General features: G+C 38.7%; 9 protein-coding genes, 1 long non-coding RNA gene and 2 pseudogenes across 14 annotated transcripts; 8 read left to right on the plus strand and 4 right to left on the minus strand.

The window, feature by feature from the left end:
* Positions 1–13,031: 13,031 nt before the first annotated feature.
* Positions 13,032–15,762, minus strand: LOC149019768 (Haloacid dehalogenase-like hydrolase (HAD) superfamily protein). Its single transcript, XM_089153756.1, has 8 exons — positions 15,563–15,762; positions 15,001–15,083; positions 14,788–14,853; positions 14,603–14,700; positions 14,349–14,474; positions 13,908–14,219; positions 13,517–13,582; positions 13,032–13,426 (listed from the first exon to the last, which is right to left on the minus strand). Exons 2-8 carry the CDS (start codon positions 15,053–15,055, stop codon positions 13,244–13,246), a joined length of 906 nt encoding a protein of 301 aa, XP_089009882.1. The 5' UTR covers positions 15,056–15,083; positions 15,563–15,762; the 3' UTR covers positions 13,032–13,243.
* A 10,919-nt stretch (positions 15,763–26,681) lies between these two features.
* LOC149019769 (pectin acetylesterase 12-like) lies at positions 26,682–50,882 on the plus strand. Its single transcript, XM_089153757.1, has 12 exons — positions 26,682–27,370; positions 28,739–28,821; positions 29,577–29,706; positions 29,829–29,902; positions 39,075–39,161; positions 39,238–39,362; positions 39,498–39,558; positions 40,029–40,082; positions 40,297–40,374; positions 49,571–49,676; positions 49,809–49,954; positions 50,490–50,882. The coding sequence occupies exons 1-12, from the start codon at positions 27,178–27,180 to the stop codon at positions 50,595–50,597; spliced, it is 1,245 nt and encodes a 414-aa protein (XP_089009883.1). The 5' UTR covers positions 26,682–27,177; the 3' UTR covers positions 50,598–50,882.
* On the plus strand, positions 31,715–38,110 carry LOC149019770 (uncharacterized). Its single transcript, XR_016173129.1, has 2 exons — positions 31,715–31,995; positions 32,087–38,110. It is a non-coding gene; the product is annotated as an uncharacterized LOC149019770 (long non-coding RNA).
* A 1,830-nt stretch (positions 50,883–52,712) lies between the features above and the next one.
* On the minus strand, positions 52,713–57,824 carry LOC149019771 (uncharacterized). Of its 3 annotated transcripts, none has more exons than XR_016173130.1 (4): positions 56,939–57,824; positions 56,653–56,782; positions 55,040–56,442; positions 52,713–52,789 (listed from the first exon to the last, which is right to left on the minus strand). XR_016173130.1 is itself a non-coding variant. In XM_089153758.1 (3 exons), exons 1-3 carry the CDS (start codon positions 57,069–57,071, stop codon positions 55,176–55,178), a joined length of 1,530 nt encoding a protein of 509 aa, XP_089009884.1. In that variant the 5' UTR covers positions 57,072–57,824; the 3' UTR covers positions 53,946–55,175. The 3 variants fall into 3 exon arrangements, 1 of the variants encoding a protein (XP_089009884.1); XR_016173131.1 differs by lacking the exon at positions 52,713–52,789 and adding an exon at positions 53,946–54,929; XM_089153758.1 differs by lacking the exon at positions 52,713–52,789 and having other exon boundaries at positions 53,946–56,442.
* A 28,547-nt stretch (positions 57,825–86,371) lies between these two features.
* Positions 86,372–117,761, plus strand: LOC149019772 (SNF7 family protein). Of its 2 annotated transcripts, none has more exons than XM_089153759.1 (9): positions 86,372–86,701; positions 86,793–87,095; positions 87,503–87,562; positions 104,443–104,613; positions 115,152–115,334; positions 115,969–116,099; positions 116,533–116,701; positions 116,776–116,905; positions 117,275–117,761. In XM_089153759.1, the coding sequence occupies exons 2-9, from the start codon at positions 86,907–86,909 to the stop codon at positions 117,553–117,555; spliced, it is 1,314 nt and encodes a 437-aa protein (XP_089009885.1). In that variant the 5' UTR covers positions 86,372–86,701; positions 86,793–86,906; the 3' UTR covers positions 117,556–117,761. The 2 variants fall into 2 exon arrangements, with proteins under 2 accessions (XP_089009885.1, XP_089009886.1); XM_089153760.1 differs by having other exon boundaries at positions 86,879–87,095.
* Positions 117,762–118,509: 748 nt separating this feature from the next.
* On the plus strand, positions 118,510–121,131 carry LOC149019773 (putative pentatricopeptide repeat-containing protein At3g01580 pseudogene; annotated as a pseudogene).
* Positions 121,132–122,388: 1,257 nt separating this feature from the next.
* Positions 122,389–135,790, plus strand: LOC149019774 (putative disease resistance protein At1g50180; annotated as a pseudogene). The gene is made up of 3 exons (XR_016173132.1): positions 122,389–122,719; positions 132,417–135,319; positions 135,457–135,790. The product of XR_016173132.1 is annotated as a putative disease resistance protein At1g50180 (transcript).
* A 1,673-nt stretch (positions 135,791–137,463) lies between these two features.
* LOC149019775 (Flavin containing amine oxidoreductase family) lies at positions 137,464–186,805 on the plus strand. The gene is made up of 9 exons (XM_089153762.1): positions 137,464–138,178; positions 142,270–142,455; positions 142,718–142,802; positions 146,617–146,764; positions 146,848–146,928; positions 147,021–147,192; positions 184,393–184,552; positions 184,679–184,782; positions 185,515–186,805. The coding sequence occupies exons 1-9, from the start codon at positions 137,549–137,551 to the stop codon at positions 185,812–185,814; spliced, it is 1,866 nt and encodes a 621-aa protein (XP_089009888.1). The 5' UTR covers positions 137,464–137,548; the 3' UTR covers positions 185,815–186,805.
* An 11,847-nt stretch (positions 186,806–198,652) lies between these two features.
* LOC149019776 (auxin-responsive protein IAA4-like) lies at positions 198,653–201,414 on the plus strand. Its single transcript, XM_089151096.1, has 4 exons — positions 198,653–199,221; positions 199,832–200,049; positions 200,225–200,327; positions 200,480–201,414. Exons 1-4 carry the CDS (start codon positions 199,007–199,009, stop codon positions 200,532–200,534), a joined length of 591 nt encoding a protein of 196 aa, XP_089007222.1. The 5' UTR covers positions 198,653–199,006; the 3' UTR covers positions 200,535–201,414.
* A 9,008-nt stretch (positions 201,415–210,422) lies between these two features.
* LOC149019777 (hydrophobic protein RCI2B) lies at positions 210,423–212,314 on the plus strand. The gene is made up of 3 exons (XM_089153764.1): positions 210,423–210,733; positions 211,172–211,263; positions 211,950–212,314. The coding sequence occupies exons 1-2, from the start codon at positions 210,644–210,646 to the stop codon at positions 211,253–211,255; spliced, it is 174 nt and encodes a 57-aa protein (XP_089009890.1). The 5' UTR covers positions 210,423–210,643; the 3' UTR covers positions 211,256–211,263; positions 211,950–212,314.
* LOC149019778 (chitinase 10-like) lies at positions 212,128–214,132 on the minus strand. Its single transcript, XM_089153763.1, has 3 exons — positions 213,501–214,132; positions 213,214–213,370; positions 212,128–212,884 (listed from the first exon to the last, which is right to left on the minus strand). The coding sequence occupies exons 1-3, from the start codon at positions 213,853–213,855 to the stop codon at positions 212,515–212,517; spliced, it is 882 nt and encodes a 293-aa protein (XP_089009889.1). The 5' UTR covers positions 213,856–214,132; the 3' UTR covers positions 212,128–212,514.
* A 6,035-nt stretch (positions 214,133–220,167) lies between these two features.
* Positions 220,168–222,990, minus strand: LOC149019779 (SsrA-binding protein). The gene is made up of 2 exons (XM_089151097.1): positions 222,656–222,990; positions 220,168–222,560 (listed from the first exon to the last, which is right to left on the minus strand). The coding sequence occupies exons 1-2, from the start codon at positions 222,744–222,746 to the stop codon at positions 222,424–222,426; spliced, it is 228 nt and encodes a 75-aa protein (XP_089007223.1). The 5' UTR covers positions 222,747–222,990; the 3' UTR covers positions 220,168–222,423.
* Between the last annotated feature and the right edge of the window lie 19,785 nt (positions 222,991–242,775).

Here is a 242,775-nt window from a genome sequence, read left to right on the forward strand (position 1 = left end):
AACCTATGGACAGATGGGGAATGATGCATAGGTTTATGAGATACAAAAGAAGCTTCATGAGACTACCCAAAAGGAACTGACTGTGGCCCAATATTATGCTGAGTTGCAATCTCTTTGGCAGGAGTTGGATCATTATGGGGATTATCAACCCACTAACCCAGATGATGTGACTACTTATAGGAAGCACATTAATAAGATTCGGTTATATGACTTCTTCGCATGTTTGAATGTGGAGTACGATCAGATTATAGTGCAAGTCTTAAGTCGTTCTCCCTTTCCTACACTAGAATAGTCTTATGCTCTTGTTCAGTGCGAGGAAAGTCGTCGATTAGCCATGCTTCATACTCCTATTATGGAGAAATCAGCTTTACAGTTTGTTCGCACTAAATCTGATCCGGCTAAGGATATTGTCAAGTGTGAGCACTGTCACAAACCATATCATACCAAGGCAAATTGTTGGAAACTGCATGGGAAGCCTGCTAATTTTGAGCAAAAACGAGCACAAAGAAAGGAAAAACCAAAGGCTAATCTTTCTGAGACAGTTTCCACCACACCCTCTGCAGACGTTGGTTTTTCACAGGAGGAGTTCGCTACTCTGCGACGTATTCTGCATTCTTCTACTGCCGGTACAGCCTCGACCACTGCTTCCTCTACTACCCATACCAACTCCTACCTTGCTACTTCCGGTAAAACAGTTTTCAAGCTTCTTCAGTTTCTACTCCTTGGATCATTGATACAGGAGCCACAGATCGTATGACAGGTTTATCCACCTCTTTCTTACAATATTCTCCAACTTCTGGAAAGGATAAAGTTCGAATTGCTGATGGCTCCTATTCTTCCATTGCTGGAAAAGGGACCATTCAGCATTCTCCATCACTTTCTTTGTCTAAAGTTTTACATGTTCCCTCTTTCTCCACTAACTTGCTCTCTATCAGTAGTCTTACACATGACTTGAATTGTAGAGTGACTTTTTTCCCATCTTACTGTGTCTTCCAGGATTTGGTCACGGGGAAAAGATTGGACATGGTAAACTAAACAATGGACTTTATTTGCTCAAGCGAATTGGAGAATATGCGTTTGCTTTGACTACTTTTTCTAATCTGGTCCATTCAGTAATATCAAACCTTCATCAGTGGCACCGTAGGCTAGGTCACCCCCCTCTAGGAACTCTTAAGAAAATATTTCCTGCTTTGGTTTCTTCTTGTAATGAGGATAATTTTTTTGTGAATCCTGCATTTTTGCAAAGCAGACTCGGTCTACTTATTTACCTTCTCTTCATAATAGAAAATCTATTCCTTTTATTCTAATTCATATTGATGTGTGGGGTCCCTACCGACGTGTGTCTATTATTGGCCATAGGTACTTTGTTACTTTTATTGATTGTCACTCTTGTTCTACATAGATTTATATTTTAAAACAAAAAAATGAGGTTCTCCGATGTTTTCTTGATTTTCATAATATAATTAAAACTCAGTTCAATGCCACTGTGAAGATCCTTTGCAGTGACAATGGCACAGAGTATATTGATGGTGAATTTCAGAGATATTTCTCTGACTCTGACATAATACATCCAACCAGTTGCGTTGATACAGCTGCCCAAAATGGGGTTGCCGAAAGGAAGAATTGGCATCTTTTAGAGATAGCTCGTTCCATTATGATTGCTATGAATGTACCTGACCAATACTGGAGTGATGCTATAATCACTACTTCTTACCTTATGAATAGGATGCCCAGTATAATACTTGGTTTTAAATGTCCTAATGAGATTCTTCAGGGGGCCTCTTCTTTTGTTATTCCCCCAAAGGTTTTTGGATGCGTGTGTTATGCCAGAATCACAACTCATCAGAGTAAGCTGGCTCCCCGCGGCCTACGCTGCATAATTTTGGGGTATTTTGCTACTCAGAAAGGGTACAAATGTTATCATCCTCCTTCCAGGAAAATCATTGTATCTATGGATGTAATTTTTAATGAGTTTTGCCCTTACTATACACCTCTCCAAGGGGAGAGTCCTAGAGGAGAGCTGTTCTTTCCGACTCTAGATCTTCTTATCACACACCAACACAACTTAAGAGTCCCAGAAGAGTTTCCTGACTAGGGGGAAATTTTGGTCAGTATAACTGAGGACTCTAATCCTCCCCCTTCGATTTTTGAACCATGTGAAGAACCTAGCCAGGGGGAGACCACTCCTATGAGACACACTGTTGGGGTCTTTCAAAACCAGATTGACTAGAATAAGGAGGTACAGACTTATCAGAGGAAGAAATACAACTGGCTAAAGAAGGTGGAGAAAGGTGATACGTTACCACTTCAGTCTCCTGCTCCAGAATCAGATTCTATTGTTCCCCTTGAGGTATTTTCTTCTGATCTTCCTATTGCTGTTAGAAAAGGGGTCAGATCTTGTACTCAACATCCCACAGCTAAATATGTTTCTTATAACTCCTTATCTGACTCCTACCGTGCTTTTATATCCTCTCTGTCATCTGTATCTGTTCCTAAAAGTTGGCAGGAAGCCTATGCTAATAAGAGATGGAAGGCAGCTATGGTAGAGGAAATGCAAGCAATGAAGAAAAATGAAACTTGGGAGCTGGTTACACTCCCTCCAGGAAAAAAACCAGTGGGTTGCAAATGGGTATTTGTGGTTAAACAAAATATGGATGGATCAGTCAACAAGTTGAAAGCTAGACTAGTTGCAAAGGGGTTTACCCAGACCTATGGGATTGATTATCAGGAGATTTTTGCCCCTGTTGCGAAACTAAACACTATCAGAGTTCTGTTGTCTGTAGCTGTGAACAAAGACTGAAACTTGCACCAACTAGACGTAAATAATGCCTTCTTACATGGGGAGTTAGCAGAAGAGGTCTATATGGAAATCCCACATGGTTTCTCCGATGGCAATACTGCAGGGAAAGTTTGTTGGTTGAAGAGGTCAATATATGGGTTAAAACAGTCTCCTAGATGCTGGTTTGGATGCCTCCTGAAGGCAATGACTTCTATTGGGTACAAGCAAAGGAATGTTGATCATACACTATTTGTCAAGAAGTCAGGTACTAACATCACACTTCTCATTGTCTATGTAGACGATATTGTCATCACAGGGAATGATGGTGAAGAAATTCAAAAGTTGAAGGACTTTCTTGGCAGAGAGTTTGAGATTAAAGATCTTGGGAAGTTACAGTTTTTCTTAGGGATTGAGGTGGTTCGATCAAAGAAAGGTATATTCCTATCCCAAAGAAAGTATGTCCTAGATCTATTATCAGAAGTGAGAATGTTGGGGTGTAAAGCAGTTGATACCCCTCCGAAACGGACCTAAACTTAAAGAAAAAGAGGGGGAACCAGTGGACAAAGGAAGATACCAAAGGCTGGTAGGGAAGCTTATTTACCTGTACCACACCAAGCTAGACATCGCTTATGCTGTAGGTATAGTGAGCCAATTCATGCATGATCCATATTTAACTCATATGAAGGCTGTTATTAGAATACTACAGTATTTGAAGGAAACTCCTGGAAAAGGACTACTTTTGTCACCCACTGATAATCTAAAATTAGAAGCGTACACTGATGCAAACTAGGCTGGATCCTTAGACAGGTAGTCAATTTCAGGTTATTGTACCTTTGTTGGAGGTAATCTTGTTACTTGGAGAAGTAAGAAACAAAATGTGGTAGCTTTGTCTAGTACCGAAGCTGAATATAGAGCTATGGTTCGTGGAGTTTGTGAGCTACTATAGTTGAAAGGCTTGCTGCATGATATTGGAGTCCAAGTTCCAAACCCTATGATGTTATATTGTGACAACAAGGTTGTTATTAGTGTTGCTAATAATCCGGTGCAACATGATCGAACTAAGCACATTGAAATTGACAGGTTTTTTGTGAAAGAAAAGTTGGAACAAGGGCTTATCTGCATGCCTTTTGTAAGATCTGGAGACCAAGTAGCAAATGTTTTCACTAAGGGTTTGAAAGAAAGAGATTTCCTTCCTTTTGTAGGCAAGTTGGGCATGACTAATATCTATGCCTCAACTTGAGGGGGAGTGTTGGATTCTATTAGGAGTTCAACTAGAGTTTGTATATGAGTTAAATTAGAGTTTGTATTCATGTAAAATTCTATTTCTTGTAATAGTGTACTTTCCACTTAATTATAAATAGAGGGCTTGAGATCATGGATCGACAAGCCATTTTACCAATTCTATGTTTATCAACTCATATAAGGTCGAATCCACGAAAAGAGGTTTGGCTAGATTTTTTTTTGTGCTAGCTCTCGACCTGACACACCAACTCTCCTCCTTTACTCAGGCTTGGGATCGGCAACAGAATCACTGGGGGAGTTAATTGACCTAAATGTATATTAAAAATATTAATATTCTTTTGATGCACATTATGCTTGAACCTTGAACCTTTTGATACAATAGTCTAAAGTCCCAACCACCAGACTGGATACTCTAATGCTTATTAAGTTGACGGTTGACACAATATTTTAATAAGAGAATTAAACTACTCTCTAAATTCATAAAATGTCTATTTATCAAAATAGCCTTCACACCTAATCATTTTTAAGAAACCTTTACCCAAAAAAAAAATTTATACCCACTTATTTCTGAATTTTACATCTCCCCCAAGGCATAAAACTACGAAAATGCCCCTGAGATGAACACCTTTAGATTTTAAAACCTTTTCGTATTACAGATTCAATCTTTGATCTCCATCCAATTCAGGGACTTTTAAAGGGCTGGGGTTGGACCGAAATCTTGAGTTTTGCACTCTTTTTGGGTTAAGTTTCTGTTTATTTTTCTTGTTTGTGGTCTTGTTTCGAACCATGGATGATAAATACATATTAGAATCCAACCTAGTGATCAGAGAGAAAGTCTCAAAGTAATCAACCCCATAAAGCTAGGTATACTCTCTTGCAACCGAACAAGCTTCCAGCCTCTCCGTAGAACCATCGGAATGGACCTTAACAATATACATGCATTGGCACTTAACCAAGTCCTAACTACTGTTATCAAGGCGTTTGCGTAGGCGATGAGCTGACATGCAAGATTTCAGCCACTTTATCGCCTAGGCACTGCCACTTTGTCGCCTTGTGTGCTGTATTGCCTCCTAGGTGCTAAAGTGATCACTTTATTGACATTTTGTACTTAAAACCTCTCTTTTTTGTGGATTTTTTTTAAACATCAAATTTTATTCTTCAAAACCATATGCGATTATGATAGTCATTCCTCTTGGATTCAGGAATTATTTTGAATAATGTGATATATTAAATTATCATTTTGGTAAAAAATGCGGCAAAAAGAAGTGAACAAATTAAATTTCAATTTGGATTTCAGAGTTATAGAAAAATTGGATGTTTAAGTTGAGCAACGAGCTAACAATTGTATATATTGCAAACCTCATTATGCATATTTTTCCCCCATGCAACAATTTTTTTTCTTTTTTCTGATACTTCCATTTTCATATTTATACTTTTATATAGTTCTTAAATCATATTTTATAACGTTATTACATTATGTTATCAATTGCTATTGTATATTTGTATTATGATGAGATGAACTTTTGTTTTTTTTTTTTAATGATAATCTTTCATAATTATGACTCTTTAATATTTTTTTAGCTTATTGTAAAACTATATCAGTTTTTGGTATCCCATTTATGCCACATAAAATGGTTGTATTAAAAAAATGTGGTCCTACCGCTTTGGTCTGCTAAACTGCCACTTAGGCACCACTAAGCACTTAAGTGGTGCCACTTTGGTCACCTTGACTTGTCCTTGGTCCTCATCAGGGGATAAATCGTCCAAGCTCCAAGTATTACAAGTTAGGTGAGCTTCAATTTCCACATGCATGGCATTTTGAACCTAGTACTTTAAAGGCTTCAATAAGATTCATTGGAAAGAAGTAATGGTAAACAAGGAAATAGAAAAACTATAATGAGGAGAAGGAAGGTTAGGCAAAGACACAAACATGTTTGTCGGGGACACCACCAAGGATTTCTGAGTGCAGGAGCATGTACCCCTTACGGACAGCAGTAGATAAGTCATTACGCACAGCTGATCTAGGATCAACACTAGAGATTGAGATTGGTGCAGGTAGTGATTGAGGTGGAGCTGAAATATCTGTAGTGGACTGCCCCATCATGTTCTAGCATTGATAGACCTATATTGGAGAGATAAAATAAGGGTTTGGATGGGATGAGGATCAGGATCAATGCATTGGTCACAAGATGTGATTACTTGACTAGTTGGAATGTGTTCTGAAAAGGTCACATCAACAATAGTAAACTGCTTCCAGGTAACCAAATCATAACAACAGGCGAAAACACACTTTCAAGGTTCTAGATGAGCCATACTCTTTTACTGGGAGTATTTTCCTTCAAATATCCTTAGCTAAACTATGTAACATTACATTGGCAGTGATTTCGGGTTCTGATAGGGCCCTGGGATCACAACATTATGCTAGGGAGAGGAGAGAGAGAGAAGATCAAGGTTGATTAGAGAGTTATAAATAGTGGTTTATCAGAGTGATTGGGCAGCCGTAGGTTGAGGGACAACAATATGTTGTGGGGGTGACTAGCACCATTGTAAGCAAATTATCTTTGTTAACTGTTCTTGCATATTATCTTAGTAATTCAATATTAGTATTTCTAGTATTCGATCATTGGGTTCCTATCAAATTGGTATCAAGTGATAGGGCCTTGGGATCATGATATTACGCTAGGGAGGGGAGAGAGAGAGAGAGAGAGAGGATTAGGGTTGATTAGAGGGTTATAAATACGGGTAAGAATTAAGATGTGAGGAATGGATATGGATTGTTTTATGAGAATGTTTGGGCAGTCATAGGCTGAGGGACAACAATTTGTGGGGGGTGACTGACGCCATTGTAACCAATTTATCTTTGTTAATTGTTCTTGCATATTATCTTAGTAATTCAATATTAGTATTTCTGGTATTCAATCATCGGATTCCTATGAAATTGGTATCAGAGCAGTTTCGATCCACGAGAAGAAATGGACTCCGGATTATTCATGTTTTCCGGCCAAGGCGATGTGTATAAATGGCTTCTTGAAGTTTTATTATTTTGTTGGGATCACCAGATCGAAGGGGAGAATGGATTGACTATGGCGATACTACACCTTGAGGGAGAAGCCCTAGAGTGGCTTTACGAGAACAAATGACTAGTGTTCCATTGGGAAGTTTCAAAGAAGCTTTGAAACTCAGTTTCAGTGAAGACAAGAAGATTGGAAGGGTTTCTGAACTCGTGAAGTCAGAAGAGATTAATGCGTCTGAACCTCTGGAGGTTAAAGAAAATACTGAAGTCGCAGAAGATGTTTTAAAAAATTTATAGCAACTTAGACTTGGGGTGAAAGTAGGGCATCCCAAATTAATGTCAATGAAGCATTGGTTGAGTTTTCCTAAAGGAGGAAGAAGAGGCCGAATGCAATGGAGAATGGGAGAAACGAAGTTAGTCCACAGAGAACGACGGTTGGGCGGCAAGATCCAGTGAAACCACCATGAGTGATGACGATGTCTATGAAGACGATTTGTTGGCACCGTGGGAGCAAAAACAACTTGATTTCCGGTAGAAATCTTGTGTGACGTGGGTGTGACTATGTGATTAGTTCTTTCCTCTAAGGAAAATCTCCCAAGATTGGGTTACCCAATTAGTTTTGATGGCAAAATCTCATGACTATTTTCTGGAATTCTACAATGCATGATAGGAAGAAGGATCACAATCGGTGGCAAGAAAACTGTAGAGTTTTGATTGCAGGAAAAGTGAGGAAGAAGAAAGGGGTTGAACCAGCAGTTCAAGTTCAAGTATGGTTTAGGTTTATTAAACTCCTGGGTCAGTTGTGGTATTTGGCCCAAGGTTTAATAATAAGGAAATGGGCCTTAAGGGGGCCAACTAAAATCAACTCAATTGGGCCTCAAAGGGTGAGCCTAGGCCCAGCCCAGCAGATGCTACAGTGACCAAGCAAACAAGGGCCCAGAAACAAAATAGCCCAATTGTTAAATCTAAAGAACAGGGGTATTTTCGGAAATACACTGTTCAATCCTCTTCTTCATTCCACCCTGGACCCTATACAATGAACCAGCGCCGGAAACAGTTCCTTGCGGTCACGAGGAAGATTGCAGCAACTCCGGTGGCAGCGGGGCTGCCTCCCTTGGTCTACGGCAACTCCGGAGCACAATTACCAGTCGGCTATTTCGCCAAGGTCTGCATACTCGGTGGGCAGGTGTATTGGAGAAGAAACCGCAAGCCTTCTTCAGCCACAGAACAAACGGAGGATGAGGGTTTTACCAGTGAACACTAGCACTGGAACGACAATATTTTATTGTGTGTTTTGACAGAGATGCTATCTTTCGTGCACCAGAAGGCAACTGATCCTGGATACATGCCTTATTCCAAGTGTACCGGACCCTTTTGCAATGTTGGAATCTGGGAGTGAATTTTTCTCCGCTTCTTTGCTTCAACAATATGCAGGGGAATGTGTAGAATGGCCTACATTTGATTGCTTCCTCGGCACATTTGAAGAAGATAGCGGCAGCATTTTCAGTTTCTTAAGGGAGATGGTTGACACTGCCCATGTAGGAATCCATGCTGCCTATCTGCTGAAAGCCCTTCATACATATATTGATGCACAACTCAGTGCAGCAGGTACTGTCTCCTATAGGGGAACTGTCGTTATTGGTTTTCAGCTGAATTCGGTTCAAATGGCTATTCCTGGTGTATCCTTTAAATCAGCTGAAGTTTCAAAGGTTTTCGTGGGCTGCTTGGAATTATGTAGGCATAGACTCAGTTGGTTTTCAATAGGTTTGTTCTTGAAGACACTGAATTGGCATGGTTATGTAGCAAGCATGTGAAGATCAAGCTTCTAATTTTCCTTCACCATGAGGACAAGGTGAATTTCGAGGGGCTGGTAGTGTGATAGGGCCCTGGGATCACGATAATACGCTAGGGGGAGGAGAGAGAGGATTAGGGTTGATTAGAGGGTTATAAATAGGGGTAAGATGTGAGGAATAGATATGAATTATTTTATGTGTGTTTGGGTAGCCATAGGCTGAGGGACAGCAATACGCTGTGGGGGGTGACTGGCACCATTGTAACCAGTTTAATTTTGTTAATTGTTCTTGCGTATTTTCATAGTAATTCAATATTAGTATTTCTGGTATTTGATCGTCGGTTCCTATCAGGTTCCATACTGTTCCATTACCAAATCCGAATGATGGTGTTGTCCTTGACCCACTCATTACAATCTTTGGCATCTGACACTGGTGGAGCAGCAGTGATAAAGTGAAGCTTATCTTTTGCTGTTATGTAAACCTGAACTGCCTGAGCCCATTGTAAATATTTGGAGCTTCCTTTGAGGTGGATTATGCTTGGGAGCAGTGCCGCTCCCAGCAGCCGACCGCCCAGATCATTTTTTGGGTCCAGAGTATATCTGGACTGTTAAGTGAACACTTAATTAAATGGTCCAGATTTGCCCTGGGACCCAAAAACACATCTGGGCGGTCACAGCTGCTGGGAGCTGCCCCGCTCCCTAGCAATTTCACTTTGAGTTTGATGGAAGTGACCTGGACATTTATGGAACCAAAGTAGTACTCTTGGTCTCAGACATCTGACACAGAATCAGTAGTACTCTCAGTTGCAGCCACAGAAATTAACTTGAAGACAAGATATTGACAGCAACCAAAGCTCCCGGAGGAACCCAGGAAAATAATGTGAGGCTGGGAAATGCCTCCTACAGGGCAGAGGTAGGTTTCAGAGATCACCGAGAAATTTGACAAAGAAATATTATATAGGCAAGTTTCTGAACCACTAGCCACCATAAGAAAATACTGTAGAAGTTTCAGTAGAGAGAACCGCTAGCACCAGCCAAAAGAATTAATGCAACAGCCATGATGGAAAATGGAATGGTCTTCAGATCAATTTTTAGATTGAGAATTAGTGATAGTTGCAAGTCTAACAATGTATATAATGCACGTGAGAACCACTGGCAGCAACGGCACCAACCAGGAAAAAAATAATAGAAAACTGACAAGGCCAATCCTTGAGAGATCAGCTCCATGAGATTGAACTGAATCAGTCTTCAAGGCAGCCTCATTAAACTAAAAAGGAAGCACCTAATTAATGAAGATAGAGTGATTTACGTCACCCTATTTTCAGCAGGAAGTGGCTGCAGCCATAAGGGAAGAGCCAAAAGTGAAAACCATAAGAGAGAAATATATTCAGACCTGATTATAGGTGCTCTATGATACCATGTAAGATATCAATTAACTGCCATCAGGTCAATGAAAAGTTGAAAAAAAGAGGAGAGAACAGATCTTACAAAGGAAAGAAACCTGTGGCAGAGTGAACTAGAAGCGCTACCACAGGGATCCTCTTTATAATATTAGCCATTCTTTATAATATTAGCCATCTAAAGATAGCACATGACCATTCGCCCCTGTACATGCAATATACATAAAAACTCCTATTACTCACAACGGGAACCAGCCTTAAAGGCATTATTGCCCCTAGAATATTACAATTGTATTTGAGCATACTTCATTTGGACGGTTCATAGGTAGTGCCCCAAATGAAGTACTCAACAACTTGATCTCCAACCCAAACACTACGCCGGCCTTAATCCCAAATAAATATGATTGGCTACATGGACCCTTTCCCTCCAATCAGCTTTATTCTGGATCATACTAGATATAAGGTGATGTGAAGTTTCAAGGCCGAAATAGGGCCTAGGGATGCTGGCCCAGCACACTACAACCCTGAAGGAATACTGAATCGTAAGAGGGGCATTTGGTAATTTGACCAGTCCTTGGATTCAGCATGTTAGTAGGATTTCGAATCTAATTTTATTTTGGTATTTGAATTAGTCCTTCTTAATCATGAAAGAGTCCTAGTCTAGTTAGGAGAGGTCAAGTTAGAATGTAATCTTAAACCCGTATTCCTTCTTGAGTTAAAAGTCCTTTTATGTTTGCAATTTACTTTATTTAGGGGTCCTCTTTAAACAGAGCCCCTTGATTGTTTTGCTTTCCAATTTGAGTCCTAGTAGGAATCCTTCAATGTAAGGTTATAAATATATCCCAAACAAGCAATGAAATCAGTTCTGAATACTGATAAAAGAAGATTGAAGGAGAATTGAGTGTAGTCAAGGGTTTTCCAGGGGAGGAAACCCTGCAGCAGCTTTGGCTTTGGCATTCTTTCAGAAATTTCAGCATCCCTAGTTCCCAACTACAGCAAGTCTTCAACCCTAACAGCTCCCTAACCCCTAACCCATTGCAACCCCAATTCCCTCTCTTCTCTCTCTTGCGGCATTCTCTCTCCCTCCCCCAAACACTAAAATCCCATGTCCTCTAATCCTGTCCCCCAAACTCCACCCTCTTTTAGGATAGTCAACCCCACCCCTCCCTAACATCCAACCCCTGCACCTCACTCCAGCTGCCACCTAATCTCTAAAACCTGCACTTCATCTTCTTCCTCCAAAATCCTAATTTTATAAGTCTACCAACTCCCTCCACCAGACTCCATTCCCTCTTAGGATCATCATTTGCCCACCCCCATTAGCACTTGACCAAAGTATTAACCCTAATCCCACCCCCTAAAACCCTAGAAACTGAAACCCTTCTTTTCCTAAATACCCTAACCTTTGGAATTGAATCTAAAACTGAAAATTCACCAGGATCAGATTCAATTTACTAAATTCGGAACCCTGCACACCTTCCCCATCAACCCTAAATTCTCATAAACCCTAGGAAACCCTAGCCACAGAGTTTAGGCTTCAAAAATACCATAGCCACAGGGTCCTGAGAAGCCCTAATCTGTCCTGTTGATTCAATTGATTGATCCTGTAATTGGTCCTCAATTTTGAGGCTACCTCATAAGGCCTAAGCTATCAAGTATAACCTTGAATAGAGTTGATTGAAGTTGAAAATCCATCTAGCCAGCCCCATTTAATTGGGAAAAGACTAAGTTGTTGTCTAATTGGATAAAGCTTGTCAACCAACGAACTCATGAACCACTGCATTAGTTCAAAATTTTATAGCTTCTTACCAGAAAGCCAAGAAAGAAAATTATTTATTTCAAACTTGTACAGTTGGTGGAAGCCTTCTGAGATAGAATGCAATAGGTTTAGCTAGGAATATTTGTTAGAACTTGGATTAAAGATGATTTAATGGAGTTGGCAATCACTGATGTGTGCTTTACAGGCAATTACTAATATTCCAGCATCTAAGTCTCTGCTGAGACTAAATCCGGATCCTCTGTTCCTCTTATTAAAATTCAGTATAATGAAATTTGAGTAGAACGAGCTAATAATTTATTATTTTTACCTCTACAGTTGGTGGAAGCATTTTGAGATGGAATGCATATTGTTAGCTTGGTACATTTATTAGAACTTATGATTAAAGAAGATCTGATAGAGTTGGCAATCACTGATGTGTCCTTTTATAGGCAATCGCTATATCCCAGCACGCTAAGTTTCTGCTGAGACTAAATCCAGATCCTCCATTCCTCTTATTGAAATTCAATATTTCTGGACCACTTGTTCCATCCTTTAATAGTTTGCCTGCTGCTGAATTAGTCATGCATGAAATTTGAGTAGAACTAGATAATAAATGGATCCAATACTCTTATTGTTTTAAAGTCTTCTGAACCTTGTGGCCTGCTGTGAAACAGGATAGTCTGGTGACTAAATTCTATCAACTGACTTGTTTTCAGTGAAGCTGATCTGTTGCTTTCTCCCCAGCACCTCCTTATTTTCTTCTTCTTCTTTCCCATATGATGCTAATAACAATTGAACATTTCAGCGTAAATGGCACCCTATTTAGGATTCTGGTGTTTCATTTCTTATGCCCACACATGTTGTCAAAAAGTGCCATTATTTATTTGTTAGGATATGGTGCAAATGTGAACTGGCACCTCCCAATTCCCATAGTTCAGATCCCTGGAGAACTTGCTTAAGGTAATAAATTTATTGCTAGGTAGCATAAGATTGAATCCCCTAACGATTAACAAAGTCTGCAATCGTTACTGTGTCAAAGCAGAAACAAGCATAACATTTTCAAATTAACAGTTCCTCGCAAGGAGAGGAATCTGCAGGAAGCAAACATGTACATATCACGTAAGGTCCTAAAAGAACTATGACACGCCAGTGGCGAGAGGAACTTTAAGGAGCTAACCACTTGATAGGAGAGGAGCAGAGGCTTTTTCAGCCTTTTGCATATATAATCATAGTAGTAGTTATAATATTAATTATAATTCTAAGCAAGGGCAAAAGCTTCAACAGCAGTGGATTGAAGAATCTGGTCAAACTGTTCATGATCTCCAAGTACTCCACCTTGGTGATCACGTTCATCTTCCCATATCTCAGGCAGTGCTTCCTTGATGTTGTGAATGCTACTCAAGGCAAGGTCCGCTCCTGGAAACAGTTCGGAGCTGCCCACCTGTGCCACCCATAGAGAGAGGGTGATCCATGTATTTCAATTCATATCATATGAAGGGAAAAAGACTAGTTAATGATGATAATAACTTACGATAACCGTATGGAACCCTGCTGCTTTTCCACTTGCAATGTTCCGAACACTGTCATCAAAGAAGATCTTTTTTTTTTTTTTTTTGAAAGGAGGGGGGGGGTACTGTAATTAGTATTGATTGAAATGAAATGCACGTTTTGTTGCTGCTTCCATTCCATGGATGGCAGTTCATGGAAGGTCAAACAAAGTCTATAGGGTATTTTCTAGGTCACAGCTTAATTTGTTAATTAAGCGTTCTGCCGCGGTTGTGATATAAGCTGCGAGGTTAGTTGTTTGATGCCTGGTTCCTCCCCTAGGTGCCAGCATGCAAGCCCCATCCCCGCATGCATATAAGAGATAATTTAGAAGAAACTAGGAAGCAGGAACTGAAGATATGGATCACTGTGTTTACCGTCTTGTTGGGGTCGGCGTTTGCTATTCTGATAGCAGCCTCAAAAGCTTCGGGAGAGGGCTTACAGAGGATCCCCGACTTGGAAATACGAGTTGTCTGAGATTCACCACCATCACGAGTATCAGTCATGACATCATCGTGGCTATTACCATCACCATTGCCACCACCAACACTGAAGAAATCATCAATATTATGGCCGGATCTTAGAGGTGGATTTAGGGTCTCAAAACATATGATGCCTTCAAAACAATCTTCCAAACCCAGTCCTTTCAGTACTTGAGCTGCATGAGCTTTGTCTGCATTGGTGAAGATCTGCACAAGATGGGAGTTTCCCGGTTCATGATCAACTAGCGTGCATATAATCGTATTCGGTTATGGCAGTTTCAAGGAAGAAGTATATTTATTATCAACAGTATGTGCATGGAGAGATGAGATACGTACAATTTTACGCTGGGGCATCGAAAGAAGAAGGTTCCTTAAGAGTGGGTCAGGTTTGAGGTTGTCATAGGGTAGTCTCCCATGAACATAAGCATGGAATTCATCATCGTCAAATTCATACCCGTTTGCCTGCACACAATCAAACATTGATTCATTGATTGGTTGATCAGAGAAATTGAGTGGTGGTCTTTGCCCGATTCTTGTTCAAGTTGGCTAGCTAGCTAGGTACTAGCTAGATGATGTACGTTTCTAACTACCTTAAGACCTGCCATGGTGGTGCCATGCTCTTTGTACAGTTCCAAGCACATCCTGGGCACTTCACTTTCTTCGATTTGCAAGTGTTGCCGCATGTACTCTGGTGCAACAACATTTTGTGCAAATTAAGTAGAGGTAATCAAATGTTTTTGCATCGACCAACAGGCAAGGGCGTACATGTACGTACCCTGGATGTTTTTGCGGCAAGCGAGGTTTAAACCAGAACTCATGGGATACAAGGTATCATCCATATCTGAGAAACAAACACACAGAGAGAGAGAGAGAGAGAGAACAACCATCATCAAAAACTTTTTAACTTTTTCACCCCCTCCCAAAAAAAAAAGAAGATTAAGATTGGTAAAAAGGAAAAGATATTGAGGAGAGAGATATGTAGGATTACCAAAAAGTAAGCACTCGTATCTGGATCCATGCGACAAACTCCCGTCTCCGTCCATCCTCGACAATTCGATTTACGTATGAGCCCTGCAAAATGTCCCCCAGGCCACACTCACAATGAGGAAAGGAGTTTATTTAAGGAATCCGGGTATAAAGTGGATTAACAAGTGAACGTAGACAAGCAGGGAAGATAAAAAGAAATTAATGTGCAAGAACAATCTGGGGTCGTTCTTTCCCCTTCTTTCAGTATTCAAGGAAGCCCTCCCTCTTTGTCTAAAAACTCGGCCCAGAGAACCACATTTCAAGGTTTTCCAATTTTTGTGATTTCCTTCACAAATCGCAATGTTGTGAGAAAAATAATATATATTTGGAAGAAGAAGAAGAAGAAAAAGAAAAAAAAGGATTAGGAAGAAGAAAGGAAGAGCGAACCAACTTGGATTAGGTGGAATGATCCATAATCCTTTTGTAAATATAAATAAACCCAAAGAAAATCGACAAGGATTGAGCTGGAAAACCAGTGGAGAAAGATTGATAAAATTAAGAGAGAGCCAACTCGGACATACTACCTGATCAATTTTGAAGGAAAACGCGCGCTTACGACGTGAAGGCAACGCAGCGACGATGATTTAGAAGATGTGCAAGGGAGATCTACTTATATGAATGCAGAAAGAAAAAAGGGAGGTTCGAGCGAGCGAGGTTGGGGAATCTGATACCATCCAATCTCTCTCTCTCTCTCTCTCTCTCTCTCCACTCACTCGAGGGAGGGAGGGAGGGAGGGAGGGAGAAAGAGAATGTGGTGGGAGGGACAGTTGGGATTATCATCTGAAATTCTGATGTGGTTAGCATATTTCATATCCTTTGAAGGTTCTTGTTGGCCTCTCTGGGAATCCCATGTGTTATTCTAGTTAGTGGGAGGGGGGGAGAGAGAGAGAGAGAGAGAGGGAACTGGAGTGGAGTGGAGAGCTGGAGAGGTGAGGTATCGAATATTTCCATCTAATCTAATGGTGCATGCTGACATGACAATACACGCATATTTGCCACCCAACTTCCAACTTCCAACTTCCAACCAGATTATGGTTTATGGATTGCTTCCAAGTTCCAATCCTTCCCCAGCTCTCGCTCTGTTTCCGTTGGATCGGTGGTTGGTTGATTTGTGTCGTAAGGGTTTGGGAATTTGAGCTGCTGGATGATTATCCATTGGCGATTAAGAACAGATGCCTTATTCGGTAATCGGTATGAAAATGCGGATATCCATGGATCCACCAGTCTCCCTTTCCTCTTTACATTTTGGTTCTAATAATATTACATTTTTTTTCCATGTTTGCGCTTTATCGATTTATTCCTCTCCTTTTTTTTTTTTCTTTCTTTCTTTCTTTCTTTTTTCTTCTTTTTCGTTCTCTTTATTTTGCCTTTTAGTTTTGAATGGATTATGATAACGATTCATTATCCATGCGGCGATCAGATATCAAAAGATTTATATTTAGGCTTTGGGCCACTTTGGGAGGCTGCCGTGAAGTGTAAACTCGGGCAGTGCTATTTCTTTAATTTCCGTAGTGAGATAAAATAACAAGTAATATCTTTTCTAGTATATAAACAAACAGTCGAGGTATGAGTGTCATCACTCATCAGCCAGCACTCAGATGGACCACATAACGAGGGCTAAAACACCCAAATGGTCATCTATTGACATATCAAAATTTCATACGGATTCATTGAAAAATCATATAAAAATATTTAGACACGATTATATTGAGACACATCACACATGGATGTACATGTACCAACAAAGTTATGTTGGTGGTTTTTAATCATTTCAATGACAAGGATACAACTTTTGTTCACCTTTTTATAATTGAATCCTCAAGATGATTGTGAAAGGGGAGGGGAGGTGGATGTGCATGTCACACTATCTCAAAAAGTAAATGAGATGATTGTCTAAGAAGCATGAGGTATTGAGTTCTATTCTTCATATCTTTAGGGCCACTCACGTGCAAATGCTTAGTGGTCCTCACTACTGGTGGTGGAAGTTGAATGGTTTTCATTCACACTCGATAATTAATCTAATCCATGGTGTTGTGGACATGTATATATATATATATATATATATATATATATATATATATATATATATATATATATATATATATATATATATATATATATATATATATATATATATATATACTAGTAAAAACAACGTGCAAATGCACGTAGTGATATATGGGAAAAATTGAAGCAACTATAAATTTGAAAAAAAAAAAAGGATTTGCAAAAAAGGTAGAGTACATGCTTTTATAATAGTAGTATAAAATACATCCACGAAACAAGGTAATCATAACTTCAGCTGCATTTGGGCACGTAGTTATGCGGTTATACATAAGGCTAATCCCAAATACGAATTTATAAAATATCTAGAGCTTGATATAAAATCATAGAATATATCCCCGTGCCCAGTATAGTGGTAACGAAGATGTCGCTTTGAAAGCACATCTTTAAGGGTCAAGACATTGAAGCCTTCCATCAAAGCTTGAAGGGCACAGATGGGCACAAATAATGTTAACCGATCGGTGATAATGTTAGGATGTTAGCAAATAATGTTAATGCCGTATCATAAGATAAGATAATGTTAATTCTCGATTTTGCGAATCCGAAGTCAATAAATCGAATCCAAATTTGAGTTCTATAACAAATTCAAGAGCTAATAAAAAACCTTTAGCAAATTGTTGAATTTCAATGGAATTGAAATTCAAAAAAAGTGAAGACGAACACTACAAATGGTAGAGAGTGGATTAATACCTTGAAAACCCTTGACACCCGCTTTATTTTCTTGGCACATCCTTTGCAATATGCATGTCGACCTTCAAAACCGCCATTATTGATCCATCTTCTTTCTTCCCCCATTCCTTCTTCTCACCATTGTTCGGCTTCTCACCATCGTTCGGTTTCGATTATCTTTCGCAATGAGAGAACAAATACATAGAAACCCAATAAATTCCTCGAATATAACCGAACATCAAATTCAAATTTCAAAATGAGAGGAAGAGAGAAGTAGAAGGCAACCCACCACCCATATAGCGCCGGAACATCAACAAAAAACCAAAAGAAGAACTTGACGAAGACCGAAACAAGAAACGAACAACGAACCGCAGAGGAAACAAAACGAAAGTGGAATGGAAAAATAGATGAAAGAGAAAAAGGAACGGAAAAGAAAGAGAGAGAGACAGAGAGATGAGAGGGAATAAAGAGAGATCAGAGAGAGAGTTCGAGAGGGAGAGGGGAAAAGAAAGATGAAGACCGGAGAGAGACGAGAGGGATTAAAGAGAGATCGAGAGAGAGTCGAGAGGGAGAGGGAAAGAGAACGAAGACTAGAGAGACCGAGAAGGCGGAGAGATTAGAGAGCGGTAAAGAGAGATCGAGAGAGTTGAGAAGGAGAGGGATAAGAGAGGACAACTTAGCAATGAAAAGGTCGAGAGAGAAATTGAGAGAGGGATTAAAATTAATGATAAATAATAATAATTAATGACTAAAATGTCTAAATTATCCTTATAAAAATAAATAAAGAAATAACAAAATACAACATTATTGGTATTTAAAACAATGATAGGGACGAAAAGGACAGAAAAAGATTTGCGAAAAAGGTAAAGTACATGCTTTTATTATAGTAGTATGATATATATATTTATGGGACTAATTAGGCCAAAGAAATAAAAATAAAATAGTTAGATTTTTTTCAACATGTACAATACAAATTGTAATTTACCTCCTAATAGGGATAAGGATCTTGGTCAAATCAAATAGTTTGATTTTTTTTTTCCTCTAAAGTTGTGTGCTTCCACTGACTAAATCGTCAGAGACGTACTTCGACCAACCCGATCGAGCACTTTTTTGCAGGTTGTTCACTTGCGCTGCCGAATAGGTTTTTAGAGCAACAATTAGCACCGTCTGTGAGAACTTCATCAAAAAACTAGCCCATGTAAACCGGATTAAAAAAGCTAGACCAACCCTACGACGTCAAGCCTTGTGAAATTTACAATCTTTTTAGGGAATTTCCTAGTTAACAGTCTTCCCATCTCAAGATTCTAATAAAAGTTTGTAGGCTTTTGCTTTTGCTGTCTTTTTGGATCAACAGTAAGCTATCTGACACAGCCCAATTTGTAAGTGCTAAGTGCTGGCGCGGTTGACTTAGTCAAAAACTAAGGCCGTGACATATCGCAGCAAGGCAATAAGGCATGCATTGAATCTTTATTCCGGGTTCGGGAACTTGTACCTTATTTGAAAATTTTGAGAATACTACTTGCCAATTCAATTTGTAGACACCTATCATGCCAAGAAAGAACCAGGTCTTATTCATTTTTGAGTCATCAACCCATCTGTAATCGTAATCGGTTGCCGGGTAAGTTTCTGTTGATATTTCGCTACTGCACATCGATCAATAAGTCGTGCCCAGTTTTAAGCTTTTACTTGTATGAAATAGTGTTGGCCAAAATTGATAAATAGATCAGGAGAAACAGATATTATCAGGAGAAACTAGAAGACAACAATCAAAGAATATATCAAACTAATTGACAAGGAAAAATCGAAATACACTCAAACGGAACCTGAACCGGAAGCAAGAAGAGAAAGGAGTTAGAATCGTCGAGGCACGTCAGACGCTTTCCTTAAAACAGATTCGTCCCCTCCACAGTGTGCTTGAGGATTCAACGGACGTCTGTCCCCCAGGATACAACGACGAACAACGATGTACTTAGCACAAAGTATATCGTAACGACGAACTTGACATGTGCCTTCCTTCTATCACCACACGATTCAAACACGAAACCAAACTCAAAACAAAACTCACAAACGTTTTAAGAAGACTCTTAAATCACACTTAACATTCTTCTTTGAAAAACACACCACAACCACCATCTTCACCAAGGGGGGATCCCTATTTATAGAGGAATTCTATGTCTCTTTAACTAGCTTGAAAGATGAAAAGCCATAGTCATTATTTCCCAAACTTAATGAATTAAGTTATGGAAATGAAAAGCTTTATAAATAATCAAGTTAGAAACAAGAAGTTTCTTGGAAATCAAGAGTCCCCAAAACCCTCCATAATTATCTTAGGAAAATGAGAAGTTTGTTGTTAGGAAATAGAAGGTCCCATAACCTCCATTCATGAACTCACCTTGGGAGATGAAACACCCAAAAGTCCATACGTATTCCATACATTTATTTCCACAAATGCATTTATTTCCACAAACTCTCCATATGAATGGTTTTTCATTCACATTCACTCATGCTCAAAGAGCATATTCCAACAAATAGAACCACTAGATACTTAGATTAGACTTCCATTAAAAGGGCTCCCATGGTGACGTAGGAGGTCTCTTACTGCCTTCTTGGTGTTGCCTTGGTTTTTTGCACTCCTCTCTGCCACTTTGTTTCTTTGGTTACTATGCTTTGATGGTAGCGGCTTGATTGAGCCTGAAACTTGAATTAAACCTTGTTGATGGAGGAAATCTTCAACTTGTTTGAGGAGGAGGGGGGGGGGGCTTGACAGAGGTAGTGAGAGATAACATGATAGCAGAATTTCAGATGATAATCTTCAACTTTCGTCTTAATTTGGTAAGAGTTATATTGGAGTTACTGAGTTGCATTCCTCTTGTAATTCTATTTCGGTTTTATAAATATATACGTTAGGTGGTGACCGTGGTGCCATAGAATATAATCTATTGCCCAACGCCAGCCTTATTCTCCCTCATTCTCTTCTCTTCTCTCTACCTTGTACTGGTTACAGATTTGGAATTGTTTGTATAACATCAAAGCTCTAGCTAGTTGCCGATTTGAGAATCATTTTTATTTTTTTTGAATCGGTAGAGTTTATATATAGGAATTTTCTGAATTTAAAGAGCTTGTATCTCTGTCTTGCTGAATCCATATTCTGAACTGAAGGATATGGCTATCAATTTTCTGCCTCTGTTTCATAAGAATCATGGCCATTTTGCACATCTTGATTGAAGAATTGGAGATGATCTATTGTTAGTTCTCACTGCTGGTTAATACTGGGAATGGGTGCTCTGTGAATTGAATGGGTTGGCTAAGGAGATCCAAAAGTTGCAGCCACCAATAGATCGATCTGTGGAAGAAGTTCACGTACGTATTGCACCTTGCTTTTGTGTTGTGATTCTTGATGAAATAGATCTGTAGACAGAATTCCAGACAAAAGACGAGAAGAAGAACAGAAACAGAGAGAAGCAGAGCTTAAAGAAGATTCAAGAAATTTGGGAAAATGTTCTTATTATCTCCCCGTATAGGTTTAAGCCTTTTTATACAAACAACACCAGCTGTCAAGGTTATCAACTACTACCCATCTCTTTACAAAAATAACCCTCTCATGTCACATAATCCCTTAGGAATACAGGAGCTTTCCTGAACCTAGTAGACTGACGTGGTTTCTTTTGAATAGTGATCTGGTCATGGTCTTCCATTGCCACCTCATCATCTCCTTGACCCACAACATTACCAGGGGCTGGAAAAACAACCTTGTCCTCAAGGTTGAAAGCAGGAAAACGCTGGCGAAAATCAGCAACATCAACCCAAGAAGTATCTTCAAGGGGAAGACCCTCCCATTGAATCAAGAGCTGAGGTACTGAAGCACCCCCACGACGCAAAACACGATGATTAACAATGGCCAGCGGATGAGGAGGAAGCTGCACGGGAAGAGGCTGAACATACACAGATGCATGATCACCACAGAAAGGCTTGAGGACAGAAATGTGAAAGACTGGATGCACCAATGAAGAAGGGGGTAAAGCCAACCGATAGGCCACTGCACCAACACAAGCCATCTCCTGGTAAGGGCCAAAAAGGTTTCTTGCCAGCTTCTGATTTAAGCGACGAACCACAGAAATCTGTCGGTGAGGACGCAAACGCACATAAACCCAATCACCCACAGAAAACTCTAAGTCTCGCCGACGACGATCTGTTAAAAGCTGTTCACGGGTCCGCAACAAATGCGTCTTCAGATCAGTTAAAAGCTGTTCACGGGTTTGCAAAGTGTCATCAGCGGCAGCATTAGTAGAACAATGAGGTAGATAGCGGATAAGAGTAGGGGGTTGGCATCCATACAAAGCATGAAATGGAGAAGTATTAATGGCAGTGTGATGTGCAGTATTATACGAATATTCAGCCCAACCCAGAAATTTCACCCAACGCTGAGGTTCATCCGCCACAAAACTTCTCAAATACGCCTCCAAACAACGGTTCAACACTTCTGTTTGACCGTCCGTTTGAGGATGATAAGAGGAACTCATAGACAATGTGGTGCCTTGCAACTTGTTTAACTCCTTCCAAAAAGAACCGAGAAACAGTGGATCACGGTCACTAACTATAGAACGGGGTAAACCATGAAGTCGAAGGATCTCATGGGCAAACACTTTTGCCACTTTGTTACTCGTATAACCCGGTGGAAGAGGGCGGAAATGACCATATTTGCTCAAACGATCCACAACAACCATCATGGCAGATTTTCCTTGAGACAATGGTAACCCAGTAATGAAATCTACAGAGATATCTTCCCAGAACTAACTCGGTATTGGTAGAGGCTGCAACAAACCGGCTGGACTGGCAGTAATTGGTTTCTTCTGCTGGAAAATATGACACTAGGAGACAAACTGTTTTGTATCCCGAAGCATACCCTTCCAAAAAACATTAGCAGAGAGCCGCTTGTAAGTGCGTAAATGTCCAGCATGGCCACCCAAAGGAGAAGAATGAAATTCTTGTAAAAAAATAGTCTTGAGCTGTGAATCAACGCCCAAAAAAATTCTGTTATGATAACAGAGAAAACCATCCCTATATGCATACCCTGAACACCCCCTCTGGATCAGAGTGCAATTCCTCCCGTAATTGACGAAGCTCTGGTAACGCTTGGACCTCTTTTCGAACATCATCCAAGATTGTAAAGGAGGTAGTGGTGAGAACATAGAACTCAAAAGTAGAAACCCTGGACAAAGAATCAGCTACTGTATTTTCCCGACCCGGTTTGTATCGGATTTCAAAAGAAAATCCCAATAACTTCGTCAACCATCTTTGCTGTTCAGGGGTTTGAATAACCTGTTCCGTTAGCTCTTTCAAACTCTTATGGTCAGTAAGAATTACAAACCGGCTGCCAAGCAAATACTGCCGCCATTTTACAATAGCTTGAGTAATAGAGAACATCTCACGAGCATACGTTGAAGCAGCCTGCATAGTTGGAGACAATTTCTTACTATAAAATGCTATGGGATGCCCGGCTTTAGAGAGAACAGCCCCAATACCAATTCCTGAAGCATCGGTTTCGACAGTAAATGGCTGAGAAAAATCAGGCAGTGCAAGTACCGGAGCATGCGTTACCACCTGTTTCAGAGCATCAAAAGATTCTTGTGCCGTCGCCGACCACTCATATGCGCCCTGTTTAAGCAAATCAGTCAAAGGTGCAACAACTTGAGCGTATCCACGTACAAAACAACGGTAATAACCAGTTAGACCCAAAAAGCCCCTCACATCCTTTACATTCTTGGGCCTGGGCCAAGCTTGAATGGCTGAAATTTTATTTGGATCCATTCTATTTTTTTTAGAAGATTTTATTTTGTTAGATTTTATTTATTTCTCTAATTAGTTTTTCTCTCTCGCTCCCCACTTTCTATTTTATTTACTTTCTTATTCCCTTAATAACCAACCCACTTATATTTTTGTTAACAATATATATATATATATATATATATATATATATATATATATATATATATATTTATTATTTTCTTTTCTTTCTCTTTCCTTCTTCCACTTTTCTTTCTTTCTTCCACTTTGTCTCCACGTGAATTTCACTATAATTATTTTTTATTTATTTTTTCTCCACTTTCTCTCTCTCTCCCTCCCTTGAATTTCTAACGAATTTTAGCTCTTTCTTTCTTTATTTTCTTTCTTTCTTCTTCTTTTATTATTATTATTATTATTATTATTTTCCTTGTTTGTAAATTATTCTCCTTCTTCTATAAATATTACATCCCTCTTAGGTCTAGTTACACACTTTACTTTCTTTTTAGTTTTACTTTAGTCTTGCACTTTTTATTCTCTTTAGTTTGCTCTAGTTTTCTCTAGTTTTCTCTAGTTCTTTGATTAATTTGTGGGCTCTAGTTCTAGTTTTTAGATTGAATGTTTAGGAAGATTGAAGTTGTGTAATTTTTCTTTTATGCAAGTGTAATTCCTTTAGTTTTATCAATGCAATTTCAAGTTCAAGTTCAAATTCAAAGAGGATTCGCTTTCTCTCTGGGTCTAGCAATTGCAGATCTAGTTTATTTTAGATATGGTTGTTAGGGTTGGTTGAGATTCGAATCGTTGATTCAAGTTTTGTTTGGAAGATGCAAGTAAGTAAGATTCTTCAATAGTCTTCTCTCCCCCCCATTCCCGCTTCTACAGCAATTATTTATTGTTCTCCCTTCCCCTGGATCCTTGATCAGAGATGCCTCCGGTCGTGCCTCTCTTTGGTTAAGGCTTCATTTTCCTTTTATTGTTTTGTTATTTACTTTCTGCCTATTCATTCATTATCTCGGACCACATAACCGGAGCAAGCCTACAGTGGTGCCTCTGCTTCTGGTGACTGGTGGTGTTGCATATGTATTTCTTTTTTATTTTTATTGTTCGCATTTTTTCTCCTGTCTTTTATTTATGCATTAGTTATGTTTTTTTTTTTTTTTTTTTTTTTTTTTTCTCGTTTCAATTCGATTGCATTAGGATGGTTAGGTCGTTGGTTTAGTTCGTAATTAGTTAACAAAATTGTCTCCACCTCGCATTCTATTAGAAGTTGAATTCTAGGTGGCATATCTCCCTGAGATCGACCCGTTAGCTACACGATACTGTGCGCTTGCGGTTATTTTATTTTGCAAAGAGTAGCTAAATCTCAGCATCAATTAATCCAACGAATTTACTCAAAAAACCAGCTTTCCAAGAGCAATTAACCCCTAGAGTAAAATGGGCAAAGCGGTGCTCCTATTCTAGCACCCACCTCCAAAACTTTTATATATATATTCATGAAAGCCAAGCAGTTTCTGTAACGTGATAGTGTCTGAGGTGGTGGTGTTCATTTGTTTTTTCATTTAGTTTTTGAGGTGGGTGATTTTCGATAGGATAAAGCCAGTGGTGGGTGATTTTTGACAAAGTGGGGTCAGTGGTGGTGATTTCTGGCAAGGTGGTTGGGTGCGAGTGTGGTGGGAGTTTGGTACACCTCTCAAACATTGTTAATTACTTTGGAACCCATATATAAATTTTTGCACTAAGCGGACTCAATATTACTTTAGGTTTCACTAAGAAGACCTACACGAAAAAAGCTCTAAAAAATCTAAAATAATAATAAAAATTTATATCATCAAAGTTCTTGGTAAAGTAATTTCCCCCCTTAGGTGGTGGGTGTTTTTCAGCAGCTAGTTGGGGTTGATTATTGGTTGAATGAAAGAAGAAAGGCTTTGGGGTATTTTAGTCATATCATATGTATTAAATAACTTGAGGAGTATTTCGGTCATTTTAAATATGAATTTGAATTTTGTTCACATGTTAGTTGGTTTGAAACTAGACGAAATTTATGGCAATGGGGAAACTAACAAGAAGTTTATATTCAACTAAGGAACCCATCAGGCAAGATCGAATCCATGACTTCTCCACTCAGAGGTGTTAGTTTTACCAACTAACCAACCCTATAATGGAATATACATTTTTCTTTTTTTTGGCCAAAGCAAAAATATTCAATTCTATTTTGGTGAAACAAGTCTAGGGATATCGTCCCAGCAGGACCCATTGTATAAACTTTTCATAGAAAAAAGAAGAGGGAAAATTACATGATTAGCTGCTTTTATGTTTTCTTTTACAAAAAGTAATCACTCAATGTTTCACTTAATAAAATTAGTTTAAATTGAATTTGGGTTTACAAAACTAACAAAAATAGTGATTTTTCATCACTTTTGAACATTTTTACCCCTTAAAACTAATTACATTAAAGAGAAAAAATTACTATTTTGTCCAAAAGAAAAAAGTCACAAATTTTTCATCCTCGTTGGACATTTTCACCCTATATTGGTATATGGTCAATTTTAGGGGTAAAATTGTCCAAAGAGATGAAAAATCATTATTTTGGTTAATTTTGTAAATGCAAATTTAGTTTTAACTACTTTTATTAAGTAAAACATTGAGGGAAATTGGTTGGGTTATGTGATGTGTATGACTGTCAAGCCATGGTTTCGGACCATCAAATTCGAAATCTCGGTCGAGATTCAATTTCTATCGTTTGAAATTTTGATCCAACAGTTCGAAATGTGTGGCAGGACCCAAGCAAGACCCAACATTGAGTGATTACTTTTGTAAAGAAAAACTTAAAAATAGCTAATCAAATAATTTTCCAAAAACAGAGCATATATAAATCTAACCGCGTATCTAGGCCTAATAATTATTTCTTTTAATAATTTGGTTTTGTTTTTGTTTAGCTGTTTCTTTTGGCGGGAGCGAGAACCGACGTTTCAGGAGGCAATCCCATCCCATGGCATTAAAAAAAGGGGAAAGTAACGATGCGAAACGTGACTACAGAACCCAACGCAACAATTAATAATCATTATGCAAACGTATTCCTTCCTTTCCTTCTTTTGCTGTTGCTTTTTATTTTTCGAAGGATCCTCTAGAGAGTGAACAGTGAAGTAGCTCTTTGTCTCTCTTACTCGTTTCGTTTGCGTTAATCATATTTAGAGACTTTTTACCTCTAACAGGAAAAAAAACGAAGAGAAAGGATCATCCTCTCAGCTGATATTATCGATTAATCGAGCTTTTACTGCTCTTGTTTCCTTTCCCCCTCGAGGTCACATTGCCATTTGCCAGCTAGCTTCCTGGCTCCCTACTTTACCAATTACAATCTATCATGTGAACATTCAAATCTAGCTCCGAAGGGATATTTGTCTCAGACTCCTAACTAACATAGCTCGAAGCCTCGAAGGGGTTTCTTCCCAGATGAGATCTCCTCCACTCCATGCGTTAGATTTTCTTGGCTTCTAGGGATATACTACTGATTTATTCACTGCTCCTTGCGAGCTGTATTTCAAACGTCAGATTCCATTGGTGAGCAGCTTGTTTGTATTGTTGGTTTGGTAGCTTAGATCAGTAACAAGGCCGAAGGCTGATAAAAATGGAGAAGGCCACCATTATGAACCTTTTGTGGGTCTTTGGTTTGGTTGGATTTGTTCTGAGCAGACTGGTGCACTCCTTTGAAGATCTTAATGTGACGGAGGTTTCCCATCTCCAGATTTATGGATTGTCCACTACTAATCCTTTGATGGTGGGTCTCACCCTCATTCAAGGAGCTGCTGCACAAGGGGCTGGTTTGTATTGTTTTTCTTGCTTATTTTTCACTCCATATATATACAATGTAATTTTTCCTGTAACACTAACAAAGGTTTGATGGAAGGTTCTATTGGTATGATAATATAGATAAAGCCTTGCTTCTTGGTATCCACGGGCATTCCGTATTTTATGCTTCTTCTTCTTCTCCTCATCCTCTCTCCAGTCCTGCTTTCTTGTTTGCAATGTTTTGATGTTTTTAAGCAAAAATTTTCTCTCTCTCGTCGACCAGTCGTGAAAATATAACAGAATGATGGGAATGCATATAGCCTTTTCTCTTTTCCCTTGGATCGCAAGCAAGGTGTATTATTTATTCATTGTTAAAAAATTTCCTGATCTGTGGCATCTTATTTTTATGGATGTAGTGTATTACTGCCGCTTCTGATGAATGACTGCATCGGTGTGATATTGCTTCTTGTGGTTTCTCGAACCGATTCTCTTAATCTAAATTTCATCTGAATTTTGTTGTTCTAAATGAACCCTTTCATTTTACCCTGCTTAACAATTACCTTGTTCTTTCTCGTACTTAACAAGAGCAATCTCCCACTGCATTTGCAACCCTCCCTTCTCTTTTTTTCCCCTCCTCTTTTCCCTTTTCTTTAAAGTTTCAGTTAATTGTTGCCGTCTAAGCTGCTCCCATAACCCCATGACTCACTGCATTTACCTTATATGCTTCTTCTTATGTGTTTATTTTAGGTATTTTGAAAAGCCGGGGAATGGAATTCCTTTCCTTAAAATTAGTTTAATTCTATATTTAAGATTGAAACAGGAGGATATAAAGTCCTTTTCTGGAGGAAAATAAAATAAATAATTCAGTTATGTATATAAGACTGAAGCAGGATTGTTCACCTAATTGGTGCAAGCCTTTCTTCAAGGGATACCATTTTGGAACAATAAAAAAGCATCTTCATGATCATTCGTTAATCATTGGGGAAGCTGCTCATCTCTGGAAATGTCTCAAGCAAGTGTTTATTTATTATTATTTGGAAGGGGGTTAGTTTTAAGATTTGTCTTATGAATTGCAATTGTTGTATTATGTGGATCCAGGTTCCATATAAAACCATTTGTCTTTTATTTTAGATTTTTTGAAAGATTATGTTAATGGGTTTTCACACTCATGAAGCCTTCACATCTTCAAAAGCTTTTCAAGTGTCTTTGCCATTGACAACTTGACATTATCGGTTGCCCAGTATGGTGATCACAGAATGGTTTTTTTCTTTCTTTTATTTTTTGGGGGTGGGGGTGGGGTGGGGTGGGGGGGTTTAGTTTTACTTTTAAAGATTCTTTAAAGTGAGAAAGATGGAGAAGGATTATATTAATCCTTCTATTTTGTCTCTTTCACTGTACAGTTTGCCTGGATGGAACTTCACCTGGGTACCATTTGCATCGAGGATTCGGGTCGGGGGCGAATAGCTGGCTCATCCAATTGGAGGTTTGTGAATGAATGAGAACTTGGACATAACCAAATGTGTGATAGTTGCATTGTTGTTCCATTGTTAGGTTTAAGATAATGTTGTGTATCATGTCCCCAGTTTCAGGGGACAACAAGGATATACTCGAGTCCTCTTATTTTTTTGTATGGCATAACTTGGAAATGGTGATCTTGCTCTGAAAGTGTTTTTAGTTTTAATATGATATACTGCAACCTACATGACATTTTTATTTACAAGATGGATTCATATTTGTAGGATATGAATATTTATAAATAGTTTGGTTCTAAGATTGCAAGCCAAGATTTTCATATATAGCAGCATCTATGTGTTTTTATGACACATGTATGTTAATTGGGTTAGTCATGCAATAAACACTGAGTTTATGTGAGTTCGTATTTTTGTTACGGTTACTAAATTGCAGATCAGGTGATCAAGATTCTCAGCTGGTCAACGCTTTTTTTTTTTTTGGTATTATTATTATTATTATTTTTACATTGGACCTTTGAAGTGAGCCTATTCAAATATATTTGTAGATTTCCAAACGTATGATGTTATGGGTTTCAGTTGGGGCTATCCGGATATGTTTTTAGATCCTCTAAACATGGAGCATTATGATTTTCTTCTAGTCCAACCCACTTCACACCCAAATCCTCACCCCCTCTGGTGGGAAAAAAAACCCAACCGTGAAAAAGAAGATACAAGTACTTGTGGTTCAAACTTGTTATACTTGATCAAGCAGTTAATACAATGACAGGGAGGAGGCTGGTGCAATGACATTAGAACTTGTGTTTACCGCAAGAAAACTCGCCGTGGTTCATCTACATATATGGAAAAGCAAATTCCATTTACGGGAATATTGAGCAATAAAGCTGAAGAAAATCCTGGTTTTCTCTCGAACTCTGTTTTCTCTGTCTATATTGAGCCAAAATGCGTTCATTTTTCATTTATGCTTTCTGCTTTCAGTGGGGACTGACTTTATTTTCGTATGGCATTTTGATGGTCGCAGATTTCTTCAACTGGAATAGAGTAAAACTTCGTTATTGTGATGGTGCATCTTTTAGCGGGGATGGTCAAGATGAGGTAGTGGTTCTTCTTATCTTCTATTGCATTATCTTCAATGGCAATTCTGCTACCATGGTTTAGTGAACTTTAATGGGAATCACATTGTAGAGCAAGAATGACACGATTCTTAGATAGGCTTGCATGTGCATAGAAATGATATGTGAAATAATGGTTTTTTTCCAGGACGAAAAAACCATGTTCAGTTTGTGATAAGCGAAGACTGCATATGTACAAGTATAACCTTAGAACAGTGAAAAATTACAAGAATGCCCAAGATACATGTAAACTCACATTACACTTTAGATATTCTGTCTTTGCTTTAGTTAGTTTAACGCCTTTTAACTCCAAGGTTGCTCTCCATGATTCTAACTTGGTATTAATCACGATTCGTGTCTCATCTACCAAAACAATATCATTAGTAAAGCAACACTAAGGAAATTAGTTCAAATTATCCATTATTAGTTTAGATAACTATGGGCTTAAAGTTGATCCTTGATGTAATCCCATATATCAGGAGTTCACCACCTTACTGTTCTGACACTTTTCATTGAATTGTCATACTTATCTTTAACTACATCTATATATTTATTTGCAAGATTTCTCCTCTTATACTTGCCAAAGTAACTCTACAGGGACTTTGTCGTAAGCTCTTTTAAGATTAATAATGACAATATGAAGATTTTTCTTGCACTCTATTCCTTTCCATAGGTTTTTTGATGAGGTAAATAGCTTCCTTGTAGATCTTCCAGCATTAAACCAAATTGATTCTTTGTTTTAGTGGTTTGTTGTCTCAAACAGGTTTCATTCATTCTCTCCCATAATTTCGTAGTATGATTTGTTAGTTTTATGTCTTTTATAGTTGCTACAACTTCAAATATCTCCTTTATTTTTATAAATTGGGACTGTGATGCCCCGCCTCCATCTTGCATTTTCCTCATGCTCATAATCTTATTAAACAACTTGGTTACCTAAGCTAGCATAGGTTCCTAAGCTCTTCTATACTTCTGTTAGGATTTCATCAGGACTTTGTGCCTCACCTACTTTCGTCTTTTTTAGATCTTCTTTTACTTTGGACTTGTAATTCTCCTATATAAATTTGAAGATTGGTGTCATAACGAATGGTGCAATCTTCCAAGTCATAGATATAAAAGTATGTTCCAAGTCATAGATATACTTCCCTGTTCACTCATAGTATGTGGGCTCACTAAGGGGTTACTATTATAGGTGATGATTGGACTGGTCCCACTAGACAGTCCATCATCCGTTTCATTTTGAATTGTCATTGGAGGACGGTGTTCCTCAAGTTGGTGGATGCATCTAAGGAGAAGAAGAATGCAAAACACATATATACGTTGCTAAAGCAAGTGGTGGTGGAGGTTAGAGTGGATCATGTGTTCCAAATTTGTCACAGATAATGGTCCTACTTAAAAAAAGTTGGGATGAAGATGATAGAGAATCCCAGATATTAACTACATGCTTCTACTAATATTCTCCAATTTTTAAACACATACACGCTTCTAGTAAAAAACTTTTATGGACATGCTTTTTTGGCCAGGTATAAGCTCTTTTGGACTCCATGTGTTGCTCATTGCATTGACCTCATCGTGAATGACATAGGTCAACGCAAGATTGTAAAAAGAGTGGGGGGCCAAGACAGATAGGTTAGCACCTTCATTTATAACTAGGGCTATGCACTACAGACGTTAGGGACTGGTGTAAGGGTGACTTGGTGAGGCCAAGCATTACTAGGTTCACAGTCAATTGGATTACACAACAAAGCTTTGAGAGCAAGAAGGCTGTTTGGAGGTCCATGTTCTCATCGAGCAATGGTTTGAACTGTGAGGGTTCTTGAACATGAGGTGGGAGGTCAACACAAGATACCATACCGATTGAGAACTTCTAGGGTACTATGAGGATTATAGTGAAGATACTTGACCTGACCATTCTAAGGATGGTAGATCAACAAAGAAGACCAACCCTACAGCAAATACAAGCTGCAGTTGGTAAGATAAAGAAGCAGATTCAGATGATCTACCCACGGGGCAAAAAAACTCCTTAAAATTATCCAGAATAGATATGAGAGCCAGCTGCACATCCACTACATAAGACTGGTGAGTTTGTAAGTCGTAGATTTAATATTCAATTATTATTATTATTATTTGTTTCTCAATTCTCACACAATTTCCTCTTATTCCTTGTCAGCATATTATCTAAATCCCACGTACCACTACAAAAACATGCTTAGGATGAGGCAAGACTTGATGAGTGTTGTCCAAACTGTAGTGAAGAGGATGGAACCAGATCCGCCCAAATAGGCAATCACCAATTAAGAGGTGAGATTGTGATTTGTGAGAGCATTAGTGTATAGTAGTTAGTGACTTGGGTTAATTATTTCATTTCATAATTCATACTAACCTACTTATTGTTTATATTTGATAAAGTCATTCATAGATGCCATTAGGAGTTTTGGTTGCTCTGTGGTAATATCGACACGGAAAACCACCACTGGGGTTAATCCAAAATCCAAATCCATGTATATCATCAATTCATTATATCCTATCTTTTAGTTAGTACTTGAGTAATGTATGACACTATGACATTATAGTGCTTAAGTTATGTATAACACTATGACATTACTAATTGAATTTCATATGTTTGTTGCAGCTAAACGATGGTTGTAATATGGGATGCAATTGTTTTCTTCTATCACTTTAAACCCAATAAAAAACGTTTGTCACTCTTACCGGTTGAGTCATAAAGATCTCGTCTAGTTCTCCATTGAGTACAGATTTTTGACACCTATTTAGTAGAGTTCAAAACCAATTGTGACGATAACTGGCATGAAGGATCCCTTCCACAAAGCAGGCTTTATATTTGTAGGCTAGGTCACCCCCCTCTAGGAACTCTTAAGAAAATATTTCCTAATTTGGTTTCTTCTTGTAATGAGGATAATTTTTTTTGTGAAGCCTGCATTTTTGCGAAGCAGACTCGTTCTACTTATTTACCTTCTCTTCATAATAGAAAATCTATTCCTTTTATGCTCATTCATACTGATGGGTGGGGTCCTTGCCGACGTGTGTCTATTATTGGCCATAGGTACTTTGTTACTTTTATTGATTGTCACTCTCGTTCTATATGGATTTATCTTTTAAAACAAAAAATGAGGTTTTCCGATGTTTTTGTGATTTTCATAATATGATTAACTCAGTTCAATGCCACTGTGAAGATCCTTTGCGGTAACAATGGCACAGAGTATGTTGATGGTGAATTTCAGAGATATCTCTCTGACTCTGGCATACTACATCAGACCAGTTGTGTTGATACGGTTGCCCAACATGGGATTGCCGAAAGGAAGAATTGGCTTCTTTTAAAGATCTCCCATTCAATTATGATTGCTATGAATGTACCTAACCAATACTGGAATGATGCTATACTCACTACTTCTTACATTATGAATAGGATGCCCAGTAGGATGCTTGGTTTTAAATGTCCTAATGAGATTCTCCAGGGAGCCTCTTCTTTTATTATTCCCCCAAAGATTTTTGGATGCGTGTGTTGTGCCAGAATCACACCCCACCAGAGTAAGCTGGCTCGCCGCGGCCTACGCTGCATCTTTTTGGGGTATTCTGCTACTCAGAAAGGGTCAAATGTTATCATCCTCCGTTCAGGAAAGCCATTGTATCCATGGATGTAATTTTTAATGAGTCTTGCCCTTACTATACACATCTCCAGGGGGAGAGTCCTAAAGGAGAGGTGTTCTTTCCAACTCTAGATCTTCCTATCACACACCAACACAACTTAACAGTTTAAGAAGAGTTTCTTGACCAGGGGGAGACTTTGGTCAGTATACCTGAGGACTCTAATCCTCCCCCCTTCATTTTCTGAACCATGTGAAGAACCTAGCCAGGGGGAGACCGCTTCGTGGAGGCACAACTGTTGAGGTCTTTCAAAATCAGATTGATCAAAATAAGGAGGTGCAGACTTATCAGAGGAAGAATTGCAACCGGCTAAAGCAAGTGGAGAAAGGTGACACGTTACCACTTCAGTCTCCTGCTCCAGAATCAGATTCTATTGTTCCTTTTAAGGTATCTTCTACTGATCTTCCTATTGCTGTAAGAAAAGGAGTCAGATCTTGCACTCAGCATCCCATAGCTAAATATGTCTTGTATGACTCTTTGTCTGACTCTTATCTTGCTTTTATATTCTCTCTATCATCTATATCTATTCCTAAAAGTTGGTAGGAAGCCTATGCTAATAAGAGATGGAAGGCAGCTATGGTAGAGGAATTGCAGGCAATGAAGAAAAATGACATTTGGGAGCTGGTTACACTTCCTCTAGGAAAAAAATCAGTGGGCTGCAAATGGGTGTTTGTGGTTAAACAAAATATGGATGGATCACTCAACAAGTTGAAAGCTTGACTAGTTGCAAAGGGGTTTACCCAGACCTATGGGATTGATTATCAGGAGAGTTTTGCCCCTGTTGCGAAACTAAACACTGTCGAGTTTCTGTTGTTTGTAGCTGTGAACAAAGACTGAAACTTGCACCAACTAGACGTAAAGAATGTCTTCTTACATGGGGAGTTAGTGGAACTATATGGAAATCCCACATGGTTTCTCCGATGAAAATACTGCAGGGAAAGTTTGTCGGTTGAAGATGTCAATTTATGGGTTAAAATAGTCTCCTAGATGCTGGTTTGGACGCCTCCTGAAGGCAATGATTTCTATTGGGTACAAGCAAAACAATGCTGATCATACACTATTTGTCAAGAAGTCAGGTACTAACATCACACTTCTCATTGTTTATGTAAACGATATTGTCATCACAGGGAATGATGGTGAAGAAATTCAAAGGTTGAAGGACTTTCTTGGCAGAGAAGTTTGAGATTAAAGATCTAGGGAAGTTATAGTATTTCTTAGGGATTAAGGTGGCTCGATCAAAGAAGGGTATATTCCTATCCCAAAGAAAGTATGTCCTAGATTTATTATCAAAAGTGAGAATGTTGGGGTGTAAAGCAGTTGATACCCCTATTGAAGTTGGAGCTAAACTTAAAGAAAAAGAGGGAGAACCAGTGGACAAAGGAAGATACTAAAGGTTGGTAGGGAAGTTTATTTACTTGTCCCACACTAGGTCAGACATCGCTTATGCTATGGGGATAGTGAGCCAATTCATGCATGATCCATATTTAGCTCATATGAAGGCTGTTACCAGAATACTACATTATTTGAAGGGAACTCCTAGACAAGGAATACCTTTGTCACCCACTGATAATCTAAAAGTAGAAGCATACACTGATGCAGACTGGGCTGGATCTCCAGACAGGAAGTCAATTTCAGGTGGTAATCTAGTTACTTGGAGAAGTAAGAAATAGAATGTGGTAGCTTTATCCAGTATTGAAGCTGAATATAGAGCTATGGTTCGTGGAGTTTGTGAGCTACTATGGTTGAAAGGCTTGCTGCAAGATATTGGAGTCCAAGTTCCAAACCCTATGATATATTGTGACAACAAGGCTGCTATTAATATTGCTAATAATCCGGTGCAACATGATCGAACTAAGCACATTGAAATTGACATGTTTTTTGTCAAAGGAAAGCTGGAACAAGGGCTTATCTGCATGCCTTTTGTGAGGTCTGGAGACCAAGTAGCAGACGTTTTCACTAAGGGTTTGAAAGAAAGAGATTTCCTTCATATTATTAACAAGTTGGGCATGACTAATATCTATGCCTTAACTTGAGGGGGATTGTTGGATTCTACTAGGAGTTCAATTAGAGTTTGTATTCATGTAAATTTCTATTCTTGTTACCCAAGTAAGGGTATTTATGCAATATTGTATTTTACACTTAATTATAAATAGAGGGCTTGAGATCACACTGATCACAATAAGCCATTCTACCAACAATTTTAGATTTGGTTAAAATAGGTTGAATGGGGTAAAACCTGGTGGACCAGAAAGGGAAGGGTAAGAGATGATTTGCGATGGGGGATGGGGCTATTTCTAAGGTTTGAGACTGAGGGGAGGGGCTGTGATGGCTGTGGATAGAGAGGGAGAGGATTAGGGTTTGGGAGGGGTCTTTTACTTGAGGATGAAGATCTTCAGTGCTTGAATGCTGGACTTAATGCTTGCAAGCTTGAAGATGAAGAAGAAATCTCAGAATTGTAGAAGGCAAAGCTCTCTAACCCGGCCGCAAGCCTAAGGGGATTCCCACGACTTCCCAAGTCAAAATTTCACTCAATCAATTCATTATTCTCTCAAAACTGTCAATTACATCTAACCCAGCCGCAGGCCCAAGGGGATTCCCAAGACTTCCCAAGTCAAAATTTCACTCAATCAATTCATTATTCACTCAAAACTGTCAATTACAAGAAAGACTCAAGCTATTTATATCCATTTAATACCTAACTAAACTCAAAAACTCATTCTTAATTTTAAACAAACTCCCAATGGGACTTCCAAAAGGAAATAAGTCTTTCTTAATTTGAAACAACTCAAAATAAGACTCTAACAACACTTAGAAAAGGAATCAAATTACTACAAGATTCTAGCCCTTATATTGGAATCTCTTACAGACACTTATTTGTGACTTGACAAACAACTTTTAAACCAAACCGAGCCTTAACTAAAATAGAACTACTTTAAGATAAGGTTCTTAAAATCAAGGAACCCTATCCTAACAACTCAACACTAACTTCAATTGACTTTAATTCTTAAACTACAAACTCAATATGAGGCCGAAAAGGAGGGCTTGAAAAAATGACCAAAATACCCCTGGGGTATTCGGCCAGCTTTAGGTGCACCTTCTAGGTCTGATTTTTTGCCCAATTTTTTTTTTTTGGGGGGGGGGGGGAACCGAGGATACATCAGTTGTAAAGCTTATGTGGGGTTGGCCCCTGTATGCTGCTCCTAGCCCTATTGATCTCCTCAAACATATCCCTATAGCAAGGCCCCTAGGTTGCATTGCTAGAATGCTATAGTAGAAGAGGCCCATTTTGAGAAAACAAAATCCCACTTTCTCCTTTACATTCCCCCACATATGCTTCAACTTCTTCTATTTCTGCTTTGGCCTCCTAAGTAAAGCAAGATCTGTGGAAGAATCTAAATATTTTGATTTATGGCTGCTGCTCATGAAGCTCAGTCCTGTGGGGCCTATAGGGTGTGGGATGGGATTTGGCTCCTCCTCATGGACTGGGATCTGCCTCCTAGAAACTCTAGCTCTCTATAGGACCTTGCTCCCATGGCCCTCTATTACCTCCTCAAGTCATCAAGCCTTATCATCATGGCTCTCCTCATTTGTCCTGCTTCCCTTGAAACCCTATACTATCCTGGCTGCTCCTAGTCGAAGTGTTGCTCTCCTAGATTAAGGAGGTCCTCTAGGCAAGCATCCTCGAAGTCCTCCCATTGTACTCTCTTCTCCTTTCTATTTTCCTTTCATCCCCTTAAATATTGAGCCATTGCTTGTTTGAATTCTACTGGCACCTTGAAGCATACAATGACATTCTTATCCCCAACAAGATGCCACTTTAATCTAGTGGCCCCTCCTATTCTTAACTTTTTCTTGCAATGGTTACACTCTAACTTGTTATTTGTGGTCAGTGGCCTCCTGTCTTGCCAAGCAATGTCCGACTTCTTTCAAGTTATATGCCTGATACAAGAAATACAAACTAAGTATCTTCATAAACATTAGAAAAACTCCAAAAATCACATACACGCTTATACTAATATTCTCCTATTTTTAAATATAAAATATATAAATAATGGGCAAATTACATATACACTATATTTGTAATCAATTACGTCTACTACCCCTAAAAAAAATCAATTACAGATGCCCCCTACCGTTAAGAATTGAAAGCTATAAATGGACAGCTCTTTTGAAGCAGTAAGGGGGCATGTATAATTGATTTTTTCCCCAGGTGTAGTAGATGTAATTGATTGCAAACATAGGAGATCTATATGTAATTTGCCTTAAAATAATTACTATTTTTGAATTTTTAAATAATTTTAGAAAATGTTTGATAATTTTCAAATAATTAAAATAAATAAGTAACAACAATAAATTCATTTCAACACCATCATAGACAATGTATATAAAGTGATGGTGTCTCGCATACATTAAATTCAATCCCATCATGTATACATATGTATTTTTCTTAAAATACATAATTTAATAAATATTTTTTAATGTCATAAAATAAAAAATACTAGCATTAATAAAAAAATAAATTTAACAACACAGAATCATAGATCATAGTCCTAGACTAAACATATATTAATCTCAAAGCAATACAAGATCATTTAAGCCATGAAAAAAGCCCCCCCCCCCAAAAAAAAAAAAAAAAAAAAATAGAGTGAAGTTTGGAACAAACCTTGCAAGAATCTTCCAAAATACCAGAGGAAGAGCAAATGATGTTTTTGAAGAAAAAGAGAGTTGCTGATTTAGGGTGAAAATGGGGTTAACATAAAATAAAGTAGAGAGAGAGAGAGAGGGTGAAACTTGCGGTACTGTTGAAACCTGCGAGATGTTGCATGTTTTGACCGAGAGTGGCGAGCTCTATTGAAAAAAATCAATTGGAACAACTAGTTTCAGTCAAAACATAGGACTTTTTCGAGTCCACACAGATTTGGTCTTGGTTTTTCCAAAAACCGTTATCTTGGTTGAAATTTCAGACATTTCGACCAAAGTTTGTACCATGCTTACAAACTACAGCTTTGATTCCATGTGAATTTTGCAGAAAACAAAGACAGAAAGAGACATTGAGGAGAACAGAGTAAGGAAAATCGAGACGAAGAGAAATCGAGAGTGAGATAGAAGTTGGGAGCCTCACTATCATTGTGAGAGTCTTCAGTAAGCTATGATTTATTAATAGAAAACATGGGATTACATAATAGACTCTGAAAATGAATCCTAAAAGGACTCAAAAACCCAGGAGCACTATCTCGAGCTCTCGACCCCTTTTTTCCTTTTCCAAATTGTCCTTTAATGGGATGGACTCTTGAAAACATTTATTGCCGATTAGGGAGAAGGGGAAGAGTAAATATGCATGTAGCCTTACATGTGTACCAACCTGTAGCCATTTATTTTTTCTTGGAACTGACATTTAACTTGCTTAAGCTACAAGGATGGGTGAAGAGTAATACTTATTCATTGTTTGCCTATGTTCTCTGGCTGCATAAATATTCTATATTCTTTACCAGGCTGCAGGACTTAACTTTCGAGGTCAACGCATCTGGTTGGCTGGAATGGAAGATTTAATGTCAAAGGGAATGCGGCATGCTGACCAGGTTTTTGGTTTTACCATGATGCAAAATTCCTTCCCAGCTTCTTTATTGTTTTAATGATTGTGGAGGGCTGTTTCAGGCTCTTCTTTCTGGATGCTCTGCTGGGGCTCTGGCTGCTATACTGCATTGTGACGAGTTTCGAGCACTATTTTCTACAACTACAAAAATCAAATGCCTGAGTGATGCCGGATTATTTCTTGATGCGTAATTACCCTCTTTTCTTTTCTATGAACTTTATCTCTTGAATGTGTTATGTTTCTATGAACTTTATTTCTTGAATGTGTTATGTTTATCCCCTTTTTCTCTGTACTTACTGCTATCATCGGTCTGGAATTGTAGGATTGATGTATCTGGTGGGCGTACCCTTAGAAATATGTTTCGAGGTGTGGTTAGTTTACAGGTATTGGGTTTAAATTTTTTGCGCTGATTTTTATGTATACCCCCATGATACCGATCGAGTTTATTTTCCTAGACTCCTAATCATTGGAAATGCCAATATCATTTTCTGAATTGACATCATCATCATCATCATGATTGTTTATTCCAGTTATTTGGAATAGCCAGTGAATTACAGTTGCTCCGCACTATTTAGGACCATGCTTCTTTCTGTTTTAAGAATTCAGTTAATGAATAAGAAAAAGGCATACGTTACATCCGGAAGTGTAGTGGTCCTTCAGAAAGATCTTTTATGTGAAAGGTAACTTTCGTTTTGTAATTGCACTCTCTGGTATGTTGATGGATGATAATAAAATCTGTTTTTCTTTGTAATAATCAGATACATATAAGGAGTAGTTTGTGGGTGTAATTATCAAAAGTTTCTTTAGCAAGTTGGCTTACACTAGCTAATGGAAGCTTGTATGATGACCACAGGGTGTGCAAAAGAACCTGCCAAGAACTTGTACAGATAACATGGATCCAACTTCGGTAATCCTTTTTTTCCCTTTTACATTCTTGACTATTCCTTATGAGCATCTCTATATCTTTTGGTTCTTTTACTTTTTCTTTCTTTCTTTTTTTTTTTTTTTTTTTTTTTTGGGGGGGGGGGGGGGGGTTGGTTGTGTTTGCAGATGTATATTTGGAGTTGGTTAAAAATTGGTCACTGATTTATTATTGTGTTGTCCTTGCTTTTCCATCTCAGTGCATCTTTCCTGAAAACTTAATTGCCAACATTAAGACACCACTTTTTCTTCTAAATGCGGCCTACGATGCGTGGCAGGTAAGCTTTTGTTTCTTTAATTTCTTTATTGATACACTAATTGGCAGGATTTGTTGGCATCACATGGTGGCTTGAATTTTTTTTGTTTTCTTTTTCAATCCCCTGCTTGCATTTGCAATGTGCAGGAGTTTGGAACATTAAAATTTTGGGTACCCTATGTTTAGCTTAAATAGGGTTGCAAGCTGAAGTCAACCTAGAGGGGGTGAATAGGTTGAGATTAGTGGATTTGCCTTGTTTTCACAATTAATTAATAATTAAAAGCTAAAGCAAGCAAATAAGCAAAGAGAGACAAGTCTTCAAGATTTATAGTGATTCGATTCAATTGAATCTACATCCACTCCCTTTTAAACCTTCAAAAGGATCACCACTTGTGTGTCTCAAAGGGACAGTGATGTAATTAGGGAGGACCCTGCCCTTTTTTACTACGACTGTCCAGGAAGGCCAGATCTGATTTGGGGCAAATTTTTCATTTCCCCCCTCTTTTGGGGTCCTTGTAGATCTTATTGGATTAGAGTACTGTTAAGAGCCTAACCTACTTTTATTTTTGAATTGGAGTTAGTCGTTGATTAGTTACGGAAGACTCCCAATCAGGTTAGGAGTCCCAGTTAGAGAAGGATCTCCTTAGTTGCAGTCCACTTTTTACCAAGAGTCCAAATTTACTTTTTATTCTGAGTTTGAGTCCTTGATTAGCAAGTTATGACAGAGCCCTATCCAATTAGGAATCCTATTTTCAATTTGGATTCCTTCTTGAAGTAGGGGTTTTAATTTTGTGAGTCTTTAATTGAACTCCATGGATGTATTCCCAAATGATAACCTTAAAAGACAATTTCGACAATTAATGAGGGCATTCCTTGTGAAGGGCAGGCCTGGCGCAATGGTGGAGTCTCTCCATTGTGCGCGGGAGGTCGCGGGTTCGAATCAGCCTCTCTGCAAAAAGCAGGGGTAAGGCTGCCTAGAAAGTCCCTTCCCCATACCCCACAGTGTGGGAGCTTCGGCACTGGGTACGCCTTTTTTTTTAATGAGGGCATTCCTTGTAGCTAAATGGTCTCCCTAATATCACAAGAATTTGATCCTTAAGGTTAGTAACCGAATGTATCTAAGACTATGAAATCAATAGGGAAAACAAATTCTCCTACTCGGATTAACATATCTTCGATTATGCCATGGGGTGCCATAATAGACCAATTGGAGAGTAACCGATGTAGGTTTGAGTTCCTCGAGACTCAATTGTTTATAAACAATATATGGCAATAGATTAACACTAGCTCCCAAATCTAGTAAAGCATGCTTTATCTTCGTATCACCATTAACACTTGGAATTGTTGGACATCTTCATCGATACTTAATTGGGATGTGCTCTGAAAGGATTGAACTCATGTTTGCCGTCAGGAAGGCCTTCTTGGGGATATTTGTGGTTTTTTGTTGAGTACACAAATCTTAAGTACCTTAGTATGAGAGGGGACTTAAGAGAGAGCATCCAAAAGTGGAATGTCAACACTCACATTTTTTAAAACTTCCAGAATTTTGCCAACATTTGCATTCCTTTCATTACTTGCTAATCGATTTGCTCTTTTTTGAGAGTTTCAAATAGTGATTCAACAAACTTAGGTACCTTTAAAGCAATTGGTTCATCCTCAACTTCTATGAGTTCCTTAGACACCCTCATCACAAGGATCACTGATCTTAATCTTTTGATTAACGTGTGACTCACTTGTTAAATACCCTTTCCCACTTCTTAATGCATCACAAAATCAATTGGCTCTAAAGAAGAAAGGTTGATTTCAACTTGGTTGACCTTACTTGGCAAATTCAATGGTTTTTGTTGAATTTGAGTTCTAATATTTAATTTAGGCTTGCTAGGCATCTTACCTTTTCTTGCTTAGATAAAGCACTTTCAAGGGTGGAATTTACTTCTCTTATTATGCATAGAAGTTATGAAGGTGCTGTAGAATAATTCAATATTCTTCTTTAAGGTTGAGAGACGAGAAAACTCTAGATTATTATTACCTCTATTGAGACCATGCGGTGATTGATTTTGTGCTATGGAAGCCATACGAGGCGTGATAGGTGTATTTACAAGCCTAGCCAAATTGGAATTCTAAAAATTAGGGGCTTTAGGGTATTGGACATTTTATGTTGAGAAATTGAGCGTTTTGTTTTTGAGGAGGACCAACTTGATTTTATATGGAATAATTGTTAAACCATTTGGTTTGCCCTTAAGACCATGAGAAGTTAGGATGATTCCTCCACCTAGAATTATACACGTCTGTACGGGTTTGGAAACATTGCATGGATATTTTCATGTTGGCCTCCAAAATAGATAGGGCGTTCGTCAATCACATGTGTAGGAGACTGACACCATGCGCACATACCAATCGATTTGTCAATTAAATGTGCTTGACGTGGTTACGGTGGTGTAGCTTTTGCCACCCAAGTCTAACGTTTTCAAAGGATTTTCTATTTGTGCTTCCTTGTGTACGTGCATCAGTGAATGATAACCTTATGGGGAACATAGACTTTAAAAATTGCTTAGTGCGATAATCTATACCTTATAAACTATTTGGCATAATTCTAATCCATGGTGAGGGCATTCTTGGAGGAGGCTTTGGAACCTCTTCATCACCATAGCAAAAACTTATTGGGTTTTTGACAAAATTGAAAAATGTCATTTCTTATATTATTCGTCATTGAAAAAGGGAATTTTTTTTCCCAAGAATAGGACAGTGAATTGTTCCCGAGTGGTAATGCTATCTTGAGGTAGGTTATTAAGCCCCTTCTTGGTTTGGTCCTTTAATGCAAATGTGAAGGGTAATTTTCATTTGGACCCTCTGAGGTTTGGTCCAAGTCATTTTTAGTTGGTAAAAAAAGAGACTCTTTTGCATTTACCTTCCTTGAGATATCCAAAAGACACCAAGGACATATTATCATTTTATAACCAAAATACCCTTACATGCTTTCCAGTAGTGCCACCTTTAAGATTGTACCATGTATACAAAAAAAGATCTAGAGGTGGTGAATGAATGTGTGGGGTTTAAGTGTAAATAATGATCTTTTAATTTACATCATGGGGGCTTTTGATTTTTCAAATCTACATTTTTAAACCCCCACACCTCTTCTCTTCTCCTCTCCTCTCCATAAAGATCTGCAAAGATCAAGATTTGAAAGCATTCCCAATTTCAATTGTTAGGTAAGATTTACCTTAAGAGTATGGGGTTTTTCTTAGAGGTAAATTTGAAAAATAAAGTAGGGATTTTAGAAACCTATTAGGGTTTTTGAGCAACTACCCAAGAAGAAGAACGAGAGGAATTTAGTCCTTACCTTGCTTACTAGGTGTTTTCCATTATCCCCAGAGATTTAAAGCTCTATAAAGTTCCAAATCAACTCAATCGAGCTAAAATCCTACCTATTAGTCAAGATATAGATCGAGAAAGGGGAGAAAACCACCCCCTTCCTTTGATACGGAACTTAAAAAAAAAATTTGTGGAGGTGGGGTTGGTGAAATTTGTAATTCATTTTAAGAATGGGCAAAAAACCTACAAAGAAATGAAACTTTCCATACGTTTTCCACCACCTAAAACCTAATACATTGACTTCTGCCTTCCAAAGAGCCGATTAACCTCCGACTTCATTGCTGAAGGTGATGACTTCTCATTGTCCAAGTCGGACGAAGACGAATCGTGACGACGAAGCTTCTCTGTTATCTTATCCATCAGAGTCTCAGTAGCAGGAACCAGTTCCTCGGTGTGCTCAGCGATTGAGTTCTCTTTCTCCTATACCCAACTTCGTAGAAACTCTAACAATCTGGATCCTGAAAAGCTAATAGAACATCAAAACCTCTCCACATAAAACTCAACTCTCCATGGGAGGTTAGGTTGTTAACCGCTTGACTATCCTACCATTGGCCAAAAAAATCACTAGTTATTTATGCTTAAACCTCATACATTCATTCACCAGTGTTGGATCTTTCATTGTATACGTGGCAAAATCTTAGTGGTGGTAGTGTTGGAAAGTTTGTAATGGTATTTTGATCATAAAATGATAATGTCCTTACTGTTCTTTGGATACCTCACGGGACTCAAATGCAAAAGGATCTCTTTTTTGGGACAAAAAATGACTTAGACCAAACCTCATAGGAGTCCAGATGAAAATTACCCATGTGATAAATCATGATTTTATGGCATCATTGGTGAGTTGGTGCACTTTTGTAAGGACACAAACCTCCTTAAACTCCCTAAGAAATAAATATGCATCTATCTAATAACCTATAAAATTGGGGTAACATTGACAAAAAGTGAGGTTAAAGTTCAAAATTGTTACCCCTAGTGTTAGGTAAACGTATACATGAGGGTTGTGCAGATTAGGTTGGATAAAACCTATCTTTGAGACTCTTAGGTGGTCTAGGATTCCAACCACAGCCTGATTATTTTGGTTATTTGGATTATTTTCCATTGAAATAGGTGTAATTAGAGATCTAAAATTTTTAGGCTACTCTATTATTTCTAATTGGCCAATTGAGTTCCTTACCCACGCAACGTTCATGCAATACTAAGTAAAGAAAGCAAACACAACTTAAAGATCCCATTAAAATAAATAAATAAAAATAAGAATAATATTTTTTTCTTCTTCTTCTTCTTCTTCTTCTTCTTCTTCTTCTTTTTTTTTTTTTTATTTTTTATTTATTTTTTTTATCTTTTTTATAACTCTTACCCTTCTCGTGTATTATCGACAGGGATCTGGGTTAACTTTTTACTTCTAAGCCTTGATATCAAGCTTGGTGACCTCCATTAATAACCCATACGCCAATGGGACCTATCCAACTGCTTGTGAGGAGATGAAGTCTTCATTAAACATATTGGTCTTCGTGCGTATATAAAGGAATGGGATTGGGCCTCCAAAATCTGATTTTGCTAGAAAGAGCGATTTTTTAACATACAAAACACACACACCCTCCCCCCCCCCCCCCCCAAAAAAAAAAAAATAAATAAAAAATTATGTGCATGTGCAATCAAAGGGCGCTACAACACCTAAATTATTACATCGACATGCTAAAGGGGGTTACTCCTATCGATCTACCAGTGTTGCAGGTCGTCTCCCATTAGGTGTTCACAATTGCATTGAGTAATATAAAGAGTATGAAAGAAAGCAATCACACATGAAAAAGGAAAACAATTAAACAAACAGATCTTAAATACTGATGTGCACCATCAATAATCCTCTGCCGGGAGGGGGGGGGGGGGGGGCCCCCAACCCCCCCCCCCCCTCCGAAACCACACAAAACAACAAAAAAAAGTCCCCCCCCCCCCCCCCCCCCCCGGCCCCGCGGGGGGGTCTAGTGTGAACCGAAATGGTAGGATTAGAGGAAAGCCAGAAAAGAAGAACAAGCCAACTAACTTAAGTAAAATCCAGGAGAGTACACAACCATCAAGAAAAAAAAACCCAGAAGTCTATATAAGTCATTAAATCATAAATTCATAAGACAAGTAGAAGAATCAGATACAAGTGAAAGCCAAAACACAAAAAGCAAAAAGGAGAATTTCTCAGATCAGATTATGTTGTTGACTCACTAGCATCCCAGCATTGCCTCCATAAATCTTTTCTTTGGGGGGGGGGTGGAATTTTTGCAAAAAGTAAAGACATAATGATTCAATTAAAATAACAAGAGTGTAGAAAATAACCTCCATAGCACTATGTCAAAAAATTATAAATTTAATATAAATACCACAAGCACACATATTGTGCAACAAACGGGTTGATCACAGGGGGGAAGTCTTCGACCTTGTTCCTTCAATTGATTCGAGATGTGATTTGCTTGTCTTGGAGTGACTTGAATAAAATAAACAGAAATTGTTACACTTAGCCTGATCTAACTATTCTAACCTTTGTCACTAGGTTTGGAATATTTTGTGTGGGAAGTTTCGCAAAAGAAGACTAGAATTGAAAATAACAACCTTATTCAAAGAGGGGGGAGGAGTCTAACTACTTTACTGAAAATAAAAACCTAAATAAACATAAAATTGAAAGGAAAAGTAAGATACTTTAAGAATAAAAATATACTAAAAGTTAGCCGGCTTCCTTAAAGAGCCAGTTGAGGAGATTTTACCAGGGAACAATGGGCTCTAAGTAGTTTTTAATGTGTCTAGAGGGAAGTGGGGTTCGGCTTTATATAGGGGAAATACTCCACCTTTTCCATGTGGGATTAAATAGTAGTAGGGGATATTCCTAAGCAAAAGCAGTGAACATCAGGAAGGGGAAAAAAATAAAAACGAAACCTCCTTATTCTTCTTCTAAAACAAAATGATTTCATACCTTCTCATCGAGACTCTGGAATGGTTCGACCCACAAGAGAAAATTGATCTTGGCCTTTAGATATCCTCCAAAATATTCATTTTTGTGCCATTTAGCTTCACGTTTGCCCTTTTGTTAGAAATACCTTGCAAATATAAAAATAAGAAAATACTTGAAGGTATCTTGTCTAAATTGTCTAAATATGTATGTTTTATGCCCTAAGATTGTGCATATAAATGCGCTCATCAAGTCCTATTTTAAATTGTCTTCGTTTAAGGCTATAAATAAGCCGTTTCAGTTGCACAATTCAGATTGGATGAGTTTTTAATAAAGCTGTGAATTGAAGGAAGACTAATGGAATTGTGGGTTCCCTAGGAGGGAACCTGTGGCTGGTTTGAGAATTCGAAAGATCATCATCCTCTCTCTCCATACAAGTACTTAATGTAGTACTGTATTTGATTGATCAAAACAGTAGCCAAATAGGACCTTTTCACAGGGAGTCAATTGCAAATTTGATGGACTCAAGGTGAAACATAATTAGATGGGAAAGAGGGTTGAAACTAGGATGGTATTATAAGGATAATAACATATAACAAAACGGGCTGAATCGATCTTCAAAACAAGGGGTAGAACTATGATGAAGAAATTGACAATAACAATGTAACATGTAACACCCGGACTTCACACCTCAAGGTGGATTGATTGGATCAAACACCAACCTTCTTTGATCAAACACAAGGAGTCTTAACACCCGGGCTTCACACCGCAAGGTGGATCAATTGGATCAAACACCAACCTACCTTGATCAAACACAAGGGTTCTCCAAAGAGGAGGAATGCTAGCAAGCAATTGGATTTCAATTCATAAGTTGTGTCTTCACCTCTTACATAAGTCTCTTTATATAGCATTCTAAAGAGACATAAACACTAATGGTAACATCCAACCGCTAGCTGACACCGCCTACCTATTAATAACTCAACTACACAACACCACTAGTCAAAACAATAATGGAAACATCCACCTACTACACCCCACTACTAGCTCCTTTTATTGACTTTTCAAAGCTAGACTTGGGCTTAGTTCAAAATATGTGGGCTGGTCTTCTTCCACTAAAGTAATCCAAGTCCATGAAACCATGGGCTCATTTTAACCCACTACAATAGTCCTAGCCCATGCAAGCCATGGGTTGTTTTGGATCATATCTTTAGGCTTTGATGGGCTTGACCATTGGGCTTTTCTCTTCCTTGTATATGCTGCCAATTTTGTATCAGTACTGCTTCTGCAACCCCATCCCTAGCCTTCCTTCTTCTTCCCCCCTTCCATAGCACCCTTCTTTTTTATTTTCTTGAATTTTCGGACTTTTTTAAAGACCTAAATTTCAAAGTCAGATCTATGCCAATCTAACCTTTATATCTGTCCCAAACTTTAGGAACATTATCCCCCCAACCGAGTGTCCTTAGATCCCAGTTGGACCCCATTTTAGCTGTTCGATTTCAAGATATAATTGTTTTCTTGAATTTTGTACTTTCCAATACCTTTTAACTTAGCCATCCAAACCCGCCAAACTTGACGAGCCTATCCCTATATTATTACCTACATTCCCTTTAAGCATCAACCCATTCTAACACTTGTAGAACCATGTTTCCATCTCAGGGAATTTATTTCATCTCCCATGGGATGAGTTATCTATCATTGAGATCCTTAGAACATATTTGACCACAAAACATTAACCTATCCTTTCCCCCAGGAAATCATTCCTCCACAACTCATATCACAAAGGGACCCCACGTCCCCTAAATCCGCAAAACCCTAGAAGCCCTTAATCCTTGACCCTAGCTTGAAGAATAATTCTGCATATTCAAAATCTGTTAAAACAGAATTATTTGCTTCTAGTTTCAGCTGTAATACAGCCTGGCCGAACCCTATCTTCCCCTCCACAACTGTTCCCCTCTTAACCCTAGACCCAAGGTTTGGGTGTCAAAACCCTTAACCGCAGGTTATGATTGATTAAATTCAGCTGCGGTCCATTAAGAATAGATTGAGATTTGACCTAATGCAACAAGGTTTAAACCCTAATAACTGCTGGTCTCTAAAAGAGGATCCTGAAGGATGGCCCCTGACCTGGTTGCATCAATAAGTCTCACGTTAGGACTAACGTTAACTCGAGACAGGCAGATCTGGGGTTTATTTTGTTTCTATATTTAGTCTTTTTAGCTTTATGGTTACGATTGTACTCTAATATCAGTTTATGAATAATACGTAGCGTTGGAGGCTTTCACACAGTTCGTGAGGCTTCCTTGGCTGGTATGACATATCTGTCTTCTCCTTCTTCTGCCTCTTGCCTCCTCTGTTATGCTTTCTTCTGTACAACTGCTCTCTGATTTACATCCCTAACACAAACTAGCTTGGGCTAAGGTTTCGCCGCTCAACTCAGCTCGTTCCTCTTGGTTTAAGCCTATTTGGTTTATGAAAGATATGGGCAAAACACGGACTTGGTTCATGAGCTTGAGCAAGCCACGTTTTTGGTTAGGCATATTTAGCTGATTGAGCTTATGCCGGGACTTGGGCTTATCTGTGATGGGACAAAGCTTGTCTCGAATGAGCCAAACTGGCACTGACAGTTCTTGGTACTATTCAAATTAATCCTATTGGCTCAGGAAAATTTATCATGCAGCTGTCTAATGAGCTGCTACATTCTAAAGTGAAACTTTGAGTGGTTTATGTTCATTTGTCACTTGGCAGTTGGCACTTACCTGGATTTGCACCACCTTTAATATTTTTTGTTTAGAAGCATTAAATTTATTTGATATGGGGTTTTCTTTGAAAAATAAGCCCCATGTGGTGGCATATTCAGATAATGAGAAGTTGGCTTGTTAGTTTAGGCTGGCTGATTACTTTCCACTTTCATCAGCTCCAAGCCAGTTTAGCTCCACCATCAGCTGACCCACATGGTTATTGGCGTGATTGTAAATTGAATCATGCACGCTGCACTGCATCACAAATACGATTTCTCCAAGGTACTTTCTTGAATCTTGATTGAAAAGAAGAAAAAAAATTGTAATACAATCTGAAGTCACTGGTGTCTTTTGAATTTAACATTTATCTATGAACTGTAATTTGCCCTTTTTACTGTCTTAATTGTGAAGCAGGCTTCAGAAACCAAATGCTCCAAGCTGTAAAAGGCTTCTCAATGTCCAGGGAGAATGGTTTGTTCATAAATTCATGTTTTGCTCATTGCCAGACTGAGAGACAAGATACATGGTTCGCTGATGAATCTCCTCTCATTGGGAACAAGGCATGCCCAATCTAACTGTGTCTCTTCTTAGTTTTCACTTGGAACCTAGAATAGAGAGGGGCAAAAAGGGTAAAGAAGAAGAAATATATGTAGCTTAGAGAGTTAACTAGAGTTCCCCAGAAGTTTTTATGGATCTGCCATGGAAGTGTGGCCTATGCTGGCACTTCTAGAAGTCTCTCCTCTCAATGTGAACGGACGCTTCTTCCCCCTTGTTTTGTGGAGGGGAGAGAGACACATGGGAATGTTGACCGAGGCCACAATTTCAGACAGAGACTTCCAATTCTTATGTTGTGGCTTCTGAAGAATTCGAAATATTAGAATAAGCCTCGGGGCTTCCCATGCATCCCTGTTAACTTTGCAGGATTATTCTGGAAAACTAGTTTACTTCACTAAGTGCTTCTTCCATAATAATATAACTTGGGAAGTGGGACACCACTTCTATAAGCGTGGCAAGAGGTGTAGAGGATGAAACCAGAATTTTCTTTTTTGTGGAGTCTGCCGGTTTTCTCATTGTGATCTTGTTAACAATGTGCAGGGAATTGCACAATCTGTTGGTGATTGGTATTTTGAGCGAGCAGGAATCCAGTCAATTGACTGTGAATATCCATGCGACAAGACTTGCCACAATCTAATATTCAAGTGAGTAATATACAATTCGTTGGCCTTCAATGGCATCTCTCCAATTCCTTGAGTTATTATGTGTACCCCCAAAAAAAAAAATTATTAATAAAAAGAAAAGAAAAAAAGGGAGTATATCACTGCACCAAATAACGGTTGATAATTGTTTATTCATATGAAAGGTCAAAGGAGAAACCTTTCTAGAGGATCAAAATACGGATTTGCATTTTTTTCCCCTGAAAACTTTAAAGGTTTCATATTTAAAAGTTCATATTATACCTGGGAATATAGACTCCTAGTGCTTCTCTTATTCTACTCTCTTATATAATGACTTCATCGCATATGTATGTGCCTCCATCTTAGGACTGCTTGTGTCTCTCATGTTATTCTATATAGAGTTGGGATTAGATTGTGTTCTCTTACACCTCTCTACCATTCATTTAGGAGAGAGGTTCCGGATTCTTCAATATATGCTAAGGATGCAGAGCCTCTTTGGTACACCTAGCGCACATCAGATGGCTGGCAGCTCAATGCTTGCAACCGAAGTGCTGCTGCCTGGTCGTCGGATCGTGTGGATAGGACCCATTTGATAATCCACTTGGCGGCTCAAAGCTTGCAACAGAAGTGCTGCCCAGCCATCGGATGTGTGGAGAAGACCCATTTGAGAATCTACCCAGAAACTGTTTCTAGAAACAAAAATTTTTGTGGAAAACCGTTCAATAAACATGCTCCGTTTTAGGTTACTTTGAAATCAGAAATAGAAATTTATTCCTATTTTCGTTTGATGAAGCAAAAATGGTTTAAAGTGAAAAACAATTAGAGGGGCGTAAGAAAAAAAACATTAGTAAAAAATTACATTTGCAGAGAGCATGATTCAGGCCTTCCATTGGTCGTTTTGCTTTTAAAACGTTGCATTGAGTTTTAACTCTCTCTGAAAGAGGATGAGTCTTCCATTACCCGATCATCACATCATCACCAACACAGAGATAGATCGATCAATTATCCTATGCAAATCCATGAACTTTAACTGATTGATTTGTTTCTGTGTTAGATTATGGGATAGAGTAAATGGAAGTTGAGGGAAAGCTAAGCGGAAAATTTGAGACCTAAGCCTTGAATGGATGTTGTGGGGGCTTACATGCATGTCGTTCAAATTTCCACCAAGATGCATCTTCTTTTCACTCTATTGAGTCCCTAAGTTGTCATCTATCCTCTGTTGGCGGCAATCTAGCATAGCTGGTGTGATAAGCATTTTAACTCAAGCTGTTCGTCATCCACCAGCAATATCCAATTATCCACTGAATCAAGCTGGCGTTCATCATTCTGTTGGCAGATGTCGTCTAATACAGCATCGAAAATTTACCATCCATTTTCTTGTAGATGTGTGCCATGTGTTCCAACATCACGTCACATGGTTGAAATCCATTTATAAGTCACATTAGGGAGTTGATTGATGTGATTGATAAATGGATTTCAACGATTTGATTTAATGTTGGGACACATGGCACACATCTACAAGAAAATAAACCCAATATTGGTCCGTGCTTCATAATTTGAACAACATGAGGCTCAAGATGTGATTCTCATCGTTCTCTGTTATGCTTAATCTATATATTTAAATATTTTGATTTGAAATGAAAGACCTGCAATCCATAGTATGCCTTCCAGCTTTGAGTCTCTTCTTTCTCTCTTTTTTTGGGCCAATGAAGGAGTTTAGGTTAAAAAACCTCACTACCAACGAAAAAAATCTACAATAAATAAAGGTGGTATGTCTCACCAAGCTTGTTTAAGGAGAATCTAAAAACACTCATAATAAGAAAATCAGCAAAACTATTGCCAATCTGAAGAATATAACTAAATGAATTGTCAATCTAAAGAGGATTGGAGAGACCTTGGAGAGCAAAATCACAGGTAAGCAATCCGAATGATATGCAAATCCACAACTCTTAAAGAAAAGCCAAGAAGAATGTCATCTCTAATGGTTTTAAGTTTAATTATAGTTGCTCAAGAATTAAGTCTACATTTGCTTTGAGCCACTACAAAACCGACATTATAATACCACATAATGCAACCTCTACTTCCTTTGTGTGAAGTACTATCTAATGATCCATCCACAAAGATTTGAAAGAGAGCAAGTTCCTTGGTAATGATATGACTTGGCTTTGAATAAGGTTTCCCACAAACCTTTTTGAGACTCTATAGTGTAAAGTTGTATATCTGCATATAAATAAGAGAAAGTCATTGTATGTATTATAAAAGCATCAACCCTTCTAAATAGAAATACAATTGCATTCCTAGTATTCCATATGCACCAAGTTAAGGCACTCTACATCTAATTCACTCAGGTTAATTTGTCACAATCATTGAACTTTATTTTGATAAATTACATCCAATCATATAAATTCGTTTATAAGAAATCAGATATATTAATATGGAAGGGGATAGTCTCCAACACTCCTTTGTATGAGAACAAAAAAATAAAGCATGGCATACATTCTTCAGATCATGGCCACAAAATAGACAGAGGGGGTAAGTGAACATTCCTCAAAAAGAAGGAACTCCCAATTGCAATAGCTTTATAAGGGGATTGCCATAGAAAATGTTTAATGTTTTGGAGATTAGGAATTTGCCAAATATATTCTCAATACTTAGATGAGGAGGAAGAATAATTTACATTACCTTGATCATCAACCATAGCTAAACATTGATGATAAGTAGATTTCATGGTAAACTTACCATCTCTTGCTTTGTCCCAAATTCAAGAGTCTAAAATTTGAAATGAAAGATTTGCACTCCATATTTTTGTTCTTTTAGATTTCATTTCTGGTCATATTCTAATTGGAGCCAATTACAAATAAGTCTGGTATGAGAGTTACTAGGGGTTTATGGAAATCCACCTTCATTGTCTAGTCCACATTGCAATTTCTTTTGTTTCATGTTCTTGCTGGATTTTTGCATTCTTCTCGAACCGTCTGCGTGTGTTCCGCAACTAATCCTCCATCACAAGAATAAGTTCAAATTAGAGTTTAATCTAACTAGTCGCTCTTTGATTTGCACCCATCAAACCCATATGTGGATGTCACCTGATTTTATGCAAAAGACAACAAATCGTTTTCCTACTGCATTTACTAAGAATCTATAGAGGGAATGGGTAACTTCCTTGAATCGAAACAAATGGATACTGAAAATGTTTCAAGGAGCAATTTTTAATCAACCATCTACTAATACTGAAACGTTTCCAGACGCAAGTTTAATCAAGCGCCTTTAAAACTGTTACTTGGCATTTACATCTTCTGCTATTTATTTATTTATTTATTTATTTATTAATTATTTATTTTAAGAATGGAAGGTTTTTATATATTGGGGATGGGGGTATACTATAATGTAAGGTGGAGTTTTGACCTTGGCCTTGAGGGGATTCAACTATGACCTCCTATATTGCCTAAGTAACTTCAACTATAAATACCTATACTTTCATCCATAATCAGGTATGCTTTTAAGAATTGCACCAACTAGCTATTTGTTCATTGCAACCTGCTTTCTTCATTCAAAGATTAGGTATTCGACTAACTTGGGCGTCAGAGGCGTTACTTGACCAACCCGGTTGAGCACGCTCTTGCAAGTACACTTGATTGTGCGGTCGAGCAAGATTTTGCAGCAACAATTGACGCTGTATGGTTAAACGGTTTCGGTACCATATTGACACCCTTAGTTGCGCCCGTATCTTGCCCAACCAATGGAGCAAGAGGATCTAAACTCATCAAAAAAAGCTGGAATACAACAAAACCAGAAACTAATGTGAACCAGCTTGGGGTGCAAAACTGAAACCAAACCCAATTGAATTTCAAGGGTCTGAGAACTTCTTAGATTGATTACGGGATTCATTTCAGAGATCTTTAAATTGGTAATTAGTTTTAATCAAGTTGTTTTTCAGTTTATTCCTAGAAACAATAATATGCTTGCTGACTTTCTTGCGTGTGAAGTTTGGCATTTTCAGTTATTTCATGTATGGTGGTTTATTGTGAATCCTTTTGTACTCTCGGCTAGGTCTCTTGATCTAGCTTCTTTTTTTTCTTTTTCTCTTAACCAAATTTCTCAGTTCTTGACCCAAAAATAAAAAAAAATAAAAGAAAAAAAGGGTAAATAACCATAGCCCGAAAGAAATAAGAATAAATGGGAAATCCATCCAAATCCGAACAAACAACTTTTTTCCTTTTCAAGTTTTCAGTAATTTTTTTTTCGTGGGTGCGAAACGCAATCTGGATCCGGAACAAATGAAATGAGGATGAAACTATGAACTAACCTTACACTGCAATCCACTCCAAATACAAAATGTGAGCTCGAGCCTATCAATTAACTTACCACCCAAAGAATCAAATATTGAAAGAGATCAAAAGCTGGATAAGGTTTTATATCAGACAAATAACCGAACTATTTACAAATTGAGAAAAAAAATGAGGCACACACCTGTAATCAGAAAAGAAATTAAGCCCTTGTTGAAGCCTCTATTTCTCTCCTCTACCCTTGTGTCAGATGAGATGGGTATGTAGGAAAAATTCTGTAATTCTTCCCTCTGGGCTGTCTCCAATAATGTTGCAACAGACTATAGTTGCCCCAAGGCAGCCGCAAGTAACTGCAGTTGCTGCTGGTGGTGGTTGTTGTTGTTCTGATGATGATGCCATGAATTTCTTGTCAAGCTATCATCGGTGGTGAGTATTTGGGCTTCGGCCGGTTTGATCTCGTTGTATAGTGATTGAGGTGTCTGGCTCTTTAGAGGGGAAGTCACTGGAAATGGAGCGTGGAGAAATTCGGACCATTTGATAATATCCTGGGTAGCAGGTTTGGTTTCGGTTTCGGTTTCGGTTTCGGTTTCGATGCGATCGACTTGGCTGAGTAGCTTATTGTCTCCTGCTGTGTTGTTGCAATCCGTCAATCCCCAAGAGAAGACGCTGTTCTCAAAGAAGGCGCTGTTGGGGCTGCTGCTCCTACCGCTTCCAGTGCTGCTGCTGCTGCTGATGTTGATCATGTTGTTGCCGGCTCCCCAGTAGTGGCTTCCTCCTCCTCCTCCTCCTCCGTTTGTCCAAGTGTTGTCAGAGCAGGGAAGAATACTAGTACCGACGGTGGGGGTGGTTTTGAAACCCATAGACGACATGGAATTGATGATGGAAGTAGTCGTCGTAGTAGTAGTAGGAGGAGGAGGAGGAGGAGGAGGGAGAAGTGAAGTTATAATTGATGACTGGGATGATGGAAGGAGACTGGAATTGCAATATTGGGGAGTGAAGTAGTCAGAAGCCTTATTGCCTGAAGCTGAGATGTGATTGTGATTGTGATTGTGATTGTACCAGAATGATGTGTTTGGAGGAGTAGCGGCCTCCGTGTTAATGGAGGAAAGCCCCACCGTGTTGGAGTCGGAGTTGGTGTTGGTGTTAAATCGCTCAAGTGGAAAATACCTCTCCAGCTGGAAGAATTCCTTGGTTGCGGCCGCGGGTGTGAGCGAGTTGTCAGTAGTAGTAGTAGTACTGTTTGTGATGTTATTGGAACGCGAACAACCATGAAGTGCATACCTGCTGCTGCTAGCAGCCACCGAAGGCGGCGACTTCGGCTCTAGTGCCGCCGCAGCTACAGAAGCGGGTTTCAAATTGTTCATGAGTTCGTTGGAATCCCGCAAGGTTTCCTCACTGTTGCTGGCGGTGGCGGTGGCGGCCGGAACGTTTCCTTGTGCGGCGGTCTCAGTAACAACCTCAGACAGGGGTTTGTGTGTGCTGGGGTCAATCCCTCTTTGTCGGAGCTTCTTCTTAATGCATGAGTTCCATAAGTTTTTTATTTCGTTGTCCGTCCTTCCCGGTAACTGTGCTGCGATCTGAGACCACCTGATGATTTAGAAAAGTTGCCGCAGGAAAATTATTATTATTAAGGCTTAACTTTATTGGCTACTTCAAAAGTTAATTGGAACAAACAGATCGGAGGATTAGGATATATTCCTAATTCGTTCCGGGATGGACAAGTGAAGTGAACGAAAGAGCTAAAGAGGGAGAGGGAGCTAGCGGTTAAGTAAGTAAGTAATTAATTAATTTAAGTACCTGTTGCCAAGAAGTGCATGGAGTTCAATTATAAGGTTCTCTTCTTGTTGTGAGAATGTGCCTCGCTTCAAATCAGGCCTCAGGTAGTTTATCCACCTCAAACGGCAGCTCTTTCCACATCTCTGCAAACCTGCAAGCAGCCAATCAGTTATGTTTTTAAGATGAGGAAATTAATTAATGCATGCTTATTTGAAACTTATAAATTGGAAGCTAGGGGAGGGACGGTTGGTTAGTTAACCTGTTAACGAACGAAGGAACGAAGGAACGAAGGAAGGAAGGAACCTACCTGCTTGTTTAGGGACAGAGCTCCAACAGCCGTGTCCATACTTGGTAATATGCCTCAAAAGCTTCTCGTCTTCCTCGGGAGACCAGAGACCCTTCCTCAACTTCTGTTTGTAACAGCAAGAGTGCCTGGCCATCTCTGGCTTAGAGGCTTAGATTCTTAATTTCTTCTTTCTGGAGAGTGAAGCCAATATTCCAATCCGCCTGCAATTAATTAATCAATAATGCTAGCTCTGGAAATTAATAATGCTGGCTGCTGGCTGCTGGCTGCTGGCTGCGGAAGGAAGGGAGGAAGGAAGGATATAGAGTTTCGTCTAATTAAGAATCTCGATCGACATCAGATTGGTTCTGTTGGGTACTTGGATGCATGAATTGAAGTGCTATTAGGCTGTTGGAGGGTTAATTACTCTTCCTCTTAAGAGTAGTAGTAGCAGAGGAACTCGAGAGAGAGAGAGAGAGGAGGTAGTGCCGGTTGGGGGCCGGACGAATCGAATGACTGATTGGGGATCTGGAGATAAAAAATTATATAGGAGATGGCGGGCGACGACAGCGTTAAGTTACCCAAACTCCTCAGAAACTGTATCAGGAATTTGGGAGGCTGAGAGTACTAGCTAGTGAGACATTGAAATGGCAGCTCGGATCGATCGATCGTCGGATGAATTAATACAATACAATACAAAGGTAGATTCAGAAGCAGAAGCAGAATTAGAAGCGCAAGCAACCAACCACCATGCAATCACGCAGCCACAAGCTACACTGCTAGCCTAGAGGGAAAGAAGAGAAAGAGGGATCGCAGTCTGTAGGCAGGCAAAGTGATTGGCTTTTTTTGAGTCGTCTTCGTTCGTTCGTTCGTTCGATCGATCGATCCCCTCCCCCTTTTTATTCGATTTTCGTTTCTCTTTCTCTTTCTCTTCTTTTCTTTACAACTGCCAGCTAGCTAGTTAATAGTAATACCTCTCAATTAATTAATTAATTAATTAATTCAATCAATCAATGATTTGCGTCCTATTTTTTTAATTTTATAACAAAAAAATATGGAGAGATGAGATGACATAATAAAATGAGTTAAGATGTCCCAATCAGTCATTCGAGGCCCGAGAATTAATGTCTGTTGTAGGACGGTGGGACACTTCCATCTGATATTTTAAGGGCATGTCCAGGTAGATAGTAGATACCTTGGAATTGGAGCTTGTATAGCTTGTATAGCTCGTAGCTTGGGCTGAAGAAGAAGAAGACGAGGAAGGAAGAGGAGGAAGACCTTTTTCCTTTCTTTTTTTTTTTAATTAATTTTCCGCTTCTTCCGTTTATGGTTTGGAGTTTGTTTGGGCCCATTCGGCCATATCCAACTCTATCCAAAAGAGCCAGATTGCCAGAAGAAATTCTTTCTTAATTTCTTTCCCAAGAAAAAGAAAAAAAAATAAAAATCAGAGAGAGTGAGAATTAAATTTTACAACTACCAGATGAAAACTGAAGAGGAGTTTGAAGCAACAACCCTTTTCCAAGAAAGCTCCCAAAAGTTACAATCCAAGCTGAGCTGTAGATTCCATATAATCAATCAGATGTAAGTAACTACAATTAAGATGATGATTATCAGATAGGAAAAAGGAGGAGTGGAAAAGTGAAATTGATAATGAAAGAGGGACTTGGGGGGTTGGGGTCTTCCGAGAAGAAAGATCGATCCCTTGCTTAGTTAGGGACGGGTTTACCATTAGAGTATTCCGCACTCATCTATTTATTCAACAGATGCTGACGCATGCTTTCATTTTAATTAATTAATTTCTTTACTTTGCTTATTTCATTAGTTTAATTAATTCTTTTTTTTCCTTTTTCGGTAAAATCTTATTTTATTATTTCAATCAAATATGAAAACTTCCCCTCCTTTTCTGGCTCTCTCTCTCTCTCTCTCTCTCTATCTGGGCTTTTCAAAGTAAAAATTATTTTCAGTATGACAATCACTTTGAAAAGTTTCATCATAACGAGGAAAAAGAACAAAACAAATGGTTTGGACAGCTCTGAGAAAACGGAATGAAGGGAATCTTAGTTCATTCCCGTCTCCTTTCCTCAAATTTGTTAAACTACTCTTCCATGTTAACAACTTTTCACAATACTACATTATTTCTATTTTCACATGAAATTCTCCATCTTCCCTTTTGTTATTTCGCAACTGATGGAGGGAAATGTTTACCAAAAAAATAAAAATAATAACTGGTAGAGGCAAACAAGTGATACATATCTAATGCTTCACGCTTACCCAAAAAAATAAATACTGTGTTTACTCAAGCTAAAAAGATATAAAATGTAGAGCAATTTTCTATTTCTCCCCTATATTTAAAAGACTACTTATAATTACAACTTCCTAGCTGAAGCTTTTACATCTGATTCCCCTTTTAAGTCTAAATGCTCATCTCTTCTTCTCCCTTGATACTTCTTAATTCTCAAGTTACTCTCGATTATTTTAACTCAACTGGTTTTTTTCTTTTGAATTGAACTAGTTCATATAAACTAGTTCAAACTTATTAGTTGAAGCATCAAGATAAAAAATAATTAGAAGAAGAAGAAAAAAAAACCTATCTCTTTCAAGTTCCAGTAAGTTCCAGTCTTCTCAAAGACCATAGGAACATTACCGTAACATTACCGTTTAACCAGATGTTGACTTCTTTCCTAATCATTCTTCTTCCTTTTTTTTCTTTCTCTCGGTCTTTTGAACTTCGCTCTTCTTCTATTCGATCAACTTGATGGCATTTGAGATTGCAAGAGAGATAGGTGTATGTGTCTTTCTAGAAATCATTCCTTACCTTTGACCAACTTTAATTTGACCTCAGATTTCTATTTATGGTTTTTTTCCCTTGTCTTCATAGATGTTGCTACATCAAAGAATTCATCCATGGCTCTCAAATAGAACCTCTATAGTTTTCCTCGTCTCTCGTGGCGTCCATTAATATCTCTTTAGCCTTACAAGTTTTCTTCTTCATCTTCTCTTCTTTCTCTGTCTCACACATCACAAGCTTTGTCAATTCTAGTAAATGCTCGCGCTTCACCTCACTGTGATTCTTTCTCGCCATTTCAACGTACACAAACTCTTACCTCGTCTTCCAAAAACTTGGAAGTATAAAACTAATCAGCTACAATTGGCCATATCTGGATCGGAACTCCTTGGCTTAAACTTTCTAGTACAGAGTTCCAACCACAGTGACTAATAGACACCCTAGTTGACTAGTGAGACAATAACTCCACCTGTGGTGCCCATTTATGCACCAATAATCCCCTATTTCTCTCTTTGATTTGATCATCAAACCCCTCTGGCAACCAATCTTCTACTCTGAGCTCTGAAGTTATGTCCACTTCAAGCAAAGGCCTTACGACCTAGATGAAATTCTTGTCACTCACATCCAAAGCCTAGGCCAATTCCATCATTTGGGTTGCAAAGAGTGTGTTCTGAGACCCAAATGACACATACATAATAGTGCCAAAGACAAAGAAATTCCCTTTGGTTGAATGGTAATATTCCTATCGTCTCTGAGAAGATTGGAAGAGAGATAGGTTTTCTTTTTTCTTTGAAGCAGGAAGTGATGGTAGTGTTGAAGAAGTTACAACATTATTTTGGCAGTTCAACTAATTAGTCTAAACAAGTTAATATGAATCAGCTTCACTCGAAAGAAAGAGACCGATTGGGATAAAATTCGAGGGTGTCTTGGATACTAAAAGAATGCTAGGGGAAAAGAGAAGAGGTGAGAGTTTGGATTTTGGGGAATCATAAGTAAAAGTTTGATAGGAAAGCTTTAGTAAATAGAGTCTAAGTATATAGGAGTGATACCTACAATTGATCTGTCAATTATTTAGCTATAGATGCTTTAGGCAAGGGAATCATGTACTTGCAATTTTTTTTGGGTAGAAATGTAGTAGCAATTAGATATAGTCTTGCCTCTTTTACTTGAGTCATGAGTGAGAAGAGAGAAGCTCTCGCCATCGAGGGATCTCCTAGGGAGTCTGTCTTCTTGTGTTTGAAACATCCAGAGGAGTCTGGTAATGGAGGAACTCGTGGGGGAGAAGGGAAGACGACCTATGCTGGTGTAGTGGGTTCTTCACAGATGCTTGCAATTGATTCTCTTCCTTCTCCAATACAAACTGAGTCTTATCGAAGGATTATGATACCCCAACAAGAATATAAACTGCAACGAAATCAATTTCGTTTTTCTTTGTTAATTTCCTACTTACCTCTATTGATGAGTTGCAAGATCTCACGAGGAAATCTTGAAAATTAAATCAATGTGTGGTTTTGCATTTGTTGGGCAAAGGATTTATAATTTTGCAGTTCAAGTGTGAAGGAGATACGACGGGGGTTTTGTGTTGTAGATGGTGGAAGTGGGCTCTCATTTTATTGGCTTTGAGAAATGCCAGCCAAATTTCAATATTCACTCCCTTAAATAGGCAGCCAAACTTGTGTGGGTATGTTTTCTCGATCTTCCTTTGGAGTCTCGGCATGAGAAGGTCCTCCTTTCAATTGCAAAAATAGTAGGCCATCGTTTCACTTGATAAAAGGACTCAGTAGGGTTCTAGCGGGTATTATGCTTGCATTCTGGTGGAATTGAGAGAACATGATATATGGGTGGAGGAAGTTCAGATTAAACAACTCAAACCTAATACCTCTCGTGTTTTAGTTTCCTACAAAAGGTGGTCTATGATGATGGAATTTAAAAAATGAATGATGTGTGATCGTGAGGGCCATACTTTTAAACAGGTTGGGTTTCTACTATAGTTCTTGCATAATGAGAGGAGTGACAAAGAACCTAATATTTGGGTATTTTGGAAGTGGGACATCCCCTTTCCAATGATGGCTGTCATATTGGTTCAGCATCTCTCTGTTCAAGTATAGTTGGGGTGTCAGTTGTTCATACAAATTGCCTTTGAGCTGAGTGGAGGCGCAGCTTTGGATAGACCTTGCTACTCTTCCAATGTCAATAATGCCATAGGATATTATGGGGGACTTACGTGGTACTTTTTCTGCATAAAAAAGAATAGGTCATAGCAGATTTCACTTAGGGGCAGGAGCTGACTTTGAAGCAGCGATTGATGCTTGCAATCTTTTGGAGGTAGGCTTGTAGGGAAGATGATTTACCTAGACAAATAATTGAAGAAGGGGGCACATGCAAGTAGTATTTGATAGAAGATTTGAAACAGCGATTGATGCTTGCAATCTTTTGGAGGTAGGCTTGTTGGGAAGACGATTTACCTAGACAAATAATTGAAGAACGGGGCACATGCAAGCAGTGTTTGATAGAAGATTTTGCAACTTAGAGTGGCTACACTTTTTGGTGATGTTAGATAATTTGTTCCTCCCTTTTAGGTGTCTGATCGCAACCCAATACTATTATTCACTGACAAAGGTGAATGTTCTCATGACATTCCTTTCATATTAAAATTTTTTGGATGGCTAATCAGACTTTTAAAGTGATTGTACAAGATGTTTGGTGGAATCTAGTGCAAGGAGATCTTATTTTTGTTATTTGCCAAAAACTGAAGAAGCTAAAATTTGCTCTTAAGGGATGCTTTTGAAATACATTTCCATAACTTAATGAAGCTTAGAAAGACCTTCGAGAAGTGCAAGACAAGATTGATCAAAATGACGTGTCTAACGATTTTTTTTATCAAGAGGCATAGAAAAAGCTAGGCTCTTAAATACAACATAATGGCATGACAATTTGGTTCAGCAAAAAGCAAAAATTCGTAGGCTCAAAGATGGTGATAGGAACTCTAAATTCTTCCATCTTACCAGTAAGATCAGAAAAGAAAAAGACTCAATTAGGTCTCTTAAGCAGGATGATGGTACTTAGACAGACATGCAAACAAATCTAAATGGACATGTTGCTGAATTTTTTAGTTTTTTCACAAACCAAAGGAATCTGTGGCTCATCCTAGCTTACTTTAGGTAATCCACAACTCTTTATCTATTTCTGATTAGACCTTTCTAGAATTGATCCCCTTGGAAGAGGAAATAAAGAAGGCAGTCTAAATAAATTTGTCCTAGATAGCTTCCTAGGAGTTTTTTTAAAGAATGTTGGGATATGGTGCATATTTCCTTTCATTCTATTGTTCAAGCCTTTTTTTTTTAAAAACAGGAAGATCCAAAAGGGGTTAACAATTGTTTTGTCACCCTCATACCAAAAGAGGGTTGGGGGGGGGGGTGATGTGCTTAGATAAGTTCAGACCTTTATGTATGGAGAATTTTTCTGTAAAGTATTATCGAAAGTTATGGCCTCCAGACTAAGTACCTTGTTGTCCCGCCTTATTTTGAAGAACAATGTCCTTTTTAGAAAGGAAAAGTGATTTTCAAAAATATTTTTGGTTGCCTTTGAACTATCTAACATATTGTTCACTTCTGTGAGAGGGGGTGGAATGCATTGAAATTGGACATTAAGAAGGCATGTGACTCCCTATCTTGGAATATTTTGTTTAATGTGTTGGCATGCTTTGGTTTCTCACTTAGATGGCAAGGGTGGATTCGAGAGTTGTTGTTTTCTACTAGAATTTCTAATCTTGTTAATGGTGGCCCTATGGGTTTCTTTGGTGTTAAGCATGAATTGAGACATGGAGACCCTATCTCTCCTCTTTTGTTTCTGATTGCGAAAGAGGTTCTATAAAGGGGGTTGAATGCTATGGTGAGGGAGGGTAGGTGGTGTTGTTTGCCTAGTTTAGGAGGAGTTATTGTTCCTTCCCATTTATCGTATGCTAATGACATTTTAATTTTTGGGAATGCATCTCTGAAATTTGTCAAAAATTTGTTGTTCTTAGAAAAGTATCATGAGTTTTCAGGTCAGTAAATTAGCCTAGATAAAAGCAAGTTGTTCTTAGGGAGGGTACCTCCTCATAGGAAATAAAAATTTGTTGATTTGCTGAAAATTCCTGTTGCAAGGCTCCCAACTAGATACCTTGGTGTTGAGGTACTTAAAGGCAGGGTAAGTCGGGATAAGGTGCGGCTCATTCTCGATAAGATCAAAAATTGCCTTCAACGATGGAAGGGTAAATTTATTTCTCAAGTAGGAAAGGTGGAACTAATTTGGTTAGTCATTGCAAGTATCCCCATTCACAATTTTCTGGTTTACTAATGGCCTAGTAGCATCATCAGAATAGTAGAGAGGTGGATGAAGAATTTCCAAAAGTTGGGGGACATGGAAATGGTTAAACAACTATAGTGAAGTGGGAGAACATCTCAAACCAAAATCAGAGGATGGTTTGGGCATTCAGCATTTGAGAAAAGTAAACCTTGCATGCTTATGCAAGTTGGCATGGTTTATAAAATATAAAATTCTTTCCTAATGATTTTTTGCAAAACAAGTTGGTACATGCCAGTGGGAATCCTAAAACTCCTATCTCTAGATCTTCTATCTTGGATGGTCTCAAGAAGGTATGGCACTTTGTTAAAGAAAAATGAGTGGTAGACAATAGGAGACGGAAGAATTACAAATTTATGGACTAACAAATGGCTAGGACCTTTCACTATTGCTATTGGTTTAGGTTTGGATCAGATGTTCAATCGTCTCTCTTTGACAAGACTTATTAAATATGTTGAGAACTCTCGCTGGTTCCTTCCTCCAATTTAGTCCCCTAACTTGCAAGAGGTTTTCTAGTTGATCCAAAGTATCCCTCTCCATTCTTTTCCAAACGAGGATGTGTGCCATTTGGAGGGAACCCAAATGGGGAATTCTTTTTAAAATCAGCCTGAGAGTTGCTGAAGAAAAGTGCATAAAAAGTGGATTGGAACTCAGTGATTTGGGTTGCTCATTTGCTAACTAGACAGTCCCTTTTTGGTTGGAAACTAACCCATGGAAAGGTTGTTGATGAGTTGGTGAAGTCCAAGGGAGTGTTGTTTGCTTCATATTTTGACTTTTATGGAATAGCAAATGAAAACCTATCTCAACTTTTCTTACTTTGCCCTTTCACACAGTGTTGTTGGTCACATTTGGCGTCTTCATTTGACATAGTTCTGGAGGACAAGGTTTCAATATAGGGGGCAATGAAATCGTAGCAGATTTAGTCCAAAAAATGTGAGTTGGGAATTTCCTGGATGAATGGTTGCATTCTGATCCCATATTATATATATATAGATGGAGCAAATTTTGAAATGCTTTGAGGAGTTGTAGCACTTGCCGGACTAGGTGATGTATCAAGTCTTTAGGGACTTGGGGCAAAGTTCCTACTCTCTTGTTGGTAAGCGAATGACTCAAAGCATGCTCATAAGATCACATTCCTTGGGTCTAAACTTACAAACCAACAACATCTCTCCTCCTCGAGGTTTTTTGGAATCTGCCTTTGAAAGGTCAGGTAAATCTGAATATTGATGGCAGCTCGTTGGGTAACCCAAGAAGGGCAGGGGCTGGTGGTTTATTTAGAGATCATATGGCAAGGTTTCTTTAGTCTTTTAAGGTCTTTTTGAGTGTCAAGTCAAATTTTGAAGGAAAAATTGAAGCATTGTTATGTGTTCTAGAGTGGGCTAGCTTGTACTCTGAAATTTCCTAGGCTTTGGGTAGAATGCAATTTTGCTATGGTTGTGTTCCTAATACAGCAATGACGTATCCCTTGGTGTGTTCTTCAAGATGGAGAGGGATTGAGGCTTGACTTCAACTCAGAGGAAAATCTCTATTTGCTATAGAGAGACAAAACAGTGCGGTGACTTTCTCACTAGAACAACAACTAGACTTGAAATTTTTTAAGTTAATTCACCTTGGTCCATAGGAGTAAATTAGAGTTGGATGCCTCCGGGCACCCTCATTATCGTTTTTAGTTATGTGGGCATATAGGTTTTAAACTTTGAGGTTCTTATGAGATTAGGTGTATTGGGGGCAAATATTGTTGTGGGATTGAGTGTTTGAAGATCCTCTCAACCTGAGTATGATTGTAGTGTTATAAATTTTTTCACTTTTAATACAAATGACTTTTTAGTAGAAAAAAAAAAAAAAAAGAGTGATAGAAATTTGCTTTAAAATGTAAAAACTGAAACCAAATGGAACTAAAATATGAATGTACTTTCATAACCAAATCTGAAATGAAGTCAATCTATTATTTACTTGATTTTAATTCAGTATAAGTCTTAAGTATTTGTGCCAACAGTTTACACCTCATTGGTTTTATTTAAAAAAAAAAGCCTTTTACGGTTGTACATTATAAACTACAGTGACCTAAATTAGAAGTTGCACACTGTTAGACTTTCATCCTAAATTCTAATACATCAAATGACAAATGATCATATTGCCCTCAGTGGAGTAAAATGACATAATCCCACCCCCCCCCCCAAAAAAAAAATCCTCCATTAAGTCCGAGGGAGAGCTTTTTTGAAAGGCGAAACAACAGATCACACCAACATAGTAAGATGGATTCCTCTCATACATAGGAGACAACGATATCACTTCATGAGAGAGATGGTCTAGTCATATCCTTCCACAATGACAAAGAGCTTCTTGCTACCCCAAAGCAAAGCCAATGCAATTGAATACTTCAATTTCAGGTTTATCTTGTGGAATATATATCTTGCAATTCGATATTGTTTGTAGAGGATTTGGCTATTAGGGTAGGGATGCTCCATGCTTCTAGCTTGGGGTTTGTAACCTTGTTATAGAATCTGACTCAACAGATCAACTCTTCATATTCCTTGGAAGACATCTCTAATCTAAAGCAGTCTTTTGATTCTCGTTCCTTTTAATATTTTTCTTAAAAAAGAATTTTGATAAATTTATGGTCCAGAGTTGTCCCTTCAGTTGTGCTTGGGAAAAAAAATCATTTATTATGCGCATCTCTCTATTGTGCACAACATTGCACCTCTCATTCCAAATAAAAAGCTAAGAGTAAAAACTGAATTTTAAATTAAAAAATTCCAAAACAGCCTTCTAATTTCTTTGCTTTCTCAGCCACTTATTTTGTATATATGTACATTGCTGAGAGCAGTGCACAGCAGAGAATGTTTTTCCAAAAGTTTGGCACTAAGCTCAATCATTGGCTTTAAAACTTATGTAAGTTGGAAGGAAATGTTTGAAACAGCGTCATTTTGAAATAGATGTGTTCTCATGATCAAGTTTTAGAAACTCTTTCACTAGATTGATCAACAGAGATCAATTGAGCTGAAAGGGGGAGGGGGGGGAGGGGGGGAAGAAAAAACTAAGTAAGCAAACCTAAGAGACTCTAATAAAATTAATCGACACCTTTATGCTTGGGATTAGTTTTATGTTTCATAATGATTAGAAGAGTGGAGTGCTGGTACCGTAATTTGAAGAATCGAAGATTCTTTACGGGTTTCATTTGATATATAAAGGTTTAAATGAATATGAGACTGCGTACCAAGAGTATCTTTCCTTTTAAAAAGGAAAAAGAAAGAAAAAAAAATGTTTCAATTCAGAGAGCGGGAACGGGGGGCGATGGACATGATTAAAAATTCATGGTTGATAGTTGATAGTTGATACAAACAAAAGTAACAGTGAATCTCTGATTTTTGTAATTCTTTTCTTCCCTGGCAAAAGATTACATAAATAAAGAGGTTCTTGGAATGTATGTATGTATGTTCCATATATAAATATATATATATATTGGCTACATCAGCTTACAGGCCGGTCGGGATTCTGATCGATTTGATGATCTTCAGACTTTCCAGCTCTTGCGAGGGGCCTCTATCTGGCCCTATCAGAACCCAGAGAGGAAACATGCATCAAGGAGATCGACGTACCTTAGCTTTAATTAATTTGGTGGGGGGGGGGCCTGGGGGCCTGGGGGGGGAGAGAGAGAGAGAGAGAGAACTACAGATACACATTATCTTCTGAGTTCAGACTTCAGAGTACGCCACATAAGAACCACTCTTAACATTCTCAATCAATTCTCAGAAATAGTATTAACATATATGATAGCATGATAATTAATGATGTAGATCGAGAGTTTTTAACTTTGTTCCACCACCCTAGGCCCTAGGCCCTAGGCCCCAGGGGGCTTAACTTCAGGGATCTTACCTGAAGACCATGAGTATCAACTTTCAGATGAATTAGCTTTTTACCTTTAACCCTAAAAAATATATATATAGTTGCAACAGATCGACAGCATAAATTTAATCAAACCACCTTCTCTCTCTCTCTCTCTCTCTCTCTCTCTCTCTCTCTCTCTCTCTAATTTTGGTAATGTAATAAAAGTGAGATAGATCGAGTATTAACAGATTTAGTGTTTTATCGAGTGTTATTTCTATTTTGGCATTTCTAATTTTTGCAATTGCTCTTGGCATGAACTCGATCGCAGATCACCTGATTATATATCTAACAATATAATTGTATCACACTTGAGAGATTTGAGTAGTTAATTATTTTCATCAAATGATAAACAACAACATGTATGTTTAACTAGCTAGCTAGTAATATTGTTAATTAATATCGTAATTATTAACTCACTACCAAAGTCAACGGTTAATACAATGATGGAGCCTGCAGGAGGTTTAGCTAAGGTTTCCATACATAATGTGAGATAGCTAGCAGTCAACAATTCAATAAATCCCATTGGGACATGAGTTGATATAAAGATGCCTTTCTTTTCATGCATATATGCACCTTTAATTATGGATTTACTTAATTGTTGCTGTTGCCGCTTATTGCCTGCTTGGTGGTCATGATGATATCTATATATATATATATATGAAAATTAAGGCAAATATTCCGTTAATAGATGTGCATGTTAACTTATGCCGACAATTGATCGAGCTAACTATATTATATATATATCATATATATCATATATGGAGTTAGTAGAAGGTATCTTTTTAAGTTATTTGCTTTTCTTTGACTTTTCTCTATATAGATTATTATAGAGGAGAGGAGAGAAAAGAGAAGACACTACAACAAAAGGGCAAGGGATCCGAGAAAGCGAAACGAGAAGCCAAACCGGATACATGCGGATTATCCGGCACCGCAACGGAGCCACAAAACGCATGACAAGGTGCCATAGCTATGCTTTTTAGGGATCGAGCATATCTATAACTACGGATTGTTAGTACGGATGTTTCCACACCAACCAGCACACAATTGAAGCGAGGATATTGTGGTTATATATCATCTAGCGGGAAAATAACGGGATGTCGCGACACCCATAGCTACGAAAAAATAAACGGGAATCGCACTAACTCTACCACACATATGAACGAAAAAATCCAGGATAAACCTCTATCTCGGAAAGTATAACACAAGTACCGGGCACCCAAGCTACGAAAACATAACGGGAATCGGCAACCAACACACAATGAGCGGGATGTTCAGGCATATATCTAGGGATGTTGCATCTCACGGATACACAGAGCGACCGATATTTCCGTGGCTAATATATAGCTACGATATATTAACTACGAATGTTCGCTATAATGCTTTAGGTGTGGAAATTTATTTGTAGGTATTTCATCCACAATGAAGATGGGCTCATTATTCTACAAATGTATTCACAGGTCATCTATTGGATATACATTTCTTGAACAAATATATAGAAACAAATATATATTCTGAATCGATTATCGAAATCCATACACATCAATTAAAAATAAAAAGAAAGTTACTTGTCATCCAACCGACTCAAACTAGAATAATTGCAAATTAAAACTTAATTTTAGATAAAGGGGGCTAAAGTTCCAAGTGTACGAAGAAAAAAAAAACACAGAATAAAGGACCAAGCCTGTGTATGTTATGTGGAACTCGGGCTGAACAGCTCTTAATAAATTATCCGAATCAATATAAAATTAAATAAATAAATAACAATTAACAATATTATAACAAAATTTCATAAGAAGCCCATAGCTTAGAGTATTACATTACCTCGGAGAACAAGATGCATCATGCTCCTAGAAGAGTGATTTCCTCATGACTATAAAATGATTAAGCCCCTATTACAAGGATACAATATTGCAAAATTAATAACAAGAAGAATCATAAAATAGGAATAGAATAAGCTAGAGATTGATAAAAAGTAACAACCTATCAGGAAAACTCTAGACAAGGATTGATGCTTAACAATCAAGAAAACGGGGTGAGCTTCTAACATAAACTATTCGGAAAGAACGAGGATCATCGTTTTCCTTAGAGGAAGCCAGCCCAACCAGGAATGGAGATCAAAGAGAGAAGAGGGGCCAATTATACCTGCATTACCGAGAGGACAAGCTCCCGATTTCGAAAACATATAAAAATACAACATACATATATATGCTAAAATGGAAACAAAAAGAGGAGGAAACAAAAATAAATAAAAATAAAGGAAAAAACAAGGGAACACAAGGAGAGCATGAGAGGATAGACAAACCAAGAGGAGGACGCTAAGAACAATAAATATAAAAAAAGATACAAACAATAAAAATAAAAAATAAGAGTAAGAGCGAAATAACAGGGAATGGAAAAGACGCGAGGGGAAGACACATACAAAAAAGACGGACACACCAGACAAATGAAAGAAAGAAAGAAAGGGGGAACAGAACATATACCAAGATTAGAAACAAAACATGAGGGAGAGGGAGACTCCAGAAAGAAAAGAACAAAAGAAACAAAAGGAAAACAAAACACGAAGAAAGGGAAAGAAAAAAGGTGGAAAGGAGCAAGAGGAAGGAGAAATGGGATTAAGAAAAAACAAACAGTCTCTCAAAAAGAATATAATAAAGGCAAAGAAAGACGGAAACAAAAAAAAATAAAAAAAGCGGGGTACCCAAAGAAAACCCGGAACAAGAGAGATAAGATTAAGAAGAGACAGACGGAGAGACGAGACAAGAGAGAGAGAGAGAGAGCGGAGAGGGGAGGGCAAAGGAGAAGAGGAGGGGGAATGAGAGGATCCGCACCAGGAAGACAACAGACCCCACCAACCGGTGCAGAATAATCAAAAAACAGAAACAGTCAAAAAGAGAGAGGGAAAAGAAAAAAAGGAAAGAGATCAAAAGAAAGAGGAGGACAAAACAGGAAAGAGAGGACTACACAAAGAGGGAGAGAGGGGGAAAGGAGGGACGGGGAGGAAACGGGGGGTTGTAGGAGGGAAACGGGGTTGGGGGAAAATGTTGATCTTTCAAAGAAAAGATTCTCCCCAAAAAAGGAGAAACGAATCCAAATATAACTTCTTCCATATTGGGTAAAAGAATCAAAAACAAAAAAAAACAAAAAAAGCAAGTCAAAATCCAACAACAGAAAAGACAGCAAGAAGAAAAGGGGGAAAAAAAAATCAAAAAAAGGGGAAAAGCTAGAAAAAGAGAAGGATGTCAGGTCTCTCATAGGCATTATAAAAATAAAAACAACATAACAAAAAAAAAAAGGATGAGAAAGAAAGGAGAGAACAAAAAAGAAGAATCATCCAGGAGAAAAAAGGAAAAGGAAACCAAGGATAAGAAAGAAGAATCCGGGAGGAGGACACCGAAGGAAGGAACAAACAAAAGAAGGACGGCATCCATACAGGCAGGAAAAGGAGAAATAATCTCCCAGGGTGAAGCACAGGGGAAGAGGACCATCCCCCCCCCCCAAAAAAAAAAAAAAAAGGAAATTCCTCCACCTATAAAAATAAAATTCCCTTGACCCTTTTCCATGTATGAAATATAGAGGGCAAAAAGGACGGCCAACCAACCCGAGCGGGAGTAAGAAGGGCGAGAGGGTAGAAAATAGAGAAATGGATTGGATACAAAGATCCGAAGGAGAAAAGATCCAAGAAAAGGAAAAGAGAAGGAGAATCAAAGAAAGAAAGAAAAACGATGAAAACAGATAGAGCCTATTATACAAAAGATTATCAACCCTGGAGAAAAGCAAAAAGGAAGGATAAGATTGATTATCGATACAATATCGGTTTCCAAACCGATTATCATCCATGAGAAAAAGAGGAAACTATAAGATAATGATCGATAAGAAAGAAGAAGGCAAGGAGGAATGGATATTCCGGAAGAAAAAAAAGAACAAAGAATATGAAGGAATGAGGAAAAAAGCATCCAAAAGAAAAAAAGAGGAGGGGGGGGGGGAGAGAGCAAGAAAAGAAAAAAAGGAAAAAAAGAAAGCAATACTAGAATAAAGGGAGAGAAAAAATGGGGAAATAATAACAAAATATCAAAAAACAAAAAAAAAATATTCTAAAGTAGAGGGAAAGACTACCAAAGAGGCAACAAAAGAAAGAACAAAAAAAAAAAAAGAACACAACCAAAGAAAAGACCAAAAAGACAAAAACAAAAAAAAAACACAGGAGGGAAACAGTAAAAGAAAAAAAAAAAAAAAAAGAGTAAACAAAAAGGACAGACACAACCAAAAAAGTAAAAACACTAGTTAGTGTGAGAAAGGTTAACAGGTTTGAAAGAGTAAAAATATAAATACACAAAGAAACGAGTTATATTGCAATAAAGGAATATAAAGCGGTTGAAACGAGAAAGGTTGTATATTATACATTAGTATAATACAAGACATCAAAATATATGTTAGGCGGGACAGTGCAGAATAATTACAATATATACATATGGAAAAGTAGTTAGAAGAGATAGTAGTGGTCAAAAAGTGTAGCTAATTATCTGTAGCTATAAGGGGTTTTTGTTGTAGTGAGAGTTATTAGACATCAAATTCTCAATCATCTTTGCCTCCCGATCCTATCGATTCGTATTAAATTTGGAAACTTTGTCTACTTGTTAATCCTTGTTGTATTTAATTTAATTTATACAAATGGGCCTTGGCAATAATGTCTTATATATGTTTAATATACAAATTATATAATAAATAGTATATAATAAATAAAAAGAACCCAATTAAAGGTGGATATGCTTGCTGCATGGGGTAGTGCTACTTAATTTATTAGATAGATCCACATGATTTGTATATATATTGAACAAACAGGAGCAGCAGCACATGCATTTGTGCATGGGGATGAGCTGTCCCATTAATGAGTTTCAACTCGATCGAGCCGCTGGTATTGATTCGCAGACATATTTATTACTAACTAGCAGAAACAAACTTCGATCCTAGCTTTTCCCTTAAAAAAAATACTTAATTATAACTAGATTTATTATTAGGTATTTAATTGCATGCATGCATAGTGGAAAACGACTTTATTCTACGTCCATCGATCGATCAATGGTGTCTTCGAATCAATGGATGAATAATCAAGGACGTAATCAAATAATGCTTGGGGTACGGTTGGTAGAACCTGTGAAGTGAACATTAATGTGGTCCTTGATCACCAACGTGATTGATGATTGATTATCGATGACGATGATCACTGTACAAAGAGGCCTATATTTGTGTAAGTTTAATAATCGCAAACACAATTAACAAAACGAAAGGGACAACCAAGGCTGATCATAGCCAGGAGGCCAGCTCGAAATTCAGATCCTCTTCACCTGGGTAGACTATTTTGCCCATCCTCTTACCCTCACAGTTAGGCTGACACAGTCTTGTACTTCGTATACCTTGGACAGGCCATGTGCGAGGGTGGGGGAAATGTAAGGAGGAGACGGCGGAGCTGCCCGGATGAAGAAGATCTTGGCTCACCAGCTAGCCCAAGCCAGCTTGAACTCATATATACTTGAAGTGTCCAAAAATTGTTCAACCTTCAAATTTCTATAAGACAGACGTTAGACGTGGGCCGACCGTGCGGTCAGGTAGCCACCTCCACGAAGGTTGAGTCAGTAATTCAAACACCACAGAGCCCTGGCTAATTGCAGAGCTTGAATTGAACGAATTAATGGAGGGAAACGATCTCATTACCTCAATTGTGCGTGAACCTTTAGTTTATATAGAGTTTACCTTTTCTTCTTGATCATTGGATTGGTTTATAATCATTTTTTCGTAGCCGTTCGATTCTAGGGTTTTTACCCTTCTTTCGGAGTTAGTGGTAGTTAGTTGCTTTCATGACACGATCGTGTATCCTGAATTCAATGGAATCACGTCTCTTGTAATCGTTTAGGTTCGGTCTCAACCAGGTTTTTTGACCCGACCGTGGTTGAACCTATCCCCAACCGGAGTCAATGATCCAACCGCGGTTGAACCTGGTTTGGTATTATTTTATCCTCATCAATACTCAAGCTCATATATACATGCATGCGCGTGTGGGTATGGTATTCTGTGGTATCCCTCATTAATTAGGTAATGGATTTCTCTTTTTCTTATGACATTAAAAAGTATGTCAAACCAAAAACTACAAAAGTGTCATGAGTGTGTCGGTGACGAGTGGAATTAATTTGGTAGCAGATAATCTATTCTAGGTCTTCTTCCTCTTTTTGAGTTTGTTCAGTTTATTTATATTAATAGGTCAAGGAACTCTCACAGGCGAAATAGCTTGCAAGAGGGTCAAATTTGATTAACTTTCTCCTGTCTGGTGGATGAGCCCAACCCCTTTCTTTTTGAACTCTACTTTTTCTATTCTCTAGTGAGTTTAATACAATACAAATCTACTTTTGAACAAAATTATGAGCATGTCGGAAACCAATGCCTGCCGAAATAACCACAGATAGATATATAACCAAGAACCAGACAAAAAAGGCCATGGCTCAACCGGGATGGGTAACCATTTCTCCAACTCTACTCTAGCAAATCATAAAGGACCAGAGAAACTTGCAGCTGACGCTCCAGCAACTCCTGTGTTCCAAAATAGAGCCCGAACACAATAAGATGCATTCTTTGAGCAACCAGCAGATGAACCAGCGCGCATAGAGACACAAACTCCATTCTCTACATGCAATGCAATACCAAAAAGTCACCACCCCATCGCAGCTACTTCCTACACTACACCTGCAACGATTAAAGTATAATTATCTGCCGCACCAACACATGATGAGGTAGGACGAGACGGATTCATACTAGAAGAATCCGAAAGCTGACAATTGGATCCATAGAATATTACTAAAATGTCAAAAGGGAGGAGCCAGGATTGAACATTGTGGGGAGAGGGGGCGAATAATGAGTCTAATCACTTTGCTGTTGGACGAGCACTAACGCATTTTCTCCATACATATTGTCACATCAACCCAGCTAGTATCCATCCACTCGAATACCCATTATATGAAGGTGACTTGTTTATCTTTTTGTGTATTTCCTAGCACAAATCTTTAACATGGGGAATTTATTTTCTTAATATTTTCAAAAAGTTGAAGCATTGCATGTGATACAATGGTAGGGATCGATTGTAGCACTGATTGCATCAACACACGTCTCCTTGCAAAGGATACATTGTTTGCTTTCCAAGAGGCCAGCCTAAATCTCATTTTGTTGAGCAAAAATTCTAGAATTTTCATCTTTGATTTTCCATGAAAAAGATAATACCCAAGTATATTGCATCTTTCTTAATCTCTTGGACCCCCAAAATCTCTAGAAGCATGCTTTTGTAACACTGCCTGACATTTTTGTTCAAATGGCTCCACTTTTCTCTAAGTTAATAATTTGTTCTATGACATATGCGAAGAGATAAAAAGCCACATTGAAGGCAAGGTCTTCTTTTTTTGCACGACAGAAGAGGAAAGTATTGTCTAAGAGATGAAAATTCTCCGGGGCCTGCCTAGCCAGCTTGATACTCTTGGAAATGTCCATAGATATATATTCATTCAAGAGTCTAGATAAAATTTCCATTACCAATTCAAAAGGAAGAGGTAGGGGCTAAGGGAAAATCCTTGCCTTAGCCCTTTAGAAACATTGAACCATAAATAATGACTCCCATTAAGTTTGACCGAGAAGGATGGAAACCAAATTGAACCAAGTCCAAATAAGTCATGTGGTATGTATTTATATTTATATATCTTTGACTTGGGTAATGGGTCACAGGCATACCCTTTGGGAGATCTTGTTTCAATGGTGCATCTGACATGGTGGTGGTTGTGGTGCCCACTATTAGATGCACGCCACATGAATTCTGTTCAATCCCATTATTTTTTATTTTTTTTGGGGGGTGGGTGGAGTAGAAAACAGAGGTGATCTTACCTTATTTATATAGTCTCTTTATACCATTCATTGGGACTGTCTTACGTTTTTTTTTAAACGTTATCACTGCTTGCAGGAATCGCCTCGAGATGATCAGAGTTAATTGATGTGAGAACTACGAAAAAAGGTCAACATAACTGCACATATCTGATTGTCTTTGAGACTCTAAAGAAAGTCTCCCCGACATACCTTAGTTCCTAGTTTCCCACCATGTTATGGTACTCGTGGTCATTACTTACTACACTAACAATAGAGAAGAGAGACACCCTCAACATGAGCGAATTGTTCTTATAACTTAAACAGTCAAACGTATGTCCACAAGCTTGCCAGATCTATGTCATGTTCCACATGCAAATGTGCTCATACGTGTCTTGCCTCTTATGCTCACACCTGCCAATATTGGCTTATACTGTACATTGAGATCCTTTTAGGAATTTCACCGAATAGGTAGTGGACAGTTTTCACTTTGTCAAAATAGCATGTGTGTCTGTCGGCAGAACCCACTTCTAAATCGACGCTGTCTAAGACTCTAAGTCATGATGTTGTTTACCCAAAATAAAAAAATAAAAATAAAAATAAAAAGTCATGATGTTGTGCTGGTGGAAATAATGAATAATGGTCTTATCTATTTGCCTTCTCATGACCATCATCAAAATTGTTGGCTTATTGCAAGCAGGCTTCTCCAACAACAATAACGTCTCTCTCTATTAGTCATATCAGATGTAACTGGATCTATAATGTACGTGTCTTTAATTTCTTTGTGTGAGGATATGATCTGAACTTGTATAATTTCAACTGAAAACAAGAAAGAGAATCGTGCTCATTCATTGGCAAAATAAAACCCCAAAATTCAAATTAAACTAAGAGAAAATTCAATGCATGCATACGATTGTAACACTATGCATACACAGTGTATGTGATGATTGACTGTTACATCAGCTTTCTTTGCTAAAAAAAAACTGCTTAACTGGAGCACATAAGAAAGCTATGCCTTTTTGCCGATGGAATCATAGAAAAAAACAGTTGTTTATGTGTTTGTGTTCTAAATTTCCAATCAATCATCTCGTGGTCTTATTATTAATGATGATAAATACATCATTATTATTACATGTTGAATTAGATTGGAAAAACCCTTGTCTGTCAATCTGCCACCCAATTAAAGACGATAACTAGTTGACAGGAAAGTGCAAGTATCACCCGAAATTGTGGTGGGATTAGACCTTTTCTTTAAATCCTCATTTTTATTTTATTTTTTTGGGTAATATTTTTTTTTTCAATCCTCATTAGATACCATATATTGCCCCTTCAGCAGATGGGCTGGATCCATCAATAACCCTCCTATGAAAGTTTACTTCAAAAGCTTAGAGAGATAAAGATCGATAGGGTGTGGTTGGTGCATGAAGCCCATGGATGATGTCCTAGGCTTCTAGCTATACCACCTTCCAATAGAAGGTCTAGCGTCTCTTCTTTCACCCATGCTCATACATTCTAACTACGCACAAGAGGGGAAAGAGAAGTGAGGTATAAAATTGATTAAAATGAGAAAGAGAGTGTCAGGATACTAGTGTATAACCACGAATAGAGAAGAAACACAAGTAAAACATACAAAAGGGATTTAATATGGTTCGACAAAACTTTGTCTACGTCCATTAGAGAGAAAAAAAAAGTTTCATTATTTCAGAAAATCTCACAACCACTCTTACATCTACAAAGTGTTATTTTTTACTTATTTTCTGATGCGTCTCAGTTAAACTTATGGATCCGACTGAGCCTCCTCTCTTATCAGGGACGATGAGTCCTGCAAAAAAGGTTAGATGCGGGTCGGCTCTTGTACCGGGCAACCGCCTCCGATGGCAAAGTCAGATAATGAATAGAGTCAGATCTCGTGCAAAAGCTACACAAGATTATACTTAGAGTGTATTGGATGCTTATCGAAAAGGTATGTTCCCTATCTTATACTGATTATGTTACCTTATATGCATTTGGTAAGTTAATCCGACCGGGGCCGTCATATCTCCTGAGATCACGTCTTCCTACTATTAATCCCGTGCAATCGTCAATGGAGTTGACTTTCTTAATAAAGAAAGGTTGCCATATTAATCGGGCGTTCATTGTGCCTTGACTCAATTGAATCGGTTATATCCCGATTGCACGTGGAGCCCCACCAGGGTATAACCCGATGGTCTAAGAGACGAGTGCCATGAGGTGATCGACTGGATGTGGAGACTCGTCCGGGTCCTACCTGGTTAGGTATGAAAGTTCCGTATCATTTTCTTACCTAGGTTATCCTACAAAGACTATTTATAAAGAAATCTAAATCTCTAGTCTCAATATCAATATGTTGCAATTACAATTAACATTATAGTTACATGGAGTCAGAATACAAAACACCCAAAAGAAAAAGAAATTAGAAGAGAAGAATCAAGATTTTGTTGTTGATGAGCAGACGACACCTATTTCCAAATCTCCGAGTCCCACCAAAATACCAAAATTTGAGTGTCGACCCATCGAAATTGACATCTTAATAAACATAACCCACCTCATAAGCCCATTATACTCTTAGTGGAGGCACAAGCACATGGACTTCTCTTAAGTGTCCATTAAACCATATCATCTACTTCACCTTTTTTATGTCTTGTCAAGTGGACAACAAATTAAAAATCCCCGTCATAGACCATCAATTGCGTTTTGAAACCCTTTTTCTTCCTTCTACTTTCTCGGGTGGGGTCGGGATTAGTGGTGGGAATTTGAGTCTGGATCGGCCTATCATGCTGCTAGATATTTTACTTATGATTTTGACCTGAACCCCCGGATTCTGAAGAAGATGACATCAAAGAATGGGACACGTCTCTAGCATCGAGCGAGTACGATAATGTTGACCCAAGTCACCCAACCAACAAGCATCCCCATCTTTGATAGGCGCCACTTATCCATCCATGGCATGGGAACAAAATCATCTCCTACAATTACAATATTTGGACATAGTCCATTTGACACGACCGTGATATTGATCGAATAATGTAAACTATCTATCTACTGTGGTAAGACAGTAAAAAGTCTCCGTGAGACAATGAGGACTACGTCTCCACAGACTAAAGTTTATTTGAACTATATTTGTAATATGTATTGTATAGTATTGTGTGTATTCGTCGTGTACCAACGATGCACACAATGACGGAAGGGATGACGTCGTCAATGCACTGTTAGGTTTGTTTTTATTTGCATTTCATTTAGATGTTCATTTGCTTATAAAAGGAAACCCCAAAGCTTGTAACTCGAACAAGGAATGTTAGTAAGTTAAGTACCTTTCATTCTATAATTGGTACGAAGGAGCACATATTGTTTTCTGTCACTTCTTCACCATACAATAAGAATGAGGTTCATGAGAATCCTATTAGAGGTCCCATTTTGAATTGTTTTATTAATATTTAATCATGAATCTTATATCTATTGTGTGATAAAGAAGCATCAAGAGAGTAACGTGTTCCTTCTACACGGAAGTGATCTAGACTAAAGAAAGTTTTGTTCTGAAACAAATAAGAAAATGGATGGAATATTTTTTTAGCTACCTTCGTGAGGTTAACATGGCATTTTGTTTGGAGTTAAAAGAAAAACAAATTTGAACTTTGGGATGGTTAACTACAAAACTAATTGATTGCATAGTTGCAAAGTGTCATATACCCCACCAGATGGTATCGGATCAACCCCAACAACCGGTGGATGTAATCCACAGTCACAAGATTAGGTTCCACTATTAGTAATAAATAAAGTACACAATTCCACAATTAAGAGCAATAAATAAACAATTCATTAATTAATAATATAATAAAAAAAAATCCAAAATCCAAAAAGAAAATACTAAGGAATAATCGAAATAAAGTAAGTGAGCGAAAGCAAAGAAAATAGTCTCATTAATGTTTACAATCATTTTTAAACATTTTATGGGTTTTCTCTTCCAATTGTTCTATGAAATGAGTCATAAGTCCCTCTTTCATCTTTTTATCCTAACAGTGAACAACCATAACTCTATAATTGTTAATGGGTGTTATAAGAGCATTCCAAGCGTTGACATGAAGTTTTTTGTTCATCGTAACCAATTTGCACTAGCGTCTCCAGTATCTCTTCAGTGGTGTTCTCCCATTAATACGGGACTTCTTCTGTACTTGCATAACCATCTGAGAAAAACAAGAAAATTCATAAGGAATGAGTTCTACCAAACTTAGTAAGGCAACAACCACATATATACCATGATCGCATGAATACAAGAGTATGAAATGATGCAATGATATGCTAAGTATGTAGCTAATGATATAACCATGCTAGTCTTTATCTAGGCAAACATGCATTAAGATATATATAAACCCTTCTTTGGGTAGGTCACGTCACTTTGATCCCTCACATACTAGTTACCTCTGTTGGGATCCCGAATAAGGGGTATGGTTCCGCATCATCACATTGGCTAGGGTTTAGGTCCATATTCTCTCACCATAACCATTGGTCTGAGTACTAATGTATGTTAGAGATTCCAAACCCAATGCAAAGCCATACAGTAACACACTACATGTGATCTAAATACATTTTCTCATGCCTATTGCACTTTTGGTCCATTATCCTTCTTCACTTAGGAATGCTAATCCTCATGGAGTGGCTATTTCTGTCGGATTAATTCTCCGGAACCTTATGGTCATCCACATATGCTAGGGCAAAGTTCCAATAAGTGGATAATTATGGTATAACACCTTACTTATTTCCTCTACGAGGGAAAAAAGACAATTGAAGAAGCCAAAAAAGGTGAGCGCCTAGTGAGATACGACTTTTTGGCCTGGGCAAAACTTTTCAAACAACGCTTTTTAGCTTTCTTCAAGATTTGGCCCGAATTGTTAGGCAAATTCCCATGTGTTACGCAATGGCTTTCTTTGATTAATGTCACTCATTCGTCGACCGAGGCCCCCCGCCAATTTTAGAAGAGTATCGGACTCCCTTGCCCCCGCAGATCCCCTACAACTCATGTCTCCTCACGACACCCAAGCAAGCTGTTTTTTTGAACACCTATGAGCCCAACCCTCAACATATGCAACCCTACCATTGCATGATAACAGTGGGTTTGTGTTTCTTCACAGACTAGTTACTTCTTTTGGACGCCCGTAGGACCCAGCCACTATCATTACGGGTTACTCTGTTTCAATTTCCCTACCAAAAGGCTAGTAGCATTTAATTGTAACTTAACCATATATGTAGACTCCCTAATCATGTATGATAACAACTAAGGAATGTGCAAGAAGCATCAAAGACAATGGTCCAGACCATAGTCTCTGATGTTCAAAGCTAAGTATACCAATCCAGGTATTCCCTAAGTTAAAGTCACACAACCATTATATCACATCGTATATTAAAAGGGAAGAACAATGATAATTGTTCACAACTCATATAAAGTAAAAAAAATATGCAAAAACAATAATATAACATACCAAAGTATTACAGACATGCTTGAAATATTAAAGAAGTCAACACATCATTCAATCCAGCATAATATGTAATTGTTTCCTTACCTACATAATGGATAAAAATTGATAAATACTTAGATCCTCACAATCAAATACTCTAGTAGATCCCAGTAAGTCCTATAGTTATATTCATAAAGTTACAATTAGGCTTAGGAATCAAACGAAACAAAATCAACATCGAAACGGATTCTAGAAACCAACTAATCTCTTGGGTTGGTTGCTTAAGCCAGTTGCTTGGGCTGATTGGTTCAATCAACCACCTGTAGAAACCAGTAGACTCTCTAGCAATATTCCTAGTCCGGAGAGTTTGGAATGATTTTAGGCTTAGATCTTGTCCTTGAAACACTAACAGAACATCCCAAACTACAAGAACATGGAAAACTAGATCTGAAGCTATACCATCTTCTCTGAGAGTATCCGCCATTAAAATAGATATGTGATCTATCTTCCTAGCGTGATTTAATCCGGATCACCGATAAAAAAATAATTCTCCCAAATAAAATCCTCTCCCGCAGTGGTTACGCAAGAAAAACTACCCCCAAAACATTAGTATAATGAAGGAAGACGGAGTTAGTTAATCCACTAACCTATAGGATGCAAAAGTCAACAAAGCTCCGCAAGATGGAAATGAATCTCCAGTGAATACTATTCGATTGAATTGTAGGAAGAGGGTTGCATCCCCTTACGCATATGACTTTTATGCTTAAATGACTTAGGTTATAGGATGAAGAGGCGTATTATCCACATTGGGGTGCTCGTGGATAGGGCATTAATGCTATGGCTCATAGGGCTGCGGGGAGATCTACAGGCAAGTTTCAGGCTATATAAGAGCTAGGGGTACCTCCCAATCACTGTTGTAAGGACGAGGTAGGCTCTCCTTAATCAACCTCCCAATTCCTCATGGGACTTCTATGTTAGAATAGAAAAAAAAAAAAAAACTCAAGGTTACCTACACAATGTTTGAAGGAAAGGTAGGCCCTAGCATTGTTGGAAACAAAGGAAGGTGATGTTGAATTGTACAGAGTGTCAAGAAAGTTGCATCTAAATAACATATTTTCTGTTAATCATATAGGTTTTTCGGGTGATATTGGTATATATTGAAATGGTGATGTTTCTGTCACTCTCCTTTCTTCTTCTTCTAACATTGTAGATTTGCTTATCAAAGGCTTGGTTTCTTATGCAAACTTTAGGATCACTTTGGTGTATGTGCACCCCTAACTGGAGGAGCAAGAGAGAATATGGTATGAACTCTCACACTTAGGATCAACTGTAAGTTCTCCTTGGCTTGTTCTCGGTGATTTTAATGAAATTTTTAGAAACGAGGAAAAATTTGGGGGGGGGGGGGGAGGTGTTTCCTAAAACCACAAACACAAACACAAATGGATAGGTTTAGAATGGCCATTGAGGGTTGCAATCTATTGAAAGTTGAATGCATTGGACCCAAATTTTTTTTGGTCAAATAAAAGACAGGGAAAAGATTTAGTCAAGGAATATCTTAATCAAACCTTTGTCAATTTGGAATTCCTTGACTTATATATATGGTAGTGTCCAAGGTCATAGATATGCATTGATCATACCCCTTTAGAGATTTTTTTATACCCAGTAAATAAACGACCTATATTATTTTATTATAAGACCAAATTAAGGTCATGGAGTAAAGATACTTTCTATAATGCCTCAAAGGAAATTTCCCTGTTATCCCAACTATTGAAAGAGTGTTAGACCAAACATCTCTTTGAGGATTCTGCTAAGGTAGAAATTGAGGTGACGAGAAAAATTGAGAAACAATTATTAGCAGAAAAAAAAATTTATGGTGCCAAAAATCTAGAGTCCAATGGTTGCAAGAAAGTGATAGAAACACAAAGTTTTTCCATGCTTCCACTGCACAAAGGAGGTAGAAAATTCTATAGCAAAAATAAAAGATAACCTGGGAGACTAGTTATTTGAACAAGTCAAATTCTCCTTGGCTTGTTCTCGGTGATTTTAATGAAATTTTTAGAAACGAGGAAAAAATTTGGGGGGGGGGGGGAAGGTGTTTCCTAAAACCACAAACACAAACACAAACACAAATGGATAGGTTTAGAATGGCCATTGAGGGTTGCAATCTATTGAAAGTTAAATGAAATTGAGGTGACGAGAAAAATTGAGAAACAATTATTAGCAGAAAAAAAATTTATGGTGCCAAAAATCTAGAGTCCAATGGTTGCAAGAAAGTGATAGAAACACAAAGTTTTTCCATGCTTCCACTGCACAAAAGAGGTAGAAAATTCTATAGCAAAAATAAAAGATAACCTGGGAGACTAGTTATCTGAAAATTGTCAAATCCATTATGAAATTGTCACTCCTCACCCTATCCCTCCCTAGGAGTTTCTAAGTAGCACTCATGTTTGCCTTACGGCTTCAAATAACTCCCTTTTATATTCCCCCTTTTCTCTTGATGAGATTAAAAGAACCTTGTTCCAAATGAAGGGCACCAAGGCTCTTGGATATGATGGGTTCCCTGCTTGATTTTTTCAAAGGCATTGGGACATTATTGATAATGATCTCACTCTTGCAGTGCAACACTTCTTTTATGGGGGTTATATGCTGCACAACCTTAATAAAACCATAATCTCCCTAATAACTAAGAGAACCCATCTTTAGGGTGTCTCCCATTTTAAATCCATCAATCTATACACTACTCCATATAAAGTCATAACTAAATGTCTGGCTAATCGATTCAAACCCATCTTAAGGTTCATTATTAGTCAGACTTAGAGTGCCTTTGTTACAGTCATACCATTTCAAGGTTCTTGCTCATGACTATTTAGACTTTATATGCAATTCTAAATCCTAATCTGGGTATATGGTTGCTAAAGTGGATCTTTGCAAAGCCTATGACAAATTAGAATGGTCATACACTGAGCACACTTTGAGACATCTAAGGTTTGATTTTAAATGGGTCTAATGGATCATGCACAACATGACCACTTTCGAATACCAAATCAAAATCACTAGTGCCTTTCTAAGAATATTGTGCCACAAAAGGGATCAAACAAGGCTGCCCATTAAGTCCCTATATTTTTAGCCGCTGCTAAGAGACTTGCTCCCAAGGCTTAGTTCCAATTTAGGGATCCCCAAGCTATCAGGTTTCAGGCTCTCCCGGTTTGCTATGAAAATAAACCATCTATTCTTTGCGGATGATAACATGATTTTACCCCTGCATCCATCTCAAATGTTTCACAGATAAATATTTTGTTGTGAGATTATAAACAAGTCTTTGGCCTCCACATCAATCCAGAAAAGTCTATAGATATTGAAGAAATCGATGAAGGAAATGAATATCCAACGAATACTACTCAGTTGAACTATAGGAAGAGGGTTGCATCCCCTAAGCAAGTGACATGCATGCCTAAAAGACTAAGGTAATAGGGTGAAGAGGAGTATTTTTCACACTGGGGTGTCCATGGATGGGACATTAATGCTATGGCTCGTAGGGCTGTGGGGGAGATTTGCTGGTAGGTTCTAGGCTACTATAAGAGCTAGAGGTTACCTCTCAATCATTACTGCAAGGGTGAGGCGAACTGCCGATATTTAGCCTCCCAGTTCCTCATGAAGCTTCTATGTTGGAACTGTCAAGGGCTTCCCCCCCCCCCCCCCCTTGACTCAAACTTACCTATATAAGATTTGTAGGAAAGATAAGGTTAGCATTGTCATACTGTTGGAAACAAAACAAAGTGATGGTGAATTATATAGTGTCAAGAAAGTTGCATCTTAATAACAACTTTTCTGTTAATCGCATAGGTTTGTCGGGTGGTATTGGTTTATTTTGAAATGACAATGCCTCTATCACTATCCTTTCTTCTTCATCTAACATTGTAGACATGCTTATGAAAGTTTTGGTTTATGATGTAGTCTTTAGGATCACTCTGGTGTATGGGCACCCGCAAATGGAAGAGTGAGAGAGAATATGGTATGAACTTTCACACATGGGATCATCTATATATAGTCTCACCTTATGGAGTCTCCAAGGGTTCATGAGTAATATTATTCAAGGCCTAGTCACATTATCTCCAAAGAACTTGTTTTCTTTCAAATATTTGTAGATGGATCATGGGATGGTACTTCATTTAAAGGAGGTAGATGGTGTATCATGTGGGGTTACAATGACAATTTTGTAGTGCTCAAACTTTAGTTAGACTTGAAGCCATTAGAGATGGCATAATTCTTGGCTCTTCTTTAGGAACGATTGACTTGCATATCCATTCAGATTGTTTACATGTTATTAACACTCTCCAAGGTCTCCAATCATCTTTAGATTGGATGTGCCTCAGTTTAGTTAAGAATATTTTAAGACTTTGTTCTTCTTTTAGTAAGGTTTCTTTTAATTAAATTCCTAGAGTTGGCAATGGTTTTGCTGATTTTCTTGTTAGTGGTTGTTTTAAATTATCTTTAAACAAATCTGGCAGGGTATACCACGTTTGTTTATTGTGGATTCGTTTCATTTGTATAGGCCTTTTGACCTAAATGCTTTCATGTAAAATATATTGCTTTTATATTTTGGCAAAAGAGAGAGAGTTAAACTTGAAACCATAAGGGATGACATTCTTTGTGGCTCTTCTCTAGAAGCTATTCACTTACATATCCATTCGGATTGTTTACCTGTTATTAGTGATCTCCTAGGTCTCTCATAGTAATGAATATTTTTCTTTTTTTTAGTTAGATTTCTTTAATTATCTTCTTAGGGTTGGCAATGATTTTGCTAATTTTCTGGCTAGAAATCCTTACAGATTCTTTTAAATAGATCTTGATGGGATATTCCACCTTTGTTTATTGTGGATTTTTCTTGTATGTATAAATCTTTACCGTTAACTCTTTCATTTAATATATTGCTGCTTTTTATGTTTTGGAAAAACAATAAATTCAGTTAGACTTGCTTTCTCACTAAAAAGCTGCCACCATTTTGCTTTTTAAATTTACATACCTGTAATCACATTATTTCAATAAACAAAATTAACGCAATTTTGAAAAATGAGTAGCTTTTACTTTTTAGGCGATCCACAAGTCCATGTATTCGTAAAAGCTCGAGGAATCATCGATGGAACATGTTCGACACTGTATCCGACCCTCTACCACTAACCACAGTCGACTGCCAAAAGATAACTGCTGCCAGAGGTGTTATGGGTATGACTTGGGTACGAAAATTACGATGATGATGTGCTGAATGTTAAAGAAGTGATACATCATTCGTCGACGATCGTTTTGAGTTCTCATGGTTTGTGCTTCCTGCGTAAAAGGATTATCTGATGCAGAAGAGCTTTTTATCAAATTAGGTTGACTAGGATAAAGGATAGACAGTCAAGAAACCAAAAGGTATTATATACTTTCTCGTTAACATGTGCAGACACCAGTATTGTGTTTAATTGTTCACGCGCCCTAGTCTAATCCGAAGTTCCTCCAACAGTAGAGAAGTCGGAGACTGTATGTGTGAATTTTGATTGTGAAAAAAGAAGCGGGAATTCTGAAATCCAAGTTCGTCATCGGGTGTAGGTAGATAATTTATTTTTCACGTGCGCCCATGACTTCCTCGGTGGCCGAATTCATTAGACGAGAAGTACCCGACTGGGACGATGAAGTCGTTGCAACTGCCCGATTCAAGGCCTTCAGCGGACAGAGGACTGATTGGGAACCCAGATTCCTTTTCTGGAAGGATTTGATTCTCAAAGTTGCTCGCCATCTTGGCGTCTTCATCATCCAACCATCCCAGGTCTGTACTTCTATCTCCCCATTTTGTTCGTTTTCTGGTTAATTCATTTCATCTCCTATCACTGAAAACAAAAATATAATCAAACCACCCTCCTCACCCCCTGCCCTCCAAAAAATGAATCTTTGAGTGAATGAATGTAATCTTCCATACTATCACGGCTACCTACGGTCCTCTCTTTAGTATCAGTGTCTAGAGGGTTTGGCAATTGAGTTCTCCAGCATGTTAAATTGAGGAATTTACCAACGGCTGAAAACTAAATTCTTTTGTTGAATGCTACCACCGTCAACTTTACTAGTTAGTTGTGCTGTATGGTAGTATTTGCGCTCAATAGTTCGTGCAGTATGTTAGTATTTGCCCTCTAGTCTGATTCACATCAGTTCTTAACAATTGGTTCTCTTCTTCTTCAGGTGATGTACGATTGGTTCAGTCATGGAGGACTCAAACCCCTATGCATTGAACATGTTCTGGTGATGACTCTCTCTCTCTCTCTCTCCATACATATATATCACACACACACACAAACTCACACACACATACATATGCATATATACATATATAATATATGTATAGGGGGCAAACCCAATGCCAAAGGCTTATGCACAAGCAAAGTCTGTGATATCAGTTCTCCTATGCAGTCTTACCCCAATAATTTTGGTGGGAGGCTGTTTCGATGCTTGTGCCAAGGCCTGCTCCATATATGTATGTATGTATGAATGTTTTCCACGCCCCTTCCCCCCAACCTCACCGAGAAAATAATAAACATTTTTGCGAGAACAAAGCAGTCACTTTCAATAACAGTTGACCCATTGTAAGTGTGAAATAATAGAAGTAGACCAAAACCTATAGCTGCAAGTGATTTGCAGCAATCAGACAGTTCAGTTAATGTGATTCTAAGTTGCCTTATGGGATAGAGTTTAGAAAACCATAAACTGTGGACTAGAATAAAACTTCCTGATTCAATAGAATTTATGTAGCAGCATAGGGTCAAAATAAGGTCTCAGCCAGGCCCATTAATCTGGTCAAGTGGTAAGATTATTCAGTAGAACATAAATACCAAAAGATAAATCAATCCAATGGTCTGATAAAGAAATATGCAAAGGATTTTACTTGAAGTAAGTGAGTTATAAACCCAGCAGAATGGGAATTTGAACTAAGAATGTAAGCAGCAAGCAGAATTCTGAAGACTGATACTGAGATATGGTAATGAGTCTATCAGCAGATTATCAGATTTAAAATGTGAAAGCTGGACTAGAAACTAAAACTTTTGGAAGAGTTTGAGCCTCAGCTAGGATACCTGAAATCAGATCAGAAGAGAGGAGTTTTAGAAACTAAACTCAAACCATGATTAATTCCATGCATTAGAAAAGAAAGTGGCAGGATTTAGGCTTTCTTTGGTATAGTTTAAATTATGATTATTTGACCTATAAATGTTTGACCTTCATTTCTCACTAGAATAAATCTGTTTAAATAAAAATTCATAAACAGATCAAGAGTTGTTTATGATTTATCACAATAACTGTTAATTTTTGTTTCTGCTGGTACTGTAAATGAACATGTGCAGGTTGACTATGGATGCCTTGCCGGAATTTGACTGCCTCTTCTCTGTTCTCTCCCTCCCTGAAACTAGCCTCCCCCTTCCATGTCCTCTGCTAACTCTTCCCTCCCTTCTCCACCTTTCCCCCCCGGCCCCCCCACCCAATTATCCTTACCCCTGACCCTCCATTAATCCTGCTGCTTCTTCTTCCAGCAACCCAACCTCAACCAAACCTTGGAATTCTCTCGTTTTCTCCCCTGCAATTGAGTCTTCAGCCTTTGGCTTTAACATATCGTCATACCCTATCCTCTGATGGTCCAATTCCCATCATCTGTTGCCCATCCTCTGCAACTGACCCTGGCATCCACCGTTGGCAATCTGCCAGATCCTAGGGCCTTCCCTCTCTTCGCCATTGTCAAAGCCTCTGTCTCTAAACAATGGAGATCCCTTGGCCTGCTGGAAACTTTCTTTCTCGACGATGAGATCTTCCTCTTTAAATTTGCCTCAGCTGCCAGGAAAGCTCGCGCTCTTGAAGGCTCGCCATGGTTTCTTGGGAAATCCCCCATCTTCCTTGGACCATGGGAGTGATCCATGCCGCTCTGCAGGGTCAACTTCAACACCGTTCCCTTCTTGGTCAATCTACCTGGTCTTCCACTCGAGTTCTGGGATCCCCATTGTTTTAGTCGCATTGGCTCAACCACTGGAGGGCCCCTTCACTCTAAATAAAAAAAATCAAAACGAGCGTTTCTCATAGGCTCACATATGCATTAAGGTCTCTGCCACCAAGCCCCTCCTTTTGTTCATCACAATTGAAGACGACAAGGGGCTAAGCTATGACCAATTGTTGTTTACAACTAAATCCCTGCCCGCTGTGACCTTTATTCCTTATTTGGTCCTGAATCTGCCGCCTGCAACTCATCCTTGAAGAATGTCTCATGCAATACTGCCTTTGAAGTTCCACCGCCTACTTGAAATACTGCCTCTGAAGATTATATGCCCCTTGAAGCCCCTGCTAGTGCTCCAAGATCCACAATCAATACTCTGGAATCAGTCTAGGTGGTCATTCCCACCACCACCTCCTCTGGTCAACTTGCAGACCACTGACGCCATTGCTGGTCTGTCCCAAGATGTTGTTGGTCTCCCGTGCACCAGTTCTCTTGCAGTCTCTTCTCAGGTTACTGCTCCTCTCACGGCATCCGATGGTCCTTCAATCTCTGCCTCTTGGTCGCTGCAAGTAACTGATCCTCAAAACCCTGTGATGTAACCCAGGGTTTGGGTTAGACCTTTCAGAATCCTATTTAGTAAGAACCAGCACAAGTTTGGACTAATAATAAGGTTGTGTTTGTTTGTGGGAGGGTTTTGGGTGTTAAGGATATAATCGTCCACTGATGTTATAGGAGATATTTCTATTGTTTTGTATTATCCTATATATAGGATTAGAATATCATTAATAAAGCAAGTTACTATTTCTTCACGTGGTATCGAGCGATTTTTCTTCTCTGAGATTTTGAAAAATCTTTTTGATCCTTATCTTTTCAGTTCTTGTTTTCTGCGCCTTTTCTGGTTCTTGTTCTTGAGAACTCTTTTTTTCTCTATCATGGCGTCTGATCTCTTTGGTGATCACTCTGATTCGTCTGCAACTGCTGCTCTTGTGCATCACAATGTTGCACCCTCTCTTCCTTTGAAGCTCACTGCCATTAACTATCCGCTGTGGCGTGCTTAGTTTTGAAAGAAAAAGTGATAAAAGGTGAAGTGAGCTTGGAGTTTGTTCCCACAAAAAATCAAGTGGCTGATATCTTCACAAAACCACTGTCCAAACATAGTTTTGAGAGATTAAGAGTAAAGCTTGGGGTTGTGGCTCCAAGGGGGAGTAAGTGAGAAATTACATAGAACATCATCTCTCCATAGGATAGGAAGGTGCGGTGGGCACTCCTATGGAAGAGTATATGAAGGGGGAGCTCTATGGTAGGGGGAGCACAAAGCACCCTTTGTACTTGTTGTCAAAGGGGGAGAGAAAAGAGAAAAGGAGGTTGAGTTGTCAACAATCCCAAAGGGGGAGATTGTTGTTCCATTGGCCTAAAATGAAGGTGTTGTCATTGTTGGCAACTTAAGTGGGCTTTGATATGGTACAGCAACACACAAAAAGGTTCCGAGAGAAAGAATCCAATTCAAATAAAGAAAACTCAAGAATCCTGTTTTAGAGGGTCTCTGTCCAGTTTTGATCAACCTCTTCATCAGATGGTCATCCAGTGTCTGATTGAGCCGATTTTTGGAGGAGAGCTTCACGACTTCTTGATCTTCAAATCCAACGGTGGGATTGTTCATTGGAGATCTCTAAGTTAGTCCGATTTGTACGTCAAAACACTCCTTGTTTAAGTCAGATAGGAACTTTGATTTTGATTCAAACTGAGTTAAATTAATCTATAAAAGGAGAGCAAACTCCAGCAGAAGAGGTAGGACGTTTTGAGGAGCTTGGGAAGAGCGTGGAGGTCGAACCAGAAGACGTTGGTTGGCTTTGGAGATCTGAAGCTTGGGAATAAGAAGTCTTTTGTTTTGCTGAACAAAAAAGAAAGTGAAAGAGAAGGAAGAAGAAGCAGCAGAAGAAAAGAAGGGAACATGGTTGTATGGTTTTTTTAAAGAGAGAAAACTGAAAAAGATTGAAAGAGAAAAAAAGGGTTGGAGAAAAAGAGAAACAAGTATTGTTACCACGCATCTTACACAAGTTGAGGTAACCCGTATTCACAAGTTATTGTCTATTATTTTATAGGTTATGTTTAATGATGAAGAACCTAGATCATGAATGTAATTTGGGGAACTGGAATTATTGGTTTACATTGTGACCTAGCAAGTTGGAGCTTGTCTAGGGGGTTGTGGTTGGTGCCCTTGTCTGAATTGCATTTTAGACTATAGCAGGGATTGGTGTTCCTGGACTGTTGTAGCGATCAAAATATCTAGGAGTGTATTGAGTAATATACGAAACCCTAGGTAGGGTATTACTCCGTGGATGTAGACAATTTGGCCGAACCACGTAAACTCTGGTGCATTGCGTTTTTTGTTTATTTTTTTTTGTTGCACATATTGGAGTGCCTTGATTGCAGAGTGGTGGTACACTGTCTTGTAGACCCAGCCACATTGTGGTGTGTGGTGGACGTGTCCTTGTGTAGTTGATAGCTACGAGAATGTTCTAATTAATTTTGTTTCGAGATTAAAGAAGCTTCACATTGAAGTGAATTTTTGAAGACACTGATTCACCCCCCCTCTCAGTGTCAATCTGGGAATAACAATTGGTATCAGAGCCAGGTTCCCGTGAAGAGAAGTGTAACCACTTAGGGATTTGATCAGAGAGTTTGTAAGAATGGCCACAAGTGAAGGCAGCTCCAAAGACTTTGGGAAAGTTCCTATTTTTGATGGTACAGGATATGTTTTTTGGAAAAGAAGAATGCAGATATACATTGGATCTCTAGGGTATGATGTATGGTAGTTTGTGATTAATGGCTATGAGGAACCAGTAGCTCCGCTTATAGACAATGAGGCAAAAAGGGCTTATGCACACAATCTCAGGGCGTTAAATGCTATCATGTCTGGGCTGAATGAAGAAGTCATGGCTAAAGTAATGGACTGTGATACAGCTAAAGAAGTCCTGGGACAAGGTTGATAAGCATCTATGAAGGGGACATCAAAGTTAAGAAAGCCAAACTGCAAATCTTCAGAGCACAATTTGAAAGTCTTAAGATGACTGAAGAAGAAGACATAGACAGCTACATGGTCAAAGTAAATGAGGTTGTAAACTCCATCAGAGGAGTTGGAGAAAAAATTGAAAATTCTGTGATATGTCAGAAGATTCTCCGATCTGTGCTTCCCAAATATGACTCCAAAGTCTCGGCCATCGAAGAAGCCAAAGACTTGGATACAATCACTCTTGATGAAGTACATGGAACACTTAAAACCTTTGAGATGAGAACTGAAAAGGGCAAGTTCACAGAGAAGGAAGCAACATTCAAAGCAATGAAGAAGCTAAGGGTCAAAGAAGAAAAAGAATCGAAGACTCGATGATGAACTTATAGCTTACTTAGCTAGAAAGTTTAAGAAATGAACAGGTAAACACAAGGGAAAAGCACCTTTTAAGTGCTTCAGTTGTGGTGGAATAGGACACTTTGCCTCTAAATGTCCTAAGAGAGGAAACATAGATGAAGAGGAAGATGAAGAGGAAGAGAGAAATGATAGGAAGGGAAAGAAAAAATTCTTACCAATGAAAAAGAAAAGCCATTTCAAAAGGAGAAGTCTTTTGACTAAGAATGAATGCTACTCCTTCGAAGAAGAATCGGATGAAGACAATGACTCAACCGATGAGGTTTTATTTATGGCTATTGAAGATGATGAATCACCTCAAACTAAAGAAAAGTCGATGATAATGAAGACATCGAAGGTGAAATTGATTATGTTGGTGAGTTGTACTCTGCCTTGCTTGATCTCAAAAAGGAAAGGAAGAAAAATAGAGAAATGAAGAATCAACTTAAAAATTCTGAGATAACAATCAAGGAGTTGACTGTCACAATTAGTGAATTGGAGCATGTTATAAATGACTCATCATCTTGCCTCTCTCTCAAGTGTAAATAGTGTGAAGAACTTGAGAAAGAAGTTGGAAGGTTAATATCAGAACTTGAAGGAGAACAAAAGATGAGTTATTTAGAAGCTACCACATCATCCACTCCAGTTACATTGAACTTTAAGGACAAGACAGTTGAAAATCAAGTGACAGGGACTACTCATTTTACTTCTACTTGGGGAAGAGATAAGGTACTATATGAGATCTTGAGTGTTCAGAGGTCACCTCATATTAAAACTGGTCTTGGATACTCAAAGGGGGAATGTTCAAATGTAAATAAGACCAATGGAAATAGAAATACAACAAATCCAATGAGTCTTGATGAGGAGTACCAAAAGAATCCATATATTGGGAAGACCAAGCCAAAGATGAGTAAAGAAGGCTATACTGGAGCTTATCATAAAACATTTAATGGTCAAGGCTTTAATGGTATTGTTATGGATGCAACAACTTTGGACATAAAGTGGCAAACTGTAGAAGACAAAACAAGGTTGTGGCATTCAATAACATAAACAGATTTGCTCCATTGGATAAGGTTAAAATAGAATGCTTCAGGTGTTTCAAGTTGGGACATATTGCAAGGTATTGTTGGACTGCTCTTCCTTCATAGAAGGAGATAAACCTTCCCAAAAAGCTAGCTCAAAGACATGCACAAACAATTCAAAGAAAACCGAGGGAACCTATTGATGTATTAGATAAAGCAGTTTGGGTTGAGAAAGGATAAAAAGGAAAAATGATAAATTCCTTGGTAGTTCAAACAGCTTTCAAGGCTCATAGTAGTGAGGCACCTTGGATTCTTGATAGTGGGTGTTCCACACATATGACAGGTGACAAGAATAGGTTCTCAAGCCTTGATGTAGTGAAAGGTGGTTCAGTGAGATTTGACAACAATGATGGGGCCAAAATTGAAGGTAGAGGCTCAGTTAAGCTGGATGAAGGAAAGTTAAAATCCAATAATATTCTATATGTGAGTGGGCTCAAACACAATCTTCTTAGTGTGAGCCAAATCTGTGATGGTGGATATGAAGTTTTTTTCACTAAAGAAGGTTGTGAAATCAAGAAGCCAAAAAATGGCAAAGCAGTGGCTTTAGGAACCAGAACAACCGGAAACTTATATGTCTTATCAAACAGGTGCATGGTGAGTCAAGAGGATGAAAGCTTGTTATGGCATAGGAGATTGGGGCATATAAATTTCAAGAATCTTGCCAAGCTCAGTAAAAGGGAAGTTGAGAGAGATCTTCCAAAGATTAAAAGGCTTTCAAATCATGTATGTGGTCCATGTCAAAAAGGGAAGCAAACTAGAGCCACTTACAAGCCCAAGGAGTATCACATATGCAGCTCCCTTGATTTAACTCACACTGACTTATGTGGTCCTATGAGAATAGAAGCTTTTGGAGGAGAAGGGTACTTCATGCTTTTCATTGATGAATGCACAAGAATGACTTGGGTATCCTTTCTAAAAGAGAAGACACAGGGATTGGACAGCTTTATAGCTTTCAAGAAGCTAGTTGAAAATGAAACAGGGAAGACTATAAAATGCCTAAGATCAGATCAAGGTAAGGAATATACATGGAGAAAATTTTCAGAATTTTGTAGTGAGCATGGCATAAAAATCCAACATTCAGCTGCTAGGACTCCACAACAAAATGGAGTAGTGGAAAGAAAGAATCGAACTGTTCAAGAGATGGCAAGAACAATTCTCTCTGAAAGTAATATATCAAAAATGTTTTGGAGAAAAGGAGTCTATAGTTCAGTCTACATCTTAAACAGATGCATGGTGGGACCAAATAAATCAAAAACTCCATATGAAATGTGGTACAGCAGGAAGCCAACTGTGAAGCATTTTAGAGTTGTTGGGTCCAAATGTTTCATCAAGAGAAAGGAAGAAAATTTGGGAAAGTTTGATGACAGGGCTAATGAAGGTATCTTTTTGGGGTATTCTTCTAAGAGCAAGGCATACAGGTGCTTCAACAAAAGACTTCGAAAAGTTGTAGAAAGCTCAGATGTGAAGATAGATGAAAATCTACCTCAGCCCAAATTTGTTGCAACTGAGGACTCGACCTTGGACAATGTTGAAGATAATGAAGAGTTTGAAAATAAGACTCCACATGGAGTAGAGTCCGATGAACATGAGTCTGATGTTGAACCAGAAAGAGATGGAAGACCCAAGGATAACAAATGGAATAAAGTGCAGCCTCCTGATCAAATCATTGGCACATTAGATGAAGGGATACAAACAAGAAAGCTAAAGAAAAAGAAGACTACTTTCTCACTAATATCTCAAGAAGAGCCCAAGTTAGTCAATGAAGCTTGTAAAGATGAAAATTGGGTGAAAGCAATGAATGAAGAGCTTGACCAAATTGAAAAGAACAACACTTGGGAACTAGTTCCTAGACCAACTGATAAGAATGTTATTGGCACCAAGTGGGTATTTAGAAATAAAATGAATGAAGAAGGGCAAGTTGTCAGAAACAAGGCCAGATTGTTGTGTAAGGAATATGCTCAAGTAGAAGGGATAGATTTTGATGAAACTTTTGCTCCAGTGGCAAGGTTGGAATCCATTAGAATGTTCCTAGCTTTGGCAACCTTTAAGGAGTTTAAAGTTTATCAAATGGATGTTAAATCAGCCTTTCTAAATGGTGATTTAGAAGAACAAGTCTACATTGAGCAGCCGGATGGATTTGAAATAGGTGATGATCCAAATATGATATGCAAACTCAAGAAAGCATTATATGGTTTGAAACAAGCTCCAAGAGCTTGGTATTCACGACTTGACACTTACTTGCTACAATTAGGTTTAAGGAAAGGAACCGTGGACAGCAACCTCTATGTCATGGCTGAAGATTGTAGTAAATTAGTAGTTGTTGTGTATGTGGATGACATCATCTTTGGAGGTCACTGTGATGAAGTCTGTCAAGGTTTTGCAAGGAAGATGAGTACAGAATTTGAAATGTCCATGCTTGGAGAGTTATCCTACTTCTTGGGTTTATAAGTAAATCAAATGGCAAGTGGCATATTCATATCTTAAATAAAGTATGTTAAGGAAATGTTTTTTTTAAAGAAATTCATGATGGAAGATTGCAAACCAGTGGGAACTCCTATGGTGGTTGGATGCAAGTTTAGCTCAAGTGATGAGTCCCCCTCAGTTGATCAAACTTACTATAGATCTATGATTGGGAGTCTCTTATATCTAACAGCATCAAGACCAGACATTTTACAAGCAGTGTGTCTCGTGTCAAGGTTTCAAGCAAACCCAAAGGAGACTCATCAACAAGCAATGAAAAGGATTTTCAGGTACTTAAAAGGGTCTATGGAATATGGGTTATGGTATCCTAAGTCTAAAGACTTCACACTTGCAGCCTTCTTAGATGTAGATTGGGCCGGAAGCATTGATGACAGAAAGAGCACTAGTGGAGGTGCATTCTACTTGGGGAGAAGTTTGGTTGCTTGGCATAGTAAGAAGCAAGATTCTATATCTTTGTCTACAGCAGAAGCTGAATATATAGCAGCTGCAACCAGCTGTACTCAAGTGATTTGGATGAAGAGACAAATTTCTGATTTTGGCATCAAATGTGATAAAGCTATAGCTATCAAGTGTGATAACATGAGTGCTATCAATATCTCCAAGAATCCAGTGCAACGTCCTAGGACCAAGCATATTGATATAAGATATCATTGTTTGAAAGAAAAAGTGATAAAAGGTGAAGTGAGCTTGGAGTTTGTTCCCACAGAAAATCAAGTGGCTGATATCTTCACAAAACCACTGTCCAAACATAGTTTTGAGAGATTAAGAGTAAAGCTTGGGGTTGTGGCTCCAAGGGGGAGTAAGTGAGAAAATACATAGAACATCATCTCTCCATAGGATAGGAAGGTGCGGTGGGCACTCCTATGGAAGAGTATATGAAGGGGGAGCTCTATGGTAGGGGGAGCACAAAGCACCCTTTGTACTTGTTGTCAAAGGGGGGGGAGAGAAGAGAAAAGGAGGTTGAGTTGCCAACAATCCCAAAGGGGGAGATTGTTGTTCCATTGGCCTAAAATGAAGGTGTTGTCATTGTTGGCAACTTAAGTGGGCTTTGATATGGTACAACAACACACAAAAAGGTTCCGAGAGAAAGAATCCAATTCAAATAAAGAAAACTCAAGAATCCCGTTTTAGAGGGTCTCTGTCCAGTTTTGATCCGAGAGAAAGAATCCAATTCAAATAAAGAAAACTCAAGAATCCCGTTTTAGAGGGTCTCTGTCCAGTTTTGATCAACCTCTTCATCGGATGGTCATCCAGTGTTTGATTGAGCCGATTTTTGGAGGAGAGCTTCACGACTTCTTGATCTTCAAATCCAACGGTGGGATTGTTCATTGGAGATCTCTAAGTTAGTCCGATTTGTACGTCAAAACACTCCTTGTTTAAGTCAGATAGGAACTTTGATTTTGATTCAAACTCTGAGTTAAATTAATCTATAAAAGGAGAGCAAACTCCAGCAGAAGAGGTAGGACGTTTTGAGGAGCTTGGGAAGAGCGTGGAGGTCGAACCAGAAGACGTTGGTTGGCTTTGGAGATCTGAAGCTTGGGAATAAGAAGTCTTTTGTTTTGCTGAACAAGAAAGAAAGTGAAAGAGAAGGAAGAAGAAAGCAGCAGAAGAAAAGAAGGGAACATGGTTGTATGGTTTTTTTAAAGAGAGAAAACTGAAAAAGATTGAAAAGAGAAAAAAAGGGTTGGAGAAAAAGAGAAACAAGTATTGTTACCACGCATCTTACACAAGTTGAGGTAACCCGTATTCACAAGTTATTGTCTATTATTTTCTAGGTTATGTTTAATAATGAAGAACCTAGATCATGAATGCAATTTGGGGAACTGGAATTATTGGTTTACATTGTGACCTAGCAAGTTGGAGCTTGTCTAGGGGGTTGTGGTTGGTGCCCTTGTCTGAATTGCATTTTAGACTATAGCAGGGATTGGTGTTCCTGGACTGTTGTAGCAGTCAAAATATCTAGGAGTGTATTGAGTAATATACGAAACCCTAGGTAGGGTATTACTCCGTGGATGTAGGCAATTTGGCCGAACCACGTAAACTCTGGTGCATTGCGTTTTTTGTTTATTTTTTTTTGTTGCACATATTGGAGTGCCTTGATTGCAGAGTGGTGGTACACTGTCTTGTAGACTCAGCCACATTGTGGTGTGTGGTGGACGTGTCCTTGTGTAGTTGATAGCTACGAGAATGTTCTAATTAATTTTGTTTTGAGATTAAAGAAGCTTCACATTGAAGTGAATTTTTGAAGACACTGATTCACCCCCCCTCTCAATGTCAATCTGGGAATAACAGACTACTACTGCACCATTTCAGCTGATTCATAGTGATCTCTGGGGTGCTGCACCTGTGACATCTTTTGATTCTTTTCGCTACTATGTTCTTTTTGTTGATGATTTTACTCGTTATAGCTGGTTGTTTCCTATTACAAATAAATCTGATGTATGTGATGTCTTTGTATGTTTCAAACATCTAGTGGAAAATTTCTTTCAGTTGCCTATTAAAATTTTTCGTTCTGATGGCGGTGGTGAATTTGTTAAACTTCATTCTATTTTTGCTGCATCTAGTATATCCCATCAATTTTCATGTCCCTATACCCAAGAACAAAATGGTATCTCGGAACGGAAACATGGTCATGTTGTTGAACCTGCCTTATGCTTATTGTTTCAATCTGGTTTACCCTCTTCTAGTCTGCTGCTTGTCAAGCAAGTGTGTATTTGCTAAATAGGTTACCCACTTCCTCTCTTGGTAATGTTTCTCCTCTTGAAAAACTTTTTGGTAATTCTCCGGATTATTCTACGTTACACACTTTTGGTTGTTTGTGTTATCCTTGGCTGCGGCCTTATGTAAAGAATAAATTTTTTTCTCATTCTTTACCATGTATTTTTCTTGGATATTCTTTGTCTCATAAAGGATACAAATGTTTTGATCCTGCTTCTCAACGAGTGTATATTTTTCGTCATGTTAAATTTTTTGATAACGTTTTTCCTTATGCTACTTTGTCTGCCCCCTGTCCTCAAATTCCTGTTACTGCTTGGCATCTAGAACCTCCTACTGTTCTTCTTCCTTGTTCTTCCTTCTCAGGTAAACAGCAGTTGTCGAGTGCCCCTACTGCTTCCTCAACTGTTGCTGGTCCAACGGATTCTTCATGTTCTTTAGATGCTGGTCAACCATCTGCTCATCCTTTGTCTTCTTTAAAAGAGCCCTGTTTAAATGATCAACTTGGTTCTGCTGTTTCTCCTAAGGATTGTTTAACTTTGGATCGTAACCGGACTGAGACTCTACAATTGTTTGTAATAATGGGCCTGCAATGCCAAATGGGTTTGCTACTGAATCTACTATTGTTTCTTCAAGCCCCACCTACACATATGATGCTTACACGGTCTAAAACTGGGTCCTTGCGTCCTGCTACTAAGTTGAATCTTGTGGCTAATAAAAGTGGTGATTTTATGCTTCCCACTTCTTATACCCAGGCATCCCGTCTCAAGTGTTGGCGTGATGCTATGGACGATGAAATAAATGCATTACTTCGTAATGGCACATGGGTTTTGGTTCCCCCTACATCGGCTCCAAATACAATTGGTTGCAAATGGGTTTTTCGTATCAAACATAACCCGGATGGTACTATATCTAGGTACAAAGCTCGTCTTGTAGCTAAAGGTTATCATCAACGGCCTGCTTTTGATTTTAGCGAGACTTTTAGTCTTGTTGTCAAACCTGCCACCGTGCGCCTTGTCTTATCGATTGCCGTGATGAATAATTGGATGGTGCGGCAATTTGATGTTATTAATGCATTTCTTCATGGGGATTTGATTGAATCTGTTTATATGACTTAACCCCCGGGCTATGTTGATCTATCTTGCCCTACTCATATTTGTCATCTCAAGAAATCACTCTATGGACTTAAGCAGGCTCCACGTGCTTGGTTTGTTAAACTTAGCACTTTTGTTCTATCATATGGATTTGTTGCTTCCAAGACCGATACCTCGTTATTCATCTATCGGACATCTGGGGTAGTTCTTTATTTTTTGATATATGTCGATGATATTCTCCTCACTGGTAACAATCACACAGCTCTTCATGACTTTATTCGCGCTCTTGGTGGTTCTTTTGTGATTAAAGATCTTGGTGATCTTCACTTCTTTTTGGGCATTGAAGCTCATCGCTCTAAGGCTGGTTTGTTGTTATTTCAGCATAAGTATATAATCGATTTGTTATCAACTACCAACATGGCCTCTGCCAAGCCAATTTCTACTCTCATGTCTACTGAGGCTCTCACTTTGACCTCTGGTACCCCTTTGGAGGATGGTACTCTATATTGTCAAACTGTTGGTACTCTTCAATATCTTGCTATCACACGGCCGGATATCTCTTATGTTGTTGGCCGTGTTGCTCAATATATGCATACTCCAACGGATTCTCATTGGTCTACTGTTAAGCGCATTCTTCGGTACCTATGTGGTACCTCTCATCATGGTCTTTTTATACGGCCCCAATCTCCTATAACTCTTCATGCTTACTCTGATGTTGATTGGGCTGGCTGTTTAGATGACAGACGTTCTACCTCTGGCTTTTGTATTTTTCTTGGGGCCAATCTCATCTCTTGGGCTTCCTGCAAACAACGCACTGTGCCTCGTTCTTCCACCGAGGCTAAATACCATGCTGTTGCTTCTGCAACTATCGAGCTTGTTTGGTTGCGCTCTTTGCTTGGTGAGCTTGGGCTTCATTTTCCACGCCCTCCTACAATATGGTGTGATAATGTCGGGGCTACCTTTCTCACGGTCAATCCTATTTTTCATGCTCGAACAAAGCACTTAGAGATTGATTTCCATTATGTTCGTGAGCTTGTTACTACTGGCCTGCTTCATGTCCGCTATGTCTCAACTCACTCTCAGATTGCTGATTTATTAACTAAAGCTTTGACTCGATCTAGATTTCTTCTTCTTCGCGACAAGCTTGTGGTTACTTCATGTGTTCCCGCTTTGCTTGAGGGGGCGTAATCGTCCACTGATGTTATAGGAGATATTTCTATTGTTTTGTATTATCCTATTTATAGGATTAGAATATCATTAATAAAGCAAGTTACTATTTTTTCACATTGGGTACTCTGTGGGATGATTTGGGTATTACCTTGGGATGGTTGGATGCCCAAGGATAACGTATGGGTGATCTTGGGTTAACAAATTATACCCGGGGGTGGGATTGAAGCAAAAGGGAACAAATATCTGCTGGGGAGGGTTTGGGTAACAAAAGGGAAGATTAGAATTTCCCAACTAAGATCGGATAGGAAAATAGAAGACTGAATCAGATGGATGGGATGAATTAGGGATTTAACAAATTAAGAATGGGGTGGGAAAAGGGTAAGGAAATTTAATTGGATTTTGGAATTCTTGAAGATCCTTGGTCCTTTCTTCTTATATATATATATTTTCTCTCCTGTCTATTCTGTTTCTGTTTTGCTGCAAGAATCAAGAACCAGAAGAAAAAGAACAGATAACAGGGGAAGAGGGGGACTCGCAAAAAAAAAAAAAAGAAGGGGGGGGGGTTCTGCTGGCACAAGGGAAAAGGAAAAGAGGGGAGGGAGGGCCTGCTGTTACAGGTGGGAAAGAGGGCTGGAGAGGGGCTGTGGGGGTAGGGGATAGGGCTGCGATGGAGGGCTTGGGGCTTGGGAGGTGCTGCGATGGTGGGGAGGGGGTAGGCTAGGTCTGTGATGGAAGGTGAAGCCTGTAGTTACTTGTCAAGGAGAGTGCCTCTGTTGTGAGTTGAAGAAGAGCTGGAATTTCTAAAACTTGCCTCAATCTCAGCCTAGGTCGTGTGGAAGCAACCCATGACTCTAAGCCTTCAATTCTATTAATTTTCAACCAACTTTTACAATGAGATGTGAGAGCTTTTTATAACTTATGAGAAAGAAAGTGGGTGTGGACTTGGACTCAACAGCTGAACAACACTTAATCATAAAAATAGAATACTATCAAAACTCTAATTACTTGCCATCTAATCTGGACCACAAATATTAACTTAAAAAAATAAACCTTATCTGGAAGGAATCTTTGTAATTAGATTCTAACTAGGTTTTCCACAAAACTAGGAGTCTCACATAATTAGACTTTGACTCAAATAACACAGGGAAAAGAAAATACATTTAGAATCCTCAAAGGGTAAGGAACCTAATTAAACCAAGGACACCCCAAAGAAGGCATGGAAACTGACGAGAATACCCCTAGGGACATTCGGCCAACCTTTGCTGCCACAAGCTCAAGGGGGCTGTTTGGTCTAGATCCGTGGAGGTTTTTTAAGGCCTTCTTTTGATGGTTCTTTTTTTGTAGGGGGTGGGGGTTGGAAGGGTGGGCCTGGGTACATCATCCTCACACTCAAGTTGACCCTCAGACTTTTCCTTCCCCTGATAAACTCGTCCTAGCCACATCTGACGCCCCTATGCAGCTTCCACGAAGAAGATTTGCTTTCTAAACATATTTTGTTAGACCCCATTTTGTCCTCGCCTAATTATGATATGCTAGGGCCCACCCCCACCTTCTTTCCTCAACCGTCACATACGAGGGAAAAGGGCAGTAGTCTTTTATTCCTAATGGGCCTCACACTTTTGGCTTCTCCCATTCCTCGGGTTACTTGAGACCTTGTTTTAAGGCCCAACTGGTCTTCTGTACCATTCGGTTACCCATTAAATCCTAATGGCCCCCTGTCTCCTATAACCCAATTGGACCCAACTCAATTCCTTGGTCCCTCTACCCTTTGCTTGGGCTCCTCCATTGACTTTGAATCTCCATATGCCCTTGGGATACTCCTTGGTGAGACTTCCCCCCATCCCCCTATTTTTGATTCCCGGTCCCCTCAGTAGCCATCATGTCTGACATCCTCATTTGGATTGTAAGGGGTCTTAATTCCCTTGCTAAACAAGTTGATGTCAAAATTACGTTTCGGGAGTCAAAGGTCTCTTTTTGTGCCTTGCTTGAGACCTATGTCCAATGTGACAATGCCCGTCGGATTGCCCTCTTCATTGCCCCTCCTGGTCCTTTCTACCTAATTCTAATCTCTCTCCAAATTGCCGCATTTGGGTTCTAAGGGACCTAGCCAAATTCCAAGTCTCCCCCTTGGCTTCCTCCCCCCAATTCATGCATCTCCATCTTTCTCCACCCTCCTCTGCATCCTTCACTTCATTATTTACAATTCAACTGCTCTTCGAATCATGTCTCCCTTTGGGAAGAGCTGCACTGTATCTCTTCCTCAGTTGCAGGTCAATCATGGGGTATTACTGTGATGAAACCCAGGTTTGGGGTTAGATTTCTAGATCTTCTATTCAAGGAACCAACACTAAATTAGGGTTTTTAGGGTAAACTAGGGTTTCGGCTAGGGTTTAGGATGGGCCTAAGGATGCTGGTTTTGTAATTCTGAACTACTGTTAATACTAAATTAGTAATTCAGATGCTGCCCAGAGGTGAGGGGGCTGGGGGTATGAAGGATTTAGGGTTTTCTGAAAATTCAAAAAAATTCTGCAACTTTACTTAAAGAAGATGAAGTGCAGAAAATTTTGAACTCCAGAAACAGGGCTGCTTTTGGGAAATTGGAATTAGGAATTCAGTCTAAGGTTAAAGGCGACCTAAAGGGAGTGAAAAGGGGGAGGAAAGGGGCTGGAGTTTGGGTTCTGCAGGGTGGGATAACCTGCTGTATCACATTAATAATACTTGCCAGGAATAGTATGAACCAAATATGAGATGAGGTACACCAAGAAAATGATCTCTTTCAAGAATAGTGTAAACCAAATGTGTGTGTTGGTTGTTTCAATCTTTTAATTGCTTGCTTGTTCAGCTTTGTTGTCTTAGTTTGATATTGATTTTTTATGACTTAATCTGGCTTACAGTTGAATTTTGATGGTATAAGTTATATATTGTAGCATACTAAAAAAGGTCAGAGAGGAGCATAAAATAAAAGATAACGCTTCGTCACCTTGGTCGCCTTCACAACTCCTAGGCAGACACCTTGTCACCTAAGCACTTAAAACACCCCTTCATCACTGTGGTTCGCCTTGTCAACTTGACTACTGTGCATCCTAGGGCTATTTTGTTTTGATCTCATTTAGCTGGTTGTGTTTGCTTTCTGTTAATAATCTAATAATGGTAGTTAAATTTTTTTGTTTATGTTTCTCACTAATTTTTCATTTTTGAACCAGTTGGAAATGCTTAAATCTGGTGAAATTATATCACGTGGGGATCTTCCAGATCCAACTAGTGGACGCTTGTCCCAGTTGTTTAAAAGAATAATGCAACTGACAGGTGTATCCAGATCATCTCCACAGCAAGTTATTACAGAAGACCGGCTCGTCCTTGTTTCACTACTTCAGGCATGTACTAAGAGTATGCATGTCCCATCCTTTTCTCTCTGCCCACCCCTTCCCTTTTTGAAAGAAAATTATTGATTATGCAAATGTGGTATTGTGTAGATAAATAAATAAAAGGGCCACACACAATGCTTAAGGCTCCCACTTTAATATGGATAGGGGAAGGGTCAAATGTAGGGAGGCTTTTCCCTATTTCCAAGATTTGAACCCCCAACTAAACATTCAGCTAGTGAGCAGTTGAGTAACATGCCAAGCACAATCCAGAAGTGGTATTACAAACTGTATACAAAATATGCTTTAGTAATTCACTATCCATGCTTATGGTGTACCATGTACTGTACATGCTAGGAAATTGAACCTATGGATCTTACCCTGGTGATTTTTTTGGATTCTGATCTAATCAGATGATCATGAATTTCATTTTCAGCCCTAGAGGATGTCATTTTTGGCATCAAGGTTCAAGATCTCGGTTTAGCCAGAAATCGATATCTGGCCGAAAACTCTCCAAGATGAGCCAACCAGGGTATTTTCCCTAGAAATTTTGACACTTGGTTTGTGGCCCTATTTTGATAGTTTTTTAGCTGATTTTTGGCATACACTTTATTTAAGGGGTTCTAATCAAGAGCACAGCTCTGTGTGAGACATTTTCTCAAGTACTTCTTATTTCCAAAGAAAACTTGCATGAGTTCAGTTCTACCAATTATTTTGGATTGGCATCTTTTACCCAAACCATGGGCTTAGTGGTGGGTCAAGTTATGGAGCTTCTCGTGCGCGTGGGGTTGGGGGATTAGGCAAAAATCCTCAATATATAGGGATCCACTAACACTACTGGGAATGTTAGGACTTGTTGCCATTGTGGTCATCCAAGACATATACAAAGATTTTGTTGGAAGCTTCGTGGCTAGCCACCGAGGTTGTTAACACTGCATCATCAAATTCATTTACTATTGCCACTCCACAGCTAGAGGAAGTATGTTAAATGTCTAATGAAGAATATGTTTGATTCACTCAATTCCAGGCACTTTGGTCTCAACCTACCACTACCACCTTTTTTAGACGGGTAATGCTACAACCTATGTTTTTAAATGAAGGGTGTTTGACTACCAAGTGTCGCACGTAATCTTTCATCTTTTTTCTATTTTCTATCTTGACTATTGCTGATGGTTCCCAATGCCAACGTTAAAGGTATAAGAATTGACAATCTCAACCCCACCTTATCCCTCTTTTCTATTTTTTACTTACTAGAGTTACCTTGTAACTTATTATCTATTCATAGACTAACCATCACTTAAAATTGTTTTCTTACTTTCTTTCTAGTATTGTGTGTTTTAGGATCTTAAACAAAGAGGACGCTTGGTAGAGGCTGTGAGTTGGGAGGGTTGTACGTGTTTGACTACATTTCTTCTGTTGCACGTTCAAGCACTTCTACCTCTCACCAAATTCACTGTCGTCTAGGCCATCCTTCATTAGATAGTTTGAAAATTTTGGATAAACATTCTTGTCTTATTTCTTCTTTAGCTTGTGAGTCTTAAGTTTGGGAAGCCTCATCATCTAAGCTGTTCCTTTAAGGTTAATCATCGAGAAGACAAACATTTTTCTCTTGTTCATTGACTTCATTCTGATCTTTACTACTACCGTTTGGGCCAAACTTCTAATGTTCCTACCTCACAACAAAATGGTGTGACAAAAATGAAAGAATTGTCATCTAATGGAAGTCTGATAAAACCCTACTAATACTTCCCAAAATCAATACAAGAATGCAGGAAATTAACAAGATAGTACTAGTTTTTATGGTGCCAGTCACCCCCAACACCTCACGGTGTTCCCTCAGCCTACGGCTGCCCACAAGATTCTCCAAACATTCGATGCCCTCTCCCTCTCTTCTACCTCTGTTTATTACCTCAACTAACCCTAACTAACTCTCATTCCATATGGCCTCATCCCTAGGGTAACCCTAACTAACCCTCATTCCACATGGTATCATCCCTAGGGTCCTAACAAAGTCACGTGCTCTTTACTATTTGAAATGTGGGTCCCTAAATCCTTTTGGGCAAATGTTGTACTAATTGCTTGTTATCTCATTAACCGAATGCCCTCTTTTGTTCTGAAAGGTGGAATCTTATATTCATTATTGTTTCCTACTACTACCTTACATAACTTACCTCATGTATTTGGAAGTGTCTGTTTTGTTTAAGACAATCGTCTTGGGTCATCTAAGCTTGACCTTGAAGCCCTTGAGTTCATGTTTGTTGGGTCCTGCACTCAGAAGGGGTACTGTTGTTATTCCTTTGAACTTCGAAAAATATTTTATCATTGTTGATGTTTCATTCTTTGGGTTTGTTCCTTATTTTTTTGACCCTATGACTGTCTCTTTTATGGATGCGGATCTCCTTGTTATTATTTCTTCACTTGTTATAGTTTGGCCTCCACTTCCGATAACATAACGGACCATTTGCTCCTACGACACCTCCACCTATGGATGTTTCGATTGCTCTTCATAGAAGCCACTTAGAGTTGTGTTCAATACCCAATTTCTAACTTTATGTTATACACTAGTATTTGTCCCACTTTTTATGCCTATTTATTTGCTATTGAAACTCACTCTCTTCTGAAGACTGTCTGAAGCTTTATCGAGTCCTAGATGGACAATTATGATGCTTGAGGAGTTGCCAACCCTAAAGGAAAATCATATATGGGAACTTGTTCCTTTACCTCTTGGTGAAATTGCTATTAGATGTCATTAAGTGTTTGCAGTGAAAATAAATCCTGATGGTACACTTGCTAGATTGAAGGCTAAACTTGTGGTGAAAGGTTAATGCTCAGGTGTATGATGTGGGCTATTTGGATGTTTTTTCTCCTATGGCAAAGTTTTCTTTTATTCGGATTGTAATCTCCTTAGTTGCTATATATCATTGGCCCTTGTTTCATCTGAATGTGAAGAATGCTATCCTTAATGAAGATCTTTACCCGAAAGTCTACATGGTGCAACCTCCATGGTTTGTTGCTTTAGGGGAGAATGCTTTGGTATGTCTCTGAAGAAGTCACTATATTGGTTGAAACAGTCACCACGTGCATGGTTTGGTCGGTTTACCTTAGTTGTGACAAAATTTGGTTTGACTAGGTATGAGAGTGATTACTCAGTGATCTTCTATCAATCTAATACAGGGAGGATATTCTTATTTCTTAGTTGTATGTGGATGATAATCATGATATTTATTATTACTGGAGATGATTCAACTAGTATTGATGCATTGAAGTCCTATTTGCAGAAACATGTTCAAATTGAAGACTTGAGCTTGAAGTATTTCTTGGGTTTAGAAGTGCTTAGTCCATGAAGGGAATCTTTTTGTCCTAACTTAAATATATGATTGGCCAATTATTTGAAACTGGAATGCTTGGTCCAAAGCCTTTGATTACTCCGATGGATTCAATTATAAAAGTTATGCCTGAAGATGGAGATGCTTTAGAAGATCCGGGGAAGTATTAAATGTTGGCCGGAAAGCTAAACTATTTGGTTGTGACTTGATTTGACATAACTTTTCAGTCAGTGTTGTGAGTGTGCGGCTGAGTTGAAGAAGAGAGCTGGAATCTCAGAAAACTTGCCTCAATCTCGGCCTAGGTCATGTGGAAACTACCCACAACTCTAAGCCTTCAATTCTATTAATCTTCAACAGCCGATTACATGAGAGGGTGGCTTTATTTGTAGCCATATCACATTGACACTTGTATTCAACTTGGACTCTAACTAGTTGACAATCTTAGACACTAACTAATTATTTAGACTAGGACTCTATCACAATTCACAAAATAATAATCCAAATAAAAAGATAAAGGTAGATCCATGACCCTTGGATTTAGGGGAAAATGTCCAAAATATCCCTGGTGTATTCGGCCAGCTTTACAATGGGTCTGGTTTTTGGGGCTCAATTATGGGGTCCCAACCTTGGTTACATTAGAGAGAGTAAACAATATTTGTAACAAACTTGGAGGCTTGATTTTTATTCTCTGGCTTGAGGTGGTGATGAAGACTTCACTCGAGTCTACCAAGCTGATGTAGAGATCATCCCATGGTAGCATTTATGTGGATGGACGTTGAGTTCAAAGTCTATTGAATAGTCAAAATCCTATGGTTCGATGAGGAACATTTCCCATAGGTGATTTGATACATATATACAGTATGCCATATCAATATTTCTTATTGTGCACCAGTGCAAAATCTGGTCAATATCCCAAAAAACTGGTATCAAAACAAGGTTTTTACCTTGAACTTTGGGCTTTTACCTAGAAAAAAGAAAAAGAAAAAAATGACACTTAACAGGGTTTGTCCATGTCAGGACAGGACAATGTGGATGAATGGGTGGATGAATGGGTGGAGGGGCAGGCTGGGTGGAGAGAATCTGTATCCTAGCTTGAGCAACCTAACCAGCCCTAAGCACAGAATTCCTAGTTTTTATTTTGATAGATTTAGGAAACATAATGGGTATACTGAGAGTGTTACATGTAGAGGGCAGTTCTATTTTCTCGGTGAAACTGTAGAAGACATTATCTCTTTGCATAAATTGCTCAAAGAAATGTTTTAAGTCCTAGTGGGTTAGGTGTGGTTTGCTATTGATTTTGATTTAATTTGATACGTTTCAAGTCCTTGTGGGTTAGGTATGGATTATTGTTGGTTCAATTTTAGGTTAATTTGGGTTTGTGTTGATCCATAGGTTATATTCAGCCCATGGGTTAATTTATTTAATTATAATTTGGGGTTCCCAATTTTACCCCTACATATTAAATATTAGTACAGAATTGCTTAGGGTTTTCTTGGGGTTCCAAACTTCCAATTATAGGGTTGGGATTTTTTATTTATTTAAAGACTTGCAATGAGAGGATTGATAAATTGAATGAAAAGATTTTCTTATGTTTCTCTCTCTCTCTCTTGGCGTCTTCCTCTCTCCTCTTCTCATAGTAAGTAGTCCCCCATTCCCTTTCTTTTTTTGTTGAATAGCCTTCTTGTTGCCTTCCTTTCCTTTTCTGTGTCCCTTTTCTCCAAAAAGAGAGAGAGAGAGAAAAGAAAGCTACCTTTTTCCTTTTTTTCCCCCTTGGTCATGAAAAACTTCCTTTCCCTCCCCTTCAATAACCATACTGGAAACATTTTATTCCTTTCTTATCCATAAAATATTTATGGTGTTCCTCTATCACCAAAAAAGACTTCCCATTTATTTCCCATCAATAATTTTAATAGTTTCTTAGTTTCCCTACCCATAGTTCTTTTCTGTTTTTCTAGTTCCTTTTGTTCCCTTGTTACCTATAAATATTTTTTTGTGTTCCTTTGTCTTTCCTAACCATTGTTGTGCAGCTCTATGGAACCAGCGGGTAAACTTGTTTCCTTTCTGTCTTGCATTAGTTATTTCTTATCCAGATTCCTTTCTTTTTGCAGTAGGTTCACTAAAATAATTTTCTAAGGCTTATTTGCATGTTAGTTGTCATATATCTTGTTAGAACTTAGAAGTCAGATCTTGATTAGGACAGCAACTTCTTTTTTGGGTTTAATTCTTGCTTATCTTGCACTTGAATTAGGGTTTACAATGCCATGATCCCTATCTAGGGGTGTAAATGGACCGGATTTGGATTGGATACTGGTAATACCATATCCGCATCCTAATATATTCGAACAGATTCGGATAATATCCTATCGGCTTTCGGATGGATTCAGATGATAATCGGATAGTTATTTTCTTAAGTAGATTCTTTTAAATGGGTGTGTATACAGATTGAATACAAGTTTTCGACTCCCTATTTATAGGTATACCATTTTATTTGTGAGGACTAGGTTTGAAATTTAAGAATTTATCAACTTTGGTAGCTATTTTAGTAGAAAATCTAGAAAAATAGTCACATATCACAGATAAAAAATTTGTAAAAATAAATATAAATAAGTTAATCGGATAAGTTAATCGGATGGATAATAATCGGTAAGAAAGGGGTATACCATATCCGCATCCTATTAGTAATCGGACGGATTCGGATACCCCTAAACGGATGCGGATGCGAATTTGGAAGCGGATTTCGGTTATCCATTTACACCCCTATCCCTATCCCCATGTTTCCCTATTTGATTCTTGCTTAGTTTTTTATATTAGTTTAGTGCTGAAGTTGTTCTTTACTTTGCTTTGCATGTCTAATCAGATTAAGACTGCTGCAATTCTCTTTTATTTATTTATCACCTACCAGGAATAGTTGTCTAACCTAAAAGTCTAGTAACCAGCCCTTGCAGGTCCCTTAGTTTCTAAGGTTCTTGTGCTTCAGGGGGAGTGTTAGATAACTGCAAGGGCATAAGGGCCAAAATAAGGGCATATAAAAGCCTGCTCGAGATCTAGTGCTAGCGCTCTTGTGAAGATCTGGGTTGGGATCTCGAGTCTGTGTTGGACTCCTTCACCGTATTTTTTATTTCCTTTTTGGTTCTCCTTGTTTTTCTCTATAAATAAAAGTGGTCGTCCATGAGGATCCTCACATCAAGAGTGAGGCCTCTCAACTGCTTTCTCTCATTCTCTTCTTCCCATTCTTAAGTTCTTCTTCTACTGTTTTTCTGTCCTTTAACATAATCTAATGTACTGTAAATGTTTAATACAACCAACATCAACATCCTATGACTAACAAGATGTTGTTATCACAAGTAGAAGCAAAAGAATGATGGTCAAGATCTAAACTTCTTTTTATGAACCTTAGTTCCATAATCATCATGATCGTAAATTGCATTAATAATTACATCCGTTCATATACTAATAGTCCACAACATTTAAATATAAAATAGTGAATTATGGTAATTTTTATCAATATTTTTAAATCAGAGCGTTAATTAATAATTTTGAATAATTTAAATAAATAAATAACAAACAAACTTTAACACCATCACTGCATACATCGAGTAGTGGTGTCACACATATGTTAAATTTTATCCCATCAACAACAACAACAACAACAATAAGCCTTGTCCCAACTAAATGGGGTCGGCTACATGGATTTTTGCTTCCAATCAGTTTTGTTTGAGGTCATGCTAGATACAAGGCCCAAGCTATGCATATCCTCTCTCACCACTTCTTTTAAGGTTATCTGAGGTCTACCCCTAGCTCTTCTAGTTCCTTTAATCTAGATTATATTACTTTTCCATATAGAGGCATTTATAGGTCTCCGTTGAACATGGCCATGCCACCTCAAACGACTTTCTCGAAGCTTATCACTAATGGGAGCAACTCCCAAACCAACTCTAATATGATCATTCCTTATCTTATTCTTCCTAGTTTTGCCACTCATCCATTTTAGCATCATCATTTCTGCTACATTGAGTTTATCTATATGATTCTTTTTAACAGTCGAACACTCCGCACCGTACATCATAGTTGGTCGAACGACGGTCCTATAAAATTTTCCTTTAAGCTTTAATGAAATACGTCTATCATACAAGACCCTGGACGCACATCTCCACTTCATCCACCCTATTTTAAATATTTGGGAAACATCATCTTTTATGTCACCTCTTTTATTTATTATTGAACCTAGGTACCTAAAAGAATCACTCTGAGGAATCTCTTTATCGTCAAGTTTCACAACATCCTCGTCTACCCGATTATGGCTAAAGTTACAAACTAGATATTCTGTCTTCGTTCTACTTAATTTAAAGCCTCTTGATTGCAAATCCGTTCTCCATGATTCTAACTTGGTATTACCACTTCAGTCTCATCTATCAACACAATATCATCAGTAAAAAGCATATACCAAGGGACCTTGTCTTGAATGTCTTTGGTTAATTCATCAATTACGAGTGCAAATAAATATGGGCTTAAAGTTGATCCTTGATGTAGCCCAACTGTAATTGGGAACTCATTACTTTGTCCTCCCACTATTCTGACACTTGTCACTAAACCATCATACATATCCTTAACTATGTTTATATATTTATTAGCAACACTTCTTTTCTCTAGTACTTGCCAAATTAACACTATAGGAACTCTATCATAAGCTTTTTTTAGGTCTATAAATACCATATGATGGTCTTTCCTACACTCTTTATATCTTTCCATAAGTCTCCTAATTAGGTAAATAGCCTCCGTTGTCCCAGCATAAACCCAAACTAGCTCTCCGTATTTGTGATTAAGTGTCTCAAACATGTTTTAATTACTCTCTCCCATAATTTTATAGTATGACTCTTCAGTTTAATGTCCCTATAGTTATTATAGCTTTGAATATCTCCTTTATTTTTGTAAATTGGAACCACGATACTTCTCCTCCATTCATTTAGCATTTTCCCTGTGCTTATTCAATCAGTCCATAGGTTCCTAAGCTCTTCCATACTTCTATTGGGATTTCATCAGGACCTTGTGTCTTGCCTAGTTCCATCTTTCTTAGTGCTTCTTTTACTTCAGATATCGAAATTCTCTGTATATATGTTTGAAAATTGGTGCCTTGGTGAATGGTGTAATCATCCGAATTGGAGGTGCTTGAAGCATGCTCGTTTAGTAAACTAGAGAAATAGCTTCTCCATCTTTTCTTAATGTCCTCCATCACATACTAGTACTTTACCATCTCCATTTTTAATACATCTAACATGGTCAAGATCTTTTTTCTTTCTATCCCTTATTTTAGCTATCTTATAAATAGATTTTCCCCCTTCCTTCGTGCCCAACTTATTGTATAACTCTTCATACTTCATTATTTCTTCTCTATTGGTTTTCCTACAATTTTTAGCCAACTTATACCTTTGAAGATCCTCATCATCCTTAGTTCTTTGCTATGTCTTAATGGCAGCTTAAACCTCACTATCCACCACCAAGTCTCTCTATAAGGTTGACCAAAAAAAAAAAAGTCTCTCTATAAGGATGGAGTTTTCCTTTTGATTCACCTAGGACATCTTTGGCCTCCTTGTTACACATAGCCATCTCATTCCACATCGCATTAATGTCCCCCTTAAAATCCCACTTTTCTTGTTTGATTATTTCATTAGTGAAGGATTTCAAACACTCTCCTTTCAAGTTCCACCATCTTATCTTGGGATAATCCCACTTTTCTTGTTTGATTATTTCATTAGTGAAGGATTTCAAACACTCTCTTTTCAAGTTCCACCATCTTATCTTGGGATAGTTAACCTTCCACCTTCTATGAGTTTTTGGGGTTAGGCACATATCCAAGACGGCAAGACCACAAGTCTATGTTGTGCAGTTAAGCTTTCCCCTGGTATCACCTTGCAATCCTTGCACAACAATCTATCAGTCCTTCTAGTTAGAAAGAAATCTATTTGGCTTCTATTATGTCCATTTTTTAAGGTAATTAAATGCTCATCTCTCTTTTTGAAGTAAGTTTTTACAATAGATAGATCAAAACAACAACAAAATCTAAAATTGAAATCCCTTCCTCATTCCTCTCTCCAAAACCATGTCTTCCATGTATACTCTCATAGCCTCTTTTATCTTTTCCAATATATCCATTTAGATCACCTCTTATGACAATCTTTTCTCCTTGATGAATTCTTTGCATTAATCCATCCATATTATCCTAGAAGTCTACTTTAGACTTTTATCCATTCCTACTTGAGGTGCATATGCACAAATTATATTTACAATCTCTTTCTTCATTACAAGCTTGATAGCAATGATCCTATCACCCACTCTTTTAACATCCACCACATCATTCTTAAAATCTTTATCCACTATTATACCTACCCCATTTTATTAATTTTATCCCCAGTATACTAGAATTTAAAGTCATCCAACTCTTTATCTTTTTTTGCCCTTCCATCTAGTCTCTTGAATGCAAGCTATATTAATCATTATTTTCCTCATAACATCTATCAATTCTAAGCTCTTACCTGTCAAAGATCCTATGTTCCAAGATGTCAATCTAATTCTACGTTAAATTGAATCTCGTCCTCAAGAATAAATAGCATTCTTTTCAAAATATATTATATGGAAATTGGCTTCTTAAACCAAAAAAATACTAGTACTAAAAAAAAACGAACTACATGAATTTGTAAATCAAGCTCCTAAACTAAAACATAGTAATTTGAACAAGATTTAACATGTATTTACAGGTCAACTATCAAAAATCAAGATTTGGGAAGAACTCACATACCTTTCTTGCATGGATCTTCGTTCAATCCACCTTCAACAGCAAATCTGTGGACGAATGACGAAGGAATGCAAAGATTTCACAGATTCTTGTCAAGACTAGGGATAAAACCTTGTGGGTTGGGTTGTTCGACTGGGATGAACCAAGATTGGATTCTTTTATATCTCCCCGTGCTTTTTGTCTTGTTTTTTCCCCCATTTTGGCGAGAAATCAGCGAAACTTGAACTATTGTTGACATCCATCAGTGACTGGGCTTTACTACAAAGCTTGTGCTCAATTTGCATATACTTTCTGTTTGCATCAAATATACTATTATCACCCATGGGGCATGTTAGTCAATGTCTTCAATGCACAAAGCACAGGTGCCAATACAGTTGGCAGGGAGTTAATCTATATATTTCTGGTGTTCTTTAAAGTCTTTTTCTCGTGTGTAGGAAAGAGCTGCAGAAGTTGTCAGTTGTTTGTCTGAGAGCCACTGGACTTCCTTCTGTGTTATTACAATGGAGAAATTCCAGAGGATTTGTAAAGGACCTGATGAAGCCTCAGCAATCTTGGGTTATTTGTCTGGATGTGGAGAAGCACGGTATTTTTTGGTTGGTAAAAGGGATTTCATTGAGGTACTGCATATAGTTCCTATTTTATCTGAATAACTTTACAGCTGGTTATATTTCAGGAATTATTTGAATGAATGAGTGCCCAGTGCATGAGGCTCCCACACTATGGCCATTGCAGTGGAGAGGGTCAACCTACACAGCCTTGCCCCCACTTGCAGAGAGGCGGTTTTTCCCCAACAAGAACACATCCACTTGCGACCTCACCGTTGAGCTGAGGTCCACTGTCTAAGAACCATCTGACTAGTAAATAAATCTTAAATTCATGTAAGGTAGAAATGAGCCTTAGAGCTGGCTAGGTAAATTTAGCCAAATTAAATAAATTAGTAGGTATTTATGAAAGACCACAGAAAACTTGTTTGAAAAAAAATTGCTTTTCAAAAAAAATAAAAAAATATTGCAGTATACTGTTCAACTGGTATTGTTTCTCATAGGCAGAATGAGTTTGAATTAGCAGAGCTGGTGACCGGATCAACAAATTTCAATTTGTTAATTTTTTTTAAGCAAAAATATACAAGTCATGCAACAGGTCATAGCACCCAGATGGCTCTGTGGGATTTTCGCTGACAGTCAACATTGAACACTGACTACTTTTTCCTGATATATTTTAATGTTGAGTGCCTCGATCTGCTGTTTACAGGGTATCAAAGTTTCTCTTGGGCAGGGGAATGTTCCAGGCATCTCAAGCCTTGATTGTGATGTTTTGCACTTGATTTGGACTACAGAAAAGCTTCACCAACAACTTGATGTGATTGACCGGCGCTGTGAAATGTAACTACCACCGTGCTTGTTCTTGACATCGTATATTCTTGCCTGAGACAACTTTTGCACATAAAAACCTCTGTTACTAACTGATTTATCAATGAAACATAGATAGGTGGTGTCATATTGAACCTGGAACCAAATATATTCTTGCATGATTACTAGTTGGACCTAGGTTCAAAATTGTATAATAATATAAATCATTGAGAACCATACATCTCTGATGCCCTATGTTGGTGTACTTGTGCGGCATGCCCCATTCTGTGATCATCAACTATGAATGCAGAACAATGAATTGATTGTGGGGCTTCAGTTGATTAAGCATGAAGCCAACCAATGCTTTTATAGACTTGTAGGCTTTCTTTTCTCATAAATGGGTTTTAATTTCCTGGGAACTGGAAGTGTCCTTGTCTGACCAAGTGATGATTGGTTATTTCTGCAGGTCAAGAAAATTAGCATTATCTTCCCTAAGGACCAGAAACAAAGATGTTGCCCTCAGGCATGTGAAGCAATTAAAATTGGCATATGAAAGCAGAGAAAAATGCACTTCCCTTCTGAACCGGGTGGAGGAAGTACTTAATATAATTGCACATGCCGAATCCACAAAGAAGGTAATGTTCTTCCTCTATATTAAAAAAAAAAATTATGGCTTTGAATCTCTTCATCCATGTTCTCCTGATGCCAGGTGGCTGAAGCTATCCAAATTGGAGCTCGTGCAATTAAGGAGAACGTGATTAGCGTGGAAGATGTCCAACTTTGTATGGAAGAACTTGATGACAGCGTTGCTTCACAAAGGCTTGTGGAAGAAGCTTTTGGTAATTTTCTTGCTGCTCCCAGAGCTCTCTATCGTGAAATCTCAATGCACTACTTAATATTGTCAGAAGTTTATATGACAGTGGAGAGGTAATGCCTGACTGTTGAATGAATTAAGATCTTTGGATGGAGAAGGCATGAGATGCAAACCCTGGCCATATTGGACAGGCGATCTTCCAAAGTGAAAAAAATCCAAACTACAAAAATATTGCAACAGATCTGATCCCTTTTTTGGCTTGTTAGATGAGTTATATTATTTTGTGAAGCTTGGTTAGTTCTAGATATTTTTCTTGTTATCGAAAATATTGTTTTAGTGTATTATCCATAGAGATTGGTTCAACTGTGGTCATTTTGGTCTGTGATTCTTGCAGAATCAAATGCAGTCCAGCAGAATCTTATAGAAGATGATGATGTTGAGGAGGAGTTCAACAGACTTGAGTTGGAACTTGGTGATGAAATCTCCCTAAACCAGAGAGCTGGACCTTCTGTGTGCTTGCCAACAAAGGTGGAAGGTGCAATGGCTGATGAATCGCTAAGCAATGCCTTGTCAGATCTCAAGCTTACAGGTAGTGCCATAAGGCAAGTACAGAGTCAGGAATCTGCAGAATCTGGGAGCATCAAGCTACCAATCCAACAGCCTGAGGCAGCGTAGCTTCACTTAAATTCTTGAATCCATTATTTGGGTGTTTTTCATCCCCTAGGTGCAATAGGAAAAAAAAGGTTATATTATCATCTTTTGCAATGTTAATTTTGGTGAGAAAAGTCATATTGCCACTTTTGCAATGTCAGTTTTGGTAAAAGAAATTTACAATGGTAATTTTGGTGATTGATTGCATCCTGTTGGATTCCGTGAGGGTAGAGGATTGTGCTTTCTTCACACATTTTGAATATATTTAAGAAGAGGACTCAGATTCATATTAAGCAGTTCTTAGAAGTGGGTTTTCTTCTTAAATATGTGCAGTGTGAGAGGAGCATAGTCCTTGGTCATTGTAGTTAAAGGATCATGTAGGAGTTCTTTTTTAGGAGTACGAAGACATCGCATCACTAGTCAGGCTTCTCTCTCTCTGATTTTTTTTTCAATGAGAGAAAAGAAAATATCCCAACCCATAAGGTGCGGGTGGGGATCATAGACACCTAGTGCTGTAGATAACATACAAGTGACGTATAATTACAAAACATAAGGGAACTAAGCTTGGGCAAGATAGATCCATATAGAACTGAAGAGGAAGGAGATTGAAAGGGAACTGGGAGGTCTAAGCAGAATTTATTCCCAGCCTGGATAGTCTGTTACAGCTGAGGACATTGTTAGACCCAAAGATTCGGCAAACTGCAACTCTTGGAATAGAGCTTCAAGCAAGACTTTTTTTTTTTTTTTTTTTTTTTTTGGTAAATGCTTCAAGCAAGACTTCATGACGAAGATAAACGTAAACCACGACTCACAGCACGATATCTTCTTTTGTGTACAAGTAGTCAAGTACAACACAAAAGATTCAGCTGCATTGATCGAAATCTGCTTTCCCGCCAAAATGGCAGTTGTTTTAAGAAATGAATGCTACAACATAGGTAATATAGAGGAAAAAGAGAGAGAGAGAGAGAGAGAGAGAGAGAGAGAGAGAGAGAAACAGAAAGAAAGATAATAACGTATTTGGAAAAGCAATTCAGTGAATGAGGGATTTATTTTTATGATCCTCCACGTCGTTTTCCAAAGAGAGATTGAGATTTCAATTGAATCCTCCCTCAAATCGATTAAGTACAGACCGGCCGAGGAACATTATTGGTCGGTAGAGTACCAACACATATGCTGTTCATAGCTGCTAGGCTAGCTCGGACTCGACTCAGGAGAGCAACCACTCACTCATCCCCACCGCCAAACGGATGTGGAGAGCGTTACAGTCGAACACCACAGGCTGCTCACATCTCCTCTACACCAGATTTCTTCTACAACAGCCTACTCACCCATCTCAGGTCACTCACCAAGCTATCTGAAGCCGAAAAGGTTCATGGTGTCTTAGTGGTCCATGGCTTCTTCCACCACGGTAGGACTAGGACCAATCCAATGCTAGGTGCTCAACTTGTTTGCGTCTACGTTGGCTTTGATCGTCTTCAACTGGCTCTGCTAGTCTTAGATCAACTTCCTCAAAAGAACAATTTTGCTTGGAATGCTATCCTTAGGGGGCTGGTCAATGTGGGCCACTTCTCGGATGCACTGGAATTATACGATTCCATGCTGAGAGAGGGCTCCCTACCTGATAATTTCACCTACCCATTTGTCCTCAAGGCTTGTACCGGATTGTGTGCAATCGAACAAGGCAGAAGGATAAAGGTAATGATCCAAATCAATGAGAAACAGTACAAGATAAAACCCAATATCTTCGTGGCATGTGCCATGATCGATATGTTTGCCAAATGCGGGAGCTTGATCGAAGCACGTGAGATATTTGACGGAATGCCCAGCAAAGATTTAGTCTCCTGGACTGCGATGATCTGTGGGGCGGTGCGGAATGGGGAATGGTTTGAAGCTCTATGTTTATTTCGAAGGATGAGACTTGAAGGATGGTTACCTGATTCGGTGATTGTGGCATCTGTTCTTCCAGCCTGTGGTAAGTTGGGTGCTCAGCAACTAGGAATGGCCTTGCAGGGCTTTGCCGTGAGGAGTGGCTTTGTTGGCGATCTTTATGTTTCCAACGCCTTGTTAGACATGTACTGTAAATGTGGGGAAACCCACGAAGCCCGCCGTGCATTTCGCTGCATGTTAAACAAGGATGTGGTCTCTTGGAGTACCCTGATTGCAGGCCACACTCATAACTCAGAGTATTGCGACGCTCTGAGGTTGTACCTTGAGATGAAGAATCTGGGTATTAGAAGCAACGCAGTCATAGTGACTAGTGTCCTTTCTGCGATAGCAAATCTCAGACTGTTGAAACAGGGAAAGGAGATGCACAACTATGTCCTTAAACACGGGCTTGAATCAGATTCTTTTGTTGGCAGTGCATTGATTGATATGTACGCCAACTGTGGGTCAATGACAGAGGCAGGTTTCATCTTTAAGGCTATGTCAGATAGAGGCATAGTGATATGGAACTCGATGATTGCTGGGCATATTCTGAATGGGAATGTTGATTCAGCCTTTGAAATCATGCGCAGGATCAAAGATTCTAAACTGAGACCGAATTCTGTGAGCATTTTGAGCATCCTTCCACTGTGCACCAGAACAGGGACACTCAGACAGGGAAAGGAGATCCATTGTTATGCAACTAGAGGCAGTCTTTCATCTCTAGTTTCGGTTGGGAATGCTCTCATAGACATGTACTGTAAATGTGGATATCTAGAATCTGGAGTGAGGGTCTTCAATCAAATGGTAGAGAGAGATATTGTAACATTCAACACAATCATTGCTGCAAGCCACATTCACGGACATGTGGAGCAAGCTTTTTCATTCTTTGATCAGATGAGAGACGAGGGAATCAGGCCCAATAAAGTCACTTTTGTAGCACTCTTATCTTCTTGTAGTCATGCAGGTCTGATAGACAGAGGCTGGTTTTTATACAATAGCATGGTCTATGATTACGACATTCTGCCTGATATGGAGCACTATGCATGCATGGTGGATCTTTTAGGCAGGTCAGGCCATCTTGATGATGCATGGCAATTCATAAGAAGGATGCCAGTGGAGCCAGACATTGACATTCTGGGAAGCCTACTTGGAGCTTGTAAAGTTCACAATAGGGTTGAGCTTGCTGAGCTGGTTTCGAAGCGAATTTTCCAAAAAGAACCTGAAGATCCTGGCTATTATGTTCTTTTATCCAATATATTTGCTTCATCGGGAAGATGGGAAGATGCATCAAAGGTCAGAGCAATGGTAAAACATAAAGGCTTGATGAAGAGAGCTGGAAATAGCTGGATCCAGATCGGTTGTCGTGTTTATTCATTTAGGGCTGGAGATCAGATCCACCCAGAATCCAAGAGAGCCCAAGAGGTTTTAGAGAGCTTGGTCTTGGAGATGAAAGACGAAGGATATCTACTTGATATAAGCTCTTCTTCTCATGGTTTGTTGAAGATAATGAATTAGAAAGTCAAGTCCATGTATGATATCTTTGTCTCATCATCAAACCTTTATCAGCAACTGATGATGAAGAATTTTATATATAAATGCATTTGGTAGTTGATAGTACACCATGATCGATGTATTCTTCTATAGCATGGATAAAGAAGGTACGTGATTTTATGAACCCAGAACCCTAAACGATAACATAATAATATAAAATAGTTGCAAATACATGAAATTATAGGCACTAAATATTCAAAATAATACACATAAAATGCACCTATCAATAATATAGCCTTTGCACCCTAAACATGGATGGCACATTCTCAGTGAACCGCATTCAATCTGGGCGAAGGTCTTGAAGGCTAAATGCTCTTCAAATTCTTTCTTTTTTTTTTTTTTTTTTTAACCAAAAAGTCTGAAAGAAAAGTGGTTATTGCATTTGGATTAGTACACTCTCGGTCTCTCTCTTCTTCGCGACTGAGTCCAACAAATTATTGTTAATAGTTGTTCCCTAGGGCACACAGCATATACCCGCTTGAACAGTGCTCACTACCCCAGGATTCAAAACGATGGTTGTTAATAGTTGGAATCCAAATATGATCTAAAAATAATTTACCAACCGACTTTCTATCTGCACAACACGGTTCGTGGTTCTTTTTGCCCTCTAATAACGGGTAATTTTCGAGAAAGAAATCAGCTTCCTCTTTGACACCAGTTACCATGGAAAGAGTGATTAATTAAAAAGTAATGGAGCCACTTCTGGACAATTCCTAGCCAAAAAAAGATTTCTTCTAGCGAAACATCAATAATGGGTTACCTATTGCTTCCATCATGTCCAAATGGTGATGCTTCATGTAGTTTTTGTGGATTGCATTAAGAAACAGTTCACCACTTGTTTCTAACTTGCAACTGGTCTAGACAAACATGGGCTGCAAGGGCGTTGGGGTTAATAATTGAGTCTCTCAACTCATCATCAATTCTTAACTTCTACATTCAGTTTTGCAAAAGTTACATAATTGGAATCTTTCCAACTTGAATTGGTCTCTTTATGTTACTTTTTTGACATGCTTCTTAATTTTGCAAGGAAGGAATAGGGCTACGTTCACTAACAAACCAACTTAGCCTTAGAACCTGTTGCTAGCTTTAGTAAAAGTAAAACAAATTTTCAGTTGGACCGATGCCTAGATAATGCTTTGAATTTAGCCCATCATGCCCCTTCCAAGACATCAGACATTGAAGACAAGGTAAGGAATTAGTTGTTCCAGATTGGAGAAAGGAACCTAATACATTGCTTGTGATTGCAAGTCTTAAAAAAGGTGGGGCCGAGCAAGGAACCTAATAACTTGCTTGTGATTGTGGGTCTGAAAGAGGGGTTGAATGGATCTTCTGTCTCATCAATAATGGTGCTTGCATCCACCTTAAGAAAGGAGAAACAGCATATAAGGAGCAATTGGTTATTCTCACCGTTGCATTGTGTATCAAAAACTTCCAGAGAACTGCGTTTGTGGGACTAGATGTCCAATTCTTAGTTTTAGATTTTTCAAAGGCTTCTAATTATGGAGAACTGGAGAAGGGAAACTGGCATCTTCACCTAGTATGCATGAAACTATGTGCTGCTCTCCACCACTGCTCTAAAGATAAAGAGGTGGTTAGAGAGAGATCGATCGGGAGTCCACACCACCAACTAGTCCATACTGCAACTCTCTCCGCAAGTGAAGCTCGATCGGCTGCCTCAAACTACCTTTCTCTGCTTCATTATTTTTCTGCGGTGAGTTTTCCCTAATCTTTTAGTTATTTTATAGAGTTCTTTTTTTCTGTTCCCTTCTGCTTTGACAAGAGAGAGAAAGAGAAAGGGGGGGGGGGGGAGGAATGTATATGATCTGCTGTCTTCATAGGATGTGAAGATAGTGCCATCTCTAAAATCTGGTCCATGATCTCATCGTTTCTTCTGATTTTTCATTATGCTCTTAAAAATTACACTGTTGTGCCTTGCATCTGAACAAATATTACAGGGCTGATGTGACATCCAGTGGCTGATGTTGCCAACAGTTTAGATGCTGTTGAGTACACATACCGGTGGATTTATTGAAAGGGAGGCCAGAAAGTTAAAAGATAAAAAGGAATGAAATAACTTCTATGTGAGGGTAGCTCATGTCCTTATTACACAACGTCCAACCCCTTCTAAGGGTAGAACCGGAACTTTCTTTCTTTTTTGTTGATATAAGAAAACATAATGTTACATAGTAGATTGTTTTTCCTAAGGCAACTTATCCCACACCGTAGAACCTTTAATCCCTAATGCCCGAGTATCTAGCTTGTATAACACCTCAAAAAGTTCCTTTGGGGGGGGGGGGGTCTTTCAAGAGTTATCCCTAGTAGTTTGGGTGCCAAGTGCAATAGGTCTGGAACTAAATCTAGAGGCCAGGTTTCTGAGATGATGGTAAGAAGTCTGCAGTATGATCCCAGTTTGTTCATATAGATTCAATTCAAATGGCACATCGATGGGCCAAATTCATCCCATGAACCAGTCCTTTCACGATAGCCGTAGATAATGCAGATCTAGTGTAGGAACCACTCCAGCAGTATACCACACGTCCATGGTGTTATACCCCAACAACAACCGACTTCTTGGTTCGTATGATGCACAACACCTATACAGAATAGCACCGTAATTTTAGATATGGATAGTGTTTGGATAATGGAACAAGGTTCAAGGCTATTGAGAGCAGGCAAGGACCCAAATTTTGGATCATCATAATGTTCAGGTGGTTGCAGATTTAAATCATTACACCATAAATTTATAAAGTTCAAAGCCCGCATGGGTTAGGTTTGATCATTCCTGAAAATAACACCATTGTGAATTTGCCAAATGTTGTAACAAGTGATTATTAGTATAGAGAAAATCCATTGTAACGTTGGTTTGTCGAGGTGGAAATTATAGAACACATCCAGACATAATTCATAAATGTTGGAGAAAGGAAGCATTTTAGATCATAATCCTAAATATCCAGCTACCCAAATCCTTCTCGTCCATTCGCATGTGAAAAAAAGATGCCAACTTGATTCATTGCTTCTACTACAAAGCACACATAGATCGGAATTTGAATTCCATTTGGAGAGAACCGCATTAACTGAAATTCCAGCACTTAGAAGACGCCAAAAAAATAATAATTTAAATTTAGGGTTCCATAAAAACAACCACCTATTTTTATATAAACTAGGGGGATGGGGGGAATTAAGGGTACCAGACAATAAATGCTTATAAGCTAAGTTAGTAGTAAGTCAAGAAGTAGAATTAAAGCTTAACCTCCAAGAGTCTGGATCCGAACTTAACACAATATTATTGATAGCAGAAGAAATCAAAGGGCTAAAAGTAAGTGAAATTTAATAAGCAAAACGTCTTCTATTTTGAACTACCCCAACCAAAGTAGCCCCTCTAGAGGTGAAATGCAGGCTGAAGTCACCTACCGAATGATTACTGGTGTCCTTGACCCAGGGGTCAAACCAAAAATAGGTGTCTTCCCCGCTGCCCACATTTCTTTTTTTGGACAACACCATCTTTACTAGCAAAGATATCACTGAACGTAAACTATTTCAAATAATAGAACCTGCTTTGGACTACACCTTAGGATCAAAGATGGACTTATTGTTAAAGTATTTGGCTTTAAAATATTGAGCCCAAATGGAGGATTGCTCAGTTAAAAACTTCCAGCCCTATTTAAGAAGCAGGGCTTTATTCATAATCTCCATTTTTTATACTCCAAACCCCCATGAGTCTAAAGGTAAACAACATCTATCCCAAGAGATTAGAGTAAGTTTCTTACCTTTACTAGATTTACCTAATTAGAAACATTGGCAAATCATGCAAACCTGCTTGGGGAACATGACATACTGCCATGTGATAAATAGGCAACGCTTGCAACACAAATTGAATAAGAACAATTCTCCCAATAAAGGAGAGGGATGTACCGTGCAGCCAACTAACTTAAGCTTCATTTTGCTCAAAACTGAGTCAGACTTTATGATTTGGCCTTTCCAAGGGACAATGAACTACCCAAGGAAGCTCAAGATTTTTTTCTTTATTGAATGGGTTATATTCTTGCTGAAGAAGGCACCACTTTTATCCTGATTAATCACCTGTCCAATAATATTCCCAAAGATATCTACCATAGTTTGATAATATAGACATCATTCATAGTAGCACGACAAAAGATGAAGGTGTCATCAGCAAAAATTAGATGGGTGATTTTTGGAGCTGCCCTAGCAATTTTAATGCCTTGAAGGCCACAAGGAGCCTAAACAAAATCTCCATGATAAGCAGAAAAAAGGTAGAGGCTTAATGGACATCCTTGTCGCAATCCGTTAGTTCCAGAGAACTAGGAGTAAGGGGATCCATTAAGTTTGATGGAAAAAGAAGCAGAAGATATAAGACAGTCTATAAGAGCACACAATTTGGAATCAAATCCTAGGCATTTCAAAATCTTTAGGAGAACACTCCATTCCACTCTATCATGTGCTTTTGACATATCAAGCTTCAGTGCCACATAACCCTATTTAGCCCTTTTTTTTTTTTTTTTTTTTTCATGAAATAGAATATCTCATGGCTGGGGGAAAGATATCACTTGGCCTGGTGGTCTCTAAAAGTTCTAGCAGCCACCGCCTTTCCGGGGTTACCCAAAGAACTCCAATCTGTATCTAATTTATCCGCCATGGCCGGGGGAGCCAGTATATCTCTCGGGGGGGGGGGAGTATTCTAAATTTTCAAATTAAGACACACAGTCGTTGCTTGAATAAAAATTTTACTAGATAGTTTTCCACCCTTTATTGTATAAACATGAGAGCTAAGGTCATACATTACATGGTGAACTATCCATTTGGGAGACGTAATGCACCATCATATCTTCTTTTATTACAATCCAACCATATGTAATACAAAATTAAGAGAGAACCACTCAGCCAAGCCACACTGAAGGGGTGATTTTTTGCCTGTAATTTGCACTTCATCAATGTCTCTACCAAGGTTGCTCCCTCCTTCTAGTTTAGGCCAAATTTTAGAACTAAATCCTCCCACATTGATGAGAAAAAAGACACTGTAGCAGATAATGAGATAAACTTTTTGAAGCTTCTAAATATAAATCACAGCAAGAAGCCAAGGAATCCCCTGCTTTGAACAACATCATCAATAGGCATCTTCTCTTGCATTACATGCCAGCAAAAAAGGTGTTGATGAGGTAAAAGTGGTCTTTTCCATAAGAGTGAAGCCCACCCAAACATGGGAGCCTGCTTCCTATAAAGATCCCATGCCTATCCATCTGCATACATCATCATGATCTAAATATGAGATAGATATCGAAAGAATCAGCTCCATGACATTTTGGAACCTTTAGATGTCCCATCTAGCAACACCCATTTTCTCTCTATGGAGCCTATGAAGCAGTTGGCCACCTTCAAATGCAAAGATCTTCTAATGTTTTGGTCAAGGCCATGAAGTCAGTAATAGAAAAATGACCTAGTCATTTGATCATTCTAGAAATTCACCTTCCTTACATTGTTAATGGTCTAATGTTCCCTCTCCCTAGAAAAGTTCCATAGCTTCTTAAGCCCCAACAAAATAGAGGAACTTTGTATAGAAAGTCTCTACAATCCCATAATCCATCAATCTTCACATCACACAATCTTCTAACCCGAAGTCCTTCTTTTTTAGGCCTGCAAATAATCTCCCATTGTACGGTAATTTTCTTAACTGATTCAATATTACCAGTCTATATAAAATTTTTCAACCATGTTTGTGCTTGTTTGGCTACCTATAGACTACAAAGGTATGAAATGATAACATATCTGGCCAACTCAACTCCTCCTGCTTGGAATAGCAATTTTCCCTCCCACCCTTGTAGTCTATTTTCAAATTTATCCAAGACAGATAGCAACCTTGGACGAGCCCCTCTCCCTTTAAACACATCCACAACCAAGTATCTTTTTGGGAAAGGAGTTTTATAGACATATGCAACAAGTCTACAATTTTTTCTTTCTCAAGGGAGCCTTTCTACCAAGAAAGAGTTTGCTTATTTCCAAACCAATACGTTGTCAAGAAAATTCCTGATACTTAGTCAAGAACTCAACAAGGTTTATTACATACTTTATGGAAGCATTAAAATATATATATATATATATCATTAGCATATTACAAGTGTGAAGAAACTCCAACCCCCATTGGCCCAGTCCAAGTCTTTGGTTTCCTTTCTTGTACTAATGCATTCAACCCTCAACATAACACTTCTTTTGCAATAAAAAGTAGCAAAAGAGAGATAGGGTCCCCTTGTCTTAGAGCTCTCTCTACTCCCAAAGAAACCAATAGGTCCACCATTCAACAGAATAGAGATCCTAGAGGAAATTGAATTCTCATTTATCCAACATGCTCACTTGGTAAAAAAGCCAAACCATCTCATTACATCAAACAAGAGCTCCCAAGATAAAGAATCATAAGCCTTTTTAATATCTAATTTCAACCCCAACCCTCTTCTCCTAGCAGTAGCATGTAATAAATTATCTAACTCACAAGCAACAACAAAATATTTTAGAAATGATTTTACCTTTCTCCTTTGTTCCTCGAAAATCAACCTTGGTAGGAGGCTAGACAAGTGAAAAGCTAGCACTTTTGATTTATATATATATATATATATATATATATATATATATATATATATAAACCTTCACTACTGCTCAAAAATCTTTGCCAACAATATCTCAACAACTTACAAAAAATATACCAAAAAATCCATAAGGATTAGGAACACTTTCTAGATGTAGCCCCCACACTATTTTTTGGTTTCTCATTCTGAAGGAATAGTTTCTAAAAATGCAAAATCCATCTCATCAAGTACGCAAGGAATATTTAGAAGGATTTCAAGATAAGAGTGGTAAACATCAGCCTTATGAAAGTCTTCTAGAAAATCAACTATATGAGTTTTTAAAGCAATTGTACCCTATGCCTATTCATCATCATCTTTCTTCAAAGTTCTAATGTGATTTTTTGTCCATTAAATGAATAGTTTTGTGTTTCTATCACCATCTTTCAACCATTTTATTTTTGCTTTCTGTTTCAACAAAGAGTCCTACATTTTTGTTGTATTCAGATCAAGAAGCAGATCAGTAGCTTGGTTTTCGCCTTTGCTTCTTGATCAAACAACTCACTTGACATACCTTGTTCATCAATCAACAACTGAATTTGTTGGACTTCAATTTAAGCACCTTTAATTACAACAAAACTATTAGGAAATTCCACCTCTGCCCAAGTTTTCAAAACTCATTTCACTTTTTTCAATTTTTGAGTGAAAACAAAAATATCATCACTAACTAGAGAATTATTCATATATTTTCTACTACCCATTGAAATTGGGGTTGTCTATCCAAAAGTTATTGTAACAGAAAGGAATATTATGAGGTCTCCCTCTTGGTTCATAAATTAGTAATAAGGGGCAATGATCAAATGACTAAATAAGGAGGACACTTTGTTGAATATCCCCAAAGTGATTCAGCAAAACCTCATTGCAAAGCTCCTATATAGGATTGTTTGAACATGACTTCGACAACGATGGTTAGAAGTGTTGTTGATATTGAGGTATGGCCTCCTTCTTAAGAATCTATGAACTAGGTACCAACCTTTCAACAACCACGATGTCATATTTCTACAATGTCTCCTTCATATTTTAATTGAAAGATAATGAATCATTTCCCTAACAAATGCATCACCATTCCTGAGTCAAATTCTAGGATTTCCTCGCAGTTTTTTGCAACTCATCCATGGAGATTAACCTAAATTTTTCTCTTCAAAAAAGTGTTGGTTTCGCTGCCATTCATACTCTTGTTGAAGGATGACAATTCTCCTAAAAGAACCTGCCCAAATCAAACTAGGAAAGGAATCAATTGCAGGCATCTATGCATTGCCAATAGTATTAGCATAGGTTTTCTTTCTTGCTTGACCAGCATCACAAGCCAAATCCCCTTCTTGCTCGTGTGGTTTTTAGCTTAGAAAACCTAATTCTCTTGAATGAGGTAAAATCTATAGACATTCTCACTCCTCACTCTTTTTGTCTCCCTTCTCCTTCCGTTCTCTTTCACCAACACATTTTCACTTTAGTTGAAAACTTTTATAAAGGAAAAAAGGAAAGAAAGAAGGGGTGAAAAAGAAAGGAACATATGATATTTAGTGTTACACATTCATTGTCTATAATGAGAACAAAATAAATCCAATGATCATATTATTTACTTTGGTTTTTCTTTCTTCTATATCTTTTATTATATATTTATTCATTTATTTTTTGCTTTCTTTATGGGGTTTAAATATCAATTGTGTAATTGTTAGTGAAGCAAAATCAAAATATTGTGATATAACTAAGAGTCTTACTTGGTTCCTCTCATTATACATCAATGTATTCATTGTATATTGTGCACTTATTTATTGAACTTCCTTTTGATACCACCTAGGTAATTACACACAATGTTACAAATTTTGTCCAAAAAGAAATTTGAGAAAATTACAAGATTAGCAAATATTAGGTTTTATTTACAAAACTAGACACCCAATGTTTAGGTTGACAAAAATAGCCAGATAGAGTTTATATATTACAAATTTAACCACAATAGTGCCATCTGGTTGTTATTGGCAATTCCAAGTTTGACAACAATGAAGGAAGTCCAATCTTCAATTTCATAACCACATTTTCCATGAAATCCTTTGATATTTAAACAATAGATTCAAATCTCCGATTCATCCAGATAATCTCACCATCCAATAGAGTTTTTCTTGCTCTAAATAGCAATGGCTGTGTATGTTGGTGCTTGGGGATATTTTGAAAGACAGGTAGTAGTAGGATTGTAGCAATAAATTCTCGTTTTTCTTTCTTAGAAGGTAAGAATTTCGTTAGAACTATTGGAAAGATGTCTGTAACTCTCAAACAATTTCTCTTTTCATTTCCATCTTCATAGAAAATTTGAGTTCATTTCGGGATTTTGTTTACAAGATAGCTGATTATTGCTCCAAAACCTCAATTTCCTAATTTGGGTTCTTAGAAATTGTGGATCTCGTTTTCTACTTTTCATGTTGGTATTCCCTTTACCCTACTTGTTCCCTTTATCCAATAGTTATGTACTTTGTTTTTGGTCTTGGGTTCTCTTTCCCCTATTTTTTCATTTTCATTCTTCTGAATTAAAAATCTCCATAATCAAAAATTGTCTTCATATTCCAATTGCAAGAATAAGAGGCAGTGTTGGACGGAGTGGTGGTGGTGGTTACATCAATGTGATGGCAGTTGCGTCAGTGATGGTTGTGTGAATATCTTAGCGTGAACCATGAAGGGATGATCTTAGGAACCAAGGGCAAAAGTGCCAACATAAACAAAACCACCATTTGAACTAGTTTTGCAAAACCTAAAGTGAAAGTGACTATTTTCATAAATGCAAACCCAAGGTAGACACTTTTGTAAATAAAAACCCAATAATAGATAATCTTGTAATTTCCCCAAGAAATCTTCACACTACATGGGGAAAAAAATTTACCGCTCTATATTTCACAAAATTCTTTCCTTCACTTGTAAAAATTAAAGTTTTATTTTTAAACATACATGTCAAAAGACTTACCACATTTCATATACATTACCAACTTTGAATATACTAGTAAGGTTACACGTACAAATGTACATACTAATATATATTCAAATATAAATTATTTAATTCACTTTTACATTGTATATTATCCTGACCAAATTCTATTTTGTAAGTGAAACAAATTATATTACTTATTAGGTGTATTTTAATTATTCAATCTACAAATAAGATGTTGCAATTAAATAATTGTACTAGGGGAATTATTGTAATAAATATTTGTCTAGGTAACTTTTATGAAAATGAATAGACAGTAATAAAGTATTGTAACCATGTTCTTTGAGTCCATGCTTTTATAATAATAATATGATGAGTCGTCAAAATCCAAGTAATACACAACCTAAATACCACCTCGCATTATTGCTACAATTGACTTGATGCATCTACATTCCATCTATTTGTGTTTTGGTTTTGATTTTTTTTAATATAAATATTTTTTAGGTAAATGCTTTAATCTCTTGTGGTAGACCCTTCTTTAGGTAGGTATTTTTTATGATACATGTTAATCAGTCTTATGTTTGTGATATGTAATGTTTAACATTGTATATCATATATTAAAATTCCATTGCCTTGCATATGTTGAACGCATTGCAAATATCCACACAGTCCCATTGTTGGCGTATCAATATTTTGATAAGTATGAGTCAATTTTTATTTATGTTATTGAAGATGTGAAAAGTTAGTTCAAAAAAAAAATAAATTTTGAAATTAAATAATGAAAGCTGAATGGATGATCTGGCCTATTCAAATTGGATATAGTTGTTTATATGTGATTTCTCACCAGAACTCAAGATTTGGAATCCATGTTTCTAATCCCATGCCCTCTCTAGTAGTGATAACTTGACTTGATGAAGTAACACCACCAAGATGCTAGTCTATAGAAAAGTAATCATTATTTGATAATTGATATCACATTATAAAGTTTGCTATCAATCTATACTGGAGAGGTGATTGTTTTCATTTCCTTAATGGGTTGTTTGATTGTGTTGCCGTCAAAGTCAAGATTAGGGTCAAGGTTGAGGCTAAGGCCCAACCCTTGATGATGAAAAAGGGTTAGGTCAATCACCGCAACCCTGGCAATGGTCAATTCCAATTAAAGCCAATCAAGGTGGGTAAAAGCTGGGGTCAAGTTTTTTAGGCCAAGGTCGGCATTACTAGAGTATCTAGGTCAAGTTTATTAGGGTTTGGAAAAGCTAGCCTAACCCAACCCTATAGCCTTTATGAGGTAGTTAAATATAATATTGAATTGATTATCACTCCATCTCATGCACCAACCTAAGGATTAGTATTTATTCATACAAAATTAGTCTGTTCGATGACAAATCATTGGGCACTCGACGCTCCTACCATGCAAAATGAATCTTCACTTTTACTCTTATCAACATTCAACAGTGCAGGTTCTGATCAAAAAACATTCAACAATGCATGTCCTCAAAACAAGTTATTGCTATAATAGTTTAGTGACTAGTCGCTTGATCTCCTCAATTCATGCATCTCATATAGTTTAATATTGCATGATTGGACTCTTTTGGTTTTTGGTTTCTCTCTTTATTCTTCATTATATTTTTATTTTATGGAAGTTCAAATTGTGGCTTATTTATAAAGACACTATTTTGCATATAAACCCAGAGGCAGTATCAACAGAAGCAGGTGCAAGTCCTTGCTTGAATATTTCAGTGAGCTAAAATAGAGGTGAAAATATTTTGGCTGCAAGTCTAATTTTAGCCATGTTCCAACTGTTGCCCCTATCATTTATGCTGATTGGGAGTAACTCCCTTCGCCTTTCTTTTAATTGTCTTTCTTAGGTCACTGGTAGGCAGGTTTTTCAAAGTTAAAGAGGTGAAAGGAGAAGACACTTGCTTGAGAAATGGCAGAGACCATTGTCGCATCTCTATTGGAAAAGCTTGGCCCCTTAATATTACAAGAAGTTGATTTCTTTGGTGGAGTACAAACTCAAATGCTATCTCTTCGTGATGAACTTGAGTGGATCAACTCTTTCTTACGAGATGCTGATGGAAAGCGAAGACAAAACAAAAGGGTGAACATATGGGTGAGCCAAATCAGAAACCTTGCTTTCATTGCTGAAGATATGCTTGATTTGTATGTGCTTGAAGTCACGCAACAACGGCAAAAAAATATCGGGCTGAGGATTATGAGTTATCACAAACATTTTGTCACTCTGAACAAGTTAGGGAATCAATTGGAAGATATCAATAGAAGGATTCAAAAGATATCAGCTGACAAATCCAAGTATGGGATTGAAGCTATTGAACCTGGAGAAACTTCTTCGGCTAGTTGGGATGATAGATTTGTGCAAAAGGTAAGGAGAGATACAATGGAAGAGGAAGTTGATGATGTTGTAGGCTTTGAGAAAGAAATTGCGGAACTAACAACTCTGCTGACTAAACAAGATTCCCCGCAGCTCCTTGTTGTCTCCATAGTTGGTATGGGTGGCCTAGGTAAGACCACTCTTGCCAAAGAAAGTCTACAATAGTTACAAGGTCAAGAAGAGTTTCGATTATTGTGCATGGATTTATGTCTCCCAAGAATACCAAATCAAAGATCTTCTCTGCTTGGCAATATCACAACTTGGGAAGCAGGATAAGCAAGAGCTGGAGAAGAAAAAAGAGGAAGAGTTAAAGAATGTGTTTTCCCAACACTTGAAAGAAAAAAAATGTTTACTTGTATTCGACGATGTAAGGAAGACACAGGATTGGGATACCTTGAAAGGGGCATTTCTATCTCATCCTCATCAGAAAGATGCAAGGAAGCAACAACGAGTGTTACTTACTACTCAAATTCTGGAAGTAGCCAAACATGCTGACCCTTTAAATGCTAGTGTTCCTCATGAACTCAAGCATTTGGACAAGAAAGAGAGTCTTGAACTCTTCAAAAAGAAAGTCTTCCAATTTCAAGTACAAAATGATCAGCAAAGAAGCATTGACAATAAAGATTTAGAAGAAATTGAAAAGGAATTGGTTGCCAAGTGTGATGGAATACCACTTGCAATTGTGACATTAGGTGGTCTCTTGTCAAGAAAGCCACAGACAGCTAGCGTGTGGGAGAGAACACTCGAAAATGTGAAATGGCATCTTAATCAAGGCCAACAGCAATGCATGGCCATATTAGCTCTAAGTTATATGGACTTGCCGTATTACTTAAAATCTTGTTTCCTCTATTTTAGTGTTTTCCCAGAAGACCATGAGATTGAATCTAGAAAATTGATTCAATTATGGGTTGCAGGAGGGTTTATACAACAAAGAGGCCATGAGACAATGGAAGATGTGGCGGAGGAGTACCTGGAAGAGTTGATTGATAGGAGCATGATCCAAGTAGCAAAGAGGAGACCGGATGGAAGTGTCAAAACATGTCATATCCATGATCTGTTGCAGGACATAGCAATTTTAGAAGCCAAGGAAGAAAAGCTTGTTGAAATCTATGGGAGTAGCACTAGTAACTATTCGGCTTCAACTTCTCTAAATAGTTTCCGGTGGCTTGGGATCCATTCCAACAACAATAATGGTATGTGTGTGCCGAGCAGTTCTAGTATCCTATACCATCTTCATTCCTTGTTGGATTTTACTGGAGGAGGAGTACTACTTGACAAAAAGATGTGGAAGCGGTTCAATCTACTTAGAGTAGTGGATTTAGAAGGAGCAGAAAATATCCGTACTTTACCCAAGGAAATTGGAGGGCTTGTTCTTCTAAAGTACTTGAGCTTGAAGGGAACCCGCATAAAGAGAATTCCACATTCAATGGAAAACCTTTGCAATTTACAAACCTTAGATCTGTCTCGGACAGGTCTCAATGACATTCCCAAGGAAATATGGAGAATGCAGCAACTAAGACATCTTATTTGCCAAAACTTAGTTGTGGAATGCATGGAAAAGGTTGTGAATAAGACTAGTGGTCAAAGTGGTCCTTCTATTTCTAGAATCAATAATTTGAAGGAACTCCAAACGCTGTGTCTTGATACTGGCATTTGGATAGATGCACTTGACAAGTTGACGAATCTGAGACAACTTGAGATATCATATAGATCCAAGGGAGAAGAATTGAGCATGTTGCAAAGAAAAGAGGCATTAATTGTCTCTTTGGCCAAATTGAAAAAACTTAGAGTGTTGTCTCTACATTGGTGTTTCCCTCCTAATATGTTTGGTCTTGTTTCATTCTCACACCATGTGCATCTCCGTTATATTGAATTGGAGGGGAAACTAGAGAAGATACCTGACTGCAATGAATTTCCGCCAAATCTCAATGAGTTGATATTGCGGTGGTCACTTTTAAAGGAAGAAGACAAACCAATGGCAACTCTAGAGAAGCTACCAAATTTGAAGACTCTCCAATTGGTAGGACTTGCAATTCAAGGAAAGAAAATGATCTCTTCAACAGGAGGTTTTGCTAAACTCCAAAAGTTGGCACTAATTGGATTGACCTACTTAGAGGAACTGCAAGTGCATCAAGGAGCCTTCCCTTGCCTTAAAGTTTTGACTCTTGATTGGTGCGTTAAACTAAAGATGATTCCAGATGGGTTGCACAATGTCACTACCGTTCAAGAGCTACACATACTCTACATGCCCGATGAGTTCATGGCTAGGATCCAAAAAGACACAGAAGGAAGACCCGGGGAGGATTGGGATAAGATAAAGCACATATCCTATGTCAACATAAAATATTAAATAGAAGATCAAGGGTTACAATATCACAAGTAAGCCATCCAATCCTTTCATACGAGTATAAATATATATTAGATATATCAGCCCATTTCTTTCCTTTGTGACTGAATGGATTATTTTTTTCTTCTTTGTGACAATAATTCTTTTGGGTTATTATTGTTATATACAGTTATACAGATTGAGAATGAGTTCACAGGTTGCTGAAGAGATAGAGGGACTTCAATGCAGATAAATGGTCCTACTCTTGATAAGGAGCTTAATTTTAAAATGGGTGATGTGTGGTTTGATTTGTTTGATTTGATTTATGCACTCTTTTAAACAAACAATTTATTTCTGTAAACACTATTAAACATGGTGGCTTTTATGTATGGGTGTGGCAATAGCTATCTGGGCCTTGCATGGAATGGTCCAGTAGAGTATTCTAGCCTTTTCATTTGGAAGGCCAACAGACTTCCTTTATAAACAAACAATTTATTTCTGTAAACAATATTAAACATGATGGGTTTTATTGTTTTATATATGGGTGTGGCAATAAATTTTCTGGGCCTTGCAAGGAATGGCCCAATAGAGAGAATTCCAGCTTTTTCGCTTGGAAGGAATTTTATTTGTTTGTCCCATATGCTCTCTTGGGGCATCGGTTTCATCAGATACATGATACCAAATGCAGACGGTACTGACGCCATCCATATGGCCATATCCATCATTTATCATTGGGCATCAATTATCTGATGGACTTACCATCAATCTTTTCGTAATTGTCCAAATTTCATGGTTCTTTGTATTATTATTATTATTGTTAGTATTATTATCTAAGCGGAAAGTCATCAGATGATGGTGATGGAGTCCACAACTTGCAAGCTTGATTTTGGATTAAAGGGATTGTAATTAATTTAGAGTTTCAAAGATAATCTCTTTCTTTGATTTTGTTAAATGGGTAAGATTAAGGCCATAATGATGATGACTTGTGGGGCATAAGAGGCCAATGGTGGGTTAAATGGGTAAGATTAAGGCCATAATGATGATGACTTGTGGGGCATAAGAGGCCAATGGTGGGTGCGAGCTAGAAATCCATTGTATGACTCATGAACTGCTATCAGTCGACCAACAGCTCACTATCAAAACCAAAAGGCTATTGTTTACTAACGGCCACTTAGCTTATTTGTTTGACGGTTGACAGGCACTTCAACCATCACCTCTTTATAGCTTATTAAAATTAATTTTTGAAATTGGTCAACTATTTTAAAGCCGACCTACTAGTACTCCAAGCACATGTATTTAGGTTAATAAAGCATGAACATGCAATTTTGTGCCATTACATGGTGTCATTTGTCCAAGTCTATGGGATGGTCTTGTTCGCTTGATCTTTTTTTTCGGTCAAACACTTGATGTGCATCCACGTGTGTACTAGTCTAATGAGTGTCTTCTTATATATTGATGTCTTCTTTTGGGTCTTGTACTTGATTAGGACAAATAAAGTGCGTTGTATGCTCCCTAGATAAGTTTGTTTAAACAATGCTTTTATTGCATTCTATCTTTTTTAATCTTTCGTACAAATAATATATTAGTGCACTTGTCCACACTTTAAGTTGAAGATTCTTTTAATGCCACTCAGACCAATTGAACACAAGATAAGAAAATTGATTCAACTAGATTACATACATCTGCCTAAATGGACTTGAGATTTTCCACCATTTTTATGAAATACTTTTCTCCACTTCAATCCATTTCATAAAATTCTCCCATTGGTAATTAGCTATTCCACATAAAAGCAATATATAAAAAACCCATAATCATAATCGATCCCTATCAAAATACGAGTTGACCTTTTAAATGGAATATATGCCGGGACGTCAAACACCATCGGTATTTATAAAAAGGGGGGGATGAACGCACCAAAATTATTTGACGCAGATTTTGGAAGCAATGATGCTTTGTCCCTAAACGTCACCCCAAACGAACGGCAACATGATCACCAACGGGATATTCGGAGATTGAAATCCCATCTACGTACCAAACAGGCCCTTAGAAAACCAATCCTACGACAAATTCAATACCAACAAAAATGCACGAGTTGGGCAGAATCCAAGGTATATGCAAGTGCTGCATACAGTCAACTAGTCAAGGTACCTGAGGAGTACAATCCTTTCTGCCACGAGGATCCGGACCTGTAGAAAGCTGGTCTTTGCCTTCCCGTGAGTTGCCTTTCCGCCGAGCTGGGCATGGAAGATAAGGGTTCGTTTCTCTTCCAATAAGAATACGCCATGAGCATTCTACAGTACATGCCACGTCAGTTTAGACCGCCCAAGATAACGAGCTACTCAAGGCCCAAGGGTGTGGGAAATTCCTTCTTCGTGACAATCCTTCTTGTTGGACAATTCACTCTCCTCTCTCTCTCTCTCTCTCTCGCTCTCGCTCTTTCCCGTCTTTCATCAATACGTGCGATGGCTACCCTCATAGACCTTTCTCCATTCACGAGCCGTCACAGCTTTGCACTCTTTAAGTCACCCTCTCTCGATCTTGGGACGTCTTCCAGCTCTTCCAATCTTTCATCATGTCTCACGCAGAAGCCCTACAAACAGAATACATTCAAGTGTGGACGTCGGACGCTTCGATGTTCAGTAGCCAAGGATTCCACTATTTCTCCTTCGAAGGCCGATGGCGACAAATCCAACGGTTACTCTGTGGACTGCGTTGTTGTTGGGGCCGGCATAAGCGGTCTCTGCGTCGCGCAAGCTCTTATGACGAAGCACCCGGGAAAACCTGGAACGCTTCTGGTGACGGAGGCCAAGGACCGTGTTGGGGGTAACATAATCACTGTGGAGAGGGACGGCTACCTTTGGGAAGAAGGCCCCAACAGTTTCCAGCCCTCAGATACCATGCTCGCAATGGCGGTACGTGCCTTTGAGATTGAGTTTCCTCCTTTTGGGTTTTCTTTGCGTCGACTCTTTACTTGTTATGAGTTATGACTCTGAACCTTTGTTAATGCCGCCTGCTCCCCTGGAAATCATGTAAATGTTTTCGACCACGATGGGGCATGTTTTTTTTTCTTTCTTCCTTTTTTTAAAATCCTCCATTTGCTAATGTATTCCTCATCTACACGAACATTTAACAGCATACAGTGGTTCTTTTATATAAAGAACCGTCACATAAATTGGGCAGTTGCCTCATATTAGTTGTCTACCCAGTGTCTTCTTGTGAACGATTTATAATGAATGTCTTGCAATTGATATGATTGGCAGAATATATAGAATCCTAGTGATATAATTGCTGAAATTGAGAAAAAGATGGTGGAATTTGAAAGGAGAGTACTCTAAAGGAATGAAGTAGTCAAACAAGGAAAATGGGATTTTAAAGGGGATACCAATGCAATGTGGAGTGAGATGGTTATGTGTATTAAGAAGGTGGCTAAAGATGTTCTAGGTGAATCAAAAGGAAAGATCCATTCTTATAGAGAGACGTGGTGGTGGGATAGTGAGGTTCAAGCTGCTAATAGGAATAAAAAAGCTAGTTTTAAGACATGGCAAAGAACTAAGGATGTTGAGGATCTTCAAAGGTATAGGTTGGATAGAAATGAAGCTAAGAAAATTGCGGGAAAAGCAAGGGAAAGGAAATATGAAGAATTATACAATAAGGTGGGCACAAAAGAAGGGGAAAAATCTATTTATAAGATATCTAAGATGAGGGATATGAAGATTAGAGATCTTGATTATGTTAGATGTATTAAAAATGGAGATGGTAAAGTATTAGTTTGTGAGGAGGATATTAAGAAAAGATGGGAAACCTATTTCTCTAGTTTACTAAATGAGCATTCTTCAAGCACTTATGTTTCGGACAATTACACTTTTCACCAAGGCACCAATGTCCGAATTTATATGCATAGAATTTCGATGTTCGAAGTAATAGAAGCTTTAAGGATGATGAAACTCGGCAAGACACAAGGTCTTGATGAAATCCCAATTGAGGTATGGAAGAGCTTAGGAACCCATGGACTAGTTTGGTTGACTAAGTTGTTTAATAAGATTATGAGCACAGGGAAAATGCCAGATGATTGGAGGAGAAGTGTTGTGGTTCCAATTTACAAAAATAAAGGAGATATTCAAAGTTGTAATAACTATAGAGGCATTAAATTGATGAGCCATACGATGAAATTATGGGAGAGAATAATTGAAACCCGTTTGAGACACTTAACTACAGTTACGGAGAACCAATTTGGGTTTATGCCGGGGAGATCTACAACGGAGGCTATTTACTTAATTAGGAGACTTATGGAAAGGTATAGAGAATGTAGGAAAGATCTTCATATGGTATTTATTGACCTAGAAAAAGCTTATGATAGAGTCCCTAGAGCGTTAATTTGGCAAGTACTAGAGAAAAGAAGTGTTGCAAGTAAATATGTAGATATAGTTAAGGATATGTATGATGGTTCGTGACTAGTGTTAGAACAGTGGGGGGACAAAGTAATGAATTCCCGATAACAGTTGGGCTACATCAAGGGTCAACTTTAAGCCCATATCTAGAGTCAACTTTAAGCCCATATCTATTTGCACTGGTAATGGATGAATTAACCAAAGACATTCAAGATGAGGTCCCCTGGTGTATGCTTTTTGCGGATGATATTGTGTTGATTGATGAGACCCAAGTGGAGATTAATACCAAATTAGAATCCTGGAGAGTAGCTTTGGAATCAAAAGGCTTTAAACTTAGTAGATCAAAGACAGAATATCTAGTTTGTAACTTTAGTCATGATCGGGCAGATGATGAGGTGGTGATACTTGACGATAAAGAGATTCCTCAGAGTGATTGTTTTAGGTACCTAGGTTCAATCATAAGTAAAAGAGGTGAGAGGATGAGGTTTCCCAAAGAATTAAAATAGGGTGGATGAAGTAGAGAGGTGCGTCCGGAGTCTTATGTGATTGGCGCATTCCATTAAAGTTTAAAGGAAAATTTTATAGGACCATTGTTCGACCAGCTATGATGTACGGTGCAGAGTGTTGGGCTGTTAAAAAGAATCATATAGATAAACTCAGTGTAGCAGAAATGAGGATGCTAAGATGGATGAGTGGCAAAACTAGGATGGATAAGATAAGAAATGATCATATTAGAGTTGGTCTGAGAGTTGGTCCCATAAGTGATAAGCTTAGAGAAAGTCGTTTGAGGTGGCACGGCCACGTTCAACGGAGACCTATAAATGCTCCTGTTCGGAGAAGTGATATAATCCATATTGAAGGAACTAGAAGAGCTAGGGGTAGACCTAAGATAACCTTAGGAGAAGTGGTGAGAAAGGATATGTATAGCTTAGGCCTTGTATCTAGCATGGCCTCGAATAGAACTGATTGGAGGGCAAGAATCCATGTAGCCGACCCCATTTAGTTGGGACAAGGCTTATTGTTGTTGTTGTTGTTGTTGAGAAAATTCATGCTAACCTTTCGATACTTAGGACTGCTGACTGCTGAACACGTTCTTCTGTTCTTTTGGGATACTGGGGATGATGGTTACTACACTTGTAACTTTGTAAGCTTGGATCTTGGAAGCACCTTCCTGATCACTCCAACCAAGTGATTTTGGCAAATTTGTTGGTTGGTGATTTCAAGGGACATATAATTTGGAACACTGGAAAGGCAGGCCTTACTTAAAGTTAGCTACCACCATTAGGCCTTAGATACATAATTCCTGGTGAATTTAGAGGACTTCTTTAAAACAAGAGGTTTTGCTTATAGGAAGTTGTGCTAAGTTTTATATGACCCATGAACCAGTCTGAGATTAAAGGCTACAGCTCAAATTGTGCAACTTAGAAAACTTTGCTTTTGGTATAGCAAATGTAAAACCCAAATGAATCCTTCAAGCACCTGAAAGAAACACCTCATTCACCATGCTAATGCTGACATGAATCAGCATGAGCAGGGATTTGGAAGAAAATGTTGAAGGTCTACCAAAAGATCTTGATGCATCCCTTCTTCTACGGCTTGATTAACTAGCCCACTCAAATCCTTGGCTTACCCAAAACAAATAGGGGAGGTTCACTTTGGTGAATGCATCTATAGATTTTGAATTGAGCTCTCTGAACCCGCTCGTCTGTATGAAGGAAAGAAAGCAGATGAATAATATGAATACTTCCAACCTGTTATTTGAATTTCCTCATTTTTGGTTGCTACAAGCTAGAAGTATCTGCTAGTGCATGTCTTTTCTTGAACATTCTCCCCCTTATTGCCTGCAATACATTATTATTCATACCTGAAACCCAAAAGAAGGATGGAAATTGAATCATTGTAATTAAGGAGAAGATAAATAGACATCGAGAAGATCATTGTGACACTGGTACCTGTATTGGAATATAGAGAAGAGAAAGAAATGTAGAAAGCAGGCCAATTTTATCAGAGAGTTCAATTTAAATACTTGCAGTCTTGCACCATTACCTTTTTTGTATATGAAAAAGAAAGGAAGAAAAGATAGCTGAGGTTTCACTTTCAGTACCGAATGTGCTTCGTAGGGTCTCTTGTTTTAGGGTTTTTTCCCCCAGTTTTGACTGATGTACATGAGTATCTCTTTGCTTTTTATTTCTCTCTTAATGCAATTGACCTTTATCGAAGAAAATAAAAAATTTCTCTGTTTAAAAGAGACATGCAACTTAATAACTAACATTGAAGCAATTGTGTTTCTTTTCTTTGGGTGTATGCATTCCTTCTCCACGTTAGCTCCACCTGAAGAATCAACCGCATTGTAGCTTTTACATTCACTTCCAGAAAATCGTTTTCCTGAATGCAGATAATTCCTTTTTTTGGGTTCCAGTTTCATTTTCTTTACTCGTTTTTACAATTGGTTACGTTCAAGTTGCAAGATAGCCTCATTTCCAGAAGCATGCACTTAATTGAATGTTTGAGACTGGGAATGACTGTATTTATGTATTTCTTTCTTTTAATTTAAACTATTTATCTGTATCCTTGTTTCATGTTTCTTTTGATTAAATTATAGTCCTGTTTTGCAGGTTGACTGTGGGTTGAAGGATGACCTTGTTCTAGGGGATCCTAATGCTCCACGTTTTGTACTGTGGGGTGGAAAATTGAGGCCAGTACCTTCAAAGCCGACTGATCTGCCTTTCTTTGACTTGATGAGCTTTCCTGGGAAACTCAGGGCTGGATTTGGTGCTTTTGGGATTCGACCTCCTCCACCAGTTTGTTCCCATATCTTCTCTTTGGTTTTGGAGACACAAAAGTGCACGTATTCACATGCAAACAATTATCCACATCCATACCCACGTTGAAACCTCTCTGTCTCTCCCTCTCTCTTTCTCTATCTGTTGCTTTGTTTCTCTGTCTCTCACTCACTCACTCACACACACACACACACACACACACACACACACACACAGACGCACTCATGCACGTACTTGATTAATTTTTTTCTCATTTCTAAGTCTTTGACAAAGGTAACAGGATCATGAAGAATCGGTTGAAGAATTTGTGCGTCGTAATCTTGGTAATGAGGTTTTTGAACGCTTGATAGAACCATTTTGCTCAGGTGCTTAATCAGAGTCATCAATTGACACTTCAGGGTTGTTTACTTCCAAAGTAATATTCTTAGAAATTATGATGGTCCTACATTCAATTTCCATGCATGATGATCTCCTAACTCTATAGTTTTGGTTTTGTAGACATTGCCAAGTAGTTTCAGGGTTGCTTCACCTTTTTTTATCTTTCTTTATAGATTGGCTAAACTAAGCAAAACCAAAAAAGCAATGGCATGGAAACATATTATTATTTACCAATTAGAATTGTCTCCCAAGGCCTATGATTGCCTCAAAATGTCCAATATACATACATTATTGGACCTTTTGAATAAGAGTGAAGAAGACCTTATGGAAATGACAGATCTTAGTCTAGAAGATCTAAAAAAGATAGTGAGCATTCAAGAAACCTGAAACCAACTTGTCTCGTGTTTGAAAAGAAAATTAAGATTCTGTGATTAGTAAGAGTCTGATTTGTAACAATGCTACTTATTTGAACCAAGAACTTTGATCCCCTTCGCCCCACCCAGCCACGCACATGTACAGACACATACGCACAAAAAAAGAGTTCCACTTATGAAAGTGATGATTACTTGTACTTGGACTTTACAGGTTTTTCCCTCTTTAACCTGCAGAGTTCCACTTGTGCATTTTTCTCCTGCAAATTCGGTGGTTGGTTTTGTGGATCAAATGGCCAAAGTAGGTTCTGAAACTTCTAGGACTAACATTTTAGGTTGTGTAAAAATAGTGGAACACTACATTGGTAGTGTGTATTGTATACATTTTTTAATACCGGAACTCATATAATTCAAGTAATATGACTTAATTATGCATTAGAATAAATAGGCAAAATGTAAACCATATCCCAGAACTTGGATCATGCTTGGTCTGTTACAAAGATTCAAATATAGAAGAGTTAGCAATTCAAGTAAGAAGTCACCACTATTCCTAGAATCCTAGATTTATGGTTTCGAAACAAGGTCCAGTCTGGATAAAAACTTCTAGAATGTTGATATTGCTGCTAAATTAAGATTTATCACAAAAGCTATCCATTGCATGGCATGGCAGAAGAAACGCTCGATTCTTCCACCATAACAGTCCTATAAATGGAATCATCAACATATTGGAAGTATCTGTCCATAGGGTGTAGATTCTGTAACTATGAGGAACTTTACCAAGAGCCACCGCCACTGGATGGTGCCTGTTTAACTTTAACTAGCTTTGACATGTATTGGAGGCCAGGAATGAGAAGGTACTGTCCACACATGATGACCTAGCATATGACTGACATCACTGATCCTCATCCTAAAGCGGCAATGATGATGGAAAGCTTAATTTCCTAAACTACCAATGCCCAAAATAGGCTGAACGAGGAGTTCCCATGGCATGTGGCAGTGCACACTGTTGCCCTATGCGTACCACACTCATCTCTTGATGTAGCCTCAAGTGAATAAGGGCCCGTTCTTCCAAGATCTTTAGATGATTAGTAGGGAATAGACTAGGGTTTCATAATTAGGTTGTGGATCTAGGACTAGGCTTTTATAGTTATAGAGTGATGGTTCTAAGGATCTAGGGTTAGGGTTCACAGTTTAAAGGTAGGGTTTAGGAAAGTAGGGCAGCAAGGAATTAGGGTTCAGGATAGGGTTTGGGAATTTAGGGTAGTCAAGGAAATAGGGTTTAGAATAGGATTTGAAAATTTTGGGCAGGAAGGATGGAACCTCACCCCCCCCCCCAATAGTTGCAACCTTCAATTCCCAAGTAAACCCCCACCCCAGCCCCTCACTAAGCTCTTCCCTTTTCTCCTAACCTCCCTGCAAGCACCTCCCACAGTAGCAGCTCCTCTTCCCTAGAGCTCCTAGATCCCCTCCCATCCCCTCCCTTTTTCTCCCCATAGGATGGCACTCCTCCCCTCCCCCTATTGCTAAGTTTACTTCCATCAAAAGCCCTTCCTCCATTAGGTTTCAGAATTTGGCAATTCTTCTTCAACCTTTGAAATCCTAAACCCTATTTGAATCAGTACTCCTATGTCTCTCCAACCCCAACTCCATTCACCTTACCCTTTTGGGGATTAGTATCTGGTCTACGTGGAATGCCACAGGGCGGTTCTTGAAGAAATTCCAAATCTACGGTCCTCAGCAGATCATACAATCTCCACAACTACATGAGTAGATGATGCCACATGGAAAAATCTCTTCAAATAATTGATGTGACATCTCAAGGACAAATATGTAAATGCTAGTAAAGGACTAAGGGCAATATGGTCCCCTTAAAAAAATAAAGGTGTCCTTTCTAGTCCTTTGTTTGTAGAAAAATGACAAGTGTAATAGCTTTGTATCTAATATTAATAAGTGTAATAGGGCACTTTGAATAGAAGTTGCCTATAAATAAAGGTAGTAAGTGTGAAGGAGGCACTTTAGTTCTTTGGAAAAATCTTTGAAGACTCCATAAGAATCTATGAATAGTGCTCTCTTCTTGTAAAAATGCTTGCTTGTAGACTCTCTCTTGTGTAATAAAGAAAGTTTTTCATGGTAAGTTTTCCTCTTCTAGTCTTTTAAGTATTCCTTAATCTTTTTGGGAACCCAAGCTAGGTAAAGATGTAGATCAACAGCCTTTTTTTCTTTATTTCTCTTAGTTTTATAGAGGAAGGATTTGAGATGGCATGCCTACAGTCGTGCCTCTACCATCTCCTAATCCCCTCTATACCTTTTTGCATTGCATACATTAATAGGTTATTATTTATAAATCCCTTAATTTTCTTGTAAATATTCACACACGCCACTAGTCACGCAAAAAAATTGGCCATGTGGGTGTGGTTTCACTTTCTCATGTGACTCCACGCACATCTCCCCCAATTATGGTATCATATATATATATATATATATATATATATATATATATATATATATACATATACTACACATACATACACACTGAATATTGACTTCTTCTTTTGTTCACAATTTTGTTTTGAGAAAGTCAATTTTTTCCTCCCAGAAAAAAATTAAAATTATCTTAAAAACAGAAAATATTCTGGTCCCACTAAGTCATAAACTGGCTAAAGTGTGCAGCATATAAAGAAAGTTGAAATTCAATCACCAAGTATTTATTGCTGCAAAATAATGGTTTTTGGGAGAGTTGATGACTCCGACTTTGGATCTTGCACAAATTTTCCAACAATGTGCAAATTGTTGCTTCCATTGTATTCCTCTACTGCCTAAGTACTTTTTTCAACCTTTTACTGCAATGATTTTGCCAAGAAATCCTAAGATGAGTTAATTAATTAATTTATTTTTTATTTAAAAGAACAAGAAAGGAAAAGAAATCATTTAAGGGCCGAAGCTGTCAAAGTTCATGAAATAGGTCACAACGTTGCCTTTATAGTTTACAATTCTTATGTTTCAGTTGAAACAAAATTTTAAACCAAAATTTCAGTTTCTTTTTGTTTCAACAGCCTATGTAACAAAAATATTTTTGAAGGTTTCTCAAAATTTCTCCCAAACTTTGTACGATGATATCACATGTTGCTTTACTGAATTTGATTAATGGTGAAGACACTGTTTCATATCTCTTGTTTTGTGTAGTAGGTACTGAATTTTTTTGATATGTTCAGAAGCTATGCTGAGTGCTTGTTTGAGCTTCCTATGCCCTACTTTACAAGGGTTAAACTCAACTCAACCGCCTATTCAAAATGCTTGCGGTCTACTGCCCAATTTTTTTCATCAGTTGTTGATTGAAGAGCTGTTATTTCATATAATATTTTGGATGTAAACTTGGTTTTCATTGGTGGTGGTCCGATCTCATTTTAATAAGAAATGACATTTCATGCAGGTGTATATGCTGGTGATCCTTCAACACTGAGCATGAAAGCAGCATTTGAAAAAGTTTGGAAGCTAGAGCAGGATGGTGGTAGCATCATCGGTGGAGCCTTCAAAGCACTTCAGGAACGGAAAAAAAGCCGGAAATCTTCTCAAAATCCGTAATAAAATTGGCAGTTTGAAGATTTTGTTCTTTTTATCTTTCTTGTGCATATTGTTTATGCTTCTACTGACTAGCATGCAGGCATTTGCCAAAACCCAAGGGACAGACAGTTGGATCTTTTCGTAAGGGGCTTAAGATGCTGCCAAATGCAATTTCTGCCAGGTATATTTATTTTATGATGAATATATCTTGTAATCATTTCTACTATTCTTTGAAAATTTGCTGAACCTAATGAAGTTGCATTAAATTCTTAGGTTGGGTAGCAAAGTCAAGTTGTCTTGGAAACTTTCGAGCATAAAGAAAAGGGATGGTGGAGGATATACTTTGATATATGAAACAGCTGACGGATTGGTTTTTGTTCAAACAAGGAGTGTTGTCATGACCGTTCCATCCCATGTTGCAAGCAGTTTGTTGCGTCCTCTTTCTGTATGTTCTGGTTTTTTAACCCCTCTGCTGTGTGATTCAGCTTTCTTGTATTTCTTTGGAAAATTTAAAAATGGATTCCTGGATTGGATTGGGTTTTTTATTTGTTAAACTGTCTTGAATCGTCCTCTCCAGTGTTTGGTTTGTTTTATAAATTCCAGTAATGATTGATTGGTTAAATCTGATATGTTAGTGTCTCGATTGTAATTTATATAGTTGCAGTTGTTTTGTTTCAATTATATCTCTACTTGCTTTTTAGTCTACAAACTTGACTCAGAATCTCCTGTTTAGCATTTGCAATCTGACCCTTTAAAATTTTCAACGTTGAGAGTCGTGATTATCCACCTGTAGCCTGCAAACAAAGTTGTATTATCTCTGTAGGAAATAAAACCATTATGTGGTATACTGGAATCCCAATACTAATTAATTTTCCTCTTTAGACCCCATGACTGAAGGCCCGTTTCTGTTTCACTCCTGTATGGAACAAAATTGTTACCAGTTTTCCAACGAAATGACATTTCACTTCTAAATTTTCCACCTGAAAACAGACCAAGCAAGGGTGTAGTCCGCCAGCAGGTATATCCTGGGGCAACTTTCCATTAGAAATAAATACCTGAATCTGAAAGTAGCTGGACAGTTGGAAATAAGTCCGTACTTCTACTTCAACAACAACAACAACAACAAGCCTTATCCCAACTAAATAGGGTCAGCTACATGGATTCTTGCCTTCCAATCAGTTTTGTTTGAGGCCATGCTAGATACAAGGCCTAATCTATACATATCCTTTCTCACCACTTCTCTTAAGGTTATCTTAGGTCTACGCTTAGCTATTCTAGTTCATTCAATCTGGATTATATCACTTCTCCGTACAGGGACATTTATAGGTCTTCGTTGAACATGGTCGTGCCACCTCAAACGACTTTCTCGAAGCTTATCACTTATGGGAGCAATTCCCAAACCAAATCTAATATGATCATTCCTTATCTTATCCTTCCTAGTTTTGCCACTCATCCATCTTAGCATCCACATTTCTGCTTCATTGAGTTTTGATTATATGATTATTTTTAATAGCCCAACATTTTGCACCGTACATCATAGCTGGTCGAATGACGGTCCTATAGAATTTTCCTTTAAGCTTTAATGAAATACGTCAATCACACAAGACCCCAGATGCACCTCTCTACTTCATCCACCCTATTTTAATTATTTGGGAAACATCATTCTTTATATTATGGAAAAAAATTCGATCGAAATGGTTGAAATTTTGACCGAAATGCCTACAAAATTCAAATTCGAAATGAAATAAGGTACAGGGATGAAATGTGTCCTATATTGTATATCGGTTGATACAAGTCGAAATTTCGGCTCGATACCATATCGAGCCAAAATGACACTTCCGTAGGCTTTAAAATGACCAATATCGAGCTAGTTTCGACCTTACCGTCATTTCGAGCAGTACTGAGCGATATCGCCCTGGAGATTTCGAGTTGTTTTTGAATTTTTTTTGATTTCTCTTGCTTTCATCCCTCTTTACACCTAATTTCTAAAACTCCATTTTCTTCAAACACTAGATTTTCTCCTCCATTTGTGCATTTTCTCAAATTTTGCAAGGTGAGTAACCAATTTCCGCATTTTTTTTATTTTTGTTTCATTTGTGCCTTAAATCATCTTAGATCGCTTCCAAATTTATGTATGTTTACTTTAGAGTGTTGATCTATAAATTTGTAGTGTCAAAATTATTTTTTGATTCTTCCTACTATTTTTTTAATTTTTCTGTTATTAAAAATTATTTACTAAATTATGTATACTGCAAAAAATGTGTATGTATAGTACATGTATAAGCTTCAAATTAATGTATGTGAGAGTTGAGACACCATATTACTGTGATGGTGTTGAATTAATTTTTTTTCTTTTGTTAATTATGTAATTTACCTGTATTTAATATATATTTAAATAATTAGAAAAATATTTAAATATTAAAAAAACTAATTAATTTCCGTTTTAAATTTAAAAATAGCAGAGTATTAGTGGAAGCATGTATGCATTTTTTGGAGCATGTTGTGGATATTTTTAAGATAGTTTGTGTGTATTTTATATATTTTTAAATTATTTATATATTAAAAAAAAACTTTTATATATATATATATATACCAAACGAAAACCCAAGAAACTAGAACTCAAACCCTAAAACCCTAAACTCCCTACCCTAACCCAAAAACCCTAGAAGTAGAACCCTAAGCCCATGGTAAACCCAAAAGTAGGCGGTCCCAACCAACCAGCGCAGTACACCAATTACTAACTCAGAGGGTGCGTCAGGGCTGAACGTGGAACCCAAGTAGATCCTCACTTACAGACTAGCTGTTAGGGTGCTACTCTTTTTAAGAGTGTTCCTTTCGGACTGCATTCCAGTAGGTGGGAGTAGCCTGACGGGAAAACCTTAGGCATGACCAACTGAAAACCCAACACCCTCTAAAGGTTTACTCACTCATGGATGGAAGAAAACTCATAACTACCTTTATTGATTACGGGTGATAGATTACAAAGACTAAATGGACACACTTAGGAGAGAAAGACTTGTTCCGTTAAGCGGAGTCTGTCTTGCAATCCTCTAAACATTCCTACTTATAGATGAAGTAAGAGCTCGGGTGCGCTGTGGGCCCCATCGACAACTCATTGCTCTTATCTATAAGAGGCGGTGGTGCATTATGCACCGCACGCTAAAAGTGGGATAAGATTCCATAGAAAGTAAAGGTGACTCGCAGGTCACGATGCAAAAGCTAACATAAAAGCAGATGTGACACGTAGGTCACGATAAAAAGCAACTATAAAAGTAGGTGTGACACGCAGGTCACGATAAAAAGAAAAAGCAATTATTACAGCTGGTAATCACTCATGTCAGTGAGCAATTTAATCATTTTTCTCTTTCTGGGCTGCCAGCTGTGTCGAGTGTTGTCTTACTGTGCAGAGTGTATCGCCCCACCAATTGTCCTTACGAGACTGTTGGGTCCAGTTGTATTGTTTGAGTGCTTGGATGTGCTCGAGGGTGTTGAGGTCTCTGACAATCTGCCTAATGACTGTGAATTCCAGGTCATGGATTTGTGATTGGAGTTGGTGTTGTTCTTCCATGTTCCGTCCGTTGCCAGTCCGTCTGTCGCCGGGGTGGATGTAGTCAGCACAGAGGGTGGCGTACTGATGGAGGATGCTTGTATCTCTTCCAGGGCTAAGGTGCAGATCTAGTGTAGCTGGCAGCATATGGCATTCAGCCAGTTGGGCTCGGTGCTTAGCCAGTCGGTACTGCTTGGGGGGACTTGGTTCTGGTCCTGGGAGATTGTCTGCCATGGGACTTGGAATATTAATCCTAGGATGCGGGAGAGCTTGTCAGGCCAGAGTGTTTTGAGTGCCGCCAATGTGTTCGAAGGAAACTTGCACTCCAGATCCTGTTATATAATCGGTGAAATTTAACCATCTTACCCTTGAGGTTTTATGGCTAGTGGACCAGTCAAAGAAACGGATGATGGCCTAACAATCAGTTCGTATTGTGACTGCATCCTTATCAAGATAATATATCTTGAAGGCTTCCAGCGAATTCATGCACGCGTGGATCTCCGCATCAATCGTTGCTTTTACGGTGGGAAATTTCCCGGAAGCATAGGTAGCAATCCGTTCACTGGCACGTGGGTCTCCCTTCTGTTTTTTCCATTTGCAGATTCCGCCCCATCCCGTCATGCATCCGTCACTTTCTATAATGATGTGACAAGTGGACGGTGGAATATCAACTGGTGGCAAATTCTGGACCAGACACTTGAGCCGAGTCACGAGCTGGAAATCGGATGGCTTTTATTGTTTGTCTCCTTCTGGAGCAGTTTTGGCATATAGTGGGCCAAGGAGCTTTCCAAGATTTGGAATGTAAGGTCTTGCGTAGTTGAGGAGGCCCAGGAAGGATCGTAAGTCGTAACCCTTTCTTTTCCTTGAGATTTGCTTCATTAAAATCGACGATCTGATTTATGACATGTTCATGTAGATGGATCTGCCCATTACCGATACGAGCTCCCAAAAATTCAACCTCCGAAACTGCTACCTTCATTTTGGTTGGGCTGAGGACTAGACCATGCTGTTGGCAGATGTCCAGCATTTTGTAGAGATGTTTAGCATGATCAACCTCGTTCTCGGGGAAAACTAGAATGTCGTCTATGTAGACGGCGATGAAATCTTCGGTTTCTCTAAAGCAGTTATCCATCTTTCGTTGAAATATGGCTGGTGCATTTTTTAGACCGAATGGCATCACTAGCCATTCATATAGACCTCCTGGAACCAAAAAGGCAGTTCATGGTATACTCTCTTCTACCATTGCCACCTGGTGGAAACCACTTTTAAGATCAAACTTAGAGTAGATCTTGCTATTTCCAATACATTTAAGAATCGTATTGATGCCTGGTAGCTATATTGATCCTTGTACGTATTATCATTGAGCGTACGGTAATTGAATTCCATACGTTCTTTCCCTTTGATCTTCTTCCCTGTAACCGGGTCGATTGTGGTTCCGGAATTAACGATCATGGCCATTGTCCTATGTCTGGATGTACTTGGCCGTATTACCTTGAGATCTAGGAGACTTTGCACATGTTTCTTGAATGAGTCTGCCATAGCCGGTGTGACGTGCTTGAGTGGCTTGTCTTGAATGGTGGTGTCTGGGTTGATGATCTCAAGCTTGCAGACTACTTGATTCTTGGACCAGAATTGTAATGGGTTATTACCAATGATACCCAATTGCTCAAGCTTCCTGAAGAGGTCCGCGAATTGCTCCTGAAACCGTGGACTACTGAGTCCAATATGTGCGAGGCACATATCCTGGGTGGTAATGTACTCATCCTCGTCCATGTCTAATTCTGCAATTGAGGCAACTGCAGTGTCTTCAGTGGTTTCGATTGTGGTGAGATTCTTGTAGGAGGTCACCGTATTACCTTCGAGACGAACCCCTCCGTACATAGATCGGATGAAATTACATCCAAGTAGCATTTTTATTGGATCACTCATAGGCAGGCAGTAGACCAGGGGGATCCTGAAGTGATTTGCTCCGATTGTCATGCAGCCGGATCGTAGCTTTTGATCTACTAATGTCCGTGAACTGATCCCGGTGAAAAATGTGGGGTAAGAACGGCTTCGACCGCTTCTTGGTGGGACCTTTGCTATGTTGATGCAGCATGTTGTTGCTCCTACATCCAATATGGCTTGGACAGAGAATTTTGGTAGGCCCGGCATTTCGAACTGGACTTCCATGTTGAATAGCTGGTTCAGCATTCTTTTGGGCTTGAGCCCATTTTGCTCAGCAGCCTCTAATCCAGTTTCAAAAGCTTCTTCAGTTGCTAGCCCAGCCATTTCCTCCTGTAATAGAGCTTCTGCCTGTTGGAATAGTTCCTTTGAATCTTCTGGGCCTTGGGCCTCATGCATTTTTAAAGCCTCAAGCTCAAGGGCCTGCTGTTTCTTTTCTTCCTCAAGTTGGTGTAGCTGCATTGTTACGAGGTCCACTTGTTCAGCTAACTGGTCCTTTTCAATGATGAGCTTTTGAACCATACTTGCATATTCTTGGGCTTTGGCTTGTTGCTCTTGGTACTGCTGTGAGAGCTTTAGTACCAAATTCCTATGACTTTCAGCTTGCCGCCTTTGCTCAAGCTGCTGGTCCTTTATCTGCTGCATAAGCTCTAGCTCCGCCTGTGCCTGCTGCAATGTGACCTTTTGCAGTTTTTGTATTTCTTCCCGTAGCTGCGGGAGCTGCCTTATTTCAGCGAGCAAGAACGCATTCTGCTCTTGAAGTGTGGCATCATTGCTGCTTGCTTCTTGTTGCTTGGTTGGTAGAATAGGTGTGATTCGGAACTTCATGTAATACTGTGCACACATAGGGCATGCAGTTGCCCAACATTTTGGGCAATGTATCCTCATCCTCCGATTGCAAGTCAGGCAACAAGCAAATGCCTGGCTAAGCATTTCTTTCAGCGATTACCGCACACAGCAGCCTGCCCCCGACGATGAGCTCGCCCTTGTTGCCCTCCTTGAAGATCCAGAAGATCTCGCAGATGATGAGGCATATTTCTCCACCTCGTCGCCGGCGCGACCCCCTTTGGATCCGTTATCAGGCCGGCTGTCCCAATGTTGGCCCGTTACATGATGGCCCCGGTTACAAATTCATCGTTGACTATGGTGTGCACAAACCATGCCCGGTTGGGTGCTGCTTACCCAAACCCGCTCTAATATCTGCCGCACCCGAACCAGATGGATGGGCCGGATGGGACTCCGACGTGTCTATAGACTCTGTCGACGACCTTGCTTGGCTGCCCCCTGGCACACATTTGTCGCCCGGGGGAGGGGAGTTGGATTATCCAAAACCGCATCTGCAGACACTTGCCCTTGAAGACTTTGCCCTCATGGCAACAGCTGAACCAGCATACCCAGCACTCGACCGCCTTGAAAAAAAACTGGAGCAATTCGTTCTAAGTTCAGTCACTACGGGTACGGCCCCATCCGGCTCCAGAACCACATCTGCCTACAGACCCGCCACAGAACCGTTGATGGGTCCCAGATAGTACCACCAGCCACACGATCAAGAGCTTTCACTTCAAATGGCCCCACATTCTCCCATCCAAATACAAGGGCACGTTTCAATTATAATTATGGGTCGGATGGCATGTGGACACTTCCACCAGCTCAGATGCAAACAGGAGCCATTTTGGTCTTACCACAGGAAATTGGGCTTTATGAGGATGTTCTCAGCCGTTGGACCGACCTTACTATTAACTTGGTCAATGAACGTGATTTTCCTGACAATGAAACAAAGGTCACATTCATCACAAATCTCCTAGGAAAAGATGAAAAGAAGATCTTCATCCAGTGGCGGATGGCGTACCCAGCAGATTATGATGCCCTTGTGAAAATGGTAGATGACCCACAAAACGTGACCTCGCAGATCCGACGAATCATTACGCTAGATGACCTGTACCAAGGCTCTACGGAAGAACAGAATAGAGCCTATCAAGATCTTGAACGGTTACAGTGCACTGATATCAAGCATATCGTCACATTCCTCAACTATTCAAGACAAGCCACTCAAGCACGTCACACCGGCTATGGCCGACTCATTCAAAAAACATGTGCAAAGTCTCCTAGATCTCAAGGTAATACGGCCAAGTACATCCAGACATAGGACAATGGCCATGATCGTTAATTCCGGAACCACAATCGACCCGATTACAGGGAAGGAGGTCAAAGGGAAAGAACGTATGGTATTCAATTACCGTACGCTCAATGATAATACATACAAGGATCAGTATAGCCTACCAGGCATCAATATGATTCTTAAACGTATTGGAAATAACAAGATCTACTCTAAGTTTGATCTTAAAAGTGGTTTCCACCAGATGGCAATGGCAGAAGAGAGTATACCATGGACTGCCTTTTTGGTTCCAGGAGGTCTATATGAATGGCTAGTGATGCCATTCGGTCTAATAAATGCACCAGCCATATTTCAACGAAAGATGGATAACTGCTTTAGGGAACTGAAGATTTCATCGCCGTCTACATAGACAACATTCTGGTTTTCTCCGAGAACGAGGCTGATCATGCTAAACATCTCTACAGAATGCTGGACATCTGCCAACAGCATGGTCTAGTCCTCAGCCCAACCAAAATGAAGGTAGCAGTTTCGAAGGTTGAATTTTTGGGAGCTCGTATCGGTAATGGGCAGATCCATCTGCAGGAGCATGTCATAAAACGGATTGTCGATTTTAATGAAGCAAATCTCAAGGAAAAGAAAGGGTTACGATCCTTCTTGGGCCTCCTCAACTACGCAAAACCTTACATTCCGAATCTTGGAAAGCTCCTTGGCCCACTATATGCCAAAATTGCTCCAGAAGGAGACAAATGATTAAAGCCATCCGATTTCCAATTGGTGACTCAGCTCAAGTGTCTAGTCCAGAATTTGCCACCAGTTGATATTCCACCGTCCACTTGTCACATCATTATAGAAAGTGACGGATGCATGATGGGATGGGGCGGAATCTGCTAATGGAAAAAAATAGAAGGGAGACCCACGTGCCAGTGAACGGATTGCTGCCTATGCTTCCAGGAAATTTCCCACCGTAAAAGCAACGATTGATGCGGAGATCCACGTGTGCATGAATTCGCTGGAAGCCTTCAAGATATATTATCTTGATAAGGATGCAGTCACGATACGGATTGATTGTCAGGCCATCATCCGTTTCTTTGACAGGTCCACTAACCATAAACCCTCAAGGGTAAGACGGTTAAATTTCACCGATTATATCAGGATCTGGAGTGCAGGTTTCCTTTGAACACATTGACGGCACTCAAAACACTCTGGCCCGACAAGCTCTCCCGCATCGTAGGATTAATATTCCAAGTCCCATGGCAGACAATCTCCCAGGACCAGAACCAAGTCCCGCCGAGTAGTACCGACTGGCTAAGCATCGAGCCCAATTGGCCGAATGCCATATGCGGCCAGCTACACTAGATCTGCACCTTAGCCTTGGAAGAGATACAAGCATCCTCCATCAGTACGCCACCCTCTGTGCTGAGCAACAGACGGACTGGCAACGGACGGAACATGGAAGAACAACACCAACTCCAATCTCAAATCCATGACCTGGAATTCACAGTCATTAGGCAGATTGTCAGAGACCTCAACACCCTCGAGCACATCCAAGCACTCAAACAATACAACTGGACCCAACAGTCTCGTAAGGACAATTGGTGGGGCGATACACTCTGCACAGTAAGACAACACTGCACACAGCTGGCAGCCCAGAAAGAGAAAATGATTAAATTGCTCATTGACATGAGTGATTACCAGCTGTAATAATTGCTTTTTCTTTTTATCGTGACTTGCGTGTCACACCTGCTTTTATAGTTGCTTTTTATCGTGATCTGCGTGTCACATTTGCTTTTATGTTAGCTGTTGCATCGTGACCTGCGAGTCATCCATCTTTACTTTCTAGGGAATCTTATCCCACTTTTAGCGTGCGGTGCATAATGCACCACCGCCTCTTATAGATAAGAGCAATGAGCTGTCGATGGGGCCCACAGCGCACCCGAGCTCTTACTTCTTCATCTATAAGTAGGAATGTTTAGAGGATTGCAAGACAGACTCCGCTTAACGGAACAAGTCTTTCTCTCCTAAGTGTGTCCAGTTAGTCTTTGTAATCTATCACATGTAATCAATAAAGGTAGTTATGAGTTTTCTTCCGTCCATGAGTGAGTAAACCTTTAGAGTTGTTGGTTTCAGGAAGGAACAATGTTGGGTTTTCAGTTGGTCATGCCTAAGGTTTTCCCGTTAGGCTACTCCCACCTACTGGAATGCAGTTCGAAAGGAACACTCTTAAAAAGTGTAGCGCCCTGACAGCTAGTCTGTAAGTGAGGATCTACTTGGGTTTCAGGTTCAGCCCTGACGCACCCTCTGAGTTAGTAATTGGTGTACTGCGCCGGTTGGTTGGGACCGCCTACTTCAGGGTTTACCATGGGCTTAGGGTTTTGCTTCTATGGTTTTTGGGTTAGGGTAGGGAGTTTAGGGTTTTAGGGTTTGAGTTCTCGTTTCTTGGGTTTTATATATATATTTGGAGCATATTGTGGAGCTTTTCAAGATACTTAGTGTGTATTTCTTGTATCAGGCACTCTCTTTCAAAGATGTCAGACATAGCTTGGCAACTGACGACTGATAGAAGGAAGAGCAAGTGTAATTATTGTAAGAAACAAATAGGAGGAGGTGGGGCCACTAGATTGAAGGTGCATCTAGCTGGTGGCAACAGGGATGTAACAGGGTGCCCAAAGGTGCATGTAGAGGTCAAGAGGGCAATGACCTCATATATTAGTGGTGGAAAGCAAAAGAGGAAAGAGAAGAGAACACAGAGGGATGAGTTCGAGGATGCATGCTTAGATGACCTTCCAGATCTTGAGGATTATGGTATTGATGAGCCATGAGAGTGTGACCGTGCTCTAGAGGCCGATCAGCTGAGGAGGGCGATGATGATGAGTAGGGAGCAATAGAGGGTTGATGACATGAGGAGGCAATAGAGGGGTCTGGGTTGTGGGTCCTCTAGAGAGTCATTAGGTATGAGAGGCATAGGTGGCTCCCAAGTCCCTATGAGGAGGACTCAGAGTGTGAGGCAGGAGGCTCCTATCCCACGGGCCCTTACAAGGGGTCGAGCTTTGTCAACACATCCTATAGATCCGGATCTTGAGATTCTTCGCAATGATCCGGCCTTATTTGGCAGGCCTGAGCATAAACAGAGAAAGTTGAAACACTTATGGGGGAGTGTGATGGAGAATGTGGGGATGGCTTTTTCCAAATGGGCGTATTACCATAGTATTCTAGCACATACAGCCCAGGGGCCCTACTATAGAGATATGATTGAGGAGATAGGTAGGGCTGGGAGTGGTGTACAGGGCCCCACTTCATATGAGATATATAATGTCTATTTGCCTAAGCATAAAGAGGACTTAAATGAATATATTAAGGGATTAAAGCCCATGTGGAATCATTATGGAGTGACTGTGATGGCTGATGGTTGGACTTGTCCCACTAGATAGTCCATCATCAATTTCATGTTAAATTGTGATGGGAGGACAGTGTTCCTCAAGTCAGTAGGTGCATCCAGTGAGAAGAAGGATGCAAGATACATTTACAAATTATTGAAGCAAGTGGTGAAGGAGGTTGGAGTGGAAAATGTGATTCAAATTGTGACTAATAATGGCTCCAACTACAAGAAATCTGGGTTGAAGATGTAGGAGAACTCCAGGTATCTAAACATATTGTATTAATTTTCATTTGTAAATACATTATACATATATTTACATTACATGTACACTTTATAACTTTGTATTGATGCCTTGATGGATGGATAGATATAAGCTCTTTTGGACTCCATGTGCTGCTCACTCCATTGACTTAATGTTGAAGGACATCGGAAAAGTCAAGCTTGTGAAGAACATAGTTGTCATAGCGACGAGGCGATATAAGACAGTTTTAGCTAGTTGGGGCGATGAGTCGACGAGGCGCCCTTCGAGGCGCTTTTGAGGCGGTCGAGGCGTTTTAAGTCAAATTTTACTTTTTAGTGTACATCTCATACACTAATTCATTATAAACCTATCTTATATATAATAATAATAATAATAATAATAATAAAACTAATATTAGCCATTTAGCCTACCTCAAGTCATCCAACATACTACAAACCCTAAGTCTCATGATAAATCACACCTAGTGTGAATAAGACAAGCATCCATATATGTTTTGTGGTGTACAAATACAATAATACACATGAAAAGATACATAAGGCTGCTTAAATTATTATTCCAAAAGCAAATTAGTTGTATTCCTAACAAGTCATCTCTTTTATTGCCATCTAAGACATATTAAGGCAACTTTGAAATTCTAAAATTGCAATTTCAGACAGAATATTGTCAAAACAAAAGGATTCCTAATGAAAACATCAATAGATCATAGAAGTGCAAGCACATAAATAAAATGCAAGGGATAAATAAATAAAAACAGATAATATCAAAAGAATTGCAGTTCAAAGGAATCTCATGTACACAATGCATACACCAAGCAGTATATTTGAAGAATGCAAATCAAACCAGAAAGAAAGAAGAGGGAAAAAAGAAGAAGCAACTTATAACATTGTTACAACGCAGAAAAAAAAAAATCCGGCGACATACTGTCGCTTGAGATAGTGACCGAAGCTGCTGCAACTTGGTCGCTGCAACTTGGTCGCTGCAACTACGGTGGCTTTCGTATGAGCCTACGAGGGAAAAAAAAAGGATCAGAAGTAAGAGAGTAGCAGGCTAGCAGCAGAAGTTGATCAATTTTAGACCTTTGAAATTAAAAAAGACAATACAGTGGTGTCGCCGGTGATGCTTTTGGCTGTTGCCGGAGTCTCTGGATGTTGCCGGAGTTGCTGATTGTTGTCGTCGGTCGAGTGGAACTCAGGAAGATAGTACCAGGTGTGATAGAAGAAATGAAAAGCTGAAAGAGTGTTCTGGTTGTCACCGGTGATATTTTTGGCTGTCGCCGGAGTTGATTATTTCATCGTCGATGAAGTGGAAGCTGAAGAGAGTAGCAGAGGGAGAGGGCCGAGACTCAAGAGGCAGAGACGACAAGAGCAGAGAGTTTAGGGCTCGTAGGATTGAGTGAATCTCGGGTTTTCTTCTTTTTTTTTTTTTTTTTGGTTAATGATTTAATGTTAGAATGATCCCATGTATCTCATGTAAAACTTATATATGCACTCAACCATTAGATGATTCCTAATTGGAATCTAACTTCTAATTCATATTTTACCTTTGATTTGGAATAAAAAATATAATGGTTTTTAAAATTCACAAAGGCGGTCGCCTATGGGTCTGATGCGTTCGAGGCATCTGAGGCAACGCATAGGCGACGACTTAGAGCCTAAGGCGACCGCCTTATGGACTTCACATGAGGCGCTTGTCTCCTCAGCTCCTTAAAGCCCGCCAGGACGCCAAGGCGTCGCCTGACAACTATGGTGAAAAAGGCCGTGGAGCAAGCTCGACATGTTAGCACCTTCATATATAACCACACCTATGCATTAAGGATGATGAGGGACAAGTGTCAGGGTGAGTTAGTGAGGCCAGGCATAACCAGATTTGCTACTAATTGGATAGCACTACAGAGCTTTGAGAGTAGGAAGACTGGCCTTAGGAGTATGTTTGCATTAGAGGAGTGGTTTAATTGGGAGGGTTCTTCAGCAGTGGGAGGAAGGAGAGCACAGTTGACCATTCTCAATGAGACTTTCTGGTACAATGTGAGGATAGTGGTGAAGATGCTTGAGCGAAGCTGGGAGGATGGCAGATCGATGAAACCACCAACATAGCTCGAGGAGAGGATGAGCACAAGTTGCTCAAGTCCACCCACACGGCAACAAGAAAGTCCTCCAAATCATCGAAATTAGGCAGTCTGTATTGCAGCATCCACTGCATAAGGCTGGTGAGTTGTTAAGTTTAGTATTTAATTTAATTTTCATTATGTTATCACACTATTAAGCATTAACTATTCCCTTTTATGACATACTTTTTCTTACACAACATACTATTTAAATCCCAAGTACCATTACAAGGACAATCTTGGGATGAGGCAAGATTTGATGGATGCCATCCAAACTGTAGTGGAGAAGTTTGAACCGGAATCAGCTAAACAAGTAGTCATCCTTATGGAGGTGAGATAGTGATTTGAATCATTTGATATTCACAATTCATAGTTTTATACTAAGTCATCAACTTAGTAACTAGTTATTGTTTTTTCTCTTTATATATTAAATAAAGGCTTTTAGGGATGCCACTGGGAGCTTCGGTCATGCTGTGGCCGTATCGAGACGGGAATCCGCCCCTGCGGGTAAGTTCATTCATTTATTTCATTATAAATTTAATTATTATATTCTATCTTTAGTTTAGTTATTTAAGTATTAAAATGACTTAGAGTCTATGTTTGTTGCAGCTGAGTGGTGGTTGCAATTTGGACGTGATTCACACCACTTGAGTAGGACTGCAAGCAGAGTGCTCTCTTAAACATGTTCTGCCACTGGTTGTGAGCGAAACTGGAGCACCTTCAGGCTTCAGCCTCATTCACTCGAAGAGGCGCAACTGATTGGGTGTGAAGCGTCTAGAGGACCTTGTCTACATACACTATAATATGAGACTGAGAGAGGATCATATTAAACAGGGGATGGACAGAGAGAGTACCAATATCTAGTTGGGTGATATATTTGAGATGGATGATGATGATAATCTAGTAGTTGACTGAATCAGGGACAGTGGAGAGCCATTGCTGGATAAGGAGGGAGGTCGTCCCAATAGACAGTTGCCAGAGGAGATGGGGGGTGATGTGGAGGACTTCATGGCCCAAGAGGGGAGGGCACATGCAGAGCCCGCCTGTCCCTTCGTGCCACACCCTAGTGCATCCACCTAGAGTGAGGATTTGATTTTCTGGTCCGACACTGAGGATGAGGTGACAGGCCTCCGGCGATGACGAGATGGTGGTGATGATGGAGGGGATGAGGAGGGTGTGGGACCTCGTGATCAGAATTTAGCTAATCCTAGCGACAGACCACCACCACCACCACCACCACGTGAGAGTCAAGGGTGGGGGGGACGACCACTGAGATTCACAGGTGAGAGTCAGTTCACCCACGGGACACAGGATTCAGACCATACTGGAATTGCATCTCGAGGCCAAAATGTTTCCTCTACATATTCGAGGAAGGGGAAGGGGAGATAGCACGGCTGTAGCACAGAGGACACACCATCATATGGGTCCTACTGTCCACCCGATGCCGAGAGCTTGGTGGGATCTATGAGATCGATGAGCATTGATGATGCTAAAGGCTCCACCTCCAAAGGATCTGGATGGCATAGCCTGTAGAGTCTTCATATGATACTGTTATGGAGAGTATTGGTTCTACTGAGTCGACTTATAGTTATGGACCATATGGTGTCACTGTCCCTTCTGGCTATCAGATTCAGGGTCAGGTCAGTTAGCCACTAGTGGAGCAGCCTATGGAGCTTATGGTGTCCCTCCCACTGTCACTTATCGGAGTCCGCCACTGGGACCTTATCAGTATGGACCTTATCCTTCTCCTGAGAGCCAGGGTGCTCTTTCATTTGTTAAGTAGATCTTCCACACTATTCCACAGCCACAAGGCCCACCACCACCAGTTCCTTCATTGGAGATTCACAACTTCCCACCGTCAGGAAATCTTATGCATGTGGATGAGGCCACGTACAGAGATGCAGTTGTTGACTACGTCCAAAACTATATGGGGCGAATATTATGGGAGTTGTATTGTCATTTGTATGGGGTGCAGATGGAAGAGGGAGACATTGAATAGAATAGACTTATAAGTTGAAACATTCTCGCTTCTTCTCTTATGTACTATATACTTGGAAAATTGGATTTTACATTTTCAGTGGTTTTTTTAGTAAACTAGTAGTTCTATAGTGTTTATTATGCTTGAAATAGGTAGTATGCAAGAATCCAAATCAATTTGAGCCCATATGAGGCTCGAAATTGAGGTTACAAGTGTGCAGAAAAAAGTGTACAGTTTTGGTCGAAATTTCGACCTTTTTCAAGAATTTCGACTGAAATTTTTTCCTTGCTTTATATCACCTATTTTGTTTGTGATTGAACCTAGATACCTAAAATAATCATTCTAAGGAATCTCCTTATCGTCAAGTTTCACCACCTCATCGTGTACCTGATCATGACTAAAATTGCAAACTAGATATTCAGTCTTCGTTCTACTTAATTTAAAGCCTCTTGATTCCAAAGCTGCTCTCCATGATTCTAACTTGGTATTAATCCCTACTTGTGTCTCATCTATCAACACAATATGATCAGCAAAAAGCATATACCAAGGGACCTTGTCTTGAATGTCTTTGGTTAATTCATCCATTACAAGTGCAAATAAATATGGGCTTAAAGTTGATCCTTGATGTAGCCTAAATGTAATTGGGAATTCATTATTTTGTCCCCCCTATTCTTACACTTGTCACTGAACCATTATATATATATATCCTTAACTATGTCTACATATTTATTTGCAGCACTTATTTTCTCTAATACTTGCCAAATTAACGCTCTAGGAACTCTATCATAAGCTTTTTCTAGGTCAATAAATACCATATGAAGGTCTTTCCTACACTTTCTATACCTTTCCATAAGCCTCCTAATTAGGTAAATAGCCTCTGTTATAGACCTCCTTGGCATAAATCCAAATTGGTTCTCCATAATTGTGGCTACGTGTCTCAAATAGGTCTCAATTACTCTCTCCCATAATTTCATATTATAGCTCATCATGCCCCTATAGTTATTACAGCTTTGAATATCTCTCTTTTTTTTTGGTAAATTGGAACCAAGATGCTTCTCCTCCATTCATCTGGCATTTTTGTTTTGCTCATAATCTTATTAAACAACTTAGTCAACCAAATTAGCCCGCGGTTCCTAATCTCTTCCATATTTCTATTGGGATTTCATTAGGACCTTGTGTCTTGTGTAATTTCATCCTCATTAATGCTTCTTTTACTCCAGACATCAAAATTCTCTGCATATATGTTTAAAAATTGGTGCTTTGGTGAATGGGGTAATCGTTTGAATTATAGGTGCTTGAAGCATGCTCATTTAGTAGACTAGAGAAATAGATATTCCATCTTGCTTTAAGCATGCTCGTTTAGTAGACTAGAGAAAATAGATTTTCCATCTTTTCTTAATGTCCTCATCACATACTAGTACTTTACCATCTCCATTTTTAATACATTTAACATGTTCAAGATCTTTAATCTTCCTATCCCTTATTTTAGATATCTTATAAATAGATTATTCCGCTTCCTTTATGCCCAACTTATTGTATGACTTTTCATACTTCTTCTCCTTTGCTTTTTCGGCAATTTTCTTAGTTTTCATTTCTAGCCAACTATACCTTTGAAGATCCTCAACATCCTTAGTTCTTTGCCATGTCTTAAAGCTAGCTTTCTTATTTCTAATGGCAGCTTTAACCTCACTTTCCCACCACCAAGTCCCTCTATAAGAATAGAGTTTTCCTTTTGATTCACCTAGAACATCTTTAGCCACCTTCTTGATACACATAGCCATCTTATTTCCACATTGCATTAGTGTCCCCCTCAAAATCCCACTTTCTTTGTTTGACTACTTCATTAGCGAAAATTTTCAAATGCTCTCCTTTTAAGTTCCACCATCTTATCCTGTGATAGTTAACCTTGCACCTTTTATAAGTTTTTTGGGGTTAGGCACATATCCAAAACCACGAGTCTATGTTGTGCAATGAAGCTTTCCTTTGGTATCACCTTGCAATCCTTGCACAACCATCTATCAATCCTTCTAATTAGGAAGAAATCTATTTGGCTTGTATGATGTCCCCTTTAAAAGGTAATTAAATGTTGTTATCTCTTTTTGAAGTAAGTATTTACAATAGATAGATCAAAACCAATGGCAAAATCTAAAATTGAAATCTCTTCCTCATTCCTCTCTCTAAAACCATATCCTCCATGTACACTCTCATAGCCTCTTTGATCTTTTTCCAATATGTCCATTTTGATCACCTCCTATGATAATCTTTTCTCTTTGACGAATTCATTGCATTGCATTAATCCATCCATATTTTCCCAAAATTCTAATTTTAGATTTTCATCTAATCCTACTTGAGGTGCTTATGCACAAATTATATTTACAATCTCTTTCTCCATTACAAGCTTGATAGCAATAATCCTATCACCCGCTCTTTTAACATTCACCACATCATTCATAAAATCTTTACCCACTATTATACCTACACCATTTTATTGGTTTTATCCCCAGTATACCAAAGTTGAAAGTCACCCAACTCTTTAGCTTTTTTACCCTTCCATTTAGTCTCTATATTAATCCATCTTTTCCTCATAACATTTATCAACTTTAAGTTCTTACCTGTTAAAGATTCTATGTTCCAAGACTCTAATTGGACTAGCTTCTTTACCTGCACTCGTTTATGGCGTAGGAACCCTTACCTACTTATCACCACATCTAGGGGCCGATGTGACGCGTCACTTACAGGGGGACGCCCTAGCTAACCCTTGCCCACTAATCACTACACCCGGGCCATAGTGTAGCACGTCGCTTTTTTGTCTGGAAATGCCCTAGCCTAACATTTATCATATAAGGTCGAATCCATGAAAAAAAGTTTGGGTAAATTTTTTCCAGTGCCGGCTGCCGACCTGACGCACTAACCCTCCTTTACTCGAGCATGGGACACGCAGCAAAACATTGGCAGGGTTTCTGCACTTCTACTTTCTGAGATGATATTTCTAGTCAAAGAACATAATAAGATAACATTTTGCTTTCTTAGGGGCCTGTCTTCTGACAGTTAGGACAATTTGAGAGTATCTTTTTTCTTTTTTAAACTTGCTGAATTGACCATCCTCTTTTGGTGGTCCCACTGTATGAACAAATTGTCAGTAACTTACTGCTTTTTCTTTCCACCCACTTGATTTTGCTATTCCCTAAAATTATAGAACGAACTGTCAAGCAACCAAAAAATTTCAGGGTTTTAACTGGGCAATATTGGTGGAAATTGTTCTTTCTTGTGTTCAGGATATTTTCTTTTTTGGGGGGATAATGGAAGGCTACCAGGTCATGCACAAGGTGTGGAGGTGTTGCAACACAATTGGTGGTTGCTGTTTGTTGAAAGAATTGAGTAAATCCTGACTTATATCAGTGTGACATAGCAGGCTCTTATTTATAATGATAATATGAAAGAAAGAATAAAGGAGTTCCTGATGTGGGACTAAATAAAACAAAGAACATAATAGACATAACTACCCTTATAACTTAATATTCTTGACTCGCACCACTCCCCCTCAAGTTGGTGCATAGATGTTTATCATGCCCAACTTGCTAATGATGATACTAAATAACTTGACACCCAAAACTCTCTGTTAACACATCAGTACACTAATTGTCAGAAGGTACAAAGGAAACCCAAATCATCCTAGACTCAATTTTCTCCTTGATAGAATGCCTGACACTCTCTACATGCTGTCTTGTCATGCTGAACTGGATTGTGGGTTATATTAATTCCTGATTTGCTGTCAGAGTACAACTATATAGGCTTTCCTAGGTGATGTAAACCCAGGTTTAGGGTTCACTTTCAGGACCTTGTACACTAGTTGTAGCAGCCAATTAGAAAGTTTATGGTTTCGACTAGGGCTGGTAGTTGTTCTAGGGTTTCTGATTTGGTAGTCTAAGGATGCTAATAAGGGTTTCTTAAGGGTTAGGATAGATCTGGGAAGTTGGGACAGAAATAGGTTAGTCTTAAAAAAATTTGGAAGTTTCAATTTTTTTACAACTACTCTATGAAGAAGATGAGTACCAGAAAATTTCAGATTAGGGTTTAAGGCTCGAAAGGGCTAAGGGCTTGGGGAATGTAGTCCTAGGCTTGGTGCAATCCTAGGAAAGGGATTTAAGAATCTAGAGGGGCTGGGGGAGTAGGGTTTTTAATGGGCTACTGCTGCTGCCTGTGCAGAAACAAGGGAAGAAAAGGGATGACCTGCGAGCTATAGGAGGTGACCTAGGGTGTAGGCAGAGGTGGGTGTGATTTGCGATCAGGAAGGGAGTAATTTTAAGGTCTGAAACCCAGGGGAAGGGGCTGGGATGGCTGCGGGCATAAGGGGAAGAAAGCTGGGGTTGGGGATGGGGGTTTAACTTGTATATTGAAGGGACTGCAGAAAACTCTTTGCAGGATGCTTGAATCAATGATTGAAGATCTCGAGGTTGAAGAACAATGCACAAAACCAGCCACAGGGTGTCCTCAAAGGATCCCACGCTTTCACAAGCCAATTCTCAAATTCTATTGTCATTCAAGCAATCAAATCCGAAAATAAGTTGCACTACTTATAGCTTGAAACAAAGGACTCTGACTCATACTGGGTTACCCTGACTATTAGGGTCCCATCACAACTTAACTTGGACTCTGAAAAAGGCATCTAATTACTAGACGATCTCAGCCCTTGGATTTGAGATCTCACTTAAGTCACCTAATGCTAATTAGATAAACTTAAGATTACAAACAAACTGGACCTAAAAAGGAAATAACTCTTCTAATTTAAGTTATCCTTAAAAGTAGGACTTCTTAAAAGGAAACAATGGTTTCCTAAATTAACAAAAGTCTCTGACTCTTTCCCATTGAAACTTTAAAAGAAATGACGTGACTCTTAAGACTTCTAAATAAAATAAATGTACTAGATTTCGATCTTCTTTATAGCTTGATCCAAGGGTAGGAATTGACCATTCTACCCCGAGGATGGATTCGGCCTCCCTAACTCACAACTGGGCTTGGGCCCCTTTTTTTTTGGGGGGGGGGGGGGGGGGGGGTGGTCCAACCCAGGGTACATCACCAGGTCTATCTCATGCTGCTGAAGAAGACCCTTTAACCATATCACCCCACAAATGCCTTGAGCCAAAGCTCTAAATTCTACTTCAGCATTTGACCGTGCAACTACAACCTGTTTTTTTCCTTCTCTATGACATTAGATTACCCCCCACATAAGCACAATAGCCTGATGTAGATCTCCTATCATTTGGACATCTGGCCTAATCTGCATCTGTACATGCTTCAACTCTAGGATGTCTATAGGAAGAAATTAAGATGCCTTTTCCTGGAGATGCTTTCAAGTACCTCAAGATCTGATATACTACATTAAGATGTGAAGAATAAGGATCATGCATGTACTGACTGACAAGGCCGACGGAAAAAAATTATATTTGGTCTAGTGTGGGACAAGTAAATCAACTTCTAACTAATTTTTGGTAGCTGGTTTTGTCAACTGGTTCTCCTTCCTTATCTTTCTAGTGTTGATTAGGCTCTACTCTACTCTTTGCAAGTCTACACCCTAGTATTCTAGTTTCTTCTAATAGGTCCAAGGTGTACTTTCTTTGTGTGAGAGAGAAGTAGAATAAGCTAACTCCAACTTGAGAAAGTACCTGAGCTTGCCCATGTCTTTTATCTCAAAACTCTGTCCCCAAGAAGGTCTTAAAGGCTGTAATTTCCTCCTCATTGCTTCCTGTGATGACAATATCGTCCACATACACAAGGAGTATTGTAGTATGTGATCCTTCCTGCTTGATAAATAGGGTATGATCTGTATTACTTTGCCTGTAGCCATAGACCATTGCCTTGTGAAAGCTTCCAAACCTTGCCTTAGGGGACTGCTTTAGTTCATATAAGACTCTTCTTAGTTTGTGTTATTTTGAGAAAGAATAAGGTGAAGAATGAGGGAGAAGAGAAGATGGAAGCCACGACTTAGTTATGGAGGCTCAGATTGAACTTATGAGCACTCCTCAAAATAACTTCACTATTTATAGGCTAATTTACAAGTCTATTCTATATAGGAAAGCATCAACCAATTTCGATTGGTATAAAACTCTTGATTACCGCCTCTTTTTCCTATCGAGAGTTGGTGCAAGGCACCAACTCTCGATGGATCTGTCATTTCCTAAATTGCCCTTTCCTAACACTCCCCCTCAAGCTGGAGCATATATATTACTCATGCCCAGCTTGTTACAAATATAGGTAACTCTTGTATTCCTTAGAGCTTTGGTGAACAAATCTGCGAGTTGTTCTCCAGTCCTCACATGCTTGGGGGATATTATGCCTTGTAGTAACTTCTCATGAACAAAGTGGCAATCAACTTCAATATGCTTGGTACGTTCATGAAAAACTGGATTTGATGCTATATAAATCGCAGCTTGATTATCACACCATAACTTCATTGGTGTGTCATCAATAATTCCTAATTCTTGGAGTAATTGTTCTATCCATACCATCTCGTATGTTACCTGTGCCATAGCACGATACTCGGATTCTGCGCTTGATCTTGCTACCACAGTTTGTTTCTTACTTTTCCATGATACAAGATTTCCTCCAATGAATGTGCAGAACCCTGTAGTCGATCTTCTATCAATAGGTGATCCAGCCCAATCAGCATCAGAGAATCCTTTTACATTTCTATGCCCATGATTAGTGTAAAGAAGTCCACGTCCTGGTGCTTTCTTAAGATACCTTAGAATTCGTATAACTACATCCCAATGTGATGTTCGTGGGGCAGACAAAAATTGACTCACAACACTGATTGGAAAGGCAATGTCAGGTCTAGTCACAGTCAGATAATTCAGCTTTCCAACAAGCCTTCTGTACTTCTCTGGATCATTAAGAATGGTTCCATCTTCTGGCATTAACTTTAAGTTACATTCCATGGGAGCGTCTATGGGTTTTGATCCCAACATTCCTGTTTCAGAAAGCAAATCTAGTACATACTTCCGTTGAGATAAGAAGATGCCCTTTGTTGATTGGGCAACTTCAACTCCTAGAAAATACTTTAACTTGCCCAAGTCTTTGGTCTGAAATTTCTCTTGCAAATAGGTCTTTAACCTATCAATTCTTGAAGTGTCATTTCCTGTAATGACAATATCATCAACATAAACTACAAGAAAGATTTTGCCTGCATCAGAGTTTTTAAAGAATACAAAGTGATCACTTTCACAACGAGTCATCCCAAATTCTATTACAACAATAGTGAATCGTTTAAACCATGCTCGAGGTGACTGCTTGAGACCATATAATGATTTGCGGAGGCGACAAACCTTATTCTTCTCCCCCTGAGCAACAAACCCAGGTGGTTGCTCCATATACACTTCCTCATGTAGATCTCCATGAAGGAAGGCATTCTTCACATCCAACTAAAACAAGGGCCAATGGTAGGTAGCGGCAAGAGAGATTAAAATGCGGATGGAAGTAAGCTTGGCTACAGGCGAAAAAATATCAACATAATCTACGCTATAAACTTGAGCATAGCCCTTGGCAACAAGACGAGCTTTCAGGCGAGCTAAAGAACCATCAGGATTAAACTTTCACAGTGAATATCCACCTACAACCAATAGCTTTCTTTCCTGAGGGTAAAGGCACAAGATCCCAAGTGTGATTGTCCTCTAAGGCTTGTAAATTCTTCATTCATTGCACTGACCCACCCAGGATTAGACAAGGCTTCAAGAACATTCTTAGGAATAGGATAAGTTTCTATAGTAGATAAAGCAGTAGAGAATCCAGGTGATAAAATAGAATATGAAATAAAGTTAGAGATGGGATACTGAACACAAGAACGAGTACCCTTCCGAAGAGCAATTGGAATATCAAGGTTAGATTTGGCAGGAACGTCCGCAGGATCAATAGACGAAGTCGGCACAGAGGTAAAGACTGTAGGTGCGAGGGGGGGAGCCGGTGGTTTTGGATGGCGCATGTATACTTTGGTGATGTCTAGCAGAGGTGGAGGTGAAGGAACTGTACCCTGTGGAAACACACTTTGAAAAATACATAGATCATCATTTAGGTCAGTTAAACTACGAGATTCAGTAGAAAAAGGAGTGGACTCAAAAAATGACACATCTACTGTAACAAAATATCTTCGTAAGTCAGAAAAATAACAACGATATCCCTTTTGAGTGCGAGAGTACCCAAAAAAATACACTTAAGTGCACGAGGATCAAGTTTAGAGATCCCTGGGCGATGATTACGAATGTAACATACACAACCAAATACGCGAGGAGGCAAAGAAAATAAAGGAGATGAAGGAAATAAGAGAGAATGAGGAATGCCACCTTTTAAGACAGATGAAAGCATCCTGTTGATAAGATAACAAGCAGTTGAAACTGCATCAGCCCAAAAGGATTTAGGAACCTTCATCTCAAATAAGAGAGAACGGGTGACCTCCAATAAGTGTCTATTTTTTCTTTCTGCAACCCCATTTTGTTGAGGAGTATCAACACAGGAGGATTGGTGAAGAATCCCATTAGAAGCCATAAATTTACAAAAAGGATCAGAGAAATATTCTTTGGCATTATCACTACGAAAAGTATGAATAGGAACACCAAATTGAGCACGAATTTCAATAACAAAATTGTAAAATATGTCAAATAATTCTGAACAATTTTTCATTAAATAAAGCCAAGTGACTCTTGAAAAGTCATCCACAAATGTAACAAAGTATCTGTAACCTGAAGTAGAACTAACAGGACAGGGTCCCCACACATCAGAATGAACTAGAGAGAAAGGGTGATCCGATCTGTTATTTATACGAAGAGGAAAACTCACACGATGAAGTTTTCCAAATTGACAAGACTCACAGTCCAACTAAGAAAGAGAATGAAAACTTTTATCTACCAATTTTAGGTCTTCTATATTCTGTTGGAGTAGCAAGAAGTTCGCCATCTTCACTGTTCAATTTTAAGTTTAGCTCCATAGGACAATTGATGGGTTTGGATCCAAGTAGACCTGCATCATTAAGCATCTCCAAGGTATATTTCCTTTGAGAAAGGAAGATACCTTTAGTTGACCGAGCAACCTCAATGCCAAGAAAGAATTTGATAGTGCCCAAGTCTTTGATATGAAAGCGACTATGAAGAAACAATTTCAAAGCATTGATGGCAACTTGATCGTTTCCAGTAATAATTATATCGTCCACATAAACCAAAACAATAGTGATGCTAGACCCACTGGAAGATACAAACAAAGAATAATCAGCTAATGATTGTTTGAATCCAGCAAGTTGTAGAGCAGAAGTGAACTTGGAAAACCAATTGCGAGAAGCATGTTTTAAAACATATATGGACTTGTGAAGATGACAAACCAGATTATTCTCCCCCTTTCGGGAAAAACTAGGTGGCAAAGACATGTAAACTTCCTCATCTAGATCACCCTGAAGAAAAGCATTGTTAACATCCATTTGATAAAGCGGCCAACCTTTAATTGAAGCAATAGCAAGGAGGCATCGCACAATGACTAATTTCTCAACAGGGGAAAATGTTTCTTAGTAGTCAACACCTTCAATTTAAGTAAAGCCTTTGGCAACCAAACGAGCTTTGTAGCGTTCAATAGAACCATCAGCTCGATATTTAATTTTGTATACCCATTTACATTGGATAGCGACCTTGCCAGGGGGAAGAGGTTGCAAGCACCAAGTATGGTTTAGCTCAAGAGCCTTAATCTCATCAACCATTGCAGCACACCATTTGGGATTGTGGGAAGCCTCAACAAAGGAACGAGGTTCAGAATCATTAGAAATACTAGAAAGGAAAGCACGGTGAGTAGGGGAAAAAGCTGAATACGAAAGGTAATTATTAAGAGGATAAGGGCAAGAAGGAAGAGAAGCAACATTGCACTGATAGTTGTGGAGGTGAGGAGGAGGGCGAGTAGGACGAGTACTACAACGAAGAGGGACGCTAGGATCATCAGAGTGTGATTCTAGTAAAGAGGGGGGTGGGGTAGGAGGAGGAGGGGATACTGGATCATCAATTGCAGAACAAGGAAGGACAGGTGGAGAAGAGGTGTGGGGAGAAGGAACGGATTGAGGGAAGGAAGCATACTGGTATGGAAATATCGTCTCATGAAATATGACATCCCTACTAGTGAATATCTTACGAGTGATAGGGTTATAAATACGATATGCCTTTTGCCCATATGGATACCCAACAAAAATGCCTGGAATAGCACGTGGAGAAAACTTAGATTGATGAGGAGTTAAATTCTTAGCATAACATAAACAACCAAAAACACGAAGATGAGAATACTTAGGTGAAACACCAGTCACAAGCTCATTTGGGGTTTTCCCCTTTAACAAGGGGGTAAGGAGACGATTAATGAGATAAACAGCAGTCTGAACACATTCCCCCCAAAAGTTAAAAGGTAGATGTGCTTGAAAACGTAAAGCTCGAGCAACCTCAAGGATATGTCGATGTTTACGTTCAGCAACTCCATTTTGTTGAGGAGTAGCAACACAACTACGTTCATGAATTATGCCTAACTCATTAAAGTAAGAAGAGAGAGAGAGAAACTCAAGACCATTATCACTACGAAATTTCTTGACAAGGCAATTAAATTGTGTTTTTACCATGACAATGAAAATTTTTAAGAAGACATTGAGTTGCAGACTTGTGACACATAAGAAAAACCCAAGTACAGCGAGAATAATCATCAACAATGGTAAGAAAGTAATGAGCACCAGAAAATGAAGCAATAGAAAAATCACCCCATATGTCACAATGTAAAAGAGAAAAAGGACAATTGCTCGATTCAACATGCACTGGAAAAGGTAAACGTGATTGTTTAGCAAGAGGACAAATATCACAATGTCGAGGTGAAATGGTAACATCAAAAACACTTTGAGATAAAAAATTGTGAGGAAAATAAGACGGATGCCCTAAGCGCCAATGTCACATGTCAAAATTATGTGAAGTGTTGGAAACAAAGGAAGCAAAATGACCATGAGCACGATAAAAGTAGAGACCAACATGCTTTTCACCAATCCCAATCACCCGTTTCGTGGTGAGTTCCTGAAAAACACAAAAATCAGGAAAGAAAATAACAACAAAATGTAGAGATTTGGTGAGTTGACTGATAGACAATAAATTATAATGAAAATCAGGAACATAAAACACTTCATGAAGGTGAATAGAAGAAGATAAGTGAGCAGTCCCTTTGTGAGTCACTGGGACAGATGTACCATTGGGTAGACGAATAGGTCTAGAATGAGCATAAGGTAAAACATTATTTAAAAGATGCAAAGAGTGGGTTATATGATTGGTGGCACCTGTATCAATGATCCAATGAGATGAAGAAATTGAGGAACAACAAATAGACTCACCAGATAGATTAGCAGAAGGTTGAGGGCTTCCAGTATTGACAAATTGCATAAACTGTTGGTACTGCTCAGCTGTGAGAGATGGGTTAGAGCTAGGAGCCATTGTAGAAGTTGCAAAACTGGATGAAGAAGAACCTGAATCTGGCACTTTAGGAGGAAAACCATGAACTTTATAATGAGCCTTCAAGTGCCCTTCACGTCCACAATGATCACACTTAGGTCTTGATCGATGAGTGCCAGAAGAATGACTCGCATGGCTAGAATTAATGCGAGTAGCGGCAAGGGCAGCGGCATCAGGATGAGTAGGTACAGAATGAGTAATCCGCAATTTGCGTTGTCGCTCTTCTTGAAGAACCATAGAAAACACTTTATTGATTTTTGGAAGAGGTTCTGACCAATTGTCGCTCTTCTTGAAGAACCATAAAAAACACTTTATTGATTTTTGGAAGAGGTTCTGGGTCAAAATCTGACAGCTAATAATAGAATAGCTATCATTAAGGCCCATTAAGAATTCAAATACCTTCTCTGCTTGCTGTAATGTTGTCAATTCCTTTAAGGCCCCACAAGAGCATTGTGGAATAATAGAAAGTGAAGCCAACTCATCCCAAAGAGCTTTCAATTTATTAAAGTAAACTAAAACAGAAGACTGACCTTGAGCGTGATTACTAATAGTCCGTTTCAAGTGATATATGCAAGTGGCATTCCCTTCAGAGAAACGCTCCGCCAAATCATTCCAAAGATTATAGGTCGTATCAATAAAAGCTACTGAAGATAAGATCTCTGGAAAAATAACATTAAGGATCCAAGATAAGACCATATCATTGCATCTAATCCAAGCATCGGCTGCGGAAGGTGGGGATGAAGGTTTAGATAAGGTGCCAGTGATAAAACCAACTTTATTCTTTGCAGAGAGAGCCATCCGCACAGCCCGTCGCCAAGTGTGATAATTATCGCCAGTGAGGACTTGAGTGACCAGAGTGATGCCTGGATTGTCAGAAGGATGAAGATAATAATGTGAATGATAACCACTGGAGTCAATGGTAGACGTCGAAGCATCCAAAGAACACGCAGTAGAGGATATCTCCTCGAATAGATACAACCCCCCAGACATACGGCCTCTACCAAGCATCTTCTTCGTCGTAAGATCCTGAAATAGACAATATCCAGGAAAGAATTTCACCAAACAGTTATTAGTGGAGGTAAATTTATGAACAGATAATAAGTTAAATGGCAAATTCGGTACGTAAAGAACTGAGGGTAGGATAATGGATGGAGTGAGTTGAACTGTACCCACTCCTTTAACATTGATATGAGAGCCATCAGCAAGTGTAACCAAAGAGGATGATGGAACAAAAGAGGAAAAATACCTGTAGCCCCGATCATATGATCAGAAGCTCCTGAATCAATGATCCATGGGCAAGATGTGGTTGAAAGGCAAGCAGTAGCATTACCTGTCTGAACAAGGGTGGCAGCGGCTGAATGTGGTTGAGTGGCTTGAAACTGAGTGAAACGAATATAATCTGCATTAGTCATGTTTACAGTCTTACCCTCAGGATGAACGGTAGTAGTTGGAGATGCTGATTCAGAGGTGATGATTGCATTCGCCATGTGTGGGGGCTTCCCATGAAGCTTCCAACAATATCGTTGAATATGTCCTGAACGACCACAATGATGACAAGTCTTAACTTGTCCTGTACTGTCAGTAGAGTTGTGTGAACCTAGATATTTTCCAATATTATTTCCTCGAGTTCGTCCTATATTCTGTCCACCAGGGGCATGTCCTCTAGAAGTGCCTCGAGAAACTGTTGCTAAAGCTGAATTTTCTGTAAAGTTATTGGTACTCTCCCTTGCAACACGAAGAACTCTTGAAAATGTGTCAGCTAACGTAGGTACTTGATCACTACCAAGAATCTGTGCTCTAACTGCCTCAAACTCCTTTCCAAGACCTCCCAAAAAACCAATAACAGCTAATTGCTCTCTTTGATTTTGCATATTTTTGATATCAGAGGAGATAGGTAGAATAGAGTTTAGTTCTTCATACATTCTTTTAAAATCTGCAAAATATTGGGTAATATCTCTACCTTTCCTATCTACTCGATAAAATTCCTGAGACAATTCGTAGATTCTAGCCAGATTATTCTGACTAGAATACAACACATTCAAATACTCCCATAATTCCTTCACAGTTTGTAAGTGAGTAACCAAATCTATAATATTATCGGCCAAGGAATTAAACATCTTCCCAAGTATTCGTGCATCAACAATTGCCCAAGTATCATCATCTTTAGGTACAGTCTTAGTCAAATGATCTATTTGTCCCGTCCAGTAAGAACAATTTTAACTATAGCCCTCCATTGGTTGAAATTTGATACACCCTCCAATTTCTTCTCAATTAACCGATGAGAGGGTGAAGAAATAATTTCAGTCATGGTATTTTTACTTGAAGTTTCTCCCATATCCAACACAATTAAAATCAAATCCCAGAAATCAGAAATCAGAATTAGAATCATAATAAATTCCAGAATCATAATTATTCCCAGATTAATCCCAGAATCAGATTAATCTCATAACTATAAATAAACCAATACCAATTGAACTTGGACCACTTGAACCAACCGAACCAAAAAATACCAATACCTATACCGATCGAACTAGAGAACTTGAGAACTTGCTCACGGCAAGTTACTCTTCTCTTTTTGGAAGACTCTCTCTCTCTCTCTCTCACTCTCTCTTTCTGATCTAAAGCAACGATCGGAAATGAAAAATCACAGCACAGTTTATGATCTAAAGTAGTGTTGCAGGTCACTCTTCTCTTTCTCTCTCTCTCTCTCTCTCTCTTTCTCTGATCTAAAACGGTGTCGGAAGCAAAAAATCAAAGCACCAGCGACTACTCCGGCGGCTGCTTCTTCTCCAAAGAATGGTTATTCTCTCAACTCTAAACAGATCGAGAGTGAGGAGGACTACAGACACTCTTCCTCAGCCCCAAATCACAAAACGAAAAATATCTCAGATCAAGCGCAGTTTATTCGTACCTGAAAAAATTCAGATCTGACACCAAAGCTGGGCATTCTTCTTGCACCGATCTTCAATACCAATCACCAAAGTAATGGCAGCATAAGAAGCTGCATCAATCTTTAGATAAAAATCACCAACAAGTGCAGCGTACGGTGTTGCATCCCTTTAATTTCTGGAAACGACTCTCACACCAGGTTCAATTTCTTTCCCTTCTATAGAATCAACTGTTAGCTCTGATACCATGTTATTTTGAGAAAGAATAAGGTGAAGAATGAGGGAGAAGAGAAGATGGAAGCCACGATTTAGTTGTGGAGGCTCAGATTGAACTTATGAGCACTCCTCAAAATAACTTCACTATTTATAGGCTAATTTACAAGTCTATTCTATATAGGAAAGCATCAACCAATTTCGATTGGTATAAAACTCTTGATTACCGCCTCTTTTTCCTATCTAGAGTTGGTGCAAGGCACCAACTCTCGATGGATCTGTCATTTCCCAAATTGCCATTTCCCAAATTGCCATTTCCTAACAATTTGCATACCTTCCCATGGTTCTCTAGACTAGAATAGCTAGGGGGCACATCCATATATACTTCTTCCTACAGCTCTCCATGTAGGAAAACATTCTTTACATCTAATTGTTGAAGACTCCATCCTTGGTCTACAACACATGAAAGAACTGTCCGAACAATATTCATCTTGGCAACAGGGGCAAACATGATGTATCTTGGGTTGGAGCCCCCTAAAAAGGTCCCAAGCCCAACTGTGAGTTAGGGAGGCCAAATCCATCCTAGGCCTAGAATGATCAATTCCTACCCCCGGATTGAGCTATAAGGAAGACCGAAATCCTATACATTAGTTTATTTAGAAGTCTTCTTAAGAGTCAAGTAATTTCTTTTGAAGTTTTAATTGGAAAGAGTCATAGAGTTGTGTTATTTAAGAAAGCATTGTTTCCTTTTTAAGAAGCCCTACTTTTAAGGATAACTTAATTAGGCAGAGTTATTTCCTTTTTAGGTCCAGTTTGGTTGTAATCTTAAGTTATCTAATTAGCGTTAGATGACTCAAGTTAGATCTCAGATCCAAGGGCAGAGATTGCCTGGTAATTAGATACCTTTTTTGGAGTCAAAGTTAAGTTGTGATGGGACCCTAACAATCAAGGTAACTCAGTATAAGTCGGAGTCCTTTGTTTCAGGCTATAAATAGCTTTTCTAGTGTAAGTATTTTCAGATTTGATTGCTTGAATGAAAATAGAGTTTGAGAATATTGGCTTGTGAAAGTCGTGGGATCTTTAGAGGACACCCTGTGGCTGATTTTGTGTATTGTTCTTCAATCATCAATTCAAGCATTCTACAAAGAGTTTTTTTGTAGTCCCTTCAATATACAAGTAAGTTAAACCCCATCGCCAACCCCAACCTTCTTCCCCTTTCCTTCCCTTGTTTCTGCATAGGCAGCAGCAGTAGCCCATTAAAACCCTAGTCCCCCAGCCCCTCTAGACTCCTACATCTCTTTCCTAGGATCGCACCAAGCCTAGAACTGCCTTCCCCAAGCCCTTTGCCCTTTCCAACCCTTCAACCCTAATCTGAAAATTTCTGCTACTCATCTTCTTCATAGAATGTTGCAGAAAATTTGAACTTCCATGTTTTTTTTAAGACTTGTCTATTTCTGTCCAACTTCCCAGATCTATCCTAACCCTTAAGAAACCCTTATTAGCTTCTTCAAACTACCAAATCAGAAACCCTAGACCAACTACCAGCCCTATCTGAAACCCTAAAACTTTCTAATTGGCTTCTGCAAGCGTGCAACTAGTGTACTAGGCTTGAAAGTGAACCCTAAACCTGGGTTTACATCAAAACGTCTCCCAGTAGTCAATGCCATAAGTTCGAGTAAAGCCCTTGGCTACTAGTCTTGCCTTGTATCTCTCAATGGTTCCATCTGCTTTCTCTTTTATTACAAACACCCATTTGTACCCAATAGTCTTCTTCCCTGCAAGCAAAGATACCGAATCCCACGTCTTATTTTTTCCCAGAGCTTGCATTTCCTCGTTCATAGCTTTTTTGCAGTTTGAGTGAAACATTGCCTCTTGCCATGAGTTAGGGATAGAGGTGGAAGACAAAGAAGAAATAAAGCTTTAAAATTCTGGGGTAGGGATTGATATGACACATGGTTAGAAATATAGTGTTTGGTGCAGGTGCGAGGTTGTTTTCTTGATGCAATAGGAAAATCAAGATCCGATACAGACTCACCAGGATGAGTTGTTGTTTTAAGACTAGGATCTGGTGCTTCCAATTGATGTGGCTCAAAGGGGCGAACTTTCTGGTTCCTTTGGTAGGTTTTAAGAAGAGGTTTAAATTCCCCTTGCACATCAGCCACCAATTATTCCTGTTTAGTCACTCCATCTTCTAATGGAAAATTTGCCAAAGGAGACTCAACATTAGGAACTTCAGGAGGAATCTCAAGGAACACTGGAGCTTCTTCACTAGTACTCTCCCATTGAAGAAGAGTAGGGGGAAAAAAAGGAACTTATTCTTGAAAAACATCATCTGCAGACACAAAAAACCTATAAAACCTAGGATGGTAACATTTGTACCACTTTTGCATAAGGGGATAACCCAAGAATATACACCATAACTGCGAGGGTCAAGCTTATTATGACTATGATGGTTGTGAACGAATGCAATACATCAAAAAACCTTAGGGGGAACAATAAAGTTGGTTGTTCCTAAGAGAACCTCAAGAGGACAGTGCTAGTTTAAGACACTACAGTGCATCCTATTAATGAGATAGTTGGTGGTTTGAACCGCATCACACAAAAACCGAGGGGGCACATTCATAGTAAACATAAGAGATTGTCCCACCTCCAAAAGATGCCTATTTTTTGTGCTCTGCGACCCCATTTTGGAGAGGTGTATCTACACAATTGGTTTGATGGATAATCCCATGATCAGAATAGTAAGAGGGAAAATCACCACTTGAATATTTAGTCACGTTGTTTGTCCAAAGGATTTTTATTATAGCCCCCAAACTGGGTCTTAACCATATTGTGGGAATTTTGGAAACAGGAAAACACATTACTTTTTTGGTGTAAGAGATAAAACTAGGTAGTTCTAGTGCAACAATCAATGAATGTAACAAACCAACGATGGCTAGAGATGGACACAGTCCGAGAAGGACCTCACAAATCGGAATGAATAACAGAATAAGAAACTTTTCTTCTATTATCAGAAATAGGGGAAATATGTCTAGTTTGCTTGGCCAAAATACAAGTATCACAACAAAATCATTCAAGTTACACCTTTTACTAAATCAGGAAATAATTTAGACAAAACTATAAGTGAAGTGTGGCTAAGACGATTGTGCCACTGTAACAAAGACACTAATGCATGAGAAGATGATGTAGAAACTGTAGAAAGAATTGATGGAGAACTGCCCAATAAGTAGAGCTCCCCCTTCTGTTTACCACTGCCAATTGTACGCCCCATTTCCAGGTCCTAAAAAACACAATGAGATGGGAAGAAGGTTATTTTGCAGTCCATATCATTTTTTAGACTCTTAATGGACAGTAAATTAGCCAACAATTCAGGAACATGCAAAATAAAAAAAGGGTGAGATTAGATGAACAGATGATGGAGCCCTTTTTGGAATTACGAGATAGGGAGCCATCAGTTGTTCGAACATACTGAGCAAAAGGAATAGAAGAATAAGTGTGAAACAAAGAAGGTGAGCTTGTCATGTGGTCGGTTGCCCCAGAGTTAATTATCTAGGAGGGATAAATATAATTGACACTGTGACAAGAGAAAATAACTGTAGGAGGCTGGGAAGCAAAGGTAGAGGTAACGGTAGATGCTATACTTGCGCTGGTGGTCAACTCGGAAGATGATCCATCAAGCTTAGTCATCAGCTGACGAAAGAGATTTTGAATCTTGTTTGAGGAAATAGGTGCTGGAGTACTCTTGATGTTTGGAATAGCTTGATTTGTTGATGTAGGATTGCTACCCCTACTTCAACTCTTACCTCCTCCATGGGAACTTGCTGGACGTCCATGTAACCAGGAGGACCGCACCAGAACCGAGACGACCACCGGAGACCGCGAGAAGCCAGGCCAACCGGAGCCCACCGGGGAAGGCCCAGGAAAACGGTTAGCCATGAGCCAACACACAGGGCCGAGAAACAGCCAAGAGACAAGCACCCAATGGAAACCAAACGAGGAGAGAACAATATATAACACATTAAAACCATAAGCGAGGAAGAGAACAAGGTAATAACAAAAACCAAGGCAAAAAGAAAACAGTACAAAACACAAAACAAAGCACAAGAAACATCAGAGTACAACTAACCAGAAAGAAGAAAGCAACCGGAAGTCAAAGCAAACCAAGCAGCAGGGGAGATGAGCTTCGAGTTGAGAGGCAGGGGCAGGCTGGCGATCCAATTGGAAAGGGCCGCGGGGCGAGTGGGGGAGGGCGGTGGCGGGCGGGCGGTGGGGTGGCGGTCCGGCGGTTCCCTCTCGCGTCTCGCCCGTCTCGCCGGGACCGAGTTCTCCGGTCTCGGGGATCTCGCGGTCTCCCCGCATGTAACTTCCAACACTTATTCTTCGTATAACGTTCCTTCCTACAATATTCACACTTCATAGGGGGCCGAGAATCACGAGAACTGGGCTTAGGATTACCATAACCAACCGCTAATGTTGACCTTTAAGGAGTCTATGTATGCACCATAGCTATCCACCAACTGTCCTCTATGTCCACCATGGCATAGGCTTGCTCTAGGGAGGGAAAAGGCTCATGGGAAAGGATGTGTCCTTGAATCTGATCTACTCTATGTTTATTATTCTTGCTAGAAAGTCATAGACTTGAAGCTTGTCCTCGCACTTTTGATAGGCAATAGCATCTTCAACATTCTTTGGTGCAAATCTTCCATAGAAATCCAAGGTCTGGTAGTATCCTCGAAGTGCATTGTAATACTGAGAGGGAGTAAGGTCTTTCTGTTGCAACTGATGAATCTTCCGTCTGATTTCAAAGCATTGTGCATCATTACCTACTCTGGAGTATGTATCTTCAGTAACCTTCCAAATAATAGCAGCATCTGGAAGGAGATAGCTCTTTGCTATGCTTGGTTCGATGGATTAAGAAGAAATCCCACGATCAAACATTCATTTATATACCACTTGGTAAATTGCGGACTAGGAGAGTAAAGCTTGATAGAAGTCCCATCAAGATGGCCAGTAAGACCACAAGCACCAACTGCTAAAGAGACAGAACGAGACCATCGAAGATAATTGGTCCCGTTGAGCTAATTGTAGTCGTCTAATGTGGATAAAACTTACAATCCCGAGGAAGTGGGAAATTCATTAGAGACACCAGAAGAAGAGATGGGTGTAGTAGGATCAGCCATCACAGGAACCAACAATCAAAAAATAATTTTTATAGTAGGAGAAAATCACTCCCCACCTCAAAAGGTCATAAATTAAATTTTTTTGGAGAAGGAAAAAAATTTCTGATCATTAGAGAGGGAGTTGCAGGGTTTAAAAGGTGTCGGCTAGGTGTTGCGACTCTCCTAGAGGGGTCGCATGACTTAGGTGATACATCTAGGAGGATTGCAGAGCTAAAAAAGGAATTGCAAGAGGCCAAAAAACAGAGATCGATGCCACTAAGGACAGTGCAGGTTGCAGCAATGGCCCTTAGAGGAAATAGCAGGTGGTTCTAGGTTTATTGGTGAGAGTTGATGGGGGCCTAGGATGATCGCGTATGTGATTTGAACATCCGATGCCTATCGTTTTTGGTTTCTGAGTGGTTTCAGATTGCTGGTGATGAAAAAACAGGAGCATGTGGTCCCAGAACCTGGCAGAACCTTTGTGCTTTGGTTCTAGGCCACCATAAGGGGTGGTTTTTGACCAACAGATGGAGGCAATGGGTTTTAGGAGGTGGCCGAGGGGGTGGAAGGGTCAAAAGGTGATGGAGGCAGTTTGTGCTGTACAGTGGTGATGGTCTTTAGGTGGCAGTGGCTTGTGGTGGTGGTGATTTTCAGATCAAAGGTGGCTCTGATACTATGTTGAAAGAATTGAGTAAATCCTGACTTATATCAGTGTGACATAGCAGGCTCTTATTTATAATGATAACATGAAAGAAAGAATACAAGAGTACCCGATGTGGGACTAAATAAAACAAAGAACAATAATTGACAGAACTACCTTTATAACTTAATACTCTTGACTCAACACTGCTCATGCAACAGTAACATGAACGGCAACACTAGGAGATAATTCTTCATGTTTGGTGGGTCCAACTCCAGCTTACAACGAGATGGATTGATTATTCATATTTTGTGGGCCCATGTGCAGCTTGCAAGGTTATAAAATAGAAGATGCTGATTCGTCTAGGAGTTTTAGAAATGATCTAGGATTCTGTTATTTATCTGTTGGGATAGTTATGCAAGTAGAATTTTAGTTTGGATAGGTTACATAGGAACAATTTTAGTTAATTTATATCGTTAGTCCTAGTTTTACTGCAATCTGTTTCTTTAATTATTTAAATCCTTGTATTTAGCTTGAAGAATGGAGGAATAAGATATGAATTAAGTATTGTATGTGCTTTGTACTCTTCCCTCCCCCCCCCCCCTTCTTTTTTTTTCTTTCTTTTCTTGTCTTCTTATGATTCTTCTTCTCCCTCTTTCTCTACTATCAGTCTGATTCTTGTCAAGTTTCCCCTTCCTTCTCTATTTTGTCCCTCATTAGGGGGCCATGCCCAGACACATCGCTTGGGTGCCTTGAAATTACAGTATTACACTTAGATAAAATGGTAATTTCATGGCACAGTGGGTGCTTTATTTCCCTGGGTCTGGCCTGTGGCCCCTCTACACGAATTGTGGGAATCTTTTTCCTCTTTTTTGCTTCCATGCAAATGATATCAAATATTGCATGGATCAGTAAATGCTCATAATCCTTGAGGTTATTACTTCACCAGGTTTTTTATGTATCCAACCCCCAACGCCCCACCCACTAAAAAAAAGAAAAGAAGATAGATTAGAGAGTCCATCTTTTGCTTTCTGGATTCAGGCATGCCTGCAGTGTATGGATATGTGGCAATAACTGATTTCTGGTTGCTAGTGTTGCCAACTTTAATTTTTGCCTTTAGACACCAGGTAAAAGGGATTTATGAGTTTCATATTTTACATGAATCTCATTGTCAAGATATCAGTTGAAATAGCATCTGACACTTCATCTGTAAAAATATACTCAGTACTGTCTTAACCAAAAGATTCTGAAAAAAAATAGTGCTCATTAAATTGTCAAGAATTTCATTTTGTTCCACACATGCTTCTGAATGCTAATTGGATGTAAACAAATTGTGGGCCCTAGACTATCTACGTATAGTTCTTTGTCTGATAGGTGCTTCAATGATGATGAGGATATGATTCATGCACTCTGCACCTGTGTTGGTGCTGTTTACATTCTTACAGAAACCTTTGCAACACTGTTAAACTCCATAAACGCTATTACGCTGGGTGCAAGGTTTCAAAGTAAGAAACATATGCATGAGAGAAGTTTAAGTCAAATATTTATTCTGGAAGGTGGTGTGACGAATTACTCTCTCTTTTGTTAAAAAGAGCATCCCAGGACATGTGGCTCTTGCTACTGTAGGGTCTCTGAGAGACTTATGTATGCAGCCTTATGCACTGCTTCACACATGCTGTTTCAAAGTTTCAAACCCACAAGTAACAGGTTGCAATAGCAAAAGCTCAACTGTTGCACTGAGGTTCTCCAATTGTAGTTTTTCTTTTGTTGGAACTGATAAACTTTTAATCCACTAATTTTCTAATTTACATGGTTAGAAACATAATGTGATGAGCTTATGGTATGAAGTCATTATCCAACTTCTCCTGTCTTTGATATCTGAGTGGAACTTTCAGATTTTAAAGTTTCCTTTTGTTTCTTTGGCAGACCACTGCTGCAGATGCCCTTTCAAAGTTCTATTACCCTCCAGTTGCAGCGGTTACTATTTCGTACCCAAAGGAAGCAATTAGGGAGGAATGCTTGATAGATGGTGAGCTTAAAGGATTTGGCCAATTGCATCCACGCAGTCAGAGTGTCGATACATTAGGTAAGTACTCCTTTCATGTACCTAGTTACAATCAAGGTTACGTAACATTTGCTTCAACTTTCAGCAAATAGTTTGTGGAAGCTGGGAACCTGACAGAAAACAAGGGTTCTGTCCATTGTGGTGCAGGAACAATTTATAGCTCATCACTTTTTGCTAACCGAGCACCTCCTGGAAGGGTTCTACTTCTGAACTTTATTGGTGGAGCTACAAATCCTGGAATTATGTCCAAGGTATTCGAACTTAATTAAGTTTTTTAAGATTTGGTTGGAGAAGATAATTAAAAAAATGATTTCAGCCTGCTGTTTAACTTTTGAGGTAACATAAAAGATTCTTAGATCAGAGATTGGTATTTCTTTTTGATAAACATGTCAGGAGGCATATGTGCCCTACCTGTGAATAGTTTTCTTAGCCTGTCTCTTCTGTCTCATATAGTGCCCATCTGTTCCCAAATCCATCCCACCTAAGTGCATTACCGTTGGTGTGTTATCTTCTGGACTATTCATCCTCATTTCAGTCTCTGTGCCCCTGCTGATGATTGAAGTACTTAATGCCAAATTGTTTCAATCAGTGAGGCTCTTTGTCACCCTAAATTGCGGTTTTGGGGTGGTCAATTCAGATACCAAGTCCAATGCTAGGCCACTGATTTGATCATCTGTATAGTCTATCTGGACAGTCCTTGTATCTCCCTGAGACATGATGGTTACTCATCTGTTTAAGCCAGATGTTCTGCTGTTAGAAGTCAAAGCATCTTGTGTTCATCCGTATTGGTTTCACCTCATATGTTGCTGCATTCCCAGGGAAAATTTCCTGCTTGAATGTGACTGAAATTCTCTGCCACAGTGGTGGCAGCAAATATGACACTTTTTGACTCTGAATCTATGCCTATTTTTATGATGCCATGCAACTTGTGTCCAATGTAGAAAGAATGTTCTTATCTTGCTCACCATTTACTGAACTCACAGACTGAAAGCGAGCTTGTGGAGACAGTCAACCAAGACCTTAGAAAGATGCTTATAAAGCCAAATGCTGAGGACCCACTCGTTCTTGGAGTAAGAGTGTGGCCACAAGCGATTCCACAATTCCTGGTTGGTCATCTCGATCATCTACAGGCTGCTAAGGATGCCCTCAGGGACGGTGGGTTTCATGGGTGCTATCTTGGGGGAAACTATGTGTATGGTGTAGCTCTGGGTAGATGTGTGGAGGGCGCTTATGAAAGCGCAGATGAAGTATCAAATTTTCTGTCGGAATCCTTGTTCAAGTGACAAACAGGGAGAAAGCGACCGAGTCGTTTTCTTCTTTGGTTGCCGAGTGTGTTTTTGTCAAGAGGGATGGGCTTTTCGTTGCCCCATAATGGTGATACTTTAGCAAAGTATCCATGGATTGTGGGTGGTGGGTATTCTTTTTGTTTCTCCGGAAACAGCAGCTGTATGTACCAAGTGATACCATCTTCTGGAAAACATCCAATTGTAGGCCTAACTTGTTCCATATCTCCGTCTGAGCCCGTAGGGTTAAGATGCAAAGAAAATAAAAAGGGCCACATGCTGTTATTCAGTTATTTTGTATGATTCGATGGTATGTAATTCTTTTACCAGAAAAATATGTAATTCATTTGCATCTGCCCTCCTTGATGTCAAAATCCCAAAGTAAGTGGTTTTTTGGTCAACATCCCAAAGTAAGTTAACTTGTATTTTATGCATCGGCTATACCAACTCTTGAGGGTGACTCTAGCTGATGGCTTATGTAATATTTTCATTTCTTTGTATGTAAAAAGTTCTTTTGTATTCATGAAAAAGAAGAAAAAAAAATAATTGAGTTATAGAACACCAGGAAGAGCACAATAGGAAATAACGTGGTTCGGCCAGAGGCCTACATCCAAAGGGAGAAAAGAGATTGTTTTGGTTTTCATGATTTTAAGGTTTTACAACAATCCACAATTTATATACTTCATTCCATAGCCGAACCCTCTTTACTTGGTAATGGGTATGACCCAACCCAAAACAATTTAATACTTCCCCTCAAGTTGGAGTATGCACATTATGAATGCCCAACTTACTAAAAAGAAAATGATATTGTTCTTCACTCAGGGCTTTAGTAAAAATATCTACCACTTGATGCTTAGAAGAAACATATGCTACTTGAATTTGTCGAGCTTGAAGTTTTTCATGAACCACATGACAGTTGATCTCAATATGCTTTGTTCATTCATGGAAGACCGGATTTGCGGTGTATATAGCTGATTTATTGTCACAAAATATATCTATAGGTTCTAGATGTAAAACTCCTAAATCCTTAATTAAATAGCGTAGCCAAGTCAATTCACAAGTTGTCATGGTCACTCATGGCCATTGATCTGTATTTGACTTTAGCAAAAGATTGTGAAACAATTGATTGTTTTTTACTCTTCCAAAAGATAGGACCTGATCCAATGAAGACACAATAACAGGTAGCAAAACGGCGAGAAGTGGCACAACTTGCCCAATCTAAGTGACAATAGACATTGATATGTAAGTCGCTAGTTTCAAGATAACAAAATGCCTTACCCTGAACAAGATTTTAAATAGCGTAAAATCTGAAATGATGCATCCAAATGAGGTTTTTTTAGGGTTTTCCAAAAATTGACTAAGAAGTTACCCAACATAAACAAAATCAGGTCTAGTGACTGTGAGATAAATCAATCTGCCAACAAGTCTTGTATATTTTGTTGGGTTAGCAAGTAGTTCACCATTTTCACTATTCAATTTTAAGTTTAGTTCCATAGGACAAATTAATGGGTTTGGATCCACGTAGACTTGCATTATTAAGCATCTCCAAGGTGTATTTCCATTGAGATAGAAATACCTTCAGTAAATCGAGCAACTTCAATGCCAGGAAATAATTTTAGAGGGCCCAAGTCTTTGATATGAAAGTGACTATGAAGAAATAATTTCAAAGCATTAATGGCAAGTTGATTATTTCCAATAATAATTATTTCATCCACATAAGTCAAAACAATTGTAATGCTAAACCCATTAGAATATACAAATAAAGAGTAATCAGCTAATGATTGTTTGAATCCGGCATGTTGTAGAGCAGAAGTGAACTTGAAGAACCAATTGCGAGAAGCCTGTTTTAAACCATATATAGACTTATGAAGACGACAAACCAGGTTATTCTCTCCCTTTAAGAAAAACTAGGTGGCAAAGACATGTAAACTTCCTCATCTAGATGGTTACCTTGCCGGGGGAAGAGGTTGCAAGCTCCAAGTATGGTTGAGCTCAAAAGCCTTAATCTTATCAGCCATGTAGCACACCATTTGGTATTACCTCTCTTATTTGATTTTTTTCTCCTACTCACCGTGCTTTTCTTTCTTGTATTTCTACTGATTTTGAACCCCTTAGATTTGTTGAGGCTTCCGACTGGCTACCACTATAGGATGAAATAGAGTCACATCACCATTATCACGAGTCATTCAGCTTCAATTCCTCTGCCGAAAGGGTAGTAGCATGTATGAGTATCTAATCATGCAATTTAGACCTCCTAGGTATGTAATCAAGCAACCATGATAGTGCTAGGGGCATCAAAGAATAGTGTCTCATACCATAGTCCCTGATATCATAAACTAAGGATACCTCAATTATAGTTAAAACATCTCATCATTCAAGAAGGGAGAGAAATAACATTGCACTGGTAGTCTTGGAGGTGAGGGGGAGGTCAAGTAGGATGAGTACTACGATGAATAGGGACTCTAGGATCATCAAAGTGTGTGATTCTATTAAAGAGGGTGGTGGAGCAGGATGAAGAGGTGATATAGGATCATCAATTGCAAGACAAGGAAGGACAAGTGGAGAAGAGGAGTGGGGAGATGGAATGGGTTGATAAAAAGTAGTATGCTGGTATATATTGTTTAATGAAATATGACATCCCTACAAGTGAATATCTTACGAGTGATAGGGTTGTAAATATGATATGCCTTTTGTCTATATGGATACTCAACAAAAAAAAAACCTGGAATGACACATGGAAAAAACTTAGATTGATTAGGGGTTAAATTCTTGGCATAACATAAACAACCAAAAACAGAAAGATGGCAATATTTGGGTGAAACACCAGTCACAAGCTCATTTGGCAATCTCTAATATCCAACAATGCAAGTTTCACAGTCAAACTGGCAACACAAGAGATATTAAAATCAAGAATTTATGTACGAGATTCCACTCTTTGTTCATGGTGGAAGTATTTTCAGAAGTTACCCCTTCACCTTAAATTCAAAACATTCTTTTGCTGGCTCTTCCAAGGACTTCTAATCAACACAGTACTTGCACAATAGACAACATCACAACCTGAATGTGCTCTTTGCAGAAATGATGTAGAGTCATTTTGGCACATCTTCATTTCTGGTGAATGGACCAAAAGTATTTGGGTTGTAGGCCCATTATGATTGCGAATGGATGAATTTATGCAGCAATCCTTTTACAATTATGCACCACTTTCCTATCACTTCCTACCATTGATTAGACTTCAAAACAATGGTTGATTTCTGTGTTCAAAATTACATGTTATTATGTGTGGCAGGAAAGACACCAAAAACTTTTCAATAATCACACACCCAACCCCCCTTAAAAGTCATGCATTGCATCTCCTACTAGAGTGGCACCCTTCACCAAGTGGCAAGAAGAACCATTGAGCCCCGCCACAACCCATAATGACACAATGGATGCTATGACCACACCCACCTGTTTTTGTCAAAATATGTGTTTCACTAGTGTATTTCAATATCCCATCTTATCATGTGCAGAGGTTCTTAACTCACAACTAAACTCTGCAAAATGGAGTGTGGGATTATTCTGGGGAGGACAACTACAATATATTAACACGGGAAGCTTAGAGAACGGTGACATCATCAAAGCTACTATTATTGGATTTTGTACAGTAATAGATCAAGCCCACTCTTCTCTAGTCAAGTTAGCAAACATCTCGTGCAACTTGCAAGAAATCATGGACCTTTTTTGACACCTAAAGCACAATCAATGGCCGATTGCTCATGTCCCTATTTTGACACATCTAGCTTCTTGTATAAACCATATAGACATTAGTGTTTTTCTAAACCCCAAGTTTCAATTGTGGTTCACTTCCTTAGCATATAGATTCTCAATAGCTCTAAAGAATGCTTAGACTATAGTAGACCTAACTAAATTATGTAACTGTCCTTCCCAGTAATATAGCTTTTATTTCTCTTAAAAAAGAAAAAGAAAAAGAAAAAGTACATCGAGAATAATCATCAACAATAGTAAAAAAGTAATGAGCACTAGAAATAGAAGTAATAGAAAAATCACTCCATATATCACAATATAAAAGAGAAAAATAGATAATTATTCCGTTCATCATGCATTGGAAAGGGTAAACGCAATGGTTTAGCAAGAGGACAAATATCACAATGTCTAGGAGAAATAGTAACATCAGAAACAATTTAAGATAAAAAATTGTGAGGAAAATAAGGATGCCCTAATTGCTAATACCATATGTCAAAATTTTGTGCAATGTGAGAAACAAAGGGAGAAAAATGACCATGAACATGATAAAAATAGCAATCGACATGCTTTTCACCAATCCCAATCACCTATTTCGTGGCAAGGAAGGTCCTGTAAAACACAAAAATCAGGGAAGAAAGTATAGGCATACATTTGGTGAGTTGATTGATAGACAATAAATTATAATGAAAATCAATAAAATAAAGAACATCATGAAGGTGAATAGAAGAAGATAAGTGAGTGATCATTTTGTAAGTCATTGTGACAGATGTATCATTGGGTAGTCGAGTGGGTCTAGAATGAGTATAAGGTAAAACGTTATTTAAAAGATGCAAAGCGTGGATTATATGATTGGTGACACCTATATCGATGATCCAACGAGATGAAAAAAGATGAAATAACAACAAATAGATTCACCAGATAGATTGGTAGAAGATTGAGGGCTTCCACTATTGACAAATTGCATAAAGCTGCTGGTACTATTCAGCTGTGAGAGATCAGCTAGAGCTGGGAGTCACAGTAAAAGTTGCAGCAGTGGATGAGGAGAAACCTAAATCTATCATTTTAGGAGGAAAACCATGAAGTTTAAAACAACGAGCCTTCAAGTGTCCTTCATGTCCACAATGATCACATTTAGGTTGTGATCGATGAGTGCTAGAAGAACGACCTGTGCGACTAGAATTATTGCGAGTAGCAACAAGCGTAGCGGCATCAGGATGAGTGAGCACATAATGAGTATTCCTTATTTCTCGTTATCGCTCTTCTTGAAGAACCATAAAATAAAAAAAAACATAAAAAAAAAAACACTTTATTGATATCTGGAAGAGGTTCAACGGTCAAAATCTGGCTGCTAATAATAGAGTAGCTATCATTAAGGTCCATCAAGAATTGAAATACCTTATTTGCTTGCTATAATGTTGTTAATTCTCTTAAAGCCCTACAAAAGCATTGTGGAATGATGGAAATTAAAGCCAACTCATGCCAAAGAGCTTTCAATTTATCAAAATATATTGAAACTGAGGACTGACTTTGATTGTGGATACTAATGGTCCGGTTCAAATGATATATGCAAGTGATATTCCCTTCAAGAAACGCTCTGCCAAATCATTCCAAAGATCATAGGCCATATCGATAATAGCTATTAATAATAATAGTGTTGGAGAAATAACATTAAGTAGCTAAGATAAGACCATGTCATTGCACCTAATCCAAGCATCGACCGCTAAAGGCGGAGATCAAGTAATAAAACCAACTTTATTCTTGGCAAAGAGACCCATCCACACAGTCTATCCCCAAGAATGATAATTATACCTAGTAAGGACTTGAGTGACGAGAGTAATACCTAGATTGTCAGAAGGATGAAGATAATAATAGGAATAATAACCACTAGATTCAATGGTGGATGTCGAAGCATCCGTATCCGTAGTGGCAGCCACCTTTGCACCAAAAGAAATAACAATTCTCAAAATCAATTAGGCCAAAGAGGAATAGTGCGTCAGCCAAAGATCCGCTTCAAAAAATAATACTTTGGTTTGCATTCCCAAGGCTATTGTGATCTCGTTTTGGGTGCTCTCTTTTTTATCTTCTTGTAAAGAAGACCACAACGATTTGATCAACCTACTGAACATCTTCGATAACCGAAGTCAGAAGATCCCACCAGCTGAAAAGCTAGAGGAAAAATAAGATACCAATAGTAGCAGGGAAAAAGGATGCTTGGAGAAAAAAATTGCGGCGGCAACAACAGGGGATAGGAAGATCGAGAACCTTGATTGATACCATGTTAAATGTAGAATTCCATATAAAATCAGGAAGAAGATATAAGATCAAGAAGGAACAAGATGAAATGAAATTATGTCATTCTATCCGCTCTACCTGGGTACAGATTATGACCAAATTCAATACAATTTAACATTGGTTCCTATAGTACTTGTGGCAGGAACGTTTGTATGTGACAATGACTGAACAGGCTGGAAATGGGATCGTGTTTCTCTCTAGGTAATACAAGGAATCCATCAAGGGCATATTCTTACACAAAGTAATGAGACGTTTGACGAAAACCAGAAATCGAAGAGAGAGGAGCAAATTCCAAATTCAACGGACTGACCAGAGATGAAGAATATAGGACATGAATGGAATCTACCGCTTGGAGAATTGGGATGAGGTACTACTACTGTACTTGAAGGGGATTATTTTCATGCTGTAGTCACGCCCAAGTGGGCTTTATTGGGTTGGGAAACTCTGAAAGAATGGGGGCGTGGTCCGCGTGGATGGAGAGAATCGGAGGCAGTGCGTGTCCGTTGGAGATGTTTGGGGGTAAGGGATGAGCTCCTATGCTATCCATGATAAAAGGTTTAATAGGTTCACTCAAGTCCCTTGTCCCGGCAAACCCCCCCCCCCCCGGGGGGGGGCGCTTGTTCTTCCTCCTCCGGGGGTGAGGCCGTGGGCTGCTGGGGTGAGGTGGAAGGGGGGGCTGTTGAATGGGCCAGCCTGGGAGCGGGTTTATGGATCCAGCCCATCAGATCAGTCCCTCTTCTGTTGTAGCTGCTACCTCTTTGCTGCAAGAAAAGTCTCTCCTCCTCCGGGGGGAGGGGCTGGGGAAATCTGGAACCTTGATAAGGGCGGGGCGGTAGCCTGGTGTTTTGAGAATGAAAAAACCTAATTCCTCGGGGTTGGGTGGAACGAGTGTGTGTCTTCCTTCCTTCTAGGGTCATCTTAGTGCAATAGATTTACATGTGGATCCTAACCAAATTAATACCTTGATTTTGTTGCTTAGAGTGTAAGGAACCAACGTAAAGGGAAATAATCCGGACTCTTAAAACCCCAAACCTATCTTACCAAAATATACCCATACCATAGCCCAAGGAGTCGTATCTATAGTCGCGGAGGGTGGAGGGCAGGGGAGGGGAGAGTAAGGTGGGGTGGGCTAGGGTCCCGGCCCTGGAGAGGGTTGGTCACTGGGGGAGAGTTGGGAGGGAATGCTTGATTTGTACACAAAGTGCATTGGACCGACCAAGAGAAGAGAAAGATGAATGAATGAGCATTGAGCAAGCAAGGGAAAAAGGGAGAGAAACAACACAACATAACACACCTTTTTCTTTTGCGCTAGCTGCCTGCTAATGACGAACCACCTACCTCCCTTCCCTTTTCCTTCCCATCTGCTGTCTTTCTCTGGGTTTCAGTTGTTCTTTTGTTTTTTTTTTCCTTTCGGAACAAGCAAGCGTATTTGGATTTTGGAGTCGTTACCAAAGTGCCGTGCCCCCAGAATCAGTCAAAACGAATCCCATCCGTCGTTTGCCCCATGGGAAATCAACCAATCATATATTCATTCCACCCCCTGTAAGAATAAGAAAATGAATAAATAAAAGCACAACCACGAGGGAAGACTCGCTCAAGTTTTTCTGCTGGGGGCTACTCCGCTCGCCATCAGTTGAATGTCGGGGGGCCAATTGGTTGGTTGGTTGCATGTCTCCCTCCTAGAGGCTAGAGTCCGCCCTCGACATGGGGCATGTCTTCTCTTTAATTTAATAAGGTGTTTTAAGGTGCATGGGGAATTGAATTAGAAATTAGACAACCAAAAAGGAAAAAAGAGATCCTTGGAACTCTGAGAGCCTCTAATAAGTTCCTAACTCTTAACACTTCGCTTTTTCCATCTGACTCCCTAGGTTTCAAAGTAAGGGGGCCCCACGCACCTCCGTCTTGTTTTCTTTCCCCAGTTGCTCCATCATCCCTCCCATCAATAACCAGAAGCTCTCGTCGAAACAATAAAAAACCAACCAAAAGCTAAATAAAAAATTTCTCATGGACATGAGTTTGTCCATGGATTGATGACCAAAGATATCTATCGTACCCCATTTCTATAGCCCATTCACAAAAGTTACCATTGCTGATGATAATAATAATAATAATGCCATTATGTAAATTGGGGCCGAGGGCCCCACTTTGCACGTATATATATATATATATAACATTCCCAAGACATATATGCTTGAGACGTGATACTTTACTCATATATTACAGTTATTTCTCCTACATCTAAATCAGATGTTGGTCTCGTATCAACGATTATATTTTTCGGATCACCTATTTGTGAGCAAGGGACTTGGCAAGCATTCTGGTTAGACTATCACTCTAGAAAACTGTTTTGAGGGAGAGACCTTATTCATGGGTATCATACTATCATTAGACATAAGAAATGTTGTTTTTTTTTTTTTTTTTTTTGGGTAGAAAAGACTTAAGAAAAGTTTATGCCACCTGAATTTGGCCTTAGAAAGTTACTACTTTCTTCTACTGTTCTAAGGAGTGTACTCTACTATATCAACGGGTTTCTCAAGAACTCTCCCTTAACTATTAAACATAAATAATTGGAGAGAAGTGACCCTCGCCTTTGCCCTTCGAGCAAGATTTTGAAGATCTAATGTTTTTGACACCTAAAACTATATATCTAGGTCTGCCACTTGGGAGGATTCACCCTGTTTAAAAGGTTTGGCTTCTTTTGTCACACCTCACATGACAGTACTAGATCAGTCCCGACAACCCGTGGGTGTGGTATATAATTACAATATCTCAATTACACTATCGATAGTAAATATGGCACAATCCCATAATCAAGAACCAAAATAATCCGTTCAGTAATTAATAAAAGAATAAAAGTTCCAAAATTCCAAAGTGATGGCTAAAAGTAATCACAAATAAGAATGTACGAATAAAAGCAAAATAAATAAATAAAAAAATGTCTCATTATTACCTACAATTCTTTTTAAGCATTTTATGGATTTTCTCTTTCAATTGTTTTAAGATGGGGTCATGTGTCCATCTTTCATACCTTTATCCCAACGACGAACAACCAACGATCTATTCTTGTTAATGAGTGTTGAAAAAGCAATCCAAGCATCCACAAGAAGCTCCATGTTCATTGTAACCAGTTCTCACTGGCGTCTCCAGTATCTCTTTAGTGAGGTTCTCCCATAAATATAGAGCTTCTTCTAATCCTGCATAACCATCTAAAGAAAACAAGATATCTAAAAGGAATAAGTTATAAAGAACTTAGTAAAACAATAATCACATAAATATACCACGATCACATGAAAATAAAGAGAAGAGTAATGGAATGATATGCTATGTATGTATGTAATAAATCTAATTATGCAAGTCTCTATGTGGACAGACATGCATTAAGATATACATCATCCCTCCTCTGGGGAGGTCTCGTCACTTTGATCCCTCACAGATTGGCTACCTCTGTTGGGATCCTAGGTAAGAGGTGTAGTCCTCATCATCCACCATGGCTGGGATATAGGTCTATACTCCATTTTTTATATTTCATTGCCTTAGTAAAAGATATTATATTATTATTTGGGTCTAACTCTAATAATGAGAGCAGTAACAAAAGCTAAATTGGGAAGTGAGAAGCAATGGTGAATTAAAGTTTTTTTTAAGAGGATAAGCCTTATTGTGACCAACATGTGTAGACACATTAGTTTGGTGATATGGAAAGGGCATGTTGTAGAGTGCATTTCTCCCCTTCCACCTATAGCACGCCCTTCCTGGATCACCAAACCACCTAGCTATCTCAAAGACTTATCCTGAAAGAGTAAAAAATCAAGACTAAAGGTAATTGAGCAATTAGTGTGTGCATTAATTTTGCTGATAGATAAAAGATTAAATTTAAATGACGGAACATGTAAACATTTGCAATGATAAGGTTAAAAAATAAGAGCACACGGTATCAACACGAGTAATTGGAGCCATGGGGCCATTTGGCAAGGCGATAAAAGAAAGTTTTGAACATAGGGCAGAGGACGAAAATAAATTAGGGTTAGAGATCATGTGGTCTATGGCCCTAGTATCAATAATCCATGTTAAAAGCCATGAGTTAGGGCTAAAGAGACACGTTTTTGAGTGATGGAGAGAGAGAGAGAGAGAGAACAAAAACACTCAATTTACGTGGTTCAGTTGATCTCTGCAACCTACGTCCACGGAATGTGATTTGTTTCCTTGAGAATGATTGTAGGACAGATTACATATTTACAATTACAAGAGTCCTACTCAACATTAATCTTGAACTCTAAGTTTAGAGTTTAAATCACTCAAATTTTCTATTTGTGTTTGGTATGAACTATGTTTCTTGTGTGTTTGAGTGCAACTCCGAGTCTGATCCACTTGTGGATAATATATAATCTACTGGAGTCTCTTGAGTAGTTGAGTTTGAGTCTAGTTCTTGAAGTCTTGCACACATGGAGGTAGTTGAGTTTGGAGTTCTTGAAGCCTTGCACGCATGGAGTAATGTTGGCTAGGGCTAATTGACTAAATTAAAATCAATATTATGTATGTTACTGTTACATGATTTACTAAATTGATCTATAATGACATGTAGACAGCTAATAGACCTGTAAACGGATCGGATTCGGCTCGGATACACTAGTATCTGAATCCGATTAACAAAATCGCTATCCGAATCCGAATCTAAATCCAGTAGTAATTTAGATAAGGCATCCGAATTCGAATCCAAAACTTTATCGGATATCCGATAATAATCCGATCCGATAAACTATCCAATTATTGATTGGTGATTGTCATTTTTTTTTTTTCGATTTACAATTTCCAGTTGCCGATTACTGGTATCTGAATTTGATTATCAGTCATTTTTTGTGAAAAATGTTTAATACTTTATTCTAACCGGATAATTTTTTAGTTCCGATTATTTGATTACTAGTTTCCAAATCCGAATACCGATTTTCGAATTTGATTATCATCCATTTTCAGAGAAAAATATGTTGAATAATGTACTCTATCCGGATTTTTCCCGGATATTATCCGATTCGATAAACAATTATTCGTATCCGAATCTGGTTGCTTAACGAACGGATACGGATATTTTCTAGTAAGAAACTTTTTGGATACGAACACCCTTAAACGAATACAAATGCAAATTCGGAAACGGATTTTGACTATCCATTTACAAGTCTAAGAGCTAACCATTAGAGTCATTAGACTGCTTTTTGAAGTGCGACTTTCTCGAGCTTCAGAAATAGTTGTTCACTGTTCTTGTCTTGCTTGTTCATAATTAATTAACAAAAAATTGGAAAATTATTCTTGTTTGTTCTTAATTGACAAAATTCAAAAACTCTACTTTGTGCCCTAGTGGTGAACTAGAGTTGAAGGATAAAACTCAAGGGAGGAGGGGGGAACAACCCTTCACCAAAGAGAGATAGGGTTGTTCTTCAAGTAAGCATGATCAAGCCTTCCAAACACGTTCATTTACTGATTGCGCCTGCCACACTTCAAACATTTTAAGAGCACTAAATTTCTTTTAGAAGGATCCAAAACTTATCAACTTTGAAAACCTCTGTATATCATCCTCACCGATACCCTTTTGCAGCAAAGTGAGCTTGTCTGGACTCACAGTCTGTCAATACCAAAGGTACCCCGATAGTTGTGCAACATACAAATACTTTTACAATGACACCAGATATTATCTGCCAACAACGAGAATGTGATCATCGATATCAAAGTAAAATTGCACATGGAGCATATAATGGCATGGTATGTAGCATTTTGTGTGTGTGTGTGTGTTTCTCAAACATGGTAAAAACATTAACATCGATCTAATGGAAGAGTACACAAGCAAAATCAGTTTCATGTAAAGTTAAAGATAGCTTTGCCCATCTAACAATCATGAAGAAGAGAACAGGGTTTAAATGAATTGAAAGAAAGAGTACTATTCGCTAGTGCTAGCTAGGAACAACGAGACTGGTAGATAGAGATGTTGAAGAAGAAACCCACAGATTTGAGAGACCTCCATTGATCTAATTATCGAGGATACCATGATGACATAAGGATATGTGGTTTAATTCCTCTTTTTGACTCCCAAGTCCCAACCAAGGATACGCAAAATCTAAATGGGAATGAAATCAAAGCGATGATAATCCTGGGTGATTAATTATAGGAATCCCATTCAGATCAGGAATATTTAATGATTGACCATGTAATTAAGCCAGCATTGAAATATATAGAGAGAGAGAGAGAGACTCTGCCGTCTCAGGTGAATATATCTTAAAAGTCTCCGGATGGATGAGTGATGCGTCTACTTCAACGCCATCAAGGCCATACGACACATTACCGCCCTCTTCTGCGGCTGTGCCCTTCCCTTCCCTAAATTTTTTTTTCGTTGTTGAAACGTGGAAGGCATTTTCGGGGGACCCTTTGTCCCCAACCAAATTTGATATGGTTGAGTGTTGTTAGGTCACTTGGTCCGGCCCTTACTTTTGGGAGCCCAGGTCCCAAAAGGGAGGCAAAATGAAAAGAAAGCATCATCAAATAAATTAACTAAATTAAATTTTATTGGGCATCATCCAACGGCTGGGAGGACCTTGGGCCGCACGTCCTCATCCTCCCAACCGTCCGTTGGATGCGAGGTCTGTGGTTGAGAAGTTTTACTTTCTCCTAAAAACTCTTTCATAGGCTGCAGGCGTCAAAGAAGAATATTAAGTACCCATTCGTCTTCGTTTCAGTTTTCGTTTTGGATTCACAGACGAAACCCAAATAACAACACAACCCCCACGGCTGACGGCCCCACCCCCAAACCAAACCAAACCAAATCAAACTAAAGATATCTTCCTTCCAAAATATTCTTAGAGCTAAGTGTGGGCCATCATCGTGATGATTTTCTTTTTTTGGGGCAGAAAATCATCGTGACGATAATTTTTAGAGAAACGAGTTATCGCCGCAGAGTAGAGAAATCCATGTAATTGTCCCCCACCGCTTCTCTCTCCCTCTCCCCTTCCCTCTCGGAAGAACACATTCTCTTTCGATTCGAGTCTCTGTGTCCTTTTTTTCGGGTGGTTATTCGTTGGGTTCCCCATGTAAGGCTTGCGTGGCGGCTCTCCCATTCTTCTCTCTTTCTCCCTCTCTCTCTCTCACGCACTAACAAATTTCGCAGCAACGATCGATGGGGAAGGCTAAGGCTACACATTCTTCGTCTTCGTCGACTGACAGCAGCAAACACCCAACCCTCTCGTCAGCATCATCGTCGCCTCTCTACCACCACCACCACCACCTCCAAGCCAACACCGCCACCAACAGAAACTTGATCACTGATCTTCGCCTTGGACTAAATATTTCAGTTTCTAGCTCTATTCTCGACGCCCTCCTCGCCAATTCCAGGTACACTATTCAACTATGTATATTCTTAAACCTTACTTTCTTAATTTTCCTGTCTGTTTTCTTTCTTTCTTTCTTTTTCTCAATTGTTGATAGATTCTAAGGCCCAATTGCTTTCTTTCACTTTTCCTCTTGCGATCGAATATGTAGTAATATATTTACACTAGGATAAGTTCAAGCGTTAGAAAAATGAAAACAAAAATCCCCGGGGGTTGTGTTGAACTCTGATGATCCACATTCGAGAAGGCAATACCCTACCTTGAGATTTTTATTTCGGGATGCAGCCTATGCAGGGGAACGGGAAGAGGCCAAGAGGGAGGAAGGTAAGTGTTTCAGTCGTTATAATTAATATCGCCACTGAGGTGAGGTAGGTGTTTCAGTCATTATAATTAATATCACCACTGATCATTCCTTGTTGGAATGTTATCCCCCTGCCAGAACTCTGTTGCGTACAAGTACTCTTTCTTATTCTTCTTCTTCTTCTTCTTCTTCTTCGTCTTCTTTTTAATTTTTTTATTTGGTAGAAGTTGCGCGCATATAAGTACTCTTGTTAATTTGAATATCATCTTTCCGTACGTCTCTTTCTTTTTCTTTTTTTCTTTGGAAACATAAGGAAGCAAGCATCATCACATTGGCCACCGCTAAAGCCGCTCCTGAGGAGTTCCCTCGCAGAGAGAGAGAGCGGAAACCATCGGCAGATCAGACCCACCTTCTTCGTGAAGGTACATATGGATGGAGTTCCAATTGGCCGGAAGGTTGACCTTTTAGCTCACCATGATTACGACGGCCTAATCACCACTTTAGCCCAGATGTTCAGGACCTCCATTATGTGTAAGTTATACCAATTTGAATCAGCTAGCTAGCCAGCTGCCTTGAGCTGCAAGCTAGCATTTCATTTCTTTCTTCTTAATTTGTTTTTTTTTTTTTTTTGTGCCGTCTCTCTCTCTCTCTCTGTTACTGACCTTAATTGCCAATTTCCACCTAATCCCTTTCTACCCTTTCACAGACCCTGATATGGATAGATTGCATTCCGAGAGGAATGATCACAATGTATTGACTTATGAAGACAAGGAAGGGGACTGGATGATGGTTGGGGACGTTCCATGGGAGTAAGCCTGATAATTAATTCTATGATCACCTCCCCAAAATTGATTTAACTTTTATATATGATCGATCCTCATCTACTCATCTACTCATCTACTCTACTATATATGTGACATCTAAACAAATCTCCCACCTTTTTCTTTGTTCTCTCTTCCAGAATATTCCTGACCACCATGAGGAGACTCAAGATAGCCGGAGCCGGCAAGTGCTAATACCTAACCTATTACGTACAACTCGCGCATGAATGCCTCGACAATTTTTCCTGGATGATCTGATGACTGGTTGGGCGAGTCATTCTTGATGGATGGCGACACAAAACAACGGGTACTAGTTAGCACGGAAATTTGTTAAATTGCAGCTGTGCAGCCCACCATACCCAAGTGACACAGGCATAGCAAGCTAGGGATTTCATCGAAATACTTGTCTTTTTTTTTTTTCTGTTTGTAACGCCCTCTAGGTTACAGAGGTAATTAATTAGGTTAAGTACATTATGAACTTGTTAGCTAGAAACTCACATGACGACAATCGTTTTATGTATGTATGTATGTATGTATGTATGTGGAAAGAAAATGTATTTAAGATTTCTCACGAGTTAAATCCAGACAGACAAAGCAACGAGAAAGGTAGGTGGCCGGGTGTATGATATGAATTAAAGCTATACTTACATGGTGGGGGTGGCCTTATCTCTATCTCTCTCCGATCTTCACCCTTTTCTTTCTTTATTGAACCCATTATTAGCTCTCTTTTCTTTTGTGTGCTTTGTTTTGTTGAGGAGTCACGAGTGGGTGGAAGTGATTGGACGGAAAAAAAAGAGTGGGTGGAAGTGTGGTGGTCCTCTGTCTACTCTCTCTGATCTTGGCCTGTATCGGAAATTCAGAATAACAGCGGTGTTGCATTGAAACGAGACTTTCAGTCTTTGAGTAATGAATGAGGAGAAGCAGTGCCTAATTAAGGAAGCTAGCTACTCGATCAGGTGATGGAGTCTAATGTAGTTGCACGACTACTGTACGTGACCACTTAATTTCAATGTAAATTACGTACGTGGGCCTACTGCCTTGATCTAGCCTGCAAGTGCAACCACCCACCACCCCAAAACCCCCCAAAACTGTGAACTAGTAAGTGGGAATGAATACAAACAGAGATGCATATATGTAATTAATGGGCTTACTGTAAGTGGTCGTGGGTAATTAACGTTTGCCCGAATTATCTACATGAATGATACGATATATGCCAGTTTGTTTCTGTAAGTACCCGTCCGGTGCGAGACAAAGACGCAAAGAAAAGTTCATTGAATTTGAATTCCCTTTAGTATAGCAGCTTTAAATTTGCATTCACTTGGATAGTTGAACAGCCATGAGAGGGAAAAAGAAAAAAACTGGTGGCATTGGTAGACCATTTGAGAGAGAGAAAGAGACTGGTAGAAATTTAAAATAAAGGATGAGAAAGATTAACGTCATTCAAGCCGGTACTATATATAACCAAAATACTTATTATAGGGTAATTTTTATCTGGACTAGAGGTTTGACTTAAATCATTTTTAACCTAAAAAAGAAGTGGCATTCTACATTTGCCACCCCTGTGGTATCTAAAAAAACCAAACAAGGACAAACTAGACCAACATACCCTTATATCTAGACCAACATACGCTTATATCATTTCAATAGATAGATTTCGTCATGTAGGAGAACTTCGATTCGATGATAAAAATGACTTTTTTATTTTACATTCAAGTATTTGAGAATTTCAAATTTACCAAGTGAACCCCTTCAAGAACTCTAAGAATATGAATAGCCATATGAGAAAATGATGTGCATATCCTCTTCTATCATCAGTTGTGATTATCCTTCTACTCTGTTGAGCTCTTATTGTGCTTTTGATTGGATTTCAGGATCAAGTGTCGTCCTTGCTAACACCTAGCTACTCTATCAAAACTACAATTGTGCTCGTTCCCCAAAATACCATTTCTTGTTGAAACCTGATGTGCTTGGACTAGAATATGGTCAGACCAAACCGGTGTGACATGGTTGACCCTGGTGATATGCTCAATCAAAGAGCAGATTAGTCAAAGAAAGACATTGTTCTTCACTCCTAGATCCTTACAACTAACCCCCTACTAAACAAGGATGAGGATTTGCTGGCCAAATCCACAGGGACTCGAACACTCCAGCTTAAGACTTCGACTCCAACTCAATAGCCCTCACAAGGGGGAATGCCTTACATCCAACGATCACAAGAGAACCAGGTGCCGGTGGTCTACCCATCCACGTAAACAACCAATCTCTATATAAGCACGGTCGTTCGTGTAACAAGGCACACAACCTAACACACTAAGCATTCAGAACTCTACAACTATTCTTTCTCTAAAGTTGTGTGCATTCACTGACTTGCTCGTCAGAGGAGTTCCCCAGTCAGCCTGGATGGGAACATGGTTTTGTAGGTTAGTTCGGCTTGCACTAGCAAACAGGTTTTTGGTGGAACCTATGGGAAATCGATTAAGAAGCCATGGTGACATTGAGATTGGGACTTGAAGCTGGAAGCTAGCTCAATGACCAGGGAAACTAGACTACCTAGTAGGAGGACTTGCCACTGCCAGTGTTGCAAGAGCAAACTGCTCCCCCCCCCCCCCCCCCCTCTTGATCTGCTTCCAGGGCCATTTAGCTAATATGTAACAATGGATAAATTCAAGAATTTGCAGAGGCAGATCCTGCAGCTACAAGAATTGATGAGGATTTGGATCCACTAGCACGGTGTACCTCAAGACCCAAACCCGTACATCATCGAGCAACAAGTCCAGAGAAATCCACTTGGGGTACTCATTGCTGGAAGGCAAGAAGACAAAGTCATAACTCCGAGAAGACTGGCGACTCCCATTGGATCAGTCCCCTCGACTTTCCCAAAGAAGCCAGGGAGATCAGAAGGACAAGGCTGGTGATCTAGCCCACACAGCACACGAGGGAGTGTCTGTACAAGATTTGGACCCTCCCCTCAATGGAGCAAGGGATGACCTCCGGGAAGCAAAAGGTTAGTCACAGGAGGTGACCGATCACCGCTCTAGGACCAGGAGGGGATGGGTGATCATGAGGTGCATGGCACGGAAATTGCTTACGTGGACTGTCGTGCGAGAGCTAGATGAGAAATTAAAGAGGCTCAAGGACATTAAAGGATGACATCTATTCCTTGCTAAATATCGATCCATTAGTACAATCAATCTCAGAGGCTGACATGCCCAAGGGCAGAGAGATTTTGAATCTTAGTCTGGGTGCACAGCCCACAGAAAGCCAAGTACGGAAATCTAATCTGCTTCTCTATTTGACATCTTCTTCCCTTATTTTTCATATTTAGAAAAGGGTAATCTTTAGTGCCACCCCCTAAGGCTTCTCATAAAATTAGTGCCATCCCCTAAGGTTTCCAATTTATCAGGCAGACCCCCTATCACTAACACGGTTAGTCTTTAGTTAATTTTAATTTATAAATTTCCAATAGTACCCTAACATTCACTTACAATTTTGTTATGGGTAATTTTCATCTGGACCCACTAAGGTTTGGTCTAAGTCATTTTTAGTCCAAAAAAATTGGGACTTTGCATCTGTCTCCTCTATGCTATAGAAAAAGTCAATTTAAGGACAAATTATCACTTTTATGACCAATTTGTCATTTTTTTGGGGGGTTAATTTTCATTTGGACCCTCTAAGCTTTGGTCTATGTCATTTTAGTCCAAAACAACTGAGACTTTGCATATGCCTCCCCTATGCTATAGAAAAGTCAATCTAAGGACAAATTATCATTTTTATGACCAGTTTGCCGTTATTATTATTTTTTAATTTGAATTTTTTACATACACACCCCCACCTTCTGTTGATTTGTCAGGTGGTCTAGGGTTGTTTTATTGTCATTATGTGATGGTTGATATGAAATATATTAGTGAGTGTTTGTTTGATGCTTGTAATACTGTGCCAGCTTATTGTCCATTTCATTTAACTGGTGTGCATGGTGAACCTGGTTGTGGTCAACATCATTTTGCTTGGGAAACAATTTTGAATTTATCAATATTAATTGTACATTACCATGGGTTTTGATTGGAGATTTCAATTCCTATTTATAGTGGAAAAAATAGGATAGTGGAAGACTGACTGCTCCTAATGAGATATCTCCTTTTGCTAACATGGTAAGAACATGTGGTTTGATTGATATTAAAGGTCATGGTTCTTCATATACATGGTCTAATCAGTAGGTGGGTGCAAATCAAATTTGCATTAAGTTAGATTGTGCATTAGCTAGCTCTGCTCGGGTCTCAGGTTTTCATAATGTTGCAGTTTTTGTTCATGGACCAATTGGTTCAGATCATAGTCCTCTGGTACTTGATACTAATGGAGTAAAAACTTAATGGACAGTGACCATTCTGATTTGAGGCAATGTGGTTCGACCATCTCACTTGCAAAGATGTTGTGAGATCGGTTTGGCGTTAGGATATCCTTGAAAATCATTCAAGAATTATTAAGTAGGAGAAGCTATCTTCCTTTAGGGATGAATATAGAGTGTGGAACAAATCTGTGTTTGGGAATTTACAAGTACAAATTTAGTCAACTATGGATCAATACCTCGTTTGGAGTCATCCCCACTAAATAGGGCAACATTGGGGTACATTCAGTGTTTGAGAGGTATCTTAGAGGATTTTCTACCTAGAGAGGAGGTTCATTGGCGACAAAAGTCACGTATACAGTGGCTCTCACAAGGGGACATAAATACCCATTATTTTCATCTTTCTACCATGCAGCGGCGTCAACAAAATTGAGTTTTGGTTCTTAAAGATCAACGTGGATAGTGGACTACAAACCTGGATGGCCTTCACCACAGGGTTCTAGAATGGTAGTTTGGAGAGGCAATCCAAACCTTTTATTAGAAAAATTGAAAAAGGGATTGGAAATCATCGGAAAGTGGAGGTCAAAAGTGTGGGATATACCTAAATCGGGTTGAAGTAGTTTTCTAAGTAATGATATTATGGCCTTTTTTATTTTGAAAACAATGGTTTTTTTCAAGGATGCGTTGTAATTGATCCCCCCAAAGAAGTGATTGCAAAATTAGGGGTTTTTATGTAATTTGTTCATTCCATCTTTACCTATTCAAAATAAAGTTTTTGACATGTAACCCACTTAAGTTGCGCCAAAACTTTTGTTGGCTCCCTTAAGTAGGTTTTATCACGTGCAACTCATTCCTATATTACATGTAGCACACAACTAACAATCTCAGTTAGTCTCAGTTAAGTCCCCAAATGAAATGACCAATGTACCCTCCTAATATCAATTTATGAAACTACCTGTGTATCTTACATCCTATACACAACCTTAGGTGTGTGAAGGGATTCCCTCATCACCATCTTCTTCTAACTCCTTACCGAGAAACCAACCACAACCGCCAAAAACCATTATCACCCCAACCTTCCCCTTGTCGGTATTCACCCACCACCGTCCCCTTCCGGAAATCACCTACTTGCCGGAATAAAAGCAAAATAGAACTACAAATTGCACCAAGACATCGCCCAAAAAAAGAAGAGCAAAACAGAACTGTGTCCCACAATGCCAAAAATATCCATGCACCATCCACCACAGAAGCCCAAATAATTTAAAGATAGATGGTTTTTGGGATTCATCAAATGCAAGAACACACATAGAATAGTTAGAAACAACAAGAAACATAAGGGAACTAGATGGCAATTAGAACTCACAATTCATTAGAGATTTAACCCACTCTAAATGGGGATATGTACTCTCTACTCTCTCAAAGACAGTGGTGATAGCATCCAATAGCTGCTTCATTTGACATAGCATAAGTAATGTAGGAAAGGTGGGGGCGATGGCAATTTCTGATAGGGGATGGTGGTGGGTGATTTCTGGCAGGGGTCGGGAAAGTGGGGGCAATGGTGGTTTTCAACAAGGCATAAGAAGTCCCTTCACCCACCTAAGTCTTGGGTATGCGATGAGACACAATGATAGTTTAGTGAATTGATTTTATGAGTGTATTTTGGTCATTCATTTTGGTATTTTCACAATACTCCACTTACAACCAAACCATATAAAAGGAGAAAAGAATTCCTTTTGATTTGCTTTGGTTGCAAGAGGAATTTAAGGGAAGGGACCAAAAATTTAATTACTTAGAAAATGAACTTTTATAATCATTTGTAGTTATAACCTTTTGTAATTACATGACTAGCTCCTATTCATTCCATTTTTTATCATCAAATTTCAGATTACTTTACATACATTATCCTTTGATTATGATAAATAAATAAAAATACATATATGATATACTATTATAAATATAATATAAAATTTATTTAACTCATGTAAGCACGTAAGGTGATGATTACATAAATTTCTTTTTTTGTTTAAATTACGAAAGATCACTTCAACCCCAAGAGGTGGCTCAGTTGGCAAAAGACCAACTCTTTCACGTAGGAAGTCAGAGTTTGAATCCTTTCGGGGCGAGGGGTAAAGCCCTGCCTATATTAATTATTTAAAGTCTCCTTAGAGAATGTAGTCAAGGTGCACACAAATTAGCCCGGATGAACCTCAGATCCCAAAAGAACAAAAGAAGATCCCTTTTCCTTTTTTTATTTTTATTTATTATTTTTTTATGTAAAGGTAGAAGATCGATTTATATTGAAAATGGAAGAGAGAAAAAAGGTACAGTTATTTACAGTTCACGTTATAGTTCCTCAAATAATAAGACTATCCAACTTGTATGATATAGAGTCCAAATAAACTTGTATCTAGGAATACTAGTTACATCCCTTTCAATTTCAATGATAATTGAACTGGATCAATTGAGTACTTGAGCTGATGTTTGATTCTTTGCTGATGTAACTGCAAGAATGTCTGTCATTGAATTTGTTTCTCTTAAATAGTGAGTAATCTTCCATTCTGTGGTTTCAAGGTATAGTTTAAGCCCCCTCCAACTCTAAAACACGTACCACAATAGAGCCCTCTCCTGGACTTGGATGACGATATTTGCTTAATCACACTCCACCCAGATCCAACTCAATCCCATCTCCTTTGCACATTTCAATTCTCTTTTGCATCTAGCTCTCCTGTGATTTCTAGAAATGACCTCTTAGTAGAGCATAAACTAATGTTAGGTACCTTTGGTACAAATGTACAATACATTATGTTTGAATCCTATAGCAATTAACACGGCGGTTAAGTATTTTTAAATTTAAAACCTAAAAAGACCAAAATGCTACATACTTAGGTTGTTTAGTGACAAAAATAGTCCTTTCTACATATCCTATTTTCATTCTTATACCAACGATTCTAATGCCCAGCCAACCATGGCTTTTGATTCTCAAGCACTGCACTCCGACTCTTTGAAGTCACTCTCTCTCTCTCAACTCTGAAAACTTCAGACCATGAGTATAGCACTTTGTCTCTTCCGCTTCCATTGACGCTATCCAGCGACCAACATTGTCCATCGAAATTCACACTGAAGAGATGTTAGCAAACGAGGTTCTCTTCTTCTCTCTTCTCTACCCTCCTTAGTCTCTCGTGTTTCAAATGTTCTTGCTTTCACAATGGAAACCAGAAGCTAAAGTAAGTCTCTCTCTCACACACTCGCTCTCAACAATCTCTATTCACATTGAGTCTCCGGTGACTTTCCATAAGGCATCGATCACATTTGATGCTCCAGATTTGGGGGTTCTCTGTTTGGTTTGACAAAGATGGGAAGAGAATGAAGAGTTATTCTTGTGAAGGATTATCATGTCATGTACTCATCTTTCTCCAATTGTTCCTCCAATCTTCTCTGCAATGAGGATGTTGCATATTTGACGGAGACTCGCCGGGATATATATTTCAAGCCTTCCTTGACTACCGACATCGATGTCTCGATGGCCAACTCCCTCAGTGAAAAAGGATAGTATGTGCCTGGATTGGATTATCCCAGTAGGTTTTGATCTCAAGAACTCAACGCTTCCGCTTGACGAGAAGTGAGGCTTTTAGTGTTGGAATATGATTCAGAAATTGCAATGGGAATAAACAGATTTTGAAGAGGGCAACAGATTGTTCAGCAGTCACTAGGTTGATCCACTATTTTAGTAATAGTTAGTTAGTCATTTGCTTATGATTGGAGTCTGTTAGTTAGTGGAGTTGTGATAGGAAACGTGGTGTGTGCATGCTCTATTTTAACGAGCAGTTTCTTTTGTTAGTGTAGCAACAAGTTTTCAAAGTTGCCTAGGAGTAGTAGGCTATAGGATGGTTAGGGACTTGACTTCTCAGTGGAGAGGTCATTGGTTCAACTCTTACCGGCGGCATATGTAATATCCCTATCCCTATATATAGAAAACGCATTTGTACAAGAAAAAACAAGTTTTCAAAGTATTGTATGCTCTATTTTTTCTGCTCTTGTTCCTTCAAAAAGTTGCAGTCTCTTTTGGTCCTCTATTATGTGTCTTCTTGCTGTGATTTGAATAGCATAGATTACATAATTTCTCCAACATTTAGTTGCAAAGATGTGAATCATAGATTGCAGTTACTTGAACATCAATAATGATTTAGATTGGTCGAGAGTTTTCCGGCACCGGTGAAAAACTTTCGTTGTAAGTGTTATTAAGGCTGAATTCATCTAACGTGGCCTTAGGCGCTCATTGCCGTTAAATGGTTTGATTTTACATCCATTCACAATTCTAATTGAAATTAATAAACCAAGAAAAGGAACTTTTTGGTAATATCAAGAAAAGAAAAAAAAGGAACTTGGGTTTTTATTCATTCTCTTCTAAGTTGAAAATAACCGAGTTTTACTATGTGTTCTCAGATTCTCTCCAGCATCTTTTTCTGTATCCTATGATTCCTATCTATCTCAGCAAACATGTCATTCTGCCATGTTAGCAAACATCAAGATGGTAAAAGTGGAAACAATGGAATTATTTTTTTTTTTTTAATAGAACCTAATGGTCGTGGGAAAACAAAACTTTTGTTGTAAGTGTTATTAATGAGATCATGTTGGTTGTGTGCAAGTGCATGTGTTCTACCGTTCCTACCCATTGATGGCTTCTCTCCCTCAATTACATCAATTGATTCTTCTCTTTCCGTCGATTGCCCATAGGTTTGTCATTGTCACCCTCATTAGGTATTAGTATAATTGATATAAGAATGAAAATCTGATATGTATGGGGTTATTTTGGTCGTTATACAATCGGAAGGGTATTTAGTCTTTAAAAAACTTTATTAAATGATTTAGATGTAATTTTTTTACAAAGATTATCTAACATTAGTGTATGCTCAAAATACTTGTGTGTGTGTGTTTTTTTTTTTTTCTTTTTTCCAATTAGAAACTATAGTGAGAGAAACCTTTATCACGACTTTCCTTTCCCGTATCCCCTACCCCTACTGCCAACCAAACATATTCTTGTATGGTGGCGACGTGAGCTGGACACTCTTTGGGCCTCTTGGTGGATCATGAGTTCTGTGGCGGACAAGGCATTGACTGGCTACCTCAGGACGACACGATAGTCGAAGCCGCCCAGAGCTAAGGGATCGCCATCAACGTTACCTGGACTCTTAACAAAACAGAAAAAGATGAACGCTTTCTGATCCAGACATCACACGTGGTCATCTGTAATTAGACTTGAAAAACAGGACCTAAAGTTAACTCAGGGGGCCGGGGGTAACAGACTAACAGCTATCTTATCTGTATCGATGTATCGATGTCGGTCGGTCGGTGGTCAAGCTGCCTCGTTAACAGTGATTTTATGTTTTCCCTGTCGACCTCATTGGTTCTCATTATCGTCGATGTTCGAACTTCGAAGTCGAACTTTCTTTTTTTTTTTTTTTTTGGTGTGAGTCGATGTTCGATGTTCCTGAAGTTAAGGCAAAAGAACTTTGCTAACGCGCGTCACTGAACTTCGAAGACCTTTTTTAAAGTAACCGTGGTTTTAATAAAGTTTCTCTTACCACAAAAAAAAAAAAAAGGCAAAGAGCGTAACGAGGAGGAATAGATCCGACTTTATTAAAATCCATTGCGTTACCGTTACTTACGGTTACGGTGGCTGTTACGACTTACGAGCACTTTCTGAGCTGTCTTGGGTTCGTAAATCGATGAACCAGAGAGAGGAAGAGAGCTGGGCCCAATGCTTATCTGCAACGCGAGCGAGCAATCCTGTCCTAATTCCTAGCATATAAGGGTCCGTCGGGAACCCGCTTTCATTGTCTGCTTCAACTTCGCTTACTACTAGAGAAAGAAACCTCTCTCGATCAGCTCTCTCTCTCTCTCTCTTGAATCTAATCGATCAGTAGGATCCCCAGAGGAAGAAGAAAAAACGCAGAATACAAAAATGGCTGACGAGAAGACTGCAACCTTCATCGATATCCTTTTGGCTATAATCCTTCCACCTCTGGGAGTTTTTCTCAAGTTCGGATGCGAGGTCAGTTAAAAACAACTCTCATCTTTTTTTTTCAGGCGTTTTCCGTTTTTCATACCTGGAAGGCTGGAACGGCGTTTTATTTTTGTATTTCTCTTCCTAAATATCCAAAGTCGACTTAGCTAGCTGCTAGCTACTCGTTTTCAAAATTTCTTTCTTCTTTTCCTGTATTTCTGTTAGATCGATATGGTGCCATGTTTTTTGTTCATCTACTTGAATAAGACTCTTTGCCTCGATCTTCTCTCTGGGGCGCGCGGCTGTGCCCTTGATTGAGGAGACGGCTCAGACGAGGTATCAAAATCAAGGAAGGGGAATTTGGCTGTGCTTGTTGATATTTCATATTAATTAGTACAATTAATTGATTTGAGAGGACGACAAGAATGAATTATATGTTTCGGATTTGGTGATTTACTGATGTTCCTGCTGCTGCTGCTGGTGCAGGTGGAGTTCTGGATCTGTTTAGTGCTAACGTTTTTCGGGTACCTCCCTGGGATCGTATACGCTGTTTACGCCATCACAAAGTAGTACTAAAGGTGAATATTATTTACTTGCTTAATTGCTTAAATCCTAATGCATTCTCTCTCTCTCTCTCTCAAAGGGTGTGAAACTGTACCGAACCGATAGGGTCTAGGTCGGTTTTTTTTACTGAACTCGTTTTTAAAGAGATTGAAATGAATATTTTACTACAGATGAGAATAGCGCTAGTTTTACCATTGGACCACCTATGAGCGAGGTATCAATCGATTCGGTTTCAGTATGTACCAAATTTGGAAAATGCAATTCAAAACTGTACCGAATTTATACGGTATAGTATGGTTTCCATACTTGTAAAAACAGTAAGAAATCGGTATGCAAAAGTAGTTTAAATATATTTGTTATAAGCACAATTTAAATGCTATAAGTACAATCGTGGTTGGATGGTAAAGATAGCACCTTTAGACGGTCTAACCTGGGTTCCTTTGAAGGTGCTATTTTTAGCATCCAAACACGGTTGCACTAATAACCGTGTATCGATTGACACCCTTGTCACATACACACAGACGTATTTGTACCATGCATGGTTTTCTTCTCAATCTATCCCGTCCACCTACCCCCAGCCTATAGCTCGCTATCTCATCCCCCGCAAACAAGGAAGAGGATGGATACTGAATGATATTTATCCCCACCTCCCTCCCTTATCACTGACTATGTTTCTCTCTCTCTCTCTCTTTTTGACCAGTTGGAGATATATTGGGAACAAGGTCATCTGGTTTTCGTTTGCTGATGACCTGTTAGTTTCATGAATGGAATTAGAGTGATGGTCGTTGATGTCTTTGCTTGAGTGATGGTGGTTGTTGATGTCTTTGAGAAGCATTTTGCTGGACTGTGATCACCAAGTGTGATTGTGTACGTATATGTTGTGTCCGTAGCTGAATTGATTCTGTAATTAGATTTTTACCGTCTTTGTGAACATGATGGCCGATGACGATGTTTTAGTGGTTTTCACTCAGTACTCCAGCTGATCAGAGCGTTTAATTAACTCATTTTCCATACAAGAGCAGTGATGCTCACATGATTTAATGCATTCCTTGCCTTTATCAAGTATCTTATGGCTAATTTATTTCGTCCAAAAAACTACAAAGAAGAAGACATTTTACAAGAATTTAAGGCCAACATGCACCAGCCCAATAAGGATAGATCAGGACACGCCTGGGTTGGCTGAACCTAATTGGGGTGGGCCTGGGCTTGGGCTTGGGCTGAGGTTACAAAACCTGATTTAGGTTACACAATTTAAAACAAATAAATTAAGCAAAGGATTTCTGATAGGCGCAGTCCAAGTTAGGATCAATATCGACGTTGAAGAGGCTAGAGTAACGTTGGAAATAGCCAATGCGGTCATTGACACGTGCATCGTTGGGCCTACCGCACTCAAGTCCACCATTGATGATGTTAGTAACTAGGCCAAAGCCGAGCGTACGATTGGCATCTAAGTCAGCGGCGGTTAAGACATAACGGCCGACCATGACGTCATGACAAGAGGGCTTGGGTGGCTGGGTGGTCATCCAGAACCAGAGAGCCGTCTTGAAAGCCGTCAGGGAGTTGTTGGATACAATGTCTGGGTTCCCTAGACCGTCGAAGCGTAAGGCCTTCCCCGCCGGTCCATAGTTGTAATTCCTTGCATTGCGCGCATGCAGGCGAAGCGTATGTGACGAGAGACGAGATGGTCAGCTCATTGATGAAATTCCTTAATTATGGTATATATATTAATTGGATTGAGATCTTCTCCACCCAACCTGCCCGGCTCCCATAGATCTCTCCATTCTCACAAGGGTTTGAAGGGGGGCAGGTCCGGTCCTATGTTAGGCCTTGACTAAGAGTAGGAGGATGGAGGCATGGTCAGATTGGGTGAAAAGGATCTCCAATTCCAAAGAGAATATTAATTATTAATTATTGTTAGTTAGTTAGTTAGTTAGTTGGTAACTAGTTTGGAATAGCGTACGTACCAGGAGAGCTGAATGGGTCCTCGGCCTTTGTAAGATTTGCCGGGATGGCAAGGCCATTCCTTGTTGGTGGAGTCACAATAATCGCTTTGTGGGCTCACTTCCTCCTTAAAGCACAAGCCCCACGCATATGGCCCATCAGGTGCCGTAGCCCATCCTCCTGCTTGCACAAATTACCCAGAAACACGAGGAAGAAGTAGAAGAAGAAGATAATGAATGATCGACAATTAATGGATCCACGCATGCAAATGCGAAACGCAAAATGCAATCACGTAGCTAGGCGCGCGTACCTGTGGTCTCATGTGAGATTTGAGCGAGAAAAGCAGCGATCTCGCGCTTCCGAGTAGATAAACGGCCAGTGTTGCCAAAGGCAGGGAAGCAGGCGGTGGCTTGGATAAAAGAATGGTAAGTGTAGAAATCCTTGGCAGGGCACGCATTGTCATCCTTGTGGAGGAAGATGCCCTTATTGAACATCTCTTCCGTAACCAGAGAAGAAACCCCATACCCAAAGCCTTGTCCTGCTTCCGTCATCGTCACTGCCATTAATAATAGGAACGGCAAAGAGAACAAAACCGAAGAAGAAGAAGAAGAAGAAGAAGAGCCCATGGAGGAGATTCTGATCGATCGAGCAGGGAGATTTCCCATGTTACTCTCCCATCTCTTTTAAGTATCTATTTATACCGATCTACAGATGCACGTGTTCGTTTATCTTGGCTACAATTCGTCTTCTCTTCCTGGTGAGGTGATCATGGCCGACTAGCTAGCTACCTCTGATCCAAAGATATAAATTAAATATGAACGAGCAGCACTCGAACACACCCAAGTGAAGTGCTGCGCTGGTCAGTGATACCCGTTAATGGCTGAATGCGACCTGCATGAATTGTGGTCGAAACCACGCGATGCACAATGGCATATGACGTGTACCATAGAAACGGAACCTTCCTCTGCATTTCCACTACATTTTGTATTCCGATAAAATGAGTGGAAATGTCGACACCCAGCACCATTCTAATTCAATTCTTTTCCATAATCTAGTCATTCATCACATTTATCTTTATCTTACTGCCTTTTTGGTTGCTTATCTCATGATGATACAATCTTTCTTGCGATTTTTCCTCTATTTTTTTTTTTGGGGTAAAGTACTAATTTATTAATACCATCTTGTAACACCTGGAGGGCAAAATACCCAACTACCAGAGAGTGGAATGAGGTCAAATAGTTATATATAGACCAAACCCTCCAAACTAGGGAGTCTGTTATACAGTTAGACACCCTTGGAACATGATTAAAAACACAAATATGTTTTCTTGAGTAACTGCTTCTTCATTATCCCTCATCTTTACCAAATAAAAAGAGGGGAATTATCCCTCATCCAAAACATTGCTAAAAGTTGAAAAGTGATAACCACCTTAGTTAATCTCACATGTTGAAGGAAGTTATAATTTATAACCAACCCAACCCCAACATCTCCCATTTTTTGAATTTGAATTCAAAAATTGAACAACCATTTGACCTTGGGAATCTGCCACATCAACATTGTAACACCCCACCCAGTATGTTTAAACCTTACCTTAACTTCCTACAAAGTCACACACAAGCATATCATGATAAATATCAATTTAAAATAATTTATATCACCAATAAAATTTAAAATAGTAATACTTAATAATACAAAACATGGTTAGTTATTCCTCACTTTTCAATTCGATTCCATTCTCCAAAGTCCCAAATTTCACTCTCACAAGTCGGTGATTATAATCAAAATAAACCTAATCAAATAAGGGAATTAATAAATATAAATTAGAAGTCAATTGAGTTTCAAAAGGTATCCCAAAATCATCCCACAAAAACCCAATCTAACAACTAGTTTCAAACCTGCCGTTCTCTACCTAGTTCGGCAAAAAGTCAATATTTCGCCATCGAATCGAAACGAAACTTTGGGAAAATCTAATTGGCAGCAATAGGGTCCTTAAGGGTATCATCAATTTGACTCAATTTGTTCTAAATCAAAAAGGCCCAATTTTGGCTCTCTAAATCGCCTATGAGCGTTTCTAAGAGTCAAAACGCGAAATCTTTTGCAACGATTTACACCAACAACTCATGTACTAAAGGGAAGCATTAATACAATTATTTAAGAGCATTCAAAATACCTAACATGCTTCAACTACCAAAATCCCATATTCAACGTGAAGAAAACCCCACAAAACAATGTTTAAAGACGAGGGTTTAAGGATTCTCACCTCTTTCAATGTTCTCGCGACGATCCAAGTCACAAAACACCTTTGGTTGGATGGAATCTACTCCTCCTTGGTTTCTCCTCTTCCCCAAGCCTCAACCCAACTCTAGCATTAGAAAAATGCATTTAGAGGTGAGTTTAAACATAAATAGGGTTTTTAAACCCGAAATCCCGATTATGTCCCGTCATTGGGGAGGGGCGACGGGGGTTGGGTCACCCAACCAGTCCATATTTGGACCCCCATCAGGAATCCAATTTCGGTGATTTTTTGCTTGAAAGAAAAGTCTTCCAATTATTTACATTTGGATATGTTTACCTCGTCTATCAATCTCTCCATCGCTAGTCTACGAACGTGCCAAAATCATCTTTTAACACTATCGTGATTGACATTCTCTTCTCTAAAACTCTAGGAGAGATGTCAAATCATCATTAGGGTCATCCACAATAATTGGGTCAACTTCTGAAATTTCATGCTCAACTCAAATGGCCCACGGTTGTCACCGACTTAAGACCTGGGTTCGCGGTCCTAAAATCATGGATAATCGGTTAGAAATTTGGGAGATTTCACAAACATCATCATCAACCTAGGGGATTAACGGAAACACTACTGCATGCAGTGGTTGTTAAGGGAAGTGTTTTGCCGTTGCCTAGATCCATGGCGACACAGTATTCACCATCATTGTTGGAAGTGAGGCCTTATGTTGCCTATACTTTTTCAATCCTTCATACCAATCTTTAAATGATGGAGAACTTGAAGAAACACAAATATAAGTAAAGGAATGTAGAAACACACATTGAAGAGGACTTGAACACGTACAGAGGCGCGAAACATTAGTTAAAACCTCGATCTCTTGTGAATCCACCATGTAAATCTTGCCCCATTTGATGTTTAAGAGAAAATTTTCTGAATTTTGGAGCTGGAATTCAAAGCTTGGAAAATTGAAAACTACGCTCCCATAGAGAATGTATGGACGCAAAACAACATTGTCAAGCCTGGGGTTGTTGGAGGAACATCTCTGACGGTCAAGTCAATAGCAGCACAATAGTTAAAAAGACTCTGGACATGAATTTCCTCACAACCAGCTAAATGCAAATTACGAATAGTGTAAGAAGTACCTTTGCATGGGGGTTAAGATATATGATTCATATAGTATAGACATGTTCACCATAGGCCATTAGATGTGATGTAGCACCTAGATCATTGATAGTCTTATGTAGAGTATGGTAAGTTGCTAAGTGACTAGGTCAATCCCTATTCGTCGAGAACATGCTCTGCATATCTTGAATTAGTCGTCGAATATCTCGTGGCCTACCCATAATGGAACTCCTTTTTGAAACTTTCTCTTACTTCGGACGACCACGCCCCAAACACATAGGTGTGTTCGATCCATCTGGTCAACTAAGAGCCCGACCAAACACTCTTGTAATTTACCCACAAAAAGAGTCTTTACCCAAAAGAAAGGGGGAAAATCCTCACTATTTGAGGTGGCCTAGGCATGTAATTAAGGACCCTTAAACAACTGTCACCACAATTCTAGTCAAATGTGATTTTAGTCCAAGCAACAAGGTTATTGAATCCTCGGTTAAAGAGTTATGTGGATGACATGTGCGATATATTGGTTCAATTATGTTCCTCGGTTGCGAGCTCTCCTAGATGTCTCCTCCATGTGTCTTCTTAATGAAGTTTTTTTATTACCAATTACATGTGTAAAGGATAAGTCTCTTAATTCAAATTCCAATTCAAATCCTCCGTGACTAACTCTGTCCTCAACTAATCTTATCTCCAACTACTCAAGAAGAGTTTGAGTTATTGTTAAAATGTCAAAAAGTTGCTAATCGTAAACAATTTGCCATTCAAATACAAATATTTAAGTAGTCATTCAAATAATGTATGTATATCTTCCACTCACGAATTTGATTGTGGAAGAATTCTCTCTCAATCAAGTTCTTTCTCAAACAAATTTTAATTTGGTATCAGTTTCTAAGCCTTTGACCATTGTCCATGATCCTCAGGACCTTCCCTTCTCACCATGATAAGCTTGCCTTCTTCCTCTAGCTTTGCTACTACCATAGCCTCCACTTTGATTTCACCTACCAACAGTATCTCTTTCCTACCTGTAAATCTTGATTGCAGCAACTAATTCCTATGGAAATCACAATTTCTCCTCTTATTACATGCCCATTATCTTTATGGCTATGTCGATGGAACCAATCCAACTCCTCCTATGACCATCCCTAATCCCTCAACCACAATACCCACACCAACCTATGTTCCTAACCCTGCAAATTCTCAATGGTGCAAGCAAGACTAGATGATCTTATCTTGGATCATCTCCTCCCTTCAGAAAGTGCTCTTTCTCACATCATTGGTCTTTCCATTTTCCACATTACTTAGAGTTCCCTTGAATGATCTTATGCCTCTCAATCCCAAGCCTGAATTATGTAGCTAAAATACCAACTCCTCCAAATTCAAAAAGGCCACTCTTCTATGGCTGAATATGTTAATAAGATTAAATCCATTGTTGGCAATCTCGTTGTTGTTGATCCCCAGTCTCTGAACCTGATGTTATCCTCACAATGCTTCTTTGCTTGGGAAATGAATATGAATCATTTGCCACCTCTAATGCCTCTCATCTTGATCCTCTTCCGCTTGATGGCTTCACAGGACTCTTATTGAATCAAGAAATCTTCAATATCAATCAAGACAACAACTTGACCTAACTTTCTCATAAGTTAATTTATCCACTAGATCTACCCCTACCCTCTTATCGAAATCGTAGCCACCTAAACAACTATGGCAGAGGACGAGCTTGAGGCTTGCCATGTAGCGAATCTTCCCCCCCCCCCTCCTCCCTATCCCTATCGCTGATTGTTAGATTTGCAACAATCACACAGCAGTGTAGTGCCATTTTTGCTATGCACCAAGTACTAGTGTATCAAAGATGAGTTCTCCATCAGAAGCTTTCTTGGTAGCTCCTAAAACTTCCTTTGATGCCTTTTGGTACCCTAACTCAGGTGCCACCTATCATGTAATGTCCAGTGTAACACAAAAGGATACAACAATGCCTTATCATGGTACTAACCACCTTCACATTGGAAATGGAGCAAGTTTGCATTTCAAAAATATTGAAAGTGCTTCTCTATCAACCCCCCAAATGCTCTTACTTTATTGAAAGCACTACATGTTCCTTCTATTACTAAATTTTGTCTCTTTGTGAGTAAATTTACACGTGATAATGTTGTTTATATAGAATTTCATCCAAATTCTTGTTGTATGAAGGATCTCAAAATGGGGACTGATCTATTTCAAGGATCAACTAAAGTTGGCTTCTATTGCTTCTATCCGCCCGTGTGACTCAAGGATGACCAATTAGGGCCTTTTGTCAAAGAGATATGGACTCTCACCTTCACAATTCTGGCTTGCACTATCCTTAATCAAGTTCATCAGTTTTGTGTGTCCCACGCCAAATGGAAAAATTGCATAAGATACCTTTCAAGTTAAATAACTCAAGAGCCGTCTCTACATTCTAGTTACTGCACGTTGATATTAGGAGCCCCTCTCTGCACCATCTACACTACCATCTACACTGGGTTACTGTTATTATATTTCTTTCTTGGATGATTACAACAGATTTAGATGGCTTTTTCATTGTTTAGATGCAATTTTGTTTTCATGCAATTCTATTATAATGCCAATGTTTTTAATTTCATGATTCAAAATTTTCAATGTGATGTTGCTATACTATTGCCAGTAAAGATCCCAAACGAAGGCTTGCCATAAACGAAGAATTTGATACTCTCTTACACAATGGTACTTCGAGTCTAGTTCCTCATCAGCCCCACATGAATTTGGTTGAAAATATGTGGGTTTACAAAATCAAGTAAAACAATGAAGGGTCTCTTTCGCGTTATAAGGTTGATTTGGTAGCCAGGGGATTTCATTAGCATGAAGGAATTGATTATTTTGACACTTTCAATGCCATTGTAAAACCTATTACCATCCTCTTGATTCTATCTATAGCAATTTCCCAATGATGGACTCTTCACCAACTTGATGTTTAAAATGGTTTTTTTAAATGGTGAATTATCTGAAGAGGTTTACAAGGTTCAACCGCGGCTTCATCGATCCAAAGAGACCTACTTATGTATGTCACCACTAGAAAATTTTATATGGCTTAAAACTAACCCCACATGCATATTCTCACTGTCTTGGCAGTTATTTACTCTCTCTGGGATTCTCACAATCCTTCTTTGACACGACACTATATTTTCGTACCATCACAAATCAAACTGTATATCTTCTTGTATATGTGGATGACATTGTCCTCATTCAATCTAATTATTTCGAGATTAATTTTGTTATTGCAGCCATTGGCAAGGAATTCACCATAAAAAATCTTGGTGAATTGAGCTATTCTTTATAAGGGTTTAGGATTTAGGTGGATTTTCCTTAGGAGCAATTGATTTGTATATCCATTCAAATTGTTTACCAATGACTTTGGCTCTTCAAAAGCTCCAATCATCTTTAGATTGGATGAGCTCTAGTTTAATGTTGGATATCTTGAGACTTTGTTCTTTACTTCATAGGATTTCTTTTAATTATATTCTTATGGTTGACAATGGATTTGCTGACTTTCTTGCTAGGGGTGCTCGTCATTTCTCATTAGAAGGATCTTGATGGAGGTTTACCACCTTGGTTTATTGTAGACTCGCCTTTGTTGGGGTAATCTGGTAAATGTCTCTTTTAAGTCATGTATTGAACCGGTTGGGTTCATACGGTTCACAGCCTTTGTATATGATGAGGCTTGGGTTGGTTCATGGGCATATGCAATTCATTTTTCTGATTTGAGGGTTTCTGTTCTACGAGTTCTTGGAGCTCTTTGTGTTCGTCCATGGTAGTCATCTTCGAGCATCTGCAACTATGATTTGTGAAGGATCTTGGTGAAGATTGTTTGGGGCTTTTGATTAGTGGAAGAAGACAACCACTCGATGGTATTATTGGGGCTTATTGTCACATGTACCAGGTGTTATCACGAACTCTTCCTTTCTTCTCCTTCTATGTAAATATCCCTGATTATAGTGCAGTTGGATTCAATCTTAAATCCCGGAGAGTAGGCAATATTTGCCGAACTCTGTAATCATCTCAATTTTGCTTAACCCTTGCATGTTTTGGTCCATATAGATTTAGGGCATGAGGTAAATTCGATCCCAGATTGGCTTGTTAGGATAGGATTTATAAATTGTTTCTTTTCTTGTTTCAATCTAATGAATCGAATAAGTTAATCCCCGTTACCGTTCATGAATCAAGATCTGAGAACAACAGCCTTGTTTGTCTAGATCTCCAAACCTTCACTCTTTCATTTAATATAATTGCTATTATGTTTTGGCCAAAAATAATAGACCTCGTCCATCAAGCCTCCTGGTGGTAAACCTATGTCATAATGAACGTTTCCCACATTAGACCATCGTGTAGGACATGTGGGGCATGCAGTGTGCCTAACCCAGTTGCGCGCTCGACTCCCTCAGCAATTGCTCTAATGTCAACACTTTTAGTTGCCTGAACGATGATTATTTTCAGAACTCAATCCAAAATATGTTGTGCCACAAGAAGGATCACCATGGCGACTCCTTCTGATTGATGACCACCCTGAACCTAGCAAGCCATATACGCCAAAGGAAAAAAAACGAAATGTATGTGCTAACTGAGCGTTTCTAAGTGCATAAAAAATTCTCCCCGTGATACCAAAAACTCAGTTTGCGATGGGGAAGAACCTGATAGCGGGTAGAAACCTAGATTCCTCCCATTCCGTGTCACAAAAGCATATTAATCCCCAAGAATATCTGATATTTCATTATCACTGCATTGAGTGGAGACATAAGAAGAAGAGCAAATTCAAAGGAACATTCATGGAAGCAGACTATTAAATCAAACGAACCTCCGATTAAAACCATAGTCCCCTTCAAATCCACCATGTGTAGTTGACCTGGGGAAAGAAAAAAGAGAGAGAGAGAGAGAGAGAGAGAGAACTGGGGAAAGAGAAAACAGAGAGAGAGGAGGAGGAGGAAAAAAATAATAAACAAATAAAAGGAGACCGAAAAAGAAAGAAACAGAAGAATCCCACTCCCTCCAGGCTCCATTTATTTATGAAATACTTTCAAACCTCTAGACCGATGGAAAGAGAAAGGAAGGGGATCTTGCCTTACTAATAAACCGAGGTTTTTTTTTTTCTTTTTTCCGGAGTTGTGTTTAATACCCCACCCATTCTGTTTGTGTCAGAGAAACTGAGCTGGGCCTATTTCATGTGGTTGGATATTATTGTTATCATTATTTTGTGGGTTAAAATGTGGTTGGATATTAAGTTGTTCTAATCTGTTCAATACAAGTTGCATGATGAATTTTCATCATTTCTACCCAAAAAAATAAAAAGATGAATTACATCATCTTTGTTCTGAATATGTCGAATAAAAGTACCGTGTAAGCTGCTTTCCCATCTCTCTTAATCGTTCTAATATGCCCAACCCAATACTAATTCTGTTTTTTCTTTTTAATTCATTAGAAATAGAAATAGAAATCAATGGGAACAGAGAGTTAGAGACCATCATCGACTCAAAAATATCATTAAATCTCACCATGATCCTCCTAATTAACCATGGGGATTCCCTACAGAAACATCTTCAACTGCACAGTACAGAAACGAGAGAAAGGCAATCCTTTCATCTTCTAAAAACCACTCGTCACCCGCCTTCAATCTTTTGTTCTGGGGGTGATGGGGGTAGAGAGGGGAGCTGGGATGATTTGGATCAACAAGTTCACCCTCTGCACACCCTGCTATTCTCTAAATAATGATCTAATCTAAACATATCTACAAACTGAAGAATCATTTATGTATGGCTCTATTTCTCTCCCCCCCATTCAAATGATCAACGACATACATGTATGATTCATGATGAATGGACAGAGCTTCCCAAGATGATCATCAAGAACCCACTTTACAGACTCTAGGCTGCTTGGAGTTGTCGAGGATGGACCACATCACCTGAACATCCTCGTAAGCACATGCCATCACTTCTCCCTGCAAATCCACGAACCGGTTATCATGCCCATGCCCATGCCCTGCAATTCCATCGAAACCACACAGATTTAGTACTTACTGATCGGATTTTGTCAAAAAGAAACGATTTTTAGGATATCATCATGATTATGCATACCTGGTTGGGATTTCTTGTCTCTTCCATTGCTGTTGAAGAAGGTGCAAGCTTTTCTGAATGGGGATGTGATAGTTTTGACCCAAGACGCCATTAACTAATTAATTACTTGCGCGCGCGACCTCTTTCTTCTTCAAATTTGCAGGATAAGTCACCAATTTCGACTAGATAGATCTTCCAATTAATTTGCAGCTAGCAAAACTCACCAACTCCGACTCTGTCTCTGTTCAAGGACTGAAACCCCTCGATCCTTTTCTTCTCTGAACACTAAAATCCGTCTAACAAAGGAGATCGCCTAATGAGTAGCAGCGTGGTCTCGACTCTTGAACGGTTCGGTTCATATGCGTGGTGTGTTATTTATATAGAATACAAATATACAGAGTAAAAGAAAGGGGCAAGATCCGTGAGTTGAGCGTTCTAGGGTTTACGTTTCACACTGTCTTTTTCTTTTTTTTTTCCTTTTTCTTTTTCTTTTTCTTTTTCTACTACTATATTCAAAAATAAATTAATTGATGGTGTGGCGTCTTTGACCAAACATGCTTAGCATTTTAGAAACCATACACTGAACAAATTTATTAAATAAGGAATAAGCTTTCGCCCATAGTTTTAAGTTTTAACTAACTAATTCCATCCATTCAAAAGCTCAGGAACCCGGAAAAGCCGTATTTTATCATCGATATTCATAAGAAAATGACCATCGAGACCTCAACTTGAGGTGTGCTAGCTACTTTATATACAGGGTAATGACCATCGAGACCTCAACTTGAGGTGTGCTAGCTACTTCATATACAGGGTAAAACCATCGAGACCTCAACTTGAGGTGTGCTAGCTACTTCATATACAGGGTAATGACCATCGAGACCTCAACTTGTTATTCTATCATTTTTTTCCCCTCCCATTTGAATTAAAGGAAGGATTGTTGGAGAAGTAATTCATTTGTCATCTAATTAATTAAGTTGGTTTCCATGATCTTGTTTAAAAATTAAAAAAATAAAGCCATTACATTTATGAACAATGATGGTGATTCAATTAATATGCATGTGTGACATGTGACAGCCATAAATAACAAATAGCCCCCAACGCGGAATGGTAGTTCCGTGTTCACATTAATATTTAATTCTTTAAGTCCTCCGAAAAGGTTCCTAGAATTAATTACTGGTGTGTTTTTTTGATGCAATATATCTAATGATTAGATTAAGCAACTCTCCAATCCTTGTAACTTTTCTCCAATGTAACAGTGGTTAGTTCAGGATTAATAAGTAATTTATGTTATTTTATTTTTTTAAACATGAAATTTTTATATATATGAATGAAAATATTCTATAATTTCTTCACTTAGAGGTATAGATCTTATTAGATAATAAATAATTAACTAGCTGATTCGTTTAAGGGAAAACCCCCTTGATGGGATCTGTAGCAAAGACCAATGAAAGGTTCACAATTAAATTAATATGCATGTACAAAAGCATGCCTTTCTTTTTTCCTCTTCTTTTTTTTTTAGAATATTAAATTAAAAAAATCAATTAGATAAAACAACAGCATCTGATATTTCCACTCTCCTCCACGTGATTTGGTTTCTGCTGGATATAATTTAGTGCAAGAGAAGCTAAGATTACAGACTCTGTAATACTGTAACGTGCCTTTCAAAGATCTTAAAATCGAAGGGTCAATTGATTAACAAATTGAAGAGATTTTTTTTTTATTTTTTTTTTTTTTGTACAAATGTACTTTTTATATATATGGATAGGGATATTACATATACCGCTCGGTAGGAGTTGAACCTATGACCTCTCCATTGAGAAGCATATCCTAACCATCCTACTACTCCATTGACAAATTGAAGAGATTCTTTTTCCCCTTGTAAATTCAATAGCAAAGAGGGTTCGCCATTTCACCGTAGCTTAAGCAAGAGTGGGTCCTTAAATTAAAAAAAATAAAAAAAGGTACGTATTTGTTTTCAAGGAACGAAATGGTTTTGCAAATTTAATGCTAATGCTAAAGTCAGACCTCCTCGAACCCAGGAACTGGTATCCAAATCCGACATCTGAATCATCTGATAGATCGAGGCGAGGCTGATGGAGAGCTAAAATTGTTAAAGACTCAATTATGTCGGGATGACTTTAAAGTTTTAAGTTTTTAACCCCAAAAATAAAAATGTCGGGACTACGCTGACCAAGCAATTCAGTCCTGATCAGAATGGGATAACTCTGATCATATGATTGAGATTTGATTATAACAAGTGGATGTGCGGATTGAAAACGGAGTTTGGACCACTTTCTTGTTTGGGAGAAAAAATTTATGATATTTTACTACACAATAATAGTATTGAGTCGACCACTTTCTTGTTTGGGAGAACAATCTATTTTTTTTACCACATAATTATAGTAAACTCACTTATAAATATTGTAAGAAAAGATTAAAAGAAAAAATTAGTGCGGTTTTAGATAAGTCTGACCTCCTACTATGTGATTCAAAAATATTTTAGAAAAGCACGTTATTTTCTCTTTACAGGAACTGATTGGGACTCTAGAAAATTAGGGGGAAAGGCCCCTGCTATTTGATCGCCATAACAAAGCCCGCATATAATGTTTGATAGTTAGAGTGGTTCACAAGTACGGTTGAGTATGGCCCATGCTTTTTATTGTGTTGCCGAAGGACAGGGGTTCCCACTCTCAGGTGAGTGGGCGGGGGTGTGGGGGCAGCACCCTCATAGCCTGTAGAGAGTCCATATTTCTATGGGACTTAAAATTTTTTTACAGTTTAAGATTATGCTCATGAATAACTGTGGATTATGGTTTCTAGGCACTTGTATATATTATCTTGTAATTGATTATTGAATATAGTAAAAAACCTAATATTGGACGTAGTCTAACATTGAAGTGAGGGTAAAATTCGTATATATTTCTTCTTTGTTTTCTATTCAATTGTGTATACTTGATCGCTGCTCTAATCCTAACTGATACTAATTCCTGAAACTCTTTTTAGAATCTTATTTTAATTTCATAGGTTCGAAATTTTTACTCAGAAGGAATCCAAATCGTAGGAACAGCAGCAGTGGAGTCGGGTTTTGCATGGATTTCAAATTTCGAAATGTTTATTCAAAAATTTAGAAATTCGGAAGTCAAGCCTCAATGCCAAATAAAAAATATAAAAAATAAAAATAAAAAAGAAGAAGAGAAAATGGCTAAGAAACAAGGTGCCGAAGCAACCGGGTAGACGGTTGATTGGTGGGGCGGTTCTGGATCACATGTGCAATTGTGCATGCACCGACCAACTAATTAACCTCTAACCTCCCTGCCGTGCAGTGCAGTGCAGTGCAGTGCAGGCTTTTTCGATCCCTCAGTTAAAATATATATATATATATATATATATTATACAGAATTGAAGCAGTATTGTTGGTTCAGTTCATGTGGACGCGGTCAAGGCTCCGTTGCTCAAAATCCCTGCTTGCTGATATTTCAACGTTTTTACTTTCTCAATGTCTCAGTCTGGGCTCTCGGCCAATGCAACACATTGCATTCGAGGGAACAAAACACCAGAATATATTGCGTTCCTTTTAGCATCTCTGTTTTTTGGAGAAAAAAACTCTCTACTAGGATGTTTATTCCTGTTTTTCCAACTTGGATGTTTCTCTGTGATCGGGAAAATCAGGGGTGAAACCGTACTGGGACTCGCCACGTGGACGAGTGTCTATGTACTTATTTTAATAAGTGATCCAAGTCCACAGCCCAAAAACGGGCCCAATAGTGAACCACAAAGGCATAATATATGATGGGCTTTGGTCTGTGTCTTAACACACCTTTTTCTTTTTTTTGTTTTTGGTAGAACTGTGTCTTACACACTGTGTGTAGCAAGTTGCAGAACCTGGTCAATGTGTTCTAACATATAATTAAAATTTGAACGATACAAAAATTAAGACTTTTAATATAATCTCAAGTTGCAGGAAGTCAGGAACAAAGAAAAGCAATGGAATTAAGAACAATCAATTAAGGAACAGATGCAATACTATCAAGCTACCTCTTTAGGAATCGCAAGTCATAAAGCGCCATTACAAGAACACACCCTCAAAACCAACGATTCCGATAGATACTTCTCTCGATCCAGTCTAGCTATAAAATAAAGGTGTTCTCCCTGCAGATTTGTGATGTGCTTCATAAATAAATAACTCTAGAGAGGTTAGCGGAATCTGCCTCGCACGTAATATTTATCTGTCTATTAGGATTAGGATTGAGAGATTGAGAGATTGAGAGATTGAGAGATCGAGAGTGAGAGACAAGGGCATAGCATACATACGCAAATATCTACAGCAAAGTGGGTAGTAGGATTAGGTATCAATACCATACATGATATGATATGATATGATATGATATGTATATATATCTGCAGACATAAATTAACGGATGGTTGTAGTTTTGGTCTATTAATGGTCTCCGCCCAGGAGAGACCATATATGCATGAGAGGTAGCTAGGGAGGGAAGTAGCTAGGGGACGTTTCAGTATGGACTTCATTATCTTATCCACGATCGACCTTGAGCTTTGACCATGGACTTGAGATTTGACTGGATTTTCACTTGACTTACTTACCTGGCCTGAGTTGCTTTATTCCAGATAGAGTTGTTGATTGTGGTTTGGTGTTGGTCATTTGGAATTCAAACGAATGGTGAATCACTGGTGGGAAGCGATCCAGAGAGACATTCAAGAATCAATGTTAAAGTGATGCATTCATGTATCCTTTTCAATCCACGAGGTAACACAGTGAAAGTTTCTTGGAAGCCACTGTTTAAAAGGGGTTTTTTTTTTTAGAATATACCCTCGCTTCGGTCCACAGGCTGTTCAACCTAGCAAACAATTTTGGAGTTTTCTGTCGGAGAAATTGTCGCTCAAGCAAACAAGGCTCCTATTAGAATTTAGTTTCCTAATTCAACAAGAAACAAACTAAGCAAAGCACAGATGGGCTATATTTGATAAATTTGAATGATTTGTTCATAAATAATCATAACACCCTCATGGGTAACAAGTTTTGAGATCGATGAGGGCTAAAAATCCGTGGACATAGGTTTTTGATACAAGACTGAACCATGTTGAATATGCCATTCCTTTTTCTTCTATTCTGTTTTTTCTTATTGTGTTCCATTGTGTGAGATTTCAAGTTGTTTCTCATTTTTCTACTCTCTTTTCTTATTGTGTTCTATCATGTAAGACTGAGGACGAATTTCAACTTCCATCTAGGACGAATTACTTTTCCTGCTCTCTGGTCATTCCTTTAAGTTGTTTCTTGACCATTCAACAATTTTCTTTTCTTTTAATCTTCTTAGTTTTATTTTATTTTCTTACATTCTTAATATTGATTTTTGTAGAATACCAAATTTTGTTATTACGAGTAAATGAAGTATAAAGGGTAATTACAGGAATACAATGATACTATACGCTAAGGGTGAATCAGCGGACCGTTAGTTTGTCCCACAAAAACACGAAATCCGGTCGAATTAACCCTTTCGTAAGCAAGCCTACAAACTTATCAATGGTGGACAAATATCTAACAAAAAGCTGACGATCGATAGCCAACAAGATCTCTCACAAAGTGAAAAATCTATATCTACATGCTTGGTGCATGCATGAAACATGGGATTCGCAATCATGTGGGTAACCTCAATATTATCACAGAAGATAATAGGTACAACAAGAAGAAACGCACCAATCTTTTGCAACAAGGTGCCCCAAACCATCACAAGAAGTCTTGGGTGTCGACTATGTGAGGAAGAACATGGTCGGACACTGAAGCCACAAGCCAACTCAAAATGAGTCGGTCTCGCCGATCCCGAACAACAGGAGGTGAGGGCAAAGAGGAAGAAGCAAAAGATGAAGGAGACGGGTCAAAACTTTTAGAAGAGGATGGTCTCGGAATAGAACCATCAAGGTAACCTAACATATCACAACCCTTGAGCAAGGGCACGAATTGAACTTTCCATAGTAAGAAATTAGAAGAATTGAGCTTTATTAACAATGCAACGGCGACATTAATCGAAATGACCGACGGAGAAGGCACCGCAAAAAGCACCATAGTTCATAAATCCGAAATCATGTAGAATACTAGGTTTTGTTATTATGAGTAAGTGAAGTACAAATGGTATTTGTGGGAATACAATGATAGTATATGCTAGGGTGAAGCAGCGGCGTTCCCCCTCAATTATTTTTTTCTTTTTTTTTTTTTTTCTCCTCCTTTTGCGCTCTTTTTTTTTTTTTTTTTTTGTCAATTATGGTTTTCTTTTTTATGTTTGGCTCTTTTGTTTTTTTTTTTAATATGACCTCCAAATCCATAATCTCAATAATTTTCTATCATGATTATCATGAATTATCCTAATGTCTAAAATTAATTAAAATAAGGGGGACCCCCCCCCAAAAAATTCACCAAACCCACACCAATGTCGTACAATTAATTTAATAGGCATAATAGAGAGGATGTTACCAAAAAGAGCCTAAAATTAATTAAAATAAAAAAATAAACCCAACAAGGTAAATTAATTTGATAAAGAGGAGTTGGCCTAGTGAATATCAACTATCAACTACTGGTGCTTGGGCTTAGGAGGAGAGTGGACACCCAAAAATATATCAGATAGGATAGGGAACCCCATGTAAACCCCCCACCCCCTTCCCTTTTCTCTTCTTTTCACATAAATTAAGACCATGTATCCTCCCATTGTAAAGAAGCTGCATCACATTGATATATCGAGCATTTTGTATTTTTAAGTTTTACTTTCTATCCAAAAAAATATATATATTTATAAGTTATACTGAGAGGAGACCCCACCATTAGAGCGGTACATGAAATAGTGGAGCGGAAAGTTGAAATTAGTCGATCTTTGGGGAAGGCTTTAATTTAATGGCCAAAAAAAAGAGAAGGCTTTAATTCGTTGCAAAGGCCAAAGTGGATGCCAGGAGAAGAACCATACGAAATAATAAACCTCCAAAGGCAATTAACAAAGCAAAAGGAAACCTCCAAAGGCAACAAAGCAAAAGGAAAGGAGAGAACCTTGTTATTGTACTCCATCCGTAAACCCACCACTACAGGATAATATGGTAAGGGACTAAGGGTACTGGGTACGTAACAACAACCAGATTCTTTTATCAATTTTCTGCTATTTGAGATCCGTGATTCTTTCTTTTTGGCCTGGCTCTTACAGGTAAGATTGAAAGTGTATTATGATTCGTTGGTTAATGTGAACTTGGAAAGAAGGATGGAGAGGAATTTGGAAAGATGAAATAAGATTTATTCCCACTACAATATTGTACTCTGAGATTTTTAATTAGAGCATTGATTGGTATCGTCTTTGATCAGTACTGTCGTTGAGTCCTGGTCATTTACAACAACATGCAGGAACACAGAAAGAAGAAATAGAAAGTAGGCTTTGGTTTTTGTTTTTAATGAGATATTCATGTTCGTGAGGGTACTTATTTCATTTTGTACTAGGGCCAGGGTTGCCATATGGATGCATGGGATGAGTTATAGGGATCGACATTCAATCTTGTGCGTTTAACGTGTAAGGTGCATTCAGCGAAAATTTCGGTCGTCGAATTGAATCTCAGAATCTCAACCGTTAAAAACAAGCAGCAGTCAAGATTAAAATCACGGCCAAGATCCCAATCCGATAACCGAGATTTTTGGGCTGAACAATCATGCGCATTAAATTAATGTGCAAGACTAAAACAAAATGCAAGTTATAAAGCATGAGATGCATTAGGTTCCTGAGTGGATCGATTGCGGACATTATATATATTATTCAAACTCAACAGTAAGTAAAAAGATGCATGGGCAAGCATGATCATCCAATATGGTAGATATATAGGCTATTAAAGGGGCTTGGGGGGGGGTACTCACCTGCTATAATTGATCCCTTCACTCGTGCATGCATTGCCTGTAAGAGAAGGATTACAAAAACTTTAGGTCGAAAATGAGAGTGATTCACCCCTTAATCCATCCAAACAAGATTGAAAGATGAGTCCAGATCCTGTTTCCCCCAACTTGGCTATGTCCTCATATCCTCGAATTTTATCATATTCATTTCTACAAGGAAAATGACAATCATTTCCTCTCGTAGATGAACAATACATGTGCTAATAATATTATACCTAAGTATTGAGGTTAAATTTGAAAAATTAGAAGCTTTTTATTTTATTTTAATTTAATCTTCACTTTTATGTCTAACTTAATTGGAACATTGTGGTGCTCATCCATCAAAAAGAAATATATGGTCCATTATCATGTCAGGGCTAAACAGAGAATGAAACTTTCCATGCCTCACACGGTCAGATTGGGGGCAGGCTAGGGATCTCTACTTGTGAAAGACACGATTGACATGATGATAAGAAAAGATAGAAAATTGGGTTGCCAGAATGATTACAAGGGTTTGTATTGGGTGTGTTTCTTTTTCCTGTGAGATTCTAACAAGCGTTGCCAGAGAAGAGAAGAGAAGAGAAGAGAAGGGAACTGAACAAGGAAACGCTAACACCGGCCCAAAGTCACATCCTAAGTTTGCGTATTCGTTTGGTGGTATCTTTTTTCAGTTAATTTATTTCCCCCACCAATATTCAGTGGAACGAGTTTGAAGACTAGACTAAGTCTTAGGCCTCAGAAGTCGACGGCTGCTAATCAAGGATTCATTACCCCTGCCTCCTTCATTACTCAAATCACTTACATTCAATAATTATTCCTAAAAATATAAATGGATGGGATCAAAAGTTCAAAACTGAGTCCAGCTGTATTATACATTTCCCATTAAGTTATTAATCATCACGTGTACCAAAAAAGCTAGGATTATTATTATTGTTATTATTATTATTAGTTATTCATAATAATTCTTTCCTCTACTTCCCCTTCCAGGCTCTATTTTCCTTTTCTGGTTGAGATTCGCTTCTTGTGTTATGGGTTCAGAACGAAAAAGAAAAAAGAAAAAAAAAAAAAAAAGGGTTTAATTAGAACCCAAAAAAGAAAAAGTATATACAATTAAATTAAAGGGGCAGGAAAGAATACTGGTTCGGGTCTTAGCCGCCGTATGTATATAGAGGCCCATAGGATAGGATATTTGACTACGACCCCCTCCCTTTTCCCTTAAAAGTAAGTAAGAGATATTCGGGACTAGTCAGTTTAGTTGTTTTCTTCTACTTTCAATTGTGAATTCCAGCACATTTTACCCAGATGAGAAAAGTTCCTGGACATAACAGAGACAAGACGAAACGGCAAAACTAAAGGGTACGGGGACGGGCATGGTCATGCATGGACTCATGTTAGGGGCTAAAATCAATTCTATTCTAAATGTCTATCTGTGTAAGGAAAGACAGACATGTCTCAATTCAATTCTCCCTTCCTTCCTTCCTTCCTTCCTAGGTCCTCCTTCGGTCCTCCTTCGGTCCTCCTTCGGTCCTCCTTCCTAATATTATTAGTTATTTATTTTATTACTGATTCGTGAAAAAGACAGGATGCATGGTTCCTTAAGCCTAAAACAGTACGTAGCACTAAACGAGATTTCGCTACTACTGGACCAGTCACCAGGGGAGTGGATGACCTGGTTTTATGGACCAACAGGCAACCACCACCTTTTATTACCATTTGTTACTTTTGATAGGCAGAACTGCAGAGAATCGAATTCCATCATTCTCATTCTAAATTCCAATTGAATTAATTAACCACAAGAAACAACTGATCAGAAAAAAAAACGTCAGACAGAGTAGTTAACTGAGTGCATGATGTAGTAGATAGATCGACCTGGTTTACAAACAGACCGTAGAAATGGTACGTATATGTAGTTTCCCAATTTGGCCATGAGGAATTTAAATGTAAGGGGAAGATGTAACTTGCATCCTTTGTCGCCATGCTTTGCTTCTTCTTCCTCTTAATTCCTCCTAATAAATGAATGATGTAAATTAGTTTAGGGTGGAAATCGATTCCAGAGATGCAGGGGATCGATCATGTTACTATCGTCTCTTTTGGGCAGAAGCATCTTAGCTGTGGACGAAGAATGTGACTCTCAAAATTCAAAAAACCGATGATGCACACCCATACGTCTCTGCACTCTCTGCAGAGTCTGTACTGATCCAAAGTCCAGCTGCCGAGTGAATATACTCTTATATATGGCTACGTCTTCGAGTGTCCCTTTCCATTGATTGATATACAATATATATATATATATATATATATATATATATATATATATGCACATCTTCAGGGTCCATTCAGAAGAACCCTATTTATTCTTGCGTAACAATATGAAGGTTATAGACTCTCATAACCACTAAGCTTGGATCTTGTTTCTAGCTCTGTTGTTTTTTCTTCTTCTTCTCTTGAATACAGTTCACACTATCAAAATTAGCAAAAACTAAGAACGTATGGAACATGAGAGAGAGAGAGAGAGAGAGAACGTTCAGCTAGCTCATTACCTGTTTTGCAGTGGAAGAAAAAATGTATTACAAAAGGCTTCAAGAGCGAAGGAAGGACACTTACAAACGGCAAGTCTTACAATAACTACATATGTGTTAGAATCTATTTTACAGCAAGCGTCGCAGAGAAGGATTGCTGCTGGCTAATGAACATGGACAGACTTCTTCTACTTTTGACTGCAATTCACATCACTTTCTGAAGAAACGAAATGAGAAACAAATTAATAGAAACTGGGTGAAAATGAGGGAGGATCTAGCTAGGTGGGTTCGTCATCGTCCTTATAATGAATTAGCTCTCTTTTTCCACCGAAACAGTTTGACGGTCGGCGTCGGAGACACGTTTTTCGTAGAACATAGCAATGAATTCGGTGGCCTTCTTGTCGATACCTGGTTCAGCAACCCACCGGGGCTTGTCGTCGTCGCTGGGTCGTATCCTACGCCCACCCACAGCTTCGTCCAACGTATCCTGCTCCCCGACGCCTGACCTCCGTCCCCTGCGGGGCTTGTTGAACAATAGCTTCACCAAGGAGAAGAAGGAAGAAGAGGAAGAAGCTGATGATGACTTCCTCATCGTCTCGTTTCCGTTGCAACCACGCCTGTTCTTCCCACTCATCTTTTCCTATACAAGTATGGGCTTGGGGGGTTAACTCACTCAGGTTACACTAGCAAAGCCGCAATTAAGCTAGCTCTGGTAGTGTATTCTCTCTTCTTGTTTGGGTTAGCTCTGCTTCCCAGTGCTGCATAATAACGAAGCTGTGGCTTTCTCCAATTTATAGTCCATAGAGGGGATAATGGAGAAACCCTACTGCTTGATCGCACGGCTAACAATTTAAGGAGGTTCAAGAACACACGGTTCCAATGGACCTGGATGACCTGGCTAGCTTTATTGAAAGAAATTACTTACCAGGAAAGCGCACAAGTGTTATGGTCCTCTCCTTTTTCCTTTTCTGATTGACCCAAACAAAACAAAAGCCACGCCAATGTTATAGTCCCTTCTTCGATCAGCAGCTAACCTCTCCTCGATCCTTCACCCCGCTTTCCTTGTATGATTCCTTTCTCTTCCTCTGTCCCTATCTCAATACTATTAGCCTGTGTAACTAAGAAATCACCTAACAGGAGCAACAAAATACCCTAACCCCACCCCCCACCCCCCCCTTCTTTTTCACCCCAACCCAATCCAGATCCTTTCCGCTCAACATGCAAGAGAGTCTGCCCATCCACCCAGTCCTTTGGATGGATGACGTATGTGTTAGGTCAGGTAAGTTCGATCCTTGCGTAATATGAGAAGAAAACCACAAATAGGAGGCAAGGAATTTTTTCACGGGTTCCGCTAAGAGAGAGAAAATCAATCACAGATTTTATAAAACATAGTCGAATGTAATATTCATTTTCAAGATGCAAAGCCCTAAGGAATCCACCGTAAAAGAGCCGCTATCTCGCCGGAATTGTGCCTTCACTGGAGGAGAAGAAGAAGAACCTTGAAGAAACCCATCACAAGAACCCTCTACGATACGATCGTAAACTCCAGATGACCCAAAGTCCACATATGCCTTTGAACAAAAAATCCCTTAAAACTAATATCTTGGTTCAGCTAACTCAAGGTAGCCGGTTCAACAATACCAAACCAAGAAAGAAACATAAACCATGTCCAAATCATAATAACAAATGAAATTATAGATTAGCCATTTAACAATTCTCCTCCCCAATCTGTAATTGATAAGCCATCTCTCCACAATGGAAACGAGCACCATGACATCATCGCCAATGTAACTTGCAAAAATGCAAACAAAAAATAACAGTACCAATAAAAAGAAACTAACCCATGCACGTAAACAAAATCTAAACAAACTGTAATTGGCCTTGGATTTATCATGAGTAGTGCCAGTGGTGCTCTTGTTTATGCAGTGTCACACCCTAGGTGTGCAACATCAAAACTTATGGTAGACGCCTTAGCATTACGAGAGGCCATACTTCATGCTTTTGCTAAAGGGGTGGAGCATGTGTTGATCAACCAGACTGCTAGCAGTTAATTTGAATTCTGAATAATGTATACTTCCCCCTCCTCTGGATATTGCCCTTGTGGAAGCAAATATAGAGCATCTTAGTTCTTATTTTGAGGAATGTAACTTTCTCCATATTCTTACGTAGAGTAAAGCTATCGTGGATCTCCTGGCAAGGAAGGCCAAATCCATGACGTGCTCGACTAGATGACCCCTATCCACTCCTTAGTTGCAGAATTTTTGTAATTTTGTCCACTTGGCTTTGTTGTCTTAATAAAAAGACTTGATTACCAAAAAAATGATTTTTTTCCTCACACTATTTATATTATAAACTGTATATACAAGTAAATGAGTTGATAATGTTTATGATGCGTTTAGCAAACAAGTTGTGAGCATAAAATTGTGTCAGCTTTCTATTCAATATATTATTGTTCTAAGAATTTTTATTTGTTTGTTTTTTTCGGTGATTTTTTATTTTTTATTTTTTATTTTTTGGAACTGAGGTTCATTTGGGCCAGCTTGCGCACACCACGATTTACTTCATCAAGGGGGAGCTTTATATTAATGCCGCCGAGTGGGTGTGAATCCAAGACCTCTCCTAGGGAAGTTGGGTACCACTTTAACATACCACCTTAGGCTTCTCTCGTAATTTGATTTGGACAGTGTTTGGCATGATTTTCGTTTTTCGATTTTTACCCAGATAAATAGAAATGGTGACGTTTGGTATAGTTTATAAGACCTATTTCTATTTTAAAAAAAGTTGAAAAATACAAAAATCAAGGTTTAGAGTCTTGACTCTTGAGACATGTTTTTTATTTTTACGAAAGTCGTTTTTAGTTGTTTACTTGTTTTTGCACTGATCTTTGATCTTTAAAACACATGTGCTTCTAATGTATATTAGTGAGGTTATAATGGTAAATTCGTATTCTTTTATAAGGTGGTTAAGACCCCTCTTTTATCTTCACCTTGCATTTCTCTGCAAAAGTGAAACCCTGTTTATCTTCTTGAGCGTCTTCTTCACCCTTCATCAGACAAAATAGCCCTCGATCCAAGCGATTGCTCTAGTCGCAGACGACCAGTTGTGGAAGACATTTCCTGTGGAAACTCAGTTAAAACCCGCTCCAAAGGCAGTGATCAACATAAGTAAACAAGATCATAAATACTGATCAACTGTAACAAAACAGAGAAAACGGATCTAGTAAAGGTTCTTTTCTCAATAACACCACAGAGAAGAAGTTGGTTGTTACATTTTTTAACTCCAGGTACATACAAGGTAAGCTTAATCTATTACAACTAGGCTAACAAACCAACCACCGCAACCCTATGGAACATCTTGTATACAAGATGACATGGAAGCAAAAGAGCTTTTAGATGCTAGATGTTCAATAAATTAAACACAACTAAACTAGGGGTTATTAGAGTTATTGGTACTTCGAATGACACTTTTTGTTGGAAAGAAGAAAAAGATCAGAGTGAAACTGGTGATCCTGGACCTGATAAGTTGTTCGGTTTTAGCCTTTAGGTCTCATATGGAGAAACTGGAAAATTTTGTTTTGAGGACTATAAAAATTTGGTATTTTCAGTATTTTTCTGTTCCTATGAACTAATAGGAGGTAGAGTAATGGTCTGACAATGGGTTTCATTGATATATAAATTATGAGTTTTATATTTCTACATGTATGTTTACCCTCGACTGGGGTAGGGATCATGTATTAGCGGTTTTCTTCATATTACCATTATGACTGGTAGAGTGATAAGATCCATACTTCTCAGTGGAGAGGTCATGGGTTGAGGTTCAATCCTTGAGAATGACAAAGTCATTTCTAACGATGTAATTGAGGTGCGTGCAAGCTGGTCCGGATGAACCTCAGACAAAAAAATATATACATATACAAATACTATTACATGGAAAATAATGTTTATCAGTCTATGTGGAGTTGTAGTATGTTGATTGTCTAATAGTTTTTTTAGAGGCTTAACTCCGTCAACATCTCACAGTAGGGGTGTAAAGGGACCGGATTCGGATCGGATAGTGGTATATCCATATCCGTATCCTATTATTCTCGGACGGATTCGGATAATATTCTATTGGTTTTCTGACGGATTTTGTCGGACTCGGATAATAATCGGATAATTATTTTCTTAAGTAGATTCTTCTAAATAGGCATGAATATAGATTGAATTACAAATTTTTTACTACCTATTTACATCTTTACTTTTTTATTTCTGAGAACTAGGTTTGAAATTTAAGAATTTAATAATTTTGGTGGCTATTTTAGTAGAAAATCTAGAAAAATAGTCACATATCATAGGTAAAATTTATAAAATAAGAATATTAAATCTAAATAAGTAACTTAATCGGATAATTTTATCGGACGGATAATATTCGGTAAAAAAGGGGTATACCATATCCGCATCCTATTAATAATCGGATGGATTCGGATACCCGTAAACGGATGCGGAGGCGAATTCAGAAGCAGATTTTGTATCCCTTTACACCCCTACTACTCACGGATCTTAATTTGGTTTTTTTTTTTTTTTTCTATCTTTTTGGTACCAAAGTACTTTTTTGGTATTTTATTAGACCGTTATGAATGATCAACACTTGAAGAAGGTTGAATGATTTAAACTTGGAGAAGGTTTGTGTATCTTTTTTCTATGTATTAGTTTTCAAACCTTAAAAAAAAATCATTTTTTAGAAAGACCAAACGTATTTTGTTAGTAAAAAGTATTTTGTATCAATTAATGACCAAAGGTTTTTTTTTATTTGGACCTTGTACTGATTTTTTTAAAAATAAGTATAAATCGTAAATGAAAATCATACGAAAGAGAGCCTTATTATTTCTCCCCAAAAATCACATATGGTAGTAAATATATCAAGAAATTTGAGAAATGCTGACGACGAAGTAAAATTGTAAGAATTATCTCCAATAAATAAAGGGCGTCTACTAGTAAACATGAAAGGAATCGATCGGGAATGGGAACAGCGAGCGAATACGACATCAGCCAGGGTTGGGTTGGGCCAAATTCAAAACACACACACCCTACTGGTCAAACCAGTAAAACCCTTGGATTTCGCTTTGGCCCTCCCTCTTGCACTGTTTTCTTTTCTTCCGTCCTTCCTCTCTCCCAGTCCCAGGACATGAGTATAGAAGATGAGGTTCAGACAAGCTTTCATCTCTGTTTCCTATTATGATTGTTTGCCGGGGAAATGAGACCTAAGCTCAAAAGAATATTCAGAAAGAAAGAAGAAAAAAAATGGTGCAAGAAAAGAAGAAACTTTCAATTCAACCGTTAATTCATTGACAAGTGCGATACAGACAAAAGACACAGACGCGATCAAAGAAAGAAAGAAAATATGGCGGCTACTACATTCGACCAGTTAGTCATTAACAGAATGGATAAATCGATTAAGCTCCATTATTGAAAGTAGTGATGATGATGAAGAAACAAATAAACAATGATGAAGGTGCATTTATATATATATCTACAACTAAATAACTAATTAATTTTCGAGATAGGGATTATGGACTAGTGGAGTTGTCTAGTTAGCTATTCTCGGTTTTGATGGAAGTTGGAGATAAAAACAGAGGCTTTGGAATCGATATCACGCTCTGCAACCCATCCCCAGTTGTCTTCGTCACTGGCGCGCATCCGTCGGCGACCGCGGCCTGATTCGTCCGCCGACGCATAGTCGTAGTAGCTCGAACCCCCACACTGGAATATGCTGAATATTGCCAACAAGCACGATGCCGGTGCCTTCTTCGCTCCCATCTTCTTCTTAATTCTTCTTAATTCTTCTTCTTCGATCTCCTCCTCCTCTTCTTCTTCTTACTATATAACTGAGTAGTAGTTCTAAAGTCTTCCTTAATACCTTCTCCTGCTGATCGATGTTGGTGATTACTTGAATTCCAGTGGTGAGAAAGTTTCTTCCTGACAGTGCATTATATAGAGAGAGAGCTAGAGCCTAGAGGCAGAAGAAAGCTTAGAGTGGAAGGAAACCAGAAATTAAACCACCACCCTTGGCTGCTGGCTGTCCCCAGTTAAGGGTAGCTAGCCAGCCAGCTAGCTGCTTTATGAATTTCTTTTATCAAATCTGGTACGTTGAGATTATACGTTAATACATTATACATATACTACTATCAGGGTAAGGTTTTGCCAGGTTGTAAAATGTGAAGCTAACTCGAGTTTGAATCTAGACTTTGCTTTTAGAGATGAGTATATATATATATATATATATATATATGTTTGTCGATCCTTAATTAATAAACCTCGATCCAAGCAATAATACTTGGTCGTCGAATACCGCTAGGAACCTTCACAGTGACGGTCGACCTGCTGGCCAGGTTGGGTTGCTTTCTTTCCTACTTTTTGTAAAGGAATACACCATCCCTACTCCCAACACTGCACCGCACCCAAACCCTTCTACTTTTGCTCTTACTTTTCTCGGTCTCCAACTAGTTTACTTAGTTTAAAACCTAATTAAACCTGCCCGTAACCTTACCCGCCCCAACTTAATTAAAGCTGCTAGCTGCTCTTCACCACCTTTGAGAACTTTGCTTTTCCCTTCTTTATCATCTACAGGATCACTACTTCCCTGCTCCAGTTGTTTCAGCTTCAAGTGCAATCTTATCAAGAAAGAAAAAGAAAGAAACGTTCCACGTAATTAAGGGACTTTTTTTTTTTGTCAATTTCCATTCTCATTTTGAGATTTTTTTTTTTTTTTTTTTTGAGTTTGGTATCAATTTTAAATACTATTTTTTTCTTTTAAATAATAATAAGATTTAAAATTGATACTAAACACATCAGAAATTTTTAAAATGTCTGAAAATGAGAATTAGAATGCATACCAAAATTGGGGTCAAAATCTCATTCTTATCATTTTTTGCGCAAAAATCACTTAAACGATCAACTCAAATGGAGGGTATAATAGTAAAATTATATTATTTTAATACAAAGTTTACAAACCCTATCTTTCTCTGCCATTTTAGTCCAAAATCCTCAAAATTCTTCTCATCTTTGTTCATGATTGTTGCTGCTTAAAGCTTCTCAAGATCTGCAGAGGTTCGTACAAGTTTCTTTAGGTTTCTGTTGCTCTGCTTACATATGATTACAATTGACTAGTGATGGAAATGGCAGTAATACCAATTTAAAATGAAACTTTTAGGATGAGAAAAAACGAGTCCCAACTAAAAGAGGGATTGAAGTGGAGAAGTTTTTTTTTTTTTTTTTTTTGGTAAACAAGTGGAGAAAATCACAAAAGGGAGAAATGCATCAACTATTACAAGGATGACAAGATCAATGAAGATGATAAGAAAAATTAACACTTACAGCACAAGAAGAGATTTCAATCCACTTCCTACTCGTTTCGACCTCATCTCTATTATTAATCTACTTTGTTTCTCTCTTGTTATCATCTTCTACTTCAAAATCGTAAAGGCCCTAACGCATTAAATTTGTAATTATTTTTGCGTTTGTATACTATAGGGCTCAACTTCAATGTTATGCAATTAATGAGCAGTATTGAGCTGCGAATCAATCTCGACCAATTGTTTCTTAAAAATAAGAAAATACACTTTTTGAAAATGAATAGTCGATATCGAAATCTAGGTCAAGATTTAGGTGATGCACATTAATTACGCAGTACCCAAGCAATTTCCATGTACTGTCATTTTGCTATTATTGTTTCGTTATTTACTTTTACAAATATGGAAGTAATAATTGCAAATGCAATTATATTTTATTTATTAGCGATCCCAATTGTGGTTCTATTTGATGTGTTGAGACTTAGAGAGTCGATTGGTGAGAAGGGGCTGAGAATGCTTGAATCTAATTCCTATTATGGGGAGTTGTAGAATTGTATACTGATTGGATGATTCTTAGTTTTCAAAGCAGCAGCTTGGTCACTCCCTTAGATGAACCATATGGTGAAGACAACCCCAGAGTTTCTCTTCTCTTCTTCATCAAAACATGGAGGTTCCATTACTCCCCCCTCCCCCGGCCTTTTTTATCATAATTACATTCAAATATAACTTTGTTGAAAATTAGGATAGAAGAAAGGGATTTCAGATGAATGGAACGAAGAAGCTAATGGGAAAATTACATGACACAGTATTTGGCTCTTTTTTTTCAAGTACTTTAACAAAACCAAGTACTAGTGTTTTTTAATTCTATAAATGTATTTTGGTGAAAAGTCAAACTGAAACCTCTATTTGAGAAGTTTGGATCTTTACCATTGAACCAACCAATCAGATTTTATTTATTTCTTCTCAATAGGTAATATTCTTAATCAGCTTTATAGGATTCAAGTCATGTATGGTATTATAATCCAATAACACCCATTAGATTTTTTTTAACTCTTAAATTAAAAAATATTCTTTGTGATTAAATCTTATAATTCATTACACCCTCATTGCAAAATCTCTAAATATTGTGTTATGATTCATGTCAGAAAAAAAATACAAACTCGATGATGCATCAATCAAATCTATAAATGAAGAAACTTTTTTTTTTCAGAAGAAAATAGAGCGAGTCTGAAGTAAAATGTTTTTTAGTTAATGAATCATATCAAAACTGCAGTCATCGATAGCGTTTTCAAAATTAAAAAGTTATGCCATTACCATACTGATGAGTCATGAGCAAATGGTAAGAGCCTGTCGTATGGAAAAACAAATATAAGAGAACCCAATGTTCTAATTAACTTGTTTGATATGTCTATGGTTCACTAAAACCATGCCCTGGTCGTACATAGATCAAGCATGAAGTACTCCACAAAAAGATAATGAAAAGAAAAGACCAGATATATATCGATGATCTTGATAGCTATGAATGCGTGCAAGCTGTAAGCCTCATAGTTAAGAATCTTGGATGGAATACATATGATATGATATATGATAAGAGAGCTTCTTCAAGGCCACCACCTTCAATTTTGAATTCTGAGAACTGAACAACAAAAGCGACTTGCAGATCAGAATATCATATTCGAGGCTTGCTTTCTTCTCCAGTTAAAAAGAGAAAGATGAAAGAATCCCATTCCCAGCAATACGTTCTTTATAATTCCCTTTCGTACAAAAACGATGAAAGCGCTGTAAGCTTTATTATTAAATTCTAATTACTTAGTACTTACTAGGTAGAGTATATAATTCATATGAAGAGTAGTACTGAAAAGCGTCGTGGCATCACGTGACACGTACGCCCTACAGTTTTAGCAGATGAATCTAGCTTAGCTACTAGCACAACTTAATTTGGTTGGGGAAACTCATTCATTATGAACCTAACCAGCAGTGTCCAGCGACAATTAGTAATATAAAAATCATCATCAGGCTGATCGATCGCATTTATGTATCTATGCCCTTAGAGTCTGGGTATTAGCAGCCACATTGCTTACCCTTAAAACATCTACTATAGAACAATTATAGACCAATGTTTAGGTACATTAGAGGGAGCAAGGGTACATCCAAAAACATAGCCCACCAATGACTGGTTGTTTATACCTAGAACCACATCATACATATGCCAATCAGTAGGATTTTGCTTGGGAGCAGTGCTTACGTCGACGCATTGTTCCAACTTCCAAGCAACCAACAGTTGGATTTTAATTTTGATACGTAGATTGAATCTCTACTGTCCATTATGAACATGTGCATTAAACACTAACTTAAGTGAAAATAAACCATTTTTTGTTTCAAACAA

Source organism: Hakea prostrata, chromosome 4 (assembly GCF_041222555.1).
Source record: "Hakea prostrata isolate BN-2017 chromosome 4, UWA_Hpros_2, whole genome shotgun sequence".
Classification (NCBI taxonomy): Eukaryota; Viridiplantae; Streptophyta; class Magnoliopsida; order Proteales; family Proteaceae; genus Hakea; species Hakea prostrata.

What these genes read in the sequence shown, in the direction of transcription:
- LOC149019768 (XM_089153756.1), bottom strand. Translation starts at nt 15,055, where the DNA reads ATGGACGGAGACGGGAGTTTGTCGCATGGATCCAGATACGAGTGCTTA. An exon ending in ACGCCGACCCCAACAAGACG is followed by an intron (nt 13,583 to 13,907) that starts GTAAACACAGTG and finishes AAAAAAAAAAAG; the next exon opens with ATCTTCTTTGATGACAGTGT. An exon ending in CAGGGTTCCATACGGTTATC is followed by an intron (nt 13,427 to 13,516) that starts GTAAGTTATTAT and finishes TGGGTGGCACAG; the next exon opens with GTGGGCAGCTCCGAACTGTT.
- LOC149019769 (XM_089153757.1), top strand. Translation starts at nt 27,178, where the DNA reads ATGGAGAAGGCCACCATTATGAACCTTTTGTGGGTCTTTGGTTTGGTT. An exon ending in GCGGGGATGGTCAAGATGAG is followed by an intron (nt 29,903 to 39,074) that starts GTAGTGGTTCTT and finishes ATTCTTTACCAG; the next exon opens with GCTGCAGGACTTAACTTTCG. An exon ending in ATAACATGGATCCAACTTCG is followed by an intron (nt 40,083 to 40,296) that starts GTAATCCTTTTT and finishes TTTCCATCTCAG; the next exon opens with TGCATCTTTCCTGAAAACTT.
- LOC149019771 (XM_089153758.1), bottom strand. Translation starts at nt 57,071, where the DNA reads ATGGCCAGGCACTCTTGCTGTTACAAACAGAAGTTGAGGAAGGGTCTC. An exon ending in CTCTGTCCCTAAACAAGCAG is followed by an intron (nt 56,783 to 56,938) that starts GTAGGTTCCTTC and finishes GGCTGCTTGCAG; the next exon opens with GTTTGCAGAGATGTGGAAAG. An exon ending in CATGCACTTCTTGGCAACAG is followed by an intron (nt 56,443 to 56,652) that starts GTACTTAAATTA and finishes CTAAATCATCAG; the next exon opens with GTGGTCTCAGATCGCAGCAC.
- LOC149019772 (XM_089153759.1), top strand. Translation starts at nt 86,907, where the DNA reads ATGACTTCCTCGGTGGCCGAATTCATTAGACGAGAAGTACCCGACTGG. An exon ending in TCATCATCCAACCATCCCAG is followed by an intron (nt 87,096 to 87,502) that starts GTCTGTACTTCT and finishes CTTCTTCTTCAG; the next exon opens with GTGATGTACGATTGGTTCAG. An exon ending in TCCTTGTTTCACTACTTCAG is followed by an intron (nt 104,614 to 115,151) that starts GCATGTACTAAG and finishes TCTCGTGTGTAG; the next exon opens with GAAAGAGCTGCAGAAGTTGT.
- LOC149019775 (XM_089153762.1), top strand. Translation starts at nt 137,549, where the DNA reads ATGAGCATTCTACAGTACATGCCACGTCAGTTTAGACCGCCCAAGATA. An exon ending in GATAGAACCATTTTGCTCAG is followed by an intron (nt 142,803 to 146,616) that starts GTGCTTAATCAG and finishes CATTTCATGCAG; the next exon opens with GTGTATATGCTGGTGATCCT. An exon ending in TCAGAGTGTCGATACATTAG is followed by an intron (nt 184,553 to 184,678) that starts GTAAGTACTCCT and finishes ATTGTGGTGCAG; the next exon opens with GAACAATTTATAGCTCATCA.
- LOC149019776 (XM_089151096.1), top strand. Translation starts at nt 199,007, where the DNA reads ATGGGGAAGGCTAAGGCTACACATTCTTCGTCTTCGTCGACTGACAGC. An exon ending in GCCCTCCTCGCCAATTCCAG is followed by an intron (nt 199,222 to 199,831) that starts GTACACTATTCA and finishes TGGAAACATAAG; the next exon opens with GAAGCAAGCATCATCACATT. An exon ending in GTTCAGGACCTCCATTATGT is followed by an intron (nt 200,050 to 200,224) that starts GTAAGTTATACC and finishes ACCCTTTCACAG; the next exon opens with ACCCTGATATGGATAGATTG.
- LOC149019777 (XM_089153764.1), top strand. Translation starts at nt 210,644, where the DNA reads ATGGCTGACGAGAAGACTGCAACCTTCATCGATATCCTTTTGGCTATA. An exon ending in TTCTCAAGTTCGGATGCGAG is followed by an intron (nt 210,734 to 211,171) that starts GTCAGTTAAAAA and finishes CTGCTGGTGCAG; the next exon opens with GTGGAGTTCTGGATCTGTTT.
- LOC149019778 (XM_089153763.1), bottom strand. Translation starts at nt 213,855, where the DNA reads ATGGGAAATCTCCCTGCTCGATCGATCAGAATCTCCTCCATGGGCTCT. An exon ending in AATCTCACATGAGACCACAG is followed by an intron (nt 213,371 to 213,500) that starts GTACGCGCGCCT and finishes TTGTGCAAGCAG; the next exon opens with GAGGATGGGCTACGGCACCT. An exon ending in GGACCCATTCAGCTCTCCTG is followed by an intron (nt 212,885 to 213,213) that starts GTACGTACGCTA and finishes GCGCAATGCAAG; the next exon opens with GAATTACAACTATGGACCGG.
- LOC149019779 (XM_089151097.1), bottom strand. Translation starts at nt 222,746, where the DNA reads ATGGCGTCTTGGGTCAAAACTATCACATCCCCATTCAGAAAAGCTTGC. An exon ending in AGACAAGAAATCCCAACCAG is followed by an intron (nt 222,561 to 222,655) that starts GTATGCATAATC and finishes ATGGAATTGCAG; the next exon opens with GGCATGGGCATGGGCATGAT.